General features: G+C 43.6%; 6 protein-coding genes across 9 annotated transcripts; 1 reads left to right on the top strand and 5 right to left on the bottom strand.

The window, feature by feature from the left end:
- Nucleotides 1-27842: 27842 nt before the first annotated feature.
- Nucleotides 27843-51926, bottom strand: B3GNT2 (UDP-GlcNAc:betaGal beta-1,3-N-acetylglucosaminyltransferase 2). The gene is made up of 2 exons (XM_086630849.1): nt 51887-51926; nt 27843-29295 (listed from the first exon to the last, which is right to left on the bottom strand). The coding sequence occupies exon 2, from the start codon at nt 29284-29286 to the stop codon at nt 28093-28095; it is 1194 nt and encodes a 397-aa protein (XP_086486975.1). The 5' UTR covers nt 29287-29295; nt 51887-51926; the 3' UTR covers nt 27843-28092.
- A 15298-nt stretch (nt 51927-67224) lies between these two features.
- On the bottom strand, nt 67225-149865 carry COMMD1 (copper metabolism domain containing 1). The gene is made up of 3 exons (XM_086631851.1): nt 149674-149865; nt 125480-125761; nt 67225-67354 (listed from the first exon to the last, which is right to left on the bottom strand). The coding sequence occupies exons 1-3, from the start codon at nt 149863-149865 to the stop codon at nt 67247-67249; spliced, it is 582 nt and encodes a 193-aa protein (XP_086487977.1). The 3' UTR covers nt 67225-67246.
- A 1731-nt stretch (nt 149866-151596) lies between these two features.
- Nucleotides 151597-156533, bottom strand: CRLS1 (cardiolipin synthase 1). The gene is made up of 7 exons (XM_086630840.1): nt 156183-156533; nt 155675-155812; nt 154936-155065; nt 154376-154461; nt 153903-153971; nt 153478-153569; nt 151597-151888 (listed from the first exon to the last, which is right to left on the bottom strand). Exons 1-7 carry the CDS (start codon nt 156531-156533, stop codon nt 151801-151803), a joined length of 954 nt encoding a protein of 317 aa, XP_086486966.1. The 3' UTR covers nt 151597-151800.
- Nucleotides 156534-159490: 2957 nt separating this feature from the next.
- Nucleotides 159491-176345, bottom strand: MCM8 (minichromosome maintenance 8 homologous recombination repair factor). The gene is made up of 18 exons (XM_009982424.2): nt 176219-176345; nt 175920-175994; nt 175329-175411; nt 174998-175147; nt 174169-174272; nt 172009-172207; nt 171022-171107; nt 169623-169774; nt 167651-167849; nt 166811-166841; nt 166388-166528; nt 164550-164691; nt 163707-163902; nt 163212-163425; nt 162057-162266; nt 161450-161526; nt 160765-160954; nt 159491-159583 (listed from the first exon to the last, which is right to left on the bottom strand). The coding sequence occupies exons 1-18, from the start codon at nt 176343-176345 to the stop codon at nt 159491-159493; spliced, it is 2469 nt and encodes an 822-aa protein (XP_009980726.2).
- A 382-nt stretch (nt 176346-176727) lies between these two features.
- Nucleotides 176728-192436, top strand: TRMT6 (tRNA methyltransferase 6 non-catalytic subunit). 2 transcript variants are annotated; one of them, XM_086630820.1, is made up of 11 exons: nt 176728-176831; nt 178972-179099; nt 179521-179630; nt 182428-182519; nt 182606-182689; nt 184091-184215; nt 185435-185796; nt 186501-186574; nt 190569-190671; nt 190755-190841; nt 192235-192436. In XM_086630820.1, the coding sequence occupies exons 1-11, from the start codon at nt 176728-176730 to the stop codon at nt 192406-192408; spliced, it is 1443 nt and encodes a 480-aa protein (XP_086486946.1). In that variant the 3' UTR covers nt 192409-192436. The 2 variants fall into 2 exon arrangements, with proteins under 2 accessions (XP_086486946.1, XP_086486939.1); XM_086630813.1 differs by having other exon boundaries at nt 176731-176831; nt 185435-185809; nt 186496-186574.
- A 5004-nt stretch (nt 192437-197440) lies between these two features.
- CHGB (chromogranin B) lies at nt 197441-277606 on the bottom strand. Of its 3 annotated transcripts, XM_086631848.1 has the most exons (8): nt 277479-277606; nt 277009-277137; nt 276803-276917; nt 273335-273504; nt 203857-203900; nt 202158-202251; nt 198699-200470; nt 197441-197524 (listed from the first exon to the last, which is right to left on the bottom strand). In XM_086631848.1, exons 3-8 carry the CDS (start codon nt 276895-276897, stop codon nt 197441-197443), a joined length of 2259 nt encoding a protein of 752 aa, XP_086487974.1. In that variant the 5' UTR covers nt 276898-276917; nt 277009-277137; nt 277479-277606. The 3 variants fall into 3 exon arrangements, with proteins under 3 accessions (XP_086487974.1, XP_086487975.1, XP_086487976.1); XM_086631849.1 differs by lacking the exons at nt 273335-273504; nt 276803-276917; nt 277009-277137; nt 277479-277606 and adding an exon at nt 207975-208023 and having other exon boundaries at nt 198699-200463; nt 202154-202251; XM_086631850.1 differs by lacking the exons at nt 197441-197524; nt 198699-200470; nt 202158-202251; nt 203857-203900 and adding an exon at nt 224833-230187.
- Between the last annotated feature and the right edge of the window lie 10752 nt (nt 277607-288358).

Genomic DNA, 288358 nt, shown 5'->3' with positions numbered 1-288358 from the left:
ATGTCAATCATCATTTAGCAAAACAAAATAAAAAAATCCTTTTTTTTCTTCGAAGTCATCACAGCTTGACAGGCTGATAGATGTTCAGAGACAAATATACCTGTTTTTTTCATGGATCGAAACAAGCAGCGTGTCAGACCTTCCCAGCTGCCCAGGGTTTGCAGCAGTGTTGGTGCGAGCAACTGCATCCCAGGTCCCAGTTTTTCAGCTTTTCCACCCATCTTGCCTGTAGTCCCGATGGCCAAAGGTCAGCAAGAAACTGATTCTTCCAGCAGCACAAACCTTCTCCTCCCATGGCCATGTGTCTGTAACTACACATGTCCAAAGTGACCCCAAATTCCCTCCGGCTGTCCTACAGCAGGCGCAGACCGACCTGCAAACCCCATGTAAATAGGGTTTGCCCTCAGGAACATCAAACAGGGTTGTGCTACCACAATGTTAAGCCCTGACAGAGAAGCCATCCTGGCTGGATGACCTATTGTGAAGCGGGAAGGTCCCTGAAGTAGCATTTGGTTTCAAGGAGAACAGAAGTGTTTGCTTGACTTTAGCTTAGCAGATGGTAGAGTGGAGATGACGAAATAAATCGTAAGGCTGAGCTTACTTTTAATTTGCTGATACGTAAGTATTTGAGTGAGGAATTTTAACATGTAGGGTTTTTTGTTTGTTTGTTTGGTATCTATTTTCTTGACTTTTATTGTGAGTATTCCCATAAAAACATAAATTTTCCATTAGGATGCTTGACCCTTTTGACTAAATCCTTGTGCTTAGTGGCTGCTGATTTTCTTATTTATTTTGAGGCTATCTGGCCCGAAAGTATCTTTTGGAGGAGAGCTGGTGGGCATATTCACACTGGCCCATGCCAGGTTGCACACACAAACTGCACCATGGGGCCGAACCACCCAAATTGTGGGTCTTGTCCTCTCTACCAGCTCCTGTGCTGCTGGTATCTCGGGATGGGGTTGAACCTCTCCCGGGATGAGCCAATGGACCTGACACAACCCTTGGCAGCTGGGCAGCTGTGAAGCTGTCGAGGCACCTGGGCTGGCTGCAGCTGCTCGGGGGGACACAGCTGCCTTGGGGACCACCGGTGAGGGCAGGGCCTTCAAAGAGAGAGTCACCAAAATTAAGCTAATTCCAGCAAGCGCTCAATTTTCCCCCTGAGGCAGGATGACGTACGAGTTGCTCCTACGTACAACTGTTCTGCTGTCATTTAGAAGGCAACATAAACTGGCTGAGACTCTGGCATAGATAAATTTACTGTCTGCCTCCCTCTAGTGACTGCGTTGCTGCATAAAGAAACAGAGAAAATCACACTGGGCAACAGTTATTTTTATTTCCTTTCTTAGAAAATCAAAATAACTGAACGTTTTCATTTTTTCTGTCTCTTAGTCATGATTTTCTTACACACCAAAAGCGAACGGGAAGTGCTAAAGGAGGACGAGAAATTAGGAGTTCATTCATCACCTCACCAACTAGAAATAACTATGGTCCAAAAAAAATGGGTAACATGGGTGGTAGCTAAATGCTGCTGCAAATCTAACATTTTTATCAAAGTTGAGAATATTTTCTAGGAAAAATGGTAACATCACTGACAAGCTTTTTTTTTTAACAGATTTCAGAAGTCGTTATTCTTTAGAGCTCGGCAAGGCACCCAGCTAAATACCGGAGGATGTGTCCTGGGTGCCCATCTCAACAGCTCCGTCCCTCCGAGTGAGCTGACAGCGCTGTGCTTGCAGGGACTACTCTATTATTTATGTATACATTAAGTAGAACGAGATCCCTGTATTTAGTTACCAGAGATAAGCACTGGTTTAATTCCCATTTCTTTGTGTCACTCGTTAGCCGGATTGATTTTAGGTCTGTTGGGGCCATAGATGCAATTATGCTCTTAGATACAATTAAAGGTAAGGGATTTCTCAGGAGCTGATGTTTTCCTTAAATATGGAGTTGGCTTTCCTTGATCACTGGTTGCTTTTCATTGATTTGGCTGCTAATCCTCTGGACTGTGCTCAGGGATGTTTTAAATGAGTGATGTCATCACACTCCAGTTTATCACAGTGAATGTTTTACCTGTGTTGATGGTGAACTGTAATAGTATTAATAAAACCTATATATAGTTTAGACTTCATGTTTCATGGGATTTCTACAGACTAAGAGCGTAAATCGCACACCTGCAAGATTTGTGTGAGAAGATGTGTAGCATGGGAGGGCTAAAGTGATTTTTCTCTGGGCTTTCTGATGCCTTTAAGGCACCTGTTCCTTCTTTATCCTGACCTGGGAGTCCATGGACACAACTATTTAACCTCAGTGGGAGAAAGCTATAGGCTCCACATGCAATGTAGATCTTGATTTCAAGATTCCTGTCATTGATTGCAGAGCATCTCATGTTTCCACGGAGCCCATCTCCGTAGCCCTTAGAGCCCAGATGTTTGTCTATGTCCAGATTTAGAGCCCAGATGTTTGTGCATCTGTGTCCATACGTAGACTCCAGATGTGTCTATGGCCCTCTGTAGAACAGCATAAAAGGTCCTGAAGATGACAATAAACTGCATCAAGTAAGCAAGTCTCTAGCTCTCTTCATTTACCTGGTAAGCAGATGGAGCTACACCAGCAGCACCATGATCCAGCTTTGACCTGCAGATAATACCTGGCGGGGGCACTTACAGCCCATCCTGGCTTGAAAGACCACAGAGTTCTGAGTTTTGACCTCTTTATGAGACAAAAATGGAAACAACTGCCTCTACATTCCAAGAAAGCAACTCGTTGTGGGCATTTCCCAGCAGATGGGCCCTAGAGGTGGGACACATGTTTCCAACCCCACCGGCCAGCTGAGATGTTGACCCAAAACCAGGCTGGCCCAGGCCTTCTGCAGCCCCCATCCACCCTTGCTTGGGAGCAGCAAAGTCTTTGCCCCCATCTCTGCCTTGCCTGTACTTCATGGTGCAGCTTATCCCCCTCCCCAACTCCCAAATCGCTTGCTGCCACACATGTAGGAATTTGTGTTGGAGATCCATGACATTCCCTGGGTCCAAGTCCCTGGCTCCCAAGGCTGTGGCATGTACCTATGGCAAACTCTCTTCCCAGGTCTCCCTTTATCACCGGTGTAATGTCCCAGGCTGGGGAGCAGCGTGAAAAGTGCTTTTCCTACACGGCTTTTGTTGTCGCCTCGGACCCAAGTGCAGCCTCAGCTCCTGCCACCTGAGGTCGTGACATCCTCCCAGGAGGATCCCTGTGAAGCAAGTCGTAAGAGTTTGGGCAAAACACACTTTACTGCAGCTCTAAAGTATCCCCTCCAAAGCGCCCTTGATTCCTCACAGGGTAGCAGGTGGTGGCAGGGCAAAAACCAAAATGGGATGTCGGGTCATTTCTGAACACTGGTAGAATAGACTGCTGTGGGATATTATTCAAACTGCAGCTGGAGAGAGCGACCAGCACCAGGACGTGGGATATCCCAGCTGTAGTCTGAGGAGGATGATGGGGAGGTGATGCCCAGGGAGGTTTTGCACATCTCCATCATCCCAGAAACCCAGGCAAGTGCACAAGGCGATTACCACTTCTGACCTCCTACCTCACCCAAAGGATGCTCTGGCACTCCAAAGAAGCACAACCAGTTGCACCAACACCTGCTGTCAGCTCCCACCGCAGCTGGAAAGGACAAATCCAGCTGAAAAACAGTATTGCTCAAATAAAATAAAATAAAAACCACCAAGAAGGCCAAGTTTAACACCCAAGTTGCAACGTCTTGTTTAGCCCATGAGGGCAGCCTCAGGTATTGGCATTAATTTTTTCCCCATGCAATTATTCCATGGGATAAAGTGGGGCTTGTTGGGCACATCCCACTGCTGGACTGAGCATCTCCCGGACACCTCACTACACCACTTCACCTCATTGGCAAGATAGGAAAAAAATCCCCACTTATTTTTCCATCCGCAGTGACTGTTCTTGCTACTTCAGCATAAGGGCTCGTGGCAGCCACTGCTGCTGTTCGGCAGGTCTGTGTGCAGACAGGAAGGCTGCTCGCAGCCAAAAAAGTAGATAAGAGCTGCTGAGGTTGGTTTAGCGGTGCCTGAGACATGGTTCATGTCTCCTGGTGACAAGAGGAATGGAGCAGACATCACCCCGGCCAGCCCGCAGCGGCTGCGTGGCTTCCAGCTCAAAAAACACAGTCAAGTAGCCATTCATAGGCTGCGGCTGGAAATCAAGTTATGGCTCTATTATTTTTCAACTGAACTTTTTTTTTTTTTAACTAACTAGTTATTTTTTAACTCATTTTTAGCTGGCCTAACCTTTGTGGGAGACCTCATGTCAGCAGGAAGCCAGGATGGTGCAGAGGGGACCTGCAAGCAAGGTGATGCTGCCACTGCATCTCAAATATCCCCCCAAAAGCCTGGTTGATTATTGTTTTCCTTGACCAAAACCAGCCCCTGCTTCCAATTGCAAAAATCTGTGATGAAGACACAAGGATTAACTAGAGGGCCATCAATTAGTGTCTTGCATCAATGCTGCTCACAGAAAAGGATCCGAGGTTATTGGTCAATAATTGGCTGAATATGAGCCAGCAGTCTGCCCAGGGGGCCAAGAAGGCCAATAGCATCCTGGCCTGTATCAGAAGTAGTGTGGCCAGCAGGACTAGGAGAGTGGGGTTGTTCAGCCTGGAGAAAAGGAGGCTCAGGGGAGACCTTGTCACTCTCTACAACTATCTGAAAGGAGGTTGTAGCGAGGTGGGGGTCAGTCTCTTCTCCCAAGTAACAAGGAGGGGAGGAAACGGCCTCAAGTTGCACCAGGGGAGGTTTAGATTGGATATTAAGACAAGTTTCTTCAGTGAAAGGGTTGTCAAGCATTGGAATAGGCTGCCCAGGGAAGTGGTTGAGTCACCATCGCCGGAGGTATTGAAAAGATGTGTAGATGTGGTGCTGAGGGACATGGTTTAGTGGTGGACTTAGCAGTGTGAGGTTAACATCTGGACTCGATGATCTTCAAGATCTCTTCCTCTCTAAACGATTTGATGATGCTGATTATTTCTTCAGCTGATTAATTAGCCCTGATTAATTAGCAATGTGTGTATTTTAGCACTGTTTCCTATGGACCAGGAGCTCCTCCACTGAAGGGGTCTGGCTCCCGCACATCCCATAGCGAGAGCAAAGCCCTGTGAAGGGCCAAAGGGACCAGCTGAGGGCTGGCCCCGAGGTGGAAATGCCCTGTGAGCAAACCAGGTGATTTCTCCAAAAACTGTGGGCTGACAGGGACCTGCCCAGCAGGAAAGGTTGGAGCAGCTCCTTCGCGATCAAGAAGAGCAGGGTTAGTCCCATATCACCACCTTCCCTACAAGGGAAAGGGTGCCTTTATTCACTCACGGTCTAGAAAAAAAGGAAAAAAGAAAAAAAAAAAAGGAATAAAGGAAAAAAAAAAAGAAAGAGGGAAAAAGGAAAAAAGGGGAAAAAAGAAGGAAAAAGGAAAAAAGGAAAAGGAAAAAAGGAAAAGGAAAATAGAAGGAGAAGAAAAGGATGAGGAAGAAAAGGGGAAAGGAAAAAAAGGAAAAAATGAAAAGGAAAAAATGAAAAAAGGGTGGAAAAGGGGAAAAGCAAAAGAGAAAAAGCAATGCACTTCTGGGTACTGTACAAGTCTGTGTCTGGTAGGAATATACTTTTTTTTCTAGCTGCAGATTCACCCTGAGGCAGCAGGCATGTGCGTGCCTTGGCACCTTGGGTGCCCGGCTTTCCTTCCCGGCAATCAGCAACCAGGGCAGCACTGGAAGAAAAAAAGATTCCTTGATTATCAAATACTCTTCTCCACCATTGGCGCCCAACCCTGAAAATTTGCCACCCTTGTTACTCACTGAACGCTCGCACCCCTTACTCTTCTTGTTTTTCCATCCAGCCCAGGTGGCTTTACTAGAGGAGGAGCTGCAGGAAATGTCTTATTTAGAAGAGGTGAGATTTCCCCAAGTCAGCAATTTCTGTGCCCATGACTGAGTTCAGATGATGATGAGGAAGGATGACGACAGAAGGTGATGATATAAGGAAGTTTTTTACAATGAGGGTGGTGAGGCAACGGAACAGGTTGCCCAGAGAAGTTGTGGATGCCTCATCCCTGGAGGTGTTCAAGGCCAGGTTGGATGAGGCATTGAGCAACCTGAACTAGGGGAAGGTGTCCCTGCCCATGGCAGGGGGGTTGGAACTAGCTGATCTTTGAGGTCCCTTCCAACCCAAACCATTCTATGATTCTATGATCAGCCTGGCCAGCATCTGATGGGGCAAGTTCTCGAGGTGCTGGTTTTCCTTGAGCTGGTGGCAGAGGTCGAGCACGGCCATAGCTCTGCCCTGATGCGAACAAGAAAAAAAAAAAAAGAGGTTTCCAGCTCTCAGCATCAGCATCAAGGTGACGACAGACAAACTGCTCTCCAGAACACACAGTAAAATGCATTTTCAAAGAGATGATAGAAATAAATACCTGCAGAAATGTTTTTCAACAAAATATTTTTAATATTGAGAGGCTTATGCATCTCACCCATACAACGTGAGCTGCTTCTTCATTGCCCTCAGCCTTTTTTCTCTCAGTTAATTCAGCTTTGTTTTGATTAACAATTTTCAAAACCAAAGGAACTATTCCTCTGCTAGTAGCTCCCAAGACTAGTTTTCCATCAGGAAGGCAGGTTTGTAAGTGAGCCCACATGTCCACAGCGATACATGGGGAATTGGACTCCGTAGGGAATCCCAAAAGATGAAAAAAAAGGAGCCCTCACCCCACTTCAGCAGACAGAAGCCACCTCCCCTCCTCATGGATGGTTCCTTGGTTTGGTTGTGAGCCCAACACGACTCTGTCTGTGAGCCTTTCCTCCACCAGCAGCACTGGGGTTTGGTGCTTTGCTCTGGTGTTTCCCCATCACCCTTTTTAAAGGGCATCGCAAGAAATTCACATCTAAAATCAGTGAAGCCCTTCATTCCTCCCTGAACCTTAGTCCAGGCTTTCAGTGGAGCTGCTGACCTGGCAGGTGCCAAAAATCACAGCATCCATACCAGGAGCCACTGAGGAGGCTGGCAAACACAAAGGGGATGAGAGGAAGGAAATGCATGGCTGAATTGCTATGGGACTCCCTTCTGGTTGTGAATGACCTGTGGGGCTGCGGTCAGGCTTGTCCTCCTCGGGAGGAAACCAGTCGAACCAAAAAAAAACCCCAACCCAAGAGGGAGAGGACTCCCAAGGGAATGGGAGGTGCTGCTGAGCTGGGTGGCAGAGGAGAGGGTGATGGGGAGGACCATGTGGCTGAGCCAGCGAGGAAGACGAGGCTCCCTGAGGGGCTGAAGGCTTCCCAGGAAGGGTCTGGGGACAGATACCCACGAGGTTGGTGCTCCTTGGTTCAAAAGATATTCGGAGCAGCTCTTCTCCTTGTTTTCAGGTATCAGGATGCCAAGCCAGATTGCTTGGCTGAGTGTCCCCAGTGAGAAAGGATTGCCAGGGCACTGGGGGTGGGATGACACAAGTGCCTGTGATGCTCAGGGGGAGCTATGACAGCACCCCCGAGACAGCCTGTGCAGCTGTTCCATGGCCAGGGGAGAGCAAACAGCCCATGCAGCCAGGACACAGAGGGCTTCAGTACCTCGGCATGATCCCAGGTCAGCACCTACATTACCCAGATGATGCTTGACACAAGTGCCTCATGGTCCACGGGGTGTGACACAATAAATGCTTTTGCGAGATGGGAGGGAATGTCTTGTTTCTTAGCCCTATAAGCCACTGCGACTGTTTTCAGACACTGGGTCACATCAACTCATGATCTGGGACAGTACAGCTCTCTTTTAACCTTCTTGTTCCAGCCCAAATCCAGCCCATGCTCAGGATGGATCCCCCACAGAGGTTTCCTCTCCTGTGGCTGCGATGGAAGGTATCAGAGAGTCAATCTCAGCATCTCACTGATGACAGTAATTTCTGCTTGGTGATGGTGGAAGGAGACTCAGGGCTGGGACAAGACAGATGCCAGAAGCAACATCTGACAGGACCAGAGACTCTTCCCTGCACCCCTGTGACCTCCCAGGTGGGATTTGTGTCCCCCCAAGTCTCTCCTGGCCAGGGCAGATGCTGCCTTTCCCCCCCCCAGAGGCAGGGGACAATGGCAAGCAAGAGGGCTGCTGGCTGTCCCTTCCAAGCCAGGAGGTTCCCAAGCCAGGGCTTGCTTAGGAGGACCAGCTCTGGAGGACCTGGGAGGGCTTGCATCCAGCCAGGCACAGGCAGGCTCATCCTATTCCCAGAGCAATTCTCACCTTCTGCACATCCCAAGCAGCAGGAGGAAGGAAAGGTGGAACAAAAAACCCACGGCGACAATGCCCTGGCTGCTGACCCATGCACCCGGCCAGGTCGTTCATTCTGGTGGGAGGAAACCCAGGCTGCAGGCAGCTTTGTGTCCTGCAAACCACTGCAAAACTGATTTATATTAAAAATAAAGAGCACACAATACCGAAGTGATTGGAGTTTGTCTATTAATCTCTCAGCAGTCAGCTGCAAACCTAACAAATCCCCTGAAATAGCAGCGGGGAGCCGCGTCCCAGCTTGTTCCTCCCTGCCCCCTTTTACAGCTAAAAATAATCAATAACGACTGTCCAAAACAGGGAGGCCAAAGCAATTTTACAGGCTGTGGGATCATGACTCATATATTTTTACTCGCATGCTGGCTGGGCACAAAAAAAAACCCCACAGGGCTGTGTTTCCCAGCAGCCATGGTGAAAAATCACCTCCGAACCGCCCACGACTCAGATGGAAGGGCCACTGTTGTCAGGATGAGCTGCTGCATCTCCTCCTTTCGCTGTGATCCCGCAGTGATGCTTTGCTGGGAAGAAATGAAAACAAAACCGATGCAGCCCAGTTGAGAGCGGCGTTATCCCCTCTGCTTTGTGCAAGCGGCATTAATTGAACCGCCCGGGAGTAACGAGCCCCGGGGAGGAGCGGTGGTTGTTATTCTGCTGGTAATTGCTGTTTTCAGCCGCTGTAGGCAGCAGAAGGGACATGTCCGAGGTTTCCTAGGGTGGCAACAGTGCTTTCTGTTCAAATCCCCATCCCAAAGGGGTCACTTTCCTCCCCAGGCAGCCACCCTGCTTGGGTGGGTCCATCCTCTCTCGTGCACATCCATGTGCGGCCGTTTTGCCTTGAGAAGCAGCAGCGGCAAAGGGAGACGCTGGCAACAGCCAAACCTGTGGCCCATTTCCTCTGCAGCAACCACATTTCAAGAGCTGATAAGGAAAACTAATGTTTCCCACCCAGTTCTTGCTGCCATGCTGGCTCCCACCGTGGCCAGGGAGTTTGCCGGGGAGGGGAAGACTGTGCTTCTCTGCGTTGGTGTCACCAACCTGGGAAAAGCCCAGCGAGCTGGGGATTTCCCAGGTCTGGCAAAAAAAGCCCCAAAAAACAACAAAAAAAGAGCTATATTGTTCTCTTCTGCCTCAAAACAGCCCATCCTGGCCTCAGAAAGGCGGTGGTGTGATGCCAGCACAGCGAACTGATGTGTTAGCTTCCGCCTCAAACTTTCAAGATGACTGTGCCTAGATCCATGTGCTGAGAAACACGCTTTTTCAGTGCCCGGAGCACCTCTGCCCCACCGCATTTCCTTCCCTGCCACTCTCTTGCAGCAGCACATGTGGGTGTGAGGTGGCCACAACCCTTCGCCGTTCCTCTCCGTGTTGGTTCAGTATTGCAAAATTGAGGGGCAAAAAATCCTGACCTCTCCATTAGAAAAAAAAAAGGTGAGATACCTGAAAAAATAGGGGAAAAAAAAAAAAAAGAGAGAGATAAAAACCAGAGGTCACTAAGCCTATCGCCTTAGGGGTGATTTATTCCCTGTCTGCTTGAGAATGGGGTGCCAAGGGGCCATGAGGGTCCCATCCTGATACCGATGCAGGCTCAATGCAGATGGGCACCTGGGCTCTCTGCACTGGGTCGCCCCCCTTTCAAGCTAGCGTGGCCAGGGTGATGTGCTGGTCTGCAAAAAGACTGATCCATCACAGCTATATGTAGGGCTGGCAAGCTTGCCTGGTGCTGTAGCAAAACATTCTGTGAAGATAAGGCCCTAGAGGAGATATTTTCCTGAAGCCCTGGTTGGATCTGCACAGCCCTGGTTAGACAACGTTCCCATCTACCCCGGGTTAATAAGCACCCCATCTTCTCAGCAAGGTCTGTTACACACATGCTTGCTCCTGATGTTCACAGTGCATGGTTAGGGATGGGGGTCACACTGCTGAAGCCTTGACCAGATGTGTGCACTGAACTGATGGTGGTGACCCAGAGCTGGTGGTGGTCTCTGCAGGGGATGTTCATCATCCCACATGCAGACATGCATGGCCGAAGGGCTTTGAAGGCAGAGGCAGTGAGCCAATGCATGGCGCTTGCCTACACCAGATGCATTCATAGAATCATAGAACAGTTTGGGTTGGAAGGGACCTTAAAGATCACCTAGTTCCAAACTCCCCTGCCATGGGCAGGGACAGCTTCCACTAGATCAGTGGATCATTGATCACACTAGATCATTCAAACACGCTTTATCTGGGCTGATAATGCCCTCTCTTCCCATCTCCTTTGGCCCCACCACAGTCAGCAGCTGCTCCAGGAGTATGGCAGCACCGTTGCCTTGCAACTCTCCATGGGGAAAGGTTTCACTTCCAAGGTGCTGATGCCAGCTTCCCTGGGCATGTAGCGAAGCTGGGACTGGAAGGTGCTGGAGAAAGGCAGTAGGGATTGCTGGGGCATGAAAAGCCCCCGTGATGCCAGCAAAGAAACTGGTTTGAGGATGATGTTGCAGACAGGAAGCAGTTTAAGAAACAGTGCAAAAGTTCAAATCAAGAACATGTCACCGCTTTTCCCTTTAATGCCTCTAACTGTGCATGAAATCCATGGGACCTGATGAGGTGCATCCACGGGTCCTGAGGGAACTGGCAGATGAAGTTGCTAAGCCACTATCCATCATATTTCAGAAGTTGTGGCAATCTGGCAAAGTTCCAAATGACTGGAAAAGGGGAAACACAGCCCCCATCTTTAAAAAGGGGAAAAAAGAAGACCCAGGGAACTACAGGCCAGTCAGTCTCACCTCTGTGCCCGGCAAGATCATGGAGCAGATCCTCCTGGTGACTATGATAAGGCACATAGAAAACAAGGAGGTGATTGGTGACAGCCAACATGGCTTCACTAAGGGCAAATCCTGCCTGACTAATTTGGTGGCCTTCTATGATGAGGTTACAGCATTGAGGGATAGGGGAAGAGCAACTGACATCATCTACCTGGACTTATCCAAAGCATTTGATAATGTCCCACACAACATCCTTATCTCTAAACTGGAAAGATGTGGTTTTGATGGATGGACCACTCAGTGGATAAGGAATTGGCTGGATGGTCGCTCTCAAAGAGTTGTGGTCAATGGAGGCCTGTGACGAGTGGTGTTCCTCAGGGGTCGGTACTGGGACCAGTGCAATTTAACATCTTTGTTGGAGACATGGACAGTGGGATTGAGTGCACCCTCAGCAAGTTTGCAGATGACACCAAGTTGTGTGGTGTTGTGGACACGCTGGAGGGAAGGGATGCCATCCAGAGGGACCTTGACAGGCTTGAGAGGTGGGCCTGTGAGAACCTCAAGAAGTTCAACAAGGCCAAGTGCAAGGTCCTGCACGTGGGTCGGGGCAATCCCATGCACAAGTACAGGCTGGGCGGAGAATGGATTGAGAGCGGCCCTGAGGAAAAGGACTTGGGAGTGCTGGTGGATGAGAAGCTCAACATGAGCTGGCAATGTGCGCTGGCAGCCCAGAAAGCAAGTCGTATCCTGGGCTGTATCAAAAGAAGTGTGGCCAGCAGGTCGAGGGAGGTGATTCTGCCCCTCTGCTCTGCTCTCGTGAGCATTCCACCTGGAATACTGTGTTCAGCTCTGGAGTCCCCAGCACCAGAAGGACATGGAGCTACTGGAACGAGTCCAGAGGAGAGCCACGAAGATGATCAGAGGGCTGGAGCACCTCTGCTATGAAGACAGGCTGAGAGAGTTGGGGCTGTTCAGCCTGGAGAAGAGAAGGCTCCGGAGTGATCTTATAGCAGCTTTCCAGTACCTAAAGGGGGCTACAGGAAAGCTGGAGAGGGACTTTTTACAAGGGCGTGTAGTAATAGGACAAGGGGCAATGGCTTTAAACAGAAAGAGGGCAGATTTAGGTTAGATATGAGAAAGAAATTCTTTACATTGAGGGTGGTGAGGTACTGGAAGAGGTTGCCCAGAGAAGTTGTGGATGCCCCATCCCTGGAGGTGTTCAAGGCCAGGTTGGATGAGACTTTGGGCAACCTGGTGTAGTGGAGGATTTCCCTGCCCATGGCAGGGGGGTTGGAACTAGATGATCTTTGAGGTCCCTTCCAACTCTAATCATTCTACGATTCAATGATTCTGGAGAATGATGTTATTCCTGGTACAGAGCTACCACTTCCTGCTCTTGCCGAAGGTTTGAACATGGAGAGGAAGCATTGAAAATCCAACAAACAAATCATAAAAAAGAGGAAAAACCCAGCTCTGAAAGGCTGCAGGAAATGCTGTACACCCATGTGACGGGAGCCACAGAGGGACTGCAGCAGCAAAGCCAATAAAAGAGATGGATTCTTCTTACTGATCTGCACAGGGAGAAAACGGCTCCCAAATATCATCTCTGGCAGCATTTCTTTGGAAGCCATCCAAGTACAAGCCATCACGTTTCCAGCCTCAGGCAAAAGTTGGATATTTTGGTGGAAACCCCTTAGGGGATGGGCTGCTCAGAAGCATGCATCGAGGGTCTTCAGCGAAGCCGGTGGTGAAACCCTGCCTAACTTCAAGGCAGAAACAAGCTCACCCTGAAAGGTCTAAATGTCCGATGTTCTGTGTGTGCTCGCAGAGGTGACGACTGGGTGTGCGCTGGCAGCGGCCACCACCTTCAACATCAGCTCTTCAAGAGAAAAAATCAGAAACACATCCCATTCCTCCAGCAGGACGTTCTCACAACCATGCCAGTAACGTGAACGTCCTCAAACTACAGGCTGGAAGAGCTGTTAAAAAGGAATTTCCCCTCCCTTCAGTCTGAACTCTCTTTTACTTTTGCTAATGACTTCACATGAAGAAATCCAGATGTTGAAAACAGCAGCCGTGCCAAAGAGCCAGCCCATGTCCAATGTGTGACACTTCCCCACTCTCCTGGCCAGCTGGGCTGTGAAGGTTCTCAGGAGCAAAAACCCAGCTGAGAAACAGCTTGCATTAGCTGAACAACTGCCAGCAGCCACAGCAATTCCCCAACTGAAAAGAAAAAAAATCCCATATAGAGTAAATCAGGGTGATGGTTGGTTAAAGAAAAACAACTAGACCGAGCAAACCTTGCAGCCCTCATGGCTTTGAAAGTTAAAATGAAACTTAAAAACGCCAAGAAGAGATGTACTTGGAAAGGGTATTTGTGAAATTGTGGCTTGACCCCCACTTCTCTGGGTCTCCATCCAAAGCAATTGGGCTGCAAGTGTCCACGCTGCCACGGCAGAGGCTGCTCCCATCCGCCATCCACACCAGGCCGGGAAAGATCTTGTGCAAGAGATAACTCTGCAGGAGTCAATTCATCTGATAACACATATATATGTTTTCAACAAATAGGCCTGTTTGCTGTGGAAGAGGACCTTACATCCCTCAGTGTCTACTGGCCACCAGCACCCATCGAAATCCCCCCGGCTGGGGCACTTGTGCTGAGGGGCTTGTACAATTTCAAGGCTTTCGAGGTCTCCAGCCCCAGTTTGGCTGAAAACAGCTTGCCCACCACCACCCTCACCCCGGCAGTGTGCTCGCCACGGAGCAGAGAGGCTGGGAGAGTTGACTGCATTCTTTAAACGCAAAAGCGTTTCAGCCGCCAGGCTTAAGGCAAACGATCCTAATGAAAAGCAGCTGCCTCATGCCTGTAAATAGGATTCTCTATGCAGCATTTTGCCCTAATAGAGTAAAATCAGAAGATAGGAATTTTTTATATATATATAAAACCAGACTTGCAGTCTCAAATCTAAACTTTACTGACAGGCCAGCACTGCTGGTTGGAGAGGGAGGGTTTAGAGACGATAACATATTGCAATAATTTATTCAAATGTGCTCAGTAAGATTTGAAGCCCACCCGAGGCTTCACTCTGCCCACACCTCCCTGGCTTTGAGGGGCTCTGAGCACGCAGCGCCTGCTCCTCACCCCCCAGCACACTTCAGTCCTCCAGCTCTGCTGGGCTGAGACTGCCAGGCACACCCTCCGCTGCCATCACACCAACATCTGGGGACAACATCCCTTGGTCGGGGCATCACTGGTTTAGAAGGTAACCTGCATCTGAACATTCCAGTCTGCAAAAACAACCCAATGGAGCAACGGAGCTGTCAAGTGACCTCCAACAGCCTTAAATACCTTTCCCTGCCTCCAGCCATGCTGTAAAACCCTCCAGCACAAGAGAGACACTTTATATCACACAAGCCTCTTCCCTCCCGGCCCTCCCTCGCTCCCCTGGGTTGGTTTCTCTGCCAGGTTTCTCCTTGTTCATGTCCCCAACCTCTGGCTGGTGGCTTAGCTCCAGCCTCGCTCCCTGCCAGACCTGTCCCCAGTTGAGTTTGCATCATACAGCAACAGAGAAAACCAGCTTAACCTTCCTCTTCGAGCAGGCACTCATCCCAGAGAAAACTTGTCCATGATGCAAAGTGAGCGTAAGCTGGGGCTGCAGCATCTGCCCAAGCCAAACCATCTACATCCAGGACAACAGTGGGTGCTCCAGCAGTTGGTGGATGTGGACACAGGTGGACAGAGCAGCAGAAACCTGTGTGACAGGCAAGGAGTGTTGCCTACCACTTTCCAAGTAGCCTTTCCTTTCCAGGCGGTTTCACAGCCAGCAAAAAATGGTTGAGAAACAGTATTTACTCCTTTCTCTAAGGGGACAGTCTCTTGTGGTAGGAAGGAGTGAGAACCTCAAGCATAAACCTCAACTATTAGGTTAATAGTAGACACATGAGCAACGATAATGACCACCACTGAGTGACACCAGCTTCCTCTCCTCCTTCGCTTGCTGCTTCTCACTCAAGAAGCTGACAAGTTGTCCACAGAGCCAGAGTTACTCTTGCTTCAGAAGCCTGGGCTTTAGGATTGTCTTTTGGGCATGTCTCTTCAAAATGAGGACAACAAAGAGTTAGTAAATGAGCACTGCCTACGTGCAATGGCTTGTTGTGAAAATGAGGAAAATAATTACCTTCTGTGCAGTTATTACAGAGTTAGTGCTCCTGCATGTCGTACTGCTGCTAATTGCTAGGAATTTCACATAAGAAGAAAACAAGGATTTTCAGGCCAGCTCCTGACACCACTACCAGACATGAACACAGGAACCAGCACCAGGCCAGGGCAAAGGTCCGTCTAGCCCATTGGCTTCACCTCCAACAGCGATCATGACCAAATGACCAAGGGAGAGTGGGAACAAGACAACCACATCAGGTATTTGCTCCAAAGTGCTCTCCTGCCTTCAACTGGTTTCAGCACAGGGGTCTTTTGAGCCAGATGTGACTTCTGCTCGGTGATACTCGCCACAAACATGCCGTGGTCGTGAAGCAGACTCTCTTTTTAAAGTACTTACCCAGTTTCCTCTTGAGCCTGTGTAAATCCTAAGCATCCTGAAATCCTCAGACAGGGAGCTCCACAGATCCACTGCCTGCTGCGTAGAAAACCCACCAGTTTTTGTTGTGCTTCTGGCTTCGACTGACTCTCTTTGAAGACTCCCATTTCTTGCTTTTCCAGGCCACTCATGATTTTGTAGACCTGTCACGCCCCTGTTCAGTCATTTCTTTCCAAATTGTGAGGCGTACCTCACATAACTGTTCCTAAGACTGAAGCTGCTCAATGTGGATCCTTGCTGTCTCCTTCTGCACCTTTCACAGTTCTCCTCTGTCTTTTTTAGATGAGGAAGCCTGAAATGTGTGCACTAATGAAGATATGGACAGACTACGGATTTAGAGTGCCATAAAGATGTACTCTATCGCTTTCCTTGCCATTTGGTGTGTGATGGGCTTTGACCACTACCCACCACTACCTTCAGCAACCCCAAGATCCTGCTCCATAGCAGCACCAGATCACACTGCATTCTCCCCACACTGTATCATCTTCCACCTATCTTCCTTCATGTCTACCTTCCATTTCACTTGGCCTCCTACAGACCTTCTGATGTGCCCCCAGGCTTCCATGTCCTCATCACCACCACCACCCTCAAAAACTTCTTCTCTTGAGCAAACTGTCCCATCTCACTGCTCACCTCCAGTTCAGCATGAATATGTTGAAGATCACCTTGGTTCCCGTGAGAAACTGCCCTGTGTTCACCTGCCTAGGACTCAAGATGGTAAGCGAGAAGGATGGCCCGGATAACAGAGGTCTAATTTCTGTTACAGATTGTTTGGCTTTTCTCAAAAAACACGTGTATCTCAAATCTTTCCAGAGAGCCCAAATGGTTAGGAACAAAAGTTGTTCACTGAATTTTTAGATATATAGCACATCTCAGATGCTCTTTTCCTCTGCAGTAGCTCCATGAGTCAGTGCAGAAGCATCCTGGAGCTAAGTTTCAGAGGTTATCCTTTCCCCCCCCTCAAACACCAGCCCAGGAGGATATGATGAAGCTGGTAAGAGCACTGCACATTTCTGACTCTTTATCCTGTTTCTTAAATACCAGACTATTTCTCCTCCAAGGGTGTGTTTATAAAGATTTTCAAATCTTAATACAAACAAAAATTCCCTGGAGTAGAGGCTGGCATCATGCCACACTATATATCACCATAAAAGACAAATTCCAGACACTGGGATATTCAGAACAGGCCAGAAATAAAAGGAAGAAAGACAAGGGGAATTTAGAGAGAAGTAGGCAGAAGGGGGTTTTAATGTAATATTACAGCAGCACACATGTATTTAAGCAAATGCTGAGTGACTACATGAGATGCCAGTTCTAGCATTTCTCTTTTGCCCGATTCGGACCCTTTCGTTTCAGAGATCTCTCCTCTGGGGACAGAAACAATAACGTCAGCCCCACAGCACCATGTTTATCTGCTCACCCTGACAGAACTACAGCCACATGGGTATTCCGGCAGTTGCTGAGCCCCTGGAGACGTGCAAGGTGTAAACATATATCATATCTAGAAATAAGCTATTCACAGTGGCTTTGAAACCACTGTGCTTCACTTGAAATCACAGAAGAGATATAGACCCAGGGAAAAAAAAAAAGCCACTTAAATATTTCTGTGCCACCAGTTTTTCACCAGGTTTTCAGCTCTGTGCTGCAAGCTGGGATGCAGGAGTGGTCCGAGGCTCCTGCCTGCAACTCCCAGTTTGCCATTGACTGTGAAATCCTTCCAGCTCTGATGACCCTGGCTGCCTCTCGGCAAACTACAAGCCCTCCGTTTACAAAAACACTCCCACACCGAGCTTTTTCATCTTTGTTTACACACCCTCCTTCCCCCCCTCCTCCCCCTCTGCAGACGAGCACAGAAAGTCACTTCAGCAAGCCTCAGCTGGCAAGAGGAGTGCGGTGGGTGAAGTCCATCACTCACCACTTCAGCTCCTGTACAGGAGACTGGGTCCAGCACCATTCTTGCCCGGCTGGATTGCTGCTTGAAGTGCACAACTGCTTGATTACAGGCGTGATGTAAGCCTAAAATCATAGAATCATAGAATGGTTAAGGGTTGGAAGGGACCTCAAAGATCATCTAGTTAGATCATCATGCTGGTCTCTAATGCTGTTTTTTTTTTTCTCCTAGCCTGGTGAAACTGGGAGAGGTGACATCTTTATCATTTGGGCTTCTCCTATTTACTACAATGCTTTAGGGCACAACCCTGCACACTCATCAGTTAAGAAGGTAAAGGATAACTCTACTGGGTTACGTAGGATCTTCTTCTCTAGCCAGACATTTCGGGGATGGATGTAAATAGGATGGTAAGTAAAGATGTCTTCTCCAGCATACAAATATTTAACTAACACAGCTTCAGGATTTCCTGAGCAGAAAGCTGCGCTGTGCGCAACAGCCGTGGACAAAGCTGTAGCCTGTGAGTTTCCCTATCCCCGTTTGACCTCTGCAATCTCCTCCAGAGATCAAAGTTCACTGATGTCCTGCCATGGTTTAGATGAGGGACGATACAGCGTCGCTGAATTCAACCACCAGCTTTCTCTGCAGAGAGGTGAACTGCAGCAACTTCCCTTCCTTCTCCATGCACGAGGCACCAGGACTCAGAGTTACCAAACACGAAATAAACAGGGAATTCATTTCACCAAGTGCCTTTGTTCTTTATAGGCACGAAAGGCAAAGGACTGAATCATAGAGGCGGGGAATGAAGAACTCTTCTAATTATTAAGTATCATTAAAAATTTCAGTGCAAAACTCATCTGTGTAATTAGGTCAGTATTAACCACCCTGAGTGAATGATTCAGATCTCTCTGGCGTTAAACAACAGCCACATACAATAAACATTCTAAAACAGGGAAAATCCAAAATGGACCACCTGCGAATGAGCAAAAATAAATGAGGGGAAAGAATATTACACTCGCAACTACCCAAATGAGAGCAGGACCAGGATGTCCACATTCCCTTCTGCCCTAAAACATGCTCAGAGCAGGGGAAACCACAAGACACGACCCTCACATGTGCTGGAACCATCTGGAAAGTGGGATAAAGGACCAGGCATCATCTGAGAATCGCTACGCTGGGTCCATGCCCGTTCCTCCTCCCAAGACACCAGCATGTGTTTCACTTCTCCTTGAGCAGGGAAGCTTTTTAGCAGACAGCTGCAACTACATCACACAGTATGGCTCAGGCAACACACAAGAGAGATGGAAAATATGACAAATGTTGGCATATGCAAATGCAATTTTGGTGTAGCAAATAGTAGGAAATCTGTTCCAAAGTTAGATTAAATGTGAATATTTTGAAAAAGTTTGGGATGCTTCAATTAGAGGTCCAAAGATAACTCTTCCATGACACCCCTCTCGTGGCATTCGCTTTCCAGAAGCTCCAAACCCAATTTTCTCACACTTAATGCTCTTTCACTTCTAGCTGAAATGGTTTACTTTGCTTTCCTGGAAGGAAAAAAGGACAGGAATTAAAAATTAGGAAGTTAGAGCAGAATTAGTGGATAATCAGCATTGAGTAAGAACTGCTGACACGTATTACGTGAAGGTAGGATAAAAAGCTCTGTCCCATGCATCATGTAACTGACAACTGACTACCTATAAAACTTCCAATTTTTCCTTTACACTTTGTTACTAAAAGATCACAAGGGCATCAGGTTTAAGTTGTACCACCGATGGCTGTACCACCAACACCCACTGGAGATGGTCCACTCCAAAAAGATACAGACAGTAAAATCATAGAATGGTTTGGGTTGGAAGGGACCTCAAAGATCATCTAGTTCCAACCCCCCTGCCATGGGCAGGGAGACCCTCCACTACACCAGGTTGCTCAAAGCCTCATGCAACCTGGCCTTGAACACTTCCAGGGATGGAGCAGCCACAACTTCTCTGGGCAACCTGTTCCAGTGCCTCACCACCAAAACAGATACCCTTCATGCTAAATCCATGTGCTGTACGGATTCTCAGAGGGCAACATCTCCTTCAGCGCATGTTTTCCTCCATACTAAGAGTGCTTCAGTAGCACTGCAGGCTTTTACTGAGTAGGGATGGAAGATGCAGGAGAACAGTGACACTATACCATACATACTAGTTCTCGCTTACCGCAGGTCTCTTGCAACATGGTGTTTTGTTCAAAAGCGAGATGCTACTGCACAATTAAATGCCTTAAGCTTTTAGGTATAGGTTGCTTGCTTTGATAAGGAAGGGGACTTAGTAACTGCATCCACTCCAAATTGCAAGGGAGGGAGGAGATAGTTGACTAATGATTTTCTCATTCTTGGAGTTCCAGATACCGAATTTTCATATAGCACATAATTACAATGCAGAGGTCTTTGCCACAGCATGCAGTGAAGATTAAAAAAACAAAGACGACACTAATTCCTGGAAGATACTTTTTCTGCTCGTCACTAACCATTGTGGTCTAGAAGCAACTTCTAATCGTGATTAAAGGCTCTCCCGAGCCACGAGAAGGTTTTTGTGCTTCCTCTGAGAGGCCTGAAGGACCAGTTTAGACTCGGTTTGGCCCAATACTCGTCCTCGAATATAAGTTAGAACAATCCAGGTTATATTCATACAGAGAACAGCTCTAATAAATTCTCAGACTAGTTCCAACAAGGAACTTCTCTGAAATCTGAGGGGCACAAACAAAGGCAGGTTGTGGAGCTGACCTCTCTTGAAACTCATTCAATTTCTAGGTATCGTAAAGCAAGGCTTATCTTTCAGCTTTTTTTTGATAGTGATATTCTTCATTATCTTCCTTTAAGCATCGTTAATATTTTCACTGAGCACTTGGGACTGTATCAAAAGCAAGTAGGATAGATTTAAGAAAAACAGAACAATTCACTGGCCTCTCTAGCATTTAGTTTTGCATAAGCAAAGCGGTCAACAACTAACAAGACGATGAGGTTTTCTCTCAGTCTCTTGGGCAGCTGCCAAACCCATGTCTAAAGCAGAAGTCTGTTTCCTCATGCACTAGAAAGATTGAAGGGAAAGGAAAACAAGCAAATTCCTTTGGTTTCTTCAAAAAAAACCACCAATATTCTCTCACTTCACACTGTGCATAACAAGGATCCATCTCAGCAAAGGATGGTTTGTTCCTTCAGCTTAGGCTGTTATTTCCTAATCTGGCTGTTGCTTACCTGAGAGCTTTTGTAATGTCTGAAGTGGGGATTCCACCTCCCTCCCTCCCTCTTTATATATTTTTTAAAATCATTTGTATATGCTTGAATATGGGACAATAATAAACGCAAACCACGATGCAGACTTTGGAAAAAAAAACCACAAAGCGGCTTTAGGTACACACGTGCTATTTTCTTCAATAAAATTGAAGAACATTGAAGAATATTTCGCTATCTCAGTAAAATTTTGGTGGAAAATTGGATATTTTCAGTCTTGCCTCTACTCACAAGGTGAGCTTTCTGGTTTGATTTCTGTAAAGAGTTGACAGATGCTAGCCTCCCTACTTGGCTGAGTAGTTATATAGCCTGAACATAAATCCCACAAGTGTTTCCAGCTCTATCACAACAGCTAACAATCCAGTGTTACAGGATACCAGGAAAACAAGAGCACGAAAAAAATGTCATGAAAACACTGAGAAACCAAGTGGCTCTACAAGCAAGAAAACAGGAAAGAGAAGGCTTGAAGGATTGTTTTCCAAAGTTACAACTCAAAATTTATTGCACAAATGAAAGGCTTGTCTTCTTAAAAGGAAGTCACAAGTTCTAGGAAGAGCTTTCAAATACTCATCGTATACGCGCTCTTGCTGGTCTGCCCGCTTCATGCACGCGCGGTGTCCCCAAGAAAGACAAAATTCAGACAGCCATGAGATAATTGACTTTTCTGGAGGAGGAATATCAGCGGCGGTGGCAGGAGTAGTGGGGAAAACACAGATGACACCTCAGCCACGCGAGGAAACACGAATGAGTCAGGTACAACGCCCTTGCATAGCAGAATTGGCAAAAAGCAGAATTTAGTAAAAAATTTAGCCAGGGAGATGGAGGGAGAGAGGGAAGGGACACAAAAATACAACTGCAACAAATACTAAGCTGCAGCTCTTGGCTTTAAAAGCTAAGAGGGATTATTTCTAACCCTTGTAGAAACTCTCTCCAAATCTGCCCAGAGCAGGTTTGTTTGTTTTTTTTAAAAAAAGACAATGGCAGCAACAGTAGAAAAGCTAGCTTCAAAATCAGAAAGTTTACAACTTGATTTGCAGCTCAGCACTTTTTTTCTCCACATAATCCACTGCTTGAAACAGTTTGAATCAGGCTCTGACAGAAGGCGATTTTTTAAAATTTATTTTTAAAAAAAGCTGAATTCCCAGTGACCACTGTCCAAATTGTCTCCTTCCTCCATAGTCCAAAGGTCTGTCAGCAGACACAAAGCCACAAAAAAAATCAAGTACCTAAGACTTTTCCATCCGAGGGAATCCAAATCCATCTGGATTTTGGGGGGATATCCATCTGTTCCAGTGAATCCAAAGAGGAGTTTCTGTTTCTCAGTAAACCTTGAGGTTTACCGGAGGGAAGCACTTCATCTCCACCAACAGCTGTGACAACATTGGATAGAGGGGGACAAAGACATGACAAGACAAGAAAGAGGGATGCATTTATACAGGGAGCTCAGCAGCAAGGACTGGAAAGCGTGACACAGGTCACTGCTTGAAGAAGCAGAGGTAAGTTAAGCCTGGAAAATAGAGGACTGATTGGAAATCTTCTCTCTATAAAAATTTGAGATTATGCAAATTTCTATCTCGATAAATCTTTGACAGGAAATTCAGTACATACTCACATGAATTTCCCCTCTCAGAAGAGAGCAGGGTAAGACAGAGAAAAGGTCTGACCTAAGGTCAGTAACTTCACAGAACTCAACCAACAGCAACAGGAGAGATCCCAAAAGCAGAGATCCCATCTCGTCATTGTCTTTCCTGAATGAATTCCCTTTTTGCCACATCCCAATACACCTAAGATCAGAACTGAGTGATGCTTCTCAGGCCTCTGCGATCGTAACACATACACCAGACATGCTGCTGCTGACCCGAACAGAAAATCTGGGCTGTAAACTTAACACGGGCAGGATTCGAGGCCTCTCTCCACCGCTCTTCAGAGTGAAGATGCCACGTGCTGCCAAGCACCCCAGACCCTGCACAGCAGGGAAGGCTGCTGAGTTAAAAGCATGTAACTCATGGTCTGAAGCCCTTAGGCTGGAGGGCAGTTTAAAAAGAAAAAAAAAAAAAAGAAGAGATAACAGCAGTTAACACACAAACATGGAAAACAGAGCAAAATTTGAGATCACACAGGTTTGTTCCGTACTTACACAAACATTAACAGACCCTGAAGCGAGCTTGACACACAAATACCAGCTTAGGTTCAACTCACCTTGTTCAGTCACATGTTAGACAGGGTACAAATGTTTTCATTGAGACTGTAATCAGTCTGTAGATCTTTTGAAAACAGACTGTAAACCTTCCGAAAAGGCTGGTGTGCAAACTCCACGAGGTGCTGTTCGGCCATCCCTCACCAGAGCCTACCCAGAGTTGTTTAAACACTACATTGAGCAGGCTGGGCCAATACAAATATCATAAACTGTAATTAGCCACCACGACCTAGTCTGAGCACAACAAAAGAAAAGAAAAACTGACCTGCTCAGTATTTCATCACCCTGGACATGCAGAAAATTTACTTAAATCTCTCAGTCTACAGTTTGCAATATGATACAGAACTACAGGAAAACAAGGCATCAAAATGTTCCTGGGACGTTAAGATCAAGACTGGCTCTTTCCAACTCCGCCTTTATTTAGCTTTCCTTCTTGGGAAAACCTCTAGCAGATGTCTCCCTTTGCATAGCATGGGGATTGCTGGCCATGACTTGGCTTCCAGAACTCTACTTGCTCTTTCTCACTCCCACTCCTGTTCTCATCTTCATCCAGCAAGGAACACTGCAACAGCTTTACAAAGTTTGAGGAACAGGCTGAAAGGAATTTGAAGAGTGATGTTTTTGCCCATGCTCATTGACATTCTTCCTTTCAGACCACTTTTGTGCATTATTGTTTGTAAAAGGGATCCATTACACAGCTCTCCCAGCCCTATTTGCTTGGGAAGCTGGTTTCATAATTATGATGTGAGGAGGAAATAGTTCAGTGTAGACATGAACTCATTTGGATCGGTGCCCTCAGCAAACACAACTACAGTGGAAATCTTACGCGTACGAGGTGTAATAAGCTGGAAGGGAAAGGAGGGCAAATTTCAGGGAGTAAACTTCTTACTGTAAGCTCGATCAGCACAACAGCAGCACTGATGGGCGGAAACGAACTCCGTAACTCCCGGAGAGCTATAAAGCAGGTATGTGTATCGCAGCGCTGGGTGCAAGGGGGATCTCTCCTCCACAAACTTGCACACCGTATGGCAAAACAAGCCGATTTATGATGACCAGATGGTCGTTCCTCATGGACAACAGGGTTCTCATTATCTTTATGGCTCTAGATGGCTACTTACCTGCTCCTTCTCAGGTCAAGCTGCCCTAATGTCATCATTCGGGAGCCTCTTACCTACATTGGTATTTTGCTAAACTATTTGCTGTGCTGTGACGCCCGACAGTGTTATTTCCATATCGGCACCAGGTAAGAGCCAGATTGCTCATTACCGCATCGCAAAGCCCGGAATTAAGAACTACCTGCACGTGGATCCTCGTTGAACTGCATACTTAACGCAGAAATTTTACTAAATTCTAGTCTGCATCTTTCTTGCGTTCTCCAGCCAAAACTTTTCTGGCTTTCAGTGCTTCCAACACTGAAAAGCAGAAAGGATTGTCAGGAATTCTCTTATCACCAGCCTTGTCAAGTGCTACATGTCACTCAAGCCTACATAACAAAATAAAAGTGGGTAGGGGGGAAGAGATCCAAGAGTGAGCGCATACAGTCCAAGTACCTGATTGGCAGAAAGTTTTCACTTAGAAAAGGGACTCCATCCTCTGGAAGATAAACATTATAATTTGTGCATTAATTATAGCTCATTTACCTTTCTTATCCAGAGGCCTGTATTTCCTCCACCAACTGGATTTAGGAGCAAAGGCTTGTGCCTTTACACAAACAAGCTAATGGATTTAATGGCTCACCCTGATGCAGCGTCATTTAATCACAGCAGCACTTCATTTTCCCTACTCGATTCAGGGAAGGAAAAAAAAAATATCCCATCCACATTCAGCCATCTCATCTAAACACCTCTTATTTCAGTTTTCAAACTCCATTATTCCCATTATTCTCATTGTAGTCAATTTTTCTCATGCTTTCATCTTAGGTATTTCTTCCCTTAAGTTTAAGGGAAAAAAAAAACACCATCTTTCGCTCTCCATTTTTCTCAGATCACTTTTCACAAAGCAACTCCAAACAAGTCATTCATATATTTATTTATTTTGTAGTAGTTGCCAGGTTTTGCTCACTGTTTCCTCAATTCTAAATTTAATTTCTAGGAAAACAGTACATATTTTAAAAAAAAATATTCCAAATTTAATTATGTTACTTTCACTTTTCACTTAAAGTACCCAGTAATCAAGTAATGCTCCAAAAACCAGGAACTGGCAACCAAAAAACCAACCAAAACCAAACCACAACCAACCAAATCCAGACACAACAACCTAATAACTGTATCTGCTTTTTATTTAAAGACTTTTCATCTTCCATTTCCCAACTGTCCCCAAATCCCATTCCCACCACACAGTTTCTTTTGGTTGCATTCCATTTCCTTATCTCTGCTCCTATTACTTCACTTACTCTTGACTCCACACACTCCCAATTCTGTGTCAAGACTGTTCTTTCTCCATGGGAGGGGACCGGGGACCCAATCCTACAGTACAGTCACTGCTGCTCCTCCACACCCAGAGCAAACAAAACTAGTCCGTCCAATTTCTTCTCCAGTACCTTTTACCTACTTAGCCCACTGGGGCTGCCCTCCCAGTCTTCTCCTCTCCCCTCTTTCTCTTCTCTTGTCACTTCAGAAGACAAATAGATACTTTCTCACAGCATTTCTCCTTGGTAAGTACCACTTTACTCTCAGCCGTGTCCTACACAAGATGCTTGTTTTCAATCTCATGGTTACAGGAACGGTATAAAGTAAAACAATTAATGGTGGCACTCCACCAATCCACCCATTTCACTAACAGGTTCCTATCACATGTGCACTCCACCCCATCTTACTCATAAGATTTAATTCTTGGGCTCTTTTCCGATCCCTTTATTTCTGCAACCTGCTCGTTTGTGTTTGATCCTTCCCTGGAACTTAGCGCTACATTTAGTGCTCAGCAGTCTCTGCTCACCTGCAGCACCCTCCCCTTCCTCTCTCTCTCTCTCTAGTTCAGGAAGACTCAACATTGCATTCCTCCTCATCAGCATAACTTCTTTTCTTTCACTCAGCCCAAACTGTTGACAAGAACCCCACTAATATTTAGAAAGGAACAGGATGCTTAGCATGGCTAGGAAGAATACAGTAGGAACTAACACATGTGCAGTCAAACCTGCAGCGCCTTCAGAAAGGCAGAACTTCAGCAAACCTGCAGCGCTTTCAGAAAGGCAGAACTTCTCATAAGGAATGACAAGGCACAGAGGCCAAACCTCACAGCACAATACCAGAGCACAGTCTGTCTTAGCCTGTCTTTATCTATCCTGGGGGTTGACAGTGAACAGAAAGGTGGAAGATCCAAAGACCTCACCTTCCACCAAACAAAAAAAAAGCACCAAATCTGTTCTTCAAGGTAAACAAAGGAACAAGAAAGCAGGTGAAGAAGCCAAGAGCTGTAGCTGCCAAGTTACTTCAAACAAAAACTCAAGTGCCAGCCATTCAATCCATTCCTTGACTCCTTTCGATTGTACAAGCAGCGTTATTGTTCAGGTAATTATTTCTGTACGTACTGTTTTACCTAGGGCACTCCATGTTCCCTTGCTTTTGCCAGAGTTGCCCACCTATTACTGCATCTAGCGAAGCCATGTACAATTGCAACAACATCTTCTTGATAGTCTACTACATAAGCACTAGAGAAAGCTGCCAAATCAAGCCTTTTGCTCCTGAACTTCTGAAACGCGTTGCTGTTGAAAGCCATGGCAGTAGAGTGCACAGCGCCATGGCAGTAGAGTGCACAGCGCCATGGCAGTAGAGTGCACAGCGCTGTAAGTCAACATTATGTCTCAAATGAAGCATTACAAGAAATACTTAAATCACATTTTATTTTTCAAATTCAAAAATAACAATTAGCTTTATTTAACGTTACACATCTCACAGATTTAAAATATCATGCTCTATTTAAATATCTGAGTGACAACACTATACAAATAAAATGTTACACAAAATATATTTAAGAAAATGTTTTGGTCTTCAATCTGAACAATAAATAGACAGGCACTTCTACATATACAAAGGAAGCAACCACTATTTAGAATAACTCTTATAAGCAAGATGTGGAAATACAGAATAAAATACAGAAGAAAAAAAATCTGAGTTTTGAGAACAGGTTTAACTCTACATGAGACATCATGCAACTTCAAAGTTTGTTTCAAAATTCCAAACTCTTAGGATCTGCACAATTCTAGATTTGCTACTGCTTTATAGGAGATCCAAACCATGCTCTCGTAAGCAATGTACAATTTCAGTTATTTGCATCAAATCAAGCTACCTGATCACATTTAGTGCCAAAACAGAAAACAAGGACCAACCAGAGTCGCTTCTCACATAACATAAGCAACAAGTCTGCTTTACCTCACGTAAGCCTGGGGCAGAGGGCAGACCTCACTGTACCTACTGCCTGGCCCCGAACAAAACCTGTTCTTCCTTTTCCTTCTATATTCAGCTCTTTTGTGGCGTGTTTCAAACAGTATTATGCTTTTTTGTAAAAAAAGCATCATCTAATAAAAAGGTAAATCCTTCAGACACAGGCACACTTTGCACAAAAGATCATAAGTAAAGGAGAAAATACTGTTCCAGGGTGCAAAAAGACTGAAAAAAATAAATTAAAAAAAAATCAATAGTTAAAGCTTATAGCGTGTTTCATACTTGAAGTAAAACTACATTCCTCCGATTTGTGAATTTTCAGTTTACAGTGGTTTCCACACACCCCCACACAAACACTAGTCAAGGAAAAATTATCTTCCACCGTTACAATTACTGAAAGATGCACTGTAGTAGGCAATCTCTGTTTCCAATGCAGCTAACCAGTCACTGACAGCTAGTTACACCCTTGAAGTCCTTTTTAAAACTAATTTACGACAAAGATTGAAACATAATGACCGCCAGGACAGTGGAAAAGTCAGGACCAAGTCTTCAAGCCATTCCCTCGAATTTTAGTATTATTCGCATTTTCAAAAGTACAGGAAAAAGTTTCCAGAGAAAATGAAACTATTAAACAGAGCTTCAATGGTCCACCAAGAAAGTCAGACCCAAACTTGGAAAGTTATTTGCACTTAAGACACTTACGCATATTACTTTAACAATTTAAGTGAGGATCTTGCAAGTGTGTCCAAATCTTAATCATTTCTTGAGGTTTTCTACTATGTACTAACATTAAGTTTGTGTAGGAACATATGTTATGTCTGTATTTCTCTTCAATATCAAACGTTTTGAAGCCTTTGTGTTTTTCCGGAGCAAGCCCAAGCTTCTGAAGGCACATTCCAGTATAAACATCATCAATAGGGTAAAGGAGTACCTGGTCAGATGCATTATTCAGTCTTAATGCCAGATCACCAGAGTACAGAAACCCACCGCCTCCTGCATATGGAGGATACGAACCTTCATAAACACTTTCTGGGATGTAGTACTTCAATGTTTTTTCTCTATGAGGTCCAGCATCTTTGATCACATCACCTACAAACAGGTCTTTGGCTTTGTCCTTTGATAAGCTCTTCAAGTAATCCAGGATCTGATGGGTATTCACAAAAACATCATCATCACCCTTAAAAATAAACTGGACATCTGCACAACTGCTGCTGACCCACTTAAGAAACAGCACCTCTTTCAGAGTCAAATTGAAGAAAGTGTCTCTGTAGTTCCAGAGGAGAATGTCTTGATGGGTTTCACTCTCGAATTTTATCATGTCTGAAAGATCAGGAAAATTATCCTCTGGTGGGGTCTGTCCAAGTAAGAAGACCCTTTTGACTGTCACATCCCCTGATTTTATTTCCTTGCCCCAGGACTCCCTAATCGCTTGCCTTCTATCAAAATGGGGTGTAAGTGACTTAATAGCCAGCAGCAGAAACGGCTTGTGTTTGCACTTGTTTGGCTGATCCATTAATAAGGAGTAATTTCTACATCTCAGATAAAGCAGAAAGTCTTTGAATCTGTCTGGCAAGTTTGCAAAGTCACTAACCTCTGACGGTACCCACGGGTCAGGGTCACAGGAACTGAGAACACTCGAGTTCAAAATTAAGTTCTCTTCCACAGTCATATTGGAAAGCAAGGTCAGAATAGGGTTGTACAGCAGCTCCAGCTTCTGTTGCTGTTTGTTCCAGTAAGCTTTGTGAGGAGTGTATTTTCTCCAGAACTTGCTGCGTGGTATAATAACACGGCCTTTTGCATTCTTCTCTTGGTTGCCACTTTTTGAGACTTCCACAATCACATAAATAAAAATGTTTACCATCATCAGAATTCCCAGCAGCTTTAATCTTCTGCGTCCAACACTCATTTCTCATATCTGGGGGGGAAAAAAAAAAAAAAAAAAGATTTTTAGCCTCCTTCCTATCAAGTGCTTGATCTCAAAAATGCAAACAACTTTCAGACAAATAACATGCAAGTCAGTAGCCCAAAAACAGAGGTTACCTACACCGCAAAAAAAATAAAACCAGAAACTAATCTACCTCTAATACATGCACACCTACAGCTAGTTGGGGTCTGGGGTTTCATCAGCAAACAAGAAGCTAGTAAGAATGTAAAATTTCCATTTGCTACTTCGGAATTTCACATAGCATTTCACAGTGTGTCTAAACTAGCCAGCAGTTTTTCCTCCTCATTTAAGCCTCCTTGAAACACTGGACTGTTTAGAATCTGAGCCCTCAGCTTGGCAAAGGCAGGCAGAGAAACTTTTCTTTCTGCTAGTAAGGTGAGCTTAAGGGTATAGACTAAATTGCTATACAATAAGGTCAGTTATTTTTAAATTAAGTTTCAAGCTTTTAGACTTGCACTCTTATACCTTCCCTCTACATGACAGGCAGAGCTGAATTTTAAAGCATACAATTTGTTTCTGTCCATTTCACTCGGCTGTTCCTTGGGAGAGAGGCTGACAAAACTGGCCAGCTGCATTGCTGGTATTCAGATCTCTGCAGACAGAAGAGAACATGAATTTTGATTTTTATTTTTTTTTTCTCCAACTAGAAAAGGAAATGAATAGCGGCTGAAAGCGAAGGTGTAATTATTCCTAGGAAGGAAAAGGAAACTGAAGAGAAATCAAAAAAGAAGAGGTTTCCCATACATGTAAGACCAGAAATAGTAAAAGTGTACCTCCCTCTGTTGCGGCAAAGGTTATTCTGTGACCCATCTCCAGTTTTTACTGAGAGAGAAAATGAATCAATCTCTTTCTTCCTCAGCTATCAGAATGAAAGGTGCACAGTACAAGAAGCAATGTGACAACAGTGCGCTCCTATAAAGCGGTGCTTATCAATCTGTTTATTAGCCCAGAGAGATATCAATGTGCAAGCTAAACAAAATTTAACAAGCCATTATAAATCAGCAAGTCAGACTAGGAAATAATTCAGAATTAACAAGAAAGTTAGTAAGACCACATTTTAGATACAGAACTTATTGTCAAAGACGTTTTCATTTGCCAGGAGCATCAGTGATTACTGGAAGACCAGAAAAACCTAATGGAATGAAATATTCGTAAGCACCATTAAAAGCCCAGCTGTAAACTCGGCCTCAGAGGTCCTGAAGCCACAGAGCAACAGCAGTCGGGAAGGCAGACTTGACAAGTACACCTTGTATTTGCTCTTCTTTTCATTTTATTTCCAGCCACCACCAGACACCTGAGCTAGACTGACCCTCGGTCCCTTCTGGTCTGACCAGTCTCACTTTCTCTTACTCCTCAGAAAGTTAAAAACAAAACTTAGTAAGAAAGCAGCAGGTAAATAATTTTTAACTTTTTTTTTCCCTCATTTGACCTTTTTATCCCTAGATTCTCAATAAATCCAAAGAGGGGGAGTATTTTTGAATTTAAATACAAAGCCACTCCTAGAAACAATGGACTACTCAGAAAAAAATCCCTAGTCTTCCTTAATTTGCCTTCATGTGCCATCTGCGTATTTACCTTTGTATACACTCAGGCCAGATCTACTGTATTTAATGTCCTGTTCTCAGCCAGCTATGAAGTTCGCTGTTCCAATTCCAAAGTAGTTTTCTTCTATACCCCAAAGACAAAAGTGGTCAGTGCCATCATTTAAGCTACACAGCTAAACTGTTACAAAGTACTGGCTGGCCACACAGAGTTCAAGGAAACTTTATCCTCCTCTTTCAACTGCCACAGCACCTTCCATTAAAAACAGATCATTATATACTATTTTTCTCCGCTTCTCTTTCAGCACACACAAAAATACTGGAGAAGCAGCTGTCCTCGTGTTTCATACTATTCCATGCAGTTCAGCATGCACAGCAGTGCTTATCTACCTTGTCCTCTAACATTTCTCACTGGAACAACAAATGACGTGGTATTTCACCTATGATCCTAGAACTAGACTACACAACAGGGTGAGATCCTCAAGAGCTCTGCAGGAGCCTGATTTTCCAGGATATGTAGCACCACACAGCTCATCTGCTCACAGGCCCCAGCTAGTAAGCTATGAGTATGCAACGCCTCTGTAAGTCACCTGGATGCTTGACCCGAGACCGTTCAGAACACAATGAGACACCAGTCGCAGAGACTGTATTTCAGTCACTGAACAAAATCCTTCAAATCGCTAAGTCTTTGGGTAAACATTCCAATTCTGTAACTATAAGATCTTCCTTAATCTTCTTGCTTTTCACTTGTTGCATTGCAATCCCCTGCGCCAAATGAGACAGGGACCCTACACAGAAAAACCTCCATTTACTGTTAGACTTGGTAGAACCTTTCATCAGAAGAAATATGAGTCTGGCAAGATGACAGTGGTTCCATCACATAAAGCACGGTAAATGCCATCAGTCCCAGATATAAATACTTGTAGTATGATATTCAGTCTCCTTTTTACAAAGTAATCCAATATTGGCAATAAAATTAATATTTCTGAGAAAATATGGGTAACAAGTCACACTCATCATCTACACAACATGAGCACTCCTCCACAATGTTGCATAAAAGTTTTCTGCTTTTCTGTAATCAAAAGCTATCTATATGTGTTTTTTATCAATTTGTTAAGAACATAACTCATTAAGAATATCGAACCAATACTAAGGGCTATCAAGTGAAAAAGGGATAAAAACTGCTTTGTTAGAAAAGTGTCCTTTTCCTAAACTAAACAAAAGACAGGCTGTAATAAACACTTATTCACAGATCAAGGTTCCTGAACTAAAAGCAAACAGAAAACAATCAGACTTCAGAAAGGCTATTTCTATAAATTAAAATAGAATCCTCGATCTTGCAATTAATATGCATTAGCTTTAACAATTACACTTGAAGACAGAAGGAATTAATAAAAGGATGCCAGTTTGGCAATTTCACATCAAGTGAACTGGATTTATCACAAAACACAGTACTACAACCTTCATCACAATGGTGGTGGTAGGGGGGTGTTGCATTTGTAACGTTGTTGGTAGTGGAGGGGTTGAGTTTTTTCTTTTATTTTGAGTTAGCTGTTTGGGTTTTTTTTAGAGTAAAAGCCCACAGCCCATGTCTGAAGGCAAACCTTCTTTCTTTATCTGCTTTGCTGACACTGCAGTGATTGACTAAAGTGCCAGCACGATGGAGATTTTACGTGCTGGGCAGCTTGCTAAGGAGCACAAGACAGCGCCCGTTTCCTACTTACAGCTTTGCGACAGCAATCTGGACAGATCACAAGAACTTTCTCCTATTCCAGTAAAGGCTTCTTCTATCAGCATTAATATTACAAAAATTCCCAGCTGCCTCCTTTGACTGCTGAGAATGGAATATCTGTTAGGGAAGCCAAAACCAAAGTGATCTGGTTCATACTTAAACCTACCTGATGTGTTTTTACGCTAGTTTTGTTGAAGAACCGAGACGAGCAGTCCAAACCAATACCCTATTTGAAAAATTCCTGCTGCTTTAGGTGTCAAAAAAGAAAAGGCTAGAACACATACCTCACTAGCATGAAAACCAGAACAAAATAGTAAACGCTATATATTGGGAAAGTAAATCACAGCATACACAGAACCTCAGGAACAGAAGATCCTGCAGAAATGCATTCCAACTTCAGCAGGTAAGACGAAGTCACCTACACTCGAAGGTGATCTCATGCAGTTTTACAGTGCCTGTTTTCAACTTCTCAGCTACACTGACATAAAGATCGTTTCAGCAATCAATTCAAGTCTGTGTAAATCATCACATTTCTGCTTATGCAACTTCCAGCTGTGCAGTTATGCATCAGTATCACTGCATACATAAAGTCCATTTGCTCAATGCATTTAGAAAACATCCATGTTGCTCCAGAAAACAACGGGTTGATGTTAACCATACCATAAACCAAGGTTCTGCTACAGATATAGTACTTGGAGAGACTGATTCTACAGAAGTGGGGGGAGGAAGAGTTGCCCTCTTCAGCTCCACTCCAGTCTTACACCACACTGCAGTTAAAACTAAGGTATTGACAGAAGGGAACAGATTTATGGAGCCACAAAAGCAGCACTGGGATCAAGAGACGGATAGAAAAGGTAAGCCAGTGGAGCCTGGGAAGAAAAACAGCTCCGCTGTGGGATCAGGCAGCAATCAATAAAACGATATGAACCACAACAGAAGAAGAAAACAGTATCACAGAGAAGCCATGAGCTACAAGAAAAGATTCCAAAACACCCAAAAAGCTTTTAATTCAAATAACATTAATGTGAAGTGGTGAGAAACTGTTCACAGGTTGTTTTTAAACAGTATTATTTTATGCTTTATGTCAAGAGTGAATGTATTCCAAATGCCTGCAAGGAACCTATTCATAAGTCTAGAAGAAGACTTGGTATGAAATTAGAATCACAGAATCACTCTCCTGAGCTGGAAAGGACCTATAAGGATCATCAAGTCCAACTCTTGACTCCACACAGGGCAACCTAAAAGTTAAAACATATATTCAATAGCATTCATAGAATCATAGAATGGTTTGGGTTGGAACGGACCTCAAAGATCATCTAGTTCCAACCCCCCTGCCATGGGCAGGGAAACCCTCCACTACACCAGGTTGCCCAAAGCCTCATCCAACCTGGCCTTGAACAATTCCAGGGATGAGGCATCTACAACTTCTCTGGGAAACCTGTTCCAGTGCCTCACCACCCTCTGAGAGAAAAATTTCTTCCTTATATCCAATCTAAATCTGCTCTCTTTCAGTTTAAAGCCATTGCCCCTTGCCCTATCAATACATGCCCTTGTAAAAAGTCCCTCTCCAGCTTTCCTGTAGGCCCCCTTTAAGTACTGGAAGGCTGCAATAAGATCATCCTGGAGCCTTCTCTTCTCCAGGATGAACAGCCCCAACTCTCTCAGCCTGTCTTCATAGGAGAGGTGCTCCAGCCCCTGGATCATCTTCATGGCCCTCCTCTGGACCCACTCCACCAGCTCCATGTCCTTCTTGTGTTGGGGACTCCAGAGCTGACCATATTGTCCAAACATTTCTTGAATATCGAGTAGGCGCACTCCATCTGGTTCCAGGAATTAATTACACAAGAGACCCTCTTTTCTGGAGGCAAGAATTTAGACAAATGGGCCATGACGCCCCCTGACAAAAGACAAAGGTTACGCCTGGAGGAGGCCAAGGTCAAAACCAAGAGAAGTACACCTAAGCATACCAGCCCCTAACTCAGGGCACATACCTCAGTTTGAACTTCTCACATTGGAGTTAAGATCCTGCAGAAAAATTCTGATTAGCCATGTTATAGCACTTGATTTTCTGTAATGGACTCACAAAAAGTTAGTATGTGAAACGTGATGACAGCTTTAACTTGGGGGTTTTTTTAAACTGATGCTTATAGGAGTTATAGAAGACAAAAAGACATGAAGAGAGGCAGATGTTGCAAAGTTAGCTTTTTTTGCTAAAAAAGCGAAGTATATTTATAAGTTCAGAAAAAGCAATCCTCTCTAGGATAGAGACAACGAAACACAGTGGATTCAGATGGTGCACTAACTAGTCCTCTATAGCAAGATGTCCAAACAAGCACACCTAGATTTGACAGATGCTGGACATCATCCAGAATTATGAAATAGTTTCTCTCTCCTACAGTTTTTAAGCAAGGTGCTACTTCATTTGAGTTGGAGATGTTACCATAGATAGTAAAAACCTTCAAGGTAGGACAGGCAGGTGCTCTTTTGGAAAGGTTGTAAAAACATAAAGGGCATTGATAAGCATAAAAGCAAGTGACAAACTCATACATTTTGACAGTTAATTCTACCAATTTTACCAACGAAGCAACAAAAAAACTACTTCCTGAGATGTCAGACCAAGTTTCTATCTTATTTCATTCTGCTTATATTCAACAAAACACCCACTGAGTGTTTAAAATACCAGAGGACTAACTGCTTGATTATACATTAACTGAGATATAAGATGACTTCAGGAACACCACTTTCCTAAATGAGTAGAACTTTCTTCTATTGCAGGTTTCTATTTAGCAACCTGAGTATCAAAGAACCATATATTCATACATCAAATATTGATCACGTTTGTTGACTGTTATTGATGTTTAATTGAAGTTCCTAACCAGTGGAGCTTCTTACTAAAGATGCCCATCTGTTGTATACTGAAGCTTCTTCTGCAGCACTCCACAGTCTCAGTCTCTGTTGAGAGATGAATATTCATCTCAAGCTCCCCCTTGCAACGCAGTAAGAGTAGAGCTATATCTGGAATTGAAGAACAAGCATTCCAGTCGATTCCAGGTATACTGGATGCCCCTCCAAGTGAAATACAAAGGGAAAGCAACAGTTAACTCGTGTCTTAATACTGACATAAAAGTCTCTTCCTTGCTCTTAAGTACTGAAGCCCATGTTAAATTACAAAACCAGACAGATTGCTGGTGACTATTTAAAACTTAACACCTAAAAAGGTATTACTTGTTTTTACAGGAGGGCTCTATCATTTCCCTTTCAAATAAAGAGGTAAATTTTATTAACACCACCACTGGGCATGATGCAATGCAACACTACTCAGCAAGGACCCTTAAAAGCAGTTTTCAGGTCAGTAAGTAGGTTGACGCAGCACAATCCTGAACGGTGCAAGGGTGTTAGCTTGTGTTCAAAAGGCAGCACAGCCTGTGGTAACACAGTGACCCATGCTGCATTCCACTGCACAGCACGGGCATACCCACAAACCCTTCCAGCAAGATGAAGAAATGCAGTATTCCTGCTTATTACATCAAGCAGGAAAATTTCAGGGAACAAGAGACAGGTAAGACAACAGCCATTTTCAAGGTTACAATTCTATTTAAAATAAGTTTAATTGGTGTTTCTGGTTGTACCAAATATCACTTTCTTCATTTCAAGACCAGTCCACATTGTCCCTTTACGCTTTTGCTTATGAATTATATTTATCAATCTCAAGTCTCAACACGAAAGCTCAAAAGCATTAAAAGTAAGCTGTTACTACCAGCGAGCAGTCTCAACAGCAGTGTATCATACAGATTTGCAGCTAAGAAAACCACCCAAAGCAGAACTCCCTTAAAACAACTTGAATATTCAGCACTGATAATTAACAATTCCCCTGGGAAAGGAATACCAGGTGAGACGATGCGGACTACCTCAGGTGGTGTTTCTTCCCACACTGCATATACCTGCACAAGCTCTCCTGCACCAGCAAAGTGCTCCACAGCAGATGCAGCCATAGTAGCAAATCTGTACTTGAAGGCACGAAACCAAACCTAGGCATGCTCGTGCAACCCCAGAACGAAAGAAAAACAATACATTTAACCAGACTGCCTGCCTCAACCCTTGCCTCTTGCAGCAGCTCCAGGCAGTGGATCTGCAAGCAGCTGAACCGATCTAATCGCCTGACTCTTCCTTTTGATGGAGACTTTCTCCTCCCCCACTTTCTGACTCCAAGAATCAGGCCCAAACCCTCCCTCACATTGGCTCTGGTGCTCTGCCGGACCTCTCTGTAAATCATTTCACATCACTAACCCAGCAGAAAACTAACAATGACCAGAGATGCACACCAGATAAGCACCACAGCAGCTACAGTGAAAGCACACAGCAGAGAGATGGGGAACTGAACCTTGATTCTGGATTCATAATCCCTTCCACCCTCTAACAAGAGGCTATCCAGCAGCATAGCCATGACAAGACTACACTTATACCCTGGTGCAAACAGCCACATAATAATGTCAGTCTTTGAACAGATTGTGCAGTCACAAGGTAAAATATCTAACTTTTCCACCTCCTTCAAGTCTGACTGCCAAACCCAAGCATTCGAAGTGCGTTTACTCACTAGGGTTGACAATAGATAAAACAATCCTTATTACCTGCAGGTATTACACCCACCACTTTACTGGTTCAGGACTAAACTATTAGGAATTTGGCAAAACAAAGCCATAATTCAGGTATCTAACAGATACTACCACGTTTCTCTCTTTGCAGAGACTAGCTATAACTGGGGCTATGGCAGACTTGGATCTCACCACGTAACTTCGTTTTGAAGTCTGATAATCCCTTATAGCAGCTGTATATGCAGCACAGCTTGTGGTAGCACTAGCAATAGTGCATGCAATAGTGACATTATGGTTCTGCAGATAATTTTTTGAATTATTATTAAACACACCACAAACCATATGCAGTTCCTCTAACCTCCTGCAAGATGCATCAGTTCTCCTAATACCTCAGTTCTGTTCAGTGAGTCAAAAGAGATTCTTGGATTGAGCAATACCACAGTTTTATAACGTGAAGATGCTAAGGGCCCCAGGCTGTTATAAAAAGTCTGTGCTATTTCCAGCTTTAAAGAACTTCAACACTTTATTTATTTTTCTAACTACACACAATCGTATCTCTTTTTCCCCTCAGAACTTTACACAAGTCTACTTTTACACAGCAGTAATTAAGAACATCTTAAGAACTGGCAAATATTCAAGAGATACCAGTATTCTGCTTCTGCAGAAACACCTCGCAGGTTACCACCGAGTAAGTCAATGTTTTCTGCGTTCTTCAAACACCACAGCAAGTCTGAAACAATGTTCCAGCTGGAGGAAAGTTACCACGGTAACACCACACTACACAAAGCTTCAAAAAGTGCAATGAAATTCAAAACAGTTAATGTTTATTTTAATACTAGTTTTAATTAATTGCATATACCTGCTTTGAGCCATCTTTCAGCATATTATTTAGTTTCGGGAGAAATTCTACACTTCCAGTATTTTAACACCAAAAGACACCAGTGCAACCTGGGCACAGAATTTCAAGATCCAAGTAAATAGCAAGACTGGGGAAGGATGTGCTTGTATTTTCCTAAAACACAGCCCGAGGCATGAAGAACTATAAAGAGCTTGAATAAAAGCCAGTGTAACTTCACATTCTGTTTCCCACTAGTTACCTTCAGCACATTTGCACATTTTGACGAAAAAAAACACCAAAACCAAAAAAAACCCACACGGTAGAGTGAGGCACTTCTCTAGTAATACTGGTTTTCTGTAGTAAGGTATTAGAGAGCCAGGAACTGCATCTGAACCATGTTTACTTACTGTTATTGAACCTAATCTCACTTTGTCCAATCCCTCTTTGAACCTGTTTATATTTTCAACTTTTATCAATTCCACTGGTGATGAATTCCTCACTTTTTCACACAGCAAGAACTTGGAATGACTTGCTTTTCTATTACCACATAAGAGGGGAAGTCTTGGAAAACACAATGTAACTGATTTTTTTTTTTTTTGTTATTTTCTCTATCTACATTTGCCATATAAGCTATATAACTAACTGTTATCTGTCCTCTGTTCCTTCTTCGCCACCATAAGAAGTCCTAGTCATTTTATTTCCAGGAACTATTTTGCACTTCTTACTAACCTTGTCTCCCCCCCTCTCCACTTCCATTAGGTCATTTTTGATATGGCAACAATCAAAAAAAGCATTTAGTACTTCAAGCTCACAAATAAGAACTTCTGGAGCCTTTTTTAGAGCTATATATCAATAGGGCTTGGTATAAGGCAAAAGCCAGATAGTATCTGTCTCGCTAAACATAAGGAGAGAATTGCTTCCAAAATAACCACAAAATTTGAGAAAGAACCCTTTCCCACGCACATCTCAGGATATTCCCGTTAGCTTTAAAAGCTGCCTCATTTAAAACATCCACACATGTAAGTGGTTGTCCAAGACTCTCATGGCAGGCGGATGATGTTGAGCTTTTGTCATTTAATTTTTCAGGAAAGTCATCATTGTCTTGTGACCCATGTGAGCTGGATCTTCTCAGTTCAGTTTCCAGCAGGGACAAATTTTACCACTAAAATTATCACTAATTGACACTTATTTTGGCTGTCTGGTGGAAAGATTAATTGGACCTGAAGCCTCAGCATTCCTGATATTACTTCTAGAGCATCCCCTGCAATTTAAGGGAATGAAGCATACACGGCAGAGAATCATAGACAGTTTAATCAGTATTGTGCTACACTTTAAAAGTTACTTTGTATCTTATCCATGTCATAACTCCTTTCCCAGATGGATTCTGCCTCTCTTTTCTGAGATGGACTGATGAAATCAAGTAGTAAAATCCTTATAAAAATTAAAATCAATCTGCAACTGCCAGTGTGAAAAAGGATTGTTAGATAGTTGCCAGTCTTCCAACGAAACAAGTATTTTTGTGGTCATCTGCTCAATTCACCCTTCACCTTAAAGGTACTACTTCCTTATTACTCACGATTTTCCACTCCCCCTAACCCTCATCCACGCGTTCAGCTGGTTCACAATGCAGCTTTACAGTAGCTATGAAAATAAACTGGAGCCTTCACTGGTTTATCCTATAGGTTACAAACTCAACGCTATCTTTTCAAGTCCAAAACTGGTACCAAAGGATTTAAGCCTCCTACACAAAAGAGGAGGATCTCCAAACCTCAGTCAAACATTGGAGCTACCCTAGGCATAGTGACAAAACTCTCCACTGTCCCCCTCCTTTACTGTAGCCCATTTGTAGCCCTATTCCTACAGAAGGGTTTCAAATATGCTCTTGTTCTTGCTTTGAAATAATGCCTCTCACCTTCATGGGTAGTTTTCAGAGAGTTCTACCCTGTCCCCCTGCCTCAGTTACAACAAAAACTTCTGCAGCAGCAGCAATACTGGAGCTACCTACAGACTTCAGGAAACAACTGCACCGTTCATTCTCAATTCACTTGGCACATCACATTTGCAGTCACAGGGATATGAGCTTAGACCCAGCTTCTAAAAATATGCTGAACAAACATATGTCTGCACACAGATGGGTGAAAAACCTTAGTTTCCAGCTGAAGCGGTGTTAAAAACAGGAAAAGACAAACTGTTGCAACTTCCACACACAGAAAATGTCTCAGTCCATGTTGTATTTCATCCAGTATCCTACAGAAACTTTAGGGTTTTTTTCTCTTTAGTGGTTAATATAAGTAAGACAAGCTGATCTAATGAACATGTACTATTCAATCCAATGGTAATTAACTGGCTTGAATAAAAACCTTTAAAATGTTGTAAGATAGTACTCACATGGCCCATTGTTTTAAACATCAAAATGAAGTCCGCAGGCTATTTTCAACAATCTGAACTTTCGCCGTCAGCCAAGGGAAAACGATGGTCAAAACAAAAGAACGTATTTCTAAACTTTGACCAATTTTATTGAGCACCAAAGCAATAGTCCATATCTGAACAGCATTCTTCTCACTCATTTGTATAGGAGCTACCATATTATGAAGGTGACATTCCAAGAAGCCTATCTGGATTATGTTTCCCATGGTGGATTGAACGAAGCAATTAAGGAATGGCCTCAAACAGCACATAATATGGAAATTAACATCACTATTGCATTTACTACTTCATAAATAAAACTTATTTCAGAAAAACATCTCATTAAGGTTATTACACAACATACAAATCTCAGAAATGCAAGAAAACATAACTTTATGCTTTATAGAATTTTAAGTGCAGCAGTACATAAAATACATGAAATTTTCTCTAAATACAATCTAGAATTTTATTCAGCCCAGCTTTTGTGAACCACTGCTGGCTTACAGAATAGAAGTCACTATTTTAACTACAGAACAGGCAAATATTTTTCTCCACACGGGCTGATAATGATTTTCATTTAGCACCATGTAAACATACAAAAAATGGCTTTACTATGTTAGTTAGACCATTTTACTTGTTTTCTGTGATCCACAGGACAACTTCCAAATATTCTAGGCAGACGCTTCCAAAAATCCTGTGCAATTACTACAGAAGGAAGGCACAAAGACGATAAAGTCATCGTGCACCCCACACGAGCTACGGTTCTGAAGTGAAAGAACAAAGACTCCGCTTGCAGCCTGTCAAACCTCATCCAAGTCACAACCACAACCAAGCAGAGAGAGTATGTTTCAACAAGGTTCTTCCACAGCATAAGCCAGATTTGACCACACTCCATCACCAGGTCTCACCAAGACTCCACATTGCATGGACTAAGATCCGGTCTTCATTAGGTAAGAGCACCATCCTATAAGCTTGTCAGCAGACAATTAGGTTATCGCTGAAGCCAACTCATCCGGGTGCAATGCAGACAGACCCCACAGCTATCTGAAGGGATCTGTGAGCACTACAAATATTTATATTTCTCAGACTACGACTACCTAATGTCAGCAGGTTTATTTTCTGCAGTCTTGCTTCTCAAAGCAATTAGATAACTCACAACATTTAAAGGCATTGCTCAAAGCTAAGATGAAACTCAAGAAGTTAACTTGTCAGAAGCTGCTACAAAAAGGTGGGGAAATCCCTGCTATATTATAGGTTGTAAAAGCATAATCAGAGTTCAAAACTCCCTATGTCTGAGAGACTACTGACGTCAGCTTCCGACTGTGGTATTAAGACTGAATAGTTCTTTCATTTACTGCTGAAATGGTAAGTTCTGAATATCAGAATCCCAAAATCTTCAGAGCAAGTTACACTGTTGCTATGTTTCCTGTCACCATTTTGACTAATTCCAAGTGCTTCCCTCTAGCTCCTCAAACAGGAAAGAGAAGTTACTGTAACATCACCTTTTAAGATAAGCTATTTAAAATAACATCTGTGAGATAAGTTTTGTTGACTTTATACTGCTCCTTAGAAATATTGCAGCAACATCAAGAAAGTTTGCATCAAGTTATCTTTACAAGGTAATTCAGGACAATAAAACCTTATTTTTAACATCATTATAACCAATTTATGTGAAATTCCTGCCTGACAGAATACTTACAGATGGAAAAGGTATCACCAGATTTCCACTATCTGTAACTGAACGCTTCCAACCCTGAATCAAACTGATAAAGTCACAACAAAACCTTCACCTGGAGCGTGAGCTATTTCCATCCATTTTTAATTAGAAAGTCAGCTACCAGTAAATCACTCCCATCATCCCAAACCGGTCTATATTTTAAGTTATTATAGGTCTCTCTCACAAAAGGTCTGAGTTTAATTAAGAAGATATTTAAATATTGTACCTATTGAATTCAATGCAAGTTAGGCCTAAGTATTTTTTTACCTTTCAAAATTAAATCCTTGGAGTGGCTGAAAGAATGTCCAGTTCATATTTGAATTGTTTCAAGTGTTCCTATATGTGCTGGGTTTACGTGATGGGGTTTTGGTAGCACGGGAGGGGCTGAAGAGACAGCCCCTGTCAGCAGCTGCAAAAGGTTTCTGTGTCTCCAAAACCAGTCGGACCAGCCTCTGGCCAGGTCAGAACCCCCATCCCCTCAGGCCAGGGCCAAGACAATCAGCGTTTCTGCTTATGACCTATTTAAGACAGGGACAAAGGAGCCGAACTGGGCTGGACTTACAGTGACAGGATGGGAGAGGCAAGAGGCTGGCCTCCCGGGGAGGTGGCTGCCCATGATGGGCTGCTGCCACCGGACTGGAGATGGCCACAGCAGTGTGGCTTGGGGAGCTCCGAAGTGCCCTGCTCCCAGGGCACCTGCTGGGCAGAGTTCATCTGGCCAGGACTGCCGAAGTTCATTGGGCTGGTCAGGCCTGGCACAGCTACAGCAGAGAGAGAACTGAGAGCTGAGAGAAATGGCTATGCAGACACCAAGGGAAGTGAAGACAGAGCAGGAGGAGGTGTGCCAGAGCTGAGATTCCCCTGCAGTCCATGGTGAGACAGCAGGTGGCCCCCCTGCTGCCCATGGACATTAACGGTGGAGCAGAGACCCACACGCAGCCCGTGGAGAACTCCACGCTGGAGCAGAGATGCCTGAGCCTGAAGGAGGTCGTAGAGAATGGTCTCTGTGAGCTGCTGGAGACTGACAATGAGGTGGAGACACATCTGAAGCCCGTGGAGAACCCCACATCGGAGTGGGTGGCAGCTCCCTAAGAAGCTGTGACTCTGTGGGGAAGAAGCCCGCATTGGAGCAATCTGATGGGTAAGGATTGCATCCCGCGGGAAGGACTCACGTTGGAGAAATCTGTGCACTGCCCCGTGAGGAAGGGATCCACTGGAGTAGGTGAAAAGAGTGTAAGGTGTCCTCCTCCTTTAAGAAAAGAGCAGCAGAAACAATGTGTGATGAACTGACCTGCAGCCTCCACCATTCCCCATCCCCCTGAGCCACTGGGGGAGAAGGTAGAGCTGGGAAGGTGTTCTTTAAGATCTGGCTTTGTTTCTTGTTATTCTCTCAAGTAAGTGTTCATAAATTAAATTGATTTGTCCCCAATACAAGTCTGTTTTGCCCAGAGCCATGGTTGGTGGGTGATTCCTCCCTGTTCCTATCTCAACCCTCAGGCCTTTTGTTACATTTTTCTCCTCTCCACCTCACCAAGGGGGAGGAGTGAATGAGTGACCTCATGGTAGGTTAGCTGCCAGCTGGGCTAAACCATGACACTATAGAATATCAAGATATATGCATGAAAAGCCCTCTCGTCATTACAAAACGTTTTCTGTAAACTCAGTCCCGAGTCTAATCTATATTCCAATTTTTCTTCTGGTCTTACTTGAGTTTGGTCATGATTTTCTATAGGAATAAAAAAGCAACAGGGCTCCACATGTACACCACGCTTACACAAGGGAATTTAAACCATGGCAGTGTTCCTATAAATTAGTACATTGTGATAACATTACCATTCTACCTTCACTCTGAGGGTGGTGAGGCTCTGGAACAGGTTTCCCAGAGAAGTTGTAGATGCCCCATCCCTGGAACTGTTCAAGGCCAGGTTGGATGAGGCTTTGGGCAACCTGGTGTAGTGGAGGGTTTCCCTGTCCATGGCAGGGGGGTTGGAACTAGATGATCTTTGAGGTCCCTTCCAATCCAAACCATTCTATGATTCTATACTGGCATACCTGTAGCCACACTAAACATCTATGAGGGTGTTCCTAACTGCACGTGCAAAGTAATACATGACAAAAAAAGTCTGGTTTCTTTGTTTAAGAGTAAAAAGGGTTTGGGTTGTAGGTTTTGTTTAGGTTTTTTTTTTAGTAATGATCTCAACTTGCTATCAAAACTAATATTGAAGCTTAATATCTCAGTATTTGAGGGCCCACAGTAGTGAAAGTGACCTGTTTTTCCCAATCTAGTATGAAAAAATAATTAAAAAAAACCCACAAATAAAATAGTCACACGTCATTCTAAGGTCAGTTCAAGCTTTATAATCATGGCATCATGCAATTTGTTAGAAATAACCCAGAGCTGTCAGCTTCTGATTTATGAACTTCCATTTTTACATACCTTTGAGAAGGCTTCAGCTTGAACAAACAGTAAATTGGTAGTAAATTACAAAGAATCAAGAGCAGAGGTTCAACTGAGTGGCAGCAGAGAGATATTTCTTGGAAGAAAATTAATTGTCATTCATCACATCGATTACAAGTCGAGGGGTACAGTTCCATGGCAATATAAAACAGTTTCAGTCATGGCTGACACATTCCTGTAATTTATTCCTTCCTCTACAAACTGCACTGTCCCATTCCACCTCTGCACTGATTTGACTGTGGTGAGTCAATTCAGGGAGCCAAAGAGGACAATAAAGACAATAAAGCAGCAATTAGTTTTAAGCTGTCTCGTGTCACTAGGTTTGCTTGCCACTGTGCTGCACAAACATCAGCAACAGTGCAGGAGAGGGAAGACTCCCAGAGCGCCAAGACCACAGCAGATCCCATTTTCAATCAGCTTAAGCTTTCGTGTACCAGCACATTGCTGCTGCAGCCTGATGCTACTGATCTTGTTCACCTTCAGCCACAGAGGTCCCACAGGCAGGGCCAGACAAGCACCAACACTGGTCCACCAGAAGCAGCAGCTAGCCTGTAGGCAGCCTCAATCATAACAAGACACACTCTGGGGTATGAACTTCTCTAATACTTTTGTAATCAACTCAGTTGGTTAGCTATTGAACTAGCTAGACCTACCCATTTCCGCCACTCCTAGTGTGGTCTGCTGGGGTGTTATCTTCCCGTAATTACCATAAAGCCAAGTCGATAATGAACTACCTTCCTCCCAGATATTTAGCATGTGGATCAACGATAGTTCTGGCAATAAAGAATGAAGAATGGGTAGCACATTGAAAGCTTCAGTCAGGTTTGCAATGGACATTTAAAAAGATAAAGTCTGCTGGAGAGGCACTGTCTTACTTCTTACTTTTATCCTGTATTTGAAATAAAAAAAGGCGATTTAGTATACCTATTCAAGATGCAGATAGCCATCATTTCCACAAACAATACAATCTGTCTCCTCCTGCCTTATCTTAAAACCAGTAATTACCACCGCCTTAACCATATTCCAACCACCTTCATGTCTGCATAGAGAGCATTCACTACTTAGTCAACTAACAAAACCATCCTTTAAGCACCATACTTCAAGTAATCAAAATTTTACTTCTGCTTGTTGTCTTGCTCATGTTAGACTGTCAGACATAAGCCATGCTACTAAAAACTATGTTTCAGAAGCAAGGACACTATAACTCAGTATGTCTGATAAGGTTAATGCCCCCCGTGACTATTCTGCTTTTGGGTTAAAAAGTAAACAGATACTGGTTTTCAGTTTGATTCCACAGGATGCTGCCTTTGCAGCCAGTGGCTGGGTGATGGGACACACAGCTGGGACAATAACCTCCCCAGACATCTCAAGACATGTTTCCCTGCAAGCTCTATGAGGTTACTCAAAAGTCAAACCAAATTCACACTGAAAACATTCAGGCCAGAATTGCAAGATCTGTCTCTAAATAAATGTTTAAGAACGCAAAACCTACATTTTAAAATGCAAATACATGAAAAGACTTTTGTCTTTAATTGGTTCTGGTTTCAAGCGTAATTAACAAGTACAGAGAAAAAAAGGTTTTAATCTTTCTGAAGAATTCATTAAAGTTCAGAAAGTCAGTGGAGTCGTAAGAAGAGATGTTCATTTTCCTCCTTCAAACTTGTGAAACATAAGATACGGATCTCATTCCAGCCTACCAAGTGTAAGCAAAAGGGAACAATTTCTCCAGCAGTTTTAGGCAGGTAAAGATGCATATAAGTACCAGGAGGATTTTGTAAAAGATCTTTAAGCAGGTTAGGCAGCTAACTCCCATTTTTGTCAACGGTAGATAAGCACCTAACCCGATTAGAGACTTCTAAATCCAAGCAGGAACTTCTGTACCTGTTACCTTCACACCAATGCCAAGTGTCCACTACATTTGAGAGCGGTTTGAGTAACTGACTAAGCTGTTGTTTCGCACGTATTTTAACTGTTTTTATTCAAAAGCAAATCAACAATAAGTTTGCAATAACATTCTCCATCCCAAAGACAGCCTCCATTACCATTTTTTAAAATTCAAATATTGGACTAAAAAATATTATTGCTCAAGTACAATGAACTAGCACTAAATTCAGGGTACAGTCTGACACTCAGCCACACCGCTCCTTAAACTAAATTTAAAAAAATCCCACCCTTTCCCGGTCCACAACTTTCCACATTCGCATAGCTCGCTGTATTACATTACATGTAACCCCGAAGAGGAGCAAACAGAAAGGTTATTTCTCAACCTCCTTGGTTCCTCAATTCAGCTCAACACACAGCTGCACAAACAGCAAGGCCAGCACGACAGCCTGGGGTGCAGACAGGAGCACCGCTCTAGCCGCTGTGCCTCGAAAAGAGGATGCTATCAGCAGGAAACTCGGCGCAGGCTGAAGGGCGGGTGCCCGTCACCGGAAGGTGAGCGTCCCACATGCGTGCACGCCTTGGCGGGGCACATAAACTTCCAACACCACACTGCTACTGTGAATTTCATACAAATGCAATCCTCTGGTGGTTCATAAATCACTGAGCCATGGAGAATTCATCTTTTATAGCAAAATCATAAAACTAGTCATCCACAAAAAATAATAATCAAGATTTCTTGCTCATTTGATTCAGATAGTCGACTTAGAAATTAAATGATTTAGTTCAATCTCAGAGTAACTCTTCCATGAGCTTAAGATGAAGCAGCTGCTGTATTTCAGAAGTTATTTACCAAGATGAACAAAACTAGTTCCGAGTTAAACACTTTTCAACTCTTACTACTGTACTTCTCTCAAACAACAAAGCTTTCTTAACCAACTGCTGATGAAATTGTTTCATCAATTCTCCCTTTAAAAACCTCAGCACCACACCCATCGCACACTGGGATTCTTTTCCTTATTTAAATGCTAATTGCTTCTCATGAGACATCAATTCATTCTTTTGCACAGTTCATCACAAGACGTTTTAATGATTCAGTCTTTTCACTGGGTTTCACCTGATCTAGAGACTTGGGGAAGTTTACTTACTCATCTTTCAAATCCCAAAAGGCCAAATGAAATTGGTGAAAAAGATACAAGAGAAGTGCAGGATCAAGCCCAAGATACCTGCCAGTTCCTCCTATGTAAGAAGCAAAATATGCCTAAACAGATCCGAGGTATTTATTCTTCAACTTCCAGTGACTTATTTTTCTGTACTAAAATGATGGGAAGAGCCTGTATTTCATTGTATCATCATCATCATCTTTTCTTGGCTATTTTTTGCTGGCTTTTAAGCACATAAGGATTGTGCAATGCAACTGTGAAGTAGCAGCAGACTGATAAAAACATCTAAATATATATTTGTGAGGTCAGAGCACGGAATAACAAGGAGATTACATTAGTAATTTTTGTTAACTGCACTCACAGGCACAAATTCTTCCCTAAACCACGTGAAGCACTTGTCTGAATATAGCCTACGACACACTAGAAACATCAAATACTAATCCTGTGATTTCTCATGCATACGACCATAACAAAACCACACCTTCTTCTGAAACTAATTGTTAAACTTTGGTTAAAAATGTAATTTTACAAAAAAAAATAGGGATTAAAATTCAGTATACTTGAAAAATATTTTAAAAGTTTAAATTTGAAAAGTAAATGGGTGTCCACTTGCTTCAAAATTACTTATGTACTTCTACTGTATAGTAATAGAAAAATATAATAAATGGACACACTAGGAAAAAATCCAAACCAACAACCTATGAAAGGGACAAAGATCATTTCAAGCTTTTGGAAAGTGATCAATCCTAATGGCCTTCCAGAAACATTAACATGAAAACCAGACATGTTAAAGGCTCATTATTTTAATGAAATACATTTTTTTTCTATATTCAGTGCTTTCTACAAAAACACACTGATCAGACCAAATGCAACAGCTTAATAAAACTCTGTTGTCACAATGAGTACACTCTTGACAATAGCTTGCTTCTTTTTTTCCTTTGGCCTATACTTGGCGAGTTTTAGAATTATACAGTTTAAGAAGCTTTAAGCATATAACAAACCTACAAGAAACCTACCAGGCTCTACTACTTGGAGCATAAATACTTAATCTGAAAAAGAAGAAATGAATATGATTTTTACAGCAGGAGACGTAACTGAATCCAGTAAAATACAGATTTAGAACGCCAACCCTTGATGCATTTCTGACAGAGCTGCTCAATCACTTTCCATCAAAACTCACAAGTTTGACAGCACACAGAAAAAAAGCCCAAATAACTAACTTCATGAAGTTTCACAAGTTGTCTGAAGCAAAGATTTTACAAGACATTTTGACATGTATTTGTCAAAAATGAAGTCATCTGCTGAAAAAGAACAAGTTACCAAAGAACTTGGCTGAGGATTTTAATTGATACTATTCAATCTTTTTCTCCTCCTTCAGTTAATTTGGAGAAACGCAACTATATGGATTTCAGTCCAGTACACGTATCGATGACAAGCTGTCCCTGCTTCACAAGTGTTGTGATAATGACAATATTGGCTACGTCACATGTTTCAACACAATCAGCACTGACACAGACTGTCTTTTATCACCACCATTTGTTCTCCTTCAAGTGGTTTAAACGCAGCCAACAGGAAAATTCACTATCAGAGCTAGTCCCTCTACAAAAATAGCTGCACCAGGTGGCAGCAAAATGACAATTGCTAAGGCTCTTGTCATTGACAAGTCACAATGGAGGAGCACTCTGCTGAAAGACTTCATTCTCCAAGGAGTATGATGGGTAGGCAAGATGACGAAGACTCCAATCCTGCATGTTTCCCCCATATACAGTGTAACTTATTCATGTAGACAATTGTATACATTTGTCGGTATAGAAAACAAAAACACTTTATCCACTTCTCATTTTTCATCAAAACCTTTCTGAGCAAGTACTACTTTTATACTGATCTCCTCAGCAGCATCTTCATTACCCAGAGGTCTTTTAAAAATTCAGGAGGAGCTTACAGGCAAAAATAATAAAATTTTGGACTACCAGTGACATTGTGTTCATTAGGAACAACCTCTAGGGAGATTAGTGAGCTATATCCACTATGAGACAGGGCATGAGACAGCTAGCTAGCACTCCCAGTCATCTAATGCATGACCTTCAGAACAAGTCCCTTCAGCAGTGTTACCTTGCTGCTGCACCTTGTTTTCCTCCATTTTCCTCATCTATTTATAGTACATGGGGAAAAGGAACAAGCAAAAATCCAAGCAATATCAGTTCACAGATCATAAAATTACTTAAAACAAATTCTAATTTTTGATCGTTTTACGCGTGTCTGGAACTTCCATACAGCCATACAACAGTAATGCACCACATCTCAGGTAGAAAGTCACACCTTCAAAGCAAGCAGCAAAATCAGGGTTTCCTTTGAGCCAAAAGATTCCAATTCTAACTGACAGCATTATATTTTGAAGTATACAACAAACATTCCGTATTTTAATTCACCTCTACTGTAATACTGTTTTCTAAAGAGTCTACTCTCTCTTCAAGTTGTTCACTGTCCCAGAAAAAGCAGCAGAAATGACATCTGCTGAATGAGAAAAGTTGATTTTCCATTTTCTTTCCTCCACGCATTTGGTAATAATTCAGAACTAATTCAGCTGCTCCCGTGATTTCAACAGGCATTGGGCTGGGCCACTAAGGTGACAAGGCAGCCGTTGCCAGCAGCCAGTTTCTCGGCCTGTCATCTGAACAAAGCACCAAGTGTCCCACTCACCGAGTGTCATCTGCTCCCCCTACCCCACCCGCACACACACCTCTCCGTGACAGCACGAAAATCTGATGCAAAACCGGAACTGCGAGCAGAATATGAAACCGTTTTAAGCAACTTTAAAAGAGAACTAAATTCGAGGCTGCCTCTCTTTGAGACAGGGGAGGAATAATTAACCAGAAATTTCCTCAAAGGAGAACGCTATAATCATGTTTCCTCAACGACTTTCAGATTATATATTTAGCATGTAATTTCATGCTTACATCCTTCCACAGCCAGATTCAACTCTTCTGTGCCCAAAATAATTACATTAAAAAAAAACAAAACAAAAAATAAATTAAAAAAAAAAACACAAAAAACTAAACAGGTAAAAAGGCAACTGAACCTAGTAAAACTCTTAGTTTGCATAGTTAAAACTAAACTTTAGTAGTAGTTTAATAATCAACTCCGACAGCACTGAGCATTATGGGAGGTCGGACAGAAGGGTTACTCAAGCAACTTTCAGCATAAATTTTTGCAGGATGACTAATGAATTGTAAACTGCAGTTGGGCCACAATCACAGCTAGTAACCTGAAGTCCCCTCCTAAAGGGGTACAGTGTGTCTCAGGAAGTTTTAAACGACTGAAAAACATCATCCAGTGAAGGAACACATACATTCAGGCCAACTGTGGTAAAAACAGCATTTCCCCCCCCCCCTTTCAGGTTCACTAAACTCCAGATTTCAGAGCACCATCTCAGCACTATACTGTAACTGCAAAATCCTAACGCTGCGCAAATATTAATAACTAACCTACTCGGTTACAGCCTAGTAATTACCCCACGAGCTGTGCGAGTCTTCCAGCTCCGCCACCACTCCAGAAAACCCGACGGGCTCCACCGTGCCCGTGTCCTCCCCTCTCTGGTTTCTCTCCTCCAGCCAAGGAGAGGATTGCAGCAGCACCCAGAACTGCAGCAACCCTACGTCTCGGGTTTTATCTGAAAAAAGCTCCTGCTATCAGGATCAACTCCTCCTCCCACGTTAAAAAAAAAAAAAAAGGAAATAAAAGAAAGAAAAAAGCGACGACAAACATACGGTCATTTAACGCGTCTGAGCTGGCCTAAGTTTCACCCATGCCAACAGATTGCGCCTCTGCCGCCTTCTTACCGAGTTTGTTGCAACATGTGCCGACGGCCGATGCTCCTATGCGCCAGGGTAGGTAATTTACGCGGCTTAACCCCACCCTTTCCACTGCCTGTCACCTCCCCCATCCGGAGGGGGGGATAAAAAATAAAGCAAGCCCCAAAATCCCAAATAAATATACACGTCTCCAACCACTCGCCCCCCACCGTCAGCTTGTAGCTGTCAGTACACAAATACGCTAGAGCCTACGAGAAGAAACCTCAGGATCTGGAAAACGAGGGGAGATAACAATTAAGTTTAAAAATGATTTTTTTTTTTTCCCCCGGTCCTCCTCAGCCCTTTTCGCAGGGCCGATGCCCGCCGCCCCGAGGAGGCAGGGCCGGCGGTGGCGGCAGCCGAGCCCCCCTCAGGCACGTACCTTGCCAGGCTGCCGCGGGTCTCCGCCGGGGTTCTTCCTGCCGCCGCCTCCACATCCACCATGCTTTTGTCGGCCGCGGGCCGCCTGTACGCGGTGGGGGTCCCGTTCCCCCCCGCCCCGGCCTGCCGCCTTACCACGGCCCCAGCGGCCGACGGGGCTCCATGCTGCCGCGCTCCGCTAGCCCCCGCAGCAGGCGGCGGCTCCGCACCTGAAGGAGATGCTGAGGCGGCACCGAGGTGGCCACGGAGGGCTCGTCCCGTCCCGCCGCCGCTCCCTCCTCAGGGCCGGCCGCGCCCCGGCGGAGGTGCGAGCCCGCGGCGGCCCGAGCGGGGCTGGGAGCAAGAAAAGAAGGGATTGGGGGAGGGGGGGAAGACAAAAACCACCCCAGACGAAGCGCTCCGAGCCCCGGCAGCCGCGGGGCGGGGCGGGGGGATCGACCGAGGCGGGCCGGCCGCTCGAGGGGGCGGGAAGCACCTCACTTGTTGCCCTGTGGCAGAGCCGCGCGCCCGCCTTCCCGCTCGTCACGCGCGCCGCCCGCCGCCCCCCCCACCCCCCGCGCGAGCGCGCGCGCACCACCCCGCCCGCCTACCAGCCGGCAGCGGTGTGAACCCCCCGCGGCTCCCACCACGCGCCGCAGGCGGGTCGGGGAGGGGCGGGGACTCCCGCCGAAGCCCCGCCTCCGTCCGGCCAGCGGCTCAGCGGATTGGCGGAGCGGTCGGCGCGGCGCGCCGTGGGGCCAGGCGGGGCACGTGGGACGTAGGCGGGGGGAGGATGTCCCTGAGCCCCCTCCGGTCCCGGTCGTCCCCGCGGTTGTCGGACTGTCGTGTCCCTGAGGATATGAGCGGGCGGGCGGGCGGAGAGGGAGGCCTGGCACCGCCGCCTCGCCGGCCCCTTCCCCAGCAGGACACCGTCTCCCCACCACCCTCCCGCCACCCTACGGCTTGCAGGCGCCATGTCTCGCCGCCCTGCCCGGCGGGGCCGCTCCTGAGCCCAGCGCCCCATCCCGACCGCGCCGCCATAGCGCCCGCAGCCCCGCCTCCCCCCGCCATGTCCTCCCTCGACAGCTCATCCCTTTCCTGAGGTAAAGCACCCCGAGGAGGTGGAACCTGTGTCCTCCGGGTGTCAACAGACATCCGTGGCTCGCTGCAAAACACACCAATGCTGACTTTTGGCACAGGAGGGATGCGTAGCCTGGGCTACCCCCCAAGAGGAAGGTGCCCCACTGGGGGGCCGTTTCCACAGGGCAGGAACCTGGCAGAAAGGCAGACACCCACACATTGACATCTGCCAGCTTCGTTGGCAGAAGGTGAGGTGGTGTCTCCTTCCCTCCCCACCTCCTATTTTACAGACTGGCAGCCTCTACAGCCACAGGGGCTGCTGGTTGTGGCTACAAAACATCTTTGTGACAATATTCGTTCATTTGTGTTTTTTTTTCCACGTGGCATCAAGCGAAAGAAGCAAACCCCCAGCCATGCTGAAAAACGTGGTTCCACATCGCTTCCTCCCCCTTCCTTTTTAAACAAGGTAATTGCAGCTGACTCAGGTTTATGTCGTGGTCTGCAAAGCTTTTGTCACTGAGACTGGGGCAGAGAAGAAAAGGACTCGTTTAGGCTGTCAGTGCTTCCCTTGGTGAATAAGTTTCTGAGAGTTTTGGATTTTAGAAATTTGCCCTCCAGAGCTGATACTAATCATGTATGACTCTCTCATTACTAACCCTCTTTTTTTTGTTGTTTGCTTATTTGATAAGTTGATGAGACTACAAATCCCGGCCAAACATCCCTATTAAAACAAACTAGAGAAATCTCCAAGACCCAGGATGCTTACTGAAATAAAACATAAAAATGTGTGCTGTAACAGCAAGGAATACAGTCTTCAGTCTTATTGTGTCCAGATCAATAGCAACCAGCAGACAGATTTACAGTTCCCTTGCACTGTGAACCTCACACCTTTTTGTCCTATACAGGCAGAAAATGAACATATGCCATTTGTTTCTATCTTTAGCATCTGCATCCTCAATCCAATATAAGGAGAGGCCCAAATGAAGCAATTATCTCAATATCACCTGGTACAGTCATTTAAAAACTGTTTTCACTGCAAAGGGAGAAGTAAGCGTGTCCCCACCATCCACGAAAATACACGTTTATGCGCTTCCATTTTACAGCACTCATTTTCATCAAGGCTCAGTAGCTGATGCACACGGTCATAAACACGACTGGTTCGGTAAACAGCATGAGTATCCACAGCACATAATGAGCTCCCCATACTCAGTGTCATTAAATATTGGAGGACCATAGAAAACCCGCAGCGAGCCTCCTGGAGCTGCTCCAAAATCTTATTCGAGTCTGGAAGAAACGTCCCCATCCACAATGCATTGGGAGGGACACTGCATATTTCATTCCTCTTCAAATATTTATATATGTACTTCACATTTGAGTAAAGCTGTCCTTTTCATCAAAGTAGAAAGATTACAACAAAGGGAGGAATTACCCTAAATCGGCAAGCATCTTTGTCCCTCAAGTAACGCAAGGCTCGAAAGGAGAATTAAGTGTCTGGCAGCCAGGAGCTTGGCTCCACTGCACGGGAGATTTCATAACAATATGTTTTGAGATCAATTAAAAAAAAAAAGGAAAACAAATATCAACTAGAACAGTGTGTCACGTAACACTGGGTGCTAAGGAGGCTGGAAAAACACATTAAAGCTGAAAAGTTTGGACGATGGTGGTTTGGTCTCCTGTCTTTGGGGGAAAGACATTTCTCCCTCCTCCTGGTCCCACACCCACCATGGCTGTGCTGGCTCCTCTGTAATCTCACCGACTCAGCCGGTCACGGGGCTGCGTTGTGAAACCTCGAGGGGAGGGAGGTGTTTTAATCCAAATATATTCCCGGATTCAACTGGCAGCCGAGCCTCAAAAATTACCTGGAAAGGGTAAAAATACCTAGAACTGACATTGCCGCCCAGCACAGCATATTTTCAAACCGTTGCCTAACTGCAATGCCTCTGCTGTGCCCAGCGCAGCTGCACCCTAAAAACCTGGGCGAGGGGTAAGGCAGGAGCTCACTTTCCAGCCTTGAGTGCAGGCAGCTTGACCTTCCCCGAATCCGTGCATCACGCCGGGCAAAGTGTTAAGCCTGGGGAGGTTTCTTACCTCATGCTGCTGATTACCAGGTCCTGGTATGAGTAACAGTACCCGTAGCACCATCCTGGGGCAGGGGCTGCAGGGCTGCAGTACGCCTCAGCCTGCTACGACAGCATGGAAACGGCTCCAGCTCCAACCCTAGAGCTCCTCTGTCAGTCGTCAGGTTTAATAAAGTCTCATTAGCACAAAACAATCCCACAGAGCAACTCTTCCTCCCATGGCATCCTCCCTTCCCTCCTGCCCCACGTGCTCTCGCTGGGGGTGAGGACACCTCCCCATACATCCCTGTCCCCACTGAGGTTTAAGGGAGGAATCTTGTTCAAAAGCACCTCAGTCACTCTCAGATTTAAATGTATTTTACTTCTTTCTCCCTTTTCAGCAGGCCCCGTTGCTTACAGCCTCTGGGACAGGAGAAAGCACCGCTGTCAAGTGAGAATGTGAATCCACCTGATGCCCCACCATCCCGTGCCATGACCTGATACAACTTTATACATTAATTAATGGGAACAGTTCCTAACTGTACCCAGACATGCTGTTCCCAAGCTTTCGCTGCTGTTGATGTTGTTGCTTTGACAGGGTCTGCTGGGAAAGAGGATTTGGTATCCAGCTGTTGAGACAGGTAGTGGGGTGCCAGAGTAAGGCGTAACCTCATAAAAATACACTTTTTAAGGCACTGACAATGTAGCAGACACTAATTACATCTGCCAGTGTGACTGTCAGGGAGTATGGTCCCTGGGCCACCTCCAGCGTGCACGGTAGGACAAAGCAGGACATGAGGGACCACATCTAAACTCCCCTGGATGGCTGGTTGTGCTTGGGTGAAACTAAGGAAGCCCTGAAAAATTTTATGTTCAAATTGTTCTGCAGTTTGCTTGATGAGAAAGGAAGTAGGATTTTCACGTTTCAGGTCTGTAATGCTGCTCTTTGTTATGGACAAGGTAGTAAATCACTGCTTTTTTTTTTTTTCTTCTGAGAAAGAGAGCAAATGCTTTCGATTGCAGCTGTTGTCAGTGGCACATACACACTTTAATTTGGTCTGAATTCAGACTGATTTTTTTGCCTACATATTCAAAAATACCATCTTCACTCACCATCGTGATGCAAATTATGAGATCCAGTGTACGGCTCTCGCCAGTGAGTTGTAGAGCATCCAGCACTTCCTGGGCTGGTTACAGGGAAGTTGTATGTTCAGGGCGTTGGTGTCGTGTCACTCGGTGACAGGAATTCTCGTTGCCCGAGTTTTCCATAGGTAGTGTGATATGCACAACAGCCAGAAAAGAGTCTTTTAAAAGTATTCAACTCTCATTTTTTATCAAGTTCAGAATAATTTCTATTTTTTCCAGGCTATATATTCATTGCTGTCATAACTATTGGGTTCACTGGAATAAAAGCTGAATGGGGGCTACCATATTTGCAGCTATGGAAATGAGCTATATACACTGGCCTTTTCTCTAGCATTTGCCTGTTAATTAATAATTGGTACATTGCCAGGAGCTAAAGAGAAGTAGGAACGAGTCCCAGGTTATAAAATCCTCAAGGTTATCTTGCTCTTCCTGTTCGACAGCAGCAAACCAAGAGCAAGAGAAGTCAGATGCAGCCAGGTTGCGTTGAGACGGGACTTGGCCACGGGGCGCTCGCCCTGCGGGGCTGTGGGCTGCTCTCCTGGAAAAGCCACATTGCAGCGCGTCCCATCCTGCGACATCTCCCAGGCTTATCACAGCAGCTGCAGGCACATCCTCCCCCAGCTACCAGAAAGCAGCAGACAGAGGATTTTCCCTTGAACCTGGGTATTGCCTGGGATTCCCAGGTACCTGTGTGCAGCCACCCTTGTGAACGTAGTTGGTGCCTTCTCCCTGCAGCAGCTCGCCACGAGGGACCAGCACCCATCTCATCAGAAGCACTGACTGGCTTTCCACAGGGAGCACCTGTAAGTCCAGCACGGCTGGTAGTCATTCACGTGACGGAAGCGCTTTGCCCGGACCCCTCACACCACATCTCATAATATTAGTCACATTTTGTAGCACCTTGCCCCCTGCTCCAAAGCACATACCTGCCACCTGGGCCAAAACTGCTGCTGAAACACTTCCCAACCTCCCTCTTGTAAAAAATTAATCTAGTTCTCCTGGGTCAAATGCTCCCGTGAGGACAGTGCAGCTGGAATTAATTTTCTGTGATGGACCAAAGCTTATCCAGGACACAGGTCTATCTGATTTTTGTGGACAGACTGGTGTGGCTACAGGGCACCTGGAAAGCATGGGACTAACCTGAGTGTGCCTCTGTGACCAAGGAGGGTAAGAACACAAGATAAGAGGTTAAAATTTAAATAACAACAGGAGCCTAAAGATTGTGCCTGTGGCATTCAAGCACTTCAGCAGCAACCCTGATTTTCAAACACTGAAGATAAGAAAAAAAAAAAAAAAAGCAAAGACAACATGCAATTGGAGCTGGAGCATCACAATTCCTCCAGGAATGAACCTGCTTTTTCCCACCAAAATGTCTGAGCCTGGAATTCAGCCAAGTAAAGAGCCTTGCAAGCCTCTCCCAGGCGATGCAAGATTTGTCAGCAAAGCTTGCCAGCGATGTAAACACGAAGTTTCAGTGGTCTCTTCACACACTCATCTTCCCCACTTTCTCCCCCCAACACACGCATGCAAACCAGCACAGCGAAGAGCAACCACTACAGAGCTGTTTTGCTCCGCTCCCCTTTGCTTTCGTGCCTTGGTGAGATGGGGCAGAGGCGAGTGGCATGTTTATCTTTCACAAAACCTCAAAAAACTCAAGTTGAAGAGATTGGCACATCCATCCGTGCCCCCCAGAGCACCACTTTTCTTCCTGGAGCGACGCAGCTTACACTTGCAGGCAAAGTGGGGCAGGAGAGCAATGGCAGAGAGAAACTGGCCCCTGCTGCGTTGTGTGCTGTCATTGCAAGCTGTGGGCAGAGCCGCATTCTGCTCGTATTGATTCCCATTTGCCAAGAATAATTACTCCCTGAGCTGCTTGGATTGAAGTCAGTGTTTCCCTGCTCTGGAAGGACATACCTGCCTTTTGCAGACAAAGGCTGCAGTAACTGACGGTGTTTTTCTCCCAGCGAGGCTCCTTTTCCTTGCAGACAGAAGGCACAGCAGTGCAGACTGCAGGCAAGAGGATGGAGAAGAATCCACTTGAAATTCAACTTCTGTATCAGCAGAAACCGGACAATAATTATTTTGCAAACAACAAAAAATGCTATGTATGAAATATCTATTTTTTTGTGTCCCAGAAAGGTGAGCCCCTTATACCTCCCCTTACCTCTGTTCAAAGGCATCCCACAGCATTTTGCAGCAAGACCTGAAGAGCTGCAAAACTAAAAACTGCTGGGCAGCAGAGGCTGCAGCAGTCTTTTCAAAGGTGAGAAAACTGTTTACACTTAGGAAAAAATGTACTGGACCCAGTTCAGCTGAAATGCTTCCATTTTGTTTTTATTTTTTCAGCAGATGCGGTTTTAAGCACCAGCAAAACCCCAGTTATGGGAAAAACACCAGTCCTTACGTGTAACTTAGATTTTTTAAACCATCTCAACTTCAGGCATGTCCTGGATGAGGCTCTGCTGCGTGATTTCCCTCAAATTTTTGCAGAGCCAGTTTGAGTAAGGTGACTCCAATTAAAACCAGTCCTGTGTCTGGAAGGGAGCTGACATCCAAGCTGGCTGTTTCAGGGTGGCAAAGAAAACTAAGTCAACACCGTGTGCGGGAGGTTTTTCAAGACACTCCCAAAAGTTTGGCAAAGTGCTTGCAGCCGCCACCGGCGTGAAATCCTGCTCAGCCCACGGGGCTTGCAGACCAGCAGCGGTGGCACAGCGAGTGTTTTGCCACCGAGGATTGGGGCTGGTACTCCTCACTGAGGGCTCCTCCTTTGCGTGACGGGGCAGAAGGGTCTGCAAAACCAGGGTGGGGAGAGTGGTCTTGCCTCAGAGGGGCAGCAGTGGCTGGCTCCTAGGGCTGCAGGGTTGGGGTGGGACATAGCTGCGCTGTTTGAAAGCTCCCTCCGAGGCACTTGTCAGGCCCTATCCAGGGGGAGATGCAGGGCATCCTCATTTTTGAGCCAGTTCTCTGGAGACCATGGCAAGACAGCGGTTCCAAGCCCTGGTTTCAGCCTCACTGCTCCCTACCTCCTCCATGCGGGCCCCTGGGTGCAAGCACCCGTCCAGCACGTAGGACACCTGATTTGCAGAGCACCCAGGGGACTCGCTCCTGGCTGGGAAGCTCCCGACCCACACCACCCAGCTGCTGATGGCTTCTCGCAGCTGCTCGGGGCTTATCTACTTTCCCCCTGGCCTCATGGATCCCCTGTAACCTTTTTACATGTATCTATGCTCGCAAAAGCCACCTCAGAGGCCACAGGCCATTTGCTGTGCCGCGTTGCTCAGTTACACACACCCATTACCACCCGGACCTCACTGCGATGAGTGGAGGCCAGTGGTACCACCCGGGGTGCAGGATGTGGCCCCCAGTGTATCAGAATTACAATATATCAAAGAAGGAGATCAGAAAGCTTTTATCATGTTATTGTAGGATCTGCAGATAAACCTCGGAAATAAAAAACAGGGCAAAGAGAAATGAAATAATCCGCATATCTAGTTTTAATATTCAGCCTCGTATCTACGGGTTACTGAAAAATGACCTGGAGGGAAGATACCTCCTGCATTAGGGACTGAGATCAGCAACATAATCAGAGAAAATGAAGGGTTTTCTCCATGCCGCTGGATGGAGAAATCCCTCTGACATGGATGTGCCCACTATAAATAAATAAAACTTCAGAAACCAGCGTGCAGCACAGATGAGATCTGGCTTCATAAATTAGTGAACCACTGCCCCCTGTACAAAATCGCTGCAGGTTTTGTGCCTGATCCTGTACATATTGAACCTCCCCCATGTAAACAGTCCTCTGAAGTTAATGGAGCTGTACTAATTTGCAATGGCTGGGGATTAAGCTGCCAGGGTTAAGCATTTCTGTCGGCTCTGATTGCAGCACGTTTTAGTTACAGGGCTGTATGATGGCTTGGACATGTTCCTGCTCTGGAAAAGAAACATCTGTGGCCATTACATTGTGTCACCAGTGGTCCCATGGCACAGCCCAGGTATGAGCACTTTTCCTTCACAGGCTGTATCCTCGGACAGAGAAATCCCGCTCCCACCCTGCAGAGGAGGGTGCAGGCATTTTGTCGGACACTGCAATGTGGAACTCATTTCTCTCTTTCATTCTCACTGGGGACGGGTCAATGTTTTCCAGAGACCATTTCATTACTATTATGGTGCTTGCAAGCATCTAAATTTAAATCACATTATAGATGCACCAAGGCAAAATGATCCATCCACAGCCTAAATAATAAACTAGAGTGAAAACATCCTTGGGCTGCAAGAGGCTAGAACAAGCACTAATTGAAATGTATAAACTTACGTAATGTTATTTATAGAAAGGAACCCGATTGTCAACGGCTCTGAGAAAGCTGGAACATGGCAATGTTTCTTCTCCCCGCAAAGAAAAATTAATTATGTAAGTTTATAAATTCCAGTTGCTTTGTTTGCTCATCTCCTGATGTGCCTAAGGACTGCTTGAAAAGTATTTATGGTTCCTGGCTGGTGCTCCTTGATGGCATTTTTTAACCATGTACTTCTGCATCCATTGCCTCGCAGGATCTTGGAGCAGGCGGATTAGCTTTACGCACTGTGTTCCTCGGCCACAGAAAAATGCAGATTTATCCTGAGGTTCTGCAGTGGCAAATTTATTTTAGAGGATGCCTGAAGGAAGCCAGGGCTCACCAAGCCACCGGCTATTTTGAAGAGGGTGGTAGGGTGGCTGCTGTGTTTTGGGAGCATGGGGAGAGCCCTGAGCCACTCACAGGAGGCTGGGATGAAACGGACACCTCTCTCTGCTTGAGCCTGCCATCTCCTTCTGACGTGCCTTGGCTTATTTTCTTCTATCACTGCCAAGAACAGAGATACCATGAAGACACTAATGCTCTACATGGTTTGATTTGCAAGGCAGGAACAGTGCCACTTACTACTAAAATGCACTGTATCGTATAATTTCCCAGTAACGTTGTATTCGGCCAGAGCTGCCAACTGGCCAGAAAGCTCAGGAAACATGGCAGAGAAGTTATGCATCATCAAACACAAATGATTAATGTTTCCTCCCAGGCTCCACTCGGAAGCACTATGGCTTTGGCTTTTGTGCCACGACTGCTGGTTCTCCCCTCATCCAATCCTGTAAAACATCACCCCTGAGGGTCTGAGACACTCACCGGCATCCCAAAATGCCATGTATTCAGTTACCTGGTTTTATGTTATTCTGCAACACCATCTCATTATGCAAGGTAACGGCTGAGTGCTGGAGTTTCAGCGCAGCCAGCCACCAAGAGAATTAAAATGCAGGCTCCAAGTCACATGCACTCAGGGGAGATAAGAAGCAGGAAAATGTCTTCGGAGAAATATTTCACACCTCCCTGTTGGCCAATGTCATCTGACAGCACCGCGTTTCAGGGACCTCCCCTTGCATCCTGCATGATGCCACTATAATGCTAAGGGCCACCTGCAAAACGCCCCAGGACCAAATTCTCCAGGCAGGCTCTCCGTCCCCAGCTGCCCTAGCCCCCTCCTTCCAACATGCTTTCAAGTCTGTTTTCCTGCAATCTCTTGCATTTCAAGATCTGCCTTGTTACCACCAAAAGGAAGGAGGGCAAGGCATTTGGGGGTTTGAGCATGGGGATGACCAACCTTGTTATGTCTGGGAGGAAAGCTTCATAAACCAGCCTCTACCACCCATGGATTTTGTGGTGGGACAAACAGCTCAGGTGCTATTCCAAAATAACCCTAATCAAGCAAGTTCAGAGGTGGATTTGCACCAGGTGAGGTTGTAGCTGCATCCCCTTTTCCACCCCTTCATGGGAAGTGACACGTTGTGTCCTCTGAGGACTCTGGTGGCCTCGAGGATCACCCATGGGACTCATGCTACTGGGAAAAGGCATTTTTGTTGGTCTATGTGCGTTTCCTTTAGGGTTTACATGTATTGGTTTATGTTCCCTTTTGAGGAAAGGGGGACTCATGCAAAGCTTTGGCAAGGCTTGGCTAAGCCAGGGTGACCTTCGTGGGTAGAGATGGCTTCATTTTGCTGCGCTGAGGGGAGACAGTATCGATGGCAACGGCCGCCTGTCTCCCAACACTATCACCTTCACCTCCCAACACAGCAAGGAAGGCCCAGGAGCGCAGCCTGGCCTCCACGTTGGATTAAACAGCACCCCAAGCCCTGCTTCCCTTGGATTTGGGAGTGATTTAAGAGGCAGATTTTAACAGTCCCAGCTCCAAGAAGAGGAGTCATCATCTTACTTTTCTGGTCACAAGCCACACGAAACGTAATGCATTAAAAAGATGTCAGTGGCTGCTGCGAAGGACCGCTGCGCTCCCCCTGCCCCGCCATCGCTGTGCAGTACCACATTCTTAAAAAGGCTCCCTCTGTTCCTGGCAACGACTGAGCGCCTTTTTATAAATATTTGGAATAAATGAAAAAACTGTCAAAATTCCCCAGAAGGGGATGGAAACATTTCTGTGAGCAACGTGGGGCAGGTGTGAGTCATCAGGTAAAACTTCTCAGAGCCTTGCACATCTACAAATGGGTGGTAAGTATCTAAATCGGGCAATCTCCTAAGAAAAATGGTGATTTATTTTATCAACAGATAGCAAAGAACTGACGTACAGAAAAGAAAATCTCTCAAAGTATCAACCAGTTTATCAAAAAGTTAAAGCACAATAAAATCTGGAGGTGATGGGACTCCAGAAAAAAACCCTCCCATGAAAAACAATAAAAGCACAAATGTTAATTCTGGTATTTACACTTGCAAAAAGGACCTATAAAAAATAAAAATAATAATAATAAAAAAGAAATGTAAAACAAAATGAGCCTAAGTAACTTGAACAATGGGAAAGTAAATCAACACCAATATAAAATAAGTATGCCTCGTCATCTGCTGCTTTCCACGGCCCAGAGCTTCATGAAACACAGCGCTGGCTTGGCTTGGATTTGGAAAAACATGGTGTGCCTAAACTATGATTTTTTTTCAAATACAGATATGCCTAGAAAAATACTCTTAAAAAAATCAGCAGTTCTGGGAATACATGGACCAAGAAAAAAGAAATTTGCGCTAAGAGGAATCATCTTGCCAAGCAGAGAGCGAGGGCAGGGCTTGCCAATTGTGTAATGTGTGATTTTAGGGAGCACGGATCATAAACAAGTGTCAACTTGGAGGAATTCCCAGAAAACAAGAAGTGATTGCATGAATAAGTTGCAGCGTATTTTAGTGGTGCAAAAGGTGACACCTGAGGAAGGACCAGCTGAAGGTTGCAATGTGTGGCTGCTGCTTAGGAGTCTTCGGTAAGAAGCAGCAGAGCTTGGGATGGGCTGCACATCTGGAGTTGCACATCTGGAGTCATCACGTACACGGTGCCAGAGCTGCAGCAGCAGCCCTCGCTCACTGCAGGGCAAATCCACCGTGGCTTTGGTGAGCGATCACCCTGGAAAGCACCAGCAAAAGTGGGACCAGAGGAAATGGCTGGTGCTGCTGGGTATCATCCCCTGCCTGAGCAGCATCTAGGCGGCCGCTCCCTGCTCTGTCTCTGCCAGCGTGATGCAGGTTAGAATAAATACCCAGGCTTGGATTGCAACCAAGCCTGCCCCAACCCAGCAGCACATAGCACTCTCACTCACAAGTGGTTTTTAGTTTTTAGTAAACCTGGAAGGATGAAGATTGGGCAGATCGTAGGCAGGTACACCTGCAGGGGAGCAGGTATGGAGGTGAGTTTTCTGAAGTTAAGGATGTCGGAGTGTGGCATGAGTTGTGGCCCAGTTTCTTCCCTGCCTTCTTTTTGAGGACCCGGCAGGGAAGCCTCTCCAAGGTGGGACCCAGGCAGGGGCCCTCCTTCAGCCCTTCCTCCTGCTGCTTCCCTATCTCCCTCACTTTCCTCCTCTGGCTATGCTGAGCTGCTCATCTCCCGGCTGCAAATCTACAAACTGCCTGGCAGGCTTGACCAGTAGCTCAGGGCACGTTGCCACGTCGCTGCTCCTCTGAGGAAAGGAGGAAGAGGAGGAGGTGATGGCCCTGCTATCATACTGCTGGCACGGCTCAGCACACAGGCACAGCAGCTGGTGCCATGGTCGGCAGCAGTGGTCTCCAAAACAGGATGAGAACCCTATGGCCAACAAGGCTGCACTGGGATGTCCACTCGGACAGACCCACGCAGGAGGCTGGCATCCACACGTGGCCCCAGCCGCAGCAGGAGATGCCCAGCCATGCACTCAGGCCAAGACTGGTTTACATCTGGGCTTGGGGGAAGGAATTTGAAATCTCTCCTGAAGTGTGTAAGCAGCAGCTTGCACTTGCCAACACCACAGAGATATTTAGCGGGACCATTGACAGCTTGTAACACCCATGAATCCCAACAAAAAGCCACAGGTGCTTGTGTTCTTCACTCCAGGAAGCAAAGCACAGCAGATTCAGAGGCCTCTTCTCCACCAAGAGTGGCCAATAGGTTGAAAACTCCATAGCAAGGGACAGATGGATGGACACACACATAAATCATCCCAGTAGGAAGGCTTGGTCCCACTCACGGGGGACAATCTGTTCTCTGTGCCCCAGCAGCAGAGGGCATTACAGCAGTCTGGGGAAGCGCAGCATCCTCTTTCCCAGCCCACGTCAAAACTGGTGAAGCAGAAACGATTTTGCTGCCCGGTGACACTCCTGTGCCCTCACCAAGGGCTGGGCAGAGTGTGGTTCCTCAAAACACACAGCCTTTTTTTCCTCATTTTGCACAGTAGTTTACAAAGATCCACTACGAAGACAATCAGGATCATTAGATATTCAGGGGAGGGAGGATTAGGAAGAGAGAGAAGCAGCCACTCATAAAAACGTGCCCCTTCTTAACTTCTCACCTCTACTAGGAAAGTATCCAATTATTTCTTAAACGACCCTGCTATTTTTTGCCTCGGCCTCCTTGCCTGGTTAGCCATTTCACATATTTATTATTCTTCGCATGAAATAATACTTCCTGACATCTGTTCCCAGTTTGTTTCTCTTTAATTTCCATTTATAGCATATTTTCCTATCCTCTGACCATGTTAAAACAAAACAATAAGTAAGTTTGACACAGTGCAAGTTACTTAAGATCATGATCCTTCCCTGACCTTGATTTTTTTTTTAACATGCTCTGAAATGCAGAAAATCATTTTAATGAACTTTGATGAAAAAGCAAATGGAAAGCTCAGAGAATCGGCAACCACTCAGCATTTCACACTTGTGCTGGCAGCCGGTTACCCCGGGACTGGCGTGAGGACCGGTTGGTGGTTACGGTCCAGTAACCGGCTGGAGGCAGATGGGGAAAGCGAGGAGCTGGGGGCTGCGCAGTCCCTCCACAAGACAGAGGGGAGAACCGGGTGGCCGTGAGAGAAGCGGTGGCAGCAGGACAGGCACGGGAAAGCAAATGTTAATTCCCAATGCAGTGATACAAATTGGCTTGAGCGATGCTCTCCCTTCTGACCAGGCAGATGGGAAAAGGTGCCCTTCCCTTACACTGAAGAGAGAGCTTGCTTCCAAGTACAATCTGGCAACTCCACAAGCAATAAATTCACAAGGAGAAGCAATGAGGAGTACTTTAGTTATGGCACAAGAATGTTTTATGTTGTCATCTCTATCTTGGTACGAGCTCCCGATACAATTTTAGCTTAGGAGGAGGTTGCTTAGGAAGCTAAAATAAAACGGAAAGAATCAATGTAGCCTCCGACCAAATGTGTGCGCACGCCTTCCCGTTAAGTAACGAAGCCAAACAGCAAGCTGGTGTCATCTCCAGCTGGTCCGTCACCATTTTAAGGACTACCAGGTAGTTCTCCAGTAGGGACCATCATGCTCCATACAAGCGTTAGTCTGCTCAGAACAGCCTCTCCCCGTCCTCCCGCACTGAGAAGCCGGTAAGCATGGTTATATGTCCTACTGTGACAAGGTTGCATCCCTGAACAGAAACATCCGAGACTGAAAACATTTCTGCTCAGTCTTCTTTGACTGTGCCCGTGACAGCCAAGAGCCACAACAAGCTGGGCAGTTCAGATCGGGGTGCCCTGTACGTACCTTATCTGCCTCTGGAAGCTTTCTTCACCCAACTATTTTATCGACAGGGCTTTAACCTGCCCGGTTGCCAAGGGCGTTTTCTTTTTACCCAAATTCCACACTAAACATGCACACCCTAGAAACCCTGGCTTTAACATGGGGCCTTTCTGAGGTCAATACAAACATCATGACAAACTGGACTAAGAGCAGCCAAGTTAAACTGTGCCCCAAAAGAGCACCGTCCTCTCAAATACACTGTGCAGCTCAATGCCAGGGCTGCACCACTACAGCTTGAGAGTTGGAAGGCTGGTGAGGGTGGGTGGTCTTCAGAGAAGCAGATCAGAAGTGGCTTTGAAGGCTCACCAGCAGGCTGCTGGATCAGGCACTCAGCGCACGATGGAAGGCTGTTGCTTTTGGGAAACCAGCACCTCCCACCGCCCAAGAGACGCTCCAGATTGTTCCCTGGCTGCCTGCGGTGTGGGGAAGGTGTGACTCAATGGGCCAGCAGGGTTGGCCACCTCACACCCTTGGGAACTGTTTATTTAATCCTCAGCAGTGCAGAGGCTCGCAACTACAGAAATGTACGTTTGTGTCCCTGCTGCCTGAACCTGCTGCACTTCGTGTACCCTCCCAGGCTTTAAGCTCTAAGCAGGCAGAGTTTGTGCAGGTGGATGTGTCCTACATAGCCCATGGTTTGAAAGGATCAACGTTAAATCCCTCCTAGTCCACCTGTTTCTTCTGCTCATTTCTCCCCTGTCACAACTGGCCAATTTACCTTTGCTGTTCATCCAGCCCAGTACTTACAGCATCTGGAAGACTCAAAAATTGATTGAGGGGAAAAAGAGAAAAGCTACGCTACACTCAAAGGCCTGATCGTGCAAAACTTTATGCAAACAATGCTGTCGCAGCCTTGGAGAACAGGCCTGGAGGAGGGGACAGAGAAAGCATCACAGTGTGAGTTACCCATACTTGGTTGTGAATGCATTGTGCAGTTACAACCAGGATTTAACAATCATTACCTATTTTATGTGCCGAAACAGGAATTATGAAAAAGTACCGAGGGTCATTCGTTTTCTGAGTTGCAATCTCTTTATTTCGTTAAGTGGTCTGAGTCAACAAAGTCATGCTCTCCTCTATTTCCGAGAGTTTCTTCAGCATCTGGCTCACCTTGGCCTCATCAAACTCCAGACAGAGAAACTCCGATTCCTACAAAACAAAATTGCAAGAACAATAGTTGAGAAAGACAATGTTTTTTCAGGCACACAACGGACAGAGGATAGTGAGTTCTGGTTTCCTGATGATGTGTGTCCCGTGTCTCCTTTTTTCCTGGTATCACTTAAACAACCTCAGTAGACCCAGAGGTTGGCTACACACCTACTGAGCGAGAGCAGTACGTGCTGGCGGGACAGGTAGTGCCTACCAAAGAGGACACAGGAAGGCTGAGCTCTGCCCACCTTTCTTTTCAATGTAGGTGTCAGTCTGGGTCTCTCCTTAGCTGCAGACTTTCGGAAAACTTGAAGAAATTTAATTATACCTGAGGCTTCCACTTTTCTTTCCAACCTAGTCGCTGGAGACACTGGGAACCGCAAAGCGGTTGGAGCCACTGTGCAAAGTTCACCACATACAAAAGCCAGATTTTATACAGGAGAAAACAAGAATCCAAAACACAGTCTTGTACCGGGCATTCCAGTCTGGAAATTCAGGAGAGTTTTATATTCTCTTACACATGGGCTCTAGTGTCAATGTGAACTTAGAAGCAAGTTAAGAAGCAGCACTGATTTGCTCTGAAAAGTCCTGTCACATCTTAAAAAGTAGTTACTCTCTGACAAGATGGATATTGGGATATAGTAATCTTGGCATCTTGTTAAAGGCCCAGAAAATAAAGAATACACATAAAAAAACAAAGTATATGTGTACATACACATACAAAAAGTTCAAATTATATGGAACTCATTGATAAACACCAGTGTGAAAAGGCCTCCTGAGATCTCCAATCCATTAGTTTTATCTAATATAGTATAGTATAGTTTTATAGTATGCGTATAGTTACAAAGTATTTCCTATAGTGAGCCTGGCACAAGAACAATTGAGATTGCCAGGAGCTTTAACTGCGTACTAAAGGTCATCCCAGGTGAAGCACCATCAATGATAAGAGAAACAAATCGAAAACATTTGAAGATGAAAGCGCAGCCAGTATGGAGGGAGGTTTCCTTATGAGACATTGGAATAGCTTTGGTACCCAGAATCACTGTATATCCACTGAATTTCTATACGTAACCCAGACCCTGTGGTGCTTAAAAAAGCAAAAGGGCATCGTCTCCAGGTCTCATCTGTTTTCTACCAGACTAAAATTTCTCTTGTTTCAAAATACGTTTATTCCATACAATTAGCATCTACCCAAACCGCAGCAACTTCATCCTTTACATTTATGGGATTAATATTTAATACAGAAGGATAAAAACATTGGAAAAATTAAACCCATCAATTTTTACTAAGCACATTTTAGAACTGCTACTAGCATTTTCCCCCAGGCATCAGGAACAGTTTTACCTTTTAGCCTCTCCCAAGGATTCCTGGGTTGTTTCATTTTTTTTTAAGACCCAAACCAGCAAGTGAGATCCGAACCAAAACGCTGACAGAGGCAGCAAGGGGATCATTTTGTGTGCAATTATCACAAAAGGCACTGCCAGGAGAACACTAACTGGAAAGAAATGAGGTGCCAGAAGTCAAGCGGTCAGGGAGCCGGGCATGTGAAGTGCATGGAAAGGCTGTGCTGGACGGACATCAGTCGCACAGGGAACTACCACAGTTCACGGCAGAAATCAAAATGGTGATTTAAAACTTAAAACGTGAAACTTTCTAAGAAAGAAGACCTCATGAAATGAGAGCAGCGTGCACTTTACATTTTTTTTTGCCTTCAGATATCGGGTTCTCTCCCCTAACGCTGGTACTTAGGGGCTGTTAGGTCACTTACTGCAGCTACACTGGATGAGTCAGTCTTGTGAAATGTTTATTATCTTATCCACTAACGACCGAATGAGTGAACAGACCGAGGTGCAGATCAAGTTACGTATTTAGCATGCGGTGCTTCCGATCAGAAAAGGTTTTGTAGGATTAAGGAGAACTTTGACTGAGTGAAGTATCAGTAAAGCTCAGGAATAGTCACGTAACTAAATATATTACAGATGACTATTAGGAAAGGCCTTTGCCTGAGCAAGCAATTATGCTCATCAACAGCATCCTACTGGAAACTATTACTGCAGGTTGTGGTTGGGTTTTTCTACTTAATTGTTCATCTCTATAATATTACTCAGTACATTCCAAAACATCACAGAAGTAGCATTGAACATTTGAGATCAATAACAACACAGATAGGAAGTCTGCGACTTTCTCACACCATTTTTCTTATGATGGTTATAAACCCAGCTTATGGAAAATACCTTGTATAAAATACCTCTGCAAAGCACAGTTACAGCAAAACCATAATTAAGGCTGGTCACTGTGCAGAAAGAAAACGTTTGGTGAGGAATTTGATAGCTTAACTCCACCTGGCAGGGGGCTTTCTTGTAGCTTCATGTCTGATTAGGAGCGCACTGAAAAAAACCTAGGTGGGATCTGCCTGTAGAAGATCTGTTTGCTGGAAATTGCATAAGAAAGCCTGAAAGAAACCCTGGAATATCTCTCTCTACATTCCTTGATTAGGAAGCTCTGGAAAAGTCAAATCTCAAGCAATCTGTTAGTTAACCCCTGAGGCGCTGTGAAGCATCATGCTGAAACCAGATCACAGACCCCGAAATGAGCAGAAACGGGCAGTGTCAGCTCAACTGGTGCAACTGCTGCATATCGGGACTGCAAAGCCAATGCCTTTTCAGCTCCCTCAGCTAAATCCCCCCCTCCTTGTTTTCCTAGGCCTGACCGGAAAAATATTTTGAGCTCGCTTTCACAGAAGAGCTACTGCAGAAGCAGCAGAATCATCCCAATATCTGTAACACGTTTACAAGTCTTGTTTCATAGGCAACGTCTGAAAACAGCTCTTCTCTCCACAACCCGACCTCTCTTTCCTCAACACGTCTGCCACAGCCGCGGGCTGATTCTATCTTGACCTTTTAGGGAATGAGTGGCGGCGTCATGCTACGCTGCCCTGGGTCATGGTCTTCAACAGGATGAACTCCAAGGCCAAACTTCTCTTGACTTCTGTGGCTTTCCAGCCACAACAGTGCACCTCAAATCATGTGAGCCCATCAGCAGACTTCCCCGTCCCAGTGTGTGCCCATGCAGCCTTGAAGATCTGCATAAGCTGATTTTAGGGCTTTATCACACAGTGAGTGTGAGCAGACAGGAGAAGACCAAAGGCCCCAGCTCTGGTGGCGATGTTTCTGCACGAGCCTAAGGCTTAATGAGGCTTTTTTTTTTCCCTCAGCAGGTTTTGTCAGTTAAAAGGAATGTAAATTGAGTAAAAGGACACTCTTGGATTACACTAAGTCTCTTCATGCCACTTTATACAAATGTAAGTTTAACCATAAAGCATATTTTTATCTGTAAAACAGCTAAAACTTCCCCCTGTGGATTGGATGGTGTCTACTTACCACACTTTCACGTGGACCAACCTAAAACATGACTAAGAGGGCGGTAAATCAGGCTGCTCAGAATTGGGTTTCAGTTTTATTTAATGCTTTGTTACTTTACATCCTCAAAAAAGTTCCAAAGAAAGAGAAAAAAGGAAGAAGAAAGAAGATGGAGCTGTGACATTAAAACTTCCCATTGCTCCCCTACAGTGTCTTCCAGGAGCAGGACAAATATGGTCTCCCTGCTCCTTCTCAGTGAAAAACAAGGCACCCCTTTGATACTTCCTGTTGTTATAGAAATTTTCAGCCCACTTGGATCTCTTGTAGTTAAGCAAACCCAAAATGGAATGAGTCGTTCATTAAAAATAAATCCAGAAGGACATCAACAGGCTACCAAACGCTCGCTTATCTGAAGCCACCAAACTGTCCATGACAGCACCATAAGCCCCTCCACCGGACCGGGACTTGCTGTGGTGAACGTTTCATACTCAAAGCATTGAAACCCTGAAGCATGGCACACTTGCCTACTGAAATCTAGACTTCAGGTTAGCACTTCATAGAGATGGATGTGGTCTTTGGAAAAAGGCACATGTATGCGCAAGAGCAGGGTTGTTAAAAGCACGTGCGTGTGCAGTGGAAATGGCACATGCATCCCCACCTTCAGGTGGGAAAGCCAAGCTCAATGCTCTCAGAAAAGTGGGGGAATGGACGTCCATTTCCTGCAACCATCTTGGTTTTCTCCCCACGTGCTTTTCCATCCCTCCTCCCATTTCCCTCCTAAGCCTGGGCTCTAAAAAGGAGCTGCAAAACAAACATCCAAGAAACACAAATTTCCCCCCCAGCCATGAATTAGGTCTTCTAGGTTTCTTTCTTTTTCAGGAGCAAGAGAGAGCTGCAAGAATATTTATATGAGAGACTAAGAGAAGCACAACTTTCTGTATCTCAGTAACTACACTTAAAAAAACGTGTATTTTTAGAAAACCAATCCTCACACATTCAAACTTAAAAAAATGCAATTGTTCTCTATTGCATCAGTTTGACCAGCTACTTGAAATGGTTCTCAGCAACTCTGATACATCCAGTATCAAGTAAAACCCTTAATAAAAATCCTTCAAAATAAGTTCTAGCCACTATACTGAAAAACAAAATTAAACCCCTCTGAATTCACGTATCTCTTCATATTCATTTCCACTTGAATTGGAGACCTCTTAAAACACTCAGCATTCAGGGAACTCAGTCACTGCCAGGACTGCAACACAAGTTGGCGGTAAATTTGCTATGGATCCCAAAGTGTCTTGACTAAGGCTCGTTCCATGGGCTGGGGTGGCGGCTTAGGGCATCTCCCAGTGCAGAAATTAGGAATTCAGCTTTGTTAGCAAATGGTGGTCACAAGGGATGATGGGTGCAATGATGGTATGGGTGCAATCAGTGAGGTTGCCATGCCTCATGCTCGCTGGCCCAAGGACAGTGAAGGCTGCTATGTGCAGGTGTTTGCCTACCCAGTAGAAACACCTCAGAAAAAGCTTTGAGGGGGTAGGAAACAAAAATTGCTCAGCAACCGAACAAAGATGGCACAGTGTTGACAACAGCCTTAACAACCCACAGCCCAGGTGGGTTCAGAGGACCAGGGGCTTTCTTCCATTAAATCAGAGAAGTGCTGTCAAGCCGAGAGCTGGCCGGCTACCAGAAGAGCAGGTTGCCATGGTTCAGCGGAGATGTCACGTGCAAGGCGAGAGTGAGCCAACTCCACCTTCATATAGGGAGCACTGTACGGTGTTGAAGGAACTGAGACAGAGAAATGCAGGGTTTGTCTGGTTAGGTACTACTACGTATAAAAAGCAGTATCGTTTTAAAACCCTACGCAAAGAAAATAACAGGTGATGATGCTGTGTGCCCATCCTCACCCCTGTGGATTTCAGACATGCCTGGAGTGAGCACAGGGTCCATGTCCCATGGGAACAAGCTCAGTCACAGCTCCTTGATTTGGGGTCCCAAAGACCACCGGGCTATGGGTGCCACGACCACGAGGGGCTTGCAGGAGGAGCACTGCTTCAGAATATGTGGGAGTGGAAAAGCAGAGACGCCATGAACTGGGACCCACAGACCTTGTCCTGAGCGACTGGGAGGGAAGAAGAACCCTCAAGGACAGCCCATGAGGGGCAGCCACCAGCCAAGCCCAGGCATAAAATCCTTCTCAACTTGATGTGGTGCTTGTAAGATCACGAATGACTCTTTGTAAAGGAATTATCCCATTTTGAATTACCAGGAAAGCAAACTCTTCAGACAGTGAAAAAGCATCAGCTTCTGATGCCTGTGTGCAAACACAGCCAGCCAGGTACAGACATGGGCTTCTTCTGCACCAGGCAGCTGCTTTCTGCAGCAATGGGAGTGTCGTGGTTTCTTGGGTCTTAGGCCTTTTGGTTCAGGCAATGCAGCCATTTGCTCTGCAGAGGTTGGGACTCAATGCAATTTCATTGCTCTGGAAGATATTTTCTTCTCCTGGCTTAGGTTTTGCATTTTATCAGGATGTTTTAAAGATTTAGCTGCCCCTTGCATAAGTAAAAACCAAATCTGTAATGTCACCAGAAACCCAACTTGCCTTCAAACATCCTGGTACCTTTCATTGTGATTAAGAACCCACATTAATTTTCAGCCTTCCCAATTTCTTTGGTCAACAAAGACATTAAGTGGATTTGGAAAGGACTAGCTGATAAAACAGTTTTTACATCCGCAGTTGTGCATTTGCTTGCTAGCCAGGAAACCTTGTTATCTTTATTAACAGTTTTTTGATAACTGTGGTAAGCAAAAGCGCTTTACTTACAGAGGGTTTTTTCTTAATTAAAAGAATAGCGGAAGCCAGAATTTCAATAAAAGTTATTAACAGAAGTAGTAAAGCTCAGAAGCATTGCCTTTTCTTGGGGCCAAAGCCCAACCATTCAGGGATACGTGATTAAAATAAAAAGTAACTTATTCCTTCACTTCTCAGTGGGATGTGTGAAAGGGTGAATCAAAGAAACTTCCAGCATAACATTTCCTAAAGAAACAAATTTTGCTGCTTTTTAATGACTTCCAAGTTCCTCATGGCTAAGCAATAAATAATTTCTTCACCACTCTGTGTCACTTTTCTTTCCAGATCACTGAATATTCTGCAGCCAAGCAAATCTCCTACCTCCTCTGTTAACCAGCAAAAATACCATGTATATTTCACATAAGTAATTAAGTGCATCACTGGTAAATGAAGACTCCAGAGTCATGTCATGACTGTCAAACCTCTCAGCATTTCACGTTAGCTTGGATAGTCTAAACAGCAGGGAATGCCTCCAAAATGGTATAATATTCCACCATTATATGCCAGGAGACAACCACGTATAGTTTTCCACCTGAACTGCTGCCCCAGTCTCCTCTGCAGAAGAGGCAGGTGGTGGCCCAGGGGTCACCTGCAGATTGCATCAGGCTCACGTGCGGCAAGTCAACCCACGCGGATCTGTGATAGGATGCATGCAGCAGCTCGGCAGGAGCCTGGGAAGAGACAAGGTGGCCCCCCCGCCAGCCCCATGGGGTTTCACTGCTCCTCTGTGGATGCTGCCAACTTCCCAGTGAGTGCATCCAGCTGCGGGCACCTTCCTGCCATAAAATTAGGTGCCAGGCACCTTGCTCAGACAGGCTTCTTTGCAGCAGGAAAAAGTACCTAAATATACAGAATGACAACCTGCCTCTGGAGGATTTCAGGCATACTTCTGTATCCGAATTATAAATGCCTTATATTCAGAAGTCACACAAGGATCTATAAAGCCACACCCATTATAACCTCACCGGTTGTCTTCCTTCAAACAGAATTATCTCTGTAAACACGTATCTAAAAAACACTTTTGACTTTTCTTCCAAAGAAAATCATGGGTTTCGCTAACATCAAAGCAGCAGGGTGAGGGTTAAATCGGCGATGTGTTAACCCCAGATGAATGTCTGACAGTTCACAATACAAGCAAATCAGGTTGCCAACAGAAAAGCCAGTGGGGGGTAAATAAAACAATCCTGGAGAAAGCTGCTCGGCGTGGAGCCGGTCACGAAGACATCACTGCAAGCCTGAACTTGCGGTCAGCTTGCATCACGCCGGACCGAGTGTGACAGTAAACAAGCGTGGGGATTCAAAGCACACTCCTCTTTTCCAGCAACACTCACATCACTTTGTTTCCAAGGTATTAATGAAAGAGAAGAGACAAAATACTGGTTTCAGAGTAAATCCATAGCCTATCTTTTTTTTTTTCTTTTCCTCCCACTTTTGCAAACAAGCATCGAGACATTGCTCATCTGGAGTAAAAAGAAACGTATGCATGCGCTTAGATATAACCTCCTTCAGCAGCATGAGTTAGGATTACCAAAAAATCTCCTGGTTTATCTGAAGATGTCAACTCTCCCACTTCCTCCCAGTTTGCAAATTACATTTAAATACTATTTTAGTAAAACACCTGCAGGGACTACCCTGTAAGTAATATCCCAAGTCACAAGCATAATAGTATTTCAATAGGAAAATCCATAATGGCCAACTACCTCATCAACTTCCACTTTACACCTTACTACCCTTGGGTGCACTTTCCGCCTCGCTGGCTCAGCACCAGAGCTGGTTTTGCCTGTGCCAGCACAGTCCAGCTTCCCATTCTCATCACAACCAAGAACTGCACATTTTCAGTTACTCCTTTTTGTATTTCTTAATCACCAAAAGATTGTAACTGTAGTTGGAAAGAAAGTGTCTGGAAACAGCCAGTGAGGAAACCTAGAGAACTGGCAGAGGGGTAGTGCAGACCTGGCAGCAATTACTGCACTTAACTTTGCAAGTTAAAGCAAATACAAACAAATCAAAGTCCTTTAGACTTGTTTTACGTGGTGCTCCAGCGGGGTCACTTGGCTAGTTTTTAAGTCGACATTTAAAGTACAAAGTGGCTTTGGTCATTCCTGGACACACCGGTGCTGCTGGGAGCAGGGGGAGTGGAGGTAGCAGTGACAGCGAGCTATCTGGGGTGCCCACTGGCTCCAGTGTTAAAGGGAAGCTGGCAAATAGCACCAGTCATGTCAGTGACCTGGCCACTGCCAGAAAGTATTAATAGCATGCTCCATGTTGGAGCTATTTCCCTAACACGGACACAAACAATAAGGTATTACCTTCAAGGTTGAGCTGGACTAGCTTAGAGGCTTGCATGATAAAGAAACGCAAATCTTTAATTAAAAACAAAAAGGAAAAAAATAAAATAAGAAAAAATATTCCAAACACTCTCCCCCATCCCCAAAAAAACAAGGGAAAAGAAATGGAAAAAAAAGATCTCAACATAACCCAAAATTCAAACTGGAAATCAGATACTTTTAAAAACAGTACAAGGACAGATTCTCCTTGCAAAAGGCACATCTAAAAGTCATTTTTGCAAGGACACTGCCAAGCTCTATCCCTTCATCACAGACTACTCTTACTGACTCATTACCGTGGGAATTTGCTGTTGTATTGCTCGATGGCAGAAAATAAATAAACCCTGATAAATGAACCCTGATAAACTCACCTCAGCATTATTATTACTACCACTCGCTTCCAAACCTTTCTCTGGAGGGCCTCTCCTTGACGCCTGGTGCACGCAATTCAAATGTGACTCACCCCGGTATCGCTGGCAGGCCCTGAAGGGCTGCCTGGTTAAGAGGTATCGGGTTTTGTTCCGCTACGTGCCAAAATACACAACAAGCTACACTTGATCTTCTTGCAGACCATCAGGGTGGAAGATTGCCCGAGCACAGAGTGCTTCCTCAGTGCTCCACGTTTGCTTCTCCAAGGAACGATTGCTCGCACCATTCCTAGCAGGACTAGGGGGAGAGGGAGAGAGAAACAACCTGCGTAATTCATGCTAAAAAAAAAATAATAGAAGATAATGCGTAAGTTACCATGACAATGTTCTCGAAAGTAGGAAAAGAAGACCCAAAAAGGAGAAAAATATTGGATTTGAGCTTATTTTTACTTCTTCAAGAATCAGAGCAATACCACGTTGAACTTGGTGATTCATGCTAAGTGGAAATACTTTGTGTCAGAGGTTTACAAGAGCTATTTATTTTTGCTGCTTAGACTCTCAGATCAGGAACACCTGATAAGTGGTAAAACAGAAAAAAACCCTGGGCTGCCACAAACCAGTGCAGGGTGATAAAAATACGAGATGCTGCATTGAACCTCCTATCACGTTGCATCAATTGTGATCCCACTGCAAACTTCAGAAGTTATTTTTAGATTCATTAATATTCTGCAAGATACACTGGGGCATAACATAATGACGGCAAAGTCTAGATAATTCCAGAAAAATTGGAACGGATGGCAATCCATTGATTTCATACGACCACATTTCTGACAATACTAAACTCATTATTTTTAACTCGGTTCAGAGCTATTTTTGCAACAAACTTATAATCATGGCCTTCAAAAACTCTAAGGTGAAGGGCGATTCATTTCCATAATACTGTATAAAAGTATTTTATACAGTTATAATACTGTATAAAATAAAGCATAAATGTTTGTAATGGAAAGTGCCTTCTAATTCTTCTGCATTATTTTGGTATTACATGAACCAAGAATCTCATAAGCGAATGATTATTACATCCACGTAGGAAAAAAAAGTTAACCTGCTTGCAGATTTTTTTTTAATACTTTTAATGTAACATCAAGCCTGTAATATCACAGATTAAACAGATAAAGGATTGTAGAAACTGGAATAATTCCAGAAGCGTAAGACTAGGTCTCTGATACTCCACAGCAAATGTAATATCATTGCTTTTATGATATTACCCTCCTGAAAATAGTCCATCTAGGATTTTATATCTTACATGAAAGACGAGTATTTATGGCTGCAGAGATGCACACGCTTTAACCTGCTGGTCTTTGTGTCTTTTGGAAGCACAGGTTTCTTTTCAGAAAGTGTTACAGGAAAAAAAAAAAATCATATTTTAATCAGTATAACTAATTAGAAGGAAGTGTACACTGAGGTTCTTATACATTTCACATCACAAAGAATTAACAAGAAAAAAGACAACTTACTACTTTTATGCAAGCTTTATATACTTTCTATACGGCCATGCTGTTTTTCAAACTGGTGATATTAACCTGCATTGGTTTCTGTAAGCCTTCCAATTTCCTCTCTTTTTGATTTTTTAAAAAAATTGCTTTGATTTGTAGGCGTTTCCTTTTTTGAGCTGTTTTAGCCTTATGTATTCCCTATATCCCACGCAGAGAACAGCATCCTGTCCTGTGTGCTCCCCCAACACGAACTCTGCGTTACAAGGGTTACTCATCCACGCTTCCAATATTTTTTACCACAATGGATACATACGGAGGTTGACAATGAACAAACAGTGGACATCGAACACGGGTAATTACCCTGCGTTTGTGGTCAGTGATCTCCTCTTTCTTTTTGTTATTGAAAGAGTGCTCAGTCATAACCACTGTGTTCCAGATGCTGCTAGGACACTGCTCGTCCATTATTGATGTCGATCAGTCCAAACTCTCAGTTGTTTCAGAGAAAACACCGCAAATGTCTTTCCTGTGAGGGCAAAACACATTCAAATACCCCAAATGCTGAGCCACCTCACGCGGCAATTTGCTGTGGCAAGAAAAGAAAGGTTATAAAAGCCACAGTTCTGCTGGTGCTAACACAATTCAGAAAAAAAGACTCGTTTATGCTGATGAAATGCAAATTTTGTTCTCATCTGTGGATGACTCTTTGCAAGATTATACCTGTAACTTTTTACGTGGGCTTATCTGATTGAATGCCACTTGCTAAGCTTGCTTACCTGGTTCCTCCAACACCCTTTTACAACGACGTCAAGCAGCTGAGACTCAAGTTACCCCATCAAATGCCTTTCCAAATCTGCTGCGGTCACTGGCCGTTACGAGAGGTTAACAGAATGGAAAACCCTTTATGGCTCTGCCTCGCTGAAGAGCGGCGTATGTTTAAATATAGCTGACGTACACAGTATTTTGTCCTCCTGTCTGTTCCAGCTCAAGTCACTAATTATAAAGCTGTGAACGTGATAGGGAATTCCCAGTGATTTCTCCAACCCCATAGCCCACCAATCCGTTCATAAACGTGGAGCGATTAAAATGTGTTCATAATAATTGTTTAAAAATAGCTCAGTTTGCCCTCCTGAGTCCCACATGGAGCACCAACGCTAAAGTTGCAAAGTCAGTCATTCCCATGAATCTGCACCAGCTTCATTTCAGCACTTGGTAAACAGGTAAAGAGATGCAGAACCCAAAATCCCTCTGGTGTAGCCACAGTTTGAGATATCTACCCCATTATTCGGAAACCTGCATTTTTTTTAATAGTGCTCCATACCTTTTCAACACAGCTCCAACCACCTGTGGTTGTAAGCATATGGCTCTTTGCAGATTTACCCACATCTGCCTCAGGCACCCAGAAAACGGGGAACATCTCTTTGGGAAATGACTCTGAAACACTCAGCTGTGGCCAGCTTCACCAAGCCTCACACCAGAGCTCTGTGGACTGACATCACAGAACCATAGAATGGTTTAGGTTGGAAGCAGCCTTCAAGATCATCTACTTCCAACCCCTCTGCCACGTACAGGGACATCTTCCCCTAGATCAGGTTGTTCAAAGCCCCATCCAACCTGGCCTTGAACACCTCCAGGGATGAGGCATCCACAACTTCTCTGGGCAACCAGTTCCAGTGCCTCATCACCCTCAGAAGGAAGAATTTCTTCCCTAGATCTAATAAAAATCTCCCCTCTTTCAGTTTAAATCCCTTACCTCTTGTCCTATCACTACACGCCCTTGCAAAAAGCCCCTCTCCAGCTTTCCTGTAGGCCCCCTTTAGGTACTGGAAGGCTGCTGGAAGGTCTCCCTGGAGCCTTCTCTTCTCCAGGCTGAACAACCCCAACTCTCTCAGCCTGTCTGCATAGGAGAGGTGCTCCAGCCCTCGAATCATCTTCATGGCCCTCCTCTGGACTCGCTCCAGCATCTCCGTGTTCTTCTTAGGTTGGGGGCCCCGACATAAGGGCCCCACAAGTTCATAAATAAGCCGGGAGGTTGCATTTCACTGTCTTACACATGAGGTTGTCTCTTACCTTCTGGTAATGCCCTGTGTGCTACCCTTGGGGAGCCTGTCTGCCAGCCTGAACCCAGAGCCAGGTACCTACAGCAGTGCCCAGAGCATCCAGAGGCTGCATCTCCACTCTGGAACATACTTGATTCCGGCAAAATCCTCTAGGAATCGAGCTGCTGGACAAAATCTCTATCAAGGATGAACAAATAAGACTTTCAGAGACTCCTAACTTGTTTAAGGCAATTTTCTTTTTTCATAAGGACATCAAGAGGCATGTCCTGACCTTGCTCTAAGCCTTGAGCTTACTATTTCCATGCTTTTTTCCCCCCAAAAAACATTATGACATTTCCTATATGAAAAGATACTTAAGGAGAAACCCCCAGAACATTTTCCCTCTTAGTTCTGATCTTGGAGATGGATAAACCAGTTTGGAGAAAGATTTAGCCTGGCAAGGGAAATACTGACTATGTAAGTTGGTCAAAGCCAAAGGCCACCAAATATAGGGTCAGGTAATCCTAACTAAAGGCACGGCTTGTTGCCTTTGTCTTCTTTAGATGGGAATGGAGTTGCGGCAAGAAAACAAAAAGTGTTATAATCTAACTCCTGGTGTGGAAATGGAAAGTGAGACATCTCTGTATCTAAACTGATTTTTAAAAATTTATGCAAAAATAGCCTCCCCCAACTCCTCGCTACCCCTACGGGCACTATTTTGACACAAAAAGCACATGAAGACTGTTTTCAGTTGAAACCCAGCGTCTTGTTTAAGCACAACTGAGCTCAAGAGTTCTTTCAAACCCTAAAACAACGAGCACTGGGATGTTTAATCTTTAACAGGGCCACTTTTCTCCTGCTGCTTGACCAGCTTGAAGTAAACAGGTGTAATAGCATGAAAAATAAATCTCTTGGCCTGCTTAGTCCACAGACATTTTCTTGGTGGCTGGTATGCAACTCTGGAGGGGCCCGGCTGTTATGTAAAAGAAGGTGTAAACAAGCTGAGAGTTAAAATCACCAACTAAGAAATGCATTCGCTTTCTAACTATTCTTTGGGCAAACTTTGTTTCCATTAGGCAAGCTTAAAAGATCTCCATGCAGATGGGTTGCAGAGATTTCTATCACTTTGTGCGCATATTAGGGAGAAAGCTCTGCTGTCCCCTGTCCTACAGGCACAGCGATTTCCTCCTTACAACAAGAAGAGGCAATACAAGTCTAGAGAGCTGAGATTCTTCAAGGTTGAGACTTATTAAGGGAGAATCTAGGGAGAATTAATTTAGGGGCTTGTGGTCAATTTTTGGAAATCACAGAATAGTCTGGGTGGGAAGAGACCTTGAAAGGTAATCTAGTCCAACCCCTCACTGCAGTGAGCAGGGACTTCTTCAACTCGATCAGGCTGCTCAGAGTCCCATCAAACCCAATCTGTAATGCTTCCAGGGAGGGGGCATCTACCACCTCTCTGGGCCACCTGTTCCAGTGTTTCACCATCCTCATCATAAGAAATTTCTTTCTTCTATCTAGTCTGAATCTGCCCTCATAGACTGGTTATCACTGGTCTAACCCCCACTTGGGAGACAGTACATGAAAGCTTTATGTGGAATCATGTTAATTCTGTAACAAACAGGGCTGCCAGTCCCAAATTGCCGTAGAAGTGTAAATTAGACTGAAACTTTCACATTATTTTTCCTCCTTTAAAGAAAGCTTTTGGGGATCCTATGCAATTCCAGTGTCTGTCATAGGATGCAATCTTAGTGAAACAGAGGCCGAAATATTACATTTAATCATAGAAAGAATCATAGAATCATGGAATGGTTTGGGTTGGAAGGGACCTCAAAAATCGTCTAGTTCCAACCTCCCTGCCATGGGCAGGGAAACTCTCCACTACACCAGGATGCCCAAAGCCTCATCCAACCTGGCCTTGAACACTTCCAGGGATGGGGCATCTACAACTTCTCTGGGCAACCTCTTCCAGTGCCTCACCAGCTTCTGAGTGAAAAATTTCTTCCTTAGATCTAATCTAAATCTGCTCTCTTTCAGTTTAAAGCCATTACCCCTTGTCCTATCACTACACACCCTTGTATATAGTCCCTCTCCAGCTTTCTTGTAGGCCCCCTTTAAGTACATTTAACATTTGTATTTATCTTTGTCCAAGTGAATGCCCTAGTGCATGCCTATGGATACCTGGCAGGGCTTAAGAGCTTTTAAAGAAAAAAAAAAAATACAGTGATACCTGCAAGTGTCACGAAACGCTTCAGAGAAGCATATAAAGACAGCATTAAAAAAAAAACAAAACAACAACTTTGTATCACTGTGAACTTTTAATCAACACGTATTTAAAAACTAAAGGAAATACATTATATTTCTGGCAGGGTATCAGGTTCTCATCTTACTTCTTAATTACATTTTCCTCCAGCTCTTCTCAGCTACCCCACTACTGCTAGTCCTTCCACTGCCGGTGCTCACAAGGGTACCAGAGACTAGAAAACTCCATTATCATTTATTTGAGCTCTGCTGTGTCAGCTCTTAGCTAAGGAAAAGTCTTTCAGTGGAACCACTGCACGGTGATGTACCTTCCTCTGAAAGTCCCCTGCCAGGGAGCTGATAGGGTAAACGTCCTTCCTCACTTACGATCCTTGCCGTCCTCTGCTGATCTGCATTCTTCTATCTTGTTTGGCAGCTGTACTTGTTTTCTTGCATTGAATAGATTGCCCAGATCGGTTGTGGATGCCCCCTCCCTGGAGATGTTCAAGGCCAGGTTGGACAGAGCCTTGAGCAGCCTGATCTAGTTGAGAAGCATCCCTGCCCATGACAGGGAGGTTGTATTAGATGATCTCTAAGGTCCCTTCCAGCCTATGCCATTCTATGATTCTATGTTTCATTTGGTTAGGTTCTTTTAAACCTGCTCACAGAGCTGAAATATCAGTCTACAGCTTTCTCTGTACATGTTTAATCTACAAATACCTAGGCTAGTCTCTGGTTTTCAGTCTTGTAGCACTTAACTGCAGTATGAAATTAGTCTAAGAAAAAGAGTGCCCTTACTGGAAGGATCTTCTGTTTTAACCTAAATTCAGCTTCTCTAGTGAGAACATTAATCAGACCTGGAATTCATATTCATTATATTTTAATCTCCCTATTATCTAACATGGGAGTCATTCAACATCACAAAAAAAAAAAATAAAGCATCATTCAGCATCATTAAAAAAAAGCCCTTTTCAGAATCAAGTTTCAACTACTTTTGTGACATTATTTACCATTTTCTTAAATGTATCGGAAAGTACCATATTATAACATCAAACCCTCTGTGCCACTGGGGCATGTTTTTTGTTACAGGGTACCACCAAGACTGGAGTTTGCAGACTGTGTGTTTAGTTAACTCTTAATTACATAAGGAAATCTCTGTGTTTTTAACTGTTTATTTAATCAAATCAGTGTCAACCACGTTCCTCTCAGTTACTGCAATATTTACTGGCAGGAAAACAGGAATGAACTGTGGGGCTAAGAATTACTTTTATACCAACTGCAGACACACAGTTTAAGCATTTAAAAATAATCTCACAGTCAGGGAATACAGTCAAAACCTGAGCAGAGAATACCTGACCTTTAGGAGGCTGCCTGACTTGGGATCCTGGCTTATTCTGGCTGAGAGCACTATCAGCCTGCAGGCTTAAGAACTTGGTTAACGTCCTCCAAAAGAGATCTCTCCTGTTCCCTCACAGCTCTTTAATGTTTTAGTTTATCTGTTACATAAAGGATTCAAGTGGCCATTAATGTCCTGCCTAAAAATATTAGACCGAATACAAAAGCTGAGTGGAAATTAATACCCTAAGACAGTTCAAGTGGCCTTATTTTCCACGACAGCAGGCAATGCTGGCTCCAGTTGATGGCAATGGCTAGAAGATCTTGGCTTTTTGATGCGCATCTGTCTTCAGCAAAGACCATACCTGGTTTGGTCAAAGCAGAGACCAAAGATTAAAATGACTCTGAATCAGCATTTTGGAACAAGACGTGTTTTAAACCCTTCTTTTCCGCTTGTTTCTGAACTGTGCGTGCCTGCCCTGTGGTCTAAAAGGCACCTGGATCACCTTAAACAGAGGAGCAGATGAGGGAGGGGAGTACAGGGCTCGTTGCTGAAATACTCCGACAGGCAGAGCTGAACAAAAAGTCCAACGGTGTTTGTTTGGGTGGCTGCAAGTTTCGCAAGTAGTGAGTAAAGGCCCTGCCAATCCTCTGCTCGTTTGCATCTCTGAACGGCGACAGGCAATGCCCTCAAAAAAGCCTCGTATTCAAAAATTCCCGATATTCTTACATCTGAGCTCTTCGATCAGCATGACCCAGCTACAGCAAAGACATTTGTGCCCAGAGAATGGAAGATTTCCTCAAGTAATTTTTCAAGGGCATCTGCTTATGCACACCTATCCCGGCTGTGTTTATAGCACCGCAGCGATGCCAGGCGTCCAGCTGCTCCAGGGTATTTTACCACCTAGAGGAAGAAGAGCACAAAAAAGCCTGGCAAAACAGATCCCGCAGGCACACACAGCGCCAGCAGCATCCCCATCTCGTTACAAAAACATTAACCCTCTGTCCCTGGCACAATGGTGTGTCACACAAATCCTGAATTACGCATATGCATTACAAATCCTGAATTACAGGATCCTGAATATGCCTCCCAAGGAGAGTGAAAAGTTGCTCTTGCTTGGGCAGAAGGGCTCATTTAAAAATATGAAAACAGTCTACCAAAGAGCTTGAAAATATGCCCACAGTTCAGCATGCCTTCAGCTGGGTTTTCCTTCTTAAAATATGTAACAAGGCAAAGTGGTGAGGCCAAACAGACTTTTTTTTTTTGGCTGGTTTTAGGGCATTTATCTATACCCTTTGCAACAATCTGAAAATAGAATTTATGGGGACAAAAGGGACTACTTGGAATTACATTGCTACTGCAAACATGTATTCTCAGCAAGACCAAAATAACTATACTTGTTCCTTTTTTGTAATTCAAATGTACAAACTTCTATGGGAAAAAAAGACAAATTGGGAAAAAATGGTTTTATTTAATTTTTGATTTTTTTTTCTCGTTTCTTTTAGAATGCAAACTGCTGTCTTTCGATTTGCCAGGAGAAACCTCCCGTGGAAAGAAGGGCAGCCACCTATTCATAGTTCAGCCTGTTTTACAGCCCCTCCAACACTGCTGCTGCTGTTCCAAAGCCTTGCGACAGGCACCGCGCTCGGATTTATCAGCAAAACAGCTGCTCTTGCTGTGCGCGGTGCAAAGCCCACTAAAGATAGTGGGAATCTCTGCACTGACTTCAGCGACCTTTGGATCAAGTGCACTAAAATATCAGCATTATGTGCCGGCAGGGAGACACCAGAGGAATATAGTTGTCTGCTGAATAAAATGGAAAAGCTACAGATTTGCATTTTTCTTTGGCGTTTTCTTTTTTTTTTAAACAGAGAATATGTCCTTGCTAATATTTGCTGCATGATACATAACTCCTTTTATTTTTTTTCTTTTCCCAGCCTCTTTCCTTGTGTAAGAGGAAAAGCAAATGCTCACAATAAAAGCTGGAGCTGTAGGTGCGATCCTACAAAGAGATCAGTGTGGGAGGACACTTATGCCTGTGCAGAATCCCACTGAAGTCAAGGGGCCGTAGGCTCTGCCCACACAGCTCTCTCTGCCTCAGTTAATATCACAACTTTGTTTTATTCAAGCTGCAAGTTCAAAATTCATCCTAGAAACACGAACTCTGCATTACGGTCCACACACCACACACCTGGATTCATCTGTTTATCGGGACAGATCAAGACGCCAGCTCCCAACACGATCCCAGCCTTGCCAGGAAGATTGTTTTAACTTCATTGTCTTCTTGACAGGCATCATGTTGAACCGTATCTTTTTTTAGAAAGAGGAAAGATTCAAAGAAAAGTTGTCTAATTTTGGTTGACCTCTCGTTCTCTATTCAAGGGCAAGTGATACTGAAGTAGAAATCATTTCCATAACTGAATTGCAGAGCAGTCATTTAACAATTAATGTGATCCGCTCGGCATATGAAAATTGAATATGAAAATAAGCATATGAAAATTGGAGACACCTCTGCACAAAGGCTGCAGCTCCTCCATGACAGATATTTAATGGGTTATTTCTTTCTTTTTCTCCCCATGAACAAGAGGAGGACGATGAAATATAAAAGAACTTAACCGCTTCTCCAGAGGAAAATGTAGATGATGTGAATGGCTCATTTAGCTTTCTGTGTCTTTGAAGCAGAGAAGTCTTTTTTTTCCCTCTCCTTTTTTTTTTTTCCATCTGCATCCACAGTTTGGACATCAGCATTTAGCAGAACAGATGCATTTCTCATCGGTAGTAAATCTGTTACACTGCAGCCCTGTTCTCCTGCCTCAACAAAATGTAAGATTTCCCCTTGGCAGAGGGGGGACCTTCTGCTGTAGAATGGCAAGAAACAGGACGTGTTCCTGCAATCAGACTAAATGTATCCTCCTGGGAGACCACCCTAAGCACCAAGGACCTTGCCTTGCGAACCGCATGCTGGCCTGGCACATCGTGGCCATGAGGACACTGTGACACCACCCTGGATCTTCTCACTTCAGCTCTCGAGTGGAGGGACAAGAACCAAGTCACAATTTGTAGCGGCTCTCAGATAAAAGAAAAATTAACTGTGCTGTCATTGGAGGTGGGGAGAAGAGCAGTACTACAAAACCCTTTGGCTCGCCCTTCCTTACAGAAGCAGGGAACAGAAGAAGGATGTGCAATACTGAACGTTGTTGCCTGGTTTTATACAGCTGTCCTGAAGTGGAAGTATAATGAAATTTGTGAGTGGGCTTGTGACCTTAAAATAAACACGTTTCTTCTCCTATCAAGCATCAAAGCACTACACCTTTTTCATCCTTGCAAATCTAGGAGTTGGTACCGATGGCCGACCTTTGTGCTGCACTCTTGACTAACAGACACTAACAGACAGGACTAACTGTCCACCTGAGTAACAAAAATAGTTGTTTCTGGTTTAAATATCTAGCTTTTCAGTTCCTCTGCTTACTGTCCTACCAAAGGGCTGGGAGGTACTACAGACTGTATGGAAAGATTTGGACTACTTTGAGGGCTGGGGAGCAAAAAGAGACCTGCATATAAAATAAAAATGGTGAAGAAAACAGAGAACATCTGCTTCTCCTCCCTGCCTGCAGGATTTTCACGTGTCTCCTCACCCTGCTAATGCCTATTATATCTTTCTATGCCTATTACATCTTTCTTCAAGGTTAGGAGACAAGAGCGAGCACAGATTTTGCAGCCACAGTAAATAATTAAATTTTCAGGTTTATTTCCTCCTATTTTTAAGCTTGCTTTTATCTGTACAGCTGCTGAATGCTAAACAGGGATGTTCCCTGACCATCCAACACTTGCACCCTTGGCCTTCCCTTCCTTCGCAAGCTCACACAGAGCTCAGAGAGGTCTGCAAAATCCAAATGACTCCTTCTCCAAAGCATCATTCTGCCTCCTCTCCGGAGATTTAAAAAACCCCTCATCTTGGCCATATTAATTAGCAAAGCTGGGTTCAACCCCTGGTAGCTGTTGTTTGTATCTACCACAAAAATAAACACGTTTCTTCTCCGAGATTAATTTCTCAGAGCCTGGCAAACCATTTGGCAGACGAGCACAGGATGAAGGGAGAGGTGCATCGGCAGGGCTGTGCGGTGAACATCGGCACGAGCTTGCCTGCATTATGCTTGATGCAAAGCCAAAAGCGGCGTTTCACTTTCAGCAGGGCTGAATTCGCTCCTAAACTGAAAACCGAGTTTGATAAATAGCTAAGAAGTTCTAAGAAAAACGGACATGGTGGCATGCTGAGCTTATTGAGTTCATTCTGCTCCACTGTAGGCTCAGTAAGGTACCTCTGGACGTTATAAAACGTGCCTTAATTTCCTTCGATAAAAGGCCCATCCTGAGATAAAGTATGTGGGAAGCAGCTTTACATTCAGAACAGCCTTTCTCCCCACAGGGCCAATTAACAGTTTTGGAAACAAGTTGTAGACACATAAAGAAAATTTTATACAGTGATATTTTGTAAAATATCAGCCCGGGTTATGAAAAAGGTTTTTCAGCTATAATGAGGTCCTAAAATAAACAGGGAGTGAAGATGGTATTTTTGGCCTCCTTCAATTGATTCTCCAATAAACAAGTTCTTGATGAGAATTCAGCATTACCGTTTAATGGGTTTGTGCTACTTCTGTATGCATCTGTTTAACAAATGGATGTAATTAAATGCTGATAAAATACCTTATCTTGACATTACAAATCTCAGCTTCTCGTTTCAAACCAATATGGTGGCAGCAATAGGTTTTTGTTTGGGTTTTTTGTTGTTGTTGTGGCAGCAGAGCAGGGGAGGACACTGGGCACCATGAGCATCCCCTGCACCAAAAAAGTAACAACTAAAGAGTAACTTCCAGAAAAGTAATTTCCACTATAACTTTTAACAAAGCCAGTTAATCACATGAAGAAATCAAAGACATCTTTGGTACACTATAAAAACAGAATCACAGACCCCCACCGAAAAACTGCACAGATGCTTTCCAGAAGAAACTTCTAATGTGCTGCTGAGCCCTTTGGTATTATAAAGGGCTTGAAAAAACATTTCAGGACACTGCTGAATTTTAAAGAATAAAACAGTTACAGACAACGCCAGACTTGGCATTTTCTTTTTTAACCTCACTGGGTTTAGCTTGTCCCACTGCTCTTCTCAATATGATTTCACAACACATGGCAAAGGACGGAGGGAAGAAAGGCTGGACAAATCATTCAATGGTTTTCTTTGAAGGTGGGTACGCTGACTCAGCTGTCTTGATATACAGAAGGTGTATCATCTCATCAGATTTGAGGAAACGCTGATACAGCAGTTTTGGATATAAAAAAAAAGATGACTTCATCAAACAAAAAAAAGTTCAGAAATACATGAACTCTTTGAAAGGAGTAATAGCAAAGTGTCTGCAATAGCTGGCAAAATTCTAACATTTCTCCCCTCTGCCAAGAAGAGTTGTCCTTCGCTGATCTGGGAGTACTATATCCTTGACTTTATAATTTCACTGTAACTTCAGGCAATCTCATGCAACTTTTTGACCTTAAAACAGGCTTGGACACCACTGAGGTAGAAATCAGGCAAATTCGAGAGATGCCTGCAGAGTTAGACTTGCACTGCATCACTGTAGAGGAGTTAAGGAGGAGGCAAGAAGGTCACTGCCCATAACTTTGTCATGGGACAGCTTAAAAAAAAACCCTCAGACAATATTTTCCATCTGGACCAGTCCTCCAATGCAACTCCCTTTTTCTTGCTAATTTTTGGTTGCCTTGGTTGGACTCTGTGTCTCAAAATGGCCATGAACAGGAAGTAATAAGCAAATATAACACCTCCACTTATTCCTACTGTATGTTCTACACCCTTTGTGAGCAAAACGACCGTGACTCTTTAAAATTGCGGTGAAGCACATTTTTAACTGTTACTAAAGACATGGTGAGTCATTAATGATCTGGGCGCCAGAAGACTGTGCTTTCTGAAGTCATCGCTGCTCATTATTTCAGGAAAACAATTAGTCAAAATTAAAATGAAGCTCTAGAGCTTCCCGGAACTGGATACTGTACTTTGAATCATTCATGAACAGGATGAAGACAATAAAGGCCGTCTGGACCATGCCCTCACTCCTTTGTAATGGGTATAATAACTAGAGACAATTTCATCAGTAAGGGACAACAAAAATATAAATCCCCTTCAGGAGCTCTGGTGGGGGAGGAATGAAGGGATGGAAACACTGAAAAACGATTCTTATTTACTGACCTGGCTGCGTTGATGTCCAAGCTACATACTTTTCATTTTTAAACAAGAGCCTTAAGCATCTAAAAATAATAGCCTGAGAGGAATACTCATACTGGAAAACCAAGTTCAAAGCTCAAATTGAAAGTTCAATAAGTTCAAATTAAAAAAATGTAGTGTTTAAAACTGGAATTAGATTTTTTCAAGAAACACATTTAGCAGGTAACATATTACCAGACAGAGAACAGAACTGGAGCCACTTCTTTTCATTAAAAAATGAATCACCATACTTTTCCCCAGCTATAACCCATTTACCTGACTATAATGAGGAGCCAGCATTTGATGTTCTAATCTCTACAGATTCACTCACTAAAATAAAAAAAAAACCTACTGCAGGAGCAAGACCCTGGTACCTGGGTCTAAAGCACTGGTAGCACCGTCTTAAGTCCTTTACTCTCAGAATAGCTGCATCTGCAAGGACAGATGCACTCTGCTTTATGAGATTTATTGCTGTTAGATAAAACAGCCAGAAAAGCAGCTTTACTAATTTTTTGTCTTAGGTAAAAGCTCTAATCACTGTCCTCTTAGTTTTCAGCTACAAAAGGCAAAAGCGAGTTGTGCTTTTTTTAGGGGGGGGAAAACCAAAAAAATTCCCACCAAAACCAAACTCAAAAACCCCAAACCCACCAGATGTTTGGAGTTTCGGTTACATCACACCTCCCCGTGCCCTCGCTGACCCGAGAGACACGCTGCCGCAGCGCGATCTCACTGCGGGCGCAGACATGTGCCATCAGCTGACAGCTCCAAAACCCGGGAAGCAACCAGCGTCGTTGCTCACGTGGATGCTGACTTGACTTACGGAAAGATAAAAAATCTGCTTTATTCCTCAAAGGACGGCTGGGGAATCTGGACTGTGGAGCCCAGGGGATATTTTTCCCTAAAGATACCTTGCAGTTCGCAACTTTTTGTGCTTAGTCTGTGATCTGCTTTTCCCTCCTGTCCTAGACTCTCTGACACGCTTGTCTCCGTGTGACTCAGAGCAGGCGTTTTGGGACTCTGCACAATTTTCAAAGTGGAAAAAACAAAATCCTTTACAAAGCTGAGTTCCACATCTCTTCCTCAGAAAAGATGGCACCAGTGCCCCCCCAAAATGAACCATTTGACTGCATTGCATTCAATTTGTATCTGAAGCATCCCCCTTGATAACTTCTTGGCATCGCGTTTGTGGCTGCTGACATTTTGTAGCGGCGAGCAACTGCTCTAATGCCAGAGTTAAAAGCACAGAAACGTTATAAATGTATAACGAGGCCTGAGAAGAGCTGCTTGCTGTTCTTTCTCTTGGCTTAAACGCCACACTTTGGTTCGCGGTCCACAATGCCCCATATCGAGAGCTAAGTAAGTAGCTGGCCGAGGATTAAATCTAACACTAAATCTAATGCATTTTCCTCTTTTCCACATTGTTGGAATACCCTCTTTGGTCTCAATCTAACGTCATCAATATTACAAGCATCTCTGTTGTAGCTTTTCCGATTTGTATCTCATCTCTCCATCTCTGCAGAGAAAAGCACCACTTGCTGCTTTGATCACAATACCTCTTCCTTGGGACGGCCAAGATGTTTAAGGCATCTTTACTTTCCAATTGCAATATAATGTTTACTCCTACCAGGGTGACTAAGTGATCACAGTGAAGAAAGTGGAAAGAAAAGCCAATGTAAAAGAACAGCATTGATTATTTAAAAAAGAAGTTGTTTCTTTCTCTTAATCTTCCCTCATTGCTTTCCATTAGCAGTTTGGTAACTAGAAATAATATCTTACAACAACACATTTTCAAAATGCCTAATGCAGCAGGTTTTATCCTGGAATCCTCGAACTACTTTCAAGAGATGAGGGAGAGTTAACAAAGAAAACTAATTTCATAATATGCTTTGGAGCCACCTATGTGCGATGCTTCCAAAGGGTCCACTATATCCAGCAAAGTATTTTGGGCTACACAACTCAAAAAAATGATCTCACACTCCAGGCACCATCCCAAGACTATATTAAATGGAAGGGGCTTAATACCGGCATGTGCTATACTCATTTTCAAATTATGTCACTTCTGCCCCTAATATTGCTGTTCATTTTTTGGGTCCGTTATCCATGGATTGAGCATCTCCAAGTGTATAATGGCAGACTAGGACCTCTCATATGCAAAACCAGGGCATTTAATAGCAGCAGTATTTATAAAGTAGCCCTACAACTACTGCCAGTTAATATTAATACCTCCGCGAAAAGCAGCTTTGAAAGGGCACTTTTTCAGCTACATGTATGAATGTTCATGATTAATGTGCTTTTGCATGAAGAGGGGAGGAGGAACGGGTGTAGCCAAAAGAAAACAATAGTACGAAAAAGTTTTTTAGGGAAAAAAAGTGTAAAGGTCAAAGAATGGAGAACCGGTCCACCCTTAGAGCTAGTAAGTGTAACACCTCACAGTAAACAAAGGATGGTATGGTTTCGTTTTGGGGAGAAGACAATTTGCCAGTCAGTACAAAACTCCACACTACAGCAATTTTCCAACTTACTCAGTTGGTCCACAGAAGAAACAATTTTTTCAGGTGCTTTTGCTGCCTTTCATTTGATATTCTCACAGGTGACACAACCGGGCAGCACTCTTTGAAGTAAATACAGAAATGTTTCTTGTTGGGAGGGAAGAAAGCGCCTGCAAAACCTTTACCGTTCCTTTTACATCACTAACATCAGGCTCTACAGATGTAACTGCCTAGCATGCATGAAAGAATTCCAGCTGAAAAAATCAAAATTAGTGTGCACTTTCTTCTTCTTTCTTTTAGGGAACAAGCAGATATGACAGGGCATCTAAATGAGCTGTCTGAGACTTAATTTCTGTGAAGCACAATGCAACTTAGGATGAAAAAGTGAAATTTGAAGCAGCCTTTAAACAAAGTCTCCTATCTCAGAAATGCTCTTCAATACCTTAGCATGATTTTGAAGGTTTATTGATGTGTTAAAAGTATTCGTTACTAAATGGCACACATCAGAAAAAGCCTGAAACATGATCAGACCTCTCAGCAGTTTAGCTCCTTGTGTGATAAAACACCATTCCTGGCTGGGGAGGGGAGGACTCCTTCTTGATGGCCCTTTCTGAGAAAGGTCTAGCAGAAAGCTGCCACCTCCCCACTGCATGACGACAGAGCCATGGCACAGAATTGCTCTGCTGGAGATCTTCCTCATCTGCTTCTTTGAAGTTTCCTCTTGCTTAACCCCCAAAGTGATTAAAATTGCCCTGCCATGTGCCCGGAGCTCTTGGGAAAAGCACATGGAGGAAGCTACGTACAAAGCACCCCACTCATATAAGAGAACAGTAAGGCACGGGTATATTTTAAATGTCTAATCAAGGACCGGTCTTACTATTAGAATTTTACATTTCCAAGAATTTTTATTACTAGAATTTGATGATTGAGGACTGGTTTTATTACCAGAATTTTATATTCTGCATTTGTATGGACTGCACAAGAAAGAAAACATCCCTAACAGAATAATGTGAGTCCTTTAGGAACTAGAAGTTCAGGTGAAACTCAGGCTTTAATGCCTGAGTCAGACCAGTTATTTGAAACAGAGATGCCAGTTCCCACAGCAAGTGGCTACCTTTAGAGTTTCAAAACCAGAAATTCAGTAATCCATCAGTAGTCATTAGTCTTCCATTTCATTTCTGATGCCCTTACTGTTTTGCTCATGGATTATAAAGCCCTGCTTTAAAAGCTGTAGCCACAGCATCACACTTATATCATACAAAGCCATAACACATTCGGTGCAAGAACAGTTTGTGTCAGATTGCAAACCTGTTGCATAAGCTTTAAAGGAAACCAGATTGTATGTGGATTTCATCTCATTCAATGTCTCTAGTGTATAATCCAGTTTCCAAAAATGTCACTGAAGTTCCCTCTTTGTAAGAAAAAGAACCTGAACATGTTTGAGATGAGCTGATGCTTGCTATGAGTAAGAATGTTTATACTGGTGATGAATTAATGTTTGCATAAATGTTTGTGTGACATTTGCTTTTTTTTTCCTTCAGAGTGAGCTTTAAATGAATTCTGTATGTATTTACCATCCATTAATGATGGTACCTATAGATCCAGATTGATTTCATTGGAAAAAAAAAAAAAAAAGACTTTTAAAGAAGCAGGGAAAAACCTCACAAATTGATTGCCTCTGTCAGATGACTTGGTTGTAAGTGAATGGACTTGGTTTTAAGCCATGGTTTAGCACGGACTCAGTAGAAGCTGGCAATGGCAGCTAACAGCCAAATTCAAGCTCAGACAAATTTTCAGAGCTGCAAGATTGGCTTTGTGTCTTAAAACTTGGAGGAAGGTGAAGGGATGTGAAAGACCCAAGATGAAGGCCAAGGAATCTTTCAGATCCTCAAATCTACAGAATAAAAGTCACATTTGAGACTTGTCACCTTAGAAAATGAAGTCTCTGGCAGCAAGCAATCCCATCCCTCCTCCCATCCAAATTAAGGGAAAAGCAAGTGGCAGCTCTTTGAAGCTCTCTGTGCTGGGGGAGGGCTGCTAACTAATGACTAGGAGAAACAATAGGCAGAATTAAAAACAATGGGACTGGTTCCTGACTGCAGCTACAGACAAAGTTCCGGAGCACCCAGGAGCCTGAAGGAATTTTAAGTCCCTTTCACCTCTATTTGATTATTTTTTCTATTTTTTTTTTTAGGGATGCCTATGGGGGCATGTGAGCATCAATTAAGTACTTGGGAGGAAAGCTTCTGGCCTGACGAAAGGATTTCTCCTGTTTTTCAGTTTCTACAGAGCACATTTTTGAGATTAGTGCTCTTTCCACATTCATTAAAAGGCAGAAATCCAAAATACAAACCAAACCTGAGACTACAAATTCATAATCTTGATTAACTCAAGGCCTGAATAGTCTCAGCAGAGTAAGCAAGTGCCAGCGTAATGCCCTATGCTGATATGAAAGTGCCTTGCTCTGATGCATTTTACTCTCATTTGAAGGTTTCATTATCAACAACTATTTTTTTTAAGATACAAAAGCTTGTTTTTCTTAAGCCTTGAAGTACCTGTCAGTATTTTTTTTTCTTGAAAAAAACAGTACAGTTATTAATTGCACATCTTGGAATATCTAACAGGTTAAAGATTGATAGAGCAAGGCACTCAATATCCTAATCAATATAGCAGTCGATGTGCTAACTTTCAAGAAGTTGCTAGCAAACTCACCCAGGAAATATTATCTGGGAATCTCAACATACTGGTTAAGAAGCGCACGGCGTGAGAGAAGAGAAACCCCTGGCTTTATTTGATGAGACCACATGAGTTGCAACCTACTGGCTTGAGTTCTTTCTGATCCCAGCCAAGTAGCTCATACTTCTGCATGTAAGAAATTAGGCTAGCATCACCAGAAAGCTTTGGCATTTCTTTTTCGTAATTCTGTTTATTGATGCCTGTCACGATGTTTGTTCTAAAAAATTGAGGAAATGGAGGTCTATGGAATTTGCTAATGAAAGGTTTATTACGTTTAATGGAGGCTGATGTTGCATCTGGATTGGGTTCATTCATTCACGCTGTTAAACACACGATGAGCTATTGCATCATTAGCAAATTATGGAAAACAATCAATATTCTGTAACACGAAAAGCAAAGTTATTTTGGGCAATCAATGAAGAAAAAGGCACAATACATCTCCATAGCTCTTTCAATTTTGCTCCCTGGGTGCGTTTGTTTTAGCAGCTTCCCTTGCTATCTACATCTTGAATCTTCTCACAACTGTGATCCACAAAAACACCGACCGAGTAACTAAACACAGATTTCAAGTTACAAAACAAAGTTGTTCACATTTGCTGGTAAAACAATCCCTGTTCCTGTCAGAGCGAGCTTCAAAACACCTCAGCTAACTCATGCCCCAGATAAAGCTCTAAAAATAGCTTGCCCTTAAGAGAGTTTTGACCAAAACAAATTATTCAGTTTAATAAGCATCATTCCCTCTTATCCTCCAAACGTTGTGCCTGCCAAAGGAACAAGAAACAAAAACAGCAGTTTATCTTCCTCAAAACTACCAAACCTACAGGCTCCTACCAAGAGCTCCAGCTCAGAGGAGTGCAGCAGCCTGAGCTATACGGTGTCAGAAATGAAAACCAGAAAAGAGTTAATTAGCTCTTCAAATATCTGAAAGAGTAGGATATATTATAGTCAACAATTCCAAAAGTTCAATCTGGACTCCTGGTCTTGGACTATCTATTGTTGACGTTCTCCTCAAAGCACAGGATTACAAATATCCCCCCTGAAGCTTATCACTAAGCAGCCCGAATAAGCTCCAGAACAAATCCAAAACTGAAAATATTTTAAGTTAGAAATGACTGTGAAAAAAACAGAACCAACACAGGAAAAGACCGTGACTTTCAACGAGGCTTTCATTAAAAAATCCATGCTTGAACAATCTGCGTTTCTCCCAAGGGCTGTTAAACATGCACCTCAAGTTCCATGTTTCAAAAATTCCCCTTCTGCTACCAGGGTATTTACTGGTAATAAAACTTAACTTTTTTTTCCACACCATGTGTCACAGAAACTTTTGTTATAGTTGTGGGTTTGTTTTTGGTTTTTTCCCTACAGAGCTGGTTTCATTGTCAGGCTTGGGCATCTCATTCCCAAAAGATATCCCCCACCCCAAATCCCAGAAATCAACCCAAATTTGCGCATTACCAGTCTACTATGTCCATCTGCTGCACTATTTGAAATTGCCACATTTGTTGACGAAACTTCACCCTCAAGTGAAGTGTTTTGGCCCAAATACTACTGCTGATATTGGCCTATGTGCTAACGAGAAAGAATCTTACTGTGTAGCCACAGTTAAAGAACAACCCTTACTAAACCTCGGTGTGCACCCTTGCAAAGCTTCTTGCTGGTCATTTTCATACTTTGCAAGTTTCTTGCTTTGAAATATATGCATGCTTTATGCTATGCACTGTATTTCTACCTAATACATTGCCAAAAATAGAAATTAACAGCAGATTCTTAAGGCTTCAGCTTAACAGGAGTTTACAGCAGTATTTATAATTTATCTCTGCAAGCGAAGAACAAGTCCTCAACCTTCTCCAGAAAGACCTTGAAAACCAGAAGAATGACCAATGTCTGAAGATAGAGAATTACAGAGGAAGAAGAGATACATTTAATTAAACCAATGTAAAATGTAGTGTACGTAGTTATTTGCATACGGTTTAAATACTCACAGGAGGAGTGGGAAGACAGCTGGATAAATAAGGAACACCATAGATTTCTCCCTTCTTAAAGACAGAGGGCAACCACAACTGATTTTAAGAATTAAGTACTATTTGAAAGGTAACAATTATTTTTGTAGCAAAGCTTAGTAATAAAATAAGCATAAAATACCAGAATATTTTGCTAAATGAATTCCAAATTTCCTGAATAACAGTAACCATTAAATTTTTTTTCATTTTATAAGATTTATCACTAAAGTAATAAAGAAGAATTCTTAGAAATAGGTACTTTCATTTAAAAAATAATAAAAAAGAAAATTTGTAAATGCCTAAGGTATAATTTTGTTTTTACAAGGCTGATGATTTCATGAAACACAGCTTTTCCCGGACCCTAACGACACACTGACTATTTAGCTACAACTGTTCACAAAAGTATCCATTAACATACTTTAATAAAAGTATTATCTACACACTTAGACCGTATTGTTGGTCTTACATATGTTGGTCAACATAGTTGGTGTTACAGCCTCTTGAGCTCACAAGGAGACACGCTCCAACAGTCAGGAAGTTTCAGCAGGAAAACGTGCACGTTCAACACGTGAGCTGGACTATGCAATGAAGTGGGCAAGGCCTCAGCCAGCGATTTAGCACCTTGACTTCAATCCTGAACATTTTTGACTCCTTCAAGAGACAAGATTAATTCTCTTCTCTAAGTATTCACTGAGAGTTAATAAAAATGAAGTCTGTCTTACCCATAACATATTATTAAACAGAATCATAGAAGGGATTGAGTTGGAAGGGACCTTAAAGATCGTCTAGTTCCAACCCCCCTGCCACAGTGGGAAAGAAGACTCGTGAGAGTTTGATTATCAGACATCCAGGACGGTGGCAAGCAAGCCACAGGAAACAAAAAACATACTTAACACATGACTGAAGGGTCCCCAAATGTATTAAAAACCCCTCCTAGAAAGTGCAGCTTATCACCTCAGAGATGGACGATGGACATCTCACGTGTCTTCTCAACCAGGCACACACCGATGCTGAGGGGCAGCGCTGTGCTGGCTGCTCAACACCACTGGTCCAAAACGGCACGGTCCTCGTGCAATACGGCCAATGTTTGAGAAAAACATACCATGAACTAAAAACAATTTGTAATCTTTAACGCTGGCCACTGACTTCCTACCAGGTCTGTGACGGAAACTTTCCAAAACAGTTATTGGGTTCATTTCTAAAGCAGCTGGATAATGAAATTTCAGGTATTACGATTTTTCTTTCCCAACAGCAGTCTGTAAACCTAAACACGCACAAAAGACTGGATATAGTACGAGAAAGCATAGCTCACCTCAGCTTTTTTGTTGCTCACAGAACAACAACAAAACCCCAGGACATTGAAGGAAACAGCTTTAGGACGTGCAACCTAAGAGCCTTTGAATGATGTTAACCAGCAGTGCAAGAACATGCATGCAGGCAACTTAAGCCCAACACAACAAGAGGAAAAAGCATCGCCAAGTGACACGGGTTGCAATCTTATCAAAGTTGTTTTCTGAAGAAAGAGGCAAGATCTGCTGCCGAGATGAGCCTGAGGTAACTTCAGATGCTGGCAGTACACTGTGTCTCCCCAGTAAACTTATCTCTTAAACCAAAGGACTCCGTCAGCACGTGAGTAACTTCACAACGGAAAAGCAAACACATAATTGCCAATCAAAGTCTCCTCACACAATTAATGCGCGTCATCCAAAAAACCAAGCCCAAGCTAATTGTGTTTATCTGAACAGCAGGAGATGCGAGCCTGCCGCCTTCCTCAGCAGTGGACGCCAGGAAGGTGCCCGGAGCCATGACACCGGGAGGAGCGGCTGGGCTGGTTCACGCTCTGACCACAGCTTCAGGTCACAAAACGTTCCTAAAGCTTTTTGGATCACCTGGACACACCGCTTGAGGAACCACGTGGCATCCTGACACTGGGATGTCATGGGTGGCTACCAGGACACCTGCACAAAGCTCTGGTGCAACACTCTGGTGGACACCATCTTGGAAAAAACAATCCCTTTCCCTGAGAAAACATACCCTGCCCCGAAACCTTTTTCAACGACCTATTTGTAAACTGTAAAAGGCACCAGCATCTTGATAGTTAAGCCGGCAAGAACTGGCTGGAAGTGGCCCCCATCAGATACCATGGCAGTCTGGCAGGCAACGAAAAGCTTGAAAACCCAAGTGCCTGCCACTGCTGCCCAGCTGGCCCAGAACATGCTGCTCACAAGGGTTCTGCCTTCTGCACTCTACCAACAAAAACGTCTTTCTTGGGAGATGTGACTATAATCAGGTGCGATAACAAGGACTGCAATTCAGCGCCCAGAAAACAATAGAAGGCCTGATCCTTCCCACATGAACGAGCCGAACGGCGATCTGAATAAATAACACATAAGGCAAGCTAAAGTTTAGCCATCAGACACATGTTTTTCATGTAGCAAAGCCAAAAGGTGCTAAGCTTAAACCACAGAAAATAAAGACGCCGTTCCAGCTCTTCTTTGCGAGATGTTCTCTCCCCCACTGCTCCTCCTTCACCAGGCACCGAGCAAGCCGACAAGAAAGAAGCTGAATTTTGTAGGAAAACATCTCTTTCCCTGCTAGAAAAAGCACAGCTGCCGCGAGGCCAGGGAGAAGGGCTTTGTCCCCCTCCCAGACTCTGTGCGTACGTGCACACCATTACACACCTCTGCAAAAAAATCACTCTGCAGAGTTAATTTATAAATGTTTTACGCTGGGCGTTGAACTAACCTTATGCAAGTGCAAACACTATGATAAATTACAGCATGTGCGCAAGGGGCAGAAGGCAGAATATCAAATGACAGAAACAGCCCTGTCTCCTTCACATTTTCTCGTTTTTCTTGAATTTTCATTTAAAATGCACTTTAGAGATAAGCACAAAAGACTTCCCCCCCCCCCCCCCCCCCGCCCCAGGTCAGATACAATGAACTTGTCCTGAAAGAATTTAACCTTACTTTTTAGTCCTTCTCTAGAAACACTACAAAAACAAAGCTTTCCGCATGCTGAGAAGAACATAAACAAAGCCAAAGCTCTAAAAACCGGCGGCCATGAACTGCAGGTCTCCCTGTCTCAAAGCCAAAGGCTTTGCTCATCCTTGCCGGGCTGCTCCGTTCAGCTCCTGGCCATCACCTCAACACCTTTTTCTGGGCTTTTTTTTGAGGCCATGGGAATACATGCAGAGTATGACAACACAGATGCACGGATTTTTGGAAGGAAACGTTAAATTCAAGTCTACGGTTTCTCCCTCAACACCTGGGTAGAGTGTTGAACAGCAAAGCCATTGCGGAATGAGCAGGGGTGAAGACAGGCTTTCCTGCCAGCAGAAACCCTAAACCATGGGCTCCTGCACTTTATACATAAGCCAGCACCGTTCATTAAGTCCTTCCTGAAGAGTCCCTGGTCTCTGCTGCTGCTAAACCTAGAAGAGATAGAAACTCAGACCTCGGTGGTCAGAAGCTCCTCAGCCTGACCTGCAGCTTCCCATTCACCGCAGATCTTGCGCCAGCAATCTTTCCAGCATGGCTGGTAACACCAAAACGTGAGAATTGGAAGTCTTTGAGGTGGTATCATTTGCACTACAGGATTTGACGAAACTACTCGTTCTCTTGAAAGCCCTGCAATGAAATTCAGCAAGAGTTTTTCCCTTAGTAATGAATTAGCTGATATTTAATTTCAAATATGCATATTTTGTATGTACAAATCTCCCAAGAAGTAAAAGTACACAACACTTTGTCTGGTTAACTATTAATACAAAATATATTTATGTAGAGTGCTAATAATACAAAAATCACCAATAAAACCTCAACTAAAACTTATCTCTTTTTGACCTACACATTTACTTGTTTGGGTTTTTTTTTAAGGAGGTTTCTGAATCCTGATCATCAGCAGGGCAGCTCTCTCTGTTAAATTCCCTTACCCAAGGAGTGCACGGGATAAACAGGCAAACCAGACTAAGCTGAGTTGGAAGTTTAAGAGAGGTCAGCAGGCATTCCTGCAGATTTATCCCCAATGGGAAAACTCCATAGATAGCGCTGGCTGCTTCCTGCTCAGACGGAAAGGAATTCATTTTGCTATTGTAGATCATGTTTGAAAGTTGAATAAATGGTTGCTTTTTAGGATACGTTGACATCTTTAAATGAAAGATAAAACGAACTGGCTTTAATTCTGCCTGTCTTCACAGCCATGTCAAATGAAGCCCCTCCTGCTCTGAAGAGCACGTAGCAAGCAATTCGATGCACCACAGTTTCCTACAATTTTACAACAAAGAATGTTTAAGTCATTTTATTAACCCTATGGTAAATCTGGTATTCACTGTGAAAATACAGATAAGATATTGAATTTAAATTATTCCATATTCTGAAGAAAGATATACTTGCTAAAGGTTAATAAAGGCAGACCAGTCTCAGGCAAAAGAAAGAAAGAGAAAGGAAAAGAGAATTAAAGAGGTTTAATTGTTTCTGTAGAAGCGTTCACATCTTTGGTTGCAAATTCAGAAACATTTCTGTTGGCAACTGCTGATCGGTTTGTGCATGAAGATTTTGTTTCATTTAGAGCATTAGAGGAACAAATTCTTCTGTCCCTTCCTCTTTTTTTATAAAAAGTATTTTTGCATTATTTCTATTACAACTTTTATAAACGTGTAACCTTTGTCACAGAATGGCACTCGTCTTGAATTTCCACCTTGTTTTTAAAACTGTCTGAGAAGTCAAAGTGTAAAAGACAAACTAATAGCACTTCACACAGGACGAAACAGGACACCCCTCCAGCACCAGAGGGTAACAATCAGCAACTCTCAGCTTTTATTTAAGGATGATATTACAGGCATAGCTATTACAATGTCACCGAGATAACATGAGACAGAGAAATACCTCACTAAAGATTCCTCTCACAGCACATCCTTCCTTTTGACTCCCTTCTTACCACCAGCAACAAAAAGATTAAATAGCGTGAGCTACCAAAAAGATGCAAGAAAGTGCTGCCACTCAAAAGCATGAGCACGTGATTCCAGAGGAAGACAAGACCAAGCAGGGGCAGGACAGAAAAAGACGACAAGCAGTATTCTTCACTGAGGACAGACAGCAAACATACATGTTACTATCACAAAGAAACTTCTCTTTACTGCGCCAGTTGAACTTGGAAGATGGCTTTTTGACACGCTAGTCAAACACTCAAAAGTCTTTTACCAATATCCGCACAATAAACCACACTGAGGAGTATTTGCATCATGTCCACGTAGCTACGATTCTTACAGTAGTCTTTGTCGGGCTGAATTTGTCCTCTGAATCCACCCTGAGTCATTCCCTGGACAAGCCTCCCACCACTGACAAAGAACCTACAGAGACGAGACCCAACACATGCACTTCAGAAGCAATTTTTGTTGCCAAAGATCAGATAGGGAATGAGTCTTCCCAGCTGTCATCTTGCACTTCTTAGAGGCAGTTGCTCGATTTTTTTTGTTTAGTTGTTGGTTTCTTCACTGTTTTTATTCAGATAGCCCATCACGTCATGTTAATTTTGTAACCCCCCAGAAAAAGACCTTTTCCAAGGTTATCTCTGGCATCCGGGAACCTGTGCCCACTATCAACAAACTTTAAGGATAGCCAAAGGGTCTGTAAGTGTATCAGGGTTCATAACACAGAGGAAAAAAACCCCACATTACTTGCAGGTCCAGCCAAGCTGAAGAAGAACCACGTACTGCCACGTCTCAGGAGAAGAGCATTCATCAGAAATTTCACTGACGTTCTGACACTGTACTTTGAAAACAAATCCTCTCCTTCAGCTGCTGGTGGGAGCAGGAACAAACTAAAACCCAAGTAATTCCATTCATTTTGCTATAATTCATGTTTTCAGACACCACCCCAAGCCTCTGGGTAGCAGGAAAACAGGCAGCCAGTGTAACGAGGCTACACTAGGGAAGACGAGCATCACACAGAGAAGTTAGAATTGAAGTCCTCGCAAAAGTAAATAAACCACTGCAATATTTTCAAAATTCCTGCTGTAATAACATCTCTTTGAGCAACCGATAGTGCCAGATTTCAGTTATGTCCTCAGTGAAATACAAGCCATTAGTAAAACAGACCCGTAATTCATCACCTAGGGCCTCTCCGCTTCCTCTGTACTCTTTTACAAAAACCAAGGACAGCCTTAAAGACAGAGCTTTAGGTGAATCAACAAGAGCCCCAGGAAGCTTGACCCCAGGTAGGTGTTGCAAGCTCTGGCAGAGGTCCGCAGAAGGAATGACTCAGCAGGGCTGCCAGCATCTCAGTACTCCTTTATGGGAGGTTATTTCGCTACAAACTCAACAGCTATCTTATCATTTTAAATTCGAAATGCTCTGTTCTTCACGTTGTATTCAGCACTCTGTAACTTCACCCAACCCAATAAAACAAGGGGCCAAACTCTACGGGTCTTTCTCCCACGGGAATTGTCTAACACACAGTATCAGCCTTGGGAAAAGCCTGCAGACCTGCGACGCTGGTGCACACAAGGGATAAAAAAACCCAGCTGGATCAAATGTCTACTTTCACTAATTTTTAGTAGATTTTCTCTGCTGAAGAAGTGTTTTAGCTGAAGGTCCCCTGTATCTTTCACATGTTTCTGTAATCGGTCAGCTCCATGTATTCCTGACAGGTGATTTTTTTTTTTTAATATATATATGTCTATTGCTCACTCTTAATTTCTAAATCTAACTATTTCTAGTACGATTAGCTTCACTTTTCTAAGCTCCTCATAAATCCACAGCGAAACAGGATCCTTTCTGTGAAATTCAATAGAATTATCTTCCTCAAGCCCATGGCAACAAGCCTGCGGCTTTCTTTTTGAAGGTGGGGAAAAAAAAACCACAAAACTATTTTGAATCTCAGATCCTGAGATTAGAAACAAACAACCCTCCCAAAACCCAGTAAAAGGCCCCTTTTACTTTAGCTACTGAAAATCAGCCTATGTCAAGCAAACATGACAAGTTATTTAGATATAACAGAACTGGATTTTGTGTGTTTCAATGTTTATATTCTTCAGAGCTCTCTCAGGAGAAAGTTATCCCACTCAAGAGATTCATTTTTTTCCCTTCAACTTCCTGGTGTACAGTAAGTTAGTTTTCAGTGCTTCTGGCCACTTGGTCCTTATATGACCCACGGAATGGGAAAAAAAAAAAAAGAAAGAATTATGGTATGCTTATGCAGTTTAAGTTCTCATTAACTTGTTTGTTGACTTCACCAAACTTAACAGCCCCTCAAAATAAATTTGCTTATATTTTGATTGTTGAAAACAAAGTAGGCTTCAGGTCAGGAAGAATCAGTAATTACAGCATTGCTAGTTCAGAGAGGGGATGAACCCTTCAGAATCACCATCATAGCCAGCTTGTAAGCAGCATCACCTGGAGCAAGTTCCCAGCTACCCCTCGAGTTACACAAGGCAGCCAAACAGAGGTCTTCTCCTCTTTCCAGAAAACCCTCAAGAAATCAAACTAACCTCCCCCTCTTCAGCCCCCAAATCCTCACACAAGCAGCTGATCCCCCTGTGCCAGCACTAGCAATCACTGGAGTCTTCTGTGAGCTGATTCTATCCACTAATCTGGCCAAAAATTAACCTAGTAAAGCAGGAGAATTGCTCTCTGGGAGAAAACCACCCTCCTACCCCGTAAGGAGTAGGACACTGTTGTACTTGTAACTCCAACGTGGTTCTGGAATCGCAAGAGGCTTTGCCACACAGGGAAGGAAAATGGTACACTCCCCCCCAACCCCCGGTGCCACCAGCAATGTCTAAACACAATTCTGAGCTGGTTCTGCTCTCACACCTGGGGCCACAGCCTTGATCTCCATATGCAACACATTTTCCCATGTTTTAGAAAATTCTGTTTCAGGTTTCAGAACAAGACCATTAAGAATTGCTTCCTGGACAAATTAAGGGCCAGGGAAGTTAGGACAATGTTGTGTCATTTTGTATTACTACTTTCAAAGTAGAAATAGAAAAGAGATCCTTACCAGTGTTCATTTAAAGCATACTCCTAGTAGTAGAGACGCATTTGTATTTCAGTGAGCAGCACTTCTACACAGGCAGATTCCCATGTCAGAAGCTGTTCTCCTGAAGCTAAAGCAGTACGAAGTAATAAGGTGCTGATAAGCGCTAAGCAAATAATTAAAAATGAGTTTCTCCTAAAGTAAATAGCATGACATAGCAGTGGGAGTTAGATATGCCTGTTGTTAATCATCTCAGAATCAAAGCAATAAAAAAACACCTCATAAAAATTATTTGACAAGTACATGCAGGCAATGTGACAGTGTTTAAGATCACCATGGTACCTGACTGCAACGTTGCCGCAATGACAGTGACAGCAAGCCAGAAATCTGGAGGTGTTTCAAATGAGACAAGTTCCGAGGCTCCCTTTTAGATTCTGATTTCCTTGGGTGGAAAAAGAAAGCGGAGGCAAGTGCATAAAGAAAAGATATTCTTGGTATTATGTACTGCAAGAGAAGAGACCTTGCAACTTTGGAGGAGGGGAGGGAGATAGTTATTTCCTTTAACACTCAGAAAACCTAGTGATGATGATTGCCTTCAGAGCCTCTGAGGATGAAAAAAACTCCAAAGTGATGCAGATTACACTAATAAGCAGTTTGGTAGTCAAAAAACAGTATGTACTTCTCTACTCCTTTTAAACATTCCCTTAACCTAGGGATTATTAGAAAGGGGCAATATTCTATATAGGTTTAAACCACCTGCAACATGATAAATGAAATATGGTAGAGGAGAAGCAACATCTTTGAAGATACATAAATACAGTAAACAACAGCATCTTTGTAAGGTTAGGATGGAGACCAGCCGTTCATAAACATGACATATGGGACTAACTCAGATATCTCTCTTCCACATGCAGAAAAAACTGAAGAATTTCCATTTCCCTGCACTCCTGTGAGAAGAGAGACAAATAAAAAGAGCTGTGGACAGGGAAGAGCTGCTATAGCAAATATTTAATGCAAAGAGCAATTCTGATAACAAACTAGCAAATGATAAGTGCTGAGCTCCACTCCATCTCCATCCCCAACACGGAAACAACTGTCTGCATCCCAGTGCTGTTCTGGGATATGTAAGAATTATCACCCATGTGTGACATCTTTAATACGATGGAAAAAAAAAAAAAATCAAGGGAACCATATTTATACTAACATGAGTAAAGCAGATCTCTGCATTTATTTCTAGTGACTACTGGATTTTCATTGAAATGACGACATTTCTATCCTTGCAGGAACCTCAGAAGAAACGCTCCCTGAGTATCTCCAGAGCCTTCTCTACCCTGGAAGTTTCCCTCGCTGTCAGTAATTGATACTTTGCTCCCGGTGCACCTACATACAGTAAGTTGGAGGGGGTGCAGCCTTGTGAGTTTGAATGCAAGCTTCCAAAAAAAGACAAAAGTCCATGGGCAGGTATGTTTTGGGGGGGTGAGTTACAAGAGTACCTGACACATTGCAATGACTCAAATCAGAATGAAAATTTTGGAGGTAAGAAGGAAGAGGAGACAAAGTAAAAAGCAGGAAAGGCCAGAATAGCCTGTTATGGCCAGATGTCTATGCAAATGGAAGACTGCACATGAGGCAAAATCTACTTTGAATTTATCAGAGGCATGGAGACACACACCATTAGCTTGTAAAGCATTACTTTTTCTGCCCACAAGCACACAAGTTTGCTAACTACACAGCGCAGCACTTGCTGTGCATGAAGGCAACTTCACCGGTGACGCAACACACACGTGATTGTAAGATGTACTTTCCCTGTTTAGGTTCTTATGCTATCACTTTAACACCCAAAAATACCCTGGAAGCACATGAAAAAGTCCTTCTGCTTATCCAGAAGTATAGATAAAGCACTTCGCTTTGATTCAAAAAGGTCAAATCTTTTCCTCACCATCTGACTCACTGCTTTCCACCTGGTTTGTCTCTAATTAGTACCAGCCAAGTCCAAAGCCTAAATATCAGCCCGAGAGATAAGGATGTGTTTGTACAGAGGACAGGGAAACTACAGACAAAACGCATCTTCATAATTTCAAGTGTCAGAGATTTGAACGTGTTTGTTTTCAGCACAAAAAGTCATGTTACATCCACTCTGGTGACCCAACCTTTGCCTCCGTCAAAAATACCATTGAGTGTCAACAGGATGCTGGGCTTTCCATTAACAATGCTTGTAGTGTGAAGTATGTTTACCATTGGGGAAAGGAAAAGGGGGAAAAAAATCCATTTCCATATGCAACATACAGAGCTAGTCTTCTCTAAATAAATGGACCCATTTGTTCATGTCTGTCGATCTTCAGTCCTCAGCATTCACTTTCAAGTAAGTCCAACTCAAAAGTAAAGGTCTAAAGAGAAAGACTTCTGTGCAGGCTACAAACAGATGACAGATGAAGTCAGAAGGGAGCGGACAAGAGATGATAGCCCTTCGGTTTGCTGATATTTAACGAGACATCTGAAGACTTCATCCAACGCATGCACAATCGATTCTCTCGGTAAATCTATTAAACCCCTTGATAGCATCCTGTTTGAAGCTGAGATTGCCACATGATCCACTAGTCCAAAGGGAAAACAACCTCAGAAAGAAGAACTGGTGTCCTCACGTGCCTCAGAGACATGTCAGAGCATCAGCATGCAGTATCATTTGTACAGTCTGACATACAATTTTAATCAAGAGAGGTCTGCATATCTTCACAGCAACTACAGCTCGCTTAAAATGGAAACATGCTTACTTCCAAGCTGCCCTCTGCCCAGTTCCAGCACTATTACTAATCAAGTCTCAAGGGTGCTAAGCCTGGGTTGTGTTCACATGTATGTCCACTAGCGAAGCTGATTGTCAGTGTAATCATCATCATGAACACAGCTCAGCTACATAAACTTACCACCTAAAGCTCATTATTTAGAATACATTAGAACACGTAGGTGCCAAGTACTTCCTACATGCCCCATCCTTTTGAAAGCTCTACTTTGACATTGCAGTTCACTAGATCCACTGAAAAATTACAGACAAGGAGTTTCACACAGTTTCAAGTGAAGATTTCATACACTGCTTTAAAAAAAAAACCAAAACAAACTACATACAGCCCAAAAGACACAACATAATTTTTTCATGGCTTCCTAGAAAAATAAGCTCTGCCACAGAGCAAGAAGAATACCTTGTTTCCATAACACAGCACTGGTCTAAGTACAGCAACACAGAGAGACAGCAAGTGGAGACACCTTGCAAACCCGAACCTTCCCAGGAGAGTATCTGTACTTTCACATGGTTATGGGCAGCTTTGACCTGAGATGGTTCATGACCTGTGCTGCATGACCCCGATAAAGAAGAAAAACAACAGGTTAGCTCTGCTGAAACGAAACAAAGAACCAAGTTTGAGAGTGAGGAGGAAGCCGAGGGGATGCAAAGAAGGAGGCAAGAGGCAGAGCAGCACCCTGAGGGTGTGGGGCAGAAGGGGAAAGAGGAGAAGCAGAAGAAATGAAAGCAGAACTGGCAGAGAAAGGCAAGGGAGAAAGGGGAAGACTCAAACACAGCGAGGAGTGCACTGCCACTACTCAGAGGTGACCTGCATCTCAGGACCTGCTGGAATCTGAGCCCTCTCCAGGACTCTGGCTCGGGTTCTTGGGATGGAACGCTACAGCCTCCCACTCCCAACTGACCCTTCTTGAGCAGTCCTCTATTTAGCAGCTAACTCTGGAAATAGTCCCCTGTCTACCAGCAAACCTATCATAACTGATGCCCAGACAACCTTCAAGCAACAGCTTATAATTTAGAAAAGCAGCAGAGTATCTCAAAAGCACATTCTGCAGGTTAACGTGTCACACATTGAACGACCTTTACAGATGTTCCAAAGAAAACGACCTTTCTCCCCTGTCAAAGATGACAGATGCTTCCTTGGACAAACACAGCCCAGTGCTAATTGTTCTACAATGGGCTTCCTCCCTCGCTCTCCAGCCTTGCAAAATACTCACTTTAGCCAAGAAAAAAAAAGGCAGCACCTACCCAGTCGTGCCTGGGCAGGCCCTGGTTTCCAAAAGCACAGCTGCGATACACCTATCCTACTACATCAGTGTAAATGAGATTTTTTTGCCTACTCCCTTAGTTAAGCCTGAGATTCACCTTATTGACTAGAGCACACGCAATCTGATCGTATGATTATATTTCACTATGTATAAAATGCTATTGCTTCACGCTTCAAAATTTGGAAAAAGGAAGATGTTCAGAAAAGGATGAGGCTGGGTAACACGTACACTCACACACAGTACAAGTCTCTAGGTAAACCACTTCAGATAAAAAGCAAGCATTTGACTTATGTTTTAGCAACGAAAAAGGAAGAGAGAAGCACTAAAAGCCATTTTCCAGATTTTGGACAGGGATGTATTAAGAGTCCACTTTAATATACCTCCATCTCAGTTTTTCTTCGGCTGAATGAATCCCACTAATATTTTCTCTAGTGGCTTATGAATATCACGAGTGTTCTGCCATTATTTGCATGCAGCCATTAAGTAAACTTATCTGCCCACAGATAAATGTTCTTGTGTGCATACAGGAGGTCCCAGCCAGGATTTTCTGCATGTATAATCTTAAGACTAACCCCCTTCTTAAAAACTATATTAAAGAACATAAACACTACAATGCAGGATTATCAAAACACAGAAAATGTCAAAATTACACTTGCCAAGTAACCTTAAATAACCTTCTGCCCTTTTGCACATCCACTGTAGCACAGGCTGCCATGACAAGATGCAATACAAAATTTTTTTTCCAGCCAAACTCTATAGCAGGCAGCACCCAGGCAATGAATTGGGGCTGCGGCAAAGCAGGCTGTGGTCTGCGGTCTGCCCAGGCTCGCTCACATTGCAGAAGCTGGAAGGTGTGGAGCGAAACAGATGGAGAACTGCAGGAAGAGAAAGAAGGATCTTACAGTTCAACCAGCTGAACGATACCCCGGAGAACTGGGCTGTGCCTTTACAGGAAAGCCCATGAAATGGTGGACAAGTCGCACCAACATTTTTCCAGATGGTCACTCACTGTGTGTTCCCTGTTTTCTCCGGGCTCCGTCTGAGGCACCTGGGGTCTGGTTTCAGAATGACTGACGTCCGTCACAGCTGCAGGTGCACAATCAGAAATGTATGCTGGCTATACCACCAAGGCTCTGGACTCTGCTCGGGTTGAGAGTTTTTTTCAAACTGGGCACTGGAATCAGTGGAAATTCTTGCGTTCATATTATCTGCCCTCAGACTGTATCCTTGAAATGGGAATTATAGTACCATCATAACTGATTATAACTACTTATTTATGAGATTTTTATGGCAATAAGAGGGTTTGCATAGGACCCTCCAAAATAATAAGTACTATTAAAACAAATCATGAAGAAATTCATAACTTTGCATTCAATGCACACTGAAAATAAATGTTAAATAAATAAAGAGAGAATAAATGAAGAAGACAAACTACTTAGCAGCACCCTTTCAACAAGCCTCTTATTATTCTGGGCAGTGAATGAAACAGAGACCATGTGGGAGAGAAAACAAACACAGAACCAGAGCCAAGCAAAGGGCATAAAAGAAAGGAGGGCACAGAGGAGCCGCGCTCAAGCAGGGAACGGTGCCAAACGGGGAAGGCGGTGAGAACGCAAAGGGAGAGCCCTGGTGACAAGTCTCTGCCTGAAGGAGAAAGCCCTGTCCTCCAAGTGGAGAAAGGGGTGCTGGACACCACTGTCACTTCTCCGGGTGGGAGATCATGAGCCAGGCTGACTCAGAGCACGGCAAGCAATCGAAGTCACGTGCGAGCTCCTGGGCAACAGCAAATTTCTCTCACTCTGTTTGCACATAAAAGTGCTTGCAATACTCAGTCCTCCGGCCCAGAGCTCTACTTGCTGCCCTGAGAGAAAGGTATGAGTGGAAATCTCTCCTGGGAGCCAGAAGAGCTTCTGGAGAGCTCTGCATGTTGTCCTGCAGACAGGAGGTATAAGAAACACACAAGAAGCGGCGGAAAGAACGAGGTTGCGTTGCAGGCTTGGAGCACAGCATCACATCTCTGACAACCCCTTCCAAAAATCCTCTTCCAAAAAGCAATGACTGAGAAAATCAACGCCCAAAGCTCTTTGAAATAAAGTACTGCTTGTGCAGAGCAAAAGTCGATGGTTTAGAAAAAAATACAAAGCTTTGCTAAACATAGTTTTCTTACCAAGTGGCTTCTGCACAAGGACCAGGACAAGCTAACATCCCCCAGGCAACTCCAAGGCCAGTGGGACATGACAGTACTGTCCAACCCATGTCCCTTGGCTAAGCTCTCCTCCAGCAGCTCTGGGGAACAGCCCCCTTCAGAGGTGAGCGAGTCTTTTTGATTTCCAAGCTCTGTGCCTGGAAGAACAAGCCTCTTTATTTCTCTCCCACTTCCCTCCCAAGAGAGAACCTTCAAGCCCTTGAAACCAATCCATTTGTCTACTGTATTTCAAATCCTTGCTCTCGGCTGCAGGTATTGTCTTTCTTCTGTTTATTTTGCCCTAGCATCCACTAAGCTTGACTCAGTGTGTCTGCAGAGGAAAGAGTATGACCCAAAGCGGTTCGGTCGCACATCGTATCCAGACCATGATGGTATTTCAGTGCTCTTGGACCACTGCTTATCAGCGCCGTTAACTGTCATGCATAGCATTTGGTGTGTTTAAACCTGTAAGTACTTCTGCTCTCCTCTGCAAACTTAATGCATATTTAATATGACTTTTAAAAAAAAACAATACAAACACATTTAAAGAGGGTTTCTTTATCCTTCCATTTATATCTTGCATTAATTTTATCCTGAGAGTTTCAATCTAATGCAAATGCAGGTGTCCTGTCACCCAGCAGCCTGCACTTCTTTGGCTGACAGGGCTTAATGACATTCTCTCGACTACTCTTCCCCGGTACAAGCAGAGGAGCTGCCTTTCCCTTCTCTTGTTGCTTCCCAGAAAAGGAATGCTGAGACAGTTAGCTTCATCTGCCCTGAGCTGAACTAAGCGACAAGGTTTCATCCGTTCAGCTGAGAAGAGTGGTTTGTTAAGTCATCATTAATCAGTACGGGGTTCAGACAAAGGGTGGGATTTATCTCACCAACCTTTAGGCCCCTAGAACTGAGCTAGTAACGCCTGCTTTCCTTTGGAGTCTGTGGAAATAGATTCTCTGAGGGAATAGTCTGAGGCAGACACCTAAACTGAACCAGATTTACCACTCCGTCAAACAGCCAGGGTTTCTCCACATGCTCTCTGGTGAGCTCCAGGTGACAAGCTGGATGCAGACATGGCTCATTGCTCAAACTCCAACAGTGGCAACCTTAACACCACAGGACAGCAATGGCAATGGAAAAAAAAAAAAGCACGTAGAAGTTGACTGGATTCAATTAGCATCTTTTGTCTTCCCGTGGAAAGGGTCAACAAGAAGAGAAACAATACAGGAAGACGCTGTTGCCAATGCCTGCACCTTCAGCGAAAGAGAGTGCGTAAATCAACAGCTCTTTTTCACGTCCTTGTAGCAGCAGGCATCACAAAAGCCAATTCTGTCAAGTGTCATGTTTCTTCTCATCATATAATCAAGATATTTGTAGGCAGGAACAGGTTCCAGTCTAATTAAGTTTGATCAGACTTGAGCTTTTTCCCAGGCAGTCGCACTTTACAGCCGTCTCCGAGCATCATGGTGATATTTACTGGGAAGCGCAAGCGCTCCACTTCCATAAAAGCAGGCAGTTTAAAATTAGCTGCAGATAACTCAAAATGACTGCTTAGAGCAGAAATGTAATTTTCTGAAAGGGGTTATTGGTTCTGAACACGATGCACTGCACTCATGATCTGTCATGCCTCATTACGTCAGACCAAATAAGTCGGGCTGGTGTAACTGGATACGCTACAGACTCTCCTCAATGCAGACTTCTTTTAAGAGGCTGCCTTCCAGGCTGAAGTCTTAAAAAAGCCGACACCATTATCAAACTCATTTTCTCAACTCCTGTGGCATATTTATAAGTTAAATGCAATGAAATTTTTTTTTAATAGTTCTTAAAGCACAGCTCCACTTGTGAGAGCAATTCTCAACAGAAATGGAATCAATTGACTTGCAAGTTTATTGCCTGTAAGAATTCAAATATCACTTCAGAGGTTTAAAGACACAGATGTTACAGCAGCTTTGCATGCTCGGCCAAGGTCCAGAACCTGTCGGAGAATTTATTCTAATTCCAGTAGTAATTTGTGACTATCTCATTTGGTTAGGCCACTGCAAACTAAACATGGGGCGAGCATGTCCTTGATTTGCCTTGGTGAAGCGCAGCCATATTTGAACACAAGGAAACTTTGTTCTTTCCATCTTGTACCTGCCTATCTAAATCCACCTAATACAGCTTGGAAACTCAAATTACAATGCCGTAATCTTCACTAGGTCTGCCCTGGTGCAATTTATTACAATTAAATCATTAGGAATGTGATGATGCATACAAGGAGGACTAAAATTCAGCACAGAGATCCTTTGGTCGTGCAGGGTCAGGGTAAAGAGCACTAGAAATTTACTTTTGTCACTAAACCAAGAGACTTTATACCCTCCTCGTGACTTAAGAGAAAAAAAATCCTGAAAAAGTGGCATAATTTATATATATAAATATATATATATTTATATGGTTACTTTTAAAAGTGGGACTGTATTTCTAGCATTTATTAACCAAATTAAGCATATGCAATTTAAATTATGCTTTCCTTGTCTTATTAACATATTAATGAATAAACATCAGTGAGTTGAACTAAAAATATACCAAAGATTTGCATGTCTGATTATCTTTGCGGAGTTTTGCAACTGACAATTTGAAAGGAGGACAGAAAAAAACCCATAACTTGTGTCAAGGTCTGTGCAAAATTACAGCTTGGAAAGATTCCTTAATCAAAGGGTTGTTTTGTATCTTTTACAAGCTGAAATGAGAATCTCTTTCTAAATGAAGAGGGCTTGCTCTTGGAATTATGTTCAAAGTAGTCATTTCCTCAACTTTTAAAGCAGTAAATAGGACAATTATGTCTTAACCAAGAGCACTGCCAGCCATCTCCTCCCAACTATATCCTTCCAGAGAAAAGCCGGGAAACTTATGCTTAAACACACTGTCTCAGTAAGTATTCTCAAAACAAGCAACAAGTTAAAAAAAAAATGCAACAGAGGCACGCAGGGAAACAGAGAAAGCTATTCTGACGATGAAATTGTTGACAGCAATCAGCTTCTTGTAACTGCTGAATGAAAAGAAAAAAACAACCAACAAACCAGTTTATTTGTTAAAGCTGTGACTAAGTCGGGACTCGCTTGCTATTCAGCTCTACTCTGCGCTGTTCCCATACTTCTAGCATCACTCCAGGCAACTCAGCCAACTCTGTGGTTCAGCTCGCCACACTTCCCACCTAACAGTGGAGAAAATAATTGGACAAGTAATAGGACAAGTATTTCGATGTTTCTCATTAATGACCGTAGCTAAGAAATACTCTAGAAACAAAGAATACTAACGCTGCTAAAATACCAAGATTCCTCTGTTCTTGCAATCTTAGCAGGTTCCCACCTCCAGATACCATTTTAGATCATTTCCAAATCAGATACCTTTTCCACACTTCTCCAGATTAAGTCTACAATACCGAAATCGTCCAACAGCCGTGTCTCTCATTTTCTATTCCTCCTCCATCCTTTGAAGAAAAGCTGGCACTTCAGAGAGGCGATCTTTAGCGCTCAAGGAAAGCTGCTTTAATTCTCATGTTCAAGAGACCACTAGCTAGGATTTAAAATGTGTGATCCTTCAAACGCCTATGTTTAAAAGAGCATTTTTTTAATGGCATGGCAGAGTTCTCAATTTCTTTGCTCAATTTTAATTTTGCCCTCACCCTGCTCCTTCAACAAATTGGTCCAGATTAAAAATGATCTGGGAAAAAATAAAAAGGGTGGGGAGGGAATGAAAAAAAATTAATTTAGTTCGGATTCACTCAGCCAATTTCAATTTTCAACTCTGTAAATGCAGAACTACTGAGGTAGCGCAATGGTGAGAACAAGTAGCAAAGGTCAGGAACTCCTTAAGTCCACGTCACTGCAAGAAAAAGACCTGTAACCCGAAACTGCCATCTAAGACCCATATGTGATTTTCCATGGCAGTTCTATTCACTGCCTTCCCTTTGGTCTATGTTTTTAACAAGATAAAGAAAAGGCCAGTGTACTACAAATCCATTTAATATGGAGGTAAGCGAACTCGCAAATGGAGATGAAAAGTTTGAGCTTCTTTGATTCAAACTCCCACCGGTCATCTGCTGGAAACCTGACGCATACAACATGAAAGTTGGTATCTGCACAAAGAGCCTTGTTTCCAACAGTCTTAATTCACTTCCTTGGGAAGGAGCACGAGCATCTCCCAAAAGTTTTTTGCTGACATCTACAAGTCCCTAGGTACTATTGCTGGCAGTATAAACTGAGAGCAGCAACAGCATCTGCAGCAGGAACGAGAGCTTGCTTTTATACAGATACCGCACTACTATTCCAAGCATTTCAAATGTGTTGATTAACTACATTTCCATGCAGGCAGCTCATAATACCTCGGTATTAACGCTCAGTTTCTGACTGCCAAGGAGAGTTTTGTACACCAACAAATTCCAGCAGCCACCAGTGAAATCCCTCTGCTAGAGATTTTTGTAAAGGGAACGATAAGAAAAAAAGGAAGGAAAAAAAAAAAGTGATGCTTATCCTTTTTTTCCATTTTTAACTAGGACAAGACATATGAGTAGAAGCACTAGAAGGACGGAAAGGCATCGTTTGCTAGAAATTGCAAGAGAAATATCTCCTCAATAAAAGGATTATACTGAGAACTGCCTACAAATTGCATTCTCCTGTTGCCCATGCCTTCTGCTGCCTAATGTATTAATAGAACTGCTCACCACGTGGGAAATCAATTTGCAAAGAAAGGTGAAAAAATAAAGCTGCTGGCAGATAACATACAAGCTGCCCAAAAGAAATGACACAGGCTTACTCTTCCTTCAAAAAACTAAGACACGCAGAGAAACACATAAGTTTAATTGTACAGCCTGCAGTGACTTTGCTTTGCTACCGTGTACTGTTGGGTGCATTGTTTTGTTGGATCAATTCCTGCACAGCTAAAGCTGGAGATGAGCTTTTATGAAGAGTGTATATATCTATACATATATATAATTTAAGACAGAATAAAGAGAATCCAAAGGATTAAGCAGCAAAGGGCGTGAGTTACAAGCATTTCTCCCCAGATACGTGCCAATTTTCCAATTTTGTATCTTCTGATACCTTCTCCTGCAGCAGCTCTTCCTAATTAAAATAAATGAAGTAAGAACCTGCTCTTATTTACACCCCTGAACGCTAATATTCAGAGAACTCCAGAGAGACCATGGCAAACCTAGAAGGATCTCCAAAGTGCTTTTCAGCAGCAACGTGGCATATGGTCAAGAGTGAGAAGGCTGGCCAACTGGCAAAACAACAATTTTAAATGTACTTGGCCAGGCTAGGCCCCTAGAAACAAGACGCTTTGTCAGCCAATGCAGCGTGCACTTCTGTTCATAACAACTCCTTTTTTATCTCTGAGTTTTCTAAGAACAAATTACTTGCTAATGTCAACATCCAAGTCCTCTGAAGAACACCGATGGCCAGCAACACCGGAGCTAACACTCAAAGAGCCCAGTCGCTTTGATTTGCTGTATACAGACTCTCAGTGAAGAAATTCCACTGTTAAAAAATTTCTTTGAGAATCAAGCAAAACTTTTTACTTTTGTTAAAAAGAAGCTAGTGGAGATTACAATTTTTGGTCCTTCAACCATGTTCCCCTTCCTTGAAAGCCTCCTGAGGTAAATATATTTCATAATATATATTTATTCCAGGATTTATTCCAAGATAAATTATTTCACAAAACAGAACACATTTGCTTTCACACCCAAACTATGTGCTCCTGGTTTTACAAAAGGTGGGCAGTGTCAAAAGAAATCACTATCTCCTATACATTTTCCCCTCGGAGGCCTTGCACCAGCAAATGCTTTCTCTGGGTCCTCAACAGTTGGCAAGACGGCAGCCAATAGATCCAATCTTTGTGATGCAAAGTTGCTTTTTAATAAGTTAGGAGTCAATCACATTGGCCAAGCATGGTCCTCTCATACCAAGCCTGAAGTGGAAGGCAAAGTACAACGAGAAATGGCAGCATTTTTAAATCTGCTCTTTCCATTTCAGTTTTAGCTCACCTTCTGCAAATCTCCAAAGACCTTCTACTTCACACTCTAAAGATCCATCTTTCCAAGCCTTACCCTACGTTTCACCTCAATTAAAGCCTGGTTTTGCTGCGGCAAGGTTGGATCTCCAGCTAGGTGGTAGATGTGGGAAACGCAGAGCTGCTTCTCTACCCTCCAGCAGCACCCACACCACCCTGTATGCTCTGAAGAAGGCAGAAGTTCTGACCAGGCTTAACAGCAGGGTCACGCAGCCAGGTGGTGCCGATCTGCATGTGGCATTTCATGCAAATGAAATGCTTTAACTTGCATATTTGCAGCCAGCCTCTATACGGCTCCAAGTCCATGGCGGTGGGGGAGCTGCACCAACAGCAGAGTCGTCTGATTATTTACACGACAGAAGTAGAGTCACGTTGAAACTGCTCTGCCAACCTGCCTTGAACTGAGCAATTCTTTTGGTGATGGGGGGTATGCAATGTAGGGTCTCCGAATTACCCAGTTAATGCAAAGTGATGAGGAAGCACAAGAAACTTATAACCATCCTCTAAGCTCATCAGTGACACAGGATCTCTTACTAGAGAACATTGTCAGAGCCGTAGAGGGTTTGAAGCTCACCAGTCATCTTTGCTTTCAATCTCTACAATGCATTTTCTTTAAACACCATGAGCTTTTTTTGCACCCCTGTCCCCAACATTCAATGTCACTGTTCCCAGACAACCACTGCCCCTCTACTGAAACCGAACTGCCCATTTCCTGACCCAGAAGTTCACACATTCAGACTGAACTATAGCACAAAGTACAAAAGCAACAGAAACACGCTCTTGGCTCAGTCCTCCACGTAAGGTTCAGTGAACAGAGAAGGAACTGAAACACACACAGCGACTGGATTGAACAAGGAGCATGAAACCATCCATTTCACCTGAAAGTCTGCGGGCTAAATGCTTGGTTCTGTTGTGGCAGAGACCCTGACCATATGTCTGACCGCAGTGACTTCATCCAGCTCGAGTCCTGAAGATTTCAAAACGTGCACCGCCACAAACTCTCAGGGTAACCTATCCCACCGCTGCAGGAACAGCAAAGAAAAGGTTGTAAAGGTATAGAAATGCTTTCAGTAGTGGAGCCAGGATGAGGACAGAGGGCTGTTAGCTAATGGTATGGCACCAAAGGAATACAAACTGTTTCTAGGGGCAAGGAAGCTGGTGGGAAACTAGGGCAAGGACCTCCAGAAAAGCCATAAGCAGACAGCAATAACATAGGGATGATAAGAAGAAGAAGGAAGAACGGGTCCTTCTGACTAACTCATAAATGTGTAGTGCCAATTTTAGAAAAACATGTAACTGAGCAATGAAATGCATTTGCTGGAGACTATTTCAACAGACAGGTCTGTTGAACCCAGCTGTCCCGGTCCCAGCCTCATCATAGTCTGTATCCCAAACCTGCACGAAATGGATCTGCAAAGTGTTTCATGAAAGCTACACAACATTTTATCACTGCGTGAGAATGCCAGATTGATAGAATCATAGAATCGTTAGGGCTGGAAGGGACCTTCAAAGGTCATCTAGTCCAACCCCCCTGCAAGGAACAGGGATATCTCCAACTAGATCAGGTTGCTCAGGGCCTCATCCAACCGGGCCTTGAACGTCTCCAGGGATGGAGCATCCACCACCTCTCTGGGCAACCTGTTCCAGTGTTCTACAACTCTCATGGTAAAAAATTTTTTCCTAATATCCAACCTGAATCTACCTCCCTCTATTTTAAAACCATTACCCCTTGTCCTATCACAACTGGCCCTCCTGAACAGCCTCTCCCCATCTTTCTTGTAGGCCCCCTTGAGGTACTGGAAGACCACTATAAGGTCACCCCGGAGCCTCCTCTTCTCCAGGCTGAACAGCCCCAACTCTTTCAGCCTGTCCTCATAGGAAAGGTGCTCCAGCCCTCTTATCATCTTCGTGGCCCTCCTCTGGACCCTCTCCAACTGGTCCATGTCCTTCTTATGTTGGGGACTCCAGAACTGGACGCAATACTCCAAGTGAGGTCTCACGAGGTTAGACTGCAAAATATTTGTTGGTCGCATGATACATATAACAGATGGCAAGTTCCCTTTCATAACATCTAAGACCTCAATATATTTTCTGAAAAGGTAAAAAATTTCAAGGAGCCAATACTGAATCTTAATTTGGGCAGATGAAAGGCAGTAAATATGCATCATTACGACAAACATCTATATAGAGCTCACCTTCAATTAATCCAGAATTCTCCCCATAATACCCTGAGCTTGGCTACAATATGTCTAAACTTAAATTATTCTATTTAAGTACTGCAGCAAATCCAGTTCCAGAGTAAAAAACAGTGGACAAGGAATGTATGTGAGTGCATGCGCTTGTGCAACTGTACGTGTATATACACAGCACAAATAAAAAAGGATGGAAACCGTTAGTACTACTAATTGTAGAATATCCTTGCTGCATATAGGACAGTCAGATGAGGTACTCATGAAAAGATGCTGTTAAACACATACAGTGGAAAAGTGACAATTCAAGTCAGACAGTTATTTAATATCTCAGTTCAATGCTTTCATCTCCGTAACACGTTACACTTAAAAATCCCAATAGCTGCAAATAATAGAATTCTTTTCTTGCTCCCCAAATTTCACTTTGCTTTCAGGAGAAGGTGACCAAAATTGAACTGCCAAAGCAAAGGACTAGAGAGAGTGCCATACAGAGGATTAAGGAAAAAACTGAGCTAAGTCAGTCTACTGTGTTCCAGCATTCTCTGTGGCGAGTGACCCGTTGCCCTCTCTGGTTTTCATTTGCTTTTCACTGTACTGCCTTATGTAACTGTTCCCTCCAGCTCATATATTTCCAAGGTGAACAAAAGCTCAAGTGATTATATTCGGCTTGGCCACAAAGGTGATTTTTTTCCACTAACTTCTACTTACCGGGTTTTATATTTTTAATCACATAAAAGTATTAAGCCCATTGCAGTTCAGTTGATCGATCCAGCTTCTAAATGCCCACGCTTTCCCATTTTTGACCAGAAAAATAGTTCCGATAACGTTAATAACTACAAAGATTAAACTGGATTAAGGTTGGAAAGGAAAAATCATTTGGTGGTTGTTTTTCCTTCCCCTTTGCAGGCCAGGCTGCCCTTATTTTGGTTCGGGACCTAGAACTCCTTTTCATCTCCCTAAGCATCGCTTTGCCCACACCGATATCCTACAAAAGCCAGCCTGTCTTTTCAGAATAGATCTCACATAAAAAGGACTGAAGTCCATTATCCAAAGTTATTTTCAGCGATCGCTCTGAAGCGGCCTGACCTGGAGTCACACGGAGGCAAAAGCAAGCGCAGCCATAATCCTCTCTATAGCATGAGTTTACTCATGACATTTTCTTGATCCAACCTTTTTTCAGTGGTGAAACCTATTGCTGGAGATAACCACGACCCAGGGAAACCAAGAGACCCGTGCTTACAAAACCGTGCAAAACACCAACAGATCCTCAGCAGCATTCAGTCTGTAATCCTAGCAAGGCAATGCGATTTATAGAAGCTAAATCCTCAGATTTTTTTATTACACTGTGAGAGCATGTTCAGTTTTAATATTTGTCAACACGTGTGAATTCAGCTCATCGTTTGTTTGTAGCACAGTTGATACAAATTTCAACCTAAATTTGTGCAGAATTACATAACTGACAAGTCAAACAATTTTGATCTTCCAAAAGTTTACCTTGCGACCTACTTCACTCTTTCCCAGAAAATTCAAAGAATTAAATCTTCATAATTGTACAAATTTAAAGTTGATGAAATTTCAAGCTCCAGACCTTCAAAATCCTGGGAGCATTTTACCTCCTACATACAGCACGACAATTGTTTACGTTCATTGTGAATTCTTTCCGCACCTGAATTATCAGAATTATTTCCTGAAATATTATTATTTTCTCTGAATTACCAGGGTCTGGAACCAGCTGTTAGCAGAGAGCAGATGTGATATAGCTAAGGTAAATTGTGAGTTGACAGTTCTTACTTTTTCAGAATCTAGTAAGTCCTTTCATCAGGAAGTCCTGATCTCACTGGTAAGAATTTAAACTGACAATCAAAATATAGTCAGAACTAGCAAATATTAGATTTTCAATTTATCAAAAATCTATTACTAATGTTTGCCCATTCTTTAAAGATGTTTGTTTTATACAAAGATAGATATCCCTGGTGATTTCAGATTTCAGAAGAATGATATGGGATGAGAGGCTGATGAAATTTACTTACAATTTGAAATAAATGATCCTAATTTCTTAACTTATACTGTGGCTTTCAATATTTGCTATATAGTAGTATTTACCTACTGTATACTATGAATTAAGTTTTATGACACCTCTGTCAGGTAGATGTTTTAAAAAAAGGAAAGGGAAGAGATATAAAACATTTGGGAAAAAAACTTCTAATCCATAATCCTGATGCAACTTCCCCAGATCTTTCTGGGAAGAATCTTGCAGTGGAATCCCAAATTTCATGTTAAATTAGGGCAGAAAATACTCTTTGTTCATAAAACGTGCTTAACGTCCCACGAAACTCCAATAAAAGTGCTATTACATGGATTACTGTTATCTTAAAACACTGAAAAGAAATGTCTGAAAACCCTCGCTCTGTAAATAAGTCCAAGCATAAAAGCTAAAAGCAAATACTCAGGCTAATCAGATCAGTCTCAGATATTAAACTGCAAAATATGTAACACTTGTAAAACTTACAGGCAAATTAGCCCAGAATATTAGCGGGAAGAACACAGCCCCAAGGGAGAGGCATATCTCATAAGGAAAATAACATGACAAAGTCCACAAAACAAGATTAAATATATCTTAACGCCAAGCCACAGTGAAAACCCAGTGCATTCATTTTCTATTAGTGAGAAGGTCAGATATAAACCTGTGACTGAAATCACACTGCACGGCAGCGACCGTTCACCATATGGAGCAGCGTTGATGAAGTGGGGCAGGAAGGGCATGAGAAGGGCGACTCTTCAGCTCGTTCTGCTATCCCTCCCGGCACATTCACATCCGGTTGAAACTTCACACCAAAAGAACTTTACAGCAATGGTCAGAGAGGGAGAACAGTGTTTAAAAGGACGTAAAGAAGGGAGCAGGGAGTTAAAGATGTTTCAAGAGAAAGCCAGCAAGGTATAAAGATACAGGAGGATAAAACCATCGTGCAGAAGAAATGATGGGCTGTTCAAAAGGAAAGAATGGACTGGCACTGATGAGCACTGATTATCACGATGGATGAAGACGAATGCAGGCTAAAGTGCAACTGCTTTAGGATTTTTATTTTTAGTCATATTGTTGAAGAAAATGGGCTTTCAAAGCAGAGTACTTCATGGCTGCCATGTTCATGTGCCTTTAACCAGGACGTATAAAGACTACATCACCAGCACAAAGGAAATTTTCAATGTCACTGTAAAACCTTTACGGAGGAAGAAGAGTTCAAACTGCAAAGTACAGATCCTGAACCAAACTTTCCAAAGTTTGGAGCACCAGAATTTCCAGATATTTCTCATTAGAAGTGCTTCAAGAGCACTTAGAGGAAAGGGTTCCTTTTTTTCTACTATCAGTAATGCCAAAAATAGTAAGAATTAATGCATGCAAGTTGTAATGGATTCTCAAACCCAGAAACATCTCTCTCCCATCAGAAAACATTAGTGAAATTTGACATAATTCATGTAAACTCAGTCTACGGACATTTATGAACCAGTCACCTCAGAATCCCCATTTCTAGCCATATTAAGTCTCACACATACAGTCTTTCTGTTATGAATGTATGGATCGATTAAAATTCAGAGATGGCAAGCAGAAAGCAAGGTTATTTATTGAAGGAGTAGATACTCCACCAAACTGCTGGGTTTTCTGCTGGGCAGAGATCTAAATCTAGTCCAGAGACACAAAGAAGAATCAGAGAGACTTCAAATTCCGGAAAGGTACATTTTCGACAGAGCATTTCTTTCCTTCTGTTGAAGCATATGAAATATTAATGTCAATTCATTACACATCAATGCATTTGTATACTCCCCTGTTACCAAATGTCTAAATGAAAACAGCCTGTTCTGAATAATTTACTCCTGAATCATCAGCCAGCTTTCTTCTGTAAATCCAGATCTTCACTATTCACCAAATCGCATCTATGACTGACAACCTTGTAGAAAAGATATTCTCTCTGTTGAGTTTCAGAAAGGTACAAGCATATGCGTACCTGATGTGCTATGAAACTTGGTATTTAGAACAGATATAAAAGCACTAATGATAAAGTAAAAATACATATAAAGGCTATAAAACTCGACGGTTTGAAGTCTGTGGGCTGGATCCAGCGTACAAGAACAACTTGTTCAACCTCCAATAGCAGTCTCTGAGACCATCTTTCCAGGAGGTCCTCAAACACATGTGGGAAGAGGCTGAGGACTGGATGAACTGCTCTGGCAACCCATGTGCTGCCATTTCAGTCCTGGAGTTCCCAAAACTCAGCCCACCACAGGAGTGTGCAGCCTGATGTGGACTGCCTCCACCAAAAGCTTTTCAGCAGAGAACCTATTTAATCCAAAGCTAAAGGCTATATGAAACCACAGCTCCTTAAAATAAATGACGACTTTGACTCAAGTGGTGACAATGCTAATTATTCCATAATTATTTCTGTAAATAGCAGCCTGATACCCTCGTTCGCACCAAGCACCAGACTTGCCGACAGCTCACTACTGTCCTCAGCGAAGGAGGAAAAGTTATGTCTGATGGCAGTTCAGAAAATACATTCACACAACTACTTCCCTTTCAAATACGAAGCTGCATTGCTGAAATAATTCATTCTGGTTTTGTCGTAGGGCTCTTCGGTAAGAGAAATTACAGAAATGTGCATTCTTCCTTCATATTCACATCCCCTTTCTCCCACTGCACAGGGTAGAAGAAATTTAAATGTACTTGCTGATTTGTGTTACCATAATAATAATCCATTACCAGGGAAAAAACAATTTCAAAACAAGAGTCAGTAACTACATAATTCCCTTATGAAATACAGAAGTGGTTTTGAGTTAAGGATTTTTTTTTAATGAACATGGGTATTTTTCCCATTTGCTCACTAATGTACTCATTCTAATGTACTCACTGTAACCTTTTTTCAAAACTTTTTTTCATTTGTTACTAATAGCATACAATTATTTCCAATCTTAAGATCCTGAGCCAAAAACTCCACTTTTTTGAGGCTAGGAAAAAACCTAAAACCACACACCATTATTGTATTGGTTGCTGCAGAGATACACAAGTGGAAGGCAAAGGGTCAGCACTTAGGAAGGGTAATCTTTCAAACACTGAGAGGAAAAATGGATTAACAGAATAACTTCAACAATATATACTGCCTGAGTAGGATCCCAATTTACTCGTACTTTCCTTCTGGTCTTGCTATAGCCACACGGTTTCGGTTAAATCATTCAGTCTGTATAGGTATACTACAGGTGTGTATAGATATGTATGTGTATGTATATAATTTTTTTTTTTTTAGGAAGATGCAATCCAGGTACTTTTTGCTATAAGCTACTAAGATATTGCAAAAAAGCAAAGAAACTTACTAAATGTTAACTAATAATATCAAAACCCCCAAATTACCTCACAGGATGATGTGCAGTAGCTACTGCTAAGAAATGAGGTTTTAAGATTTGCTAACACGTTGCAGAGGAAAAAGATACCAAACTGAAACACATTTCCTGCCAGAAAAAGGCAGCAAAATTGAAGATGGGAAGCCATGCCTTTAGTCATACACTCACATGAATTATAAAGATTAAAAAGAAATGCAGTGTTCCGCATTGATAGAGCTATATATCTCTTTCAGACAGCTAAGACTGGATTGCACAATGTGACCAGTAATAAAAATGTACTTGTGACGTGAAAATAGGTGTTATGTAAAATAAAGAGGAGTCCTTCCCCTCTTTTATCCTAAAACGTAAAGAATGCTTGATCTCTTATAATCTGTGAACTTTATTATTTTTCAGCTTCTACTTTGCAGATATTACTTAATTTTAGTACTTGATTAGAACAAAAAGACCAATCCACTTCGCAGCACAAGGAATACAAACATAATTTTAGTAAAACTGTTAGTACAGCTGGTTTTATGTTTAATTTCTACATCCTCAGATTTTTCCCGAGCTTAACGTAAAGAGAGCTGTCAATGCATATATGAATATATAATGTTAGCAAAAATTGCCTTCAACACCCAGAACATACCTTTGTGTCCAAAGATGGATCACAAATTCAGATACACTAAGGGCCTGTTGGTGAAAAGTATACTGACCTGATTTGGACGCAGCAAATTCAGCAACAGGTAAAATGTTTCAGCACATGCACAGATAAATCAGATTTATATATTTCTCAAAAGAAAGCTTACCTGCCCATTTTTCCCCAGTTCCATTTCAACTATTGCAACAGGAGTGTTTATCTGATCGATGTGTCTTGACTGTGACTTCAGATCCACTCGCCAATTCATGTTTTTCAAGACATTATCCCAACGGCTTTGATTGATCAGGTTCTCGTGGATCTTTATTCTGTGGTTCTTCCAAAATTTTGCAATGACTGCAGCTTGATCTGACGTTATGCCACCTTGTTTTTTGGTTTGGGCAGTGAGAAAAGCCTCCAGCTGATTCAAATCCATGTCTGCTGAAGCAATTGACTGTAGGGAAAATAAGAGGAGAAAAAGGGAAAAGCTTGTTCAAAAATACTCTTCAACAGTCTAAGCTGAACAGTTTACCAAAAGGTCGCATCCTTAGGGTTTTACAAGTATTGGATTTTAAAAGGATAGTGCAAATAAAGCTGGGTTATGGAAAAAACCTGACAACTGTCATGAAAACTCAACTTGCAAGTGCCTACGACTTATCCCAGATTCCTGCCCCCAGACAGCTGGAGGGTAATAGATCATTAAACAGTGATGAGGAAACCGGGAGCACCTTTGGGAATGCAGTACTGGTACAGGACAGCAAGGAGGCTTCTCCCTGTCTGCCTGGCCCTTTCCTCCAGTATGCCCTGGGCATACACAGTCAGTCACTGCTGGGAGCACTGGGTCTGGGGTCCAGCATGATACCGCTGTTCTTGATAGTCTATTAAACAGGAAAGATGAGGCAAACACAGCATGCCCCCAGCCACGGCTGAAACAAGCAAGGAGACATCCCAGCTCGTTGCAACATTCCCAGCTTCGTTTGCCACCTCCGTGCCATGGACAAGGAAGCAAAACCGGTAAACACCGCACCAGCCAGGCAGGGCGGGCAGCATCAGCCGCAGCAGCAAGAGCCGGAGTCTTCCATGGGAGAGCCCGTGCGCGTGAAGCAATCCTTAAAAACGCAACTGCAGCTTCTTCTGAAGCCTCAGTGGACTCCGTCAGGCTAAATTCTGTACTTGTGTTTTGCAAGGGGGCGTAAAGGATCATTTGCTACTCTTCTCTGCACAGCAACAGAAATTGTACTTTCCAAACCCCTTTTTAAATAGATATCCAGTTTTTCCCCCTATTTTCCTAAAGCTGATAATCCTACAGCCTCAAGTTTGCATTGTCTAACTGGCAATGGTTGCTAAATACAGCTGCATCCCTTCACAGGAGGAGGACAGAGGAAACTGTGGCTAAGTTTCCCGACTGTAGTTTCAAGCAGATGGTTTTGCATCTTTCACATCCAAAATGGATGCAGCGTCTCCTAAATGAACATGCTGCTCTCCAAGCACGCGCCGATATGGAGCACAGCCAGGTGAAGTGCAGCCAACGCCACGATCCTTGCGATTTGCCTCGATTTAATTTTCCTTGACATGGTATTCCTACTGCTGTACTCCATACGTTCAGGGAAATAATGATCTTGTTAGCCAAAGAGGTGACACCGTGTGGCTTTTGGCTGGATGCACACCGTGTGCTTCACACTGCTCGTCTGCAAAACTGGGTATCGCTTATCTAAAAACCGATGGGTTAGGGCTCCGTGAGCTTGCCGAGGTCACAAGACCTGCTGCTTCTCCCCATTTCATCAGCAATGAACTAAATTTGTCAGCAGAGTGAGCTTCCAGCAGGCTTTGCTGCCTCTCTCTAGACCACACAGATGTCAAAGTATGCCATCTTAGTCACATCAGGAGTGGCCTGAAATAAAACGGCAGGTAAAAAAAAAACCCCACAAGAACTAGCCCAAAACAGAGAGCTCACACATCACATAAGCAACAAAGAACAGCAGCAGGTTTACTGCTTTGAAGGGAGTAAAGCCAGCAACCTCTAGCAGATATACCACCACATCCTCCTTATCCTGAGGTTTTTTCCCCCAAGAGAAAAGCAAATCAGAAACAACCCCCCCAAAAAACCCCAACAAACAGCTCATCATCTACAATGCTTATGCTGCCTTTTATCATCCAGTGCATAAGATCTTTCTCCTGAAGCTTTTGTAGTATTTTTTACAAGAGGAAGCAATGCTGTCCCTCGCTCTTGTGGTGGAACAGCTGCCATCTGTTACATGATCAAGAAAAGAAATGGCAATCCACATGACGTAACTGCTCGGCTCTATCAGGGTTCCAGCCTAATAGGAGCATCTGCCAATTTATTATAAAATTTGAGATGCCTAGTGCACCGCTGTGTCTTTTCTATAGGGTATTCGCCGTATCTGTATATATTGTTTGCTTTTATCATGAAGATACTTAAGAGGTAACTATCCTGTAATATCTAATTACGCCGTAAGTGAAAAAAGCACTTTTAATTTTCAAAAGAAAAGCTATTCAGACTTACAGTCCTTTCCTACAGCCATGTCTTACATGAACAGGACTGTATATGAACAAGAGTGTGATATAATTTCTCTTTTAACATTTTTCCTACCACTACCACTACATCTGTTTGGGGATCTGTTTGCATGTCGTGTGACACCAGCTATCACTTATGTACATCTTTGGTGTTGGTTTATGCAAACAGGGGGAGGAAAAAGGGTGAATCAACAACCCCAGACCCCAGCACCTTACGTAAGCCCTGTCAAGACAAAGACCAAGCCGAGATGCAGACTTTCTCCTCAGTTCAGCTGTGCAGAAAATTGCCTTCTGTTTCATGCCTGCGCAGGAACCAAGAACACAAACTGTGTCCTCTGCACAGAATGAAGCAAAGGTGTCACGAAGAAACATTTAATCTGCATTAAATGTGAACCTAATGCAGATTCACTAGATCAAATAAACCAGGTAACCCTTTCTTAGCTTGATTTTAACACCTTCAAATATTTCACATTTGTAACTCTTAGGAGTTTCTTTTAATCTCATCCCTTTCACAACTTTTTTTGCAAGATGCAGCAAGATCTCTGGCAGTGCTTTGCTACGCTGATAAAAACCACACACACAAAGTTCCTTACTGTGCTTGACACGTTATATAAATCTGACTCCAAAGTGTATCCAAAAGAGGAAGCTTATGACAAAGTTTGCAGATTTAAGCATAAGGAAGACAAAAGATTATTATTAGGGCTTACACAGGACAGCTAAACTTGCCCGTTTGGCAAATATCATCGACAATTTGACGATTAGTTAGGATCCAGCGCGAGCCACATTTAAAACCTCTGTACGTTCATGTACTATAAGCAACCTGATACAGTCTGCTACCAAAATACTATCATGTAAAACAGAGGAAGGAAACCATGTACCATAATTAGCAATAATTTATATATCTCTCAGACACATGCACATGTACACATGATATGGATCGCTTCATGCTGTACATGTAAAGAGCTAAAAAACACCAGAAGATAACAACCACACTATGTTTTGGGTGGAATATTTATCAGATAATGCATACTTTAAATAATATAGTGATATAGTCCATCATTCAGATTAGAATCTCTCTCAGGTTAGAAATACGACTACTACTTAAAAGCTCTTTTTCTTTAAAAAAAAAATAATATAAATTTTAATTGGAAGCCAGTACAACCAATCAATGACTTAGACTTCAGTAAAGCTGCACAAAGATATTAATGAAGACATCTTTTCTTTGAAATTCCTCAACAAAACCCACCAGCTATAAAGGTCTGCAAGTTACAGAAGAACAGCAACTCATTTTAATACTCTTTCTCATCCTAACTTGGAAATATTTCACTGTGGACTGGAAACCTGATAAGTTACAAAGAATGAGAGAACAATTAAAGTCTTTGCTTATCTTCCATCTCCTTTATTGTAGGAACACTTCCACAACTCATTCTTTAAAGAAGTGTAGTTCTACTCTATTGCTCGTATGAATGACCAGTTAAACTTCAAACTTTTTTTAGCTTGAGGAAACGTTTTAATTAAACTTGGCAAAAAATTTTATTTCCATTCATATTCTGCACAGCATTACAAACAGTTCTTTTCATTACTTTTAACCATGCTCATTTACTACACAGAATATCAAATTACAGTGAACATGCCTTATTGATATTTCTAAGAATTAATTTAAAGTTAAAACATGAGTGGTTCTTCTGAGCTTAAACTAAAGACGGATAAAATATACCTGACTATAGATCTCCCTCTCCTGTTTTTAAACCTTAGGAGCTTTGGATGAGCATTTACTACCACCAGAACAATGACCAGCTGCTGTCCAGCTCCCATAGCAGTGACAAAAATAGCTTCACTGCCAGAATAAACAACACACGCACATTTTAGCATCATAATCAGAAACTTCTCAGGACTTAAAGGAGTTGAAACCTGTTTTATCCATCAGCTCCTACAGCTGAATCACTATCAGCACTGGTTCAAGAGGGATACATCTTATTAGTGCCAATTACTTAGTCCAGACTGACCTCAAAGCACAGAATCTACTGCTGTACCTTGAGTCACTGTGCTGTCAGTGACTCGTCATCATATTATATAGACTTTATATTCTGAGCTAAGTGTGTGCACATGGAGATTGGCCTTAGTTGTTTCCCACCCCTCTTCAGCAGTCCTCGATAACCATACTGTTGAAATACATTATCACACCCCCTTTTTATTTACAGACTGCCCCTAGTTCTGTAGCATGTCAAGAAGCGCTGTGCTATGACACCCAGAAAAAAACATTATGTAGGAACTAATTCCAGTTTTACTGGTGTCGTGGGTTAGGCCGATACAGCAACTAAACCCCATGCAGCTCTCCCACCCCAGTAAAATGGAGAGAAGAAAAATGTAATAAAAGAGCTGAGGATCGAGACAGGAACAGAGGAGCACCCACCAACCATGGTCCCGGGCAAAAGAGGCTGTTTTTCTTAAAACAAAACTATTTATTAACAGCTACCTAGAAAGAGAAAAGCAAACAAAAACGGTTACTTAAGAGGATAACAAGAAAACAAGGCCAGGTCTTAAAAACACCACCACTCCCCCGCCTTTTGCCTCTTCTTCCCGGCTCCACCTCCTCCCCCCAGCGGCGCAGGGGGGCAGGGAATGGGGGAGTGCAGGTCAGTTCATTCCAAGTTGTTACTGCCGCTTCTCTTAAAGGAAAAGGAGTCCTTACACCATTGTCCCTTGATCCAGTGGATCCCCTACTCACGGCGAAAGCGTGAATCCTACCCGCTGGGGGGCAAATCCTTACCCCATCGGATTTGCCCCAAGTGCGGGCTTTACCAGTCCTGGGCTTTTAAGGAGTTGTAGCCACTCGCTCTGGCATGGGTCATCATACAGACTTTAAATGCGCTCCGGCGTGGGGCGTCATATCGACCTTAAATGCGCCTCCGTACAGACTTAGATGCGTAAATGCAAAATGCGTAAATGCGCCTCGACCTGTGCCCATGATTCACAACAGTCTCAGGCTCAGGCATCTCCTTTAACAAAGCACCTCCCCATCGGCGGGGGTCATCCCACGGACTCTAGATGCGTACCGTACTCAGGCTCTGGCGTCTCTTCTCGACGTGGGTCCTCCACGGGCTGCGAGTGGGTCTCTGCTTGCTCCACCGAGGACTGGTTGCAAAGGGGCTGCTCGCAAGGGGGACTCAGCCGCGGCACACGTTGCTCCGTTCCATCTTCACTGACCTCTTATCTGTGTGGCCGTTTCTCTTAGATCTCAGTCCTTTCTGGGTGAACTCGGCCCGGTGGGCGCCCCGGGAGCGGGGCTCTCCCCGAGTTCCCCAAGTGCCTCCGCCGCCGCCGCCATCCTCGATGGGGCGGGCACCGACACGGAGCGGGCACCGGCCCGGCCCAGGCCGCCGGCCCGGCCGGGAGCGGGGGCCGTGCCCCCCTCTCCCTTCTCCTTGCTCCTGGGCAAAGGCACACCTTTCCGGTTCCTTTGTCCGACGTAAATAGGGCAATTCGCAGAGGCGCCGATTGGCTCAAGCCCCGAGGGGGATGGGAGTCCGGTGTGACGGGCAGCTTCTGCCACCCGGACCTCCCCCCTACTTCAAACCATGACAACTGGTAATTACAAATTATTTAGAATCATAGAATGGTTTGAGTTGGAAGAGACCTTAAAAATCATCTAGTTCCAACTCCCCTGCCATGGGCAGGGACACCCTCCACTACACCAGGTTGCTCAAAGCCTCATCCAGCCTGGCCTTGAACACCTCCACGGACGAGGCATCCACAACTTCTCTGGGCAACCTGTTCCAGTGCCTCACCACCCTCACAGTGCAGAATTTCTTCCTTAGATCTAATCTAAATCTCCCCTCTTTCAGTTTAAAGCCATTGCCCCTTGTCCTATCACTACATGCCCTTGCAAAACGTCTGTCTCCAGCTTTCTTGTAGGCCCCCTTTAAGTACCAGAAGGCTGCTAGAAGCTTTCCCTGAAGCCTTCTCTTCTCCAGGCTGAACAACTCAACTCTCTCAGCCTGTCTGCATAGGAAAGGTGCTCCAGCCCTCGGATCATCTTTGTGGCCCTCCTCTGGACTCACTTCAACAGGTCCACGTACTTCTTATGTTGGGGATCCCAGAGCTGAACGCAGTACTATTTCAACATAAAAATTTTCAACCAACAAAAAGCATTAAAGTTTCCTAAGAATGTACAGAATCATGTCCCTTCTATGCCAAGAAGAAATTTAATTTACATTACTATGTTTATTCACTCAAGTGACTAAGTATAAAAAGCCTATTTTTGCAACTAGAGTCTGTAAGAGAACACCATTAGATATTAAAAAATTCCTCACATTATATATTTTGAAATTTGTTAAAATACACTTCCCCCCCCCCCCCCAGGAAGCACAGCTTATGGACAGCATGTCATACTACAAGAACACAAATTCTATCCTCAGCAACTGGCTGCTTCTTTCTTTACAGAGGCTGGGCAGATGCTTTTAAACAACAACAAACAGTTTTGGTCATACTGACTTCTTGTGTTCACCTTCAATGCATACCCACTATGTCTTCAAATATAATTCAGCCAATAAAAATATGACTTCAAACACTATTTCCTTAATGGAACAGTATTTGATAATCTGGAGAGTTTTCTATTGGCTTAATTAGATCCATTAGACGTGTGCCTTGGTACACAGAACAGGAAAACAGTCTTAAATTCATTATCTCTTCTGAGAAATAAAGCCTGACAAGCATGCAATACTAGTGAGAAACAGCAATTGGTAAAACCCACCGGGAAAAAAGAATGCATTTTGTTTCCAGAAATAAAACATTACTTGTCAACCATTACCAAACAGCTCCAGGAGCTGGCCATGCCAGCTGTGTTGGCATTTTCTGCAGATGACCCTCAAAACTGCAGGCTGCTGCCAGCCTCTAGCACAAAGACGCCACAAGCTCAGAGAAACAAACAATTCAGTGCTGCGTACTGTACTAATGAACTCGTCTCTTCAGGTTTTTGGGAGGTGGGGGTGAGCAGCTATTCCTCTACCACAACCCTTGTAATTTGGATGCTCTTAGAAACAGAACTTTGAAAATCGTTTCTCAGCCCCTTGGAGCAAATGCACGGAGAGGGGGTACCCGCTGCAAACAGGAGGAGCATGCCAAGGGATCCCACTTGGCCAAAACATTTTCATCACACAAACCCAACTCTTGTAAGTGTTGGGATACTACGCATTTCTTTCACTTAACATCCTTAGAAGAAAACCTTTACTGGATTTGGGGCAAACAGGGGGTGCTATACATTTGGGTGTATAGTTTCTTTCTCCTTATCTAAAAAGAAAGGCAGCCCTGGGAGAGCAGGGAGGTAACATAAGCAGCTTTCATCCTCTTTGGCCATAATGGCACACATGGGTCCTAGTGACACGAAGCTATTCGTCAAAGTTAGCTCAGCATGCCCTTCTGCAAATAGCAGCTTCAGACAGGAGGAATTTGAGAACATGTCTGCAATCCTGCGGTTTCTGGGTCCTCCTTTGTATGTACTAACCAGACTGCCTCCCAAGGACTGCTGAGATATCCAGTCCTGTAATAAATGAGCTGTTTCCATAGATGTTCCCTGGATATTAGTCCAGTAGACTTTCCCACGTTTCTGGAGGCAGTGAAGGTTTTCAACTAGTTGGTAGGTTGTGCCTCACAAACACTGTTTATTAGAGTCCAAGAGCTCTCCTGAGAATTGGAATTAAGATAAAATTAGATGCAACAGCCTGCTTGTCTGCACTTGAAAACAGTGATCCATCTTTTGGAAAAAAATCCAAAGGTAAAGGCTTCTACATCCCCAGAAAATGTGTAAGTCAGAAATCGCAAGTGCCCTTAACAACACATTAAGTATTTCCACATCAAAGCAGAAAGATTTTAACTAATCTTTAAGTCTTCATCTAATCCACAGGAGACCACACAAATTTCTTTTATCCAAGTTCCATACTACGTCCCAATATTATTTTAGTTTGCTTCTTACTGAGCTGTAATACACAGTTAAAAGTGAAATGAAATTGTTTGCTAACAGAAAAGAGCAAACTATGAATCATTAAGAGGATAATTATATATATATATATGTTTAAAACCTGCAGGGTTTTTTTTCTAGAGTGTAATAGATCTTCTGCAACAACTGTGTATTATTCCAACCTGTAGAGTCTTTTGATTCATTGCTGAGGAGACACTAACCAGGTCAATGGACATTCAGGAGACTTGTAAATATTTTTTGAGTTATTATGACTTTCATCAAGCTTTCTTCCTGGGCAGGAGGACTCACAACACACAGCAACAACAACAAAAAAATTACTTAACTGCTACTGCAGATGGGAAAAACGTGTGTGCGTGATGAAGTTTCAGGCAAAATTACATCCTTCCTGCATTTCTAATCTTATTAAGCGTGATTCCACCCAGACTTGTCATACGTGCACATGGAAGAAGATAAAACTCTTCCCAATGGGTCGCTTCCAAGCTTCTTGACTGGCTCCTCCATTTTTCTCCCCCAAGGTTCCCAGGTTTGCACGAGGGAGAAACCCCTCAAACCTTTTTTTTTTTTTTTTTTTTTTTGGCACACAAGCTCACCAAACCCAATGTTCTCTGCTAAAATTACTTTTTCATTTGAACACAACGTTCAATACCGAGGGAGTAGATAGATAGCTATTTTTGGCCTAGCTTACAATTGAACGCAAAACAGATCTCAGCATTAGTTTTTAAAAGCATCTGAAGTGACCACAATATTTTTTTCTCCAGCCTGCCTCTGCCATTAGTCTGTGTGTCTGCTAGAAATGATCAGTTTGAACTCTTAATTCTTTAAAACACCACTTCCTAAATTTATTTGCAGGAGGAGGTGTCACTTTTCTGCAGTACAAAGACTCATTTGATGACAAAGGAGGATAAAAGGCTGATCAAAATAGACAGCCACCAGATAAACCGCAACCTGAGCCATGCTCCTGTGGTCAGATCATACTTCCGGAAAACCTGCTGTGCTGAGCTCAAAAAAGTGGCTCCTCCACCCCAGTCCCATCCTAAAAAACATCTTTAGCCAAAGGAAAACTGAGAATCATTGGAATTACTCTGTCTGGACTCTGTCTAGGCTTTATATCGCTTACAGACAAGAATAAATTAAAAACACCCAGAACAAGCCCACCCACTGATAATGTTAGTCATAGCTAAATCCCCAAACAATGCCTGTGTGCTCAGATTACAAATAGATACTAAAAGCTTGGATTTTAAGCAATAAACATAAAGAAGCACCACCCCTTCCTGAGTAATAGTTTCCAAACTAATTAAATTATTTAAAATAGAAAGAGGAAGAGACGTACAAGAAAAAAGGCAATGGAAAGCACTTCTCAGAAAGCACAGATAGGCACTGGACAGGCTAGAGGGAGATAAAACAGGGAAACAAAAAAAAATAAGGAAAAGTTCTATTAATAGCAGATATATTTGCAACTACAAGAGTCAAATGGGAGGATTAAAAATATAAATATAATCAATTTTTTAAAAAAATATAAATTGTCAATCCTGGCCAGTACTCAACTGAATTACAACAAAAAAAGGCCAAGCTTTGGTATCAGTTTTCTCCCCGCTTGAGACAAATTCTTTGCTATGGTTTAGAAAGCATTTTGCCACTTGGGGTGGAGGCAAAGAAATGTCACATTTCCAGTAGTTCTTACACACGCAGCCATGCTACAGACAAGTCTGACAGGTTCAACCTTTTCCAAAATGAACGTGCATACCCATGCGCTCCCTGAACTATGCTACAGTAGAAGCAAGTCGTTTGCTTGCAGAATGTCTAAATCTTCACAGGTTACATTATTCTGTCTAAAATGGTTTCTTCTTCAGTCCTCCTGAAGGAGCTGGATTCAGAAATAAGGACTCAACAGCTGGAAGCCATTTAATGCAGTATTGCTAAAGACAGAGAGGAAAATAAAAGGCAGAGAGAAATCCAGATAGGGCAGAATAAATACCAGATGGTAAATAGAAATAAATTCAGGGGAGGGACTAAAAGCAGGAAAAGAGAGAGACAGACAGATACACGCACACAGTGACAGTCCCGGAATTGGTGACATGACCTGTCCTTCCTTTAAGAGACCACATGGTTGGTGGTTTTTTCTGCTTCTCCGCTCTCTTACAACAAAATAAATGAGAACTGTGTTTATCAGGTTTCTACAATCATTCTGGGAAAATTACTTGCTGCCGCAGAGTACTGCTTCATGTTTAATCTCGTTTCACTTAGAAGAGTTAAAAATAGAAGTTGGAGCAGCTCACATTTTGAAGGCACGTGGAAAAAAAACGTTGTAGCCCTACCCTGTGTTCAGTAACACAGATATTAGCAGAGCTTATTGTAGCTCTCTGCAGGCAGTGATTCTGTCAGTGAAACCAGGCAAAGCACAAACTTGCTTTATTACGAACCAAGCACAGAAAACGGAATTAGCATCACGAATTTTCACTTTTACTCAGCATATCTTGATTGTTTGCATCTCAAAAGTTAATAATTAACTCAGCTAATCTCCCTCTTGGTTTACATTTGGACATCAGCTTCCTTTATAGCAATGCCTAGAGACTCCAGCAGTGAATGACATGAAATACATGACTCACACCCCCCCAACTGTACGATGTCTTGCCATATACTCTCATTCTGAGGCAAACTCTGACTCCAGGCTCTGCTTTGCTTCCTTTCACAGCACCATTGTATATTATCTGTACTATTCTGGGCAATAGCTAGAGTTACATTTTCCTACCTGGAAGAAGGGTTTCTGCACACCTAAACCAGGCTCACACCGCAGCCCATCGCCACCTTGGCCCATAACCCTGCAGACACATTTCACAGCAGCAAAGAGATCATCAAGTAAAGTAGACAAGTTTACAGACCACACAGTTTCAAGGGAAGCAAGCAAGAGTGCTTTACCATCTGGTCATTCATCACCTATTTTGACAACTCGTGTTACATGCTGACAGGTTTGACAGGTGAGAGGTAAGCTTCCAGTCTCAGGATACCACTCGGCAGGTCTTCCTTTCAGCACAGATAAAATGGTTTTCCCTCCTGTCGGCTCAGTGAAATATAAAACACATTCCACAAACCAGTAGCAGCCATGGTGGTTGTTAACAGCTAAGCCTTTATGAGGAAAAAGGAGCAGCAGGTCAAACTCTTCACTGTAGGAACCAACCGCTCCGTGAAGGTCTCCATTCCTCCGCAGTACTGAAAAACACTTGATAAGGAGCAAAGCCCAAACCAGGGAGCTCAGGAGAAACCATCCCTCGCTTTCCCATACAGATTTAAGTACTATTTTCGGTATCAAAAACACTCTTAGAACTAAATCTAATCAATGTTTTGGAGAAAAAAAAGCTAAAGACTTAATGAAACAGCTAAAATATCAATCTGAAAGTATTCTCCAACAGAATCACATCGAATATTAATGACCACTTTAATGATCCCAGAGGGGGTTCTCTGTTTCTGTCAGGTTAGGCTCCTGACCAAGATGTCTGTCGGGAGAGCTGGCCAAGTAGTAATCAGATTTTCCAGCAAGTTTGTAGGAACAACTGCCCACCTCTGTGCCTCCACAGACAACATGTGTTGCTCTCCAGAAGTGCACATGCACGACAGCGGTTTGCAGAGCTCACAGACACACGTCACCAGTGAAAATTGTCTAGTGCCAAACAAAAACTGGCTTCAGATTTCACTGTCACAGTCCTAAACAGCAAAAAGCTTCAGCACTCACATGCTCCTAGGCAGTGCAGCCCATGACATCAAGAAGAATTAAATTAATTTTTCCCATGGCTTTTCTCTGGCTTTTAGTCAAACTGGGAGTTACTCGTATTCAATAGACTCCCTACCATTTGTCCACACAAACTGGAAAATTTCTCTAGCACTTTCTTTTCATGATGAGACTTTTTATAGATTTCCTGACATGTCATAAACTGACACACCATAAAATGAATCCTGTGAACAAAAGCACTCTCCCTGCCGAGCGAGGAACAACTGACACTCTTCTAACCTAGTTCACAACAAGCCAGAGCCAGATCCCTCTCTTTCGGTCAGGCAGGAGACTTTATACAACAGATGAAAAACAGAGGCACACACAGGGGTACACGTCGCGTACAAGGAGGCGTGTGCAGTAACTGATGGGGGAAGAGTTCTCCTGCAAAGTTGCATCAGCCAGTCGTACCTTTGGGCTCCTTGGAGTCCTCAAGAGAGGACGATCATAGAGGTCTCAAGAGATCTGAAGCAGCATAACAACCTCTAGCCTCTTGAGGACCCATCAGTAAAGCACAGCTCCGGCACCCCATGCATCTCACCCGTAACACTGGAAAGTAAAACATGCTGCAAGACCCCAACCAGTCTCAGAACCACAGCTTATCATCTTCATCCTAGGCAACCTGTCAAAACTAAGCGTGTCACTGAACGGTGTTAGAAGGGCACTAATTTCTGATCCCTCTTCTTATCTCTGCATACGTGCATACTGATTTTGTAAACATGTACACGTGAGCACCACATGACTCTCTGAACATCTACTAAAATAATAGCACAATGCCTAAACACGCCACGTCTTCTGCAGAAAAAGGGAGTTATGCGTATTTTGTTTACTTTAAAAAAGGTAAAAATTTAGTTTCATGAAAAATGCAAAAGAAATCACGACTAATTCAAACGTATAAATATTTGTACCATATTTGACCATGTAAAACTAACGGATACTTATACAAACAGCTTGTTAGAACAGAATATGAACTACTCTTGAATCAGAAACGGCAAAAAGAGTATAAGAGAACGGCACATCTGATGTGACAGTCTGAAGAGAGACAACAAAGCCATGTGTAAATGTCAGACAAGGAGTAAAAATGTCTGTTGCTTATCAGTCTTTTACACAGATACTACTTCGGTGTCTGTATATATCTTCAGAACATGTTTCATAACCCTGGCATCACATTTTATAGAAAGTGCAAAGAAAGGAAAGAAAAACACTACCCACCAAGCTGAGGCAGGAATCTTTCAGAGGTCCCAAAATGTCTCAACCAGAAAAAAAAAATAATCTAACCTTATTTGGAAAAAACAGAGAATTTCATTCAAACTATATTTGTATTGCCACTTTTTATTGTTAGGGGAGAGAGAGAGAGATATGCAAAACTCTCTTTCAGTGAGATTCTGTTGTAATCTATTTTTTACTTAAGTGGAATCACACATAAACCAACATGGTTAAGAAGTAAATACAGAAGATGTTAAAGAATTAGAGAGAGAAAACCATAATCCAAGATCACTATCACCTTTAGTAGTGAAACACACAGTCCCCAAGCAGAACAAATAAACAAATACCAAACTTCATGGGGATTTGAGAGAGGAGGGAGTCACAGGCTTGCTATACAACCATAAAACTACCAACTTTACATGAGATCGAGTACTCTGAATTAGATCATGGACTATCAGCTATAAACAGGTGCTCATGCACTGTAAACAAAGTGAAAGGTAAATCCCACTTGCTTTGTTCAAACAGTCCGATTTTAAATCGCTGGGTGGCTAAAAGAAGTATAGGATGATTTGGTTTCCTTGTATGATTTGTAAGATTTAGTTTCCTTGTATATGACTACTATATAAAATGGAACACAACTATGGAAAACCTACTGCTTTTAAGCTTCAGGTGTTCAGAATATGTACCAAAAATGCCCCAAAATAAGAAACCAGTTTGGTTTTCCCAATAATGAACTACTAACCCTTCACAATGGAGGCATCCATGTTCCAGTCAGTTCTGACCTACTCCATATATTAAATCCTTTTCTTTTTTTCCTTTTTCTTAAGTTACTGTGTAAAAGCATGTATTTGTAATGACAACCACAACATTTTAAAATGGGTTATTTCAGTCTGTGCCTTTAAAAAAAGTCACTCACTTCATCTTGTTCTAAAGTCAATTATCACATAGGGATGAAATTGGAGCCCAGGGAGGCTCACAGGGAACCAGACCAGCAGTTCACACACTGGAGCTCAAGCTGTCAGAGCTTCTTACCTGACAACTTGTGCCCAATTGGGCTCGATAACTAAAACATCAATGAACAAAAGATTTCACATAACAACTGTAGTGCCTGGTTTTTGTGCCACTAATTTATTTATTTTTTTTAATTAAATAAACTATTGCAAAAAATCAATATCATCCACACACATTGAAGAGTTCAAGACTCCGTCATACTGGATTGCCAGACTGGAAGAAATCCAGAGAGTGCAAGCTGCAAAATGGAATAATTCTAGCCACATAGCATTTTCACCACTCTAAGTTTTCAGTATTGTCAGCCTGGTTTTTTAACAAGTTGTTGGATATACTTCATCCAGTTGCTACAAAATAATACAGTAGAAAAATTAATGTACGTCATACCAAGACCGTAGCTGCTAAGTGCTACTGGGGATGGAAAATTTCAGATGTTCAGCTTGTAAAATGGTTGACTTGTAAGCGTCATCCAAATTTCCTTTCCATAGGCTAGCTGTGAACTTCAGCAGCTCAACTGAATGCCACAGCTCTATGCCTTTAATGGGGTGTTGGTTATTCAATGCATTAACAGCTCCTCCTCTTGCTCTCTTCTTGTTCTGAACTTTCTGTGAAATGAGGATATATATGTTAGCAGAGAAGATTACGCTCACTCCAATGTAAAGGATCCATTGACTAGTCTTTTTTCCTAATAAGATTAAGCTTTACTTGTAATGAAAAAATAAATGTGTATTTGAAGAAAGAAAGAACTGTATTATCTGCTCAGCTGTGTGGCAGCCTCGCGTGGACCGGCAAGGTTGGAATAAGGATTTTTACTCCGTTGCCAACATCACTACTCTCCTGGTGCAAGCAAGCACTAATCTTCCTTCACACCAGTTTTAAAAGACACAACTTTAAAAGCACCATATAAAAAAAAGAAAATAATTTCAGTGTACAGCCTTTCCTTTCCTTTTAGTCCTTCTTTATGCATCAAATTGAAGAAGAGACAACTCAAGTTCTCCTCTTTTCATAGGCCACATTTAAAGAGGAAAGACAACTCGTACTAGTCCAGAAAATCACCAGCGCTGAGATGATGGCAGTGTACTTCATTGCCCTTTTCAGCATTTCCCCCATACTCTGGGGAATAGGAAACGGAGTTAGAGTTATTGAAATAAAGGTATGAAACTACATGTGAAGCCTAAGGTAGTCTTTTTGCCTTTTCAAATATACTCCATACAGCATGTGTTTGATGAATACTAATTAAGTATAGTAGAAGCATTTAATTTGTAATAATGAACTTGAAAGCAAGATCCGACTCCCTAGTCTTCGATCCGAGTAGACTCTTGTTAAGGTTAAGGGAAACACTGTAGGGATTAGGCTGGACTAATGAATTTCAGCATAATCAAAACACTTACCTTTCTGTGCATGTGTATGTGTGCACACACACAAACACACACAATGTATGCTAATCACACCCCAACATAAATATATATACACATGTATTTTATGCTAATCATACCTGTGAAGGGTTGTTTTTTTGGGAAATAACGAGCGCATCCAAAACTTGCTGGTGGTGTTAACGATGAAGACACTACTTACTGGTGAAATTCTACAAATGCAACAAACCGAACCGTACATTTGGATGGGAAAAGGGAAATTAACAGGATACAAAGCATCGCGACCACCAGGGAATCCAACTTTCTCAGCAGCACGTTGTTCTGTAAGTCCATTAAGACACAATTAGCAGATTTTCAGCGGGGCATTATAAAACCAAGACGTAATGCAGAGTCGTCATAAACACAAAGAGCTGGCACTGACCTGTCTGCTCCAGACACAACAGACAGGGCAGTCCCCACCTCCGCAACTGGGACAAAGCAACTAGATCTCTACTTGAAGAGATACAATCAATGCTGTAATTGAGAAAAAAACACAGACAGACTTGCTTCTCGTTTGGGCAATAGAATTCACCACACCTATTATACATCAATGATGCAAGTCTGTTGACTTCTTTTAATTTACTGCTTTTCCATAGACAAGAACATAAAGAAAAAGATACAAAAGGTCAAGTAAACCATTAAAGGTAAGGTAAGCCATTTTCACTGAAGTGGCACAGTTATAGCACATCAGCACTTTACAATCTCAAATGAAATACATCTTGGATTGGCATCCTTAGGTACTGACCTTTCACCTCCGTCTCACGGTTAAGTTACAGAAAACACTACTAACTAAATGAACGATGTCATAGTAGTGGGAGCCCTCCTGTTTGTGCCTGCCTTCAGAATTTCCACTTGTAGATGCACAGCAGCAGGAAGACTACTGAAGTGTTACGTGGAGGTGCAGATTCCTCACTGACATCCCGTTGTTTAAACGACAGCCCAATTCAGACAGATCTGCTCGAAGCGAACACTATCACCTCCACATTCCGCAGCTACCGGCAATAACTCCGCCTTCTACGCATCTCTTTAGTAATTACAACAGCAATGAAACCCATACTGCAAACATGAAAGGCTTTAACACCACAAACACCAAATTTTGCAACTGGAGAAATCACAAAAAAGAGTACTAAAAAAAACCAGAACAATGTAGGTTCGCTGTTCTTTCTAGCTGACACATACAAGCAATAAATTGCTGCTCTAGGCAGTGAAGCACTGATCTTAGAGTTCCTGTTAATGTCCTTCAACCACGTAAAATCCTGCAGCCAACTTTCCTCTCCAGTTCATTCTTTCAAAGGATTTTCTCCCTCCACTTGATGCCATTCCTAAATCTGCCAGCTGCACCAGTCCTTATTCGAACCGACCACACATACACCTACCTAAAATCTAAAATAACGCATACTGGAAGCACTAATAAGAAATGCTTTGGGGCAGTACCCATGAACATTTTCACCACTGCAATACAGTAGGTGCTAGTTCAAGTAACATTCAATTTTCTATCCTCCAAACATGATGCTGAAATAGGGCTAAAAAAGAAGCAATAACTGTAGGCTTTACGTACTGAGAAGAGAAAATATATGCTGCAACACCAGACCCTGCAGAGGTGGCAATCGAGCTGTGTTCAGATTAGCAAGCTATGTAACAGCGGTGCTTTGCTATATTAAAAAAAAAAAAAAAAAGTAGACTAGGATTGTTATTTAGTTGTTCCAGGCAAACATCAATTGAGATAATAATCGTTTTCTCATGTATGTCCAATTACAACACTGTAGACAACCCCTCACTCCTGTGCATCATTAGTATATTTTCACTTAGCCCTAAACCAAACACAATTAGTCACAACGGTCACAGTCATTTACTTGAGTGAAAGGTGTAACACTACACAAGACGTGCTTTTGGGTAGAAAGCACCTCATAGGGACACAGAACTTGTTGATATTGCTTTACAAACAGATTGTTTTCTTTCACCTGAATTGAGAAGAATGAGCTTGCTCACAGAGTTATCTTTTTAGTTAGTAGATGCAGGCACAATTGCAATTCTAACTGGCAGAAAGCAAGCCTTCTCTCCTACTAACTCTTCCCAAACAATTCCATCTCACTCTTCAGACTGAAGCTGTTCTGCCTGTCAGCCTTGCGGAAGCTTGGACAACTGCATAATTTTCCAGAGTCCACGACTCAGTCCACGTACTTGAGGAATCACAAAGCATCTGGGGAGAGGGAAGAATGACAACTCTCTTATTCGAAAACGCAAAAAGTCATTTTATTTCCCACCAGTGGCTGTCAGCAGAAATCCTGCTGCAGAAGATGAAAAGGCCTTTTTTCTCCACAACAGAGTGGACCCTACGACTTCCTCTGCTCTGACTTTTCATCTAAGGGCAGACCCCTTTTATGAAGATCAAGTTGCTTCCTTCTCAAGCAGGGCCAGTAATGGTTTGGTACCTCCTCTCTAGGTAACAACAGCAACTTCATGGACACAGGGCTGCAGTCCCTAGCAGGAGACTGACAGTCTTTAGGGACGACACATGATAACAGCACAGATCAGCCCCCACAGCACCTTCAGTTTACTGGTGCTCCTCCAGAGCATTTTACACACCGAGAGATTTTATCCGCTAGTGGTACTGAGGTTTTCTCCCTCATAAGCCTCTAGATCAGACTTTGATGAAAAGGTTTCTTATTCAACAGATATTCTCCAAAGTCATGAAGAAGTCACTAGAAATAGCTGGGCACTCCACAATACGGAAATAGTTTCAAGACAGGACTTCCAAACATCATGTGCGCCAGTGGCACAGGAGAGCCAAATAACGATGGTACCATCAGCCTCTTGGCGGAATCACAGCAAAACGAAACGTGACAGTCATTAGAAAATCTGCTAGAAATATCAGCATGATTTCTAGTGAAAACAACTGATGAGAGGCGGCTAGGGAGTGTTATAAAGCATGTACAGAGTCTGGGTGCATCTTATATGTTGGATATCAAACTCTTGGTTCTCACAAATTACTTCCATAGCCTGATTAATATTTTACCAATGACATACCAGTATATTTATTGCAGTTGGTGACACCCTCAGTATTTGTGAAAGTAAATACTTATAAATCAAATGTAATAAAATATTTAGACTCCTCACGCTGAAATTTTTATTGTCATTTAGCCAACGTACAGTTTGTTCTGCAGCAGAAGAGCAAAGGAGGACACCTCCAATACAGCAGTAAATTATCACGTTCAACAAGCCCAAGAACCTACTGCCACCAAAAGGAAAAGAGTGGAATTACTCCAGATGAAAAGTAGTAGTACCAGTGGAACTAATCCAGTAAATTAAACTTATGTAAGGAGGAGACAAATATAGTATTTTAATCAGGATGACGCAGTCTTTGAAAACTAAAAAAAGGTGGGGGTGAGAATTTGCAAAATCTGATCACCCCAGTTTCTCAATGTTTTACAACCTTCTCAAAAGGAGGCTGGGAAACATGAAGGCAGTGGGTAAAAACAATTGACAGAATAACATTGAAATGGTACAGTTCTCCTGGGCCAGCCTTCCTAGGGCTTTGTTCTACCTTCCAGGATACTCCACAAAAGAAATGAAATGAGGTTTTTAAAAATGGAAATCTAATAAGGTAACATGATTTCTCTACAAAACAAATTTGATGTTTTAGGAAGAGGTCAGATGATTCATGCACATTCAGCAGATCTATGGGCAGGAAAGGAAACAGCTGGAAGGAGATGATCACCACATCATCTTTTTTAAATGCAAAACCAGAACTACTCTGCACACAAACCAGGGGAAAGAAATCTTTAAATGCTGCTTGCTGCAGTAAATATAACACACTGTTGTGGCCCTTATTCACCTTCATACTTTTCACAGGTACCATGCTTTGCACAGGTGGAATGCAGGAGGTATATATAGAAAAGTCCTTCACCTTATTTATACTCAGCTCTAACACAAGCAAGCAAGCAGTTGATTTACAGTACAGATCTCTGATTATTACTTAGAAGACATGAAGTACTACAGCAATCAAGTCACAAGGGCAATGAATCTCCCTGATTCTAACCATCAAGCAGATGGGTGTCAGAGAAAAATCCTCAAGAGGCTGAAATGAGGCATTATTCATCCCATCCAATTTAGGTGCTTTCATTCCTTATGGAGTCAACAGAAGATAGTAGAAGACATCTAATCTTTTCCAGATTGACCATACAAAGGACCTAGGCTCCTAGATGAGGTATTTGAAAATAAAGAGTATAGCCACCTCCTGAAAGAACGTATTTGGTGCGATTAGATATTACCATCAATTGAGGCATAAAAGTTACCTGTCTTATTGTGAACTTCAGATGCAGATCACCGCACACAAAGGAAATGGCTGCATAAACAAGTACTCTGACTTTCTGCTGCTATTCTGCTGCTTGCTCCCCTTCCTCCACCACCCAGAGGAGGAAGGAAAAAATAAAACCACAAAAAGATAACACGAGCATTGCGGATAACATTTTAATCATGCAGTTTTTTCACAATTAATTAAATATCAACACTGGAATAAATTTGCTCAGAAACTCAAGTGACAATTGACAAGGAAGGGACAACACGCATCTTCAAGTGGAGCTTGCTCCTTCAGGTGCTGAGGAGACACCAGTACCCAAGACATATATCCAAAGGCTAAGAAGATGTTACGAGCACAGAGGAACACTTTTCAAGTTCGCTGTTACCAGCAAAGACAACATAACACAAAGAACTCCCATATTTAAATTCACAGAAATACTGAAAGTATGTGCTTTGCAGTTCTCAGCTGCTCAAAAGTTTAGATAAGCAACTTATAGGGCCAAGAGGACTTTCCCCTCACCCTCCCCGGGCCACATCGTTCAAACAAAAGGAAACAGCTCACACTGTATCTCTGTGTGATGGCTTCAGAGGAGTCAGTTTATTCAAGAGGCAGAGATTTGAAGGCTAGCTGTGAGAACTGAAAGGAGGTATCACAAATAATAGCTAGGACAATGGGTTTTCCCACTAGGTAGATGGAGGGGAAAGGAAAATAAATTTAAGCCTCACTACTTCCAAAGCACAACTCTAACAGCAACCTTTTCCCCCGTATTGGGAGGTGTGAAAGAGAGAGGGGCTCTCAAAATGACCAGAAAGCCAAGGGATTTTTTTAGGATGCTCTAAAAGAGAGATCCAAAAAGCATCCATGGGACTTAGGTGTTACTTCAAGATACACACTAGCAATAAGCACCCCAAAATCCATCCATACTTGACATGAAGTTGTGTCTGTACAAACTACTCCGTGTATTGCTTAGCTCAAAACTCCAACTTTAAAATGTGTTGAACTGCATAAGTTTCGGTTATTTCCCAGGAATTTCCTGCACAAGGACATAAGAAGAGTGGTGGCCATGAAGACCATGAGACACACCTGATAATGGTGAGATGCTAACTTACACTGGAAGGCACGACCTCAAAGGCCACAGCTGTTAGCAGTTTTGGTTCCTAAAGCAGGCAGCACAGGTGGAACATGATATCCTCTCCCCAACATATTGCCATCCTCCTAAGCTATATGTCCAGCTATGTTACAACAATGGGTAAATATCTAATAATTTTAATCATCTGTGTTTTCTGGAGCCTGAATTAACATTATGTCCAGAACATAACATCTCAACAGTGCTTGAGTAAGAATTCTATTTGAGAGGGAAAGAAAAAAAACACCCAACTTACAGACAAAATCAGAGAGTCTTACTTCCTGCAAGAATCAGTATTTATGATTCAGCTTTTATTCTAGGCTTTTCAGGTCATCGTAAGAATCTGATCATTAAAGAAACAACAGACTCTTCATAAAAGCAGAAAGCGAGTGCCAGTATCCTCATCAAATTCCAAATCTGTCAGCTACATTTGCCTATCTAAGTTTCTCCAGCTACGTCCTCTGGATGTTGCACTGCCTTTTCTTCTGGCCTCAAACACATCATACTGGCTGAGCAGCTGTCACATTTCAGTGATGGCTAAAGAACTACCCACTTCTGCAAAAAGAAAAGGAAAAAAAAAAAAGAGGCCTATATAGAGCTTGGAGATTACTCATATGAATTTATCATTTATCTGAAGTTACTATACTGGAGTATTGCATTGAAATAACTAGAAAAATACTACTTGTGTTTCTTGTGTTAACTGCCACATCTCTCAGAAGTAAGTCAGAAGCACTTCTGAAAAAAGCACCAAGAAAAACAGGTGAGCAAAAAAGAAAAAAAAAAAAGAATATAACCATCAGGTCTGAACGATTACTATCAGAACAGGTGAGAATGAGTACTACAGTAAAATTTGGTTTAGGCAGATTTAGAGAGGAAACTGATTTGAAAAATAAAACTGAAAAGCAAATCAAAAATTGAACAGGAATCTACAGCAAAGTGTTGAAATAGCAGCCAGAACACACAGAGGGGCACAGGGAATGTAGGGAGTATTAGTTTATTTTTCTAAAAGAATATGATACTGCAAAAAGCCATCTCTTTTTTTTTTTTTCCCCTCAGTAATACTGTCAGGCAGAACTCAAAACATCCTGGCTTTTAGTCATGGATTCAGACACTGATCCTCACTGGGCTCTAGTTCCTGTGCTCTGGTAACGCAGGTCACCCTCACCTCCCAAGACAAAGCAGAGCACGGGCAGCGTGTCTGATGCTGAAAAACTAGTTCACTGCTCAGGACATCAACAGCCATTGATCTCGCTTTACTTCAGCGTGCCAGCAAAACAGCTTGCTGCTGAAGGGCGAGCAGAGCACATCTCGCTTCCCGCTCCTCTCCACTCCTGGCTGTATAGTCCCAACTGTCCCCTTTAATTATCTCTGATGCTTGCCAGATTCGTCATGAGACAATTCAAACCCAGGAACTTCACAGTCATTCTCTTTTTCTTCCTCGCTTCAAGTTAAAAAAACAAAACCAAAACAAACAGAAACCTGTCAGCCCACAGAGCAATCCAGAAAGCACCACAGCAGTCAAAAGGTAAGTAGAAGTGGCAGCAGATGGGGCAAAAGGGGCAAGACCCCCCCATTTTGGCACTAACATACTTCCCAACTGACATACTGCATCTCATGGGACACGTGGCAGATCTGACTGCTCTGCCCACCAAAGTGGTGGTCTTCAGGCATAAATGACAACACACAAATATCAAATTGAAGTTTCACACGTGCAGTTCCTTACCTCATCCACAAAAAGGGAGGCTGCTGTGGGCACGGGAGAATTATGGGAGACTAAGCTCCATCCTCTGCTGAATCTGGTGACACTGCACTTACTGATTTGGTCACTTAAAGCAGCAGTTAACTGTTCATCTGCTGCCCCGACACGCACGTCTGCCCTGACACACTGACTCCTGACACAAAGGTAGCAATATAAGGGGAGGGGAAAAAAAAAAAAAAGACATTTTACAGTCACTTTTCTTTTTAAAAGCACACACACACTTACTTTTGACCTTGTAACAAGTAAGAACATAGATAAAGGCAAGCAAAGCCAATTCCTTTTAAGTTTTCCGACATTTTTTCATCATATAGACTAAGACAAGGTGATCTAAAGGATTCTTTAGAGGACAGTAATTTAAAAGATAGTGTTTTGGAAAAAAAATAACGATATTCAGCAAGACAAACAGCATGCAGTAAGAATAACATGTAGCAACAGAGAAAGCATAGCAAGGAAACATGTTGTATGTAAAAAAGGACACTTTAGAAAGGGAAAAAGACAACATAAAAAGCTCCCTGCTAAATATCGGGGCAAAACTATCCAGCCAAAACTGTGCGACTGCGTTTAGTTATGTTTTTCCTCACATGAGCGTAACAAAAAACTCACCAAGTGCCTAAATCCTGCAAAACACACGTGGATTTAACCACCAGGTGGCAGCGGCCATCCCAGTGCTCTGCACCTGGAGGCTCCCCGCGCCACATGGAGCTGCTGGAAACTCCTCTTTTCTCTCTGAATAGAGAGGGGGAAAAAAAAAAAAAAAAAAAAAGCCATTCCGGAGAAAAACACCGTCTCTTCTCTCACCTACAAAGCGAAATCTCTTTTGTGTTTAAAAGAGCTTACTCCGCAACCGGCGATGCTTTTCCCGAAATACTTCGGAACGGTAGCTCTTCCCGGAAAGTTCTCCCGCAGCGGTACTTATTCCCAGGAGCACACAGCCCAGGAGCCGCCTTTCACCCTGCGCAGCGCACTGGGGGGACGGGCTCCTGCTTCGGTGGAGACGCCAACGGAGAGCCCGACCGCCGCCCGGGCCTCGGCGCTCCAGCGGACCGGCTGTGCGCGGCGCGGTGCACGGTGAAGGAATGGAGGATGAAGCCGAAGGCTCCCGGACCCGCATCCCGGCGCCGGCCGCGCACCAGACGGGCCCGGGCCGGCTCAGCCCCGCGGCGGCACCCACAGCCCCGGCCGCCGCCAGAGCCGCACCGGGGCGGACCGACACCCGGAGGCGGCTGGAACGGCCGCGACCCCCCGAGCGGGCCGTCCCCCGGGCGCGCCCCGGCCGGTACCTGGAGGAGGCCGCCCATCTTGGCGCGCAGGGCGCGGAACTCCTCCGGCGCCGCCTCGGGGTAGAGCTGCTGGCGCAGCAGCTCCTCCGTGATGTCCGCGTCGCCGTAGTAGACGGCCCGGGCGATGCCGCCGAGCAGGGCGTTCAGCGGCTTGGAGCCCTCGGGTGCCGGCGGCGGCTCCGGTGCCGCCATGGCGGAGGGGGCGGAGCCGCCGGCGAACCCGCCCCGCCCGCGGCGACGAGTACGGCGGCCGCGCGGGGACAAGACCCGCCCCGTCCGCCCGCGCGCTTACCGCGTTTTCCCAGCGGGGCGAGACGGGTCGTGCTCTTGGCGAGCTCGTCGCAACCCTCGGGCGCCAGACGCGCGCGTGGAAAAAGCAGCGGCTCTGCCGTCCAGACGAGTCTTGTTTAGCACAAATATCTGGGCACATACCGCCAATCGTGCACTTACTATCGGCACAGCGTGATGACACGCACCAGTACGGAGCCTTCGCTGACCGGTATTCGCCCACTCCCTGGCGATTTCATGCAATGGTTCCAAGGTATCTGTGATTAAAAAAGAAAAAAAAAAAAAGGGAAAAAACGCCAAACACACCCCCCCACCCCCAACTCAGTCCTATTAACCAGAACCGAACAGGAATGACCTGAGTGGGTACAATAAATTCCTGCTTTCTAAACTTTCTTCAAGAGAAAGTACTCAGGTTTACTAAATGCTCTGACACTTTAAAGAAAACTCCACAAGCTTTGCTCTCTGTCCCTTCGCTGTAAGATGCAGGGTGGACCACGAAACATGGGGACGGTGAAGAAAAATAATAAATACTAATACTAATAATAAATAATAAGTACTAATAAAAATCAAGTGTTTTCTCTGTGCACCATTCTATACAAGTTTAAATATAAAAAAAAATTTAAAACGCTTTGTATATACAAGCATATGCAGTCACAAGAGACTGTGTGCTCTCAAAAGAGACGTCGACAGAAAATTTTCTTCTGCTAAATAATAGTGGCATCATTTACCACTCGATTCCAATTAAGCCCTTCACAGTTGCACTCTTTTTTTAATGACATACAAGAAACACCACTCTGCTCAAAAATATAAAATGTAATTTTATGATTAACATGATCTGTTCTGCCTAGTTCTTTATTCTCTGTCTTTTTCTAGAGATCAGGCAAAGAACACATGCAAGTTGTCCTTGTCTGATGGGGAATCACAGCATACACCTCTTGAAGCTAGAGGTACAGGAAGAATTAACAGTACGTGCATCTAAAAGTTTCTTCCACTCTCTCTATTCATTTGGACAATATTTAAAATGTCCCTTTCCGTCTATGGTATTTAAATTAAATGGCATCTTTAGAAGCTTTAAAGAATCTGGAGACACAGGACATGCATTTCTTTCCATCACTAGAAATTAATATACAGTACGAGGAACATAACTCTGTGCCTCATTTGGGTACAGGCTCTTCACTGCAGCACAGCCTACCCTGCTGAGACTCGAAACTCTTCTCTGGTGAGTACAGTTCACCGTTGCTCATATTTAAAAAGAAAAGGGAGCAGGGTAGTAACTCTTCATGGCTTACTCATATCACCACGGAACATGAAGTAAAATTTCTATCACTCTGGTTTAAATTTCTAAAGAAACCATTCCTCGATGACATGCTTTCTTCTCCTGCAAGCTGATGTATGCCAGCAAGTCCTAATGAGCAATGCTGGTTTACTCTCTTAGGTTGAGGTACAAATTTGTTCTTATAATTGCTTTTTCTTCTCAGATCTCGGTCTACTTTAGTGCCTTGCGTGAAGATGGCAAAAAAGCTGCTGAAAACTGTGTATTTTGACTTCAAAAACAGTATAAAATCATCCAAAATGCACATGGCAGCAACCAGTAACCTGTGTCTTTAAGAATATTATTTATTTGTTTTTGTAAACAACTTCATTTTTAAACAAATTAAAAATACATTGAAAAGTGTCTCTACATATATACACACAGTACATGTTCAAACTTCACTTCATTGTGATGCGACGGTTTCAGCAGACAAACGAGAGTTCTTGATCCAAAACTCAGCTGCATTACAACCGTCTCCGGCAGTCCAGCACGCCACGCTGCCAAGACCCAGCCCTTTTGGGAATACTTCATTTGTTATTTATCACCTGAACCGTTTTCCGGCCATAGTGGTAATAGCTGTACGCGGACGTTACCGTTGTGAAAGCTGTGATGCACCTTTGAGGAAAATAGTTCCTGTTAAGTCATTTGAATCCAAGTATGACAATAAAAAGTGTTGTTTTTAAGAGCCTTCCCTACTTTTCACTACACAGTCAAGGACTACATCCTACAGAAATGCAGTTTATATGCTGAAATCCAGCACTAAGTGGAGGATTAGATAACAAACGAACTGCCATCCAGCGCTAAGCAGCGTGCTTCTGTTTGACTGCATACTAGGCCACATTTTTACCATACTAGCATTTGTTTCAGAGAACAGAAAGCAAAAGATTGAGGATTCGTAGCCTACAGCATTTTTATCAGCTTGAGAACTGACTGATGTGAGAAACTATCCCTTGGTAATATGAAAGAGGAGTGTTCAAATCATGCAAGACTTATCATTTTACCAAGCTCCAAAGATAAAGCACGAGTTTCAGCTTCAGCCTCTTTTGTTCTCTTCTCAGATGCTGAGTAACAACCATATATATTTCTAAATTAGCAATGCTCCTCTGTGTCAAAAGCTGACACCATTCAGGTGTGAGCCACCGCTACAGTCCTGCCTCTCCACTGCTGCTGCCCTCCCTGGACACGCTGCCAGACTCATCCAGGTCATTTTGCAGGGTGTTCAGAGGACCCCGGTAAATTACACCCAGCATTTCTCTATTACTCACAACATGACAGCTCTCCGAGAGTCCCAGACAAGCAGCAAGGTAAGTGTCTTTCACAGATGCAATTCTAGATTCGGCTTTCCAACAGGATGAAAAAACCACATTGACCACTAAGATCAAGGTTCCTAGTTCCTTAAAAGCTTTGGGGTTTGTTTTGCTTTTTTTCTAAAAGACAAGTAACATTGGATTTTCCACTACTTTAAACTAAGCTACTAGTTCTGCTACCTGCTGCTCAGCCTCTTTTTTCTTAGGTGAACTCTTACCTAACTGCTCAGGAGAAATAACTGCATGTGTAACACCTGCCGCTGCTACAATTCCGATTCGGATACAGCTCAGATCTCCAATGACAGCAACGAAAGGAACAGCCATTATTTAAGGAGGTACGCTCCTGTATGCCTGTTTTCATTCCATCTCTCCCCTTCCTTCCTATAGTCTAGCAAGAATCACCAGATTTCTTCAGGTGCTTTTCAAAGAGGCTTCAGAAACCTAGATTTCAAGATAGCAGGTACAACATAAAGCAAAAATAAAAAACCCACTTCTGTCTATTTTTACTGATATCAAGGTTGCTTTTTCAAGGACACTTCTGGTATGAATAAAGAATCCATACAGCCTTTCTTCCCACTCCCTTCTTTTCTATTAATCTGAATTTACACTCTGCCTGTGTACACCATGTCTATTCTGAAGACTCGTTTCTTAGCTATTATTCCTGGATCTTAACTAGTTTCGTTTGAATACTTTTTGCTTGTATAGTAAATCAAGTGCCAGTAAATACCTAGCTCCTGTGTCAGTTAAGAATGAACATGTAAAAATTCAGGCATATAGGTCTATTACATCATCCGGGCACAGTTTTTTTGTTTCACACAATAAAATTAAATTTCAGTTATCAGTTTCTTTAGGAGTACATTAAATTATCTGAGAAAAAAAAGTGAAGAGATAAGTTACCATAATGTCTGCAGATATATGCTGTCCACATAATTGAAAACTGGAGCTGCTAAAGAAGCTGCCACCAAAAATAGCTGAACCGCTGTATTCATCTGATAAAAGCAAAATAGGAAATATGACCAAAATGAAGACATGTACTATGCGAGGAACACCAATACTTGCTTTTATTACTGGTTTAAGTATTAGTCTACATACAGAAAGTGTATTTAGAGACCTCTTTTAACAAAGCATCTTACACACTTGAGATTAGCATGTGCTCTGATAGAGCACAGTTGAAAATCTTTCAGGATTTAAGTTGACTCCAAATAAGTTGGCACTATTTTGAAACTGCGCTCAACAGTAGTAGTGAACAGCCTCCTCCCTCCAAACTACACACCACCCCAAGTACTGCAGAGTTATCTTTTGTAGCGAGTTACTACTCTTACCTTGCTAATGAACGTTGGTTTTAATTGGGCAGTAGCATAACAAGGATTAAAATACCTACTGAGTGTTCTCTGTTGGGGGAGAAAAGAGAAGAAAAAAAGGCAATTCTGGCATATTCAATTCAATATACTTCCTTGCACGATACAGAAAAAAGGTCAAGAATGATATTGCTACTGCTCTTATATGATTTATTACACATCATAGACAGGAAAAAAATTAGCTCTGACTCATCTTTATGAAACCTATTTTATGAAATACTGTTCTGCTTGCAAATCTACCTGGCAAAAGAACAAGCACAGCATTACATCTTAGGTTATCCACCCAAGTTTCGAGCAATTATCAAGTCACGAGACGAAAATCTCTCAGTTACAACTTTGTTAAAGGCTTATTCATTTTTTTTTATACTTGTAAAAATACAGAAGATTTAACCAAAATAAAATGATTAATACAATTTTGTTGAATGCTATACACTTACCGGCGGAGAAAGAGTTTTGTATCGCACATAAAAAACAGCAGCAATGAGCGCTACATCCCTCAAGATAATCATGGAAGTAAGTGAAACTGAAAAACCAAGCCAACAGGATCTCGTGAAAAGTCATGACCATGATTTAAACCAAAACAAAATCAGAAGACCACAAAATATGAAGCAAGAAGAAATAACCACTCTCAACTTCTTCCAACTTCTTCAGAAGAAGTTTTATGCATGACTGAAGATTTTTAACCTGACTTCTGAAAGGGTTTCATCTGAAGTCTTAAAAACAATCCAGTCTATGAAAAAACTCTTTACACAACTGCTATCAGCTTAAAGAAAGTATATTTGAATCAGGCAGTAATGTTTTTTGTTTTGCAGGTCTTTTGTGGTGGAGGAGGGATGTTTTCTAAGAATTTAACAGGGGCAAATAGCAAAGTGCAACTGGCAAAGCAAGAGTTTTGAGCTATACACAGTTTTCCTTCTGGACACACAATAAATATTACTACACATGAAATCAGCTTCTTTACTTTATATAGTACACATGAGTAATGACACTTTCTCACCTGGGATGAGATTTGCACAAGTTAGGCTGACGTAGAGCACACTGATGAGAATTTTATCAGCCAGAGGATCCAGAGCGCTTCCCAAAGCGGATTTCTGATTAGCCCAGTTTCGTGCAATAAATCCATCCAACTAGGAAAAACAATGTTTCTCTGTTAGAAAACTAAGAATAAAAATAGCTTATACATGCTACTGTTACAGAGATATTTCATGACTGACATCACAACTAGTTTAACTAAGATGAAATACGATACCTGTTAGCTGGTATTTGTATCATGCTTTTTTCACACTACCTTCCAGATTTTGGAAGCCTCTCAATTTGGAACACACTCAATTCTCATTATTTAAAAAAAAAAAAGAAGGTAAAAAAAAAAGGGGGGAGGGGGAGAAAGGAAAAAAGAGATAACTGCTATTGTAAAAGTCACATAATGACTGCCATGAGGGGTGCACCTGCACACAGTAACAGACCACTGGATGCATAAGCACTGACTGGCCAATGCCCACCTGGTGCTGGTCAGGGAACGCTGATATCCCCTTTGCTCCACCAGCACCAGGTCCCCTCCAGCTACCCTTCGCGATGCTGCAAAGGATGTATATACCATTTCTAGAAAACAAAATATAAACTAACTAATCCGTTTATTCATTTCCATTCTACAACAGAGCCTAACTTTCAACGTGTGTTAACGGAATCACTGTAACCCACGCTATCCCCCAAGTATTTCCAAACTGATGCAAACATACCAAATCCGTTATGCCAGCCAAAACAAAGACACCTAGTGCAACATCGAAATTTTCTTCAACAATCAAATAGCCTAAAACTGGCGCCAAACCCATTCTTGCCATTGACAGTATATTTGGGATCGTCCAGGGGTTTTCATACTGCAAAGCAAGAAAGGAAAAACTTCAGGGCAGGAAGGCAAACCCTGACGTGGCATGTAACAGAATTAATCAAAACAAACACACGCTTTAAGCCAAAAAGCCTTGTCAAATTCTGGGAAGCAACCCGCTGTTTGCGCAAGACGCACAGGCACGGCCTCTATCCGGTAAACGTTAACGTGGCCTTTAAAGGAACACACGCCGCCGCCAACAGGTCCAAAGAGCCCCTGTTGGGCTGGTTTTGGGCGCCACACCCGTTTCCAGCGGGACTTTTCGCCGCGCCCCTCGGGCCGCCCCGCCAGCGGAGCGGCGCGCCAGGCACCGGCCCGCCCCGACGGCGGCGACAAAGCCCCCGCCGCCCCGCGTCACGTACCAGCTCGGCGTAGCGCCCCGCCGCACGCCGCTCCCGGGGAGGCTGCGGCGGCCCGGCCCCGCCGCTGAGGAGGCGCCAGGCGGCGGCGGCGGGCGCGCGCAGCAGCCGCCGGTGCTGCCGCAGGGCAGCCGCCGCGCACGGCCCCGGCAGGGCCCCCGCGCCCGCCGCCGGGCACAAGACGGCGCCGCCGCTGTTGCCACGGCGGCGGCCGCCCGCTGCCCCGCCGCGCCCCTCCGCCGCCGCCGCTGCGGGCGGGCCGGCCAGAGGCCCGGTGCCGCCGCCCGGCCGCCGCCGCCCCGCGCCGCGGAGGAGCCCCCAGCAGCCCCTGCCCAGCCAAGCAGCGGCCAGCATGGTGCGCGGCGGCTCCCGCCCTACGCGCGCTGCGGCTCTGCCCGCCGGAGCGAGCGGCCTCCCGCCGCCGCCATCCGCCGCCCCGGCAGACTGGCGGGGGCTCGGGGACAGGGGACGAGCCGCGGGGAGTGCGTGTGCGGCGAGGCGGAGGGGGATAACGCGCGACTTTTTGCGGCGCTTTACGGCAGCCCCCTCCCCGCCGGGCCGCGCGCGCTTTACGGCAGGTTGCCACCCGCGGCGAAGGCGGCGGCTGAATTAAACAAGTAAAGCTCGGTGCGAGGAGAAATATGGGGAAAGAGCGCTTTTCCGCCGTTCTCCGGCCTACCTGGTGGCCGGCGCTCTCACCTGGGGGCCCCCGGGCGCAGACGGCAGCGCCCATGGCGGCATGGCGGGCGGCCGGGGTCACCGCGCTCCGCCGCGCGCTTTGCGCCGGCCGTTCCCGTCGGGACGGGGAACGGCGAGGGCTTGCTTTGCCGGGAGGCTCGGCTAGTCTCTTGTTCTTGGACCCGCTCGCCACCCTCCCGCGCCCACGTTTGCTTCAGCTCGAGGAGGAGGGAGAGTTTACTTTTCCAGGCGCAGCCATTTGCTCCTGCCCCTTCCCCAGCACAGACCGGCCGATCGTTATTTTTCGTATTTCTGGCACCAGTTTGTCACGCACCAACGGGTGTTCCTTCAACTTTAATTACACACAACCGTCAATAATTGGTATGCAAAGGGAGTCTTTAAAAAAAATAACTCAAAAAGTCACCAGTGACCTGTAGGATATTTAACTCTGCCTTTTCCATAGATATTCGGAACAGCTGGGAAAGCTGAGGTACGAGGTGTATGACCGTGTTATTTTATTAATTCCTCTATCACATCAGATTAGAGGGATGTGCTTTTTTCTTTTTAGTTTTTTTAACTGTGGGGAGGGTAAAGGCAGGAGTGGAAGCACAGGACCTGGACACCATGATCTGGTGCACCCCCAGCAAGCTCACGGATCATGCACAACTGGGAGGAGTGGTTATACACCAGAGGGTGGTGGTGCCTTTCCGAGGGACCTCACCAGGCTGGAGAAGTGGTCTGACAGGAGAATCATGGAGTTCCACAAGGGCAAGTGTGAAGTCCTGCACCCAGGGAGGGATAACCCCAGGTCCCAGTACATGCTGGGAGCCTGCTTGGAGAATGGAGTCTCCAGCTGTGGAGATTCCCTGGATCTGGGCACCTGGCTCTAGGTGGCCCCTCTTGAGCAGGGAGATGGGTCTCTTTCCCACCTCTGCCATTCTGTGGCTCTGAGCACAGGCCCTGGAGTTCCAAAGAAGGGGAGGTAGAATCTCCTTTCCGAAATTCCAGTTCTGTTCTCTGCCCCTTACGTCCTGGTTATGTTGTGCAAGTCTGACAAGATTTCATTATGTAGAAAACAAACAAACCAACCAACCAAAGCCAAACCCAGCATTAATCTGTTGGCAAAGATTAAAATCAATGTCTAACACCTACTTCCCATCAGCTGATGTAGTAGATTGCCTCCTCCTGTAGGAGTTTGCAAAAGCGTGTCTCCTCTGCTGCCCAAATACTAACACTCATGGACAAAGGACAAAGACTGTGTCCACCCAGAGTGACAGTTCACACATAGAAAAAATAAAAAGAGCCATTCACCACAGATGCCATAAAGAGTATAAATAAAACCTGGAAAGAAGAGGCTGCTGGCCATGGAAGAGTTCATACCTAGAGCTACAGTTCCTTAGTTTTGTCTTCAGCATCTCATAATTCAGATTAGTTTTCAGTTTCAAGTGTACTGAAGTAGGTTCACAGTGAGGCAGCACTGAGCAGTTTAGTATGTACTTCCAAATCCATAAAGCTCGTGTTTTCATACAAAAATTGCTGTGGAAGCATGCTGTAGATCAGATCCTTACATCGCTTCATAAAAAAGGCAGCAAGAACGGAGCTTGTTTTCTTACCTCACCATTTATGTATCATATCTTACCTTGGCAGTAGAAGGGGGCAACCAGAAGTATCAGTAACGCACCCTTGAATATTCCCAGCCCTGCCTCCCCACCAAATACTTACATTGCAAGCTTTTCACCTGCTATTTCATTGCACTAGACCATGATGCTGATTTCCTAAAAGTCAGGAAACATTCAGAACTCTGCTTTTCCAGAACACACATTCTCCTGTGGCAGGAACACAGTCACACAGAAACATCCGTAACATGTTTGTGTTTTACACATTGTAACAGCCATTAACACCCACACCAGCGTTCACTGTTACACAGTAACACTCTTGAACAAATCACGGGCTTCTCATATATAAAGTTTAATGAAAGACATCAATAAAATCCAATTTCTGTTTTACAAATTAAATATTCTAATAAGGATATTTTCTTAAATCAGACTTGCCTTTCAAATAAAATCTCAGCTACAAAGACCAATAAATAGAGAGCTGCAAAGCAGAAAATGAAGTCAGTTTCAATAACATATCACTTCTTACAGCCATGAAACCATGTTTTTTCAACATAAAGGTTCTCAACTTTTTTGAAACATTTCTGTGCTTTAAATTCTTCAAACAAACTGCAGTGCTAAAAACACAACTCGCATCTTCTCATGAAAGGTTTCTGGTCTTAAATTTGTGGGTCCAACACCTCTTTCAGAAGTAAGATGTGTTATGGCACTGTGATAATAATATCAAACACACATTCCACGCCTCAAGGATGATGAGGTAGATGCTAGTCTTACATCGTCTCATCTGGGCTAGCAGACCTATAGGGTGAGTCAAGCAGCAATACCATGTCAGCTTGTCCTGTGGCAGCTTACATCAAGTTGGCACCATGAGTTTCTGAAAGCGGATCTCGCACCCCAGCGAGCAGGCAGTGCCAGCAGTGCATCGTCTGCTGTGCTAAGCTGCAGTTCTGCAAGCTTCATTGATGCAGACCCATCGTCCGTTCCAGAAATAACCATTATGCCTCAAGAAAGTGGCTCTTTTTACATAGTCTGCAGCTGATAAACTCTTGAACCTTTTTTCAAAAGATAACCCTGGTCATTTAGGGATCCAATAAAGCTTTCAAAATCAGATACCTGGGGAAAAAACAAAAAAAGGCAGACAAAACTAAATATCAAATTGGAAGAATGACATTTTATCCAATGTCAAGCAACATAAACAGTTTGAAAGAACTGAGTGAAATAAAGTGAGCTAAGAATAGGTTAGTTTCCTTAACAAACAGCTGACCTACTAGGAGGTGGGATACAGTCAGTTCCACCCTTTTGTGCTTTACTTACACGCTGCATAGTATGCAGAAAATATATAGAGTAACCTATGTGTAAAATCTAAGTTCTGAAACACAAGTATCTACCAAAGAAACAGCTCTCACTGATTTCCAAGTATTCGTTACAAGTGTAGAACTTGGAATGGGCAAAAAATATTCTATGCATAAAGGGAAAATTATCAACAATTATCAAAATCATCAACATGTGAGCAAGTCTGGAGACTGAAATTCTTTTGCCCCAGCAGGACAAAGTAGATTAACCCAGTAATAGAAAAAAGAGCATTATTCCCCATAATAAGTACTATAAAAGAGAAATTATTTGTCACTACTTTTCACTTACTACACCTGAAAACCGGTTTTAAGTTTTAAATTGGTATTTAAAGCTTTTTATCAGGAAGCAAAAAGTAGAATTGGCTATCAATATTTTTGTTTGGCTGAAGTGCCCCACAAGTACAGAATGCAAATCAATTAGAGGATAAAACGCATTTGTGGCCGTGTGTCCTACATGATGTTCTTATTCAGCAACATTAGGACACTTGAAGCAGGAATGAAAACCAGGAAGGTCTATTTGGGGCAGAGCAGGCCAAGAAGAGTCACTACACTGCTAAATCAGAATACAGACACCACGATAGTCTAAATTTGGGAAATAAAATAGGTGGGTCCCCTGGTGAGCCAGAGTAAGTAGAGCATACTGAAACCAAAATCGCCTTTCGGGAAACAAAGCAGAATCTTGTTAAGGACGAGCTTCAGAAGGAGAAGCAGCCCTTACTAGACGAGGAGTTGTTGCTGTCGAACCGCTAGTAAGATTAGTAAAGCTCACAAAGAAAGGCGATCCGAGAAGAGCGTTCAGCCTAAGAGCAGCAAACACTGCTCATTTCTGGTGATCGCAGAGAGGCACAACAGATGGGCCTTTTCCAGTTTTCATTTTGCAATGAATAGTTTTGGCTGGTCTTGCAGTTTTTTGTGGGAGAAATGCTTAATTTCCAAACTTACTCGTATCTGTAGCTCCTTTGCAATCTGTCGAAGCTGTTGCAAGTCGAAGAGATTGTTGTAAGTTCTCTCTGCAATGCTGTTGAGGGCAGAAACAAATCTTTTTGCCTGTGATCGGTTGCTCATCCCAGACCCATGCTGTGAACGTTCGAAGTCCAGTTTTCCAAACTCATCTGAGTAGGTTCCCAACATGCTAAAAATACATAAAAAAAGATCAACAGGAGGTAAAAGCAAGAGTGCATTCGTTTGCTTCCTGAAACATAGCTGCTTGAGAAAGATTTCAGAAGCCACATGGTGACTTTCTTACTAGAGGACGGTTTCCTATCCAGGGTACCTAGACTGAACATCTGTCAAAATCACTTTTAAACTTCAGTTGTTCAACTGCAACAACAGAGAGTAATCACACAAGAGAAAAATACAATTTGACAGCACCTCATGCCTAAGCTACGGTGCATTGGTGTACATAACTGCTATGATGACACAACTCAAAAGCTCCAAGCAATTGTATTCAACTTAGGGCTGCTACCAGTTTTTAAAGAGGAGCTAATAAGTTTGGATATTAGTGTCAATGGGCCTAAACTTGATAAAGTAATTTCTTCACTGTGTTTGAGTATCCATATTAAAAAAAAAAGTCTTTGAATGAATAGCACCATAATGCTTTATTTATTTTTAAAGCAGCATGTATTACCTATATTTCATTATTTCTATGACATCCTCAGCATCTTCCTTGGTAGATTTCTCTCTTAATTCCAGCCTTGATCGTGCCTTAAAACAAAACAAAAAACCCAAAAAAGGTATGTTTAAGATATATTACAACTGATGTGAAAAAAGACTCCATTTGCCCTATAACAAGCACAAATTTTAGGAGCAGAGATGGAACTTGAGGCTACAGGATTTAGAAGAAGATTATTCTGTGTTTTTTTGATGATTAGGCTGTAGCTTGGAGTTTATTTGCTTTTTAACAGCATACTTTTGGGAAGCAGCAGATCACAAACTGTGTTATTAAAGCATTGTGTTAGGGAAAACAGCAGCAGTTAAAGATGGGCAGCAGCTTGTTCCTGCCTGCACCTGCTGTGACAGATTCTCTTTCCACTCCCTCAAGGGTGTTTTACTGAGGCTTAGAGCCTCTTAGAGTAACTCTTAAGCATTTGTAAGTCTCTTGCATTGTCACTTTTTTTTTAACACAACAAAAAAGTATAGCCATGAATAACTTGTCAAAAATTATAGGATATCTGTAGTAGTTTCTGAACAATCTCTTTGCTTTCAATCTCTTAAGCGTTACACCTTGAGTTTACCTCCGTAAGTCGAATCAGAGACTCTAGCTGCCTTGTGGTGATTGGCGTGCTGTCTGCTCCTTGGTTCTGTTTCCGGAGCTCAAGGTAGAATTCCTGGAGAACTTGAGCAGCTTCTGGAGATAATTTTGGGTGAACATACTGCCGAGCATATCCAACGTACTTCCTCAGCAGCTGATGTGGAATGGCATCGAAGTTTTCTCCTGGTGAGATCTAATCCAATTACAAAGAGCTTAGACTTCTGTCTGTCAGAACCCTACACAATATAAATTTTACATAAAATCTTCATCTTCTGTGCTTTAACTGGTGAAGTCTTCACTGTAAGGGCTTCATTGCTTCCGCTATGAACTGTATACTTAAAAAGTACACACGCTATGCTTAGACATGTAATTAAACACACTTGGCCACTTCAGAAAAAGCAGCTGAAGCTTCTCGTTTGCAGTGATATGAAGTGCTAAATATGATTTAACTGTATCAAGAGTTCTTTCTCAAAAATAGAAAATCTGACTTCCCAGTTGCTGTAAGATATATCACCGCCATAGATTAAACTCTCACTGCTGATATCCCATTTCCAAAAGTGCATGGGCTTAGCTCCAGTAAGGGGTATTTCTCCCAAGACCTGGCATTTGACAGTATCAGCTCTCAAACTGATCACTTAGGTTTAATAAGAAATATGCTTCCCTTCCTATAATTCCCAGGCCCGTCATGAGTTGCAGATGCCCAAGGATTTGTCTACACACTGCTTTACTGGGATTCAATACTTCTCAGCACATGATGGCACATCAAATTATTCTATCCAGCCTAGTTCTGTAGTTCTTCATTGAAATCTAACTCAGCAAATTTGTTTTAGAGCATTTCATGCAAAGTGTCTTCTCACTACTGCAACCCACAAAAACCCAGCTCTGCTGCTAAATTCTCTTTTGTGTGGAGAAGAAGATGGCTTGATACACATCTTTACGAGTTCCAGCAGGGTGGGCCATCTTAGCTGCAACAGACAATCAGTAGAAACTGGTGGCTGGAGCCTTAAATGCAGAGACAATTATCATGAGGAGAATGGGAGTGGGAGACTGAGGACATCCAGCAGGTCAGGGTTGCTAGGTCTCAATGCAAGGAACACCACAGGAAGGGGCGTAGCAACAGTCACAAGACAAGCCCTACCTTTAGTCTTTCAAGGAGTGGTCGGTCTGAAACGACTTCAAGAACAGAGCGATCCTGCGTGTTGGTACGCGTGACGACAGCGCTGCTGTGTGCTGCCTGCTTTCCAGCTCGGATTGCCATCACGTGCTCAGACAGCAAGTGGTCGTGATCTTCGTTTGGGGTGTCCAGCAAAATGAATACCAAGTCAAATCTTGACAGTAAGGCACTCCCCATTCTGGAGTAAAGACAAGAAAACCACACAATGCTTGTAAAAAAAGTAGAAAAACTACAGCAGCTCTGTTCCACTTCACAGACATTCAGAAAGTTCTGTTCCATTCATTCAGAATAAAGTAGAACAGCAATTACTCTCTCAAAAACCACAAAAGAGTGTTATTACCGTAAGCTTGTGTTCGAGCTCTAGGAAACTAGAAAGCAATTACATGCAAACAACAGGACTACCAGAAGCAGCTGCTCCTGAATGTGAGCTATAGAAGTAGCATTTCAGAAAGTGCTCACTTTAAGTTCTCAGACACTGTTTTGGCTTTGTTATAATGTCCTCCAACTGGGTTTGCTGCAGCAACAATAGACGTTCGAGCTGGCAAACTGCAAACAATGCCAGCCTTGGCAAGGCTGATGCTTTGCTGTTCCATGGCTTCCAACAAAGCCTGATGCTGGTTTCCCATCTTATCAAATTCATCTATTCCACAAATACCTGGAAGCAATTAACACAATGCAAAGACTTATTAGAAAACACATTAACTAATGGACAAGTGTGTGCTGTGATCCAGTGCTGATTGTACGATCTGACAGTTTGGATGTTCTGATCTGTCCAAAGTCCAGCCTAATGTCTTAGGGACGGCAGGAGACATTGGACCCAGTCTCCACTTCAGCAAGGTTTGTTTTTGTTTCGTGCTGCCACAGCTCGACTATTATGAAGTTGGCCTGGCTTGCGGAAGCAGCGTCTTGATTACACATTAAGATGACAAAACAAGCTTTTTAAAAAATAGAAGCAGATGACAAATCTTATAAGCAAGCAATTTTCCAAACCAGTAAGAATCTAGTAGCTGCCATTAAGTCAGAGATTTCTCAACAAGGAAATTCTGGTTCTTTGACACATTAAGCAAGGGTGGCATGTGAATTGCAGAACCCCAGTTTGCTACGCATCCTAAGCCCTAGGAAAGTAGGAACCACCTCCAGAGAAAGCACTGGAGCATCTCGGAACTTCCCAAGGTGTGGAAAGCCAGTATCATTCTTCCAACTTACATTTTTAGTCCACAGTAATGCAAGCACTGCAGTTGATCTTAGGCTCAGCAGCACACACACACGTTTATATAAATCCTGCACCATTACGCTTATTACCTTGATCTCCAAGCACTAAGGCACCGGCTTCCAAGGCAAAATCTCCAGAAGCGCCATCTCTAGACAGCGTAACAGTCAGGCCAGAGCTGGTTGAAGTATTACCACAAACATACACACCTCGAGGAGCAACGTTACACACTGCCTAGGAGAGAAAGAAATACTTTTTCCTTCCCCAAGGTGAAGAATTTCACAAGCCTTATTCTAGAGAAACAATTCAAAGTAAACCTGAAAATGTTTGTTTCTACTTAACATGACCCAACAGTAAAGTTACAACTCCTTGCAACCTCAAGAGACATACTTTGGCAAAACAGTAGAAATAACTTTGGTCACAATACTTGTGGCACAGCCATGTCTACCGTGTTATCAAAACTACTAGGACCTTGGGCACAGCACCTTGCTTTCAAAGTATGTTGAAATGCCTGGGGACATGCTGTCCACCAGGGAATTGCAGGTATATAGTTTCTGTATCTTCACACCTCCAGGCCTATTTAGATTAATATCTTGTCCTAGTACTCAACACATGGTGCTTCAGAGGAAGTGTGCATAGTTCTCCCCACAGCCAGAGAATAAAGGACAGTCCTAGTCTTCTCCACACCTCTAGTATCCAGAAAGCAGCTTACAATTTGAAATATGAACTAGAAGAGCGAAGCATTGTAAGCTTGAACACAGACATGTTGCAGTTAAATTTACCTAGAATACAGCTATAACTGGATTTTCTCAGTAAATCTCTACAGTTATTGGTGCCTTTATTTTATTTAAAAGATAACACCCAAAGCATGTTTGTTCAGCAGTGGATATGTGATAGGCACTGAATATTGAACCAAAAATCCCAAAACACAACCAAAAAAACAAAACAAACCTGGCTTCTACACAGCTTTCATGTTCTCCTTGGGATTTTTTCCCCCCCCCTGTGACAGTGATGACTGAGAATAGCCTTATCTAAGGGTCTTATCTGAGGAACAGATCACTAGCTTTTCTTGAATGGCATTCCATTTAGTAACAACGTGGAGAAAAAAGATCATCATCTACCCTATGCTAGAGAGTACCCCTTCGGTGAAAAAATAATTTAAATATTTGTTTGCCGAGATGCTTGCATACAAATCACGTACAAACACTTTGGTTAAGTTATTGCAAGTCATATCCTCACCTACCATGTCCGTATCAGAAAGACTCAGACCTTTTAAATGAGGTATGCAGTGCTGCAGGGCTAGGTGAACTTAATAGTAACCATGGGAAAAGACATGGAACTTTAAAACCATTCAGTTTAAGACAAAAAAAAAAAAATCTATTACTAACGGATTTTGTCACAGTCATGCAGAAATGCCCACCAAGATTAAAACCCAAATGCAGTAGCAGGTCCCTTTCCCAAAAAGCCAAGCTTTTGGGAACAGCGTAAGAGAATGAAAGCAAATCTCACAGGACAGTGACACGGTATTTAAAGTCGCATAAGTTCTAATAGTGTACTTCTTTTATTTGAATATTAATCAGCTAAATGAAGATAGGAAGGAGCAGAACTCCTCACCAGGGAAAAGGGCTGGTGAAAAACCACCTATGTAAGGGCAGGACAGTAAGCCTATACTTGAAAGCTTACATGCTTGACCAAGTATACCTGCTTTGGTGGCATCCTTTCTGCAAGGCTCCCTGGAAGGAGAGGACAACAGGGGACCCCTTTGCGTGCTATCCTATATTTGAGCCATCCTACATGAAAAAATATCTCCAGCTAGGCTCAAACAACCCTTTGGCATCAGCACAGCTATCCTACTATGCTTGTGAGAAGTCAAGTTAGCAAGGAATTAGAGAAAAATACAATCGGACAGTAGAAATAAATCAATCCATACTTGCAGCATTTGACTTTTTCCTAATCCTGGATCTCCAACGACCAGAACATGCGGATCTCCTCGCACCGGGATTCTGTTCTTGTCATCTACAAACTTCTGACATCCTCCAAATAACGCCAGGGCCAAACCTGCCTTCACAATCTGTAGTGGCACATACCAACGTTGATAAGCACTTGATCATGTTGACCAATACTGACAGCTCTCTCAAGCTGGCTGTAGTAATCCTTTCCTTCTGGGTGGCTGAACTGAAGAGTGTAAGACTGCCGCCTCCTCGTCACTGAAAGTGACTGTGAGTCTCAGTCACTTTAAGTACAATCCCTGCCCTTCCCCCAACCCTAGATAAACTTTATAAATCCTTGAGAAGTTTACTGTGACACAAATATTTCAAACTGAAGTTGCAAGCAGAGCTATTGAGTTATTTACCTCATGGCCATAGATTGCAGGACAAAGAGAGCTGAAAAACAAAGAACACCGTAACATAAGGGGAGTGTAAATCTTGTATTACTATTAAACGATCACTTGTTCTGCCTCTTTTGTCATACAAGACCTCTACAAACACGTAAAACTTCTGGTTAGCTGTTGCTAACTTTTCAACAGAATCAGTTTAAATGTAAAAGCAGCATCAAATTTCTTGAAATTTTCAGATAACCAGATACGCTTAAAAAAATAGGAAAAGCCTTTCATTTGAGTTTGCATAAACACAGAGGAGAACCAGTTTCCCAGTGGTTTCTGCACCTGTTCTTATCTTTATCAAGTAATTACCTTTAACCCTTCTATTGGAAGCGCTAGTTTCATGTTCTTTGACTCCACTGGGAGGACCTGAGGGACACCCCAGCTAGAAGGGTACTTCTCAATGAACTGAGGGTCTTTCACACCCTCTGCTCTGTCCCCACACTGCTTTCCTCTGCTGTGGAAAAGCAGAGCAGAGAACAAAATAGCGCTCATGGGTTGAGTTTGCTCAGTGAGGAGCAAAATTAATTAATTCCCTTTTTTACCCATGGCTTTCTGTCTCAAGATTGAACTGAAACACTCTCGTATTCCCTGTATTCTTAAATCCCTCCCACAGTCCTAACATCCCCACTGTGACACTTTCACTTCCTCCCAAGCCCCTTGCTCACTAAAGCTTGTTAAATCTCTGTGGTATTTACTTCACAAGCCCGAGACATTTCATAGCTTTGAGATTAGCTGTCATGTTTGTCTGGAACTGGTCATGCTGATGCAGAAGTCTAATCCTAGACTTCGTATAGGTCTGACACAACTTACTTCACGATGAGCCTGAACAGATTTTCCTCAGCTTGAATCTCTTGAACAGCATAGAGGTCTTTAAGTGAAAACTCCATAAACGATCTTTGAAAAGTCTCATCATCAAAATTCTTTAGTTTTTGTCCTTTACTGTTGCTGACAGAATTTGCCTCAATGTACAGCAAGAACATACACTTGTCGTTCTTATTTTTAGAAGCTCCTGTTAGAAAAATTGAGTAAGGATGAAGGAATACTTTTGGATCATTAAGTACTTATGTTATTTACAAATGGCATAGGGTAATTAAGAAATGTTAAATGTAGTCATGTGCAAGATGTTCATATTTAAGTAATTGAAAACCTATATTTTCAAAAATTGATGCAAAGTATGAAAGTTTCTATGTACATTTGTTCTTTAAGTCCCCTCCATTTAGGTACACAATAAAATATTTTGCTGGATTAGGAAGGTATATGTGTATAGAAAGAACTTTCTCCCAGAATAATTGAAATATTCCAGGAATTTTAAATTATTACCTTATTCTAGTCTAACTAGATTGACTATAAAATGTTTCCACTCAATATTTAGAGAAAAAAAAACCCATAGTACAGAAGAAATAAACATGTAGCTTAATAATTAATCATTTTCTATATCCCCCAATGATTACTGAGCAGAAAATGAAATCTCACAGTAAATCAGTACTGCAGCTCTCTGCAATATGTTCTATTACAGCTTCACTTTGGGGGGAAAAAAAAAGAAAAAAGAAAATAAGGAAGTTGTAAAATTTCTCCAGGGAGGACTAAGATAAGAAAGATAATACTCCTTCATAACAGTGTGACAGCTTCCCTGTCATTTGAAGGAGACATTAAAGGGAAAAGGTTAAGCAAATCACAGAATCACAGAATGGTTTGGGTTGGAAGGGACCTCAAAGATCATCTAGTTCCAACCCCCCTGCCATGGGCAGGGAAACCCTCCACTACACCAGGTTGCCCAAAGCCTCATCCAGCCTGGCCTTGAACACTTCCAGGGATGGGGCATCCACAACTTCTCTGGGCAACCTCTTCCAGTACCTCACCACCCTTATGGCAAAAAATTTCTTCCTTATATCTAATCTAAATCTCCCCTCCTTCAGTTTAAATCCATTGCCCCTTGTCCTGTCACTACACACCCTTGTAAAAAGTCCCTCTCCAGCTTTCCTGTAGCCCCCTTTAAGTACTGGAAGGCTGCAATAAGATCACCCCGGAGCCTTCTCTTTTCCAGGCTGAACAACCCCAACTCTCTCAGCCTGTCTTCATAGCAGAGGTGTTCCAGCCCTCGGATCATCTTCGTGGCCCTCCTCTGGACTTGCTCCAGCAGCTCCATGTCCTTCTGATGTTGAGGGACTCCATAGCTGAATGCAGTATTCCGGGTGGGGTCTCATGAGAGCAGAGTAGAGGGGCAGAATCACCTCCCTCAACCTGCTGGGCACACTGCTTTTGATGCAGCCCAGGATGCAGCTGGCTTTCTGGGCTGCCAGCACACATTGCTGGCTCATGTTGAGCTTCTCATCCACCAGCACTCGCAAGTCCTTTTCCTCAGGGCTGCTCTCAATCCATTCTCCACCCAGCCTGTTCTTGTGCTTGGGATTGCCCTGACCCATGTAAGATGTCTCCTTCACATCAGTGATCCAGACAAGGCTTTCCTACCAGCTGCCGTACTAAATCATCAGATGTCAGACTAGCGATTCTGATCTAGGACCATAATTTTGTGTAGACTGATGGGTGGCGAAACCCCCACGCTATCGGTGGACATTAGAGACAGTGGTCCTCTTGGACAGCCCTGCTTCCGGCTTTTTCAAAATAACTCCTCGTCATAAAAATTTGGGAACTTCTGAAGAAATACACAATGCATTTACGAATTTTGGAGCTCAAATTAAGGGGATGACTGTTGTTGTTCTTGTGTAACCACCAGTAAAATCTCCACCCTAGGAAAAAGGTGTTCTCAGATGATGTATTTTACCTTCCTCAGTGCTTGACACCTTAACTATCCCTGTAATTGTGACCATATCTCCCGGGACACAGCTGTCCACAAGATCTTGAACCAGTTCACATTCGATTGTGCGAGGGATTCGGCCTGTTTCTCGCTGATCATCTGACATGAGCTCCTGCACCCTGCAAAATGTAAGGAGAGTGCACACTCCACGTGTAACATTTCCAGTTTGATTACAGCATACAAGACCTGCAGCTGTGTGCTTCCCACTAATCCTTTCCAAACTAAAAAGGGAGACACCAGAAATGCCCTGATAAACACGCAAAGCCCAAGAAATCCCTCAGACCACAACAAGTACAGTAGCTCACTCTTTGTATAGTTGTAAAAGACTGGCAACTAACAAGTTCTTTAAAAAGTTCCAGTTTTGGCTCTGCACTTAGAGCTCTGACAGTTTTCCTTAAAGCCAGGAGTCAGGCGTTTCTTAAGAAACTGATAAACAGCACCCTCTAGAGCTGCTGACAAGAATATCAGCACTATTTTTTTAAAAATGAATTTTTAAATGACTTCTGTTACAGAACGTTAATAAAGAAAAATATGTTTAAGTGTCATTTGGCACATTAAGACTTCGGATACAGAGCATGTGAACTTACAGACTCTGAATGTAAGTGGGAAAAAGTAGCAGAGTCCTGTTTTTCCCCAAGCTGACACCCTTACCGCAGTAAGCTAACGGGATGGACAAGAAACAACACATCAAACTCTTCTGAACATGTATTATGGGGCAATAGTAAGATGGTCGTAGTGGAAATGTGGAAAACCAGAGCCACTGTTCACCTTCCTACACTTTAACATTGTTAATTTCTGTAGAAACAGTAACTTTTTCCCCCAAGAGCAAAGGCCTCACAAATTTAGGTGTACCTACTTGCTGATTAACATATAAAGTACCAGCAGGCACAGCACTATTTCCTTCTACCTAGTGTACCTTAAGGACGAGGGGACACAATTAATATCACTTCAAACTAAGATTTGTAACTCTCAAATTTACTTTCAGTTTATTCAAGTAAACCATCACAGCTTACCAATGTAATTTAATAGGGCTTTTCTAGCTGGCTTACAGCTCATTAAAAGGCATCATTAAATAAGAGATGCAACTAGAAATGATCAAGAAAACTTGCAAAGAGCACAAAGCAAACGTTTCTCAAAGAACTCAGTCGCAGTAGGAGGAATTTCCAAGAAGCTATCATATTGAGTAGGTTTGATATACAAAGTATACTAGTGCTCTGATAAAACAACTGCTTTGTAACACAAATTTTGTGGCGCTTGCCAAAAAGGTTATTAAAATTACACAGTGTAACACGGAAGGAGCCACCTTGTAACTTTTTGACAGAGTGTATCGCATTACGTGTCAATGCTGAGGGAAAGACGTGCTTACTTCACAGACTGCCAGTCCACGGTGATGGTTAAAGGAGAGCTTCTGTCGGCCGTGAAGGATCGGCCACGGCACTCCGGAACAAGGCACTGTAATAACAGCAATTCTAATTAGTTCTCAACCCTTTTTTTTAAGTCATAATTTGAAATTGCCTTAATTGGTTTTAAAAAAAAAAAGAAAACAAAGCAAAGCGATTCATTAACATCGTTTCAGGAAAAAAGCTAGCTAAATTAGGGCTACAAATTAGCACACACATAATTAACGAAGAGCTAGCAAGCACAGACACCTGAACCCTGACTCATAGTCGTTGAGCAAATACAGCTCAATTGTATGATCCCCTCTGTGAACTGGTTTGTTTTGGGTATCGGGGAGGAGTGGAGGTCATAGGTGGTTTGTTGGGGGGGAAGGGAGGTGGTGGGTAGTTTTTTTGTGGGGGTTTCATTTGTTGGTTTGGTGGCTTTTTTTGTTGTTGTTGTTGAAGTTTTGGCTTTTTGTTCTTTAATACTTGCAGATGTTCCAGAGGAGAAGTTTTTCACTTGAGCACATCAGGTAATGTAAAATAACTGGGTACGACCCTATATCTAGTGACTTTTCAAATCCAGATAAAAACCAGTGAAATTAAAATAGAAAGTTCTAAACAAAACCCACAAAAAAAAAAACAACGTGGTCTAAATAAAGAAAATTACCACAGAGAGGTGAAGGAGGCTTTTGAAACATAACTGGTGAAATAGCAACAAAGAGATTCCCCCTCCCCCGATTCAAGGGAGTTTCTACATACTGCCTTTGTTTCAGCAGGATACAAATTTTTTTAAATAACAAGGGTATGTAGTAATACAAAGTTGTAAGTTTAACTTTTTCTAATGTGTCAGTTGTTTAACCTAGCTTTCAAGATCAGAATTATTACTTTTTTTTTTTAATACCAGTGGCGCTGCTTTTTGTCACAATGCTACAGATAGAGTAAAAGTCTGAAGTTAAATGGTTTTAACTTACCTTGGTTGGAAGAGTGTACTTTCCGTCAGGTAGAGGAACGCTCTGGACATCTCCACACGTGCCGCATACAAAAGCTAGCTTGGTGCACAGAGGCTTAATGTTGCTGACACGCACAACGGTACCACGCAAGGCAATATATTTCCCATAGCAGTTGGCTCGAACATTTTTCAGCTGAGTTAGAGGATCATAGTTGTACACCCTACAGAACAGTTAAGCATTAACATTTTGAAAGCTTGCCACACTTAAATGCAGAACAAAAAAAAATGCCGAATAACCCACTCTCCAAACCAAACAAAAAAATCCCACACTCAACAACAACATAAAAAAGATTTAAGCACCAATAAACAGTAATCCAGAGCAATGATTAGAAATATTTTGTCTGTGGACCCACAGCATAGTCTTTGATTCCTGTTCTAGAAAGCAGCTTAACATTTACTGTTCTCCAAGCGTTCATACCTTAACAGCTGTACAGTTTATTTATATAGTCACACCTGCCTCCTGTAAACAACAGACTAGCACTACAACAGAAATTACTTTATAGTCATCTATAACCATCTCCTTGAATTATTTCAGATTAAGACCAGGGTTTAGACTTGCGACACAAAAGGACCCAAGATTTATTATGCTTATGCTTCATAAGGAAGGGTGAGTTTTTGTGTTTCAGGGACATAAGAACTTGTCATCAGGTACAACGTGCTGGACCTTGTTAAGGACACCAAAAGATACCTAGTCAAATAATTCGGAATAACAAACTTCAAACAGAATCATTTATTGTAGAATGGACTTCATCAGATGATCTAGCCCAACCCGTCGCTCAGGCAGCGTCAGCTAGAGCAGGTTGCCGAGGTACATGTCCGGTTGAGTTTTGAATATGTTTGCAGATGGAGACTACACAGCCCCTCTCACAGTAAAATAGTGGGGTTTTGTGTTTACACGGAATTTTAAGTGTTTTAATTCGTACCCACTGTCCCTTCTCCTGTCACTGGGCACCAGTGAGAAGAGTCTGGCTCCTGAAAAACAGGGTTTTTCCTGCTCCCTCCACTTAGGACTCTGAACGCCACCATCTCATTGTTCAACCCTGCCTATGCCGCAGAAACGTTTTAGGAGAATGATATTTTATTAACTTACTGAATATTTTCCTCTACAGGATAATGGTCCATAACTGTCTCTTAGAATTTGGGAGCTTGTATATGCCTTTTTTTTTTGGCCACAGGTTTTCCTAAACCCATTCTACTGTGTAATTAAAAGGGTGCAATTTCACAACAATGCAAAACTTGAAAAATATATTGTAGTGTGACAAACTCCTTAATTATATCCACCTGCTATGTCAAAAAATATTGCTTTCCCATTTCAAGACAAGACTAGCACAGAATAAAAAAAAAAAAAAATTAAACCCAAATAAAGCTTATACTCCCAGTCCCCCTCAGACTCCAGAAGTCTGAGATGTCATTACTTCTGATAAAGAAAATAAAACAAGTCCTTACCACAATTAATTTTTAACAACTCAAAGGAAGCCACAGTTTTTAAGTTATAACAGTAATTATTATTCTTGTAAGTATATGCATATTCAGAATTACTGTAACCTCAGTTTATTCATTTCAAATTAAGTTTTGATAAATTAGAATTAATATTCTTGAGACTTTCATATCAGTAATCATTTAATAGATTTGAGCTAATATGAAGTACCATATCCTCATAGACCACTGTCAAAACATTCACACAAGGAATAATAAGTAGTACCAGCTGTAGTTTAGGTCCACAACCTTCAAACCAACCTCTTCACAAAGATGAGCCTTTCGCTAACAAAAGGCCAGGCCGTAACACCTTCTTAACTTCTACAGTAAACCAGAAATTTAAATACATCTGGTTTTAATCAATACATGTTGCACAGAATAGTTGTTCTACTTAGAAGTTACTTCTCTAGTTACAAGCTGTTTCTTCAGTTTATATGCAGGTTTCATTTTGCTTTTGTCTTCACCATGACAGTCTAGACTTTGTCATGCGAAGAAAAAAGCAAAATGTAAACTGTTCTTCTAGAAATAGCTTCAGAGTCAAATCTCTTGATAAAAAAAGTAATTTTTCAGCATCACACACAGACACTGACAGCTATTAGACAAATAGATCCTCCTGAAAATGAAACAAAGACTCAACAGTTGTTACCTAGCATGGATGAGAGGTACATTTATTATAGGTTCTCCATCAAGTGGTAACCCTTCCTGCACCTGCAGCTCTGCAGCATGCCTTTCAAGGTCCTTTGTTAGCACCTAGGCAGAACAGAAAGGTAGACACAAATGTAGTATCCATGCAACATGGATTCAATTTGCTATTAAATTTGATTAAGATCAGAAGTACTGCTGAAAGCTAAAGAGACTTCTGCTGCCCAGTGACCTCTGTTAAACAGTTTTTCTGCTTTTAAGCAGTTTTAAGCTTTGTTTTAAAGGGAATTTAAAACCAACGCGATTGTTGTGGTTGCTTAATTCACTTAAAAAAAAAAAAAAAGAATATGTACAATAGTCTTTAATGCTGGTCAACACATGGTATTTTACTAAAGCACAAACACCTGAAAACGTGCTTGTCAAGGAGCAGTGAAATGCTACTTAGAGGCATTGAACAGAGCCAGGAATTTTTGAATCAGCTCACCATTCACCCACCAGCTACATGAAGTGGGACACAGCACATGTAACTCACAGTACATTAATAAAACAGGAATTAGAACCCTCTGTTAAATAAGCATTAGAACTACACTTAGTTTCAGTCGATGACTTTGCTGATTAATAAGCAAAACGCACCAAGACCAAAGCATTTTCAAAACATGATTTTGTAGGTCATACAGAAATGATGGATAGATGGAAGAGTTTGAGTTTTGAATAAACAGCAAATTTCTGCAAGACAGAAAGACAGAGGTCTGGGGTTTATAACATAATTACCTTCAAGTTCCACTGGTTCTTTGAGAAGGTTATGTTTCTATGCATTAGAACATCATATTTACCTGATGAATTGCCAAACCCATACAGTGCAGTATTTTCTGAGGCATATCCCTTAATTCAGTAGATATATTTGGTATTGATTTAGTTAATTCTCTGTCTTGTACGAGTTCCTTATAATCCACAAGAATACTTCCTTTTCTTTCTATTTCATCCTGTGAAACATTTTAAGTTATTAAATAAACTGCAAATTATAAACACAAACATATCCAAATCATGTCATAAACATTTCATAGCTGTGATGGAGATTATTTTTGATGGATAAAATATGTCAAATCTGTAATGTTATTGTATCAACAACAGCTTGGAGGGTGAGGTGTTTTGTTTTGCTTTTACCTTATCATAAAGCTCAATGCGCTGCATGAAAAACTTTTCAAAGGCTTGAGTCTTCAAGACAAAAGGAGATTTGTCAGCATAAGCTAATTAGAAAACAGGTTGCATTAGTGTTTGACGTTAATAATTAATTCAATTTCATAAAACAACGTAAACTAGCAATTTCTCTTCCATTATTTTTCTGCATCCCAACACTGAGGAAGGTGATAGATTTCTACTGTATCTTAGTAATGTTCTAAGACCTGTTATAAACCAGAACTTTGTCTAAGATGACATAGGACAAGCACGTCGTATCAAGAAAAGTGCAGGAGAGGTGTGTATATTCCAGTCTTTGATAGACTGCAAGTTTTATGTGGCTTATTGAACAGGTTTAAGTAAGATCATATTTTACACTATTTAAGATTCTTTTCCGACATTTGGAGCTTACAGAGATTACACTACACCACAAGATTGAAATCTCTATTGTGCCCATATTTTCACATATCAAACACGAATTTTAGTTGCTTTCTGTCAAACTTACCCCCTCTACTTCTAACTAATACAAGAAAAAAATTGAATAAAATACTCGCTGCATATAATTGTGGTTTAAAGTACCTTCAGAGAAATAAAGTTTCCAGCCCTTATAGGGAATAAACTGGTCCAACGTTGATTGAACTAGTCGAGATCTTACTAGGAAAAAAAAAAAAACAACAATACATTAAAGCAGGGATTACAGCAACGTGGATACTAAAACTTGGCAAGTTTTATCCTCAGGGTTTCTTGTGACTGTCTTAGCAATAAAGCATTCAGAAAAAAATATTTTTTTCTGAATTCTTTATCGGAAAAAAGAATTTTATTTATTCTAATTCTTTTTCGGCTTCAGAAAACAAGGAGAAACACAGGAGCTAATTCACCAGGTTCGGGAGCTCTTCTCCACTCTCCCTTCTGTCCTCTGCCTCGCCATCCACCTCGCCATCCTCCTCGCCACCCCTGAAAGCCCCTTCCCCGGGCGCATCCCCTGCCTCGGAGGTCCCTACTCATCTCGCTCAGCAGGCATCATTAAAAGACTTAATTTAAATTAGTTATTCGCCAGGGCGACTCGGCCCGCGGGGCTGGAGCGGGCGGGCCCAGCCGCCAGCCCCCGGAGGAGACGGGAGGACCCTCCCTCCTCTCAGCAGTCTATTTTGGCGCCCATACGGTCCTTCCGGCGCTGCAGCCAATCCCGAGGGAGCACGAGGCGTTGCCATGGAGCAGAAGGCGTGTCCCGCCGGCTTTCATTGGCCGGCTCTCATCCCGCCCGCTCGCCTTCCCCTTCAGCTTGCCCTGCTTCAACGCGCAGGCGCCGCCGGCCCGCGGGCCGGCGGCGTTTGCGCATTGGCTGCCACCGCGAGGGAGGGCGCGCGCGCGAGCGGCGGCGATGGAGATGATGGAGGACGGCGGGAGAGCGGGCCCGCGCATTCGTGAGGGGGATTGCGCCGTCCTGAAGCGGGACGACGTCTTCAAAGCGGTACCCGTGCTACGGCGGAGGTGAGGGGCCGTCGCGGGGCTTCCGATCCCGCTTGTCACCTCGGCCGAGGTTTGCATCTTCCTCTTCCCCGCCACTCCCCGGCTCCAGGCCTGTGAGGCGGCTGCAACCATCGTCGCGCCCTGAGGGAACGGGGGAGTGGTCTCGGTGTGAGCCACCGCTTTCCTGCCGTGCCAGTGAGAAGGAACGGCCTCGCTAGGCCTGTGTGAGAGGCAGCGGGAAAGATTTTAACGCTGCCTCGGTTCCCGTGGCCAGAAAAACCCGGGAGGTCTCCTGGCTGCTTTTCGTGTAAGAATTTGAAAGATATGTAAGGTGGTTTGGTGTTGTCGTTGTCAAACCGGTGCCGACTGAAGGCGATAAAAGGCGTAGCAGCCTGAAAAGCACTTCTTCCTCATCCTTATCTCATCGTGGCGTGTAATTTCTGCGAGATGCAGCGTTGTCTCGTTAATAACAGGGATTGGCTTCAGTGTTGTCATTGATGTTAGACTGTAGGAAGCAGCTAGCTGCCAGTTACGGACAGTGACTGCTTTGGAGAGGATGCTCTGAAAGGTCTCCTGTTTCTTTTTCCTAGGCCAATTGGCATAGCAAGAAGCGCCTGCACCCCAGCAGGAAACACTGTGATCAGTGGACACAGCCTGGGCTCTTCCCCTTGCAGCAGACAATTTTATAGACCCATGTGTAGAAGTCAGTATTGAGTAATGTGGCCAGACATCTGACTCGGTAGCATGGAGATTTAAAGGTACTATGCTTGAATGAGACTGGTTTAAAAGTGGCATAGCTCAGACCTACGAATTTGAGAGTACTGGTTATTGACAGGCGTGATGTTCACCAGTAGAATCTGGCACCAAAACCAAGTAGTTACTCTGTTAGCCTGCAGAGCACTGCAAAGACCTGTTCATTAGGTTCCTCTTTTATTTAAAACCCCTGTTGTAAAAGAACAACAAAAAGTAAAAAAAAAAGAGTAAATATTGCCACAGGAAATTAAATCACTTCTGCATTAATTTTTTCCTTTTCTGTCATGAGGGTAAGGATACTTCAGGAACGTGTGAGTTGGATGTTCTGTTTAGAATGATCATCAAAATGAAATTTGAGTGCATGCACACAATTTTTTTTTAATCTATCTAAATTCTTTTCAGTCATTTCAAGTCTTTTATAATCTTTTATTAGTCTTAATCCCTGCCAACCCAGATTATAATAAATTAATAGACTTTATGTGAGCAAGTCTATTGTCATTAACTTTTTATTAAGAGAGTTTGGTAATAAATGTCTCTGACAACTTTTTATTCTTATATTTATTTAAATTCAGGATTGTATTTGGGGATACAAATAATATAATATGTAAAATACATGCATGAATTGCATACTTCAGCCAGTAGAAAATGGGAAATAACAAAGAAATCAGCCTTTTTGCCTAGCTTCAGAATTAGTGATGAGTATAATCAGCATAAGAGCTCAGATTGGTGAGTTTTGATTCAGATACGACTGTGGCATAGACACTGATACCCGTTTAATTTGGCAAGATTGGTATTTCTGTGGCTAGCCTGAAAGTTAAAGGCTTTATGGGTCCTTTTGTTGTGTGAAGAAAGAAAAATGCAAACCTCCTTTAGTGTAATCAAAATGAAAGGTATAATATCCTTTTTTTTGTGTGTGTATCCTTTTTTCCTGGGATTACATGACACTGTCTGCTTTCTCCATAGTCCTTTGGAAAATGTTATTTCAAAGGACCTCTGCAACATGCAGGCTCATGCTCATCTTTTTGCACTAATCTGCATGACCCAGTCTAGATTTAATATACTTTAGATTAATTTCACTCTTTGCATAGTTTGGACTTTCTCTGTCAAAAATGGTACTATATAATTCAAGTGCTGTAGCCGTGTTTTGTCTGGCATTTTAGAATTCTTTTGAACTGGAAAAAAAAAAAATCTTACTGTACGCTCAATTTAAGTTCTTTGTTCTTTTCCTAACCAGTTTCCATTTAATGTGGTTTTGTAGTTAATTTCACTCTTTATGCTTGTCCTGGTTTTCTTCAATGATATAGATAAAAATAACACATGTAAAGCTACAGTTTAGTTTCAACTATTGTGGGTTTCAGACATAGTAAAAATAGTGCTTTTAATATAATCAACTTTCTTATTATTTCAGAAAAATTATTTTTGAGAAGCAGTGGTTCTATCTGGATAATGCCATTGGACATATTTATGGAACTACGTTTGAAGTAACGGGTGGTGGAAACCTCCAGCCAAAGCAAGAGGTGGAAGAGACTACCACAGGTATTACAGAGGTTTGACTGGTGTTTGGAAAAACGAGTTCCAATTAATTTGGTTATTTGATAGTACCAAAGATGATGGAAAAGCTTTCTATTAATCATCTGTTAACTTCACATTACTTATATTCTTTCTGTCATAGAAGTGCATGGTTTTGTTTGGTCTTGATCTACTGTTTCATTAGTCCTGTAACAAAGAAGCTTTTTAATATGGGAGAAAATTTGAACCTTAGTTTGGGTGAATACGTATACCATGGTGTATTTTACATGTTACGTTTCATTGATTGCTTAGGCAATATTTTGCCAGGCCATGAAGCATGTGGGTTTAATCCTGAGCAGTCTGCTTTCTGTGAAACTAAAATCCTATGTTTCTCCATCTTGAAGATATTTAGAGCTAGATTTTACAAATCTATATCCTTTTCCTTTAGAAACAAAAGAAGCAGGTACAGATAATCGTAACATAGTTGACGATGGAAAGTCTCAAAAACTGACTCATGATGACATACAGGCTTTGAAGGACAAGGGTATTAAAGGACAGGTAAAAACAAGGTTTTGGTGTTGTTTCTGTGCTGCCTTGATGGTTGTATTTTAGTTTATGAAACAGACTATTCTTTTTAGCGGTGCATAGACTTCAGCGCTTTTTCTTTGTTCTTCTGTCCAAGTCATATTTTTCCTAAAGATCTGTTTTTACCAAAATGCAAAGGCTGTTTTCAGAGAAAACTTCATGTAAGGTTGGCAACTTTGTCAATAGAGAGTGAAGTATGAATTTTCACTGCAGTGGAAGTCAGACAAAAAGAAATATAACTATTAAAGAAATAAAGCTCACATAATCACCTTCTAGTTTTGTTTGTTTATAAGATTTAAAATATTATTTCTATATTACAGACGTATTAAAATTGTGCAACAATTAAACTATCCAAAGTGTAGAAAGGATTACAGATAAATACAAAAGTATTCACAAATAACTGTGTAACAAATGTGTTTGGTAGGTACTGCCTAGAGGCACACTGATAGCACACGTTGCCCATGTGTTGTCTGTACCTCAAAAGCTAAAAATATTCTCAAGAGATAAGTTCTGTTCTGTTAGAAAAGGGACTGGATTTTTACGTTGCACTTTATCAAAAAGAAGTGAGGCCATCTTAAAAGTTAATAAACCATTGCAGCCAGTCAAAATTCTCTCTCATCTTTGGCTTACCCTTTCTAATAAAAATAAGAAATCGCTCATGCTTACATCAAGTTCGTCTCCTCTTTGCATCTTGCTGTTTGCTGCTGCTTTTCAGAGCAGCTGTTCTGCTTTTGCTGGCTTAATAACAGACGGATCCAAGGGGTTTAGAATGGTGTTTTTGTCTGTTTCCATGGTTGTGCTGCTTGTGGTGGTGTCTCTTTGAGAAGAATGTACTAATAGCTTTGACATTTTCTGTTCGTTCTCATTATCTGTGGCAGAAGATCACTCTGGCCTTTCTGTATGTCCTCAGCATGTCTGTGCCATGCACCTACCATACTGTTATTTTAGGTAATTAAAATATCCTACTTTGTTAACTCCAGCTTCCGAACTGTATTCATTTCAGACTGTGTTTAATTAGCAGCAATAGATATTATTCTTCCATAAATGTCTGGTAAAATTTGAATTTGTGTTTGGGAATGGCATGTCTTTCTGACACAGGCTTAGTTTAGAGATGATTGTTACTCAAAATAAAACCACCTCAGTGTTAATGGAGTTGGATTTCCCATTGCTTCCCAAATCCTTCCCAGGTCCTGAGAGATAGGTGTGAGGATGCAGACATGAAATGGCATGTATTCCCAGGGCATTGCATAGTGCCACAGCTTCTCTTTGGCTCGTTTTGCTTACCCTACAGAAGTATTTCCTAGTCTCCTGTAACTTTTACTGAAAAAAAAAAACCAAACCCAAACCAAACAACCCAGGCACTGCATTTAACTTTTTCCAAGAATAAATAAAAAAAAGAAAGATATGCTGTTTCATGCCATTAATAGTACATTTTATGTGCTTGAAGGACTTGAAGAAATGATGGCTTGAAAAATAGCAATAGAGAGTGAGAAGTACTTGCACTGCTGTATTTTGGAGCAGGTTCTTCAAGTGCAATGGGAGAGGCAGTGTCTGCACTGAAAATACTCCTTTTGTCATTCCCTACAACCATCCTCTCCAAACTCCTGTGGGGCCAGGTTATACTATTGCTCTTCCTAAACGTTTCATAGAAACTGAAAATTTTAACTTTTTTCAGTTGGAGGTCTTAATGATCCCTCCAGCTGGAACCTGAAAGTATGAGAAGGAGAGTTGGATTAGCAAAGGGAGGAGATTAGAACAAGGAGAGAAGGAGACAAAACCTGGAATTCTATGAAAACCTAGGAGCTAGAGAAGGAAGAAGTCAGGGGAGTATTGTAGGAAATAGTAAATACTAAAGAGTTTGACACTGTGCAAAGGGCTGGTTCAGGAGTCTAGCAAAATTTGGGAGGCAGAATAAATTAAGTGGGATAAGGGACATGTCTGATAAATAGCCAGAGTGTAGGGGATGAAGTAGCACAAGATGAAAAAAAAAAATACCCTCAGAGATAGAGATGCTAAAGTCAGACAAGAGCCCCAAAGAGGGAGCTGAATTAAAGTCAATATTAGAGATGACATCAGGTTCCTCGTTTTGCTTTGCTTTTGTAAAATGTTTTTGCCTGTGTGGCTTCATACAGGATTTAGGGTACTGTCATGCAATCCAGTTACTGTGAGGAACGTTCAACTGACAGAATATGCGTCAGTTGTTCCATAATAACTGCCAATAAATGTAACTGTCTTATTCTAAGTACAGGGTAATTAAAGTTAACTAATCACTCAGAGAAAGCAGGACTCACACTCTCATTCAGCACGGGATAAGAATGTGTAGCTACTGAGGCTTCACAGTAAGGGCTGAAGCAATGACTTGCTGATGCTGAAAGGAACAATCCTGCTTTTTCTGCTGTTTCTTCATTTCTGGCCGTACGAGTGCCCTCTCCCATGAGTTAGTTGTGGCACCCACCAGACTCCTTCCCCACAAAACACCCCGTTTCCAGTCTTGTCATTGTAACGCTGGCACTGTGTGGTTAAAGAACATCTAGAGACAGAAATATATGATTAAATTCTTGCACTAAGTCAGGGTAGTGCCTCATTTGTCATGTTGATTAATAGAATTTACTTTACTTTTACTACTTTCCCATTAATATCAGTAGAAGTTAATGGTATACGTGCCTCTACTAGAAGAAAATATTTTCAGTGTTTGTTTAAAAAAAATACTATATATGAAATGAATGAGAAATAATACCAGCTATAATAAAAATAAATTGTCTTTTTCAAGGAAATAGTTCAACAGTTAATAGAGAACAGTACAACATTCAGAGATAAAACAGAATTTGCTCAAGATAAATACATAAAGAAGAAGAAAAAAAAGTAAGTGAGTTTTAAAATGTGGAAAGTACTTGTAGTTCTCTAATTCCTTGAGCTCGAAATAAGATTATTACTATGTGTTTCTTCAGATATGAGGCCATTATTACAATTGTAAAACCATCCACTCGCATTCTTTCAACAATGTATTATGCAAGGGAACCTGGAAAAATAAAGTAAGTTTTCATTTCGTTTCTTCTTTTCAAATCATAACAGAAAGATATTTTAGTGTTTTTCAAAATACTGCTGTTATAGCAGAATACTCACATTTCTTCTTTTTTTCCTGCTAATGGAAAGGCTGTAAATTAATTAAAAATAACGTGATACAGAAAATGAATCAATGTGCTGTTGCAGCAAAAGGAAAACCTTTTTGCACCCAGCATCAGCTTTTAACCATTTCCCTACCAGTGTGGGCAGAGGCCATTTGCAGTGTCAGAGGTATCTCTTACCTGGTTTTGGTCAGTGGCATATTGTCTCTGTTTTCTGGCTCAGTAATCGAAATAACAAGCCACCTACCAGAAATAGGAATTTCTGTCTTTAATGTGTTAGGGATTCAAAATTTCCTTCAATGGGATGTGTCCAGAATTTAAAAACATGTGGTTAACATGGAAGGCGGGGCGGGGGGGCGGGCAACAATGACAGAGATCTAGCTGCGTTTGATTTTCACTTACCTAAATTAAATGACTCATTGTTACAGATGTCGTTTAAGATGGACAGGTTTATTGTTTTTAAAGTAGTAAAAGTAGACCTAAGATGCCGAGCTGAAAAACCTTGAATTCATGTTATTTAAGGCTTCCCAAACGTTTTTCCTTCTCCTTCCACTGTCTCCTTCACTTGGTTTTATTTATCTGTTAAGATTAGTTGTCATTTCCTCGGACATTGCTGAGTCTCTCCAGTGCAGGTACTGCAGCCAGTAGAGTTAGGTGTTGATCCTGGATTGCAGGTGGTGCGTGCTACTGCAAAACAGATGGAAATCACTAAGGATGCATCTGGATTAGGGAATGCATTCAAATACCGTTTGTTCTTCGCAAAACCGATGTGTCAGAGAAAACAAAAGAAGAAAGAAAAGTTAAAAAAATATTTTGTCTGACTGATACAGCATGATAAGCGTGCGCACCCTACTTCATATTCTACTTCTGCTGTTCCAATTTCTTATTAGCTCGGGTTCTGGCACTTCTTTATTACTAGATGGTTAATTATAAGTGACTCTGAAGGCCGCTGATGCTGTTCCTGAAAATCTACCTGTAATCCAACTGTTTTTGACAGGCTCCTGAGCCAATACGCAGTATTTCTAACTCTTCTTAAGAAAACTAATTTGATATTAGTTTTATTATATAAATTAAATAAAATTATTAGGTAATAATTTGAAATTAAATTATTAGATAATAATTTCAATTTTTTAATTTGAAATTAGAAAACTAATTTGCTCAGGTTGGACGAGGCCCTGAGCAACCTGATCTAGTTGGAAATATCCCTGTTCCTTACAGAGGGGTTGGACTAGATGACCTTTGAAGGTCCCTTCCAGCCCTAACCATTCTATGATTCTATGATATTTCTTAAACCCCTCTGTCTTCTAGCCACCTGCGATATGACACCCTAGCTCAGATGTTGACTTTAGGAAACATCCGTGCTGGCAACAAGATGATAGTAATGGAAACGTGTGCAGGCCTTGTGCTGGGAGCGGTGATGGAGCGAATGGGAGGTGAGTAACACGGCAGCTTTCGTCATGTATAGACTGAGGGCTTACCTGAAGCTTAAGAAATACACTTCTTTGCGATACTTTTAAAAGGCAGTACTTCGAAATACTTTCTCAGTTTCAAAAATCTACTTTTTCCGTCTCCAGTGTTCAAAGACACACTTGTATGTCCATTGGAGAAAGTCGTATTTTTATCACTATTTTAAAAAATATGAAACATAAAGTTGATATCACTGTAGATATATTTTAGTTTCTGTCTTAGCACAATGACTTGATGTTCAGAAAAGGCCATAAGGAGCTCATACGCAGATTCTTCCCAGGTACCTGGGAAGGCCGGGGAAGTGAATGGCAGACAACATGAACAGTAATACTGGAATTCAGACAGCCCACAGCACTGAAAACGGTGTCATTCATCTTGTCCACTGTGCCAGAGATTTATCATCAGCAAAGTGTGTCTTTTGAAAGTAGTATAATGATGTTTTCTTGAGTGTATTCTGGAAGTTTGACTTGTTTTTTATTTCTCAAACTCGGTGAATTAGTTTCATTGTAAGTCATTAAAAGACAGAGGTGACAACGATATTCCAGAAGCCTGGTAAGGCAGGAGGTATGATGTAATGTTGTGCACCCAGGTGTGCTGTCTGTTGGCTGAGAAGCACACAGGCAATTATACTACAAATTGTTTTTGTTTCAGCAACTTTTGGCCATAGGGATACTCTCTGAAATAAATAAATAAGATGCAATTTCAATATAACTATTGAAAAGTGCTTTTCGGTATGTTTAAACATCTGGCCACCTCTCCCTTTAGAAGGGCAGTCTGGATGTTGAAGAAATTCTTTGCCTATTAATGCTGTTTAAATTAGCTTTTATTTTTTTATCAAAACCACTCCATAGTTGTAAGTAACAAATGCTGTAGAAAATTTGTGGGTTTAATTCTTAATTAAATTAGTTTTTCTAACAATTTGTTACTGCTCATATGTTCTGTGCTAACCCTAAACACATGTTTAATGCATGCACAACCTTTAAGGTACCTTATCCTTCGGAGTTGCAGTGACTGTTGTCCTTCTAGTAAAGATTTTCCACCTTGAGGCATACTTCAACAGCCTGTTAAATTTGATGAAGGTTAGATTAAAAGCAGGCAATTTACTTACTTGTTCTTACATGTATGCTTCATCGGTCCCAGAAATCCTGGCTTTCCAATGTGTTTTTGATTCTTTTGCTCCCTTAGGCTATGGAACCATTATTCAGATGTATCCAGGAGGGGGACCTGTTAGAGCTGCTACCAGTTGTTTTGGATTTCCAAAACGTTTTTTCGATCATCTTCATGAATTTCCTCTCAGCAAAGTGGATAGTCTCCTCTCTGGGACATTTTCTACAGAGTCTCTGCCTTCAGAACCTGAAGATAACGCGCTAGTGGAAGAAGAAAGCAACAGACTGACTGATGAGAAGCAGACTTCCTTACAGGAAATAGAAGAGGAATCTGCTACTGAAGCAGCTATGGAGATCAACCAAACAGAAGAGCAGGAAACAATGGACGTTAATGCTGAAGATGCAGAATTTAAAGAGAACAAAGAAAAAGAAAATGTAAGAATATTTATTGTGGTTACTCAAGTTTTACAATGTCTATATACTCAAAATTCTGCTGTCTGAATCAGACATGCTGAAGTACACCTTATTCTGTTGAAGTGGGTCCAGAGGAGAACCACGAAGATGATCTGAGGGCTGGAGCACCTCTGCTATGAAGACAGGCTGAGAGAGTTGGGGTTGTTCAGCCTGGAGAAGAGAAGGCTCCGGGGTGATCTTATTGCAGCCTTCCAGTACATAAAGGGCGCCTACAGGAAAGCTGGAGAGGGCTTTTTCACAAGTGTAGTGATAGGACAAGGAGCAATGGATTTATACTGAAAGAGGGTAGATTTAGACTAGATATAAGGAAGAAATTCTTCCCTCTGATGGTGGTGATGCATTGGAACAGGTTGCCCAGAGAAGCTGTGGATGCCCCATCCCTGGTAGTGTTCAAGGCCAGGGTGGATGAGGCTTTGAGCAACCTGGTCTGGGGGAAGGTGTCCCTGCCCATGGCATGGGGGTTGGAACTAGATGATCTTTGAGGTCCCTTCCAAACCAAACCATTCTATGATTCAGGTGTTAAAATGGAACTCTGGAAGTTGTCTTTTGTCTTACATTAAGCTAAAGTGCAAAAAAAACCCGAAAATTTGGTTCATGCAGTAGTGATCCAATATATAACTAGTGATAAAAGGCAAACTATTTGTTTTGTTGTTCAAAGGTTCGGGAAAAGCAAAAAAAAAAAATGGGAGAGAAGGAAAAAGCTGATAGAAACTGCCACTTTGTTGAGAGAGAAGAATGCTGATGGGTGAGTTTGTTCGTAGTCAGAACGCTCTTCTGTTTCAAAACACATCTACAGACAATAATTTCCTTCAAAACACATAAAAGCTATGTTTTAAAAATACCCTAATTATTTTCTTAATATTTACAAGCAAGCTGTTAGCCCAGGTGTGTCTTGGGTCTTGTTTGGTTCTTACGTGGTTGAGACTTTTTCTGTTATTTAAATGATTTGAAATTTCATGATCTAAAAGTCATAGTTTCCTGACTAGCTATGAGTAAACATTTTTAAAAAAATCTAATTCTATCCAAAGAGAAGCAGAAACCAAATGGAATTTAACACTGAATGACTGCCGATAAAAATCAGGATTCTAATTTGCAAAGTAGAACCTGAGGTTTTAAGTTTATTAAATTAGAACTATGTTGGTTGTTTTGAAGGTTTCTTTGGTTTGTTTTCAGAAACTCATTTCTTTTTTACACAGGAAAAACCATGTAACTTTATTTTACCTGCTTTAGCCAGGATTGATTGTTCCCAAGAAACAATTTAACATGAAGATTTAGTATGAGAAGTTTAAAACAAATACGATAAGTATGTTTCTAGAAATGCAGCCTCACAATAGTGTAGGAGCACTTGGTGGTTGTGACATTTTCATGATTTTCTTAGCAAATGCTGAAGTGATTTGAGTTAATCAAGTAATGTTGATTTAGTTAATTTAATAACATTTGTATTCATTCTTTCCTCCTAAGAATATTGGCTCACTGGGAATGAAGCCTTTCTGCTTGGCTAAATTTTTGTACACATTTATCGGTTATGTTTAAGTGCTTGTGCACAATTTCTGTTTTAATTATTATTAAATGTTTTATCTCATGCTCATTCATATTTTAGTGTATGTCATCTAGCACATTTAAGTTGTAGAATGAGCGTTTTGTATAAAGATGTAGAGACAGGTCCTTCATGTTCTCTGAAGCAATAAAATGGTAAAGGAGGTTTGTAAAAAGTGCTGCACATCTGTTTGGCAGCAGCAGCACCACTGCTGATGCCTGTAGGTGACTGTTAAGATACTTAAACAGTGGTAGTGTTTTGTTCTGTTTTTACCACTGTCTTTTCCACCCATCATTATAATTAACATCTGTGCATGGTCTGGCAAAGTGAAAATTAATATTTGACTTTACTCAGTTCTTCCTGTAGTGTAAAATAGTAGATTCAGTTGTTGATTGACTCGAAGGAAGCCTCTTCAGTATTTGTCTTTGTTCACTCGTTTTCAATCACTTGTATACCAAGGCCAAGTGCAAGGTCCTGCACATCGGTTGGGGCAATCCCAAGCACAAGAACAGGCTGGGTGGAGAATGGATTGAGAGCAGCCCAGGGGAGAAGGACTTGGGGGTGCTGGTGGATGAGAAGCTCAACATGAGCCGGCAATGTGCGCTGGCAGCCCAGAAAGCCAACCGTGTCCTGGGCTGCATCCAAAGCAGCGTGGCCAGCAGGTCAAGGGAGGTGATTCTGCACCTCTGCTCTCATGAGACCCCACCTGGAATAAATACTGCGTTCAGCTCTGGGGTCCCCAGCACAAGAAGGACATGGAGCTGCTGGAGCGAGTCCAGAGGAGGGCCACGAAGATGATCCGAGGGCTGGAACACCTCTGCTATGAAGACAGGCTGAGAGAGTTGGGGTTGTTCAGCCTGGAAAAGAGAAGGCTCCAGGGTGATCTTATTGCAGCTTTCCAGTACTTAAAGGGGGCTACAGGAAAGCTGGAGAGGGATGTTTTACAAGGGCGTGTAGACAGGACAAGGGGCAATGGATTTAAACTGGAAAAGGGGAGATTTAGATTAGATATAAGGAAGAAATTTTTTGCCATAAAGGGTGGTGAGGTACTGGAACAGTTTGCTCAGAGAAGTTGTGGCTGGCCCCATCCCTGGAAGTGTTCAAGGCCAGGCTGGATGAGGCTTTGGGCAACCTGGTGTAGTGGAGGGTTTCCCTGCCCATGGCAGGGGGGTTGGAACTAGATGATCTTTGAGGTCCCTTCCAACCCAAACCATTCTATGATTCTATACTTCTTTTGTCCTTTGTAATGCATGAAAGCTATAACAAATTATACACCTGAAGGGATGAGTGATTTCTTGCTTTAGGAAGCCTTCAGCATGATGCAGGGAAGAGAATTTTATGGTTGCCCGAAGGCACTGTCCCAGATGGCTCAGCCAGGATCACCTTTCTTTAGTCATCTGCCTTGTATAGCTCACCATTTGTTTAGATCAAGAGCCACAGGCTACATATACTGCTAAGCCAGGAGAAATTGGCATGGAATAAGAAATGCTTCAAACTTATGACTTGGCACGTGCGTAGCAGCAGGCAGGGAAGTTGGGATTTTGTTTTGTTTTGCAAGAGGGAAACTGGGAAAGGATTTTCAAAAGCTGGTTAACATTGGAGGTGGGGAGAAAGATTAAGACTTGCTGTGAGAATAAAGAAAAACTGGTCGTTAGGTACAAATGGGCACCAACTTTAGGAGAATTACTTCTTGAGGTCCTGAATTTTACAATATTTACTACTTAATGTAGAAGATAAAAATTTAATACAACTTTCATCTTCTGTGCTGTTACGTCGTAAAACAGTGCTTCTGCTAGACGTATTTGTTCAGTTCCATTTATGAGAGTTGAAGTCTGTCATAGGTATTTGCAGGGGGAAAAAGGAAGACATTCATTAGGGATTTATGATTTTTATAAAGAAGACTTTTTTAAGATAGACTTAAATTTTTCTGATACGATGAAAGCAGAAACGGGTTTTATAGACATTCCATGTGTTCAGAACTAGACCACACCCACTCTCTGTACCCTTCCCTGCCCTTCCTCTACCTCCTCCTTCTCCCCTCCATGACGTTAATTTTGTGACCTGCCAGACTACCTGCTGACAGCAATATGTGCTGCCATATGAGAGAACTCTCTCATCCGTCACTTACCTTCCTGTTGGCTGGCAGGGCTCCTGGCAGTGCCAGTGCAGCACTGCAAGCCTTCTGAGGCACAGTCTGGAGTCTTTTTTTATTTGTGGTCCACCTGGTTAATTAGCGAGTGCAAATTTTTTGAAGTTTGGAATTAGGGTTAAATCTGTAGCCTGCAAGGCCGTGGTCAGCAGAAAACCGAAATGGAAAAAACTGTAAAAGAACTGTCTCACCTCTTCATCTCCATTGTGTTTAGAAAATGGAACATGAGTTTTTACTTCCCTTTTGTTAGGTAAGCTTGATGGTGTCTCCAGTGCTGTACATTCCCCTCGAGAACAAATGTTTATGATGGGCCTTTTCATATAGTAGCTGTATACTGGAGAAGTAGTTTAATTAGCCCATTCTTTCTGCGCAAGTACAACTTAGTAACTAATTGAACCTTAACCATTTCTTGCAGGATAGTTCAGCAGGGTTTGTGTTTTTTTTTGTAAATAAAACCTTTAGATACCTGTAGAGAATCTTAAGCTATCTGTAAATATGAGTTACACTGTGATATTAAAATGAGGATGAAGAATAAAATATGAAGCCTTCAAGTTGGCAAGGACATAATTTCTTTTTTAAAGATTTTTAGTCATGCCTGCTAAGGGATTGTTTTCTTTTTAAATAATAACCTTTTAATGTAAAACTGTATTTAATGAAGCTAAGCCAGTCTAAAGAATCACAACTGAGGTTACATTTGAAGCAACAATGAGCAGCCACAAAATTTAAACTATATTTGGACAATGGTCTTAGGATAGAGAAAGGAGCGTGCGAATTCTTGGGTTGCAAGAATGACTGTGGAGCTCAACACAGTTGAAAGGAGTGCTTCTGTGATGTGTTTAATGTCTAATTAGGGAACAAGTGTTCTATCCTCTTAATTATGCAAGTAGGAAATCATGATTTGGTTTTGTATTTTGGGAGTTGTTAGAGCCACAAAAACACGCTGATTACCAACATTTAAGCTATAATTGATCACTGTGCTAAGTAGCAGAAAATGTCACTTGATGAATGGGTTTTAGAAGCAGAAGACTAATGTGCGTGGAATTTCTTTTGCAGCTTAATTGTAGCCAGCAAGTTTCATCCCACTCCTTTAGTACTTTCTTTATTGGAATTTGTTGCTCCTTCAAGGCCTTTTGTCGTCTACTGCCAGTATAAAGAGGTAAACTGAGTATGTTACTTTAGCTGTTACAGTTCAAGTTTCAGACTATGCTGCTGAATAACCTACTATTTGTGTTTTTTAAGCCATTATTAGAGTGTTACACAAAGCTGAGGGAAAGAGGTGGTGTCATTAACCTAAAACTGTCTGAAACCTGGCTGCGAAACTACCAGGTAAGGATCGCAGTAAGTGGTTGTGAAAACTGGGGAGCAACACACTCCCTGAAAACACATTTTCTGGACTGACCGCAACTATGTATAAGCTTATGCCTTTACTTGAGAGCAGTGGGAAAATACTCTGAAGAGGTCTAATGCCTCATTGCAACAATTTCAAACAGAAGTAACTTTATTTTCTTCTTACAAAGCCTTTCATTTAAACTTTTGCTGAAATATTTGCAGCACACTGACAGATTTCATAGTTGCGCTGCTCTAGTGGCTAGCCTAAAGTAAGGGACAGTCTCATGTCATGTAAGAGAGATGTAGCAAAATATTACAGGCATTTATTCAGTTCCAGTTGGTTTGATAGCTGAAAAAAAGAACTGTGATGTTCAGAATGGTGATGACTTACAAAGTCAGTGTCTTCAAATAACACATTTCCTGGAACTAAAGTAACAAGAAGTTTCCAGTCTGGGAACTGAACAATGAAAACAAGATGAGAGGGGAAAACTTTTCCACAGCGAAAAATGTCAGTTTGACTCATTTTGTTTGAACAAGATGTTTGCAAATGTGGCGTACCCTCTGAGCTATGAAGAAGCAGACGCATGTCTGATTTCTAAGCAGCTCACCACCTCTGAAGAGGTTCTTGCATTTTACTGACTTCCTCCTTGCCCGTAGGCTTCTGGAGTTGGTAAGGAATGGTTATTTAGGGGATGACTTAATTCAAGGGTGGCTATGATTACTGACTCTTGATCAGACCACCAAATTGGGAATGGTTAGGAGGCTGATAGATGATGTTCACACAAGTTGGGCTTGGCAAGGGTTGCTGTGTCCAGGTGCAGTTAGGAACAATAACACTGCACCATCGCCTGGCCACACGTAAATCAGCTTAGACCTGTGACGGCAGTCAGAGCAAGGAGGAAGCAGAACTGAAGAGAAAGCATTTACAGAAAAGCGTAATGCAGCTGAAAGTGATGGTTCATTGCTGTCTTACCTTAAGAGCAGCTACGTAAATATTATAGTGACAGAACTGGAAATTACTGTATTACTTAATGCTGTTTTGTTAGACCAGCTGTGGTTTCTTTCACAGTACACCAGTTCTGAACACATTAATGAGGCTTTCATGTATCCCAAACCTTGACTTTATAATTTTGCTGGAAGTGCCATGAAGAAGTAATGAGTAAGGCAAGAGCCTCGATCCTTATGTATTTCTGTAACTGGTTTCTGGTGTGCAGATACTTTGCCCTTGAAAGATAAATACGCTTCCCAAACAGCTGTTTGTTGTGGCTGCAAAACAAAATAAATACATCTTACACTGTAAGCTTAAATTACACAATCTGATGTTCACACACAGAGTGAGTTTTTACAGATGCTTGGTGTCTTGTTTGTTTTGGGTTTTGTTGTTTTAAAGGTCTTACCAGATCGAAGCCATCCAAAACTGACAATGAGCGGAGGTGGAGGGTACCTTCTCTCTGGTATAACTGTTGTCCTGGATAAGGGCAAATCTGATTCCAGTAATTCAGAAGCACTGAAGGTGGAAGAGCCATCATCTAAAAGATGCAAAGTTCAAGACCCTCATTGTTAACATTCGAAGAATTGATTTGGTTTTTAGATCTCAGGAGTCCTACTGTTAGTAAAATAACAAGTCTACTTTCTGTGCTCTTGACAGCACAGAAATTGTGCCTGTCATACACCTGTCAGCAAAAAGCAGCAGAACTGCGTGGCAGGGAGGATTGTCTTGTTCTTTACCAGTTTACATGATCAGAATGAGAAGAAAAACCCTTGGAAACAAACATCACACTGAAAACACACGAACTTCAAAAAGACAAGATCAAGAGAAGATGATAAAGCATCACTGAAGGCATTGTTTGTTGCCGAAAGTGGATATGATGAATTTTTTTTAAAAGGCTGAGTCCGAATCAACGCATCTCACAGCTACCCATTTTTCCAGAAACAGCATCAAGGTGAAACATTCTACATAGTGATCTGCTCCCTCTTTGGACACAGAACTCGGCTGTGTTCAGTAATTTAAGGAAGTAGAATGAACAGCAAAATTAATGTTTTTCTTTCCAAAGGAACAATAAAAAGGGAATACTAATACCAGAACTTTACAGCATGACCCCATGTTTTTTCCTGAAATAAAATACAGAAGAGAAAGTCTATGTTCATAAATTAAAATACCAAATATTTAAACAGACTGTGTCTGTTAGCATTACCTGTCATTTTCCTGAGAGTTGTCATATTTTTTTTAAGATACAACTATTTTAAAAACTGCTCTATGTATATATATTTATTCTACTGTTTTATCTTTCCTTATGTGTAGCTTGCATTATTTTTATTTTTTTTTAACTTTGCACTTGCCATTTAAATTAAACTGCAGGATGTTTTTCCTAATGAGATTTATTTTCTTTTTCTTGCTTTTCCCTCTTTTTGGAAATAAAAAGGAATCTGGAGCTTTGGGATCAAGTAATCAGACTTCATAAAGCTGTAAAATTCTGTGTATCGATAAGAGTGATGTTCTTTTAGGACACCATTAGCTCAAAACCAAAATAAAACATGGGCTATATTTTGTGTAAGGAACCAGTTAAAGATTTCTCTTAGGTGAACAAGTAGAGTGTATCTTCAAGTTTTTGTCTACCTCTGTTCTGGTTTTTGTAAACTTCCCATCTTTTCTATTTTTACAGAAAGCTTTTCCTATTTTACTTACGTGGAAAACCCATAAATGGAGAGATTGTAGGTTTCACCATCTCCTCTGTAGTCTACCAACCATGTGGATCTGAAAAATACGCTTTGCCCCTCTCACCCACTTTGCAGTACAATGTAAGTGTTGCAAATCACATATAGGGAAATCTGATGTGTGACTTTTACTAAGTTTTTTTAATTATTTCTGAACTTCCAAGAATTAGTGGCGAAAGTGGGGGAGGGAAGATACGTTTTCCTTTACTAATATGTCTGCATGTGCATTCTGAAGGTAAACTGGGACTTTGAAAGCAGCCAGCACCTAGTATATGCTGAAATTTTGAGACAACCTAGATTAAAACAATGGATAGGAGCCTGGAAGCTAGGGAAAAACAAGAAAATGATGAAATCTGTGTAAACCAGGAGATCAATACCAAAAAATTAGCTTTTGCCTCAGTTTTCTTACCTGTAAAGCAGGCATAGGTACTTCTCTGCCACTTCCATTCAGCTGGTAGGTATCGTATTTATAGCACTATGAAGGTGAAAAACTTACATAGTAAGAGTCAGGTTAAGCAACCAACATATGTTTTAAATCCTACTTCTTATCATATATAACATGATAAAAATAATAACCCGAGGAGAAAAAAAAATATTTTTATTTGTGTAATAAAAAGATCAGTTTTGAGAAATAAACAATATTGGAAAACTGACTTTAGATCGAAGCCAAACTGGCGTCATTTCGCCAGCATTGACAGTCCCACGCTCTCAGTACTGCATCCTGTCCCCCGTGTTTTTAAAATGTGCCATAGTGCTTTTACCGGTGAAAGACAGTAAGGAACAATCCATGTAAAATATTTCAAATTCATGACGTTTCAAATCGCTGGAACATACTCTGTATGTAACAGTGGAAGAGCACATCTCAGTGTAAGATTGTTCCTGTTGTAACTGAAACACATGAATAAATGAAACTCTAAAGCCCATCACAGAGAAGCATCATCGAAATGCAAGTTACAATTGTCTGAAAGTCTAGGGAGCCTTTATATTTTTACAAGCAACAAATTAAGGGAAATCCAGAACAAATGAGAAGAAAGAGTGCATCCCGTAAGATCTTGACAGAAGTTGAACAGACCTGATGTAATGAAAAGCATCTCTAAGAGAAAAGACAAAAGGGAGGTGAGGAAAAGAAAGGTGATACTTGCTTACCTGTGTTGAGTCTTCATAAAGTGAGCTCAGGAACCTGATAATCACCAGAGCCTCAGGGCAGAATGTCCAAGGATTTTTATGTATCTCCAAAGGTATATAACATGACAAATCGGTATAATTTAATTTTGGTCAGTGATGCATAGGTAAAGAATGGGGAAAGGTAGTGGATACTAAACCAGAGATGGATTCCTTAAAGCAGGATTAACATTTAGACCACCGAGCTCTGCAGAAGCCATCCCTTTGGAGAGGCAGTGGAATTTGGTTTGGCTAGGCAGGCTGAAAAGCCAGCTTGCAGCACTCGGGCTGCTTTGCTGTAAGAAGGGACGGCACTGGGATGGCACATTATGTTACCGTTACATTACCATTACATTACGTGCACGCAGGGTCAGGGCCTGGTCTGGTAAAGGTACCACTGCACTGAAAAAAGAGACTCTGGGATGTTTTTATTCCTACTTTTAGTCTCAAAGCAGAACATACCACTGCCTTTGCTATGCAAATGCACTGAAAATAGGCAGATTAGCAGAAATAGGTAGTTGCCAAGCCTTGCATTCCTGTGTTTTACTAAAACTACACATCAAATTTACCACTAACCCAGGGTGGGTGAGCCAGGAGTGAGACACCACTTTTTCAGAAGCCACAACCACCATTTCTGCGTCACTTGATGTCCTGGCACAAGGTTATGCACCTTACACACCAATACTTGCAAATTGGACCACCCGGCTTCAGTGCCAAAAGCCAGCAACTCACCTTTAATCATGGAAGTGAATGTAAATTGTATTGGCTGTTTAAAAAAAGATTTAGGGTCACCCATCAAAAATTCTGAACAGGCAATGCAGATGTGCAGGCAAAAATGGACCGGGCAGGAGCAGTCGGAACAGCTACTCGGCTCTCACTGCTTCTGGCGGCAGCCCTGCGGAGCAACGCAAGCGGAACAAAGAGGGCCGGTAAAAGGGCTGTCTCAAAGCCCTTGGCAGCCACTGAGTGATATTTGGGTTTAAAGTCTTTCAAGGGATGTGTTTTTGAGCAAAACATTGCTGATGTATGAACATGTGCTTGCATAAGCTTATCTTTTTTTAAAAAAAAAAAACAACATTACTGAAGTTGCGTACTTGAACACTTTAGGAAGTTTTCTATGCTACAAGTAAAGTTATTTGCTCCTAGGCATTTACATACTCATAGACATTCTCTCACACCAGCTGGGGGAAAAAAGAAGTACCATGCTGCAATACTTATTGTACAGTTTCTAAATTTTACAAGGAAGAGTCTCAGAATGTAAAGACAGCAAACAAAGTGTGTCTGCAGCTGGAACACTTTCTAACTGTCTGTACCATTGCTGCAAAAGTCTGGTCGTACTGAAGTCAAAATTCAGTGAACTTCTTTGAGCCAGGATTCGAAGTTCATACACCTTAACCAAACAAGACAAAACATTTTGAGTGATCTTACCAAAAATCCCCAGGCACAGACATGCTCACACAGTTCAAGGATCAGCAGCTCCCTGAGTACTTTCAGTTCCTGTTGCTTCAGAGTTAGAGAAAACGTTTGTGTTTTAATGAGGAGGTGGATTAAATGGCTTCAGCTGAGATGACAGATACTGCACACTTACTGGTAATGTGACTCAGCTGAATTCTTTGTAGAGCACCTCTCTCCTGTGTGAGGTGTTACAGGAGCAACTGCAGACATTGTCGCAGCAGAAAGTCTGTAAAAAACACATTTGGGTAAGTTAAATTAAATTGAACCCCAGATATCTGGAGTAATTGAAACTAATCATGGCATCATTTCTTTTACTGCTTCGTAGTTGTTCTGAGATTTCCAAGTGGCTCTTTCCACACACCACTCGCTTGTTCTCTGTAAGGCATCGCACTGTTCATACGCACAGCCCATCCTGGCCCCAGCTCACTGGCTGCTGAGAACTCTCCTTGTGCAGGACCAGCCCCACTCCAGCACGGCACACAGGCTTTGGAACACTCGTACCATGACCTGCTTTGCCTGCAGTAGGCAGTAAGAAATATCAGCAAAGCGTGTTCGGTAGGCTAATAAATTAATGGGACTACTTAGTCCGAGTAAGTGGCAAAACCAATATCTGCTATGTAATGCGTTGATTCTGAAGCGCCACATGCTTTCCAAATTAACAAGCACCCATTTGGTGTTGCAACCTCTTTGCTTCTTTAATGACTAATTTCCAGAACTAAATAATTCACAGGATGTTTCTGAGTTACTGGAGCAAATTAATCTGCATTCCTTCTTACCTCTCGTGCTCTTGCTAACAGGCCAACAAAAGGCACAGATAGGCTCCTTGTAACTTAAAAAAAAATACTGCTGAACCACACGTCCACATTTTATACATGATCTATCCCTCTGGTACAGCTTCCTTTGAAATAACCCCATCAGTCAAATAAACAAGGAGAAAGTTTGGTCCAAGATCAATGGTTTTTATTATTTCAAACTCAGACAAGTGTATTTCTGAAGAACACCAACACGATTATTCACAAGCATATTAAAAATACCTGCCTTGCATGAAAGGTTATAGTACTAAAGTTCATGCTATTCAGATCCCAATAGCATATTAGCAAACGAAAGACATCTTCAGCTGTATAAATCACTACACTATAGTGGACAGTAAATAGTATTTCCTGGTTTTAGGGCAAACAACAATCCAGTGGCAGTGAATTTACCACAAAATACAGGTATTGTGAGTACAGCTACACCGAGCTTTGAAACACCAGAGCGGACCATCCTCAGCCTCTCCTGTTGTCATTAAACTTCGCAGCTATTTTCTGCAGCTCCAAATCCATAGCAGCCAGGTTTTCCAGTTCTTTTTCCTGTGAAAACATAAAGAGCGTTTTACACATCAAATAGTGTTGTGAAATGTTTTTGTTCCACAAAAATGAGAGGCAAAGAGTTTCTGAGGCAGACATCTCCCGCTACTTGCTGGTCCCTGGGCAGCTTGCTGGGGTGGGGGCTGTTAACAGCAGTGCAGCACATACTTTGGAGACTTGTGCTATTTCCTGCTTTTAACTGAGTTAGGGCTAAGGAAAGTATCAAAATACTCACTCTGAGAGCTGGCCCTACTCACAGCTTCATCTTTTTGGCTTTAAAGCACCAGTACCTATGAGTGACCTGCTGTCCCACAGCTGCTGCCCCTAGCAGCGTGCAGTCACTCCAGCCCAGGTGAAGGTCCCTTCGGAGGCTATAACCTCACGATCACAGTAGTGTGTGCAACAAGAGGAACACCTCCACGTTACCAGATGCTAGGGGAAAAGAAATATTATGCAGCCAATTCTTGTTCATTATGACAACTTGCTAACACCATTTAACCTCTGTTACTTATTAAGCCTCCACTGCTCTCAGCCCAGCTTTGTGCAATAGATACAGCGACACACAAGGAGCATCTAGCTGACGTGTGTGGACTCAGTTTTCCCGGACACCGAAGCAGAACGGGAAGTCCAACAAGCAAAAGACTCGCACAAATGGGAACTACATGCGTGAATCGGGGTTACAAGTGCGAGCTGGGTTCTGCTCTGCAATGACAGCCGGGAAGTCAATCAGGGTGGCTGATTTTCACGCTAAGTGTCCAACTTACTTTTCAGCTGTGTATTTTAAACAACCCGACAGACCAAGTGGTGCTTGCTGATTACCCCTCTGCTCCTGCTGCAAGGGGCATCTCTGGTTTATCAGTCTCCAAGACCCTAGAAGGAGAGGTAGGGCCCACGGGGGGGGGGGCAAAATCTCCTTTCTCTCCCTGTCTTGCAGCAGACAGAAGCTAATGAGGATGCGCATTGTCTTTCATTTTACAAACTGTGCTCTGGGGTAGTTCCACTGAATGCATTCAAAGAAAGCGGATTTTTAAATCACTGAAGATCTGGCTCTCAATGAGACTTTATCTTGTCTGTGTTTTTCCACGCACAGTTTACCAGCTGCCTTGGGAACGGATTTAAAAATGTGTATGTAAAATCAGCTCCCCCTAGCTTTTCAGAGAAACACCTGTCCGCATACCTCCTCTTCTGTGAGAGGCCTCTGGCTCAGGCTTCCTCTGTCATTCCTGATGACGTGACGTTTTTTCACGTCTTCTCCAGAATTGTACAATTCTGGGAACTCAGCTGATTTCTTCCTGTAATTCAGAAGTTGTGCGAGTTGATCCATCTTGTTGTATTGCCTTTTCATATCGTATCTGTTCGTTTTGCCAAGATTCCTCTTCTCGGTGCGTCCGTGGTTCAGAGCATTCAGGATTTGCTTTTTCTCCCACCAGTCATAGTCGTTATATTCAGGGAAAAGACTCTGCTCGTTCAGGGTGGGCCTGCCTTCCTCTTTGCCCTCCAGAAGCTGCTCTCCTGCGCTGTCCCTTTTCTCAAAGTGCCGGCTTTTCCACCACAGCAGTGGGTAGAAAGAGCTGTAGGACGCCGCGGTTCTCTTCTCATTCTCTGCAGGGAGACGGCTTCTGTACTCTTCCCTCTCTGCATATCTTCCCTCCTCCATATTCTCCTCTTCATTTTCCATCTGATCACTGCTGTGATGCTTCTTTTCTGCTTTCTCCTCCTCCTCTTCGCTGTTGCCAGGGTAGCGCTGCTGCTCTACACTGTCCTCAGTGCTGTAGTGTCCTCTGGCCTGCCCTTTGCGCTCTCGAGTGTACACTTTCTGTGACTCTTCATCTTCATTGTCCCACAAGTGGTATCTCCCTCCAAAGCGACGCTGCTTCTCCTTGCTGCCACCACTGAGATACCTGTCTAGCTCTTCCTCACTTTCGTCTCCTAGATATGTCCTTCCCTCGGAATGGTGCCTTCTTGCCTCATGTGACCCATCATGGTGTCTCCTCTCCTCTTGCCATTTCTCATTACTTTCTTCACTGTGGCGACGCCTCTTGTTTTCTTCTTCACTGCTCTCTTCACTCTGCTGCCACCTTTCTCTGTACTCCTCACTTCCCTGGTCTGTGTGCCTGTTCTCCTCCACCTCTTCAGACCCATGTCTCCCACGATAACCACTCTTCTCCTCACGCTGCTGCTCAGACTCGTCACGATATTTCTGATGGTGGTTCCTTTTGTCCCAGAGATGGGCCTCCTCTGTGTTTGATTCCTCATCTAGTTCTTCTTTCTCACCACCACGGTCCCTCTTCTCTTCAGAGGAGTCACCCATTCCATGCTTCCCATGATAACGTTTGGGTTTGTAGGGTTGCTTTTCCTCCTCTGTTTCTTCACTCTCATCAGACTCTTCATGCTCTTGCTGATGGGAGAAATCACGTTCCTTAGACTCATGGTGGTATTTTTCACTTCTTTCTTCCCCTGCCTCCCCCTCTTCACGAGTTCTTTTGTAAGGGCTTTGCATTCCCTCTTCTGAATGCCGGTGGCCCATGGGGCGCTGATCGTTCCCATTAGGGAACTCCTCTGTGCTTGTGCCTCCAGAGTGGGACTTCTTGTTGAGAGCAGTATGTTCTACCTCTTTGTCACGATGCTTGCTCTCTTTGCTGTCTTCTTCACTGTGGTAGCTCTTCTCCTCCTCTCCTCTAATTTCCTGATAGTGTTTCTTTTCTTCTGTATGAAGTCTCTGTTCTTGAATAGGTGTGTGATGTCCATCTTCCTCTTCCTTGCTTTTACCTTCCTCATAAGCAAGTTTCTCCTCATCACTGCCTTCCATGTACTTCTTAGATTCCTCTTCTGCCTGACTTTGTTCTTTCTCTGCACTCCCAGTATGATGTTTTTCAATCTCTGCTGGGTCCTTCAAATGCCTCACTTCAAGTTGTTTGTTTTCGCTTCTCTCTCTGTCATTTCTACCACCTACAAGAACAAAAGCAGCAGAATGAAGTAATCCTACTCTCCACTGAAGTGTTATGTCGGTTTAAATAGATAACTGGCTGGCCAAAGTAGCAAGAAGATTTGGACAGAATTAATTTTTTAATTGTGCTTTTAAAATTAGTCATTTTGTAATATTTTGTATGTTTGCCTGGAAAAGCATTAACCAATTTTCCTTTAATTAGGCATTTTAAAAGTTCCACTGAAATTTCCAGAATAATTTTTCCTCTTTGGTTTTCTTCTTTGTTTGTGATTGCATTTTTAGCATTGAATTAAATTAACTCTCATTCCCATTAAAAAAAAAAAATCAATGGCATCTGGAGTTGTGCTCAGTTCTTTGAATGTCAGGCCTTATCCATCACATATGCTTATTCAAAAAAAGACAACTGTCTATTTCAAGCTACTCAAAAACATCTGGGGCTTTTAGCAAATTTTGAAAGTTCTAAATTGACTGAAAAAAAAAAGAAAGAAAGAAATCTGTTACTTTGCAGTAGTTATGTTTAATCAAATCACCCTCCTTCCACTATTTCCAAAATGCTAAATGAAAGCCTGACTCTGACCACAACGGTAACAGTGTATTTCTATGGAGATTCTGCTTCACTTGTGTCTGAGTAACATCAGAAATAGATCACAAATCCTAAAAGTTTTCAGACAATAGCTGCCCAGATTTCAAAACAGCTCATTATTTCTGAAAAGCTTCTCATTATCTGATATTCTTGGAGGGGATCTGTCTAACGGCAAAAATATGGTCCTTACACTCCTTCCACTAAGTGTTTTTTCATTTTCCAAAACATGTCAAATACAATTTTTTTTCTGAAATTAACAATGTCAAAAACAAAGCTTGATGCCTGATGGTATTTAGCATCTCCTAGAAATTTGAGGCCGAGTTAGATAAAAAGACATGTATTCCCAAAGCCCAAAAAACATCCTCTTCTGATGACTGTATTGGGGCTATGCATTATTCCCCCTACAAATGAGCAGGAGAAAGATGAGTTTCATTATTGCTTCTTGCTGACAAGTAAGTTCAAGAGCCTTTTTATTGTTCTGTAATCAAATAAATATAGCTTGGCAGAAAAGAAAGATGTGCCTTCTGCAGTTTGGCAGAGCATCAAACTTCACCACACTTCACTACAGACAGTAATCAAGCATGCAAACAGGCTTACACCTTGGCAGCGAAGCACCGTGCTGTAGGAATGAGCTCGTCTGAAATAAGCACTCCCACAGGGAGCTTTCAGCACACGTCTCCAGACCTCTGGAATCAGTACCACAAACTTAAATCACTTCTACGCTGAGCAAAAGACACCCCTCTTCTGAGCTGGGTGTGGATTCAGTTACCACCAGGCGCAGGGGTCTTGTTGATGTCAGTGGCAGCTATTTGAAGCCAGTTCCTATCCTCTGGGATGCATTCAGAACATGGCCCAAACCCAGCCACATTTGTTGACCTCTCAGGCTACCTAAAGAGCTTATGTTAGCCAAGAATCCCTGACAGTTACCAGGTCAGGCTGTTTGCTCTTTGAGCAAGACAGACTAAACAGAAGGAAATCTGAATTTTGACACTGAAATTCAGAGGCACCGGTTTCACATGGGCTGAAAGCACAGTTCACCAGCTCCAACACAAGACAGAATCCATTTACCAAATTCCTTTCACAAGTTCAGATACTGTTGTACTTACCCTTCTTCAGGATTTCTTTGCATTCAGGATTAATCGGTGGTGCGTTCGGCTTAGATAGAGCATTGGACAGAACCTCCACTATGCACCGTGTTACCTAGAAGAAACAAAACGGCTTTAAATTGAAAGAGGGGAGATTTAGATTAGATATAAGGAAGAAATTTTTCACTCAGAGGGTGGTGAGGTACTGGAACAGGTTGCCCAGAGAAGTTGTAGATGCCCCATCCCTGGAAGGTTCAAGGCCAGGTTGGATGAAGCTTTGGGCAGCCTGGTGTAGTGGAGGGTGTCCCTGTCCATGGCAAGGGGAGCTGGAACTAGATGATCTTTGAGGTCCCTTCCAACCCAAACCATTCTATCATTCTATGATAGTAAGATAAAAAATTCTCATGGCAAAAATGGAAATCCTACTTCTGATCCAGTTAGTGAGGAAAGCTAGTTTAGGATTAGAGTTTAGGGTAATATTATGAGTTTTGAGTAATCCCCAGCTCTACCACAACTTCTCGTGTGTTTCAGCAACAAGCCCTTTGCTCCTCACGCCCTTTGCTCCTCACTCCCATACCAGTAAGACAAGGATAGTCATTAGCTCTTTTTCTCTCCCCTTTTGTTTGCACAAATAACAGGCTCCTTTTGTACATTTTTAAATATTAAATACCCTATTTGGTACAAAAGAGAGTCAAACAACATGTGGTAACGGCACTCTACAAAAAAATAACCAACACAACACAATCAACACACGTTCAAAAGATGAAGATCATCCTCCAGGATCTGCCTAAACAAGGATGCTGCAAAGGTGTTGCCAGAAGTATTGCTTGGATTGCAAATAAACCAAAAACGCCCTTACAGCCTCTCTAAGTGACACGCTCCACATTTTTTCAAGTGTGTGTGCTGTAAGCTCTGTCTCATTTTTTGCTTAATGTTCAACTGGATAGTCTTCAGGAAGCAGAGGAAACTAATTGACTTAGGAAAGCTGCACCACCTCCTCTAACCCCCTTAACCTCTACCCAAGTAGCTCTTCTGTAGAAATCCACGCAAAATGATTTTCAAGCGTTGAAGTTGTTGGTTGTGAGCGAGTGCTCAGATCGTCAGGGGTATGAGAGCCTCAGGCTGATGATCTGGGCGTGGCTGGATGGGAGGAGACAACAAAACATTTATATGGCTGTTTGTCTTTTAACTGTTTCTAGTTATTACCAGGTGTTTACCAATCTAAATGATCACACTATCAACCAGTGGAGAGGGTCTGACGTCAAGTTACAGGTGCTGAGCAGCTAATGGCATTTATTTAATCAAGCAGGTTAAGACTCTCTTTCCAAAGCAGGAGATTGAAGACTGCATTAGAAAGCCCATTACATAGTTAGAAACTGTAGATACTTCATCTTTCTTCAAATTTACCATCACACTTTTTACACTCCAGTAACATGTACTATCAAGTAATATTTTGGATCATTTTTCAGACAGCTGTAAAACGCAGAGTTCCAAAAGTACCACACTGACACAAGAAGCCAGCTTCTATTTTCATCAAATGCACCAAAGTGCATGCAGGTATCTTCTGATAGCTAAAGGGACTCGGAGTTCCACATCACCAATGATCTCTTAAGAATTTACCCTCAAGAAAAAAAAGCATTACCCTGAGAGTTTAAAGATGAAACATGCAGAGCATGTGACTGACATTTTCTGAAATTTGCTTTGACATACAGCTACTCACCATTTCTTCAATATGGTCTTTTTCCACTGGAACTGTGCTGACACCTAGAAGAAAAATAAATTATTACTGATTCATTAATCCTAGCAACAAGCATCACTGATAGCAGTCCTCAGTCAAATTGGTCTGATGAGATGGCTTGAGTTGTGGGTTGGCAAGTCAGTAAACAGACATTTTACATTATATCTTTCACTCTTCCATACGGAAAAGCAATGTAAAGCTTCAACCTAGCACAAGAGAAGAGGCATGTTGACATTTCTAGCACAAAAAGAATATACACCAGAAGACCAAAAGCAACGCTCAAACTCCGAGAACAGGGCTTTACTGCCAATCGGGTCTTCACGTAGACACACCTATTTGGTGCTAAAAGAACAGGAAACAAACAAGGCCTGTTTACACCCTAAGAACTCTTTTGGCTTCTGCGAGGGGCTCTGAGTGCCCCCACCACCACCTCCCCAATAGGAGACCATTCCTCAAAGCTTTAAAGCAACTACTGTCCCAATCCTCCTGGAGAAATCCTGTCTCGCTTGGACAGGAGGCAGCTCCGGGAGGGAGGGACAGACCCAGAAGTGACAGGAAAACTTCCATTCACTGAGTGGTCCAGCATCACCCCAAAAAGCGAGTAAAAAAATCAAAACCCAGTGGAAAACACTACTCCAGAAGAGAGCAGCACAATCTGTCTCTGTCTCTCGGTCCCGAGGACACGTGGGATAATTAACACCAGCTCCACTGCATCTGGTCCAAGGCATTTGCTTTTGGAAAGAAGCTGTTACAAATGAAACCTCTGTGCTGCTTTATTTTGCCATCACTGCTGCAATACGTCTCCCGCTGGTTAATGAGCTTGGCTGCTGTGCATTATTAATAAACCACGTCAATTCTCATCCACCTTGAGATCTGCAGAAATGAAGGTACGCGAGTCCACCAGCCGCACGTGAGTACATAGAGGCCAGGCTTGTTGTATCACGGCTTCGCAGACTTACCACATGGTGTATAACCACAGCACACGAACATACAGCTTGGGGCGCAGTTCTGAAGTTCTTACACAAGTCAGGATAGTCTAAAACACACCTATCACCTTCTCTGCACTACTGCTTGGGTGGCACAGTGAGAGATCTTCTGCGACGGATGAACACAAAGCAGATTGTGGAGATGAAGGGGGTCAGTTTTCCTTAGAGTGTCAGGAAAACTAACACTGCCCCAAGGAAGCTTTCTGCAAAGCAGACAGGAGCATGTGGCTTTGCGCTACTGAAAGCGGCAAAACCTTTCTTCTTCTCTGTGTCTGCAGAGGAAGCAAGCATCCCCTTGAGCACTGACTCTGTAATAACTGAACATAATACAATAATAACTCCCTCAACATTTCTACTGTCCTCTATTTTTGCTCCCCCAAACACAGATGTAGGGATGCGCTTCTCCAGCCCCCGTCTCTTCTCTGCATATACAACTGCAATCAGAGAAGGGAACCCACACAAGGATAGCACAGAAGGGATTCCCCTAAAATAGCGCTGCATCCCTACCCCGTCATTTCCCCGGAACGCCAGCTGGTGTGTGGGGGAGATGGTGCTATACAGAGCCAATCCTCTCTCCCATCTTCTGCGCTGGGCGCTGACTGAGACAAGCTTTAGGTTACTTTATTTACTAACCTAGTATGCAAGTAACTACCACGCTGCACAGTGCTGACGCTGCTGCAGTCTAACCTGCATCCTCCATCTGAGCAGGGAGGATAAGGATGTATGTACATGCAGGGGCAGGAGACTGGCAGCGAAGTCCCTTCTACTAAAAAAAAGTGTTATCCACTAAAAAGACATTCTTCTAGTCCCACAGGGGTTAGAAACGCTGCTCTTACGGCATGAGCTGCTCACAGTCACCACTTACACGTAAGCGAATGGGATGACCTGCTTCATTGCCTCTTCTTGACAAGGCTCCTCTGGTCCTGCAGCGCATGAGAAACCAGGACAGGCGCAGGGGCAAACACCTCATTTTGTCCTTTTAGTGATGCTGCCAGAGGACATCTCCTGCAAGTTACACCCCGCTGATGTGATGAAGCACAGAACAAACTTCTGAACATCTTTTGCTGTTACAGATGCCAACTTTTGGCTGCCTCTCGAGCGCTACGTCAGTGGTGCATGAATATAAAGTCAGGTTGTACACGCTGCCTTTGCCCCATCATTCCAAATCTCCTGTCTCTCCAAGGAGATTTACAGATAGATTAAGGACCATTAAGGAACTGCTTGGTTAATGATGAAAGCTGACACGCACAGACAAAAAGGAAGCATTAGGCTATCGTAACAATGTCAGAAAAAGCAAATGGCATTGGACATTTGTCATATTAACCTGCCTGGCAGAAAAAAATGCACCCCGAACCCTGAATCCACCCCGGAGCCTGAAATAATATATTGAGGCAGCTGCTCTGCCACAGCTGAGATAGGAAGCCTGCGGGGAGCCAGCATGCCCCACTTTACACTGCTGCTGGCAGCGCCAGCCCATGCCAGCTGGCAAGAACTCCTTTGAGACCACTTGCCAGCTGGAGATGGCCGGCCAACACCTCCGCCTTCCTCTCCACATGTGCCCAGGACAGGGAAAGCCATCGCCCCAGCACCGCTGACACAAGTGGCGGCAAGGCACCCACCCACCAGGCTTGCGGGGACACGGCAGACAGTCAACCGCAGGGTTTGACAGCAGAAAAAGAGCACACACCGAGATGGAAACCCGTCCCTAGTGCATGCAGAAAACCAGACCACAGACCCACAAAGTAAAGCGAAGCCCTGGGTTTGCTTTCCCCTCCTGAACCAAATCTGCCCAGGCAGTTACGATCAGATTATTTGATTTTGCAGAAGTACTGAGAGCTGATGAAGATCACAAGAAAGAATGAGAAACACAGGACAAATTCACACGGCTTTTGCTTGCATCTCCCAAGATTGGGACAGATCTTTTGGTATGTCTCTGATGAAATCCCCACAGGCTTTGTTTCATTAATGTCGATGACTCAGTGCAGTGTCATCGCTCATCAAAATGCCAGCAAAAACCTTTCCTAGGAAATATCACAGAAACTTTGGCACATTGATTTGCGGAAGGAGCACTAGAAAGTTCTTGAAGTTAATTTTTCACTGATACCCAGCCCCAAACAAACTCTTTAGTCCACTGATTCTGGCAGGCATTTGAAAGCAAGATAGCCAAAACTGGCATAAAGAAGTACCTGACCCGTTTGATGGCATAAACAAGAAAAAATATTTGGTAAGAAATATCCCCATGGAGTCTGTGGAAGAAGTCTGGTAAGCTTCTCCGGGTTGAGGTCTCTCCTCACATCTGCCACCCTCCCTTTTGAGTACAACAAAGGCTCTCGAAGGTAACCAACTTCATTCTAGTGTTTCTCTACAAGTCTCAGAAGCGTTTCCATGTGGAAAGTTCTAATATCCCTAAAGCCAAACTACTCAACCATAACTATGTCAATTCTTTCAAGAAATTATCTATCATGTCCAAAAAGCTGTAAAGCCAAGCAATCCTATTGTGTTTCCTATTGTGTTTAATTGCATCCTATTGTGTTTAATCTCAATTTCACAGTTTGGTTTTCATATTTAACGCCGCGTGCAAAAAAAAACCCCAAACAACCTGTTAGTTACAGCTGCAGACCTGTTATTTTACAACCACCTCCCGGTATCAAGAACTACACGGCAAAAATCTCAGCACCGCTCGAATAAAACTACACCGAGAAGTCTTTGCGGAAAGAAACTGTTCGGGGGGAGAAAAACAAAACCAGGAGCAGCCGACCAGCCCTCGCCCGTGGCCGTTCGCCCGGCAGCGGTGCGCAGCGGGGGCGGCAGCCGGGGCACGGCTGGGGCAGCCCGGCGGGACCGCCGCCCCCCGCAAACCCCGGCCCTACCTCACCCCCCCTCGCACCGCGCCGGCCAGGGTGACGCAGGGCGGGCCGGGCATGACGTCATACACTCACCGATGGCGTCACCCCTCCGGCAGCGGGGAGCTCCACCGCTCTCCAGAGGCAAACCCCTCCAGTATCCCCCCCCCCACGCCCAGTGGGGCTTTTCACTCGCCTCTTCCTCCCGGCGAGGGCCGGACCCGCCGCCGAGGGAGCTCCGGGGCCGCCCCCGCCCCTCGTTCCCGCTCACCTGCCAGGGCGGCGGCCCCCAGGAGGCCGAGCAGCGCCAGCGGCCCCATGCTCCGCTCTGCTCCGATCCCTTCCGCTCCGCTCGCCTCGGCGCGGCTCGGCGCTATTTAAAGGGGGGAGCGGGGGCGGAGGAGACGGGCGGGGGGCCCCGCCGGCAGCCTGCGTCACTCCGAGCCCCTGGGGGCGGCGCCGCCCCCCCCCTTGTCCGCTCCCCCGCAGCGGCGCCGCCCGCAGCCGCGGGACCCCCTGGCCACCCCACCTCTATCCCGGCTCCCGCGGCTCGCCAGCACGGGGGAAGTTTCTCCCAGGCTGGGGAAGCCGAGCTCCTTTTCCCTTCCTTTGCAACTACCACATCTTCTCCTCCTGCCCTCCGCCTAATACCCCTTTACAACCCCCCGCCCGGCCACCCCTCAGAAGAGGAGGAAAGCGGGGGTTCCCTGCCCCGTTCTCCAGCTCCGAGGATGCGGTATCATCCTTCGGTCTTTCCCACCGTCAGAGGATGCCGAGCCTCTGCCTACAGGGAGGAGGTGCGCTAATCCATCCCTCTGGAGCAGCTTTCACCAGAAATCACCGCTGTGTTTCCACATCCATTGCCGATCAAAGCCTTTTCAGCTGCTGCAGCGGCTTTTTTTTTTTTTTTTTCTTTTCCTGCAAGGTTTCTGTCCCTTCCACTCAAATCATTGCCCTTCCCTGCACACAGCAAACCCAGAACCAGAGAACGACTGGAAAGTGATCCCCGTACTTATGTCATCTGGCAAGTGAGTGACACACAGTGTTCCGCAACAGTTTTACTGGGGAAATCACCAGTCTTAGCATCCATCTCCGCAGGCAAACCTCTTATTTACCGTGATGACGCCCTGGGGAGCCAGAGCAAACCTACAGAGACCAAGTTTTACATAATTTCCTTAAACAGCCCCCACTGTCCTGATTAGTCCTTGATGTATGGGAAAGCACAAATGACAAGCTGTGACGAGCTCTCCACAAAGCAAGTCGGAACGCTCCCCACAGCTCCCTTCAGAGCCAGGCAAAGACACTGTAAGACTAGGACTTGGTTTGCTTTCCCTTTCATTAACTCTTAGAGGGCCATCTCCAAATTATGTGTATTTTTCAGTTGTTCTTTTTCGATTGTACTCAGTGATAAGCAGGTGGCCCTCTAATTGCCAGTGTTCATGGAGGACAATGGACCTATACATCAAAATGGCAGTTATCTCTATTATTGTTCTGTGTACTGACTACTATATTGTGTATTAACAATGCCAGGCTGCCATAACCATATAGCTTGTAAACATGTAAAACAGGACACAAGGACACAACACTCCAGTAAAACTCACATGGCAGCTTCATCTGTGCATAAAGGAAGCCAGGAAGTTCAGCTCCATTTGAAGCTTGTTTCAGATGACAGCCTCTAACTCCAGGAGGCAAAGCCAGATACCTTGCTCACCTTGCATTCAGACTACGGTTTCTGCAAAATAACAGAACTCAGTTACTTGGCCACCATGAAAAGAAAATCAACAGTGCAACATCTCTGCTTCCTCAATCTCCTCCTCTGGCATGCTGCTCCTGTACTGCCTATACAAGCCCCATTTCCATAAGCAAATGCTTCTTTGGAAACCACCAGCCTTGACTGTGGGAAGTCGAGAGCCCAGTTCAAAAGATTTTCAAAAGAATTTCACTGGCTCCAAGGCCTCCATGTTCTCCCCTGTTTGTGTGAGGATTCAGCCTGGCCTCAACCTGCTCAGCTGCTCACAAGAAAGAATATTAGGTGAAATATCGGGCTTTTAAGCTTTCTCTGCTTCCCCAGGTGAATAAATAGTACTCTCTGGTTATTCTTGGGTAACTGGTCTACTCCAGCATTTGGTTGGCTATACTTATCTTGGACATGACAGTCAAAAGGGGCAAGTGACACAAAGATGCTGAATAAAAATAGCCAGCTGTTTTAGTATCTATGAGGTATTCGTACTAAGTACCTGTACCACACAAGTCCTGTTGATAGTCGGTACAACCACCACCACAGAAGCCTTCTTGCTGCAGAACAGACAGCTGAGATTACGCAGTCCCACACCCCTGCCTCACCTGGCTTCTAATTGACACCTTGCACTGCAGCAGCAATCCCTGGGGCTTCGTGGCAGTTTTCTCTGCGCTAGTTGGTTTATTTATACTTGACTTGTAGGATTTCTCTGAAAGGGTCCCTCACTTCAGCATTGTGCAGGCTGTGACCGAAGAATCCAGAAGTCCTATACTTGTCGTTGATAAGAGAAGATGTTAAAGCACCGTCGAGGCATGTTTTGCCATCAGTTGCATCAGGGTCTACACGGAAGCACACGTTAATGCCTTCAGATTTGATCAGAATTGAGGTTATAAAGATCTGCAAGTTTTGCAAGAGGCCACCCAAGAGGTCCATGACTGGAGCAGGGACAGAACAGAATGGAGTATATCTAATTCCATCTTCAGCACCCAAGGGCAGGATTTCAAACCATGATCGCACAGAATTTTCTGCCAGTGCTGGAAAACCAGACAGAGAGAATCCAAGCACCTTGCCCACAGTTAATTATGCCAGTCTGTATTTTCAAAACAATGTCACTTCACACGGATTTTTGTGCCAGGTATTGGCTGGCACAAGCTTCCCTACAGATCAGGAAAGAGATGTGACTACATTAAATCAGGATTACAGCAGGCAGTGGCATATTTCACTCAATCGGTTGTGAGTGGCACACCTCAACCTCCTTTCTCAGATGTGTCAGAACTTTGATTGCAGTGATATACGCACCTCATAATGTTGTGACAATCTATCGCTCTATGAATAAACAGTATTTATCCTGCTGGATTCTCTCGAAAACAAACGCTTTAAAAAAAAACCACACGTTTGGCTCATCCTAGAAGCTAGAACTTCAAAGGATGACAAGTGAGTTTCCGTGTCTAAGCTCCTTCTAAATTGAGAGGAGACTGCTCGGGGAATATGAGGATTGCTCTCCTCTAATTAGATGTGCTAGTGGGATTATCTTCATTCTTCGATGCCAATTAGTTTTCATGCCATGAAAATCCTGCAGCCTGTTTCATGAACAAACTCGTCTCTTTCATTCAGAAAGTGCTAAGGGGACGAATCTGGAGAAAAACACCAATCAAATCTGAAAAGCCAGCACCTCAAGGGATGTCATCTCTCCAGCTTCACTAATGACAGCAAAAATCCCTTCAGAGGTCTATGCGTACGCAACGCCAGTTGCAACACAACGGAAAATGGAGTTGCACAGATGCTTAAGATTTGCTGTCGTTATATGTTACTGTATATTTATTTACCCACAGCTCACTAATACCGTTACAGTGGCTTCAAGCTGGTGCAACATGTAGCTGAACCGTGCCCCCGGAATTCAATTATTATCTTAGTAGCTCTACAGTGAGGTACGATCAGGTGCCCAGCTCATCTCCCTGTCCGTATGGTAACGGACTTCAGAGGAATTAAAATCCATCAGCCACATCCACTGGAGAGGGAACAGGCCAGTGCTCGGCTGGATCTCGTCAGACAGGGGGTCTGGCAGAGCAGAAGGCACGACCCTTCAGGGGCGCATATGCCTGTATATGCCCCAAAATCTTTGCACACCTTCAGTCAAAGCCTCTGTGAGAGGTGGCAGCCAGGACCATACTCAGATTTCTCAGACTTCCTCCTCCTTATTGAGCAAAGACTATTTATCCTCTATCAGGCACCTGCAGTGATGCTGATGAATGGAGCTTGCTTGTCGAGCTACAGGAGGATCTGACAAATGACAGGGACAGAGGTATCAGGAACAGTGTCTGCTTGAGCTGAATCCATGGGAGATGAAATGATACTGCTATTAGATAAGGCAAAACACTTCCAAGCACACTGCAGCAGCCTGTGCTTGTGATCAGACTGGTAGAGTTTGTTAATTATAATGGGTGTTCAGTCTATGAATTTCAGTTTAGCCTCTCTGTCATCCGAAACGCAATAGCGACAAAAAAATGCACCCTCATGGCAGAACTGGGTCCACAGAATCCAAATCACCTGAATGCACTGACATATAAAACCACCTAATGCTGTATTTACGCAATAAACAGCTTCTAATTTAAATCTAAAATGCACATATTTTGCCTCCACTTAAATATTTTTGGGACAATTTTCCCCTGAAAGTTAAACACTCCTGTCACTGTCTGTGGCCTTAACACACAGTATCAATGAACCACCAGCAAACTGAACTCCAGCTGAGGGACAGAGGAGCTGCGAAGAGACCCTGTGTGTTACAGATGTGTAGTGTCTGCAGCGTGGACAACTATCTTTTCTCCCTTTCTGTATTTATACAGCACCTCACACAGCGGGGTTTTGTTCATGCCAGGTGCTCTTAGGCAGTAAGGAAAGAACTACTAGAAATCGACTGCTAGCCTCTAGTCTCAAAAGATTTTCTTCAGTGAAAATCTAAAGAATCTACAGGATATTTCTGCTTCAGAACCAAGAAAACCTTAACAGTTCAGGTCGACTCTTCTTGGATTGTCTTTCTTGGTCTTCTTTAACAAAAGAATATTTTGCTTGCTTGTAACCCTCTTCCCTCCACGCAGGATCATCCTAGCTCCACTTCAGTCATATATCTGTATCTATATCTGGTCGAATGTTACATGGCCAAACTGAAAAGAGGTTTACAGTATGCCTATAAGACATATTATAGATATTACGGGATCTAAAAAATATATGTACAGACATTGCCAGCTGATGGAAATCTTCAGAGCCTGTGGATACACTCACTGTCTACAGAAGCCATAAAGATATCACCAGAAAAAAAAGCAAAACCCAAACCCAAAACACAGGTAAGCAAGAGAAGAATGATCAAGTGTAAACAACCATTTCTCCAACATCTCAGGTTTTCCACATGGACATCTTCACATACGCCACTCACACACACACCTATCTCCCCTCCAGTCATTCCTCTCTCAGTGTTTGTCAGTTCAGATGGGAGAAAACTAGATCACGCTGCAATACAAAAATAAATACATAAATAAAAAGCAGGCTTTGGAGCGTACAGAACAAAGGACAGTTTTTCCATACTGCACTGTCAGCATGATCACCACTGAAAGGCAGTGTCACTTCCTAGGTCCTTCCCTGACAGCAACTTGCCAACCTTGCTTGCTCCAGGCAGTAAATGCAGCTTAGCTCTTGCAATTACACTGGTATGGCATCCATGGGAAAGATGACATTGATGTGAAACAACACGCATGTTTCCTGCTCTCCTATGGAAGAAAGTCAAAATTCGCCTAAAACCATTGCACTGCTGGGATTTTTAGTCCCAAGTGTCTTTGTATCATCCATACTGCCACTTCTCACCTTTGTATAAATTCCTGATTTGCTGTCAGGAAATGATGTGCTGGAGTCCCAGTCACAACCTGCCACTCCAGATGAACTGACCACCAAGCTAAAATGCAACTTCGGATCCATGGGAGCCCTTACATGATTAGTCATGGCTTTACAAATTTGGCTGTGACTAAAACCTCTCCTAGCCTCAGCTGTAACGAAATTGCCTTGATGACAACAGGAGCAACCTCCGCAGTCCCAGATACCTCCTCTTCTGCAAGGAGGGAGGTAACAGCACTCCAACATCCTTCTCACCAGAGAAGAGACTTGGACAATGAGCAACAGCACCCCTGAAAGCCACCAGCACATCTCCCCCAGCCCAGCTTTTGGATGCTCAGCATCGCTGCAGGTCCGGAGCTCCTAGGCAGCTGATGCCCAAAGAGCAGCCCGAGAGCTGTGGGGCATCTCACCCTCCAGCCTGGGCACACTGGAGCTGCACACCTAGACCCCTTCCCCCCCAACTCTCTCCCCCACCCCCAAACAACCCCTGCCCAACACCCAACATTTTTTTTAAAGTATGCAATTAACCACACTGGTAACCTCACTGGTGAAGAAGTCTGGGCTTTGTGCAGCAGATTGTAAAACAGGACGGAAATTTCGTTCAGCAAGTAAAATGCTGACTTAAGCCCTCATGTTTTGAGTGCTGCTTGTCATTAAGCAAAAATTACTTTTACAGTTGCCTTTGCACTGCAAATAATTTCATTTCGGCAATTAAACAGTCCCATTCAGTGTTTCTGCCTGCGTTTTGTCAACTGTGTATGTTCCATTTAATATTTACAGACTGGGGTACTAGTCTGGCTTACTTAGTAATTCATTTCTTTAAATATTTATAGCACTTCGACTCTCAGCAAGGGTTCTGTTTGGTAAGAACAATATTGTTCTGTGGTTGATAGTGTCATGGAAATTTCAGAGGCAAATTTCAATTTTGTAAGATAAAAATATATAGATTTCTGCAACGGTCTGTAACAATTTCAAAGGAAATTTTTATTGCTGAACAATGTATGTACTGGAAAAAAAAAATTCCATTACTCCCTTGCACATAACTCTAGACTGAAAACACAGTGCTGAGAGATGTATTTCATGACACTGGTACTCACACAGCAAAAGGAATTGCCAAAGAAATTTTAAATCACTTCTTTTCAATTGCCAATGGCACTAAAAACAGAAACCCAGCTGCAAAAAGACCCTATGAAAGAGAGCAAAACCCGCAAAATAGAAGAGGAGTTTTTGCTAAGATCTCTTCCTGCTAGAAAATCCTTTTTTTCTTTTGCACATCCTGATTTTAAGACTTTTAGGCTCTCTGTGTGAAATGCTTTGTGCTTATAAAAAAAGGCTTAAGAGGCTTAAGTTTAAAGGCAGCCTTGGAAACTGAAAATACCTGGCAGATACTCTATCAGTGTGAATTTGTCTAGTTCCGTGGACTTCAGAGACTATATTCAAACGATACCAGCTGAGAGGCAGGACCAGAGAGGACATCCCTGGCCTGTCATTTTAGTCTTTGCTGTAGACACGTGAGTTTTCAGGCATTCCCTCCTGGGTAAGATGATAACTACCTATATTTGTGATGTATGGACAATTTTCCAGAGGCAAATGATAGTTATAATTCCTCTGCAAAATACCATATGGACAAAGTAGGGCCTGTCAGGGATGTTGCTTTTCTCACACACAACTCCCTTGTTCACTGGACACCACCATTCTGCTCCTGAGTTTTTTTCCAATCTCATCTCCCCCATTAAGACTTCAGGGACCTCAGATAACTCACCCTGACAGTGAGGCAGAGGAATAGCATTTCAGCGCTGACCTGATGTTTTGCAAATCACCCTCCCCGCCACTGCTTTTCCAGCCAGGAGAGCAATCCGCCCTGACTCTGGAAAAGCAGTCACCATAATATGTGAAGTCAGGGAGTGAGAACGATCAGTGGGAAAAGCCCGACAGAGAGCAGCTCTGCAAGCCAAGTGGCAGCAACTGCTTCTTCTTGCAGAAGGAGTGCCCAGAGTTTGGCTCTCCAAAAGCAAATGCTTTCAACTGCAACTTAAACCTTCCCTCCAACCCTGCAATAATCGAGAAAGCACCCTCTCAAGGACAATCACAATCTTTTCAGAGTAGAAGTGCTATTCTACAAGAGGCAGAATTAATGACGCACGAATTCAATGATTTTGAATGTGTCCCCTTTCGACAACCACGGATCTCAGCTTGCTCCTGCATCCCAGCCTGGACACCCACCTGCTCCAGTGTCCTGTTCCCATCTCCCTCCCTCTTGTCCCAACCATTTTGGTTGAGCACGGTGCAGTCTGGAGCTTCGCAAGTGCTGACTAGCTGGCAGGACAAGTGCTGAGTGACTGGTTGAACAGGAGCTGACTTATTTAACTGTCTTTCCCTCAGGGAGGTGTTAATTTGGGTCTCTATCCATCTGCCAGTAACATTAATTTAGGTCCTTCTCTTAAAACATGGATGGCCACAAACCTTCTGGCTTTGCCACCTCTGTACAAACAAGCCAGGCCAAAACTCCAAGCACAGACGCTACACATGCATCCCATGGCCCCACACCAGGGCCACCGCTCTGTCTCTTCTCCAAAGATCTCTCCCTGGTCAGACAGAGGAGCACAGTCTGGCAGAAACTCACCTCCACACTGACTGGCACTCATTCACTATCCCATGCATCTAGATGGTCTCGATGAGAAGTTTATGACTTTGTGGCTGCCAGAGAACGGACATTGGGTTCATGTTGTGCTCCCTGGAAAAGCACCTACTGTAAGCAGTGGAGGTTCACTGCAGCTGGCACCTGGCAGCCGACAGGCAGGACCAGGCAGAGAGCAATGAGCATCTTTGCTGATGTTCAAAATCTCATCCCACACATCTGCCTCTGCAGCTTTCCAGCCAAAAACTCTTGCAATGTGCTCACAGGCCTCCTGCCAGCACACAGACTGCCAGGGAATACAGAAAAAAAAGCTCTTTCAAGATTAAATGTCCTCACAAGGTGGAAACCAGCCGATGCCAAGAGCTCTGAACTGTCATCCAGGGGCACTAAAGTGTGAACATGCCACCACTTCCCTCTCCAGACCTTGCAAAAGTGGCCCTGACCAGCTGGGAGTCAGGCTCCCATGGCAAGGGAGTGGTGACAGATCTCCCTGGGGTCCTTAGGACCTTTGATGCCACACTACTTTGTCCTCAGGCCTGTCTCTTGAGAAAGCACGTGGGGGACATTCTCTTTGGCACAATCTCTCTGGATTTCCAACAAGCAGCCATGCCTGCTCCCTCAGGTTTGGCCCCATATCTCAGCCTTCCTGATGCCCCAGGGTTTCCTCAGCCTTTCTGCTAGCAACTGGTGCTGGCCACACTCCGTCAGTGGGGAGCTTCTTCAGCTCTCCCATGAGGCATATGGAGCCTGCAAAGTGTCATGCCCTGGCTTTAGGAAGAGACAGTTCCCACACGCTGCCGCTGCCTCCTCCTCTTCCTCCTCCTTCTCCTCCATGCAGACCCAGGTCAGGTGGCCACCTCAGGGAAGATATTTCAGCTCAAAAGAGTCAAGTGTGGCAAACTTACACTGGGGAAAAAAGTTAAGAGGATACCTCCATTTGAAGTAAGGAGCACCCAACGCTGGCCAGGCAGTGTACACGGTTGACTGTCTCACCCAGGCTGAGCAGCTCGAGGACAGACCAGGGCCAGGGTTGTCAAAGGTGCCTGCTGCACTCAAATGCTGAACAAGGAGCACCTGTGCTTAATCGGCGTCTTGTCCTTCTCCTCGTGGCAGCCCGGGCACTGACACCATCTCCTCTCATCAAGCGCTAGTGCTGCGGAGGCATTCCATGGTAGTCGGAGCAGGAAAAAGGGGCTCAGAAATCAGTCTGACCCTTGTTCAGCACATCACTGCATTTTGAGCCTGATCCACTGCTGCCTCTGAAAAGACTCCCCCAGCCTTCAAAATAGCCTTTAGCCACAGTCTGTCTGCTCATCCCAGAAGACTTTTTTTTTTTCTCAGTAATTCACATACAACAAGTTTATTTTTAAACACCAGAAACCAGAATTAACAGTCATGGAGACAAAAAAACAGATGTGGGACTTGTCTACACACACACATTTCTCATCACTCCATGTGGTACTCGCCTTGTAGGCACCTCTTTCTGCTTCCAGCACCAACATATCTCAAAACTAAGACTGACTTTTCCGTACTGAACTGAGAACTCAGACCACAAAAAAAGCCATCCAAAAAACAAACAACAAACAAAAAAAGCAACTCCCCTATAGATTCAGCATTCCATGGAGGGAAGAAGTGCTTTGAGAACATGTAGGCAGTTATCCCAAAGCCGCCTTCAGCTGTGTCCTGACTCCGTTGGTCCCCACCCGATGCCCAGAGCAGTGATGCTCCCTCAGGAACCTCCCAGACCCAGGGACCACAAGGGGACAAGGATGTGAAAACACATAGGCCTCACAGGGCATGTGCTGAGTTGCTTCTTAAACAAGGGGGCCTTGATCACAGAGACAAACCCATGTTACTCCAACCTCTAACTGCAGCCTTTTCAGGGGAGTTGCTGTTAAGCAAAGAGGTGGGTGTAAACGCTCTGTCCTCCCACTCCTTCTTCGAAGCTCTCAGCTACCCAGAACGAGCTGCTGGGAACTCTGAACAAACCCATTTTTGAAGGTCACACTGAAATGTTTCAGGACATAGCATTGATCTCCTCTATTCTCACCTTAGTATTCAGATAATCACAGATTCACACAGATAATAATCACAGATTCATCCTGTTCCCCTGGCCAGAGGTGCTGATTTTAGCACCCATTTAGCAGCATTCCTGATCCACATACTGTGCCTTACCCAGAAACGCTGTTACAGATAATGGCAGGTAGTGTTACCTGCCCTGAGGTTCATGGACATGTCCCATTACAAGAACCTACCTTCCAGTGCGAGTGAAACTTTGTTCAGCTCGAACTGTGGTGAGATTTTCCATGCCAGATGTTCTTTCATTACAAAATTTTCCCTCTTAATTCACAGCACCTGCAAATAAACAGGCCATTGCAAAGGCAATTTAAGTAAAGGTTTGACCTTTCAGCCATGAGTTTTCTGGCTGTGGTTAGCTCCAGCTACTGTCTTAATCACATCTTATTATTTCATGCTTTGTGTGCTATGTGCCAGTTTTTACTTTTAAGGAAGAAATGCTGGCATATGTTGTTGGCTAATAGATGTGTGGGGAAAAATAGTCATTAGGGAAAGCCTACAGAACAGGGTATTTTTAAAATGAACTTTTGTGTTGTGGGAAAACATATGCCCCACACAAAATCACCTACACTCAATAATGAACCAGGCGCATTCATATAGGATGTATACTGCCTGTTGTACACTGATTTTAGCAACCATATGTCTCAATATACCCACGCATACCAAAACACCTCGGACTCTTGGGGAAAGATCCTCTGCTGGTGTAAATGGCCCCGGCTCCACTCACAGAATAGGAGGTACTTCACTGATGCCTGCTGAGGATCCACTCCAGCACCTGCCTGCAGCAGGAGCTCAGCTCTCTCCCTGGCTGCCTTTCGGCTCTAGGATCAGGCAGGTCATTGGCATGAATCAGTGCCTCCCACTAGCAGCTGTGTGGGAGGGAAAATAAAAATTCTGTCAGAGTAGGCATCAGTGACGCCATTGATATCAAACATCCTGGAGGAGCTCCAAGCTGAGGAAAGTGGGGAATGACTTAATAGCAGAAGGATTCGTCAAGGATGACAAAAGAGTTTGGATCAGGCATTTATATAAGGTTCCTTCTGGGAATACAGAGGCAGTGCTCGCTGCCCGCCAGACTTAGTCCAAAGATGAGGCCCAAGGCAGCCCAGGTGGCTGGTGCACATGGGCAGGGGCATTTGTGCCTGCAGCAGTGTGAGTCACCCCTTTGAGACACTGAGGGACACCAGTCCAGCTCAGCCGGAAAATACCAAGCCAAAGTGTACACATCTCTAACGACAGACCTTCCCAGGACCTCAGCTGGGCTTTGGATCTGGGCCACACAGCAAGGAAACCCATCGGGCATTGGCTGTCAAGTCCTCACCATGTCCCTTGTTCCTCCAATTTGGCAACGATGGACAAATTTTGGCCTTACTTGTCATAGCCTATGGGGCAGATTTTATTCCCCACCTTTTATTTCATTTACACATTTCACTTGGAGGCCTTGTGGGATCTTGCACACACACAACCCCGACAGCTGCTGTGGATTTTAGATGTTGTCCTAACCCAGGCTCTGAGCTCTGCTCCTCCGCTGTGTGCCACGACGCTCTCTTGAACAAGCAGAAGGAACAAAGCCCTCAGATTTGTTCTGCAGGGAAGGCACCAAACGCCTTTGCAAAAGCAGCCTCCACGTATTACCAGTGTGCACAGGGGAACAAACAGAGGTGACAGTGGTCTCATGGGCAGGGGTCTCATGAGCCCAAAGCTCAGGCACAGCTTCCTGGGAATAGCCCTGGGATGGCACAGGGTGTGCAGCTGCAGGGGCTTGTGTTGAGGGACAGAGGGGAGTGGATAGAGGGAACACAGGCTGCAGAGGGGATGCTGCCACAGCTTCAGGTAGAGCCATTGCAACAAGGGCGGAAACAAATGTGACTTGTACTTATGCCACCTTTGTAACAGGAATCAAAAGACCCTGCTCTCCCTTCTGTGCAAATTGCCAGCATCACAGCAGCATGATTTAGGGAAAGTTGGGAAAATTCCCTCCTACAGTTCTTGAAGAGGGCAGGAAGCAGAGGGCCGGAGGGTGCTGAGAGCACCTGGAATCACTCTGCCAAGCAGCTCTGCCCCAGGATCAGGCAGCCAGCCCCGCTGAGCAGTGAGTCGCGCTTGGCCTAGAGCAAGGGAAAACCAACAACTCGGATGTTTCCTACTGCACAAAGGAGCAACTTGCAAGCCATCCTGCCCAGAGCATGCACACAGCACGGGCAACAACTGGCAGGAGACTTTCCAGGAGACTAACTTCATGTGCATTTTTTTGCCCAGTGGCTAAACGTTCAGTGGTTACAGCTAAGTCTGCTTTTGAAAGGTGAACCAAAGCAGCCCAGCTGTCTACTGAGCTCACAGTGGTGGAGCATGTTCAGGTACAAAGCGGTCCAGCATTGCCTGGTTCCTTGCCTCCAGGGAAACAGGTTATTTCCTGCTTTAAATAATGCAGTAGAGAAAATATAAAATGATGGAGTGGGTCACAGAAACAAACAAAGAGAAACAGAGAGAAAACAACAGCACAGGGCCTCTGAGAAGATGATGATTTGCGCTTCGTTGAGTGCTGAAACCACAGGAGCGTCAAAGCTAAGCTGAGTGCAACCAGGCAGGGAGGAACACACTTCACAAAGAAATGCCATTTCCCAGGTTATTGGACTGGCTGGGGAGAAATGTACAGAATGTGGGACATTTCCATGAGGGCCTCGTACCACTCTTGGTACCTAAACATTCCGTACATGGAAGAAGGCATCATCCCATGGATGGCCATACTTCCAGGCCACTATTTCAGTCCTTCCAAGGGCAGCTAAGCAGAGTTAGATCAAAACTAATGAGCCTGTGACTGGGCTTCTGTGGCTTCTTCCTGTCACAGAAGGCAAAAAAAAACCCACCCAAAAGGTAACAGGGCTGAAAATTCTTGAAATACTTGAAAATCAGGGAATAGCAACATGCTAGGAGAAGGCAGGTATTTTGCATCGTAACAGATACCCAGATGGTGTAAACTCAGCAGCGTATCAGGATTCATGGCAGCAGCGAAGCTAGGACATGAATATTGGGACCAGACATGTCTAAGGGCAGGAACGTCTGCATGGGAGTGTTCATCCTTTTCTATAGGTAGGGATAGGGTAGAGGGAGAATTAGGTCACTTCAAAAGCATTGGGCCTTTGGAGTAAGAGCATGAGTCGATTCACGTCTTTGACTTCAGAAGGAGTGAAAAATAACCACAGTGCAAGGCCTTTCTATATGTAACTGCTATAACTCTCTGAACTTAGATATAGAATCATAGAATCATAGAATAGATGTGGATTCCCTCCCATCTCAAGAGGGAATTTCAAGCTTCATGAACATTCATTTGTTTTCTAGGAAAGCGCCCCAAGCACATAATTTCTGGTTTTATTCGCAAAGGCTGCAAGTTTCCTTTCCTTTGTTTTGCACCAAGTGTGGGAGCTCTGTCTGTGAAGGCAGTGACCCTACAAGTGCTTTGCAGTAGCACTTCCAAACATGCAAAGAGAATCACTTTGGCCAACTATTTCCAAACCACATTCCAGGATGCCAGATTATCAGCCACCTAAACAACTCCTGAACTGAGAGTTACTCTCTATCCATTTTCCTTGTAGGCAATTTACCCTTCCTCAAAACTCAGCATCTCAATCACCTACCGTACAAATCAGCATGGACACAGGAATCAGACTCATACGCCAAAGAAACTAAACACAGTCAAGACAAAAACCCATCACCTCTAAACAAGACCTGCGTCAAATTTATTCACCTGTTCCAGAGATGTTTATTCCAAGGGGCTCTGTCTTTGCCCTTCCTTCTGTCTCAGCGTGAGACACACACCTATTTTTGGCAGGCTTATTGGCATGAGCTGAATTATAGAATCATAGAATCCTAGAATCATAGAATCCTAGAATCACAGAATGGTTTGAGTTGGAAGGGACCTCAAAGATCATCTAGTTCCAAACCCCCTGCCATGGGCAGGGAAACCCTCCATTACACCAGTGTGATGGTTTGAATGGGGGGGGGGGGGCGGGGTCTGGTGGCAGGAGAGAGAATTTGCTCCACCAGATCGGACTTCCATTCCCCTCGGGGTTGAGCCAATCAGTGTCTCTGTGAACTGCCCTATTTAAGTTGGGGTGCTTTGCCCAGGAGTGAGGAGAGGGGAGGGGGGCGCTGCCCCCGCTCCCTGGCTCCCGGCCGGGCGGCTGCTCACACTGGGCCGGCGCCACCCGCTGAGGATGGCAGCAGCACAGCCGCTTGGGGAACTCAGGGAGCACCCCGTTCCTGGGGTGCCCGCTGGGCCAAGTTCACCCAGAGAGAACTGAGATCTGAGAGAAACGGCCACACCGACACCAGGTTAGTGAAGATGGAACGGGACGAGGTGTGCCGGAGCTGAGTTTCCCCTGTAATCGGTGACGAGACAGCAGGCGGCCCCCCTGCAGCCAGGATGGACTCAGTGGAGCAGAGACCCACTTGCAGCCTGTGAGAAGCCCATGTCAGGGAAGAGATGCCTGAGCCTGAGAGAGGTTGTGGAGCATGGGATGCACGACGAGGTAGTGAGGCATCTAGAGTCCATGGGATGACCCACACCAAAGTGAGTGGCCACAACTCCCTAAGAATCTGAGACTGCAGTAAAGCCGACACTGGAGCAATCCGATGGGGAAGGATTGCGTCCTGCGGGTAGGACTCACGCTGGAGAAGTTTGTGGATTTTCCTCGTGAGTAGGGGATCCACTGGAGCAAGGGAAAATGGTGTAAGGACTCCTCTTCCTTTAAGAAAGGAATGGCAGTAACAACATGGGATGAACTGACCTGCACTCCCCCATTCCCTGTCCCACTGCGCCACTGGGGGGGGGAGGTAGAGCTGGGAAGAAAAGGAAAGGGGGGTGGGGAGGTGTTGTTTTTAAGATCTGGCTTTGTTTTCTCTTTATCCTCTCAAGTAACTGGTTTTGTTTCCCTTTGTCCTTTTTAAGTAACTGTTAATAAATTGTTTTGTTTTGAGAAAGCCAAGTCTGTTTTGCCCGGGACGATGGTTGGTGGGTGCTCCCTCTGTTCTTGTCTCGACCCTCAGTTCTTTTATTTTTCTCCTCTCCACTTTACTGGAGAAGGAGTGAGAGAGTGGCTGTGTGGAGTTTAGTTGCCGGATCGGCCTAAACCACGACAACCAGGTTGTCCAAAGCCTCATCCAACCTGGCCTTGAACACTTCCAGGGATGGGGCATCTACAACTTCTCTGGGCAACCTCTTCCAGTACCTCACCACCCTCTGAGTGAAAAATTTCTTCCTTAGATCTAATCTAAATCTCCCCTCCTTCAGTTTAAAGCCATTGCCCCCTGTCCTATCACTCCATGCCCTTGTAAAAAGTCCCTCTCCAGCTTTCCTGTAGCCCCCTTTAAGTACTGGAAGGCTGCAATAAGATCACCCCGGAGCCTTCTCTTCTCCAGGCTGAACAACCCCAACTCTCTCAGCCTGTCTTCATAGCAGAGGTGTTCTAGCCCTTGGATCATCTTTGTGGCCCTCCTCTGGAACCGCTCCAGCAGCTCCATGTCTTTCTTGTGTTGGGGACCCCAGAGCTGAATGCAGTATTCCAGGGGGGGTCTCACGAGAGCAGAGTAGAGGCGCAGAATCACCTCCCTTGACCTGCTGGCCACGCTGCCTTTGATGCAGCCCAGGATACCGTTGGCTTTCTGGGCTGCCAGCGCACAGTACCGGCTCATGTTGAGCTTCTCATCCACCTGGAAGTGAGCTGCACACAGAAGAACTGCAGGCGCTCTGGATCGCGAGAGGCACAAACTTTTTGAAAGCCTGCGTGTTTCAGGAGCACAGAGCTTACCACGTCCTCTGCAAGATGCCAGCCAAGATTTGTAGATGTGACTCATTATCCCAATTTTTCAGCTGCATCCCGTCTGCTCTGCCTACGTTGCTCTTTAACATCAAACAGCTTCATGCTCTCCTCTGCCAGTATCTATCTTCATGCTCTTTCAGCAGTCGCCTGTTCTGTTTTGTCATTGCTTCCATCTCATTTCCTAAAGGGTTGAAGAGTAATGAGTTCTCTTATCCCTTTTCTTGCTGCATCAGAAATTTCTAATAAGAAAGCTTGGATGTTAAAGGCAGTGGCCATGCTGCCCCAAGAGCCCAGAGGAGCTTAAGCAGAAGCATGACCTCTCTAGAGGCGCCTGGCCTCCCCTCTGGCCCTTGGTGTGTAGAGAAGCAGCATGATCCCCCCACAGCAGGACCCCAGATTAACCTCCTGCACGGATCCGCACCTTTCAAACTAAGATCACCTCATTTGCCATCATTTAAAACCCTTAACAACAAACAATCAGCTATTCCCTTGAATATTTTCTAAATATCATCAAAAAGTGAATAAAAAGACGGCGGCTCAGGTTTTTCCAGGCCTCAGAAGGAGCAACTTGCGTGCATACTTTCTCCTCACAGCTCCAAAGAGGGGCTCTAGGTAGATAACTCATATTTGTTATGAGCGGGGAAGGCCACGTCTGGCTCTGGGGCTTACCTAGGGTCAGACTAGAGTCCATTAGGGCTTCTTTTCTCTTTCATCAAAACTCAGCAGGTATCCCTCAAACATCAACAGCAGCAGGAGGACTCTCCTAAAGAACAGGAACCTCATAGTTTGCTCCAAGCTTTCTTTGTGAAAATTGTATGGGTTTGGGGTTTTCTTTTTCTTTTTTTAAAAATCTGAGTAGGAGACCAGGCGGTTTTAGAGCTAACGCAAAGCACAGACCAATTCATCACCAAACCAAATATAGCAACTCAAAGGATTCAGATGCAGTCCTCTGACTTCTCCAGCTCTTTCCTCTGGGAGCTTATTTCCCTTAAAATGGCAGTTAAAAGGTTTTGCACAGCAACTCATATTTAACTGTGCGGAACAGCATAAATGCTGGTGAAAAATCATAAGCAACAACATCTAATTCACACTGAAGACGTTCCTTTCTCCCTGTACCTCCTTAGCAATGGCTCCCTACATCCATCAGTATTAATGTCCTTGTAGCCATGACCGATCTGTGGTGGCAATGCAAGTTGGCAGGGAGAGGCTAGTACTCTTACTGTAATTATTGATAGCACACTCAAGAGCACCTTTGTTTTTTCCAGCTGTATATGTAGCTGAAGCAGTTGGTATTACTCCAGAAATTTTGCCTGCAGGATGCTTTTCTTCTGATTCTGACAGACCAGCACCTATGGGTATATTTACTACTACAGAAATTATTCTGGATCCTCATCTCATCTCCTTTTTTTCCCCTAGCACTGTTAACTTGAGTAGCTAGAGGAGCAGCTGAGGGTCCGCTCCAATATTTTGCCTGCCCTCTAGCACGTGTACAACATCCCTGCCATAAAAGCAAGCAAGGAACCACCAAGAAGCCAGATTTATCAGTTTCACAACAACTCAAGGACAGCAACCTAAACCTAGACAGTCTCAGTATAAATCTATTTGCAAAGAGAGATTACAACAAGTCCAAAGATCTTGGCCATAATTTGCAGCCAGCTGGGCCAGCAGGGCCTCTTCCTGCTCTGGTTAATACCCAGAAGCCAAATTTCCATTGCCTTTGCTGGAAACACCTGCAGAGCACAGCACCTGTGCCAATCTGCCAGGGGCAGCAAGACAGGAATAGCAACCCCATGTGACACTGCAGCAGAGAATTTGATGTGCATGAAGCACAAAGACCCGTGCTGAGATCCGGCCAGTGAGGAAAGGGACAGATGAGAGGTCTCAGCAGCTGGGCTAGCAGAGTGAGAACTATCTCCAAACTGAAATGCTGAAGATCAAATGCTAAAACTGATGCAAGCAGTGTGGCTGTACCAGAGTAACCGCATTAGCTGGGAACCTCGATGTTGACTTTGAGATCTCAAATGTCCTTTCGTCTTCGCCCATATGCTGTCACTTTCTGTACGTCCCTTCCTCTTGCTCTCCGTGCTTCCTTGAACACACCCACATTTGAATGGCTTCCCTAGTCAGCGAGCAACACCATCACAGCAAATCACTCCTTCAGTGGACAAACCACTGGGTGGAAACATGCACAGAGGCACTTGTTTTCCTGGCAGAGGGAGTAAAGCAGCAAAGAAGCCACTGAGCCAGGAGATACGAGGTCTCCAAGAGAGAGATCTTCAGTGGTTGTGTGTGGGTTCATTGCTTTGTTCCTGAATGATATCTGGTTCTTTGGGCTCAGAGAGATCTGTTTCCCTTTAAAATAAGGGAAATCTCCTCCAGGGATCTATCTCATCAGCACCATCACGAAAGACAAAAAGGAACTGGAGGCTGGTGGAGGGGTGATGGTGAGGAGGGAAACAGGACAGAAGTGCTGTTAAGCTGTGTTTGAACAGGCTGGGGAAGAAGCCTGGAAGCACTCTGCCCTGTTGGGACAGCCTTGCTGCCCCAGGGAAAGGCTGCCTCCTTACTCTGTCTGCAGGGTAAGTGGCTGGGGTGGGGGAGCAATGTCCAGGAGAGCAGCTGCCCAAAAGCTCAAGCTGAGGCACCTACTCATGCACCTGCACTCCTGGGTCAGTTTTTCCCCTGCCAAATCCCTCCACCTCCTCCCTGTGCGCTCACTCTTCCTGAGGTCTGTTCTCCTCCTCTCTCCTATCACTGGCTGGACATTGTTGTTTGCGGGGAGCAGCAGCTCTAGCCAAGTTTGTGCCTCTACAACCAGCAGCAGAAGACAAGGCACTTGTGGCTGTATTTGCAGTGGCGGGAGGCGTGTTGGGTGTTGTTACACAGCCAGCCACTCTGCAATGCTGAGGACTGGTTTGACACAGGATTCTGGCAGCCCTACGCATTTTAAGCTGATTGCTCCTTGGAAGCTGCTTCCACCTTTCTGAAGACTCCATTGCAAGAACGGAGTGAAGTAGTCTGTGAAAGAGCCGTTTACTGGATCCAGAACACAGGTGGATTCCCTTCTATTAGGCTGAGAAAAGTCGCAAAAGCAACACACAAAAAAACCCCAAAGAACCCACAAAAATAGGAGGGAGGAAAAAATTCAACTCAGTTAATTTGAAGCAACGTATCTTAATTACAACTGCAAATAACCTTAAGAAATTCTGAGTCAGAATAAGTTAGGCCCCCTGTGCTACAGCTCACCAGAGGTAATATCCATTATTACAATTCCTTCTGTGTAGCATCATAAAATGCCAAATAGGACTGTGCTTCTTTCAAGTACAGCCTGTTCAAAGCAAGTGGTGAGTCTTGCTTGGAACACCTGGCAAAGGAGAGAGAGGCATTCAACTCCCTGTGTCTTGAAGAAATCAAGAAGAGATGTTTATCAAGGAAATGAGTAATACAAACGGTTTGGCTTTCAGCAGACTTGGAAATACATACAGCAGGTTCCAGCACAGGTTTGTAAAAAATTAATTAGCAGTGAGTGGGAAAAGGAGTGATGAGTGTTATTCTCTGTGCTGCAGTCTCGTTTAACTTAATAAAAGTGATCGAACTATAAGATCCCAATGAAACACCTCCCAAAATTAAGTGTTTCTCTAGAAATGGAGCTGTTCATTTCACAGCAGGAATGATCAGGTATTCTAAACTCTATCATGTTTCGGCTCCTAACACCAGACATCTGACAAGACTGTTGGACTCCCCTAAACATTTAGCTTGTTTTGTTATCATTAAAAATCAACAGGATTTTGGAGCCTAATTGATCTAGCTGAGCTCTGCTCTGTTTCTGTAAGCTCCTAAAATATGAAAATCTGCCATAAAATAATTCACTTTATTCTAAATCTGACTGAAAATCTAACAATAAAAGTTTGGAGAAGACAAAGCTCAGAATTTTTCCAGACGGTTTCTTTGACTTGCAAGTCCCTCAAGCAAGCTGTGAAACAAGGCAAAAACTACACCAACGCAGTGGGCCTGGCAACCCTGGTAAGGACAACTACCACACAACTATCTTCTCTCACATAAGTGTCTCTTTCAGAGCCTGATACATCATTAAAAAACAGAACATCCATAAGAATAACTGCAGCCAGTAAAGCATAGCTTTAATGACTGACAACCTGTCCAGAGAGGGATCAGAAGCTCTGCTAGCTCCTGGTGACCACTTCAAAGGGCTCCCACATGCTGAGCTGAGGGGCCTGAATTGCAGCCTTGCAACAGTAGCACTCTTCCCAGCAAGGCTTTGACAGAGGGAGGCCAGTCCTGCATCCCTCATGGAGCTGTTTTCCTTGGGGTTCACTCCCAGTTTCCACAAGCACAAAGTAAAGAAGAATTAGACCTGCCAAATTCATAGTGATGCATCAGACCCAGAGCACTTTAAATTCCCCAGGTGGCAGTGACCAAAACCAACTGCTGGGAATTAGTCCTTCAGGTCACCTCTCAATATCACAGGGCAAGCGTCACCACAACTCAAGCTGGTCAACCAGTGCACTGGGCCAGTTTCCACTGCAGCCAGCAGTGTTGCTGTCAACTAAAACCAGAGCAAGAAAGTTCTGGGTACAAACAGCAGCAGAGCTTGTTAGAAGAAGCAAACCTTTGCTGTAAACAACCAACACTAGATAATCCCTACTGGAGAGCAATCACCTCCATGGTTCAAACACCTCATAGAACATTTTCCCTCACCCATCAACACACCAGGAAAGTAATCATAAGGTCTTGTGCAGTGCCAACAAAGATAACAGAGTGAGCATTGGCAACCTCTCTGTGAAAGCTCTGGGCTCAGACCCCATGGTAGCAGAAATCAGTAGGGGTTAATGTGTAGGGAGAGAGCTGGAGAAAGCAGCATTGCCCTTACAGAGTCAACCAAGCGACCCACAGTCTTGGGCATGCTGAGATGTGAGGTCTGCTCTTCCTAGATACTCTGCATCTTACAGCAGGCAGCTAGCAGGTCAGCTGCCATCAACTCTGCAGCTTCCCTATGGACACCTTTACAGAGCCCTTACTCATGAATCTGTTTCAGGTTGCTCTTAAACCAGCTCATATAAATAGGAAAAAATCCCCAGTCTGCTCAGCTGGTGCATTTGAAGTGTCAGAAACATCACTAAGGCAATAAAATTTTCTCTTTTTTTATCCTTCCTGTTAAAAAAAAAAAATCCTGCTCAGAAGCTGTATTTTCTCTCTCTCTCTCACACACATGCACACTTTTTCTGTCAGAAAAGCTCACTCACATTGCAAGCATGATTGGTAGGATCATATGTCTGTAGGTAAACACACGCAGCTATCAGGCACTGCCATGGAGGCACAGGTGTTACAGTACTGGTCAGGTACATAACAAAATCTGGAGTTTCCTCCCTAGGACTGAGGCATACCATGCCAAGCTCGTTCAGTCAGTCTCTTATAGTCAACAGCACTCCAACATCCATGCCTTCATAGGGGCTGAATTTGGGCTGGGCCACTGTTCAGCTCAGGTAGGGAGGTAGGTCCATTTAAAAGCCTGGTATGCAGAAATAATCACGTTTGATGTCCCAGTAAAAGACACTGAGTCACTCATGACCCATCCTGATTAGTCAACACATCCCAAGCAGTTCCACGGTGACCACGGATGCTCCTTATGCGGTGCTGCCCTGCAGAGGCCAAGGCAGCAAGGTCTGCTCCGGATGAACCCCTCCATGGAATATGTGGCGTTGAAGGTGGTGTTAGGTGGAATGGTGTCTTTTCAAGGAAGTCACCTCTTTTTGGAGTGAAAGCCAAGCTTCAATGACAAAAACCAACCAGCATCTTGCTCACTTCTCATGTGGCACATCAGAGTCTGCCCGTGTTTGTTTCAAGAGGAATTGCAGGACGTCATCTGAGAGGCCAGGTGTTCTCTTTCTGTCTTCCAAGATGACTTCTCCCTCAGCTGGCTTTGAAAAACAAGCAGTAGTGGGGTGGTTTGGAAAGATCTTACACCCATCTCTGTTCAAGACCACCTGGGCCATTTGCAGGCAACGTGACACATATTTTGTTCCATCCTGGTTTGCTAGCTCTGAAATCTTCTGTGATAGACGTCGTGATGCAGTCTCATAGGTGGGATCCATTCTATCTGGCCGTTTTTTGCAATACATTTCGTAGAAGCCATCAAGCGACTTCCTGATACTGCTATCTTCCGCACTATCGTGTTCATACATCCATGAGAGAGCAGCATCATTAGGTTCAGTGGGCTCACCCAGCCCTGCTTTTGGATAACATCTCATGTTCGCTTTCTCAGAGCCTCCAGCAGAAAAGCTTGTAGGAACTACAGAGGGTAGATTGTTCTCTCCTGCAAGCACAAGATCAATGAAACTCATTAGTCACCAGGTCATCCATCCCTGTGGCAAAATCTTTTTTTGTCCCCCTCACTGCAGTCTGGCAAACAGGCTTTGTTCAGGAGCGAGGTGAGTACTGCTTTAAACTCGGCTGGACTGCCAGAGGGGCTTGCTGCACAGATTCATACAAGATGGGCTATATTTGTGGATCTCATAGTTGTCACAGCCTTGCCCTACTGCAGTGATTGAACCTACTTGGTAACACGCACCTCCTATCTCCTCTCAGTCCTACTTCCAAAGAGGTGGGAATTGGGATCTGCTGCTGCTGGAGACCACAGCTGACCTACAGAGAAGTCTAGTTTGCAGCTGAAGCAGTTCTGCCTCTGTTTCCTTTTTCTCCCTTTGTCTCCAGGTCTAATTCTTCCCTTTCCATAGTTCTCAGTTTTACTTTTACAGTACAATGTGCAGTCCTGTCCTTCAGCTTTCAGCCAGATCTAGAGCCTCCAAACCAACACCATTATGGTGAGTGCACAGAGTTTGGGAATGGAAACTGCAAAAGACGACCATGAAGTCCCATGAAGTCCCATTTTTTGCAGCTCATTTGCACTAAACAGTCTTCCCGCATCCTGCAGGAATTTTTCTAGATAATATTTATGTAAAGGCTGAGGACTCATTATTGCCTGGCTCTTCTCCTTCTTCCTTGCTGACCCATATCTCTGGATAAGAGTCAGGGCTATGGTTCTCTTCTGCTCCAATGCAATCAAGGCGGATGCTTTGTACTTCCACATAATTAATATAGCATCAGCACAGAGACTCTCGGCAGTGATGTGACCAGGACGATCTGCAAGCCACACACAGTTTTTAGTAGGAAGAGCCTCCATAAAGAGACCTTGAATCGGGCTCTGGTACCCAGGGAGTGCCTCTAACTGCAATTTCATCTCCAAGTCTGCTGCGCCAGCCCATTTGCCAAGCACCTGAGTCACCGACAAGAAAATTTTCCAGGGCTCAGCCAGAGGTTGTGCAGCCGTCATCTGCAAGTTACATAAGCAGGATGAAAGGAGTCAGAAAATAGCTCGATCTTTTCTAATTCTGTGAAATATAAAGCAGAGCACAGTCCTTCATTTGGTAAAAGACCATTGTTCAAAGGAAATCTCAGTGCACTGACAGAAGGTTGCCCTTTCCTTCCCAACACACGAAGAGCTACCCTCTCCTTTCTGAGTGGTCAGAGATTCATTAAAGTGAAAATAAGATGTTTGCACAGCCACACTGTACATTGCCTCTTTCTTCCTCCCCCTACTTTTTGTCTTTGATCTTTCTTTTCAACTTCACTTCATCTCCAATTCTGCAATTTTACATAGAACTTTCCCTCCTCTCGCAATGTGCCATTTCCAATGCAGTACAAAGAAAAGCTTAGTGGCCTTCTTTTGACATCAATATATGCCATCAGAGCAGGAAATCAGAGCTAATCAAAGAGAACAGGTCCGTTCTGCCTCAATAACCTCTCAGCCTTGGTGCCTATGCTAAGTTAAAACTGAAGCCTCATGCATCTCTGATAATTCAATCCAGTGGCACTTGCGCTCAGGCTCCTGTGGCAACTGTAAACCTCTGCGCCGCGCTGTCGTCTTGCTACTTCTTACACACAACTCACAGCTATCTTTTGCAAAAGAGCAGCAGCTGCCTCCAGCTACACATCTCAACCCTACATGATCTGCGAAGAGCAAAATCCTGTTGTTTTCACGGTGTCAGGGGAGATGCTGTTCTGCCGTTCTCCCATGATCTTAGATGGGGTATTAGGAAAAATTTATTCTCTGAAAGGGTTATCAAGCATTGGAACAGGCTGCCCAGGGAAGTGGTTGGTTGAGTCACCATCCCTGAAGGTATCTAAAAAACATGTAGATTTAGCACTTATAGACATGTTTTAGTGGTGGACTTGGCAGCGTTCGGTTTACAGTTGGACTCGATGATCTTAAAGGATTTTTCCAACTTAAATGATTTGATTTAACTCAAATTCTATTCTATTCTATTCTATTCTATTCTATTCTATTCTATTCTATGCCAGTACGACCTATAAAGCAGCCATTGATGCACAATCCACCGAAGAAGCTACTGGTAAGTATTTCAGGCGTATATTTTGGGGTTTGGTTAGTCAATTTTACTACTGGAAGAACAGTCTTCTTTCAGTTACTGATTCGAATTTCGGTACCTCTATTTTTCAACAGTAGGCTCTATCCTCTTAGTGGATTACTTTTCCAGCAAAGCCTTCTTAAGAGAAGACCTGAAAAGTTGGAAGCAGAATTCCCAGAACCAATCTACATCCCACAAAGTTGCACCGTTCCTCACCTTTCTTGACAACTTCCCAATAAATTCTCAAACTATGTGTCAAGACTGATCTTTGCAAATACACTCAACCCTTTTCCTCTCTAAAAGGTATCAGCGGAGGTCCTTCCTTGACACACTCTAAAGAGTTGATATTGCTGTTGTAGTGCACCAACCTCCTGAATGATTTATAAACCCCAGCCCAGCAGCTGGATGCCTGCAGGGTCCAGAAAGAGCTTCTCAGCTGGGGCACACGTACAGCACACAAGCACGCCACGTAGGCCAGCAAACATGCTGCTGAAGGCAAAGGCAGCATTAAACTAAACAATTCCTTTCCCTCTTCATGCACCTGCACCCCTGAAGAAAGCCGGGATTCCCTGATAGCACACAACAGCATTGCTTCAAATCTTAGACCTCTCTGGCCAGCTCTCAGTAGCAGGAAAAACATAGTTTTGTAAACTCTTTATCCTTCCACGGCAAACTTAACAACATAGCTGTCACACACCCTTGTGTTGGCTTGACCCAACACCTACAGAAGTCAATGCAAAGATGGGCAGGGCTGAAAACTTGCACTCCGTTCACCTGCAGTGGAGTTTCACCACCAGAGAATCTGGTCCAAGTTATTTTTAGCTATTTGCACTCATATGAACTACCAAGTATGTGTTAAAGGGGGGAAAAAAACCTAACCCCAAACAAAAAAAAGCCTCATAAGCTCAAAAAGGTCATTACTCATGTCTTGATTTCATTCTCACATGATGGATAAGCATCAGTGAGAACACATATTATTTCATCTGCGCCTCCACTCCATGCTAATTGAAATTCGGCAGTTGCAGCTTATTAGTAAAAGACCTGGGGGCTGATAAAAGGATATTCTTTGTGTTTATAAAACTGCTGATGAAAATTTAAAGTCTCCATCTGGTACAAGCACATAACCCTACCGCTCGAAGCACACAACCAAATCCTGCTTTGGACTTAGGCCACTTTCAGTGATGCAACAACTCTGCAATATTATTATTTGCACTTATACAAAAGCAGCTCATGTAGCAATTTGAGTCTCCATATAACTGTGTCCAAGCACATACAGTCAGAGTGTAAAATAAGACGTCCCTCAAACAGCACAGCTGCTTCACTGCTGGTTTTCTAGGGGAAGAAATCCCCCCCAACTGAGGTGGGCAGCAATCCCTACAGTGGCTGGTGCTTCACTAGAGCTGGTGTTGCTGTGATCGCTGTCTCTGATCCATGCAGGGGCTTAGCTGGATGCTAGCAGGTGTTAATTCTCTAGTTACATCTGTATCTGGATTTGTCCAAGCCTCCTGTCCTCTCCCACACCATCCGACTGCCTCCTGGGAACTCTGTGTGTAGAACGTGTGATTCCCCTCCTGCCCAGCACACAAAGACCCATTCTTTTATGAGGAACTGCAAGATTTATACTGTAGATCTGAGTAAGAGAGAGCGAAACCACAGTGTTTTGTCATCAGCAGTTCTGTGAAAAGGGCAATTGCATGGCTTGTTTTAGGGAAGGAATCATCTGCCCTAGGGCTTAGGAATGACTCATCCCTGGAACAGATGGAGCTGGAGTCAGAGCCCACCAAAATGAATGCCTATCCCATACTCACCTCACAGCTGCTCTGGTGCTCTCAGGTGTTAGACACTATTGGAGCAGCCGTGTTCAACACGGGCAACAAGCCCCGTCCCTAAATGGTTCAAGCCTTTGACCCCTTTCAGCCATTTGATTGACTACATACTGTGGATAACTTAGAGCAAGGGCTAAATTTCTCTGGGTGCCTCTACTGTGCCACCCTAAACAAAGACCAAGAAAACTACGAGAATGAGAAAAGTGAATTATTTTTTTGAACAGAACTACATTAGTCTGGAGACATACAAATCGCCCTTATGTTCACAGTAGTGACTGAAGTTCAGCTAGATGTTGGTTAGATGATGCTAGAGCAGATCCCTATGTTGCAAAGTCAATGACAGGACTGTTATCCAGAGTATCTCAGAGTGACAGAGATTATTTAGGTACTGGACTCTGAGACAGTGCACTGAAAAAACACGTTTGCTTCCTGCTACAGCCATCCTGCCAGCTGTGAAGGCCCGAAGAGACCATTAGGATCAGCTTGTCTGAACAAATGTCCCTGAACAAAGATTACCAGAGAACTGAGCAACACAACAGTGGAAAGGAAAAACAAAGGAAAGGAGAGAGCTGGATGAGAGAAAACTCTTTCCTTGGGTGAGACTATCCCAAAAATCAACAATACTTCACCTACTCTCCCTGGGAGCAGATGAGGCTGAGCATAACTGAACGCAGGTTTTTTCCAGAGTAGCTGAAGAGCAGAAGCAGAAGATGCGGTCTAGCTGGTGAGACAAACTCCAGCTATGGACTCCCATGTCAGAGCTTAAAATACTGTCTTGCCCAAGGCACCACCACGATTTTATGCCAAATTCAAGACCTGAAAGAGATCACAGATCCTGTCTCTTGGCACGTCACAGTTAATTGCTGCTACCAAACTTTTCCTCAGAGAGGAAGACAGAAAATTCTCCTCTGTCGGTCACAAAATCAGCTGCTCCCCACCTGCCCTGGACACTGCCACCTGCACCTCAGCATGCTCTTTCTACGCAGGTGAGTCTTCTCCCCACTGTGACTTGTTACAGCTAAAGTCAACAAATTCTCAGCATCCATGGGCAATGATGAGTCACACAGGAAGGACACAAGTTACCAGTTGTTTTGATTGATAGTATCCATTAAAAAAAGGCCATTCAGAAGTTCTCACAGATGTATTATTTCTCTTTTCTCATCAATCTGCCAGGATGTACCTGGGGTGAAAGCAATCATTCACAAATAAGAAAGGGTTGCTATTAAGTGATACGACAAGTGCACACAGATGCCACCCCTGAGGGCTGCTACAGCCCTCTCCGCACTCCTAGAAAATCCCTTCTTGCTGCCCCATCAGACATATCTATACGGCATGGGAAAGTTCAAGTAGAGGCAATGCTATCCGGGCTTGAGCAGAGCTCCTGACTGACAGCAAATCTGTGCCAAGCTACATCAACTGGGAGATATCTGCATGGGAGGCAAGAACAAGTCCCATGTCACAGCAGAACTCCCAATGTGCCCATGCACCTTACGATTACACATGTTGAGAACTTGAGACAGCTAATGCAGACAAAACCTTTTTTTTTTTTTTTTAATTGCCACCTGGTTGATTTACAGTGGGAGTGCGCATATCATCATGGTAATACAATTCTACTCTGCTCTGGGAAGAAAGAAGAAACTTAGGGAGAATTTAGCAGGAGCTCATTATAACTCAGTCTCACACAGCATCTCAGCCTGTCAGTAACCACATACCAGAGCGCTCAGGCATGGCAAAGCTGGACATTTTGTGACTAAATCCTATTGCCCTTACTTGCATTAATAAAATTTCCATTGAATACAACAGTTATAAACCCATGTGTGAACTGCTGATGACATCTCTTTACATGAATTGGAAGATATTTGAATTGTGTGATTTCCGTTACTAACATTTAAATTGGAACAGCACAAAAAAAAAGAATCAAAAAACCAAGTATCATTCTGCTGGGTGCTATACAAATAAATGCCTATCACCTTGAGTAAATGACAGATCTTAAAGTCCTTCTAGTACAGTATTGAAGAATTGTGGTTGAGTTTACAACTTCTTTGCACGCATCTCTGCCTTGCAGAAAACAGCTGTTTTCTTCTTGCATCGTTGTTTGGGAAACCTTCCAGCATGTAAAGCAAAGGCAAAATGGAACTTCCAATGACATTATCATTCAAAGAGAGTGTTGCAAGCAGAAAAAATGTGTTTCTTGTGGGTATTTAAATTGAGAGCTGAAAGTGAAAATAAGAATATAATAAGCCTTGCTACGTTGCTGTTTCCCTGATGACGCACAAACCAGCCTTCTCACGCCATAATATGCAGTAGGCTGTAGCTCACAAGACAGTTATCTGCGAGACTCCGCTTTACACATGGCAGAACCAGCTATATCCTTCATCCACCAGCCCACAGGAGAGGCACGTGTCGCTGTGTCTGACTGCTGAGGAGCTCGCTGGGAGTTGTGCAAATGCTGGCTGCTCTGTCAGGAGACCTGGAGGAGGCGAGCGTGGGAGGGTGGGCAAAAGGCAGCAAGAAAGGAAGGAAGAGGCTGGGGGAATTTGGGGTAGGAAATTGAAAAGGGAGGCAGTGATGGAGGAACAGCACTGGATATAGCCCAGTATTAAGTCAGGCTCCCCATCTTTTTTTTTTCTACCTGCTGCACACTTGTGGTGGGAAAAGTTGGGGGAAGGGGGCTTTAATTTGCGTGGGATAAGATGTACGCAGTTATTCTGGGAAAGCATAAATCTTTCCCTTTCTGTCTATCTCCCTTAGGAATTAGAAATTCAAGAAAATAAAAAGCCTGGCAAATGGTAAAGTGCTTTTGAAATGCAATAAGCAGGCATAGTGCATCCCCCTAGACACCATTCCAAATGTCACACTTGGTATTAAGCTCTGCCCTGCTCCAAGAGCTCACAGCTGATGCCCGCTGCGCCATACTTCTAAGACAGCTGGAAAACTCAGCTAAATGAAATCTTTCAGAGAACACACTAGTTAAACACGCTGGATTTAATAAACCACAGAGCAAGTCAGCTACAATATGAACTCCTACAAATTAACACTCCTTATTTGCTGAAAGCTAAGAGATAGGCACCGCTGCCATCTCACAAACCAGTTCCTAAGCAACCAAGCCCCACAGTCCAGGGCAACAGGTATGGGCAGAAGCAGCAGCAGCAGCATAAATACCGTCACTTATGGCTGTGCCTCAAGAGCAACGGGCACTGGATGTACCTGTCTGTGAACAGCTGCTGTAAGTGCAACAGCATACAGGAGCATCTCTCAATGCAAAGATCTCAGAAATCTCTGAAGAGATGGGCAGTAACACAACTGGGGTGCCTGAGATTTTATTTTTACAAGGCAAGTTCTGACCTTGGAGCTCATCACCACTCTAAAAACAGCAATAGCAAAGTGAAGAACTCTTCAAATAGGCACATTTAGAGTGGTTTAATTTACATGATTCTGTAGCCAGCAAAAACTCAAATTGTGATTTTAAAAAGGCTTCTTAAGATCTAAAGTTAAAGATTCTACTATCAAGAGTAACCTTTCCCTAGAACATAAATAATAAAAAACCTGTTTATGTAGCTGAAAACATTAACTGTTAATTAAAGTTATTATTCAGCAGATGAGGGCATCAAGGGGCTTTATTAAACAGCAACTATCTGCTGCTTTCCTATCACAAACACATTCCTGGGAACTGACAGCCAGACTCACCTCGTCTGTCTAACACTAAAGGCACCAATTTCCAAAAAGAAACTCTGACAAGGCTTCTTAAGCTAATTGCTCAGCTTCCAGTTAGGCATGAGGAGAGTGTAGGGAAGCGACTGCAAAACCAGCACCATGCACATTCATGTGCACGGACACAGCAGTGCTGTGCTAGACCAGCCTCTCCTTAGCCACAGCAAAATATTCCAATGGGCCTTCAGTCTTTGACAGGCAGGATCCAACACGAGCCCCCCCAGGCCAAACCTCTGCCTTCTCTGCAGGTGAAAGCAAGAACCATCCTCTCATGTCAAGTCCCTTACTCACCAGGACCACAGCACTGCTCTGCCCATGAGGATTCACACCATTTGAGTCAAGTTTGATTTCTTTTCTCCTGTGAGCAGGCAGAAGATTTTTATTAAAATGATTGATTTTTCCTTTTTTTAATCAGTAACTTGCAGTGTTGCTTTTTTACACATGGAAGGCTCTAATTTAGCCCCAGATCATATTTGTCTTCAAGCTCATACTATTGCAGAAAAAAAGCCAAAGTCTGGTGCTTGAAACCAGTGAAAAACAATCCTGCCTGCCTGATTTTCTCTGCTTAAGATTTGTAAAGAATTTTATGAAGAAAAACTGGGGGTTGTGTTTTATGGTACCTGAAGGAGCTTCCTCACTTTATTCACATTGCACAGCTAAAGCAAATGGTAGTTGTTTCCCTTTGTATTTTTTTCCTGCCTAAAAATTATAAATTCCAGTCTTGTCTATTCTCTTTTTTCCAGCTGGCTCTATAGAGGCAGGTCTTCATGAACTGTTAACTTTCCAACATAAGAATTTCCCAAAGAACGCTAATTAATTGAGAGGGAAGGAATCTTATGCAGCCCCTGGGTTTGGTTACTAGCTAGTTAACTTCAGAATTTGGAAAAGGATTTGCTGTGCCCACCTCTTCAGCAAAGAGCTGAGAAAGTCCCTTGGGAACCTGAGTCATCCAAGGAGACCTCTTGAAGAGAGAAAGAGGGACTGATGAAAGACAACATTCTTCATAGTTCTAAGGTAAAAGATGAGCGCGGAAAAATCCTTCCTGTTTCTGGCAAGACACACAAAGGAAAGATACTGCACTTTTAGACATTCTGCAGATGTTGTCATGCAGAACTGACGAAGCTGTGAACTAAAATTAAAAGAGGACTTGAGCATCTATGTGGATGACAATTAGTGACCATAGACAAGTCTAGAAAAAAAAAATAAAATCTGGAAGAGTTATTAAATCCCATTCTTTGGGGCTTTAACAAATTCTCTGAGGCGAGAATGGGACCCAAGAGGCAGCACATTGTATTCTGCAGACACCCATTTTGGAGGATTAGGATGAAATAAAGAGAGAGAAACTGCCTCTTACTCGGAAATATTCAGTAATGCCCACTGCCAACGACAGCAAGCAGCTCTACATCACAAGCATTACGGAGTAAGATAGTATCACTGCATTTGCAAGTATTAAAAAGAAAACAAAACCCAAAGCAATATCCTTTCTTGAATACATTAAATACTTTGTCTTTCATTCAGAGTAACACGTTTTCAGTACTCAAGAGGACCCATAATCTTCAGCTGATGCCTTTGGGAAGAACAGGAATAAGCAGACAGCTCTCACTGGAGATCAATAGCTCAAGTTTCAACATCGGTTTACAAAAATTCTACCTTCTGCATCTCCTTGCAGAGTGACATGCATAACAGTTTGTCTGGAAAAACAAGAATATGACACTATTCATGCAGCCAAAACAGAAGAGTAAGAGTATGTTTTGACAATGTTTCTTTAATGAGAAGAACAGACTAGAAGACCAAAATATTATATAAAATTTAGCAAAAGATTTGCTTTATTTACAGATTGTGTGAACTTGGAAAAGGAGAGGTGGGGTGGATTTTTCAGTGCACACTGCCTTCCCTTGCCATTACAGCACTTGGAAGTCCAATTCATCACAATGTTAGTACTCACAAACATACACACAGTTTACATTGCAGAGATTCACATGCATTTCAGCTTTGCTCCCGATCAGCTATGCACAGCTGTGGACACATGGGACATGAGAATCATAGGCAAAAAGGCAGTTTCTAGACCAACAAAATTTAAAGCACCCTTCTTGAACTGTGGGTAAAATTATACTACTCACAAATATTTTTGAGAGGAAGAGAGCTAGGATCTATAATACTACCATTAGCCATCTTCATGGCAGGCCCTGCATTTGGAGGCCTGAATCCTGATGGGGAATTGATGTATGGGTACCACAGGGCATCTACGGTAAAATAGCTGCTATGGGGAAGAGAAATTGCTCTAAAAACTGTGGAGGTTGAAAACTGAGTCAAATAAGGCAGATGAAGGTGAAAGCTTACTTAAATACAACTTCCTCCCAATTCTTTATCCCCTCCAACCTGCACACCTGTTTATGACTCTTAGTCAAATGCATCTGTGTGAGTTTGTTCAACTTTCTACCAATTTATTATTTAGGTTCAGATCTCAAATCAGTGGATTGATTTTCAGAAGTGCTGAAAACACAGATGCTCTTACCAAATTAAAAAGAAGCCATAGAGATTTTAACTCTTTTGAAGACAGTGCCATCTAAGCTTTACTAATTCTTCAGCAGCAGATCACTACAAGTTGTACAACAGAAAACCAAAAGAGGTACCTTTTGGTTTTCAGATTTCATGGTCTTGATCTTTCATTTTTGTCTAAGACCAAAATCACAAGCATGGGAATGCCACAAGAAATGCTTACAGATGGACTGATTCTCTCTAGATGTGACAGAAATAGCTGAATGTGTGTAGTCTGCCCCTCTTCAGATCAAAGCTCTTTACCTCTGGTCAGGATTGATCTTTCACTAAGAACAACAGAGGAACACTTGCAGAGGTGGTTTCCTGAATTTACTTGCAATAAGATGATTTCAAAACCACGCTTATCTGTGTCATGCTCCTGAAAATATGCTGCATGTCAGACAAGCACAGAAAGGCTTGCACTTCCTTCAGAAGCAGAAGTAGGAAAAAAAAAAAAAAACCACAAAGAAGTAATCTGAAAAAGAACAGGCAAATAGCAGGTACAAAGGTAAAGAAATCTACTGGTATTCTGGTGAAGATTTGAAGGTAGAGTAAGGCATTTTCCCAGTCTCCTGCAGCCCTGACATGGTTGCACGCATTGCACAGGCTGTGCAGAGATGTAGCCAGCCCAGAGTGCCTTGGCATAGAAAGAGCAGACCTATGGCTTCGTCCTCTTTCCAGACCCACTCTGTGGGGATGCAGAATCACACAGCTTGGCAGTGTTTCTTTCTGCATTGCCAGAGGAAGCTTGTGCATCAGATATTGACCAAAAATGAAAAACCAGACTTAAAAATAACAACAGAAGCAAGATACCAGTCTCCACCTATCAGCTTTCCACAGGCTAATAAATGACACATCCTCATATTGAAGAAATCAGACAGTCGGATATATCAAACGGTCATCAAGGAAATTTTCAAGAGACAGAAAATGCAATTTCAATAGAATACAATGAAAAGCAAGCAAGATACACAAGTTTAATAACTGGGCGGTATTTGTTCATCACTAGTCTGTGGCATTTTGGCTTGCCACTTCAAAAGTACACTGAATAAACTGAGCCATACAGTTTTGCCGCAGTACTACTTGAAACCAAATAATGAGTAGAAAGATTCTTGGACTAGAGTGATAGGCACAACTATATATCATTCACAAATGCTGGAGGCTTGAGAACCACAAGGATTTTTTCTTAATTATCTACATGCTGTTTTGGGAATCACTGAAAATCTCTTCCATTAGAATCGTCTTGATAGAAAATCAGGCTTTGAACAGAAGTGTTTTGCCATTTAATCAGTCAGCTTTCTGCAGGAATTGCTGTGTTGCTAATAAACCAAGCATCTGAAAACTGCAATTGGAAATGGTTATCACATAAGAATTGCATAGAGAGTAAATCCTCAGGAGCTTAACAGGCTGCAGTCACCTGCCAAACTTTTCTCAGGTGATGTCATGGCTGTGGGACTCAGTATGGACTGAAAAAAACTGAAGGGCAGAGCAGGAGGAAGAAAGGAGAAAGTCCTTAAAAAGGTGTGTGACTTTAAAAGATAAAAAGGAGAAAAACCACTAAGCAAGCAACTAGAGCAGTCTCCATCCCTGTCTCCTCACTTTGTCCTCTCAGCCAGTCACGAGAAAGGCTTGGCAATACAGGCATTTCCCTGCTACAATTCAGCTTGGCCCTCAAAGGCCAAACAGTGGAAAGTTTCAGCCACTCCAGATGTGTTTGCATCCCTTTAGCTGGATGCATAGCCTATTAGTCCTGCTTTTTAAGCAAATTTCTTAGGGATGAGCAGATCTGGGTGCACTCAAACCTCTCAGTTCTGCCCCAAACCAAACGTTTCACCTGAATTACCAGTGGACACAACTCTGGGTAAACTACGAAGGTCAGTGAGAGCCCAAATATTGTTTAAAAAGCAAACAGAATAAAACTTCATGTTGCCCATCTCATATTATTACCCCACAGCAATTCTGCACCAGGATGTATTTGCTGAGAGGCTGCACGGACTTTATCAGGCAACAGCCTGGTGCAGTGTGTGAACCACTTGTTTGGACAGTTTTTCAGTAACACCTACTGACGAACTGTGGTTAGTGATAGTTACTGCAACCACGTAACGTTTGTTCACCACACTTTTATGGCACGGATGTTTTTAAGCCACACAAGAGATATTAAGATCTTGAATTACCATGCGTAGCTTCAAAACATCTTGTGATGTTCACAAACACTTGTGAACATTAAAATGAATTCATTCCTGCAAAACGAGGCAAATAAAAGGACAGATAAGCCAGAGCAAGTTAGGGCAACTCAAATGTTCCTTTATTAAAGGAAACATTTTTCACTTGCCTTAGACCACAAGATTGCCTAACGGAAAATACGTACTTCATTCAAAAACAATCACACAAGTAGCAAGGTAGGGAAAAAGATGATAAAATTCTTTTTTAAAATGTAGAAGAGTTAGGGCTTACCGCAGGGATCTATGAACATCGTAATGTGTGTTTTTCACAATCCATCTGACATTTGCATATGCAAATATTTGGACCATTTACAAATAGTAAAGAACAACACCCCAACTATTTTTCAAGGTGATGTGAGAGCATTTGTAGGACTTTCAAAAGAGTAGTGAGATGAATTATAATCATGTTTGCTTAGGATTTGTTCTCTGAATATGGCCTAGAGACCATAGAAACAGACACCCAAATATTGGGAAACACCAGTAAGTTAAAAATTTGTAGCTTATTGATCAGACTCTCAAAATTGCCTGGCTCTGTTTTCAAATGTGAAGCAATCAATGTTATTGGGCCATTTAGCAATTCCCATTGCTCTTTTGTCATCTGAATAAGAACACAGGTCTCCACATGCAACTGCTCCTCTCTCCGAAACAGTATCAGAGGGGAAAAAAAAAGACATGAAATAAAAATCATGAAAATAAACATGAGTAAAGCTGAACAAATGGGCAATTAACAGATAAAAATGTGTGTGTGGTTTTGAGTACAGACAACCAGGGGCTGCAGTACAGGTGCTAAATGCATTGAAATTATGTTCCTAAAAACAACATACAAACTAAAACCAATCCAGCTCTCTGGGATTGCAACCAGCTTTCTACTCCAGGAATCCCCAATCAGATGGATTTAGAGGTATCCTTTCATTAGTGATGTGGACTCTCTAAGAAACAAAAAATTCCTTCAATATAGTGGTCTTGCTTAAAGTTGGGGTTTTTTTTTGAGTTTTGACTCTGATCTCAACCAGTGACCATACCTCAGCATTTTGCTTTTGGATGTACATTTTAAAGAGCAGAGCGAAAGACAGCATGCTTCTGAATATCGCTCTACTTGCTGAGAAAGGCTTGCTGGCCCATGTGAAAAAATAATCTGAAAAGAGAACATGTTTTGGAATGAGTCTACCTGGAAATGGAAGGCAGAGATGTATATAAATTAAACCTCATCAGGGTGGTATTTAGTTACTTTTAGTACTCTGGGAGCCAGTTAACTATACAAGGTGAAAAAGCCATTACAAAGTGAAATGTCTCACTGAAACATGGGGCAAAATGATTACAGAAGCCTGAAAACTCAATTTAATTAACAAAATAGCTTCAAATCCATGAAGCTCATAAATCCTAGGTAAGCAGCACCAATCCAGGTGCTGAAATCATTCAGGGAGCGTCTGGGAGCAGGTAAGTTTTCCAGACCCACATGCACAGCCTGAACCACTGGACCACTTCTCAGTGATGGAGAAAGGAGGGTTAGCACCACCTAAAAACTTGGCATGGTAAGGCTGTGCAAATTTTGCTGGACCATTTCAGATTGTGCTACTTGCAGACAAACTATAAAGTGGCTAAAATTAATAGAGAAAAATGAAGATAATTTTGATCAAACCATGAAACTCACTCATTCCAGCAATGGAAACACCTGCCAACTTCAGCTACCAGATCTCATTTTCAGATAGGTGTTCAAACAATGGAAGTTAACACATATTTTTGAGTAACATTTCCTCTTCTTTTAAAAAAGTCAATGAATTAATGACAGGTCATCACTGATTAGCACTGCGGGCAAACATTAATACAAACATAATTAATAATATTAATCACATTAATATAGCCATTCACCTATTCAAAGGAAAAGGCAAATATTTAACATAATGAATACCTTAATATTGGACATTTTTCTCCAATGATAAAATTGGATATATGATACGTGTATGAGATAAAATGGATCCTTACCAGTGAAGGTAGATTCCATTTTGCAAATAAAACAGTAAGTTTACCACTATTCAATTTTCCGTATCTAGGCTGGAGATATTCCTGACAGCTGTGTTCTAGTACAAGATAAAAGTTTCCTGGTTCTTATCTGAGATTGGTTGGTGGGGTGGGATTTGAGAGTCCAGATAATTTAGCTGATCACACATTCAGGTAATTTTCCTTTAATTTTTTTAACCTCAAAAATTTATGATCAGCTTAAGAACTTGGTTTTTAAAGGGCCTAAAGAAAACACAATTCAAACAGATTGGACTCTGTAATTGTAGTAAATACACCTGGTTTATTTATAAATAAAGCAGGGAATTCTGAAACAAAGACTTTGGTGATGATTTTCAGCTCAAGTTTTGGGATTGGTCTTCAAAGGCTACTTAATAGGTTTTTTTTCAACCAAACGTGGACAACATGAGGACATAAGTAATTAACTTGTATTCCAGTACCTTGACAACCCGCTTCCTTAATCTCTTTCATTTTCTCATAAGCCATCCGCAAAGCTTCAGTACTCTCGTAAGGGAGGACGCTTCTGCAGAATGTACAGACACTGTGCCTCTTAAAGAAGGTGTAGCTACAGATATGAGAGCCTACCAGAAAATGCTCATATCCAAGAATGACTTGGACTTGAACATTACTAACTTACAAATAAGGGGACTAAGCGTGTTGCCCATGAATTAAATTAAGTCAGGAACGGCTGTCAGAAAATAAAATTGACATTCAGAGGATCCTCAGCTCTGAAGTTTTAAAACTTGTACAGTCATAGTGCTAGAGTCCTTTATTTCCTCCGCTCTACAAACAAATCCACTTTCCACTTTCACATTCTTCCACTTTGTCTTGGTCACATTCACTGCTGAAGGTTAATAGTGACTCCTAAGACAGATATCTGACGCTTCCTTTAGCCAGAAAAATGTTTAATGCATTAAGGGCACAAAAAAGGCTGGCGCCCTTGAGTGCGCAATTGAATCAGGATAAAATAAAGGTCGCTGAGAATTAAAATAAAACAAATACCTGCCTGTCTGCACAGAGACTCAGTTGTGCCCTTAGTGCCCACCCCGTTAAGCAACTGTCACTCATTATAATAAAAATGTAAGAGACCAGTGTGCTGCAGCACAGACCTCAAAGAATTCGGAGATTAAGGTAGTCAAACAGAGGTGGAGACAAAAGGTGCATTTTAGTGACAGCAGCGCTTGCGATCTAATGCCAGCATACAAGCACGAGCAGAGCACACAGAGCCAACAAAGTGAAGACACCCCAAAGAATGGATGCAAGGTTAATCATGGGGTATGATCCTGTTCTTTGTTTTAAACACAACTGCATCATCACTGCCATGTACTATAGAGTTTAAAAGATCTTACGGTTTTGTCTTTTTTTTTTTTAACCTCCAGCTCAACAATGAAGGCTTATTCACTCTCCTGCCAAGCTGTGAGGAAAAGGAGCCACAAAAAAAATTATTTAATTCTGCTCCTGATCAACAAAACACTCACACTACAGGGAGCACAGAGTCAATTCAATGTGAAGACAGCAAAGGAGCAGTCTGTCCTGGAGGAGCAGGGATGGTGCAAAGCAGGAAGACAGACAAAAGATGCTTGCCACCTTGCAGAGAGGCTTGGCAGAAATGATAACATTAGCCTGTGCAGCCTCCTCTCAGAGCCTCACTCTGTGGAAGCGTTCTCACAGTGGCCAACTGTGCATGCATGCACGAGGTCCAACGCTCATCTGGTCCAGGCTCCAGAGAAGCCTTTGGATCAGAAAATAAGTTCACTAGAGCATCATCTGTGCCTGCTCTGGCAGCTGTGATCCCAGGGATGAAGCAGGCTCTGCTGCCCTGGACCACGAGGGAAGTGGTGCTCTGTCTCCAGGTCTGCCACTGTCTACCCTGCACAGTCACTTCAGTGTGGAGGGGTGGGATTTATTCCCCCAGGAAACCACAGCATGATACTGAGCCATACTGATGGACCTGACAGATCACACCGAGGAAAATCTCTATTGGAAATCTCACAGTGGAATTCTGCTGGGAATTTCAGGTGTGCTTCTAGGAACTAGGTGCCATCGTCAGTAGATTCTTTCTAATGTCCACTGCCCATCTCAGTGCAGCCCCCTCTACCCATGTGTAGTTACCCACTGCACAAGTGTCTCACTGTCTTTGAGACATCAGACTCTCAACACAGATTTTCACAGATTACAACCAAGGTAGTAGCTGTGTTTATTTTCTCAACTACATTATAAAATTTTTCCTTATGTTGCAAAACATGAATTTAAAGAAAATTTGAAATACATGCAAATAATGGCAGTTCTTATGTTTGTACAAAAAGCCCTAAGCTTTTAAAATTCAATTTACATGAAAGGAGACAAAAGGATTTTGTACTCTTTAGCAAATAACAGCCCAAGGAAAAAAAGGTGATTGAGAAGAAATTACATCCTGGCTACAGGTAAATTATATTACAGACAGCTAGTTGTCCAACAGGAACACTTTGGACTGTGATACACATCAAAATAAATCTAATTACCCTTAAAAATCAGAGAATCTGTAAGTTTATCTAAAAAAATAGGAGATGGGCTTTTAATTGTTTTCACTGCAGACACAAACAAAAGATGCTGATTAACTTACTGGGCTCAAGAGAGGTAATTATTTTGCAGCAGATGCATCTGTAAGAGCAATTCTGTGACAGCTCCAGATTTAATCTGCCTTTGTTTTATGAAGACCATCTGCACAAATTATTTTTTCCTTTAGATTTTAGGTTTTGAGATGAACTCTGCTCAGACAGAATGCAAAACTCAATTACAGCCCTGTATCAGGATCTCCTGGTGCTAGAGACACATGCTACAGACTAAGTCTAATGAAAGCTCCCTAGCTGAAACCAGAGTTTAATTTCCTTTAAAATAAAAAACCACACTCCTTAGTTTTGTAGAAATATTAGAAAGATGACGGAAAACAGATGAACAGATTACTGAGCACATATGAAAGGGAGACTTTATTTTTTTTTTGCCTGGAAACAAGCTAAGATGTATTTTAATAAAATACTCTCACAGCTAATGTGCTGTTTCATTCTGCAATATGACTCAAAGAGCAGAGCATCTAGGTAACAATATTCTGTTATATGGTAAATCCACAGACTTGAAAAAGTGTTTAGCAACAGATGTCAACATCTTCCTGTCAACTTTTCCAATGCTGTTTCTCAGATCACTGAAGATTGTAGCACTGATATCCTCAGGAGTAGCAGAGGAGGAGAAAAGTGCAGTATCATCACACAGTAAGTCTGGATCAGTGCAGACATTCATGGCACTACCTCAGGCCATCCCAACCTGAGTCTCGAGTCTTCCCCCAGCAGCCACTAGACCTCGCAGTGCTCCCACACTGGCTGCCTTGGCAGCAGGACCGGGCTGGGGGCTTCCTCCCGTAAGAGCAAAGCAGTCTGCACTGAAGAGCTGGCAGTCAGAGAGATGGAGAGACACAGAGGTCAGCACAAACTAAGGCCACAGCTTAAGACATCAGACAGGGCTTCAAACTCGAGCCTCCAAAACACTGGCCCAAGCTCCCTCTCCTGGATCATCTGCCTCACAAGCTATTTAACCGAAACGGTTGGCTGCAACCCAACACACCAGCTCAATGTCACGCTCATGTGTTGTCTGGCAATGCCCTCACTTCCCTCGGATTTGCTGCCTCTCTAACCTGGACTGGGCTAAGATTTTCCTGTTCTCGCTGCCATTTCACATGGCAACACCGTGCTCCAGCTCACCAGTATCTGTTTTTTTTACCTCGTCATCTCCCAGGCAAGGCTTGAACTCTTCTCCAAGCACTCATACCCATGCCCCTTCACCAGCACTTGTCTGTGCATTTAGTGCCTGGAGCTCCACATAGATAGGAAAAGTGCAGCAGGTGTCATTTATTCTTATGAATTCACTAAATGAACTATACCATCCATGTCAAGTCTTCTCTAATGGGCACTGAGCAGTATGGTTTTGGAAGGCATCCACAGACTAAGACACTGCACAAAACAAAGCCATCAGTACTCACTTCCATGCTCTCCTTCGGATGCACACGCTCTGCAGGGTGTCACACGTATGTCATCCAGCCCCAAGAGTGCTCTTTGTATCGAGGTATAGCTAAGGTACAACAGATGGCTTATTGCATCTCCTTTGTTTTATGCTTTTTGCCTTTAAGCGGGACTTAACGTGCACCAATGCACATTTGGGACAGTGATATTTTTCAAAGACTGCACTGAGCTTTAGGGAATATTCGCATGAATGTTAATGAAACCAGAGATGTTCCCACAAACACTCCCAGGGCAAAACCAAAGGTAGTTTTGGGCAAAGTGTTACAGAAAAGGACAAAGTAAGAGTTAAATCAACATAGTCACATAGATGATGTTCTAACCAATGCACAACTGAGAACATTAACCTCTTCTCCAGGTTACCAACAGCAGCAAGAAGAGGCAGGGACAACTATATTACAATTTTAGTGAGTTATCACCAACCAGTCACAGTTCTAGATACCATTTAAGTTCTATAAGTAGTTTGGCTTTTGCCTAATTAGTTACGTTCTGCAATAACATGTAGTAATGGTAACAACCTACCTGGCAAGGCCAAGCAGCACTCAGACCCATGGTCATGGTCCAACCATGAGAAGAGGAAGCAGAGACCAAAGGGTGCTACTTGACACACTTTGGTTCCTCTTTCCCATTTTGGTTCCTCTCACTGTTGCAGCCTTACTATCAAAGCAATGGCTTGCTGACACCTGCCACAGGTAAGGGCAACACACCCTTCAAGGTGCATTATTCCTCAGTAACTGGATTCCAAGTAGTGTTGTAGGTCGATGATCAGCTGGAGTATTGAGCTGACAGTTGATATATTCATATTTCCAATGACATAACCCTATAGCCCCTCAGTGTTTATTCTGATCGCATTATTCCTTTTTGTGGAGGAAGAAAAGGTGCAGAGAGGGAAAGCTGGCAGCAGCAAGCAGTCCAAGCAGAGCAGTGGGGTGCCTCCAGCGTTCACTCAAAGCTCAAGACCTTGTCTGGTCCCTGCACCCCTGAAGAAGATGGACTCTGCTTCTGCTTCATTGCTTGCTCCCTTCTTTCATCACAGGTGGAAACACAATATTGCAGCCAAGGCACAGGAATATTCAGATACATATTCAAACTCTTCACCTAAGTTTCAAGCAACAGGCCACTTCTGTTGCTCCTTCATTAGGCACTAAAGCACGAGCAATTAGGGATATTATGGTGTCCAGAAGAGAAGTAAAATTCATAGGAAAAGAGTGATTCCTCAGAGAGCAGCACAAACAACTGTTTTCAAATAATCGGTAAAGAGTGTTTTGCAAATGGAAAACCCCAGACACATTATCAGGTGTAACAGCTTTCAGAACAGCAGTGAAGCCTGATTACTTCCTCACGCAATAATCAAGGGAGGGAACTAGATTCCTGCAACAAACCAATAATTTGCTAGCTGAGAAAAGCTATGGAGGTCTGTTTCAGAGGCAAGGAGAAAGAGCGGGCCCAGCTATTGTCTGGCAGGGCTTCAAAAAGCTTGGAGGATTGAGGATAGATCCCCTCACTAAGGCTGCTGAACCAAACTGAGCTTTCTGTCTTCTCTCAAATTTGGCCACTCGATTGCTTTGGGATCACTCTGGTCTCACCAATACCTACTCCAAGATGAGCAGGATCTTGAGGCACATAGAACTGTAATATTTCTAAGGAGGCCAAATTTGCCCCTACTTGCAGCAGTATAGCCCTGTAACACAGCATTCCTCTCTATGGCTTAGCTGCACAGAGAATTTGGCTAAGTTTGACCACTACACATTCATTTCATACCAATTTGGAAAGGCAAATTCTGGTTTCAGCTGAGAAAAAGTGAACTGGCGGCAGAGACTCCTGCCAGATCCTTTCAAAAGGATTTCCTTCTGAAATCCTCTTACTCTAAAGAAGTGGCTAGACTGGTTTGTTGTTTGTCTTCTTAACAGGATGATGGAGAGTGGGAAGACCATTGCTATGATCCCAGAAAGCACAGACTGCAACATTTCAACAAAACAGTTAGACATTGGCACCTAGAAAGAACGCAGTAGTTTTGTTCTGTGCTACAGGGTGGAAGATTTTTCAAACTAAGGATGTAACGAAGCAGGTTACTACTCTCAAGTATTAAAACCAGCCACGTGCACTTTTTAAAGGTGGATTATTGCCTGAAAGATATCGTTAGGTTTTATATCACCCCATTCTACGACCAGCTCTTCAGCATGCTGTAGAGAAAGCAGTTGACTAATCCATAATTGAACAGGAAGGTTCATCTACAAATATTTAATTGCCAGGTATTGTTAATACAAGAGAAGTCATGAAGAATTTAAGCAACTGAATATTTTGTGCATGTGTGTGGGAAGAGCATGGGCAAAATCAGTGTTTAGTTTTCCATGTGAAGAATCACGTTTGTCAACAACGCATGCTCGCCCTCTTTCCCCACATGGTTTAACTCATCCTGGTGGGTATGCATTTCACAGTTGCTAGCTATAGAGCACGATGCTCACATCCTGAATATCAGATCCATCTTTCGACTTCATTTTTGCTTTCATCCTCTGCAAAAGAATGATTCCTCTTCTTTCTATTAAGAGAAGAAAATTCAGAGCTAGATCCTCATCAGGAGTAAATTACTAGCTCTGTATCAGTGGACTGTTGAGAGCTAACAGCAATACGTGATTTCCTAACAATGCAAAAATATTTCTCTTTATATTCCAAGATTGCTGGGCTGAAGAACCCTAATATTTCCTCACATTCAATCTAACATAGGAATGAAATCCACTGGCGCAAATTCAGTGACTCAGCCACTGGAGCTCTGGAATGCTGCCACAGGCTCTGCAGATGATTCACACGTGCACACATGCTATTAGACAAGTGCCTCATATAAAATAATAATTAGCAGCAATAACAAACATCCTACCACGAAGCACTGGTGCAGCATGAAATGGCTTTTCTCAAGTTATTTTATCTTGCATTTTCTCTTGCCTTCATTATATTTTAATTAAAACTGCATCAGGAGAAAAATTAACCTAGGAATAACCTCATTAGACATCCAGAGAAGAAGCAATGTAAAGCAATGTTAAATTCAGTAGGGATTGCAGATGGTAGCTTTGTAAATCAGATTCTGCTTCAATTCAGCACTTCAGTAGAAAGCTCACCCCTTCAAGAAATCACTGATAGATTATAAGATATCAGAAAATAGATCCCGCTTGTGTCATACCATGACCAGGAGTAAAGATGATATCTTTCTCTTTAATCTTTATAGACTATAACTGCTTAAACCACGACATTCAGATTAAGTTTACACCAGGAAGAGTACAGAAGGACTTGGGGCTAGGCACTGGGTCAGCATATTAGGGGTGAGTATTCCTTAGGTTTGCACAAGCTACCGTACTTTTAATGTATGCTATCTCTGGGTTATCCATTAACAAAGTAAAATACCACTGTAAAATTTACTCATGCATAAATATAACATAAGCTGTGGACCAAACGTCTGTCCCCTCTCTCAACTCTCCACTGCCTGCTTCTCTACTCCAGCAATCCCCTTCAGTTTCCCTCCTGCTTCTGCTTTTGGGCAGGTTATCCAAGGATTTATTTTCACGTAACAGTACTTACAAGGTACAGACTATTGAGGGCAAGAGTTGTACCCATTAAAGCACTGGTATCAGCTTTGTCATCTACCGAATGGGAATATCTCTTCTTCATCTCTAAAGGGGAAAGGAAAGAGGTGCCAGGCAGGATCAGGTCAGAAGTATATTTAGTCCACTATGTCCCCTCCACTTGTGGTCTGTTCTAGGCAACAACAGGGAGATGTCATCTACCGAATGGGAATATCTCTTCCTCATCTCTAAAGGGGAAAGGAAAGAGGTGCCAGGCAGGATCAGGTCAGAAGTATATTTAGTCCACTATGTCCCCTCCACTTGTGGTCTGTTCTAGGCAACAACAGGGAGATGTGGTAACGGGGATACACAGTAATGGGGATATGTAGGTGTGATCCGACACCTGAAATTAGGCAGCAGTTAGTACAAGCCTTGAAACACCACCCTATGTATGCAATATCTCAGCAACACTTGTGTGAGCAAGAACTATTGACTAATTTTGTTCTTATTATCCAAATTAATGTATAATCCCCTTTCCTAATACTGCCAAGCTCTTAGCCTTAGTAACTTCCTGTAGCATTGAGTTTTATAATCTAATTACCTGTTGCATAAGGAAGTGCTTCATTCTGATTCTACTACCCTTTCTTTTCCTCATCTTCCAACACATGCAGAATCAACATTCAGATTCCTCTCTAGATCATTAATGTTTTCCAGATTCAGCTTTAAAAAAAACACCCAAGTTTTGCACAATTCTTTGAGATAGAAGTACGCATATAAAATGGACCACTCTGACCGTGCCGAAGTCCCAATTTATCTAGTGTTGAAGAGTACTTGACTATTTTCCCACGCTTACATTTTTCTGGTTCTTTTTGCCTCATCCTCTCAGATTTTAAAAGAACAACTTTTCCTGTCATGCATCACAGCCTGTAAAAAGCTGGGAACCCCTTTAGTACTAACACACGTCATATCATTACTTAGAGACATATAAAATAGTCCATGGGCATTTATGGAAGGTGGGAATGCACAGGGCTTACTTTCTTGAGAAGCCCAAATAACTTTTGGAATAAGATGATCTCTGTAACATTGGCAGCACTATCTTTATAAAATACAGTCAACTTGCAAAACTCAAGCTGCTGCTTGCTCCTACCTTTACCCAGGAACAAACGTAAACAGAGGCACAGCTAGAAATCCCTCAACATGCTGAAAAAATAGTAAGCAGCACATAGCACAAAATACTGTCATTTGCTTGCCAGTGCTTATTACAGTAATAAATAACCAGCTGCCTGCCACCCTTCACATATAACCTTAGCGTGGGGGCTCGCTGTAAACACAGAAGCACTGCTCAGCCTGACAGCATTCCATCTGTCTGTGCAGATTTTATAGGAATATATATGTGCATGAGTAAGCCAGCCAAGGGGCTCAGCTACTACGAAATCTACAGCATGCAATACCAAGAAAGAAGGGAGGTAGGATGGAGGGTTGTTAAACTCCTGAAATGAAGAAAGAAACCAGACGCACGATGGCTCCAGGATAAAATTTCATGTGCTATATAACCCACACTGATGCTGAATCACTGGCCTACGTTGTTTTGTTTAAAAAAATATTGTGGATGATGAAAGTGTGCTGTATTTTATACTCACAGTCTGCTGCTAAAGGATTATGAGTCACTATTTTTCGTGTTTTTATGCTGCAGCCTCATCAGCTGCACACCAATGAGCTCAGTAAAGTAAACCAGAGAAACAGGCAAAAAAATTGAGGCCTGAATTAAGACACACAAAGAACTAGTTTAAATCCAGCACCAGATCCCTCACTTACGTGATTTATTTTTGTGACAGGTGCCTCACTGGGAGGCTCTAGGAATATTTCATCTGGACCCAATTCATGTGGTGTGTTGCAAGCCAAATGTTACAGAAGGGAAGCAAGGAGACATTGAAAGCAGCATGTGAATGCAAAGGCAGGGACTAAATAACTACACAGAAAACCAGGAAAAAAACTCCATAACAATCCTCACAATCCTGGGATTAATCCAGGAGATATCACCGCAGAGAGCAGGGACCTCCAGTCAGAAGATGGTAACGGCTGCCCAGGCAGTAACGCCACGTCCTACCTCGTCCCACAGCTATGTAGCATCCCCTGCAATATTCCAGGCACTGGATTCACTGTAAGTTCTACTCACACACAGGAAACAAAGGCATCCCTGCCCACAGCCCCCTGCTCAGCTCTTACTCCAAATCTGCCATGGCAGAATTGGGTAGAAACAAGCTGCATTCTCTCACAGCAGTGGTCTGGCCTCTACACTAAGCAGAGTCCTGGGAGCACAGCAAGGAATACAGCTTCTCATTTCAACAGCACTGGCATCCCTTTTTTTCTCCTCCTCCTCCTCCCTGCCACCAGTCACAGAGGATTCCCTGAGATGTGTTCCTCTGCTGCCAGTTCGCGGCAGCTTCAAAGCAGCTTCCAAGTCAGGGAATAAATTCAGAAGCAATAACAGACCGTGGCAATCATGGCAGATGTATATTATTTTCTGTTGCTGCACTTCAACGACAACTGTCAGTGCAGAGCCTTTTGTGTCCAATAAACTCTAGATCATTTTTCTAGCACATAGTCGTGCCGTATGTCTGAGAAAAGGTTTGAACGATAGAGAGATAAGTGCAGTGAAAGCCTCTCAGCGAAAAGGAGAAAGTCAGGCTGAGTGTAAATGATCATTGGTGTAACAGATGCCCAGAAGAGGCTGAACTTCATACAGAGAATTTAGGCCTCTGAGGGCCCTCCGAGATGTTTTGTGTAACAAGACAGGTGAATCCGGCAAATTACAAGGCAAACTCCCTACTTTTAGAATAAGACAAGAAAAAAAAAGAGTAAAAATCCTACTAATAAAGTAATGAAGAAACATCCTTCATCACTGTACAAGCTCATTGCTTAGGCCATGCAGGTGCTTCATACAGGCTCACACACCTGATATATATATAGAGAGAGAGAGAAGGTGCGCAAGTTCATGGGACCTGATGAGATCCATCCGCGGGTCCTGAAGGAACTGGCGGATGAAGTTGCCAAGCCACTGGCCATTGTATTTGAGAAGTCGTGGCGGTCTGGCGAGGTCCCCGATGACTGGAAGAGAGGGAACATAACCCCCATTTTTAAAAAGGGGAACAAGGAGGACCTGGGCAACTACAGGCCGGTCAGCCTCACCTCTGTGCCTGGCAAGGTCATGGAGCAGATTCTCCTGGGAACCATGCTAAGGCACATGGAGAGCAAGGAGGTGGTGGGTGACAGCCAACATGGCTTCACCAAAGGCAGATCGTGCCTGACCAACTTGGTGGCCTTTTATGATGGGGTGACAGCATCGGTGGACAAGGGTCAACCAACAGATATCATCTACCTGGACTTGTGCAAAGCTTTTGACACTGTCCCGCATGACATTCTTCTCTCTAAACTAGAGAGTCATGGGTTTGATGGATGGACCACTCGGTGGATAAGGAATTGGCTCAATGGCCGCACTCAGAGAGTAGTGGTCAACGGCTCAATGTCCATGTGGAGGCCTGTGATGAGTGGCGTCCCTCAGGGGTCCATGTTGGGCCCGGCCCTCTTCAACATCTTTGTCGGTGACATGGACAGTGGCATGGAGTGCACCCTCAGCAAGTTCACTGATGACACCAAGCTGTGTGGTGCCATCGACACGCTGGAAGGGAGGGATGCCATCCAGAGGGACCTCGACAGGCTGGAGAGGTGGGTCCGTGCCAACCTCATGAGTTCAATCAGGCCAAGTGCAAGGTCCTACATCTGGGTCTTGGCAATCCCAGGCACAAATACAGACTGGGCGGAGAATGGATCGAGAGCAGCCCTGAGGAGAAGGACTTGGGAGTACTGGTGGATGAGAAGCTCAATATGAGCCGGCAATGTGCTCTTGCGGCCCAGAAGGCCAACCGCGTCCTGGGCTGCATCAAGAGGAGCGTGGCCAGCAGGTCGAGAGAGGTGATTCTTCCCCTCTACTCTGCCCTCGTGAGACCTCACCTGGAGTACTGCGTCCAGTTCTGGAGCCCCCAACATAAGAAGGACATGGACCAGTTGGAGAGGGTCCAGAGGAGGGCCACGAAGATGATAAGAGGGCTGGAGCACCTTTCCTATGAGGACAGGCTGAAAGAGTTGGGGCTGTTCAGCCTGGAGAAGAGGAGGCTCCGGGGTGACCTTATAGCGGTCTTCCAGTACCTCAAGGGGGCCTACAAGAAAGATGGGGAGAGGCTGTTCAGGAGGGCCTGTTGTGATAGGACAAGGGGTAATGGTTTTAAAATAGAGGGAGGTAGATTCAGATTGGATATTAGGAAAAAATTTTTTACCATGAGAGTTGTAGAACACTGGAACAGGTTGCCCAGAGAGGTGGTGGATGCTCCATCCCTGGAGACATTCAAGGCCAGGCTGGACGAGGCCCTGAGCAACCTGATCTAGTTGGAGATATCCCTGTTCCTTGCAAGGGGGTTGGACTAGATGACCTTTGAAGGTCCCTTCCAGCCCTAACCATTCTATGATTCTATGATTCTATATCAGTGACACTCAGACACGCTTAAGAGATACTGGTATTTCATCACACAGTGCTCTGGCACACGTATCTTACACAAGCTATCCCTGTAAATTTGCAATTCTCTGATTATTTATTCATGCAGCTCCAGGGGGCTGTTTGCTATCTCAGCAATTAACTATGATGAATGAAATAAAAGCATCATCAGAGTAAGAGGAACACTCAGGTACAAACATGCTCCAACATGTGGCATGATGCAAACCACTGTCTTTCCATGGACTGCACCAGAAGGCAAAGCTTTCCGATGTGAGCAGCGAGGTTGGGTGCAGGGTAGGTGGCACATAGATCCATAAAAGAGGCATACACTTCAGAAAATCAAGCAGAAATGAAAGCCACAGCCAGCTAAACAGCATATGTAAGAGCATAAACATGGAAACAAGAGGTTTTTAAAGAGACTTGAGGAGTCACATTTATGTGTTATATCACCAGAGTATCAAATCTCCATCTAAACTACAAACACTGCTCGCAACTGGACTGCAGGTGATACGCCCTGGAGCATCTGGTTAAATGTGAAAAGCTCAGGGTTAACTGGAAGCTCCAGGTTTACTGGAAGATCCATAGCATCATTACCTGGGTTCTCTGCCTTGAGTACAGCTGCATTTCAGGCCGATGCAGCACTTCCCCAAATGCCCATGCCAACCTGGGCAACCCACACAGCACCACATAATCAAAGAAATATCCTGGTGGGCTGGCACAGGATGGCCTCGGCATGGCTTTCCATGCCAATTTGCTCTTTTTCATTGTTCTGTCCTAGCCAGACATCCTTCATTATTTAAACTGGGATTTTTAAGCCATTTTCACGCATCTTTACCACCCACACATAAGTGATGCAGCTGACAAGCTGAGACACCAAGGCACACTCTGCAAGGAAGAGTAATGCTGGTTTTATATAAGAAGGTTATCACAGGCATTTCATATTTTGCCGCTTGCTGGCTGCTCAACACAGACATACGTGCCCTGGGTCATTTTTGCAGTATCGGCACTAAAACTAGACCATCATACCAAGCTGCAAAGAGCAGCTTTATTAAACAAGAAAGAAGCCAACAACTTGGCAGCCCCACACAAAAGGACCTAACATTGATGAAAAGATGCCATGAACAAGCACCCAGGTAACAGGAACAGTCATGCTCCTATACAGCTTTCCCCAGTTATTTGAATTACTTAAGGATTCATGGCACACATTTTCATTTTTCTTCATGAAAAAATGAAGTATTTTCTGGAGATGTTTCAGCTGTACAGCAGTTCTTGCACTCCAAAGTGACTGGAAACATTCATGCATACACCAGCATGTTCCACAGCTGCTATTACTGTATTATTGTAGCAGTTTACTATGAAAACACATATCCTGGCATACAGGCCTCATGATTGCTTTGTAGCTCTTCTTCTTCAGCTGCTAAGGAAAGTTAGAGTTTCACTGAAATTGTTTCCTATAGAAGAGGCTTCTCTTCCTCAAAAGCAGAACTGAAAACGGGACAAGTCTAACCTGGACACCCTACAGTAGGGTCTGCAGGAGCTATAGCCCAACCCTTTTGTGTTCCCATTCTCCTCTGTGGTCTGTGCCCCTCATGAAACTTATGTCTGTGAATCTTCTAATGCAAACTTCTTGCATGATTTTAAAGCTAGAAATACATCCTAGAGGTTTTGGGTTTGATTTTTTTTTTTTAAAAAAAAAGGAAACCAAGCCTACAGTAGTAGAGAAAAAAAAAAAGTTAACTTCTTTCTTTGCCTTTCAATGTTTCAAACATAGAACACTCATGCTCAGACATCTATTGAAATCTCATTCATATTATCCTTGTTTAGACATATACCAGTGCAAAAAAAACAACCCAGCTGTTACAGGAACACCACATTACAAGAGGAATGGAGCACTCGCTGGATTTCACATCAGAAAGAAGAGATGAAGGGAACCAGACATTCAGTCTGCTGTGGGGAGGGGGCAGCTCCCAGTCCAGCACAAAAGTAGACGTGGAAGGATGCGCTCATCTCTGGGACCTACTCTCAGGTGTCACAGCCTCTGTTCATCAGATCATGGGGGAATCCTGTCAAAGCTTTGGTGCTGTAAAGAAGGTTCGCTTTATGAAATCCTCTTCTACGAGTCTCTGAAGAGAGATTCCCAAAATTGCTAAACAATGCAGCAGAGAAGGAAAGGCTGTCTTCCTGCAGCACGGCCTTCCTCCAGACTCTGCAAAGAAGCCTGAGAGAAAAAACGATGACTATGTCCTTCTACTGCACACAAGTGGCACCCAAACACTCCTACATCAGGAAAGCAGAGGACATTCTCCCAGCCCTCTGCACTTTGCTTGGTGAGATACTTTTTGGATATCTGGATCCAAACAATGTGGACGTGCTAATCAATAGTCACTTCTCAATGGTAAGAAGTACAGCTGTGGAAGGTCATCTAGGAATTCAGCATATAAAAACGTAACTTGTCTGAAAAAGAGGAAATGTACTGCAGTTGAAATGGTAACCCAAGGTGACAGGTAAAGAGGGAATGCTGCCCAGCTCCCACATACGCGTACAGTATTCTCTCCATCACTGCCATTGCTATCCGTCTTCTCATACCCTTTCAGCCCCACAATTACATCAGTGATTGTTCCTAGAGCTCCTCAGCTTCGAAATAATGACAAAATGAATCAAAATCTATTAGCTAGAGATTAAACAACAAAATCCATTTCGCACAGGATTCCTAGCCTCTCCCTCAGCCTCACAGACACTTCAATTTCCTGTTTCCCTTTCCTGAATCCTGCACTTTCATTCAACCCATATCCTTTCTGTTGGCACTTCGACAGCCTTGCACAGAGCCACAATATTGCTGACGGGAATGGAGCTGGGCAATGAAGCAGATGAGAATCTCTGAAAAAGCAGCCTGTGCTTTCGATTCCCATCATATGAAGGAAACAGCTCCCGCTGCTTGCTCAAAGCCAGCACCTGAGCGAGAAGCCGGTGGTAAAAACAGTCTCCGGGCAAGATCGAGCGGATAAGACAAAACAAGGCATTCATCTCCTTTATAAAAATCCAATAGAATTTGAAGAATTTATACTACAGCTTTGCACTAAAGTAACTGTCACAGGAAAATAAGAATCTCTAATACCCGTCTCCCTGCCTGTGACAAGCCAGAGGCTCACGTGGTGGCCGGCCACACTCTACTGCTCTGAAACACTCAGTAAATCCCTTGCAGCCATACATAGAAGCATGGAAGAGTACCAACACCAGTGGGTGAAACTGGTATCATGGGCATTGGTGCATTTTGGAGTCATGCTCTTGAAGGACTAGACAAAGAATGAAATTTCTTGCTGAAATATCATCCCAGGCCATGGCTTCCATGCTGGCTACCCAGAGACATACCAGATGTCACACAGACCTCTTAACACAGTCTTTCCCTAAGATTCTGCATCAAGAGGAGTGTGGCCAGCAGGTCGAGAGAGGTGATTCTTCCCCTCTACTCTGCCCTCGTGAGACCTCACCTGGAGTACTGCGTCCAGTTCTGGAGCCCCCAACATAAGAAGGACATGGACCAGTTGGAGAGGGTCCAGAGGAGGGCCACGAAGATGATAAGAGGGCTGGAGCACCTTTCCTATGAGGACAGGCTGAAAGAGTTGGGGCTGTTCAGCCTGGAGAAGAGGAGGCTCCGGGGTGACCTTATAGCGGTCTTCCAGTACCTCAAGGGGGCCTACAGGAAAGATGGGGAGAGGCTGTTCAGGAGGACCAGTTGTGATAGGACAAGGGGTAATGGTTTTAAAATAGAGGGAGGTAGATTCAGATTGGATATTAGAAAAAAATTTTTTACCATGAGAGTTGTAGAACACTGGAACAGGTTGCCCAGAGAGGTGGTGGATGCTCCATCCCTGGAGACGTTCAAGGCCAGGTTGGATGAGGCCCTGAGCAACCTGATCTAGTTGGAGATATCCCTGTTCCTTGCAGGGGGGTTGGACTAGATGACCTTCGAAGGTCCCTTCCAGCCCTAACCATTCTATGATTCTATGATTCTATGATTCTGGAGCCCAGCTAAAGACAATTTATAGAAAAATTTGTTTTAGATGGGAGCTCAGTTCAGTGAAGGTAGCCATCTCGACTGGACCCTTGTTTTACAGGGGACTATCAACTTCAGTAAACACTCTGCTCCCTCCAGCAGCACCAGTTCACTGCCAACATCTGCCTCCAGGACAGATCGACCTCCACTGATGACTCCGAGGGGTAAGTAACAGATCTAATGTTTTTGACAAAGCTGGGGCTACAAAAGAAAGCTTCAAGCACAGAAGAAACTTTGCATTACATACCCAATAAAAACCTGTTTACAGAATGGGGAAGCCCAGGGAAGCACCTCTTAGGGAGGAACTCAAAGCAAGGATCAGCTTTTTGGCCATGCCTGCACCGTATTTTGCAGCTTTGCAGAGCCAATAGCATCTGGCTACCCAAAGACACCTCCATCCCGACCTGATATTAGTCTGTATCTTGGTCAGTAAGAATTCTTGAGGTCTTCTTGTAGTACATTAGAAATTCTTATTTGTCCCCATAATGTTTAGTGGCATCATGGTGGTTACAAACGATGGCTGAAAGGCACAGGCTTTATAGAATTTAAAACTGTCTGTAATTCCTCTGTAAAATACAAACTTCAATGTTTCTGTTCCCAGTCTACAATTTTCCATCCCAAAGGACTCCACATCTGCACTTCAGGGGATCGAAAATGAATCATAAATAATTGAACAAAGTCTTGTTCTGACATTTATTTACAAGATTTAAACAGCTAACACTCACTAAGTGGCCTGGTAAGATAAAACAGCATTGGCACATGCATGTACAAAATTGCCTCGCAGCCACCTTAGGAATAATTGCCATAATGACATTACTGAAATCTGAATTAGATTAGGTCACAGCAATGGACAAACACTGATAGCTATGATGACAGAAATAAAAGCCCAGGTTGGAATGACAGTTTAGATCAAGATAAGGAAAAATGGCCCACAGGGACTCTTACACCACAGCCACAGGGGCAAGGAGAGATTAAAAGACTCCAGTCCCACTAGGGAGCAGACAGAGCTCTACCAGCCTATTACATGCCCCGCTCTCTGGTGCTGATGTATGCTGATAGTGTGGCTGTTATTGCCACCAAATGAACCAGGTCTCTTCTCACACCAGACAACTGGTAAAAGATTAATGATATCTAAACCAGGCATATATTGTTTGTATATGCCATGTGTGCACTTTTTAGAGCTTTATGATCTATAGCTAACAGCCAAACCACTGTCGTCAGTGTAAAGCATTCATAGTCGGTCATCTCCAGTAGATGGAGCTTTAAGAAAAGCTACAAATGCATTTGTTATAATAATGAAATGAGCTATGTGGCATCTTGAAAGCAGCTATGAGCTTTTGTGCAGCCTCCTTTTTTAAATGAATGCCAATAACGGTTTGCTATCATGACATTTTATATAGATAGGCAGAATCCCCTCCTCGCTCGACATTCAGCAAATCCCTGCACTGGCTACTGAAGTAAGATCATATTTATTTTCCTGAACCTGACTCATAGGCCTGTCTGACCTTTTTAAATCACTAAAACACTGTCTTCACGTTTTAGTTTTGCCATTTCAAGTCTAAGCCAAACCCTTGAGCCTTATAACCAGGAAGGACGGGAAAGCCACCTTGGAAAATACAGAGACTACAAGCACAACAAACATCAAAGGCAGATGCAGAACAAACATTTTATTGAAAACTAGGCCAGCAGGGCTTTGGAAGTAAAGCCAATAAAAACCATGAAGTTTCCTGAAATAAAGTCCAGCAATAACAGTTGTTTTAGGGATCACGTTGAAGACTCTGAACACGGCACAGGGTGGGAGGATAGCATTTAGGATTTCTAGTCCTTAATTACAGGCTGACAGAGTAAATATCTCCATGCTGTTTCGAGGACCATCTACTGAAAGGTATACTTTTGAGGATAAAAAGGACCACATTACCCAGAACCCACAGCAGGTAGGTGGCTGTATGCAGACAATGGAGACGTGGAGGAAAAAACATCACCACAATTTAGCACAGAATAGGAGACAAGGTAGTGAAAGTGCAAAAGCAAGGAACGTTATAACAGAAGGAAAGAAGAGAACAAACATGTGAACAGACTGCAGTGAACAAAAGAAGAAAAACAGGAAAAGAGCAAAAGACACCTTTGATCTACCTGTAGGGATCCTAGACTTATATTACTAGGTAGTAACAGACCTTTCAAGAGAGCACCTTTTGAAACCACTGTACTAGCCCAGGCACAGTTCGGTGCCCAGCAAGGAAAGACTTCCCTTCCTCCAACACAGGTACCAAATCGGGGAGAAAATGAGAGAAAAAGAAAAAAATCTAGCAAAACAATGCACAAGGAACTAAAGCAAAGACAAGTTGCTCTGAGCCACATCACAGACATTGTGCTGTGCATGGTTCTTGACCCCACATCTCTAAAAGATCACTGACAAGCTAGAAGGGACACAGAGAAGGATAGTCTAAAACTGGCTAAAGTCTTTGAATGGCTTTTCTTTGAGGTAAAAATCAAGTACACCAGATTTCTTTAGCCTGGAAAAATACAACATGTTACATGTGTAACATGGCTTGAAAAAGGAAACAGCAGCGATCATACACTGTTTCTTAGCCTGCAGGAACTCAGGAGAGGAAGCAAAAGATGCAAAACAAAGCCAGTGGATCCCCATAGTCCCACTCCCACATCGACAGAGACAGAGTGGTCCGAAAGCAGCGAGGCAAACTTCTGGAAGGATCATTCATCAGGAGCTAGTGACACAGTGATACGCCATCTGTGGCTCCTAAACCAGAAGTTCTGGAAGCAAAAGGCTTGCAGGGACAGGATCACTTCAGTTTGTACTGCTCTTTAAATATCACTGTTACCTGCTGCTGAAGACAAGTTTTCACTCAAGCAATCTTAACTCTGATCCACTTTGGGCATTCTCATCCTACCCTGTCCTGCATTTTTCTCTTTGGAGATGCTTCCTGTTGTATTGTGCGTCAATTAGAACTGACAAAGTTGCTTAAATCCGAAGCCCATTTGTGTGAAGCCTTGTCAGTCAGACTCTGACACCTCACATCTCCTTGCCAAGGTGGCTCAGCATTGGCAAATGAGGAGTCTGAAGCATTTAAGAAAAAACATAGAATCATAGAATGGCATAGGCTGGAAGGGACCTTAGAGATCATCTAATCCAACCTCCCTGTCACAGGCAGGGACGCCTCTCAACTAGATCAGGCTACTCAAGGCTCCGTCCAACCTGGCCTTGAACACCTCCAGGGAGGGGGCATCCACAACTTCTCCAGGCAATTTATTCCAAAGTCTTACCACTCTCGTACTGAAGAATTTCTTCCTAAAATCTAATCTAAATCTGTTCTCCTTCAACTTAAACCCATTTCCCCTTGTCCTATCAGTGGACTCTCTTGTAAAAAGTCCCTCCTCAGCCTTCCTGTAAGTTCCCTTCAGGTATTGGAAGGCAGCTATTAGGTGCCCCCGAAGTCTTCTCTTTTCAAAGCTGAACAATCCCAGCTCCCGCAACCTGTCCTCGTAGCAGAGGTGCTCCAGCCCCTGGATCATCTTTGTGGCCCTCCTCTGAACACGTTCCAACAAATCTATGTCAACCTTATGGTGGGAAATCTCCACAAAGTGAACAGTGTCTGAAAAAATAAAACAATCCGACACATTTTTGCACACAGGAAAACAAAAGCCTCACTAAAATTCTTTTAGCAACGTAAGGGATGCAGCAGAACATATTCAGTTAGTGAGCCTTGCTACGTATACGTTTGGCTCTAGATTACACAGTGCACCACAGAAACTCTGAATCATCTTCACAATAGACGGACTTCACATTTAAAATACAAAATAACCTAAAGAGTTATGAGCTACCTCAGAAACATGTCTTGTTCTCAACGGTGAACGGGACAAACGTGTTCTCTGATTCACGGCTTAATGGTTCCATTGGGAGTATTTACTGTTCCTTACTCTGAGCCTTATTTCACCTTCTCTGATCAAACAAGGACTAAATAAACTTCCTTCAAAAGTTTAAAACAACAGGTTCTTTATACTTGAGTCAGACAGGCACAAGGGGCTGCTGGGCTTTGTTATCCCAGAAGGCAGCTAGAGACTTCGCTGTCCTCTGTATAGCAGGTACCTATGGAGCACAGCGTGGTCACTGTCCCATGGAGCTCATCAACCATGTCAGGGAGATGCACAGAGCCCACAGGTATGAGAAACAGAGAGCACAGCTGTGAAGAGCCATGCCCAAGATCACAGCAGCAGTCAGTGTGACTGATTTTGCTGGAAAAGGACTGAGAGAAGGTGGGACGAGAGCAGGATTTGGCTTTGAACAAACACATTCAGTCTTGAATGTATGGCAAATTTGTTTGCCTCAACTCATTAACTGTAAATGAAAAAAAATGAAGGTATATCAGCACACTTTAAATACAGCATCTTTGCAGAACAGTGATTTCAGGAAAAAGAAAGGAAAAAGACCATCTCTGGAAGTCTGCCTCAGACCACAGATCTAATCAGTTCTTTGCTATTAGATTTCACCTGAACTACTTTCTAGGTAACAAACTGGCAAATCTTAAGGTGCACGCATCTTCAGCCACAAGGCTTCCCCCTTGCCCATCAGGACTTAACATCAAATACTAGAAAGCAGATATGTTTTGCTAACTTGAAGGGATGTATCAATGCAATGCAGAGAATGTTTTCAGTCCTGCAGGGAGCTGAGCAGCCAACTCCCTGGACAGTTCAGGGAAACGTAGTTACTCAGCTCTTTGCAAAGCTTTGAGTAAACCCAAACCACTATTAGCTGGCATCAGCAGGGAGCCCTGGATCAGTCCTTACCTGTGAAAGTTACTGTCCAGTACCTGAAACATAAAACTTCATCTGTCATGCTTATTAGAGCTGGTGATATTCTCTCTGGATCTGAAGATCTAAATCCAGCACCACAAACATACTCAAACATTCATCACTGAAAAAAAAAACCCAAAACAGCACCTCTTCTACCTTCCTGCAATACTTGTCTGTTGCACTTACTAACAAAAGGTGACTCTTTAAGCAATGGCAATTTCTTACAGGTCAGGCCCACTCCTAAAGCTTCCACCAGCTCCTAGCTCTGCAGTAATCATGTAGTAGTTCTCAGTACAAGGCTACAGCATCCAGATACAGATTTGACAGGCCACTGCTTTGGACTGGCTCTGGGGAGGAAGTAAAACTCCTGTCAACATTTAGACCCACTTAGAAACATTCAGTAACTTAGAACGTTTTGAACAATTTAGAAACCACTTCGTTTCAAGTTCGATGGGAGCATCTCAAATTGGAAATCAACCCATTCTGTTTCTGCCTCTACCTAGAGAGGCTGACAAGGGTTTAATTAGCCTGTACACTCAATTAAAAACAATGAACAAAAGGAAACAACAGTGACGCTTTCTCAAAGTCACCCTCAAATACACAAATTCCAAGTTACTTGTGCCAACACTTTGTAAGGATTCAGCAATAACACACAGAACACATATGATGCTCCCTTTCCATGTTGAAAGGCTCAATAACTACATTGGTGGATACGGCTGAAACTGTGTGCCTAATGAGAGCAAACCTACCAAATTGTCTTTTCTGGGAAAAAAAAATATGAGTTGGGTAGCAGAAGAAAACTCACTCTGAGCACAAGATGCAACTCTGGACAAGTCGACACGAAACCTCAGACTACAGTGCACAGCAGCACTGCACAGTTGCTCCCCAGCACCTCCCAGAGACAAACTCCCAAGCTCTCCTTTACGCACAGAACCACAGAATTCCATCAGTCAACTTCAGTGCATAAGCACAACTCCTTGTCTTTGTTACCGAAGTATTTCCTCTGGCCTTGATTTCTAATTATTAATGGTTTAGTACAAACTGCTCATTTTCACAGAACACACAAGTAGTCTGAAGCATTGAAGTCTAAAAGGCAAATAACGTCTCAGTATTTCTCCTCACTGATATAAGTATAGTGCTCTAATTCTCCTTAAAATAGGATTAATTTTCTTCCTCAAACTGTGAGGAATAAAGCGCTGTCTTTTTCTCTTCCAGGATTTATTTTTGGCTGAACGCTTTATGTAACACATTCCTGAAAAATTAATTTACAAAAGATGTAAGACCTTCAACGACTCAGTAGTGACAAGTGCTTTAGTTTTTGTGTTGTGCAGTTTCCCTGTATTCCTTTTATTAGCATGAATTCCACTTTGCAGCTTCATTCAATATTCAACACAACTGGGCCACAAAGAGATGCCTGGAAAGTTAATCCTGCCAAACTTACCAGAGTCATGTAGTCACTCGACCCAAGGGCCTGCCCGTGACTTCAGAGGAGCTGCATAAATTCAAGCCCACTGAGCATCTGCCCCACTGGATCACAACATCTATACGAAAATTACTAAGATTTGAAACATTTCACCTTTTTTTCCCCCCTTGAGAAGACTAGAGTGTCAAGAAAAATCTAGTATTTTGATCATATTTGAGAGTGTACTTGGTTAGAAATCAACAATAAAAAAACCCCCACATTCACTTGAAAATAGGTGCTTTTTGCTTTTGATAAACTAAACAAACCACTCGTCTTGACAAATAACTGGATGTTTATAGCAGCATCAGGGATAAAAGAGGAAGTAGCTAAAACAAAACTTTTGGAAAGGCTAAAAAAAAGTGACAGTTGCACCCAAAAAAAGCATAATATTACCAAGCTTTAAAGACTTCATTTCCATAATAAAACCAGATTCCAGCACAACTGTAATTGTAACAGACAGAAGAAGGAAGGCTATTCCCAGAGAAAAACAAATACTTCACCAACAGGCAACATTAGCCACCTTATGACAAGATCTATGGAGTAAACAACGTGCAACCAACAGTCCTGAGAAGTATTCCCACATCCGCCTTGGGGATTGCTTAACATCATTTCTCAACAGCAGTAAACTGACACAGGACTGAGTTTAGCACGGTGACATACAACCCCACCACCACCTGAAGAAGAAAAAAATCACTAGCTATGTTCCAAGCATGCAAAGCTATTAGCATCAGAAACGGGTAACATTGCTCACTAGAGGGCAGCAGGAAACAAACCAAAACCAAGAAAAAGACAATACTTCCCAGAACAGGGGCCACGACCTTCAGCAAGGTCAAGGAAGTTAGGCACAGGTCGTCTGCCTAAGAAAATCCCATGAATTCTGACGGTGTTTGGGATCACAGGTCAAACTGAAGAAAGTTTGCAAGCGGGAGAGCATGTTAACCTCCTGCAGTCAAAGGAGACTCTTCCTAACAGCACAAAGCACCTTTGTACAGCACCCTCCCCTTCATTTCCACATCAAGACAAAAGGGAAGATATTCTTTGGGCAATCTATATCTTTTTGGGAAAGGGAGACTGTTAGAAGTTTCTGTATCTAAGCACGGCAGCCAGTACAAGTCCTTCTTAGCTCAGCTTTGGCTCGGTTTGAAAGTGATTTTAAATACCATGCGTGTTTTGGATTTACAAACTTAACACAGACCTCTTCAATGAGAATATATATAAAAGCGTTTAGCCTTCAGGTTGTCCTCAGCATGGTGACACAAAAAGCCATTTTAAAAATTCTGCAGCTTTTGGTGGCAGTGGTAGCTCAGACTATAATTTCTGTACCAAGTAATGAATGAATACGCCAAGTTCTGTGTTGAACTGAACGTCCAAGCACTCATCATGCACCAGCCCTAAAAGGTTGCTGCTGACATGACAAGTACAGCCTGCTCCTTTCATTTTCAGCTCCTACGTCAGCACACGTGCACAACTCCCATGCAGAAAAAGCGCAAACCATGCCAGACTTCTTCAGTAATCACAACCCTGTTCTGCAAAAGAGATTGAGCAACACTTGACAGGCAAGTGGACATGGTAAACAGGAGAGGGCATTTAAGGAGAAGTCAGAACACATGCACCAACATCAACGTGACTCCTCAGTTGCTAATAAAAGACGTAACAACCCACTGCAAAACTAAGCACGTAAATCCACTGGGTACGTGTAGCATTTTTTTCCAGAGGAACCCAAATCACCTGCAGAAATGACAGCTGTGTTAACAGGTTGGAAATCTCTGCTTTGTCTAACACACATGCTTGGTTAATTGAAAACCCAGGAAGCAACCAGAACAGTTCAAAAATCATGATGGCTTTTATTTTTAAACTGGGATAATCTTGCAATCAGGTATCTTCTTGATTTGAGCGACAATTTCAGCAGCAGTGTCGTGGTCCAGACTCACTGATTTGCCTGACGCCAGTGAGGGTCCAGTGAAATGGTTCTTCTCCAGTTCCCCCAAGCCCTCACTACTTGTTCTACACAGATTATTCTTGAAAAAAGTCTAAAAGAATGATTGATCAAAAAGAACCTGAAGCCTGGCTCCCTGCACGGGAAAAGCAATAAATGCTCCAACATTACTTTTTCTAGAAACCACCATTCTGGAAAGACTGTAACCCCATATGAAAGACAGGACACGTTGCAGATCACTGTATCTTGGCGTATGCCTGTGTTGCTGCCAGAAAGAGCAGCTGTCCCCATCTCAACAACACAAATATTCACATGGCTGCCCAGCAAGCTGGGCCAATTCCCTGAGCTGACTCCTCATGGGGCCACCTGAGTACCAGCACTAAGGATGGAGCAGGAATAAGAAGCATGGTCAGGGACAGCCTGGGATTCTCACTGCATTAGAGAGGTCACGGCAGTCCATGGAAAATAACCAAAGGTAAGCCTAGGCTCAAACCTGAAGCAAATTGCAAGAACACAAGTAGAGCTTTTGGACAGGCAACTAAAGGTTGAACACCTCTATCCCCCAAAACTGGCTTTTATTATTTTTTTTTAAAGATATCCAGCTTTTGGATACATACAGGCTGCTCCAATCATACTCTCTCCAGCCCTTCCTCTCCTACTGTCATCCTTCCTCTTATTTTCTCTGTTCCTGTGACACTACATTTTCCATGTATCTTCCTCTTCCACTGGGTGACCCTGTCTACCCATCCATTCTCCTAAGGACACAGCTTTTGAACTACTTTTCATTACAAAGAAAAAGCGATTAAGGGAGAAGCTACAGGACAAACAAGGAGACCTACCCCCCCAAGATTGCTAGCCCCAAGGAACAGCCACGCAGGCAGATGGGGCTGAGATGGCCCATGCTTCACAGAGGCAGTCTCCCAAGCACGGTGCCACGACAGAGCTCTCAAATGCTGCCTCCAAGCTTGGCAGAATCGCCGCAGGGCTGTGCTGGCAAACCCAGCTCTGCCAGATCACGCAGCATGGGCAGAGCCCAGGACCCTGCCTGCACCACATCTGCCTTCTATTCTCTAACCCGTTTTAGGCTGCAATTTTTCCAGGCAAAGACTATGCTTCCACTGTCCCTGGCATGCTCTGGTTCAGTGACCTACAAGAAAAAGCGATATTGCCAGTGACTTTCATTGTAAACAAACTTTATTAACTGCCTTTCAAATATTAATCAAAATAATTTAAGGCTTCCCACACACACACACACTCCTGAGCGCTGTCAAGTAAGAACTATTGTTGGCAACTTTTCTTAATCAAGAGGAACTATAAGGTGTTGCTGCAGCATTGTGCTATCAAGCAATACATATTAGAAACATTATATATACAATTTTTTGCATTATTCTTTTTCCAGTATGGGGTAAAAAAAAAAAAATCACTATCACTGCTTAAACACTTGAACTCTCTATGACAATAAGCTAGAAGTTTACATGTTTGTTGGAAGAGCAGAACCCTCACTCCTGCACAAATTGTAAAACCACTCATTTATACATAACTTAGACATTTAGAACTATTCCCACAGGACTACTGTTTTCTTGCCTAGGGATGCCTGCCTTCATAAAGCCCTATTTTCATGGCTAATGGGCACTATCTTCTGTTATTACAGGTGACGGAGCCTCTCTAGACTATTAAGACCTATTACAAGTGACTCAGGCACTAGGAATAGCTCCACACCCATTTCCGACTCAAGAGGCTGGGATGGCATGATACTTTAGTCAGTCTCAGTCCAGTTCATGTGATAGATGTCAGAAAACACAGCCTGTCCTGTCAGTCCGCTTCTCTCCTAAGGATGCTGTCACATTCCCAGAGACCTAACGGCCTTTTGGAAATGCTTCTGAATGACTAAGGAAGATCCTCACCCCTAATAAAAATCTTTCAAGTCTGATGAGAAGACTCATCATCCACCCTGCCCAAGCTCCAGGATGCAATCTTCTGGTCATACTGTGGGCTGCAAGCTGTAGCCACCCCCACCCTCCTGATTTATCTTGTGTCACAGCAGCAGTTTACAATGTCTCATGAGAAAACAAACAAAGGAGCTTCCTTTCCCAAGGTAGTTTTAACAGAACTTGCTCATTCAAGAACGTTTGACACAGGCAGATTGTTTTTAAAACCATCCTCCTGCCTTTTCTGCTACGCTGACCAAACTCAATGGATTAGAAAGCTGAAGTTGATTCAAAAAAGAAAGAGAGTTTAAGTGAGTGTGTATGTCGGTTTCACACTGTTAGAAGGAGAAAGGAACTGAGATGTTCAGACTATGAACTGGGTCTGATGTGATACTTGGTTATTCCACTACTAGGAGCACAGAGTAAGGAACCATTTTACAGCGTGCATCCCATAGCTATTGCAAAGTGGGTTTAGTTGCGAGGGGTCTCTAAAACGAGCAATGAAAGAGAGGGTCCACAGGCCTGATCTTCCCTCCTCAGCACATCTGGAATCCCCGCTGGCACCAGAGGGTGTTGGAGACAGCACAGAGGCAGGACCTGGCCTCTCAGCATACCTTGGTACTGAGCTTTAGCTACATATTCCACATATGGACCGTAAATACCTTGCCCAATGCCGTCATTTGGGTTTAGGGCTGCCTATCTTCATTTCTGCAGATGTCACTGCTGCTCTGCCTCAGACCAGACTTAGGACTGCTGAGCAGTCATGCAGCTCTTCTGCGGATCCCATTCATGACAGCAATCAAGTCCAGTTGCCCTGAGCCACACTAAATGACGTCTGAGCAACTAAGCTGCCCTAAAAACATGGCAGAAACTGCCTCACAGCTCCCAGAATTTCTTCATACCTGCAACACAGGGCTTGTGAAATCTGAGTAGATAAGTGCCTTCCAGCCTGTCTCACTGGTAGAGGAACTTCCCCATCCTCCTCTCTCACAACAACGGAAAAGGCTCGCTCAGGACGTTCCTCGTAGCGGTAGTCACCACTCTCATGCACAGAAAATCAAACAAAACCTCAAACCAAATACACTATTCCTCTAATGCAATATGGATCATAGAACGTGATTTGGATCATGGTTTAAAGTAGAGGTTACAGGAGAAGATTTGCAACATTAGTAACATAAGACACGTAACTTCCTGGTCTTCACAGGAAAACCAAAGCAAGAATTGGTATCTACTTTCTGCAGATTTCATTACAGTTCTGATGTCTCACAATTAGAGGTGAAGCAACTGCACAGGTAAGTAGTCAACATCAACAGAGATAGATTAGTTTGGCAGATCCCACTTCTGTGGGATGCTTACCTGTTTAGCATGCAAAATAGTGGAGTTACCACTGAAAAACTCACACGTCTGATTCTAAACCGACTTCTTGGAACTAGGCCAAAGTAAACCACACAGTGCCAGAGAAAGAAAAGGAACCAAACCCTACTTTTATACTTCTTAAGACTCCAAAACAACTCGAAATATCATCAATATCATCAGTGATGTTTCACTTCCTCAAGTGTCCTGACAAACGATCTCCACACACTATTTGCTGATCAGATTTTATTTCCCACCCAAATATTAAATAGAATTGCTACAAGCTTCAGCCCAGCCAGTATGAACATATGGCAAGAAGTGTCACTGGGCCAGTGCATTTCGATTTCACACTTCTTGCCAAATATTCACACTGATCGGGCTGAGGAGTGTAGTAATTAGAATGTGCCAGCTATCCCTTGATCTTCTCAGATACACCATTACTCCTGAGAATCCAGAGTAGTGGCTGACCTAAAATGCTATTTCCGCAGGAACCAGTCCTCCTTCAAGCAAGGAAACGTCTGTCTCCCAAGAGCTGAACTGAAGCAGTTCTTATCACACTAATGCTAATAGCACAAGCAAACATTCACGGTTTCAATTTCAAATTAAGGGGCTAGAGAGGCCACATCCCGAGCTCATGAGTAGAAGATACATGATGAGCACATGAAGAACATAAGGAAAAGCTTAAAAATATTTCTTGCTGACGATGTTGAGACAGTCTTTCCTATTGATGCCTGGAGGATTGCTCTGTGGGTTGGTTCAACTAACTCTCTTCCTCTGATAACACACCAAACATGAAGAAACAGTGTTGTCTAAACATTACCAGCTGATAGTATCCTCTGAACTCCTCTCCTGTGTCTCATCAACCCACAGTTCACACTCTGTCAAGCTGGAACAGACTGTAGTTACGGTAAACTGTGTTTTAAGACAAGGCAGATGCACCAGCATCAGACTGCTTTTACTCAGTCAGATGACATACTGCTTAAATAGATAATGCACTGGCTAAAGAAAGAGCACACGGAGAGGAAGAAGCTGTTACCTGTGGGCAGAGAGGGAAGAGTATCCACAGAATGAAAAAGTTCCTCACTGTTTTCAGAGCTGTGAGGGGGCAGAAAATGCTCTGCTAGGTCACAAACAGAGGGTAGGTCCAATACGCTGCTCTCCTCCGAGTAATGACTTGGTGACGTCTCTTTTCCTTCCATGGTCCCACTGAAGAGACACAAAGATGACTGAGCTGGGTTTTTAGAGCATGAAAATCCAAGCAGAAGTCAACACAAATGATCTGGCATTACTGCACTGCTTTAAGAGCTGAGAGCAGCTGTTCTTGCACATTGGTACTTCATTTAAGAAAATAAGAGCAAATTTAAAGATCTTAAGGAAGAACAACAGCAAAACCCACAGACAACAGCCCTCAGCCCTAAGTAGGATAACTAGGAGTCCACAACAAATCTGGCTTTCCTAGAGGTTTCCCAGAAGTTCAGATTCAGGCCCCAATAATAGAAAGGTATGGAGTATATTCACTTCAATGTATACTATGTGTGCAACGTAAAAGGAAACATAGAATCATAAAATCATAGAATGGTTAGGGTTAGAAGGGACCTCAAAGATCATCTAGTTCCAACCCCCCTGTCATGGGCAGGGAAATCCTCCACTACACCAGGCTGCCCAAAGCCTCATGCAACCTGGCCTTGAACACCTCCAGGGATGGGGCATCCACAACCTCCCTGGGCAACCTGTTCCAGTACCTTACCACCCTCAACGTAAAGAATTTCTTTCTTATATCTAACGTAAATCTGCCCTCTTTCAGTTTAAATCCATTGCCCCTTGTCCTATCACTACACGCCCTTGTAAAAAGTCCCTCTCCAGCTTTCCTGTAGGCCCCCTTTAAGTACTGGAAACCTGCTATAAGATGACCCCGGAGCCTTCTCTTCTCCAGGCTGAACAGCCCCAACTCTCTCAGCCTATCTTCACAGCAGAGGTGCTCCAGTCCTCTGATCATCTTCGTGGCCCTCGTCTGGACTTGCTCCAGTAGCTCCATGTCCTTCTTGTGTTGGGGACTCCAGAGCTGAACACAGTATTCCAGGTGGGGTCTCACGAGAGCTGAGTAGAGGGGCAGAATCACTTCCCTCGACCTGCTGGCCACACTTCTTTTGATACAGCCCAGGATACGGTTGGCTTTCTGGGCTGCTAGCACACATTGCCGGCTCATATTGAGCATGTTCTTCAGGGTCCCTTCCCCTTACCACTGATGCTTCTAGATGTCACAAGTTACACCCTTCCTTCCTGGCTCTGTTCATGAAATTCATCACACTCACCAACAGAAGGAAAGAACATCTTTTAACTTGGTAGTCTCAACCCCACAGGGATAGCAAAGATTTTCTGGTGTGGAGATACTAGGGCAGCTGTGTTGTATACCCTGTGCACAGCACTTTGGAAAGCTGTGGATGAAACATTCCCATATCCCAACACCATTCTCTTGAGCTCCCTGAACTAGTCCACAGCCACAGAGGGCAGGAACACACAGCTGGGTGGAGAGCAAGGCAGGGCAGGTGCCATCCAGCTCCAAATCAGGGCCCACAGTGGATGGGCTTTCGGAGAGGATGAAACTAAAGCGTTCCACTCCAGCAGGTCTAAGCACAGCCACACAAGCGTCTGAGGCAGGAGAGGAGTGAAAGGTAAAAACTTGGTGGGACGGGTGCTCAGAAATCCTTGGGCTGAAGCATGATTAGCACTGTCTCGGTAAAAGAGGCTCTCTGTAGACCTCAAGGAAAGATACAGAAAAGCCTCAGACACCCTCAGTTTCCACCTGATACCTCAGCCACTAGCCTTTGGCCACCCTGCACAACCCCTTGTGAGGCACCTGAGACTCTCCACTAACAGTAAAGGCTCTCAGCAGAGCACTGCAGCGCTCCAGCTCACACCTCTAGCAACACCAAATAGAGAAGGAATTGACCCAGTCCTTACTGCAAGGCCTTACGGCAGAAGGACTTTTGGGCAGGAGCTTCACTTAAACACCCATTTAGCGCAGATGATGAGACTGAGTGGGGTAAATGTGAGCAGACATAGTATTTTTTCTTTCACTCAAGTAATAGATGATACTTTTCATGGAAAAAACGTAGACAGAACAAGAGTGTTTCTCGTGAAATGTGAATTTAGTTCCTAGCTCTCACAGAGACGTCAAGAGATTTTGTTCAAGTTTCTTCCTTCATCTGTTTTGTTTACTCATATGCAATTAAAAAAAGCAGATTGTGGCTATCTGCACTCCTCTCCACCAGCTGTATCCTTCTGCTCTTTTGGTAAAGAGTGACAGGATAGAGGAATCAGATGCAGTGGTCCAGCAACGGCTTGAGACCCTGCAGGCTCACATTTATTTCCTCTTCCATAAAATTAAGAGGATAATGCACTCTTATCTCAGGGGTGTTGTCTATGAGGAATGTTACAGCCATAGTGGCCAAAAAAATCCCTAGAAAGGCTTAGTACTGAAAAACGAAGTAAATACTCCCATGTAGATATTTTTTTTTAAAAAACACCATTCCTTAGGTGCTCCTTTGTTGAGCAAACCTGTAGCTAAGATGCACCTCTGACCTTTGCAGAATGCTGACTTGCTAATGAACAGAGTGGAGATGTTGGCTCTGATACTGGAGGAGACCAGCTGCCTTGCCTTGGAGGGACAAGCAAGGTCAGTGCACTCACAGAAAGTTTCCAGGAAAAACAGAGCGGAAAGTTAAAAACAAAACAAGGTACACAACCCTCTACCCCCCTACAGTCACTTCATAGGGAAACTTCTCCATTGCTTTTCATGTCCCAAAACACAGATGATCTGTTCATAAGGAACACAGAGAAGCAGAAACTTTCCTCAAGTATTGTTTTCATGATCTGTGCTACTTTTTAGGTACACAAATACTTTACAAAACAAAACTGCCTGTTTCAGTCCTTGGTCTGGAAAAAAACCCTACACCAAATACCCAACCAATCCTATCCTTCCAAGGGCAAGTGGGAGATTACAGCAAGAGGAGCTGCTGGTGTGGTACCACAGCAACTTAAGGTCGTCATTGATATGGGCTGCTGTGATCCTGGCTGTCTCTACCAGCTGCTGATGCCAGCCTCCTTCCTCGTATTACCACAACAGGATTAACAGCATGTGCAGCCATGTGATGATCAGGTTCATATAAACCAAATCACAGAATGTTAGGGATTGGAAGGGACCTCAAAGGATCATCTAGTCCAATCCCCCTGCTGGAGCAGGCCCACCTAGATCTGATCACAAATCACCTCTTTTTTTTTTTTCCCCCCCAAGAAATAAAAGCTTTCCCTTGGATCAGCTCCCTCTAGTCCTCCACTAATTTCAGAGTGCAGTTTGACCATGTAAGGCAGCGTAAGCCAAGACTACAGCAGTTCTGCTCCCAGAACTGATGGAAAGACTTGTTTGTGAGCGTAAGCAAGACCTCAGCTCAGCCCTGGACTTTCAGGCACATGGAAGAGACACACTGTTGCCTCTGTGCAATACCTGGGAACAGCACTGGTGCGGAAGCAGTCCTCTTGGGTAGAGTTCGGGAGCAAACAGTCTGTCACTACTTCAGGATCCCCTTCTTCTTCCTTCATGGTTTGTCAATCTCGGCTCCCTGGAATGAAACAAACAGGCTGGTTACACGCACATGCTTCACATCAGCTGATCGAGCTGGCGGATGGTGCGACCTTTCGGAGCACGTATACCTGCCAACGTCAACAGTCAGTCATCACATACACCGTTTGTCAGGTTTGACACGGAGAAAAGTTTTTTCAAGGAATCAGAAACAGCACATCTAGTAATGACCTTGATCTTTTGACAGTGATGGAGACCTCCTGGAAAGGGGAAAGAGAGCAAGAAACGAAGCCAGGATTTTCTTTACAAGAAGCTGTCGGGTTTTGTTCAAAGCCTGCACAGCAGATAAGTGAATTACAGTTGGCATCCTTCCCTCCCCTCTTGCACAGGAGCAGGTATTTCCCCAGCAGGTTTATCAAGCCGCGCTTTGACGCCAACTCTGACGCCCTGTGCCGTGCTAAACCTCAACCAGGAAACATGTCCTAAGAGGGCCACGTAACTCAGTGTATGGAGCAAGACACGGACCCACAAACCCCAAATCCTGTTTCCCACCCTCTACCATTACATCTCTATTTTCAGTAAGCAACGACGACAAACATACTTTCAGGAGGAAACTGGATTTTCCTCGGGGCCACCCTTGCCGGGCGGCACGGTGCTGCTACTGGACGTCTCCCAGAAAAACGCCGGCCGGCAGCGCGCGGCGGGACGCGTGGGCGGATGCGAGGCGGTTTTTTCCCCCTTTCCTGCAGACGGAGACGTGTTAATTTCACCGACCGTTCCCTCAGCAGCGAAAGGAAACACGAGCAGCGCCGGGCAGCCGCCCAGAGACCCGGTCCGACCCACCACCCCCCCTAGAGCCAGAGCCCCCGCTGCCTCGCCATGGCTGCCGCCTCCGCGCCCCCCCCCCCCCCCGCCGTTTTCCGAGGAGAACAGCGGGCTGCAGCACGCACGGGCAGCAAAGCAGCGCGGAGGGGAACGAGGGAAAAGCCGAGAGCTTGCCACGCTGCCCCGCACTCCGCTCAGGCCCTCCTCTCCCGCCCCGAGGCTACCGGCCGCCATGTCGGCTAAGGGCGCGGTGATGCGGGAAGAGCCATCTTGGCTGCGGGCAGGCGCGGCCGGAGGGGGGCCCCGAGCGCGGCGTGGGAGAGGGAGCCCGCGCTGACACGGACCGCGGCGGATGCGACGCCTCCCTGAAGCGCCCCCCGGGCCGGCGAGAGCGTCTGCGCGGGCGGCGGGTCCGCCCCTGGGGGCGGCTGGGCGGGGGCGACGGAGCGGCGGGCGTGTGGCGCGTCCCGCTGCGGGCTCGGGCGTTCGGCAGCGCGGCCGTACCAGCCCCCGAGCCGCGGCGCAGCCCGGAGCAGTGGTGGGCGCGGGGCTGTGCGGTGCCAACATCGTGGCGGGGCCCGGAGGAAACAAACGCAGTTCTCACTCGGGATGTGAGCGGGTGGGTGGGCTGTGAGCGTTCCTCCCAGGGCTTACGGAGCCCATCTTCCATAATTCGTATGGAGGTCGAGGAACGGTGAAGGCAGTCGTCAGGGTGCCCGCGCTCTCCCGGACGGCACCGAGGAGTTTGAACGGGCAGCGTAGTGGGAGTGGTGCAGATCCTGCTGGGAAATAGGACACAAACCACACTGAATTTGGGGAGTACGCAGCAGAATCGCCGTGTGCCATGGTGACCGCGACAGGCGTGGTGACAGGGACCCCAGCGGCAGTTCTGGGGGAGTGACAGACATCCCAGCCCTCTAACAGGGGTGCAGTGAGTGCCCCCAGCCACGTGCTGGATGCATTCCCAGCAAAGGGAATATATTGCGTTGCCACCCGACAGAGCGAGTGGCACAGCCAGACATCCCGGGACACTGCTGCCAGCGGAGGTCAGGGAGCAGCCCATTTTATTGTCCAGGCAAGCAGTCAGGCAGGAAAGCTGCCGGCCAGCCGGCCTGCTAGTGAGAAGTGCTGCCAGGGGAGAGCTGGCTGCGCTTCTTGGCACACGAGAAGGAAGGAGCTGGTAGTTTTTTCCAAGAATCTTTGGACTGCAAAGCAAACCGATGTGTTTAGAAGGAAATCATTAAAGGGAAGAAAAATAAAGTTGAAGTTTCATGGTTGCCAAGAGGGTTTAGTTTTGCTCCCAGGTGAGTTGGGTCATGCTGGGGAAGATGCCCACAGGGACAGACTTTGAGTCTTCTTTTCAGGCACAGCAGCTGTGACTCTTCCTTACACTTACAGCCTCCCTCGAGCCAGGCCTGTGCTTTTGGGGTCACCGTGCAAGTAGAGATGCAAGCCTAGCTATCTCCTAGGCTGTCACTAAACCCAGACACTGCTCTACTGCCAGGCTACCTCTTGCCATTCACTGTCTGTCCCCAAGAACTGCCCATCCCTCTGGGGAGTGAGATGGCCCCTTTTTTTATGGGCTGGAAGGCAGCACCGCAGTGCTTTGTTTCCTTGCAGGGAGCGGGGCTGGAGCTGAGCTGGGGAATGCAAAACATCAGCAGATCTGCTTTATTTAGCTATGGGAGCACATGCAATATTACAGCCATTTCTGTGATTTCACCCCACTGGATCCTCCCAAGTCTCTGCCATCAGAAAGCTCTGGCAGTGGGGAACACCACTGGTAGGTACTGCTGGCTCCTGGGAAAGCAAGGAGCTCCAGCAAGCAGAACTGTCAAGGAAGCTGTGGTGCTTATTAACAAATGTTTCCAGCTTACCAGTTTCTATTTATCATATTAGGTGGACAACTAAATCTTTGAACTTCCTTTCATTTCCCTCCTCTCCCTCACCAGAAGGGAGAGGACCTGCATCCTCCTCATAGAGCAGTGCACTGCCCTGGTCCCTTTGCCATTGCAATCGACACTCTTTACCTTTATTCCTTATGGACATTATTGGCATTACATTTGCCTACAGTATTTAGGGCAAGTCTGTAAGTGTGTACTATGCTCCTTCTTTTTATCTGTGTTAATGTTAGCACATGATAAAACTATGCCAGCAGCTGTGTCTGAAGTTGATTAAAGCAAAAGGTACACAAGAGCCATGAAATGCAGAATTAAACCCCACACTTGACATTTAGCAAAGATAAAACTACAGGGAGTCACACATGGGGAAAAGGAAATACATTTTCTGACTATTGCAGCTCTGTTGCAATGTGAGTTTTCAGTGTTGACAGTCCCAGGCCAGAGTCTTAAGCTGTGCAATTTTACGTATGTTAGCTTCACTGAAGCTTACCTTCATTGAAGCTAACGTGTATCTGCTGATTCACCATCTTAAAAACTTAATACATAAAATGAAGAAAAAAAGTCTGACTTCATAAACAGCAGAAGTAGCAAGTTTGGGTCTTTTCAGTCCTTTCCCACTGTCACACCACAGGGGAGCAACTCTGTCTACTCACTTCCTTCTTTCACAGTAGCTAGAAATGAATTTAGTACATGAAAACAGAATAACAGCTGATTAGCTTCTGTTCAACAGGAAGTGTCCACGGCAGAAGGGATGCTAAGGAGACACAAACAAGGTTGATTTTCTCACTGTTGAATTGTACAAAGATCGTTCTATTAAACGACTAAACCAGTTTGTAGTCTGCATACTTAAGTGTTTTGAGTTCACTTCCTTACAATGCACTAGCCTCTTGTTCTCAAAACTGAAAGCAAGAAAGAATATCAGTATATTTAAATCTACTATTTGCATGCATTTTACTTCCCAGCTCTAGAGACTGTTACTAAAACAGATGGAGGATGAGACTGTGCTGGATTCCTGTTCTTAAGTTCCCCTCAAGCCCTGCAGACAGTGCTTTAGAGGCCTTTGCGCTGGAAGAGCCTCTGGTGGTTACCCCTGGAACAAGTGTTTTCAGGCTTCAGACAAGCCAATAGGAGAAACAGCTGTTTGAACCCATAAGATGAGAAACTGCAAATGGCAACTCATCGTTCCTTCCAGACCAGTAAGGTTTGCTGGTGGTACCGCAAAGAGCAAAGGGCAGAGGAAGGCTGGAAGAAGAGCTCTTTTCCACCACCCCGTAACAGGTAAGACACTTGGCATTCTGAAATAACTTTTGTCACAGTCATCCTCCCTTCACATATAGCCATGTCCTTTGTGTGCATACCATAGTACAGCGTGAAAGGTGCAGCTCACCTGCAGAGGCAAGAGACATAAAAGCTGCGTTACAACAGCAGACACACAAGCAGCGTCTCCAAGCTCCCTAGTCTAGGTGTATTATCCATCTGATTCTTACAAAGGCCAGACCTGGTTTAACATACCTGGGTGAATATACTTGCTTACCTGGGAAAGAAAAACAAAACGTACCTGTGCAACCTCAAAATTAAAATCTTGGTTGCCCTAAAACTCATGGATTTATCCAGCTGTGTTAGCTGATCAAATGAAGGTATTAACAGTCCCCCCAGATTTGCTGCAGGTAAGTTTCCAGAACTGCATGAAAAGTCATTGTGTGTTTCATGTTTCGCCACATCAAAGGCAATAGTTCAAACCAGCAAACCTCCCTCTCAAGGGTCAATTCCACTCAAACTGAAATGCCTCTCCTTGTTGTCACTATCTCCAAACAGCGATAACTTCGAGGCTAAAGGCTTGCAGAGTTTGGACTAAACTATCACAGAGCATTTACTGCCGATTCAGGTTCCTGGTTAACACTGAGGTCAGGGTATAAGCTGTCCTACTTGTCTTTCTCATGCATAGTCAAGTAGGCATCTACCAAGTTACCCCAACCCCATAAACCATACTCCAGTAACTGTACTTCTCTTCAAGACAGGTTAAGGTTACGAACAGCAAGCAGTCCTCTGCATTACAAAAAGTGGGTCAGCCAAGCATCTGAAAAAATTCTTGCCTTCTCTTCCCTGGCCATAAGACAAGTAATGCTTTTTGCATCCTCCTAGTAACTAGGAGTTTAAGCCTTTTGCTTCCTGCAATCAACACCCTAAGGTACAGGAAGTTTCAAAGACCAGATGTTATTCTGCTGTACCACATGCCAGCAAATTGACTTCTTTTTTTTTTTTTTTTTCTCCCCTTCCAGGAATCTCTTGCTGTGGGTCTGCCAGCAGTATCTGACTTTTTAAAGTTCCACTTCTGAACTCAACATGAAATCATGGTAGCCAGTTGGTGTATTAATACCATGTCTTTGAATTTTGTGATTTCAGGAGAAACTTGCTCTCTCTTCAAAAAGTAGTTTTCTGTGGCAAAGGCTTGAAAACGTGAATCTTCAGGATATTCCAGTACAACCAGGAGCCAGTTTTGTTTTTTTTTTTTTCTTACAATCCTGTACCAAATCTCGTCTCTCTCCTTTAAGAGCCTTTGCTGGAATGGGTGCAGAAGCATGGCTCCTACCTCTCTGATTGATGTTACCTCTCTTCTTTTTCGAGCTACCCCCTGTGCATCTGCTGCTGCTTGAATCCACTTTGAAGGAAAGTTTTTTAGGATGCTAATCTTGTTATTCTTGTTCTGCTTCAGCTTTTAGCACAGTGGATGCAGATGTAGGGCTTTGTGGGGCCTCTTTTCCTCCCTACAAAGAGCGTTTCTGCATCATCATTCACTAACCATAAACCAAAAGCATTATGTGACTCAAGGATAGAGACGAAGCACACTGCAACTTAGCTCTCATCTTGTACCTAAGCACAACTTAGGTCTGTCTTAACTAGCATTGTATTTCCTTCTTCCAGACTTCCCCTCTTGCGATGTGTTTCTATTTCAGTTTCCACACCCACGCTCTTCCCTTGCATTCCTGCTACCCAGTGATTCTGTACATCCTAATTGCTCTGCCTGTGCCTGTGACACAGCTGCTGCACGATGACAACCCTGCACTTTGCAGCTGTGATGAAAGAAGCACATAGAAAGAGTGGAGACATTTGGAATAACAGGACAGGTCTCATCTAGGCTCATCTCTCAGTCTCCCTTTGGTGCAAAATAACCCTTTAAGCATTAGTTTATCTCTGCTGTTTATCCCTTTCATTCTTATTTGTACCCTGTGAACCGAGTGATCTACAGTCTCCAGTTTTTTAGTCACCATACACACCAGCCAGCAAATGGACTCTTTTAATTCTGGCAGGGAGAGTGTGTCTGAGTTTCTAGTTCTTGTACTCCTGGGACTGGATGGAAATTGTTACAGCTGAACCTACATACATCTATACACACGAAAATATCCACTAAGAATTTGTCACGTTCTCATGCTGTTGGGCCTTTAGGGAATTTCCAAAAGATGCTTCCAGCCTCACTTGAAATAAATAGTCCCAGGAAAACAGGAAATAAAGTCTGGCTTCTTGCCTGGGTTTTCCAGTGCCTGATAGAGTATGGAGGTCCCGCAAGAAGTGTCAACTGCAGTATTCATGCACATCTCTCCACTTGAAGTCCTCCAGGTGAGCCACCTCCACTTTCTACACTGCTAGGGTCTCTCCCCTGTATAGTAGCAGGCTTTTGTTGCAGCAAGCACATCAGCTCTGAGATCATTACCAGATCATTATCAGATTTGATCAAAGAATTCAAAAGTAACTTGGGAGTAACATCCACATTGGCTTTGTTTCTCCTAGCAGCCAGGCTCAAAATAAAGAGAAGAGTCATGTCTTTCATTTAAAAGGCTGGCATCCTGTAAGTGGAGTTTTGATGAATAGAGTGAAACTGAAGGCCAGAGAGCATGGAGTGCTGTAAGGAAATCGCCCTGTGCTCACATAGAACATTATCTGCTCCTCCAGCAGTTCTCTCCGCTGTATTGCTTCAGGGAGCTTCTAACTAGTTTTTGCAGTTGTCAGCATGTTGTTTTACTTTAACTGAGTTCTCATTCATAAGGCATAGGATTGACAAGGGCTTTGGTATTAATTTCACTCATCAGTTCTAGGAGAGCATCTTTATAACTTAAAATGGAGGCTCCATTCTGGTCCTGTTCAGTGGATCTTGATTTGAGATGACAGCCTTATTACTTGCCCATACATTATAGTGGGGTGAGCTGGGGCTTTGGGTTTTTTTGGGTGTAGTTATACTTGTTCCTATAATTTCTTGTGAGGTTATGGCTGCTAAACTCTGGCCCTTTGCTAAGGTCCATTCAAGAAATGTCTGCTTCTAGTGCCTGCACTCTGGTAGAGTCACTATGGCTATCATGCAGCTGGCTTGAATTGCCTAATTAAGGTTTAGACCCCACCTACAAAAGGCAGGCCATTTCTTCCTGGCTGTGGAAGATGCAACCATATCCTTGGAGCTGCAGCCCAGGCTGGTGAACAACATCTGGTGACCCTGATGTGATATGTCTGAGAGACCCTGAGGATTGCGACTCCCTCACCGGAGCCAAAAGAGCTGGAGCGAGAGTCCTTTGGTAAAGAAGGTAAAGCTGCAAACCCTGATGTGATATTCACGGGAGGGAAGTGTGCTGGAGTTGGAATGAATGGACTGGGTCTCTGCTCACCGTAAAGCCTTCTTGAAAGCAAAAAACTGTAAAAAACCTTTGAAAAAACCTTTGAAAACAAAAAGTTGTAAAACAAAAAGGGGGAATTATTGCTATCACCCAGCTGGCTTGAATTGATTGAATTGCCTAATTAAGGTTTAGACCCTGCCTACAAAAGGTGGGCCATTTCCTCCTGGCTGTGGAAGATGCAATGACATCCTTGGAGCCGAAGCCTAGGCTGGTGAGCAACAGTCACGACTAGACCAAAGCCCATGAAAAGCCAGGTGTGTATCAGTGCCCCTACATGAAAGGGGCACTGTTGAGCTCTGACTTCCTGCAGAGGCATGCTGCTGGTGGAAAGTGGCAAGAAAATGCTGAGAAAGCTGTTAGCTTCTAGCTTTTCTCCAGTCCTACACCTGCAAGGCAGGGCAGGGCTCCTTCCTGAGCTGTGAAATGCTCGCAAAGTCCTGAGGGTTTCCCTGAGAGGCCTTGCAGTTAAGCCAAAAGGAAAGGAATCATAGAATGGTTTGGGTTGGAAGGGACCTCAAAGATAATCTAGTTCCAACTCCCTTGCCATGGGCAGGGACACCCTCCACTACACCAGGAAAGGCTCCTTTTCACTGCTATCTTTTTGCTTTGGGTTATTCAGCAAGAGTAAGTAAGAGAGCAGTTTTTGGGCCTCCTTCTTCAGAGCTATGAGCAGAATAGAAGCACAATGGAAATTGTCCCCCAGCCTGGAGATCAAGAGGGAAGAAAAGCTAAACCTGGCAGAGCGATACATAAAACACATAAAATGATCTTCCCCTCAGCCTGCAGCAGCCTTTGGCTTGCTTGAGAGTGAGCTATGCTGATCCAGTGTCACCAACACTGAGGACATGCTGTTGTGCAATAAATCTACATGACCACCTCAGAAGGCATACCCAGCTACCACGCTCACCTCCAGCTTCAATCCTTACAGCTCCAAAAGCTCTCATTGCCGCTGAAAGACTTAAGCCAGTGTCATGGTTTAATCCCAGCCAGCAACTAAGCACCATGCAGCCGCTCGCTCAGTGCCCCGCAGTGGGATGGGGAAGAGAAATGGAAGGGTACAAGTGAGAAAGTCTCATGGGTTGAGGTAAAGACAGTTTAATAGGTAAAGCAAAAGCCCCACACACAAGCAAAGCAAAACAGGAATTCATTCACCACTTCCCATTGGCAGGCAGGTGTTCAGCCATCTCCAGGAAAGCGGGGCTCCATCACGTGTAACCATAACTTGGGAAGACAAACACCATCACTCTGAACTTCTCCCCCTTCTTTCTTCTTCCCCCAGCTTTATACTCTGAGCATGACATCCTATGGTATGGAACGTCCTTTTGGTCAGCTGGGGTCAGCTGTGTCCCCTCCCAGCTTGTGCACCCCCAGCCTACTCCCTGGTGGGGTGGTGTGAGTAGCACAAAAAGCCTTGACTCTGTGTAAGCACTGCTCAGCAGTAACTAAAATACCTCTGCATTGTCAACACTGTTTCCAGCACAAATCCAAAACACATCCCCATAGTAGCTACTGTGAAGAAAATTAATGCCATCCCAGCCAAAGCCAGCACAGCCAGCAGTATTTTTTCTTTAAAGAGATGGGATCCTTGTTGCTGGCTTTATGCTAGTATTTCTGATGTGTTCTAGTTGTATTTATTCCTGGCCTCCAGTCACTATAGAGAGCCCATCCTGTAATACCTGGGCAGGAGGGGACTGTCTGGAGCAGGAAGAGCCATGCAGCTCCAGGGCAGGCATATACCCACTGCTGCTCAGCCTGCTTTTCCACTGCCAGTGCTGACATGGCTTGGGAGAAGGAAGATGAAAGCTTTGGACTTGGGCTGAGGCAGGTGAACCCCACAAGACTTCTGCCCTGCCAGAGCATGATTTCATACGCTGTCTTCCTGAGTCAGCTGGAGACAATTCCTTGAGTAAAATCGTCAGACTAGGACTGCCTTAGGCCCTGCATATTCAAATGCAGAGGATTCAAGGATACAGAAGAGGTCCTGCCCTCTGGCCTAAGGCTTATTTATTGCCTGAAAGCTAAGACACATTGCAGATAGAGCACTGTTCTTTGTCCTTAGTCTCAAGACATAAGCTCCTTAACTGCTTTTCAGGAGAGCTCCCTTCTTAGTCTGTAATTTTTGGATTAGCTATTTTTAAGAGATTGCTTGATGCCCTCTGTATGCCTGCTTACATGGAGGTTTTTGGTGCTCACATTTCTCAGTACTGCATGCTCTGTTTTATCTGCGGTTGTATCACACCGGTTCATAGTCTGCTGACTGGATCACAGTGTTAGGCCTGGGCAGGCACGGGAACAGAGATCTCTAATTAAAAAAACAAATTAATTTAAAAAAAATAAATCAAAGCTGAAGTGACTGTCACTGGCTCACATTACTCTAGGAACTGAGCAGATTCCCCAGGTGGAGACCTCTTTTCTAGGGCTGATACAATCTGCAAGCCCTGGCATCTTGGCACTTTTTAGACTAGGTTGCAGTAGGCAGAATTTGGCATGTGCCTCGGGGCTGTGTAACACTGATAGGCAGGCAGATATTCCTCTTGTACTTTGAAATGTGACTTCAAACTTTCAACTTTTCCCCCTAAAGAGCAGGGGAGCCGCGAGCACGGAGAACCTTTTATTCCCCTGCAAAAAAAATCTGAGTTTGCTGATGGAAAGAAGCTACCAGCTACAGTGACCTGCTGGACCTTTTTACAAGGCTATGTAGTGATAAAACAAGGGGCAATGGCTTTAAACTGAAAGAGGGGAGATTTCAATTACATGTATGCAAGAGATTTTTTACATTGAGGGTGGTGAAGCTCTGGAACAGGTTGCCCAGAGAAGTTGTGGATGCCCCATCCCTGGAGGTATTCAAGGCCAGATTGGATGAGGCTTTGAGCAACCTGGTGTAGTGGAGGGTGTCCTTGCCCATGGCAGGGGGGTTGGAACTAGATGATCTCTGAGGTCCCTTCCAACACAAATCATTCTATGATTCTATGATTCTATGACCAGCATCACCAGATCCCAGTGCCGGCCATGCATGGGGCCATGCGGGTTCATTTCATTGAACCCACATCAACTACTACAAGCAGCTTTCAGCTGTGCATGTGGCTGTAACAATGGAATTTGATGAGTTTGGAAAATTAACAAAAAAAAAAAAATTCCTCTGGAGTATTTCTCCACCATTTTTGCCCAGCTCTGGACGGTGACTCTCTGTTTTCTGGGAAGAGAAGGAAAGAAAACTATTCTTTACTTTTATCATCAGTTCTGTGCCTTCCTTTGGGCAGAAAGGGCTTAGAAAGGTAAACTCTCAGTACAGGTTTTCCGAGCTATTAGAGCCTGGCTTTGCTCCACAGTGTAAGATGGAGCCGCTTGGGCCCATTTTTGGGAGTGACTTGAGATCTGAACTGGAGTCATGCCACATCAGCACCGCAGGACCTAAATTCACAAGGCACCTCATGGACCTTGCAGCCTGCCCTTGGATAGTCACTGGAAGAGTAACGAAGCCTTCCATTTCTGCTCCTGTTTCATGACTGTGTGGAAATAAGCATGACTGTCCCTCCACTTGTCCATGAGTCTAAGAAACAGTTGCTCTCTGGAACAGCCGCTCCTCCTACCAGTACTGTATTGCCGTAAATCAGTCACTTTAGGTAGTCAAGACTGATCAGGAGGTGGGTACCATGCAGGGATACAGGGGCTAGGCACCAGAACTGGATCTCCACAGAGCTGTAATTTCCATGACTCACATCATTTAATAGGAATTCACCAGCGGGGTAACCTGGAGTTACTAAGTAACAGCAACATTCCATAGTTAGGAAATACATCTTCTCATTTTAGAGCATGGCTTGTTTCATTTCACAGAACTTCCTTAGATATAAGGAAGAAATTTTTTACAATGAGGGTGGTGAAACACTGGAACAGGTTGCCCGGAGAAGTTGTGGATGTCCCATCTCTGGAGGTGTTCAAGGCCAGGTTGGATGGGGCTTTGAGCAGTCTGGTGTAGTGGAGGGTGTCCTGCTCATGGCAGGGGGGTTGGAACTAGATGATCTTTGAGGTCCCTTCCAACCCAAACCGTTCTATGATTCTGTGAACTTAAAAAAGCTACATGATTCTTGCAAGAC

This window comes from Tauraco erythrolophus, chromosome 2 (genome assembly GCF_009769465.1).
Source record: "Tauraco erythrolophus isolate bTauEry1 chromosome 2, bTauEry1.pri, whole genome shotgun sequence".
Classification (NCBI taxonomy): domain Eukaryota; kingdom Metazoa; phylum Chordata; class Aves; order Musophagiformes; family Musophagidae; genus Tauraco; species Tauraco erythrolophus.
Note: the sequence above shows the minus strand (reverse complement) of the source record. Positions and strands in the feature narration are given on the sequence as shown.

Bases quoted from the DNA above. Each gene is read 5' to 3' on its own strand.
- CRLS1 (XM_086630840.1), bottom strand. From the start codon at position 156,533: ATGCTGGCCGCTGCTTGGCTGGGCAGGGGCTGCTGGGGGCTCCTCCGC. The intron at 155,813-156,182 runs GTACGTGACGCG...CTTGCTTTGCAG, and splicing joins CGGGGCGCTACGCCGAGCTG to TATGAAAACCCCTGGACGAT. The intron at 153,570-153,902 runs GTAAGAGTAGTA...TGCTTTTATCAG, and splicing joins AACCAACGTTCATTAGCAAG to ATGAATACAGCGGTTCAGCT.
- TRMT6 (XM_086630813.1), top strand. From the start codon at position 176,731: ATGGAGGACGGCGGGAGAGCGGGCCCGCGCATTCGTGAGGGGGATTGC. The intron at 186,575-190,568 runs GTGAGTTTGTTC...TTTCTTTTGCAG, and splicing joins AGAGAGAAGAATGCTGATGG to CTTAATTGTAGCCAGCAAGT. The intron at 190,842-192,234 runs GTAAGGATCGCA...GTTGTTTTAAAG, and splicing joins CCTGGCTGCGAAACTACCAG to GTCTTACCAGATCGAAGCCA.
- COMMD1 (XM_086631851.1), bottom strand. From the start codon at position 149,865: ATGGCGGCACCGGAGCCGCCGCCGGCACCCGAGGGCTCCAAGCCGCTG. The intron at 125,762-149,673 runs GTACCGGCCGGG...TTTTCCCTACAG, and splicing joins AGATGGGCGGCCTCCTCCAG to TCAATTGCTTCAGCAGACAT. The intron at 67,355-125,479 runs GTAAGCTTTCTT...TTTGTTTTGTAG, and splicing joins AACTGGGGAAAAATGGGCAG to GAATCGGAGTTTCTCTGTCT.
- MCM8 (XM_009982424.2), bottom strand. From the start codon at position 176,345: ATGAGTAGGGACCTCCGAGGCAGGGGATGCGCCCGGGGAAGGGGCTTT. The intron at 175,412-175,919 runs GTACTTTAAACC...TTTTCTAATTAG, and splicing joins GAAACTTTATTTCTCTGAAG to CTTATGCTGACAAATCTCCT. The intron at 159,584-160,764 runs GTAAGTTTGGAA...TTTTTTCCCCAG, and splicing joins CAAAGGAGCTACAGATACGA to GTATCTGATTTTGAAAGCTT.
- B3GNT2 (XM_086630849.1), bottom strand. From the start codon at position 29,286: ATGAGTGTTGGACGCAGAAGATTAAAGCTGCTGGGAATTCTGATGATG.
- CHGB (XM_086631848.1), bottom strand. From the start codon at position 276,897: ATGAAGGAAGAAGAAGGGGATCCTGAAGTAGTGACAGACTGTTTGCTC. The intron at 202,252-203,856 runs GTGAGTAGCTGT...TGTTTCTTCTAG, and splicing joins AAGACCATATTGAAGAAATG to GTAACACGGTGCATAGTGGA. The intron at 200,471-202,157 runs GTAAGTACAACA...TTGTTCTTGTAG, and splicing joins CAAAGAAATCCTGAAGAAGG to GTGGTAGAAATGACAGAGAG.